Below are 278,775 nucleotides of genomic sequence, written 5' to 3' on the forward strand. Positions count from 1 at the left end.
TACTGTTATCACGTGAGGACCCCAATGTCTCCTCACTGTTGAGCCAATCTCTACTCGCTCTCTGCCCAGAGAAGCTGTGCTTTGATTCCTCACCTCCCTCCACTTCCGCAGCTTCTCCCCCAGCCATGCTGCCCCTCTGCTGTCACTGTGGGCTTCACTCTCTCCTCAGCCCCTGGCACCCACTCCTGCCCGGTACTTCCTGCATCTGCCCTGCGGCCAGAGGCAGCCACTAGATGCACCCAATTCCCTCCTGCTGGGTGGGTTCGGGTTGGGTTGAGGCAGGGGGTGCAGAGTGTGAGCTGACCCCTGCTGGGCCACTCTGTACTACTGCCCTGGAAGCCCCTTGGCCAGGGTCTGGCTGCTCAGGTGGAAACTTCTCCCTCCTCAGTTGGCTGAGGAACCTGGTCTAGCCTCCCCATTTGAGCTAGACAAACACAACTATGGGGGTAGGGAAAGCTGGGAGGAATTCCAAGGTCCAAAAGGAAGCCCCTTTCCCAGCTCCAGTGGGACTCCTATTATCTTGCCCTTCCCAGCTCGGGGAGGGCTGGTTCCTCCTGGAGGAACAGAGTTTGAAGGGAGACTGGGGCCTGGGGGGAGGGGGAAAGGGTCTGGGTCTGTGGGGACCAGAATCAGGCCATGGTGTTGGTCTCAGGGGCCAGTCAAGATCGGCCCTTCACAGAGTTTCTGAACGAGGACACCCACCTCCACCTGTGTATCAGACTGAATGGCAGTGGGAGGTTGAGAAATGGAAAGAGGGGAGGGGCTCCTGACTGTGACGACTATTCGGAGAAAGGTACCTCTCCTGCACCCCCATCTCCCAGGCCTTGGGGACGGCACACGCGAGGGGTGGGCCAGAGCTGGAGGCTGGCTCCTCAGTACCAAAGGCAGGGACTATTTATCATGCACCCACCACCTCCTGGACTTGTGGTGGGTGCAGACAGGACCAAGGTCAGGGCCTGCATGCAAAGTACAGGCACCTGTAGAGGAAATGGAAGTACAGCAGGCCCTGTAACAGGAAGAAGGGCAGCCAGCCATTCCCGGCGCTTCCTGGATCTAAGTGCTGTAACATGCTATCTCATTTACTCCTTGCTCCAGAAGTGGTACCTTCTCATCATCTCCATTCTAGGGACAAGAGAACTGAGGCAGAGGGAAACGTAAGTGGAGCAGCTAGAGTTTGAACCCAGTCACAGTCTGACTTTAGACTCCAGCAGACGCTCTGGACACTTGAGCTGTATGGTCACCCCTGGAGCACGGATCACGGCAGGAGCCCTTGGGGGTGGGGGGTTCATGCTGGCAGTCGATGTCAGGGATTTGTCCTATAGAAACGGTGCACTGCCCAGAGATGGAGGGGCAGGGGTGCTTATCACAGCCTTGGCTACAACAACAAGCACCTGTCCTGCCGGAGGGGAAGGGTGTTAAATAGACCAGGGGTATAATTTGTGGTAACGTCACACAGCTGTTAAAAGCAGGGAGGCCACTCTGTGTGTGCTGCTATGGAATACATCCAAGAGACATTAAGTGAAAAAGAGCAAGGTACGTGTTTAGTATCATTCCATATACCTGCATTTAAAGAGGACGTGCATGTATAGATCTGAAAGTGTATTTGTGGAGTAACCCTGCATGGTGGAGAGGAGGGAGACAGAGACTTGCTTTTCATCTCATACCCTGTGCATGTACTACGTTTATTACTTACAGAAAAACACAATCTAAACGTTTTTTTAATGGGTCTAAAGGTATAGGGCAGGATGGCGGGGTTGGGGGGCTGAGGAAAGGGATTTCAGGTGGAAAGAAAAGAGCAAAGACAGGAGCAAGGAAACCCTGGTTAAGGCAGGGAAACTTCTGGGCCCCTGGTTTAGCTGTATCACAAGATGTGTTGGGAGGATGATGGAGACAAGCCTGGGAAGGCAGGTGTGCTGGGGGCTCGAGGTATCAGGAGATGTTTGTATTTTACCCTGGAAGCAACAGAGAGTTTTCAAGCTGGGGAATTGCACCGAATATTTTGCACGTGTGTAGCCCTCTTGGCATAGTGCTTCCTCCGACACGATTACAAGTTTTAATCTCGATAGCAATCTGCAAGGTAGGCAGGGTGAGCTTTGCAGAGGAGGAAACAGGCTATCCTGGACTGAAGACCACACACTCAGAGGTTTCGAATGGGAAGCCTTTGTCCTTTGTAAGCACTGCTTTGCAGGAAGGCAGGAGAGGGAAACAACCCCAGCCAGTTCCCCAACGCGTCAATCCTGAGGCCCCCTTGTGACACTCACAACACTCGGATTAAGAAGATGAGACGTCATCACCTCAGAAGAAAAGGCCAAAGACCTGGAAGTCACAAGTTAGCAAACTCAAGAAAGCTCTGAGAATATGCCTTGGGAGGATATCTCTATGTTTGTGTTAGCTGCTTTAAAAATTTTAGAATATGTAACGAAATTCCATTGAATAAAGAGATGCTGACGATCTTGTCAGGGTTCAGAGAGTTTTAGGGCTGTGTCCTAGGCCATACAGCTGCTGGAGCCCAGAGCTGGTGCTGGACCCAAGGCCCACACTCTTTCCAGCCATCATGGACCACACCCAGTTTCAGAAGGGTCATTGTAGCTGTGTTTAGGACAGACTTGTTTGGGGAAAGGTGGGGAGGCCAGTGAAGATGCTATTTGTAAGGGTCCCGGTGAGAGGAGGAGGTGGAGGGAGAGAGGGCAGGGGAGCAGAGTGAAAGGACAGATGACAAAGGCAGCCTCTCTTTCCAGAATTTGGCTCCCAGATGTCCTTTCCATTTATGCTCCAGGTTTACGTCCCCTCACCCACGGGCTCCAGGGGACAAAGTCAGGAAAGAGTCTGTTTGGGTGGGGTAAAGTTGAGGGGTTTTCCGGAGAAGTGAACCAATATTGCGTGGGTTCCGGCAGCTGGTATTGGTAATGCAGAGTCACCACCTAGAGGCTCTAATGGGTAACTGCACCAAGGTACCCTAACTGGGATCAGGGGATCCTGGACAAGCCACGGTGCCTCTTGCTCCCACTACCTTTCTCACCTGGCAGTCCTGCCTAAAAATTACTGGCACAATGCCTTGGGCTCATTCTTAGGAGGGCTTCTGAGTGTTAGCCAGATGCGAACGCCTATGGAACTCTTCTTCGTGCTGTCCTGCCTGCCTTTCATGCCCGGGAAGGGGCACCAGTGACCCTCTAGCTGGGTGCTCATGTGCTACAAGACCCCAGGGTTCCCAGGGTTGAGAACTGCTTGCCACCCAAGGAAAACGCTGGGGCATCCAGTGTCCAAGGGCTTATGTGGTCAGACCCTTGGGGTCCAGGGATACTTTTCAGCTGTTTCCTTCAATGCCGTCCCCTCCTCCATGGTGGCCTTGAAATCTCTGCCTCCCTCCCAGCAGCCTGCTCCTCACACACCTTCATCAGACCTTTCTCAGCCTTTCTCAGCCTTTTATCAACCTTCCTCTGGGTCATCCTAGTCTCAGCCAAGGCTTGGTCATTCCGACTGGCTGTTGGGAATAGGCTTTAAATGTTATTCCAGAGCCCATATCACCCCCCACTTCCCAGCTGGGCTCAACCTGCAGACCCCAGTTCACTGCTGCATCTTGCCTCCCCCCGCCATGGGAGGGCTGTGTGTCCTGGGGGAAGGGGACTGACTTTGGTAGCAAATACTCAAGTATACCCAACTCTCCACTAATTAGCTGTGTGATGTGTGACATTAGGCAATTTACCTCACCTTGAGGTGCCAAGGCCTCTCTAAGAAGACGGTCCGCCCTAGAAGCCCCACCCAGAAGCCATAAACAGAAGGATAAACAGATCTGACAACATGGAAACTGCAAACGTCTCTGCAGCCTAGATATGGGAGTTCAAAGCCAAGCAAATTTCCAGTGAATGCAACGGATAAAGGATTAAAATCTAGAAACGAAAAAACAAATCAATGTTAAAATTACAAAATGATCTAAGAGAAAATTTGGATAAAAGCTAAGAACAGATAATTCACAGAAAAATAAGTGAAAATGGTCACTGACTATAGGAGAAGATGCCCAAGGTCACTAGCAGTTAGGGAAATGCAAATGAAGACGATGACAACCCTGGCGTCCTGAGCTCAACGTCTATGTGGAAAGCACCACTCAGGAGCCAGGCTCCCTGGGAAAACAGCTTCGGGTCTGGGGCAGTGACCGTGCATGGGACACTGGAACATCTCGATTGTGGCAGAAGGCAAGGAAGCTTTTAAAGATGAATGGGTCATGGCAAAAAGACACAGGAACCCACTGGAAGGGACTCATTCATAAGGACCTCATCCTCACAACCTAAGCACCTTTCAAAGGCCCCACTTCCAAACCATCCCACTGGGAGTTAGGTGTCAACATGAATTTTGAGGGGATGCAAACATTCAGTTCGTAATGGCAGGTTTCTCCCCTAGAGCCATCAGAAGCAGCGCACCTAGATTTCTGACTTCCAACCTCTAGAACTGTGAGAGAATACATGTCTATTGTCTTAAGCGCCCCCAGTTTGTGGGAATTTGTTATGACAGCCATGGGACGTTCACACAATGAGTTATTCAAGTTTCTCCCCCACAGCCACCACCACCTTGTCCAACTTTGGCTTTCCTCACCAGTGCTCCCCACTCTCCTGAAAGTAGAACCCGCCCCACCCCGCCACCCACCAGCACTGCCTTGGGTCCCTGCCCTGTTCTGGGAGGAGGGGCGCACAGCTGGCCTCTTCCTCCAGGGCAGAGTCTCCTCAGGACTCCCAGCTCAGCCCCTCTGGGAGGACCTCTCCTCCCTCTGTCCACTTGCTCTGCTCTTTTGTCTCTACACAACTGTCAGCCTCCTTCCCACTTTCCTTAACTCATTCAGCAAATGCTTCCTGTCAGCTGTGGCCAGGCGGCTACAGACACTCAGGACAGAGGGGCAAGGAAAACGGGGCCTGTCTTCATTGAAAATTTTGATTTTTTTAGTCATGGATTTTGTAGGCATTAATTTTGATTTTTTAAAATGTTGCATTAAAATCTTATTCCTCTTCCTGTGGTTTTTGGTGCTCCCTTAACTTTTGCCCCTGGGGTGAGTGCGTCACTCACCTCCCCCTATTCACTGCTCTGACAGGTGAGGGGATGTGCTAATGAGAGTGGCAGACAATCCAAAAGTGCAATGTCAGGTCCTGATCAGAGCCATAGGAAACAAACCAGGGTAAAGAGAGAAGGGTGCGGCAGCTGTGTTGGATGGGGGTTCAGGGAAGGCGTTTCTGCCGAGGTGATGTTTGAGCAAGAACTGAGTGAAGGGAGGGGGCCATGAGACAACGCAGAAGTGCATTCCTCCCCCACCCCACAGGGAGCAGCAAATGCCAAGGCCCTGGGGCAGGAACATGAAGCTGCCTTGAGGAACAGCGAGGAGGCAAGAGGGGAACAGAGAGAAATGAGCCTGGAGAGCTAGGCCCTGGGCCAAACCCTACTGGTCGGTTGGTGGGCCAGGCCAGGACTCTGCATGCTGTCTGAGTGTGCCCATGGGAAACTGTGGGAGGGTTTTGATGGGGCAGGGAGGATGCTGGTATGATTTGATTCATTTGTAAAAGCCCCCTCTGGGTGCTGAGTGGAGAGTAGAATGCAGGGGAGAGAGTGGCAGCTGCAGACTGGGGAGGAGGCTTTGCAGTTGCCCTGAGAGAGACGGTGGCCTCCGTCCCTGGGTGGTTTCAAACTGGGGGCCAGCCAGGAATCCCTGGGAACGTGTCAGGCACACATGTGCCTCCATGGAATCACCTGCTATTGCTGTCCCTGTGTGACCCCAACATAAACCAAGGACTCGGGCAAGCTCCAGACTTCTTCCTGCAAGCAAAGGAATCTCGCTGAAACCAGTTTGCACCATGTGATCCCAACGTACTGTAAACCGTAATACGTAATGCCAGGTGTAATGCGTGCATGCACGGGGAAAGACCGCTAGTATTTACACCAAAAGCTGACTGGTGGTTAACTCAGCTTGGAAGGGTCACAGGGGATTCTTATCCCTCCTTTGCATTTTCCTTTTTCACCCCAAACTCCCTGCAGTGACCATATATTGCTTTTGTAATCATATAAAACCCCTATACTACTTTTAAAGCTATGTAGAGAAATTTAAAGCATCATAACATTTTTTAATGTGTACAGAAAACATCTGGAAGATTGGATGAAGGTGATGATTGTGGGTAACTACTAAATTTTCTGAAATGCAGTTAAAGATTTTTGGTTTTGCATCATAAAATTGTTGTTTTTAACAACTGACAATATTGTATGTTCTGTCTTTGGACTAAGACAAGTTCAAGGGCTGACTTCCCCACCTGCCCTGGGAGGTCCCTCCCTTCTACCCACCATTTGCCCTGTCCCCATGTCCCACCCCAGCTGCAGAAAAGGGCCAGGAGAGGCAGGACAAATGGATGGGTTCCTCAGGCCCCCGTGTGACTGGATGGGCTCCCGGCAGTGGACGTGTCTCCCCTTCCATCCTTCCACCTGACCTGTCCATGTGTAGGACCCAGGGCTCGGCCTGCTGTTATTCAGGACATCCCCCCACCCCACCCCCTAGAAATCGCTGAGGGAGAAAGGGATAAAATTCTCTAATTCTCCTCACGCCCCCTGATCTCTTCCACTAGGACTGACTTTGGGACTAATGTGTTCATCTGCATTGTCCAATTTAACAAGAATCCAGCTCATCCGGTTTAGCTAGAATCCCTGATTGGGTTCCTCATCCCCCACCCTCACCCCGGGTGATGTCTGACCCATCCGGGCCTGCTTTCAGCATGAATCCTGTTAGGTTGGTTTAGGCACAAGCCCCCTTACCCCTGCTGTTTCCTCTGAGTAAGCTTTTATCCGCTGCCCCACCTACCTTGGCTGTAAGTGCTGCACATGCTGGGGTCAGAGCAAGTCCTGTTCTACTCTGAGGTGTCTTTCCCCTATTGCAATAGTCCTGACTAAAATCGGTTTTGGGATTTTAACTGCTGTCCAGCTCTAGTTTTTCTTTGAGAAAAGTCACCCTGGGCAGACACTGCTCTCACTTCAAGTTCATGGCGCACAGCTCAGTAATCACATGCTATTCCCTCTCCCTTCTAACACTTTCCTTAGAAAACTCACTTTTCCGGGCTCTGAGACTTTTCCCAGCCTTCCCCGCTCACCTCAAACCCCCTCAGTACCCCATACCCCACGCTTCTCAGGTAATAACCTTGACTCATACTTACTTCACTGAGAAGCAGTCAGACTGGCTGCTCTCACATTTCCCCTCCCTGTCTCCCAGGGCCCAGCTTCCCAGGCAAGTCCTCTGAGGCCTCCAGGAAAAGCTCTCCTGGCAGCTTCTAGGTTTTTGTCCCATCTTCCGACCTCTTGACCCTCTCCTGGCCCCTCCCTTAACCCCTGACTTCGGGGTCAAGTACTCCAGGGCTCCGGGCTCACCTCTCTTCTCTTCCCACACTCTCTACCCAGTGATCTCATCCAATCCAAAATTTAAGTCCCAGCTCTGACAGTATCATCATGCATTTCACGTGGACAAAGCAGATCTCTTGCTATTCTTCCTGCCAAAACCTGTTCTTCTCTTGGCCACTCCACTTGCCAAGTTGAACAGACCAAAAACCTTTCAGTCATTCTCAACTGTCCTCTTTTTCACCCCCAACATCCAATCTATCAATATATCGTGTTGGACCAACTTCAAAAATAGGTCCTGACTCTATCGCCTCCCACCACCTCCACTGCTACCCCCAGTCTTAGCCTGTACCCTCTCCCCACTGCCACACTGCCCCCTGCAGTCACCAAGCCATGCTTGTAAAGATGTTAGGCCACTTCTCAAACGTCTCCCAGGGAGGAAAGCCAGGTGTGGACAGTGCTCATGTGAGAGGGGGCTCACCCAGGAAGGTTCTGGCAAGGAGAGGCATGGGGTAGACTTGAGGAAGGGGAACCATTTCAATAGGTGGAGAAGCTGGGGTTGGGGGGAAGAGGGCTGTTTCTGGGTGGGGGCGAGTGAGCAAAGGCCCAAAGCTGGAGAAAGTCAAAAAGTGATGGAGAATGAAATAGTTCCGACTTGCCAGATAGGACGAGGGAAGAGGGTTGGTGCCAAGTTGTGGGTCCCCAGTGGCTGAATTGCTCAGACTGTCTTTGTGATTCTTGAACAGGAACAGGGTCGCCTTTGTCCCCAGTAGACTGAGCTGGCGGCCATGTGAAGGGTGGATTGGAGAAGGCAGGGAGACGACTAAGGGCTTAGGCCTGAAGCAAGGAGGGCAATAGAAGAAAAGGTCAGATGTGAGGGTGGGGTCGATAGGAGTTGCCAGCTGTTTGCTGTGGAGGCGGGGGAGTTCATGTGTGCTAGAAAAAGAGCCCCAAGACCAAGAAGTTGAAGCTGACAGGAAGTTGTCTGGGTGTCTGTTTTTGCCAGAAAATACTGAGATTGGCCCTCGGTGCTGGTACCGTAGCAGCATGGCCATAGCTGATTGGCCCCCAGGTGGGCACCTCACCCAGAGCAGCCAGTGGCTTATACAGTGGCTTTGTCTACCCACAGACACCGAGAAAAGCAGGATCAAATAGCACCTCTCTGCTGTGGAGTTTGACAGCTGGTTACTCAGTGGTGGGGAGATGTGGAAGGCTGAGAAGCTGGGCTGGCTATGCGTGCTGCAGTGGGGGTGCCCAGCGGCCCCCACCCCTGACAGTCAGGAGAGGTTGGGGCCTGGAGTAGCACTCACCTAATCCACCAGTTCCCAGGTTTCCGAGCTCTGCACCCGGACTCGTTCCTGTGAGGCTGGGCCATGTGATGTTTCCTGATTCCCAGAGGCCTGACTCCCTTATCCACAAGCATGTCCTTTTACTGGTTACAGCCCCCTCAGTTTGGGAGCCTGAATGGGCCTCTGTTCCCTGACACCAAAGCTTCTGATCCAGTGTCACCAACCCTAAAGGACCGCCAAAGTTCAAACTCATACCCAGGTGTGACAGATTCTTTTGCTAAAGGTATCAAATGAGCCATTATGAAAACCATTGCCCTGGTAAGTGTGGAAGGGGACTTTCCTGAGATCAAAAACGAGTGTTTTCCAGCCGAGGTCACTAACATAGGACAGGAAAAGGCCAAGAATAGGGTGAGGTGAGTGAGGCCCTGGCCTGGGGCACAAAATTGAAAGGGTACAGTAATCAAGAGAAATATTTCAACAATATTAAGTATTCAAATAGAATATTTTTTAAAGTCTGCATTAAAACAAAAATATCCACGATGAACAAAAAAGTCAAAACTCTCAACAAAGACAGGCTGTCATTTGTTTTAATGACCCTGCGTGGCTGTTGTGTCGCCAACTGAGTGAGTTTATAAGTGTTATTAATGCACCCAGCAGCCTGAGCAACCTGGGGCTTTATACATTCGCTTTTTTTTTTTTTTTTTAATAGAGCATTTATTAAATTTTTCCATTTGGCTCAAAATACGGGATGATATTTTCATAAGTATGCATGGGGCGCACATTTTTTTCTTTTTGCCTCAGGCTCCGGTGTGGTGCTATCTCCTTTCAAGGAGGGTGAAGTAGGGCTCCCAGAGGAAGGAAAGTAGAAAGGTCACGTCGCCTGCCCTACAGGCTGAGGCTTCCCGGGTGATCCCGCCACGGCCAGCAGGGGTCGCTGTGGGGCCGCGCGGCCAGGACCGCCTGATCTGCAAGGAGCGGCAGCCTGCGCACCCCCATTCCTGACACCCCATCGCTCACAGCCTGAACACGCCAGGGGGAGCTGACCCAGTTGCTCAGCTCTTCGATGAAAAGGCTATCCCTGAGTGTGGAGCACAAAACAAAACCCCAGCCAGCATCACCACTGGACCTAGAGTCCTCCCCGTGCCTGGCAAGCAGCATGCCAGCCCAGGTCTGGGGGAATCGCTAATTAGCAACGTCCTCTTTCTAAGGGGTGGGGAGTGGGGAGAACCTTTCTCAAGGGCCAAATTCCTGAATGATTCCAGTTTGAGCTGGCTCAGAGGCCCATTTACCACTCTTATGCCCACTAAAGTAAAACTAGGGAGGGGAATCTTACTTCCCAGAAACTATTCCTGTGTACCGCCACCACCACCACCATCACCACCACCACCACCACCACCACCACACCACCACCACCACCACCACCACCACACCACCACCAGCCCTTCTGCTCTCACAGGCCCCATGGCCCCAGGGTCCCCACCGCCTCTGACTCAGCTTCAGCTCCCCAGGGGCTGTGCGGCCCAGGACCTGGCAGATCTCCTGGGTTGCTTCCACTCCATTTCCTTTGCCTTCTGCCTCCTTTGCCCCTGTTCATTTATCTCCCTTCCTCTTTCCATCTCTGCCCCTTCTCTGTCAAAACTCATCGCTCTGGGCCCAGTTCACACTCTCCTCTCTCCACTGGCTGCTTCAGATGGCCCACAGTCACTCTCTGAGCAGTCCCACGTCCCCAGCTCTGGGGAATGCATCCTGTTCCTCCTCCTGGTACCTGTTTTGCAAAGCAGGCGTGTTCACTCCTACTTTCAGCTGGAGGTGGCCGTGGCTCAGAAAGCCTGAGTGATTTGCCCAAGGTCACACAGCCTTGGGAGTTGGTCTGACTCCACGCCTGGCGCTCTGCCTTGCCGCGTGGCCTCCCTCACAGGCCGTGCCCACGCTGTCCTCTCCATTCTGGCCAGCTCACTCTTGGCCCACATACTGGTCTTGCTCTCTAAGAGTGGTATTTATTTATTCTCTGGGTGTCTATCGCGTAGCTCTGCTGTACCAGGCCCAGGCGATGAAGGCACAGCATTCAAGGAGTTCACAGTCTGGGAGACAAGACTTTCCCTGTGTGTCAGCTGAATCTTCCCAGGCAGCGGGGAGCCCTCCCAAGGGGCAGAGGCTGCTTCCTGCCTCTCCTGCAGCCCACCCGGCAGTGGTGACCTCCGGGTCCCCCCTCAGGGAGTTGATGCTGCTGACTGTTGCCTCCATCGTGCATGGGGGCTGGGCTGTGGGGTGCAGGATAGATGGCTTGGGAAGGGGGTTTAGGAGCTGAGAGCTCAGGGAAGGTATTGGGATTTAAGGTTAAGAGCACACTTCCTTTCTTAAACACCCAAGGGCTGACCCACTGCATGTAACTTGAGCAGCAAATCCCTCTGACTTTTTCAAACAAGCACAGACACCCTTTCTGCCCCCGCCTCTCCGCACCTCCATACACACACACAAGGCCCAGCTTCTAGACTCCAGACCTGTACTCCTGGTTAAACAGGGCAGAGCCCCACTGCAGTCATAAGCCCCCACTCAGAGGAGTCCATGACCAGCCAAGGCTGAGACACAGGTTAGCAAGAGGGCAGGGAGCTTTCAAGAAAAGGCCCGAGCCCTGAACTAAGGAGGGGAGACAGAGGCGAGGGGCAGATGGCAGGAAAAGACCAAATGAGCGTGAACAGACACAGGAAGAACGAGTCTGTTTAATGACAAGGCTGGGTCTGGTTACAAACATCAGAAACTACAAAAGGAGGGCAGGCAGTTATATGGATGGCTGCACGCGGATGGGACAGGAGGGGACACAGGCACACTAGTCACAGCAGCAAAACATCCTTAAGGACGATACATGTGACCAAGGGGCACACATAAGGGGCAGTCCCCAGCAACTCTGACCCAGATGATCGAGAGGACCGACTGCCAGCCAGCGGCCAGGAGGGGCTGGGGGAGGAAAGGCGATCGGCCCTCAGAGCTCCAGGATGAGCTGGAGGCAGCTGATCCTGTCATCATGGTCCCCCCCTCCCGGGGTTGTCTTAGTGGCAAAGGCAGATGGGGTGGTAGTCCAGGTTTCTTTACCGCGGCCCCTCCCCAGCACAGCCATCCCATCCATAACTTCTGGCCGCTCTGTCTGCCCTCGCCCATTTTGGAGCAAGACAGGGAGCCACATCCTTTTGTGGGGGGTAAAGGTGGGGAGAGCCAAATCCTTCTTGTCTAGAAGTGGAAAGGAGGAATGTGGGGAACTGGTCAGAGAATAGGCTGGGCTTTGCTGGCAAGCTGCGTCATCCCAACCCCGTGCACGCAGGCTCTTGGGTCCCCCTAACTCTGCCTGCGGAGCCAGATCCTCTCTGTGCTGCTGTGGGACCCCCATTTCTGCCAGAACACTGTTCTCTCCCCTGAAGCATGACCAGGACCCCTTCCTGCCCCACGCGCAGGTGAGCTGAATGGAGGCTTCACGTGACCTCTGGGCCCCGCACATATATGTTATAGATATGGATGTAGTATATATATTTATATAGAGATCATATAGAGAATATATCTGTATATATGGTAGATATGTGTGCGTAATACTCTACGTAGGTGATGCGGAGACCTGCATGCTGGTTGGGCAGATAGAAACGGGGCTGGTGTCCCCCCCGCAGAGACTCACAGACCTGTCCCCGACTCCTGCCAGCTGCTCAGCTAGGTCTCTAACAGTGAGTAGAAAAGCTAAGAAGAGTGGGCCCAGCTCTTCAAGGAGGAAGGGCCCCCCATCCCCACAGGCCACCAGCGCCTACTGAGCCAGCATCCAGGCAGCCAGTGCCACCTCCTGGCGGCTCCAGGGGGACTGTGGCTGGGGCAGAGGCCTCTTTCCAGGAAGACGAGTCAGGGATTCCTCCGGCTTCCTTGGCACCCAGAAATGGAGGCTCAAGGAGGTCTTCAGAACTGGGCCTTCTGCTCAAGGTGCTGCCAGGGAAGGGGGAGGAGAGAGGGGGCTCTAAGGCCCCGAAGAGGGCAGCGTGGCCGGCGGGCTGTGGACAAGATAGGAAATGGAGGCAACAGGTTACAAGGGGCACAGAGTGGGACCAGGGAAGCTGGGGGGGCAGGGGCGAGGGACCAGGGGGTGGCAAGGCAGGACACATCTGCTGAGACCCGGCGCCGTGCACTTGACAGCAGCCTACTAGGCCCAAGTTCGAGTCTCCCTTCTGCTAGGAGCCTGCCGTGTGACCTCAGGCAAGTCAGTTGGCCCATCTGAACCCCGGATCTTTCTAAAATGTGACTGCCTGCCTTGCCCAGTTCTGTGAGAATGGAGTGAGGCCAAGTGTTTCACAAAATGCAGAGAACAGTACAAACGTGAGTTCTTTGCTATTGATTCTGACACGTGAGCGCTCTCTGCTTGGCCTGTCCTGGTTCCCCGTGGGCCGTCCATAGGCCTTCTCTCCACAGACAGCCCTTTGCACTCATCACCACGCCCCACCTCCCCACTCCCCCACCCACAAAAAAAACGCACACACACCCTTAAGCAGAGACAGCTCAATAAACAGAGGCGTCTGGCCCACCACTGACTCCCTGATAAGAGGAGTTGGATGGAGGCCTTCTAGAACTTGCTCAGTCACTCCCTCCCACCCTCTGAATCCCCTGGGACCTTGGCAGTAGGTTGAATCTGCAGGCCCCAGCCCAGGGAGATACGCATTCTTGGGGACCACAACCATGTGCTCAGAAGACCAGAGGGAGACTGTGCAAAGGGATGAGGGGAAAATCCCCACGACTTCCCAGCTCCAGGGTAACCCAAACCCCAGGTGGCCAGGCCCAGGTGGGAGCAGGGCCCGGCCACTCCCCACTGAAGCCATCTTTATTCAGTCTGCAAGGAGCAGAACTGGGCAGATGGGGAGAGTGGGGCAGTTTCCTAATGCTTGGAGATTGGTGAGAGTTAAGTCCCAGGGGTCCAGCTGGGGCAAGAAAGGGGAGGGGACAGGGCTTTGTGTCGGGAAACGTGTCCATCTGTTTCTGATTCACTGGGGCTTACGCTGGCCAGCTCTCTCTCTCCAGTCCCTCTAGGCCCCTGTAAAAAAGTCCTTTTCTCTAGAAGCAGGAAGTCTTGTCTCCTGGCTGTAAACAAACTCATCTTTGGCGGCAGAGCCTGCCTGGGGAGAGGCGTGGGAGGGCAAGCCCCCTTTCCCCCAATGACCCCTCCCTGGCCCCTCTGGCTGCTTCCAGCAGCTCTCCTGGCTCTGCCAGCGCCTCCTCAGGCAGGTAAAAATCTCCTGCCTTCTTCCCATCCGCCCAGGTCTGAGGCAAGCCAGGGCCCAGCTGTGCACATCTGGAGTCGCTGCCTGGCTATAGCTAGCAGTTCCTGAGGACTCCGGCTTTCCTGGGGTGGTGCCTTATGGGGAAGAGTGCAGGCGAAGGCTGGGGCCAGTGTGGTCAGCGGCAGGAAGGTCAGGAAGCCTGGCCTCCCAAGGCTGCCCTCAGGGGACCTTCTCTTCGGAGCTGGCCCCGTAAGGGAGGATTGTGAGCAGGAGGTCTGGCGATTGGGGCCAGCTCTGATCCCAGGGAGGAGACGCCGCCTTTTCCATGGGAAACTGCTGGGAATGTCTCTCCACAACGCGTGTCCTGAGCTGCTGGCTGACCCCTGCCTCTCATTCCCGCCTCCGCTCCTTGCCCTCCTTCCTACTCCAGCCCTGCCTCCGCCCCTTCATTGAGCTCCCAGAGCCAGCCACCCCCTGAGGGCCCGGGGAGGCCGGAGTGTTCCCAGCCGCCATGTCTGGGGGCCAGCCCTCCTCTCGTGTGTTCCGAGTCAGCTGGAGTGACTGAGGTCGGCCACCCTCCTCGAGCCATCTCCTGAGCCCTCACCCCAGAACTGGGAAGCCAGCCTCTGGGGTCAGCCCAGAAGTAAACACCCCTGCTGGTGTGCGTGAGAGTGACACCCACACAGGCCTGTGTGGGCCTGGGCGGTGCAGGCGCGTGTACATGTCCTTGTGACTCTCCTGGCTCCAGCCTTGCTGAGGCAGAGGTGGGAGAGAACGCCTGTCAGCCTTAGGTGAAAACAGCCCCATGTGACTGGTGCCCAGGGAGGAAATGGCCGGAATCACTGGCTGCCTCTGGGCCCCAGGAGCCAGCCTTCCTGCCAGGAAACTTCTGTGTCTCTCTGCCTGGGGTAGCTGCTGTCTTGGGGTGCTCTGAACACCCCTGTTCTAGGGGAAGGGAATCTGTTCTGCCCCAGGAGGAGAATCTGTTTGGGGCTCACAGGAGTAGGGGCCTGGGCTTGAGGGGACCTTTTCCTGTCATGCCTGTTCCCAGTCCCAGGCTCCCAGAAGTGTTTCTGACCAGCGGTCAGCCCCTGGGCCCCGGGATAGACGGGGGAGCAGGGGCCAGGGGAGAACACGGCCCACCCTCACCCCTCCTCACGTGGTGGCGTTGGGGACCTGCTGTACCCAGCCCACTTCCTTGTAGGCAGCAGTCACATGGCTGTAGATGAGGCCACGCAGCTTGGTCCAGGCTCTCTGCGTCTCGGGCGGGAAGTCATTGGCAAATTCCTCGGCAATCACCTCCAGAATGACCCCAGAGAGGATCTGGGGGCAAAGGGAAGAAGGGGGAGTAAATGTCTGGACACGCTGGTCCCCACACACACCCCCCGCAGCCCCTAGCACCTTTTCTACCTGGTGTTTGGCTGAGGAGCTTATTCATGACACAACAGCCTGGCAGCTTTGGGAACCAGATACCCTCACGACCCAGCCCCCATCCTGCTGCCCCTCTGTCACAGCCCAGTCTAGGGAAGAAGCTGGGTGGTCACCTCTGCTGCTCCGGGGAGCCCTCCCAGAGGCTGCAGGTGGCGAGTGGGCCCTGGGGTGCTCTGAAGCAAGCAGGGTGGGTGGTAGGGTGACATACCTTGAAGTACATGGGTTCCACCTTGTGCTTGAGGGCGTGGGCTTTGCCCACCAGGGCGAGCACGGAGGACACCTTCTCGGGGTCATGCAAGTTCTCCACAACAGTATTGAGGGCCCCCATGACCCGGCAGGCATGCTTCCGCAGCTGGGGGCTCCGCTCCATTTCCAGGGGCTCCTCCATGTGCTTGAACTGACTGAAGTACTGCTTGGCTGATGGGAAGTTCACAAAGAACCTGGCAGACGGGAGAGGGTGAGTGCTGGAGCCGGGGCTGCCTGAAGGTGGCCAGGACACAGAGGGTGCAGGGTCCAGGGCTGGGAGAAGCAGGACTCACCCAGTAACTATTTTCACCGCCACCGGAGCTGTCCCCTCAAACACAGCCCCTCTTCTGGCCCAACTGGCTTACACGCAGCCCCCTACCCAGGTCCCAGCCATTTCTATCTGCCTGACTTGCTCAGGCTGGCAGCTTCATCTCCCAGGCCTCTGGCCTTCCTTGCTTCTTCCCTACTTTCCATGCCCTATGCATCCTACAGGCCAGCTCCCATCACAGCTGAGAGGGTAAGAGCTTTAGTTATGGAATCAAGAGCCAATGTGACCTTGGGAAAGTTATTTAACTTCCCCGAGCCTCAGTTTCCTCATCCATGAAATGGGCATCCTCGTTCCTATCTTGTGGGTTGTGAGGAAATGAGAAACAGCATCGGGCTCAGGAAATGCCAGCCTTTATTATGATCAAGTTCGAGTATTTTGTAAACAAAGTAAATCGGGAGTGACTTAGCCCCAGTCCCCCCGCCTACAAGTGGGGGAATGACACTCAGTCCTTCTCCCAGCTCCATCTCTCCCCTTTTCACTCTCCTCCCTCCCTCCTCAGCCTGCAGCAAATATTGATTTAGTGATTGATTTAATTAAAGATAGTGATTGATTTTGCCTGCCTGGCGTGGTTCTGAAATTACTTCACGTCCGAACATCTCACCTCTCCGACAAGCCTGTGTACTTCTTGGAGCAGACCCCAGGTCTTTCTAGCTCTAGCCCCTCACCTCTCCGTTTATCAGAAGTTGTCTACCCCGCCCTCCCCAATATCATTTTCATTACATCACTCTCATGCTTAAACATTCAGTGTCTCTCTGCTGTTTACCGGACAAAGTCAAAAGTCCTCGACCTGGCATTCCAGGCTTCTTACAAACTGTCCACCCACAGACGTGTCCACACCCATTTCTCCAACATCATGTCCACATTCGCCCAGGGCTACTGCTTTCCCCTCAAGGCCATCAGTGGGTTCCCTGCCACCATTTACTGGGTCCCACAGCCCAAGGGCAGAACCAGAGTCTCATGCACCCTGTGACCTGCCACCCTGGCCTGGGTCCCTGCGTCTGCAGGATGACGCTGACAACCGGGGCTGGTCACCATGGGAGGTACATCCACAGACTCAACCAGAACTTACGTAACTTCACTGAAGCCTCAGAAAATCTATGGAATGTCTTAGACCTGTTTGTTAGATTGTTCCATATTTTGGAGTGTCCCCCTTTGTGCTTAGAGAGCTGATAATTTGCCAAAACCGCCCTTTGGCCAGAGGTCAAGGCTCAGACTTGAGAGCTGGAACAGATGCAGAGAGAACGCCTGGCCCAGGCCATCCCGGCCAGCGCAGCTGCTGATGGCAGGGGAGTGACCAGGACACAGTCCATGTGGAGGCCCGGGAGGGCACCTTTTGGAGGCCAAGTGTGACCTTGGGCAAACAACTTCACAACCTCCTGTCTGCAAAAGTGTGAGAGGCGTCCCTCCCTCTCGCCGCTTCATAGATGCGCTGGTCAGAGGCAAGGAGTCTGAAAATACGTTGGATTTTTCTGGAGAAGCCTTAAAATGAAGGACAAATGTGAAAAACCCAATTTGGACTTAAGTAAGGACCTCAGACTCTGGGGGGTTTACACTGTAATAAAAATGATGGTTTCTATTTGCCGGGTGTGTTACAATGTGCCGAGCACCTCCTGTCCTTCGTTTCATTGCCACGGCTAAGCAGGTATCACATCTCTTACTGATGAGGAAATACCAGGGAATACTTATTGAGCATTTACTATGGGATCTCATTAATCCTTGCAATACCCTCCTGACGTTGGCACTGTTTTATCCCCACCTTCTGGATTAGGAAGTGATGCCCTAGGTTGCCCAGTGAAGTTGGTGGAGTTGGTGGCAGGGCTAGGAAAGAGCCTGGCAATCCCTGCTTTGACAGTTTCCCCTGACAGTTTTCCCATACTGTCTCTGAGAGACTGCAGCGAGGGGTGCGGAGGAGTGTTGTGGCCGGGGACCGAGCTAAGTCTCCTGCCTCAACACCCAGCGCCCTGAGGAATGACAGTCCCAGGGAGCCCCTCTTCTGGGCCAGGGGCATCTAGGGCCCATGTGCTCTGCTCCCTCACCCCAGCCCCTGCGTGTTTACTCCTGAGCCTCCCCATCCAGTCCCGTGCTGCCAGGGAGAAGCCTCAGCAGCCAGCCTTGCGGGGTTTCTCAGCTCCCAGAGGCCTCTAGGCTTCCAGGAGAGCCTGAAATAGTTGAGCCTTAGAGCATGGGAGTGCCCTTCCTGTCCTCCCGGGCAGGGAATGGAGGTGTGGGGTCAGATGCGCAGGAGCACCTCCACCACCACCAGCATTGTGGCTGATAACTCCTGGGGTGGGGTGAAGAGTGTAGGGTACACCTGGCCTCAGCCCAGCGGGGACGGAGGAGGCGACAGTGATGGTCAGAGGGCTAGTGTCTCAGGCTCTCACTGGGGTCTGTCCTTGTGGAGGGGTGCAGAAAGATAGGAGGGGTTGTGACAAAACGGAGGGTCATAGGATCTGGGGGGGGGAGGCTCCAGGATACCTGAGAAGCTCATCAGTCTTGCCCTTACCCCGTGTTAACACCCACTTCCCACCCCCACCCCCCACCCCAAATGGCCAGGTCCTGGGACAGAGGAAGGAGGAAGAACAAAAGGGAAGGAAGGCTGGTGGGACCTGGGGCTGGTAGGAAGGATCTGAGCCAGCACCGGGCCGGGGCTGGGCTGGGCTGGGCTGGGCTGGGCTGGGTGCCAGTCCTCACAGAGTGGGGTCAGGTGAAATGTGGCATGGGGTGATCAGCAGGCCAGGCCTCCTCACAGTAACTGCGGGTCTCTCTCTGAGCACTGAGCACTTTGGCAAACACCTCCCTCAGCCCAGTCCCGGCCCCTCTAAGAGTCAGGAATGGGACACTAGACGGGTACAGTGAGAGAAAGAAAACCTTGCCAGAGCAGCCCTCAGTGTTCAGTTCCTTTCTCTATAGGCCCCCATTCCTGGGGAGTTTGGGTGGTACCCCAGGAGCTGGATCTTAGACACATCCGCTACAGGCTCTCACTGGCAAATGATAAGGGGGGGGGGCACAGAGGACCTCCAAGGTCCATCCTGGGGACTCTGTCTCATTTCCTTTTGGTGACCCCTGGGTGTGTCCTATGCATCCTGAGGCTGGTGGGCAGCCGAGCTTGCACACAGCTGAGAGCTGCCCTCCAGGGAGGCTGTCTGGCCCACTGCGGACTCCACGACCCACCCACCGTGTGCTCGTGTGGGTGCTCGCACATGGGATCTGCGTGTCCAGAGGGCTGATGTCTTCGAGCTCTTGAAATCCCCTCTTAGCTTTTCCACCACCCCCAGGAGGGGCCGGAATAGCTGCCCCTTCCTCAGGAACCTTCCTCCAGCTCCTCAAGAGTGACTCTTGCTCTTTTCCCCCCAAAATCTGTTTCTAAGTTGGAATCAGGGCATATCAATATGGAGCTGGGTAGATCCCAGGCTTGGGGGAAGCAGAAGGGAGAGTGTGGGGGAGAAAGAGGAGCCAGAGATGGGGAGACAGGCGTGCACTTCATCTGTCCTTTCCATGAGGTCTCACACCATCTTCAAATAAGACTGTCCTGCCCTGTCCTAGATTTGACCGCTTCTCTCAGCCACGGACAGGGGTTGGAGGTGAGTGTAGTCTGGGTCCCCTCTGCCACCACCCCCAGGGCCCAGCACGTGTGGGAAGTAAGTACAGATCTGTAGCTACAATCAGTTACCGGCTTATGGGCTTGGGGACACTACTGTGCAGGAATGGTGTGTGCACCTGTCTGTGGGTGTGTGAATAACACTGTCACTGTGTACGTGGGTTCCTCCAGGCCATGCGGTGCCTGCATGACCCCTGAGCCAAAGACATGTGGCCTTTCCTCCCCAGGTTGTGGGTTCAGGGTGGGGCCTTGTCTCCTGTAGCTTCTCCCCTTCCCTCCTGTGGGTGGTAGGGATGTATCCTAGGAGACTGCTTGCTCCTCCACTCACCTGTGCCTCACCTGGAAGCTCCCTGCTGGCCCACTCCCTAGGGGCAGGAAGGGCCTGCTGGGAACACTGGTCCTCTATTTTCTTGTCCTTCGCACTGTTCTTCCAAGAGGCTTGAATTCTTTCAAGGGATTGAGCTGCAAAGAGGGCTCTGCTCCTCTTTGTCCCCTTCTGGGCTGAGCCTCAGTTTTCCCTTCTCTAAATTGGGGAGCCACCCCGGAAGCTCCGCTTTGAAAAGCTGTTAAAATGTGTATCCATAACGGTGGCGGCGGGTGGCTGGGGTCATTGATGAGGAAGGCATGACTGGCGGAGCTTGGAGTTCTGAGGCCAGGAGAGGAGGGGGACAGAGGTACCCTCCTTCTGCATGTGGTTCCTAGTTCCTGGTGAGTCCGGAACCCAGAGCCAGGCAGGGCTCAGCCAGGGCTCAGCCAGGGCTTCGCCCACCCAAGGCGCCCCTGGCTGAACGCATCCCGCCGGCCGCGGCCCCATTCGCAGCTGGGGAGGTGGCGCCGGAGCTCGGACCCTGGCCGAGCCCGCCCCTGCCCGGAGCCGCTGCCATCCTCCCTCCCCCGGGCCCGGTGGGGCTGGGGCGACACCTACCTCACCAGGATGGCCACCCCCACGTCCTCGCAGTTGGCATAGAGCCGGGCCCACGTCGCCTGCACCGCCTTCCTCTCCGCCTCGGACAGCTCCTCGCTCCGCTCCCTGCGCTCAATCTCCATCTCGCCCGGCACTTTCTCCATGAGCAGCACCAAGCCCAGCCCGGCTTCGCTCGGCAGCGGCGGAGAGCGGAGCGCTGGGCGCCGGGAGCCGGGGCGGCTGCGTGTGCGGCGGGCGGGCGGGCGGGAGGGCGAGGGGTAGAGCGCGCCGGAGGGAGGGAGCGTGTCTGTCTGTGTGCGCCGGGTGTGTGTTTGTGTGTGTGTGTGTGTGTGTGTGTGCGCGCCTGTCTGCGCGCAGAATATATGTGCAGGGGGCGGGGGACCGCGAGCGGGGGGCGGGGATGTGGTCTGATGGAAAAATGTTAAAAAAAACAAATCCGCTCCAAACCCCCAACCCGGTGTCCGTGAGCCAATTCCTGCAAGGTGAAGGCAGGGCAGGGTGGGGACAACGCGGCTGGCACTAGCCCGCGCGACCTCAAGGACCCCACGGAGTTTGACCGCGGGGCGGGGCTGGGGCGTGGGTGTGGCGGCTGTGCTGGGGGGTCCCGGGAGGAGGGGCGGTCACGCGACGCGGGGCGGTGCGGGTCGCACAGGAGTGCACCCAGGCGGGTGCAAGTCTGGGGGCACCGCGTCTCGGTTCACGCTGCGAGCGATATTGGGACGCGTGCGTGTGTGCACCCTTCACGCGGCGGGGAACTGACTCAAAGTCATACACTCCCAGGCATTAGCGGTGTGGCCGCCGGCCGGAGCGGGTATACGCGAGCCCCTCTGGCGGCGCGGCGGTCCGAGCTGAGCTCCCGCTGGCTCCTGGCCTCTTCTGAACCAGCCGCTGGGTGCTGCGGCGCCTCTCCCGGAGTTCCGGACCCCCGGCTTTGGAAGGTTAGGACTAGGTCGTCTCCCAGCTGGAGTCTCCCCGCTCCAGTACCTTAGTGGAATCCACCGCTGCGAGGCTGGGGCACCGCTGTCAAACTTGGGCGCCAGAGGCCTGCGCTCCCTTTCCGGCCGACCAGCACCCCTAGCCCTTTGGTGCACACCCTCGGCGTGGGAAAGAAGTCCCTGGGTGTCTAAGTAATGACACAGACCGGCAACAACCAGGCGCTGCCCCGAATTCTGGCCTGGGGGGAGCGCAGTCCGAAGGAGAGGCAGCAGGGCTGGGCAAAACAGACCTGGGAGGGCCAGGAAGTGTTGGGGAGGCCCAGGCTGGTGGCCCTCAGCCACCAAGGCCCCTGTTAGGGAGGGGTCTTGTCTTGGTGGCTCTGCTCTGGGAGATGTGAGTATACTATTGGATCAGAGGTGGGGACCGCACCTCTGAGAGCCACCGGTTCCCACCCTGCAAGCAAGTGCTCAGTCTGACTCCCAGGGCAAGCCTGATGCCAGGTCCCGCTGCAGCGTCTGAAACAGTGGCACATTGCAGGTATGTCCACCTCTCCCTAGGGCTTCCTTGCTCAAGCCTTTGTGTCCCACTGCTCAAGTAGCGCAAGAGGTTGGCTCTTCTCTTTAGCTTTGGTTTATGTGTTTACTTAAAAATCCGTATTTCAGAATCGAGAAGCCAGGCGCAGCCCAAGCTCTGGCCCTCCTTGAGGCTCAGGATTCAGGTGCCTTACTGGCCTCCATCTTGGCCGAGAGAAGAAAAATCTAGCCTTCTTTTGGGGCATTGGAGGGGGATGAAGGAGAGAGGGTGGATTCAATTCCTGGCATCGCTCTCAGACCCACGTCCTCACTTTGGTGCCCCTTGCCATTGCCTCGGTGCTCTGCCTGGGCTGAGTCTGAGCATTGCACCGGGCCACCTCACTAAACTCTTCTGATAGTTTCCCAAAACCTGGAAGGTGGCCTTCCACATGGCTGCCCAAGAAGTTCCACCAGGACGTGCAAGTAGAAGAAATCTTTTCTCTCTTTATTTCTATCTCATCCTTTACAAGTTCTACATACGTCTATGGTACAGGATTGTATTTGCACAGTAGCAGAGTATATGTGTATAAGCCGATGCATCGATCTACTTTGTGAGTGCACACTGAAGTTCTGCCTCTTACTGAAGAGGGGAGTTGATCAGAAACGTTTGCAGAGGGCTGACCGGAGGGGAGAACTGAACCACTTAACCCGCCCCTCACTCCCTGGCGCCCTTGTCTTCCGGGCTTCACTATTCCTCCCCTCCTGATGCCTCACCTGTGACATCGTTGCCCTGCTGCCACTCAACTTCCAGCTGCTGGAACATGCCCTGCGCTTTGGCTTTTGTGGTCTGCAGCCCTGGCAGAGTCTGTCTGAGGGCCCATCCTTCCTTGAGCACCTGGCAATGCAGATGCCCCCAGCTCCCCTTTGAAGCTTCCCCTGATGCTTGCAAGTCCCAAAGTGTCCTGTAGGTACCTTTAACGGCCTAAGTCACTCTACTGTGGTCATTGTTGAACTTGCCAGTGTGTTTGTCTGGACTATACACCCCATGAGGCCAGGCCCACGTCTTAGTCATATCTACATCCACAATAGACAGGTCGATTTACCTGGCACTGAGGGACAAGCTGGGCCCAGTGAGGTTAATCGGTCATCTTCGCAAGGTCAGGTGTGCCGACCCCACTAATCGGCTTGAGCCTCCTAATCCAGCACCAGCAGGAAACTTCGGACACAGCAGTGGCTTGGGGAGCTGGCAGGGCCATCTTGGCCGTCCTCCGCAGACTCCGCCTGGGAGGGGATGGGGCAGCTGAGCCATGTGTACCACCCTCTTCCTGCTCAGCACCTTGGCTATGCTCTGTCGCCAACGATTCACCAACCGGGTCCAACCGTGAGGAACTGACGGGGCCATGGGCTGGGGAGGGGGGAGAAACTGCTTGGCTGGGCTACACAGAGCTGCCTGGCCCTCCAAGGAGGCTGAAGGGATTTGCAAGGAATCCCCAGAGGTGCCCCCTCAGAGTAGGGGCCTTGGAGCTCTTCAAAGACACTGGCCAATGTGACTAGGTCCTGCCCAGAAGCAGGAGAGGGAGTCTGGGGTCTGGCCCACAGCTCTTCCTGCCTGTTCTTCCCTCCCACAGAGAGCCCAGTGGAGTAGACGGGGCAGTTTTGGGCAGCACCTTGGAGACAGACTCCCAGCCCCCAGGCAGGTAAGGCAGAAGAGTCTGGGGTGGAGGAGGGAGAGTTCTGCCATGGAGGCTGCCCGTCCGGTCCCTGTCCACGCCTGGGGGTGTACGTGTGTGCGCACGCACTCTATTCTGGCACCTGGCCCCCCTGTTTCCTCTTTGCCTGGTGGGCAGGCTCAATGTCTGTTTTCGCCAGTTGGGGATGGGAGCTCCCAGCCTCTCCTGTGGACCAAAGCTGCTTTGCTTTGCTTTGCTTGTCCGAGAGTGCAGGGTGGTCCCCAGGGTCCTCTCTGCAGAAGGCTCTGGGGGAGTGGAGAGAGGGATGAGGCAGAAGCAGCTCTGCATGGCTTTGCTTGCCTTCCCTTCCCCCTCCCTCTCCCACTGCCTCCTCCCAGCCTCAGAGACTCCACTGCCTGAATGATTGGCTGTCCAGTCCCCAATAGAAGGCGCAGGAGCAGCATGACATCATCAGCACTGAGTATCATTGGCTGGGCAGCCCCTACGGGCAGGACGCTGTCTCCGGTGGACAGAAAGTTAACTCTTCCCTAGGCTGTTCATGTGGCCTGTACAAGGGGTAAAGTTTGGGGAACTTCCGGACTTTTCCTTCCCTGGGTGATCAATGTCCTTTGATGATAGGGCCTCCTATGCCCAAGAAAACATTAAAAAATCAACCAACATTTATTAAGAACATACTGTTGGAAATGTCCTTTGTGCCTATGGACCCACCTAGTGTGGGAGACCTCTCTGAAGAGTGACATTCTCGCCTGCAGAAGTGGCTACTAGCCCCTGGCTTCTCTCCTTCCTAGTGAAACAAAAAGCATGCATGTCTGTGCACCCCCATGTCTCTTTCAGGCTGTGGAACCTGCCTGCAAAGTGCCCCTGAGATGTGTGGAGACCAGCAAGCCGAGAAAACTTGAGCGTTTCTCTATGTCTTGGTCCCTGATTCTCCTAGGTCCCAAATGTCAGAAGGCACACCCGGAATTCCTAGGCATGGGTGGGAAACAAAGACATTTCTGTGAAACCCTCCCTTGACATCTAGGGTAGCTGATCTGATCACTATTACTGATGAAATGGGCTGACATATACAAAGTGACCATCGCTGGGCTTCACACACAGGAGACTGGCAAGTGCTGACTGGTCTTTACTGTTGAGTTTGGGTCTGGAGTTGGGCACAGTTTAAATCCTGGCTCTTCTCTTGCCAACTGAGAGACATTGGGCAAATTATGTAATCTTTTTATTTTTGTGTAAGCTGGGATTAATAACAGAGTGGTGAGGTTTCTGTGAGGTTTAATTAACTGTTAGGAAGCGCTTGGCACAGAGTAACTGCTCAATAAATGCTCGCTATTCTCTTGTCGTTATCTTATACTGATCAGTGCTTTATGCTTCCCTAGAGCTTTCTCATCTATTAACTCACTTGGAAATCTCAGTAGCCTCAGAGGGTTGGCAGGACAAGTGTTTCTACTGCGTTGATAGTAGAAGAAACTGAGGGACAGGGAGACCTAAATTACTTGCTCAAGGTCATCCCCCCAGTTTGTGGGTGACGTGGCACTGACAGGTCCCGGACTTTGGGCAGTCCGTCTCCTCTACATGAAATGGGCCTGGACCTCCTGTCAGGAGAGGAAAGGCCAACTCTGGGACCATCTGGCCAGGCCTGGCCTGGTGTGTGGCCTAGCCAGAAGGGAGCAGTTGCCTATTAACTCCTTGGGACCTAGTGAACTGGAAAACTTGGCCTAACATCTAACACCTCCCGCTGATGGTGGCAGCCGCGGAGGGCTGGCCCAGGGTGGCGAAAAGGGTGACCTTTCTACTCTCCAGTTCCACAGTTGTAAATTCCAACTGGTTTCTCGGGTGATTCTGCCGCTCAATAGTGGGGTGTGAGGTGTGAGGAAGTGGGGCATGGGGTGTGAGGAAAAGAAAGGCCGGAAAAGTGGGAAGGTCATTCCCTCCAATCCTCTGACTCCCATACTTTTCTCTGTTTAGGGAGAAAGAGGCCCTGAAGTAAGGCCTCACCTCCTCAGGAACTGGGACCAGCTGGCCGAGGCAGGTAGGCCAGGGCCGCAAGCCCTGGAGGGCAGAGGGCAGGGCTGGGGCCAGGGAAGAAGAACACGCAAGGCCTGTCCACGTGGGCATAGAGCAGGCCACCTTCAGCTCTGCGGTCATCAGTGGAGGCTGATACCAGGAGGGTGGACTCCGTCCATCAGCTCCTACCTTGAGCCTGTTAGGTTCGCGGCAGGTGGGGCAGGGGGCAACAGTTCATTGTTAGAGCACCACGTGAGATCTTGACAGCGTTTTCTAGGCTTGGGGATGAGTGGTGGTCATGCTGGGGGCCTGAGTACAGTGCTAGGGCATTTCTAAGGGACAGGCAGTCTCTGGACCATCCACTCTGCAGTGCAAGCCCCTGCCTGGGCATGACAGAAAGTGCCCATGTGGTTTGGTTTTCTGCGTCAGCTCAAGTCCTGGTTTGCCCCCTTCCCCAGGGGGATCCTGTGGTAGAAGCAGCAGCAGCAGCAGCGACAGGGAGGATGAGGAAAAGCAGCGCTGAGAAGGGAGACTCCTCCCTTTCAGCCCCTGGACCAAGCCCTGGCTGGGGGGCTCCTGAGGCCAGGCCTGCCAGGGGATGGCAGGAGGGGCAGAGATGCTCAGGGGTCTGGACGGGCTCCCTTCCTCTGAGTCCCTGAGCCGCCTCTGAAGCTGGCTCAGAGGCAGGGGCTCAGTGGGGTCCACTGGGTTATCTCAGCCCCGCAGCCCAGGCCAGGGGCAGGAAGAAGCAGGGCGTGGGGGACTCCAGAAGGACGGGCAGCTGACAGCTTGCGTTTACTCAGGAGGGGCTTCCCCTTCATTCTCTAACTGAATCCCCACAATAACCCATGGAGACTGGTCAGAGTATTATCCACATTTTAGAAATGAGGACACACAGAGAAAGGCTACCCAGCATGGCCTAGCTAGCAAACGGGGGACCGCAGGCTCATACAGAGGCCGCACCTGGAAGTTTGTGGCTGCTCCCTGAGGGATGGGTTTCCCGGCCTGGCCGCCTCTCTGGCAGCCCAGGAGCCACACTGTTAAACCTCAGCTGTGGTCCAGGGCTGTGTGGTGTCAGTTTGCCATGGTGGCACTCACTGGCACGCTCTGCCTGTGGCATGTGCCTCTCCCTCATCCCCAGAGCTCACCATGTCACTGGCTGCTCTGCTGAAATGATCAATAAGACATGCCAGTTGGATCTGTGACAGGTCTGCCTAGAGCTGGGTGGCAGCAATCCACAGCTCGTCCTCTAAATGTGTTTTCAGCGTGTGTGTGTGCATGCGTGCCTGTGCTCCAAATGGGCAGTGGCATGTGGGAAGGGAAAAAGCATGACACTTGTTTTTGTCAGTCTGCTGACTGCTCAGTAACTGCAAAGGCCTCCTTTGCCCCCAGCTGCTCTGCCATTTCTCTCTTTACAATCTGCCCAAACCTGAGCAGAGATAAAAGCAGATTTCCGCTTCTGCTCCCTGAGGTCCAGGCGCAGACCCTGCAGGCAGCTGCTCACGACGCACTTGAAGCCATTCATCTTCCCAAGTGGCCCCCACACGCATGCATCTCTCCTCCCCACGCAGCCCCCGCTGCCCACCCAACGGCAAGGGCTCTGCCTGGCTGGCCCCTGCCCCTGACTTTCAGGAAGCAGGAGATGGGGGAGTTTCTAGACAGCAGCACCTCACACTTGAAGGGAAGGAAGGAAAGGGTGCGATGCCTAGCCTGAGGGGACCCACTCTGAAGCCATGGGGGAGGGGCTGCTGGTCCTGCAGGGAGACTGGCAGTTCTGTGGGAGCCTCGAAAGTAGGGCAGGTAGAGGCGGGGGAAGGGTCGTGTAAGGGGAAGCGCTGTGTTGGGACCACGTCAGAGCTCCACTGCCCACTTAACAGGGGCCGTGAGTTCGTGCCACCTGTCTCAGCTCCTGTCAGCCTGTCTTTCTCCTGGGAGGCACTGGCCTTCCTGGTGAAAGGACTGTCAGGCTGAGGGCCAGAGGGCACTGTTCCCAACAGGTCTTTGTTGCCTGATCCTATCTGTGCATTCATTCTCTGCTTGCCATGTTCCTGTCACTCATCCTTGCCTCTGCTCTCTGCCATTTCCAAGTTGTCTGTCTCTTTCCACTGGTCCGAGGAATTGTCAGGCCAAGGTCACCTAGCTGTACCAGGGCTGGCTCACAGCCCAGACACACATCCACAAAGTGACACCCTTTGCAGCACTGTTCTAAGGACCTGCTCAGGAGATAGTGGCTCCTCCAGGGATCCATTCCGGATGAAGGGAGGGAAAGAGAGGCACGGGCTGCTGGCAATGGGGGGATGTGTCTGCAGGGGCTTGGAGGCTGCTGGGGCCCTAGCAGCTGGGGTCCGTGTGGGCTGGGAGGGAGGGGCTCAGTCCTGCCGGGGCGCAGCCTGCTGTGGAGGGAGCAGATTGTGTTTACACCTTCCCCACACACCCAGCCCGCGCTCTCCTCTTATTCCCGGGCTCTCCCACCCCTGGGCTTTGCACGATCTGCGCAGAGCCTGGCACTCCTCTGCAGAAGGCTGCCAGGGACCGAGGCGCCCCTTCCCCGGTCCACTGTCTCCTGTCACAGAGGTTGGTGTGAAGCCCATGGTGGGGGGGGAACCCAATGTCCCCAGGAGTCCTTCTTCCCTCCCATTTCCTGGGAAAGAGCTACTGCTTGGAAATGGGAACAGGAAGGTTCAGGGCCTTGGTACACAGGCCATGATGGGAGGGAGGGGATTAAGACAGACCTGTGGTGGGAGCTCGGTCACTCCTGGTCCATCTCACAGAGTTGCTCTAAGTGTTAACTTAGATAATGTGTGTAAAGTGCTTAGCATGCTCCGTGTTCAACCTGGGCACCAGGAGGGTTGTTTGTGAGCTGTCAGTTACGGAACAATTAGTCATTTCCGAACAGGTAGTAGGCTCAGAACAGCTAGAGTCACTCACCAGCTCTCCCAGGGCCTTCCCACCCTGTCTTTCCACATACACAATAGCGGGGCGATGGGACATTCTGAAACAAATTAGAGGACAGCAGAGGGGGCAATTGCAGGGTAGGGGCCATCCAGGAAGACCCAGCACCCAGTCGGGCTGCACGAGAGCACGGCCGTGGCCTCTGCGTGCCCAGAACCCCATCCCAACCTCCAGTGGGGGTCTTGGCCTGGACACCTCCCCGCACCTGGCTCTCCTTCCCGGAGTGAATCTCAGCTCCCAGAGAAGACAGGAGGTGATTGCCCTGATGCTTTTCCATCCTCTGTCTGAATGCTAATCTCTCCGCTGGTGGGAGACCGAGTGACAGGGACAAGGCTGCTCTGAGCTGCAGGGTGGCCGAGGGCAGCAGCCGGGACCAGGGAGGTGCTGTTGCCTGCTTCTTCTGCGGCTGAGATTCAGGGTGGCTGCCAGTCTCTCCTGGAGACGGGGACATGACCAGATGGCTGATGAGGTGGCTGGGTGGGTGAGAGAGCAAAGGAAGCAGCCATAGCAGCTGCAGCAGCTGCTGTCCTGTCACCCTAGGGTGCAGATGTGACCTCGGGGAGTACCTGCCATCCCAAACGTCTGCTGTGTGTAAGTGGGCAGGCTGGTCTGGGTGAGGATAGGTGGCAGAGGCTCTGTCCAAGACCAGGTGGCCATGTGCCTGAGCTGAGGCAGGCACCATGGTGTGAGAGCAGGGCACCCCACTGGTCCCACAGGCTCCTAGGACCCCTCTGCAGGAGCCTCACTCTTAGGAAGAAGCCCAACATCTGGAGCTAGAGGAAAGTAAGGCTTCTGTGGGAGCCTCAAAAGGAGAACGTCCAAAGGGCTTACTGAGGTTTATATTCATACAATAATAACGATATTACTAATATTATTAATAATGGGTAACGTGTCTCAAACACTTATTATGTGCTAGGCACTGTGCCAAGTGCTTTATTTATAAGCATCGTCTTCTTTATAAGGCAGGAACCGTTCTTATCCTCATTTACCCAATAAGGAAAGTGAAGTTCACAGAACTTGCTCAAGGTCACTCATAGCTAGTAGTGCAGCCAGGATCTGCACCTGGGCAACGTGACGCTAGTGGGACACCGACAACCTGAGTCTGGAGCCCATGTGACCCCTCTCCCAGGGCCCAGGAATGAGAGCGGTGGCCACACCCCCAGACGCTTTTGCAGGTGGGCTGGGTGGGGTTTCCCAGGGTTATTCTCATGGCTCTTTCTTCAGGAACTTATCTTTGGAGGGCAGACCAGCCTCTGGGCCCTGAAAGGTGGGCGAGTCCTTGCCTGCCAGCCGAGGGGAGTGAGGAGAGCTGCCTCTCCAAGATCTGCTGTCCCCTCAGGGAGGAAGGAACGGCTGTTGGCCAGGGTGACAGACAGTGAGGTCACCACTCACAGCCGGCCACACTGTTGCCTCCTTCAACCCCAGCGAGGGTTGAGGGGGCAGATTAAAGAGGAAGGTTTTGTTTTTGTTTGGTTTTGCATGGGGAGGGCCCAGGGCATGGGGACCAAGGAGGTGGCTTCAAGAGGGACCCAGTGACAAGCTGGAAGCAGTCCTTGGACCTAGTGACTACAGGCTGCCTCTGTGGGATACATATGCCCCCTAGTGGGCATTAAGACTAGAAGGTGGCTGAGAAAAAGAAAACCGATTCACTGAGGGACTAGTACCTGTGAGTCTGGGGAAGAACGGTCAGTCCTGTCTCTGTGTGGACGGAACCCCCCCAAACACACACAGTATACCATATGCAGAAGCCAGCTGATCTAAGCATTAAAAGAAAGTATGTAATTTATTCAACAAGCTTGTATTAGCAGCGTGTGTTTGCATTGTAAGGAGTGTGTTAGGAGTGATGCAGCAATGAAAGAGTGCCAGTTAGTACAATGGAAAGATCCCTGCCTAGGAAGCAGTTCTGCCAGGTGAGCGGCTGCCTGGGCATGTGACCTTTCCTTCTCTGGACCTTAATTTGCCCATGTAATAAGCATGTGTTGAACCCAGGTGGGCCGGTGCCGAGGCCATAATGACCATCTTCAGGAAAAGAACTGTCTAGTAGAATGAAGGGGACAGGCCTCTGGGGGCCTCCCAGATTCTCCCACTGCAAAGAGGCTAAAATGGACTGTGTCTGGAGGTGCTAGCAAAGACTCGCCACTCAACAAACATTTGGGGGTGCCTGTGTGCCAGCCACTGTGGAGACCAAATGAACGAAGACTTCCTGCCACAAACGACCAGAAAACAACATACAAGAAACAGACCCTTGACAATAGGCAGCACACAGACAGTGACCCCTGACTGCCTCAGCGTCTACCTCAGACAGTTCCTGCGTGGGGCGTGGGGAGGGGAACCCGAGCAGACCACAGTGATGTCGCCCAGCTGAGGAGACGAGACCAGAGCTCAGACAGTGTGGTGCGCCTAGGATTTACACACAGGTCAATGGGATCCAGAAACGGGTGCAATGAAGGTGATTCCATGGAAAAAGGGGGGGCCTCTCAATAGAATACAAAAAGCACTACCCATAAAAGAAAAACGGCTTAATTGGACTTGATCAAAATTCTTGGAAAGGGACTGGGAGCAAATATCTGCCAAGCAAAGACCTGAGAAAGGATCTGTATCCAAAATATCTAAAGAATTTTAACAACTTGATATCAAGAAGACAACCCATAAAAAAGGGGAGAGTTTTAATAGACACACTTCACCAAAAAAGTATACGTGTGCTCAATAAAAACATAGAAAGATGCTGAACATGGTAAGTCATCAGGGAAATGCAAATCAAAACCACAAGATACTACTACACACCCCCCCGGAACGGTTCAATTAAACTGACCACCATAGGTGTTGGCGAGTGTGTGGAGCAACTGTAACGTGTAATAGGTTGCTGGGGTTGCTTACAGAGTGATGTCTGCTTGGCAAACCAGTTTGGCAGTTTCTTATGAATTTATCCATGAGGAATGGAAACATATGTCCACAAAAAGATTTGTACCAAAATGTTCACAGCAGCTTTATTAGTAATAGCTCCAAACTGGAAACAACCCAAGTATCCATCAACATGTGAATGGCTAAACAAATTGTGACATATTCATACAATGGAATAATAGTCAGCAATAAAAAGGAAATGAACTACTGATGTAAGCCACAACACGGGTAATTGAGAGAAGCCAGACACAGAAGAGTACCTACTATATGAATCCATTTATATGAAATTCTAGAACAGGCCAAAGTAATCTATCGTGACAGAAAGCAGATGGGTGGTTGCCTGGGGCCAGGGTTGGATACGGAGACTGACTGTAAAACGGTATGAAGGTGCTCTTGGGAGTGGTGACAAATTCTAAATCATGACAGGTTGTGGTCACAGGGGTGGATCCAGGTATCAGACTATTGAACAGTACATTTTCAATGGATGCGCTTTAGTATATATTATACCTCAATAAAAGTGACATAAAGAGTTAAAAACAAACAAACACTAATGAAGACCTGATCCTTGTCTTGCTCACAGGCTAGTGGAAAAGCCAGATATGAAAACAAGTCATCATAAAACAGTGAGTATTCAAAGAAGTACAGTCAAATAACACGCGCTCTGTTTATCGCATGCTCGCCTTCCGGCGGCCCATGCTAGGCCTTTTGCAGACATAAGCCTGACAGAGTCCTGAGAGGTTCGGATGCCATCCTCCTTGTGTTACAGACAAGAAAGTGAGGCTTAGACAGAGGGGTAGTCATTTGCCCAACTTTACTCGGCTAAAACCAGCAGAGCTGGGCCTGCCTGCAGAACACGCCTGGTTGTGCCTGGTTCCTTGAGGATGAACTCAGAGACTGCCTCAGCGTCCCAGGTAAGACTTCAGAGGAGGAACCGAAGTGTGAGTGGGGGTCTGCTGAGCAACAAGAGGACAAGCGGAAGGAAATTTCAAGGCAAAGGGAAGAGACAGCATGAGCCAAGGCTATCAACAGCTGTGAGAAGGCAGGGCTTTCTGGGAACCGAGACGGGTCTAGAAAGTAGCAGAAGAGGTCGACAGAATATTACATAGTCTTCAAATTCACTTATTTGTAAAAACTCCATTAGCAAAACATGTTCTACCGTCACAGCGTATTTTTGTCAGGGAACCCAGCACAGTGGTTAAGACCACAGGTTTTGAGGCTGGATTGCCTGAGTTGAGATCTCAATTCTTCCACTTAGTAATTATCAGGTTGGTGCAAAAGTAAATGCGGTTTAAAAGGTTAAAAATAATGGCAAAAACCGCCATTTTTGTAGTTGGTGCAGTTACTTTTGCACCAATATGTTTGCACCTAATACTTCCCTGTTCTGCACTTTGGCTCCCGTGGGGGAGAACAACAGGGTTGTTGTGAGAGTCAAATGAGATAGTACAGATAGGTTTAAAGCCATCAAGTGTATACATGAAATATGCACAGCTTTTTGTATGTTAATCAGATCTCAATAAAGTGGTTTCAAAAAAAAAAAAAAAGGTACTTAGAGAATGCCTGGCCAGGAGCAAACACTTAATATGCATTAGCTGCTAAAATGTGAAAATATGTGTCTCTGAATCGAAACAAAAGGTTTGAGGCAGGGGGCTTCAGCACTGATTATTTGAGCAGTTCAAAAGCATCATGAAGGACTCATGTTCTTTCCTTCCACTCTGCCGTCACAGACCTTCAGCTCTTGCTTTGAAGCAAGCCTCATGGATGCAAGATGGCTGCTGCAGTCTCAAGCATCACATCTTCACGCGGTCCCAAAGCCAGAAGAGAGGATGTTGTTTTTAAGAACAGGAAAACTTCCCCGAACTTGGCAGACCTGCCTGCAGACCTTTTCCTGAAACAATTACAGGCAAAGGGAATCGATTTATCCTATGAGTCTGGTGCAGACTAATCAAGATTCGCCCCTTAGGGCCGGGGAGGGACTTGCCTCCCCTGAAGCACATGGCTGCCCAGTTACGTTCTGTTCTGTCTGTAATCTGGAGGAAGAACAGCTGCAGGACTGGCAACTAACAGTGCCTGCCACACAGATGTCACTGATGCCACTGCTCCCAATGTAAACAGGCAACTGCTTGGGATACACCTACCCTCCTTTGTGTTTTTATTAATACAATTAAAGATTCCTTTCCAGGTTAAGAAATTAACCTCAATATTCCGGAGACTCTTGTTTTCTGTTACTGTGGGTTTCAGACACCTGTCAGTGAATGGAACTCAGTGAGCCCACCACTTGAACACAGCAGGCCAGCTGACTAGATTTCCCCTTTGCACACAGAGCTGGGACCCCTGAACAGCACTGGGGACTCCTGCTCTGTTCGGCTTGTGATCTACTTCTGTCACTTACCACTAGACTGTGCGGCTCTTTCCATGCCAATAAATACAGGTCTATACTAGGCTGAATAATAGCTAGATAATAATTCCACCGTATGCAAAACGCCAATGTTTTAGACCTCACCAGCAACTGAGTGCAAATGAAATCACAACATTAACACTCAGCCTCAACAGCTCTGAGCCCTTGCTTGCTCGTTCGGGAATTCTGATGCATTCTTTGAAGTCTCCCCCAGTTATTTGGGGATGACCTATGCAGTGTATCTGACATGTCCTTAGGCACAAGTCCTCTCACAGCATTTTGCTTCCACCTCTTGGCCACTGCCCAGCAGCCTGTGACACTCCCATCTGCCGTGAGCCTGCTGCTGTTCTACTAAGCAGGCCCAGAGCCTTACCATCTTTCAGAAAGCAGCTCCTGCAGCCTCTCCTCCTCACTCTTCCTACCACAAAGTGGCTCAAAACACAGAAACAGGTGCCCATCATCCCCCCACCTTCAACCTCATCTCCGGTTTCATCCCTAACCACTCTCGCAAACACACAAAAACCTTCCCTCCCATTTCCAGCTCCCCCAAACCAAAACCCTTATATAAAAGATCGATTTATATGCACACACAGTGCAGTACAACTTAGAGGTAAAAGCACAGACTCTGCAGGCTGAGATCAAACCCTGACACCCCCAGTTAGCAGCTGTGTGAATCTGGGCAAGTTACTGATCTCTTAATGCTTCCGTTACCTGATCTGTATGTGGGGATCCTGACAGCGCACTTCACAGTGCAGCGGTGAGGATGAAGCGATATATTCCAAGTGTTCAGTAGTGAATGGCGCTTAGAAGTGCTATGAAGTATCAGCTATCATTGTTTTGCCTGCAGCAGGTTACTTGGCTACTACTGTATTTTCACAAGTGCTTTTGGCAAATTCCACACTCGCAATTCTGCAAGTCTGAAATGAAAGGAGCTTACTTTGCAGGGAGAGAACCCTTTCTTTCAGTATGATACAAAATCACGTCTTCAAGGGTAGGAGAAACTTAATGATCAATTTCACAAGACAGAACTTACTGCTAAGTGGGTTACTGATTATTTGTTGAGTCCTTACTGTGAGCAGAGGCAGTGGAATACCAACTAGGCACTGTGAGGAAATTAAAAAGAAAAAAGTAATAATTAAAAGACTCCTCCAGCCTCGAAGAGCTTACAATCAAATTAAGAGAGTCAAACTGAAACAAATGTGGTAAGTTGAAAATAAGCACCTGCAACATATCACCACACACAGACCATAATCTAGCCTAAACACCACTGAGTGCACTGTAAAGGGTTGACAAAAATGGGGAGAGAGTAATACAGAAAAGGCTTCCTGGTCTTGCAAATTTAAACTAACTTGCAAGTAAGTAGGTGTAAATTCTGCCCCCCTCTAATTGTTTTGCCTTATTGTTATTTCAAATATGAAGCCAGGATGGTTGCCTGAAAAATAACATTCAGAAGTAGCAGGAAAAAACAAGAATTAGCAGTGGGTGGTACATTTCTCTTTGTTCGTTTCATAATGCAATTAGTTTTCCTTCCCGGCATTAAAGCCACACACAGGCAGCGGGACCTGCCAGCGCACAGGCTGCACCACGGGTTCGGGGTAACTTAGAACTGCTCCAGCCCGCCGCTCTCGGGCGCCCTCTGCCGCCCGGGCCTCACCGACCTCGCCCCACCTTGAAAAGCAGCTGAGCGGGAAGTCGAACCATTCCCTGGGAATCTCCCTCCCCTTCACTAAAGCCACCAACCACCCCAGATGACCCCTCCCCGTCCCAAATAAAAGCCACAGAGCAGTTAAGAAGAAACCGAGTCGTGCCTCAGTTTCCTCATCGTTCTCCCCAGGGAGGCCTCCTCGAACTTTCTGCGCCCCCGCCTCAGTCTCGGCCTGGGACAACCTGTGCACTCAGTACCTAAAGCGACCGTCTACCTTCATTGTCTAAGGTGCCCTCTTCACAGATCAGGCCTCCCACCCCAGGCCCTCTACCGCCCCTGGTGGTGGCCACCACCGTATGCCCGGCTGAGACTGCAGCTACCACCAGCCGCGGCTGTTTGGACTACATTTCCCATCAAGCTTGTTCCAACATCGCGAGAGCTCCAGCGAGACGGCCGAGAAGACGTGCGCGCAGGCGCGGCGCCGCTCCCTTTCCGCGGCCGGCCTCATGGCTGGAAGTCATGGCGGCTTCTGTCCGATTCGAGGGCGGCGAGCAGCCTCGGGCCTTTGGAAGTAAGTGAGGCTGCGGAGGTGGGAAAACGGGGTCTTCCTTGACGCGGCGCTAGTACACTTGGCCTCCCTTTTATCAGAGGCAAAATGGTGACGGTAAACTGGTTACCCTCCTTAGAGGGTTGTTGGAGTAGCTGAGGTACTGGACGAGAACACGCTTTCCAGACGGCGCGAGTTTTTATGATTGAAGGGAGGGAGCCCAAGTCCTCCTGGGGGAGAGCGGCCCTTCCAACCTGCAGCCCCAGCGGCCCAGGCCCTTCCAACCTGCAGCCCCAACCCCCCTGCCACGAAGTGTCCTACACAGTGTCCCTGAGGGTCTCCCAGGGCCGCCTCCGGGCGGGCTGACAGTGGCAGGCAGTTCTTAATTCACTTCAGGAGTGTCAACGTCTGAAGGCTTGGTTTCCTCCTAGAGGCCTTGAGAACGGCCCCAATCAGTAGTTCTTACTTAATTCTACAGATAATGAACAATGGGATTGTAGACTTTGGAAAGCTGTAATTTTACAAACGAACCCTTCATGTTCCTTTTTTTTCTCCTTTCTCCACAGGCCTTTCTTTGCCATCTGCAGAGACAGCAAGAAGCAGACCTGCAGGTTGCAGCTTAAAAGTAATGAATGGAGCCTAAAATGAGTAAGAATGGGTGCAAGCAGGACTTGGGTGGGCACCAAAAATGAGAAACCAAGAGGGTGTGAAAGCCTATCACATGCAGCGGCCTAATACTTTATTCTGCAGTTAAGTCCAATTCTGTGAACAAATGTTGACAAGTCCAGAATCCCTAAATGAGGAGGGTCTGTGCCACTCGGTGTCCCTGTTTAAAACCAAAATGGATACCACTGCATTTTGGGTGAAAAGAGCCTTGGAAAATGAGTTCTGGTTGCCTGGGGTCTAGAAATGTTTGTTACAGGTTGAGCTGAGGATGATTTAAAGTTATCCCTGTCTGAAAGGACGTCTTTTGTGAAGAGTCCTGACTTGCTGAGGCTCAGCTTTTTAAATGCTGTTCTTGAAAATAAATACCTTGATTGTTTCTGTCAGAATGAAAAGGATGTCATCTACATTTTTCTTTCAGATTAAATGTGTTGGCTGTGGACTTGGACAAAAGTCACATGAAAACCATCATCTTAAGATGTTCAGCGTAAGGATCTTTGTGATGAAATTTCTATAAATGGTAAGATTTTTAGCTCTTTCACAGAGTTGCATAGGCTCTGATCCCTTTAAGTATTGGTCGGCTAGATTTTGGAGATGTGTGGGTCTTTCAGGATTATTACTGTCTAGATAGGGAAGTGGTAAAGAACTGTGTTTGCTAGGCTCCTTGCCGAGCAGTCTCACAAGCAGTGTTTGTTACAGTAATTGTCGAATTAGATTAGACCAGTGGTTCTCAGCTGGGGGCAGAGGGTGTTACTGGGATGTAGTGGATGCCACGAAGTGTCCTACAATGCCCAAGACAGCTCCCACAACAAAGAACTATCCACTCAATATGTCAGTAGAGTGGAGGTGGAAACTCTGTATTGTATTAGACCAGGGGTATCCAAACTGCGGCCCGCAATCCATTTTTAATTGGCCCGCAGCAAATATATTTAGTTTACTTAAATAAACCAGGTGAGGCAATACGTACTTCACCTTGAGTGAGTGGCCCGGCTGTTTGTGTATTTTACCACATATGGTCCTTGGTAAAAACGTTGAAAAAAGTTTGGACACCCTGTATTAGACTTAACTTGAGAAATGTGGACTCTGGTCTCAGCCTGTTATAAGATAACCGCACCAGAGCCTTACTTCTTCATTTGTAAAACAGAGTTAGTCCTTTTCAAACCTGGCTATACATCAGAACCACCTGCAAAGTGAAAATGTATACATTCCCGGATCCCACCTCCAGCCATGATTAAGAATGGCTCTGGAGTGGGGCCCAAGAGTCACGTGTGGCAATATAATAGATCAGATCTACTTATAGCTCAGGGATTTTTATTACAGCAAGATTATAGTACTGGCTATTTTTAAGTAGCTCTCAGGGCGGATCTATAATCCTCTATCTTAAAAAAACAAAACAACATGCTTGCTGTGCAGGATCGCTTTGTATACAAAGGTGAGTGAAAGAGAAATGACCTTGTGTGATGTCATTGCCTCTTGGTATCAGGTAGGCTTTGTGCGGATGGCCTTCAGTAGGCTTCTGAAACGAGTAATCCTCGCTGTCTCAGGCACTTTACTGATACTAGAAAGAAGAAAGACACTAAAACATATATCCCCTACTCAGCTATCAGACACCTTGTGCTGAGGGATTCCCATCTTTACAAGGAAAGGAATTGTCAGTGTGTCAGGTGGGGTGCTGGGTCCATCTAGCACTGGATAGAGGCAGTTTTTGCCCTTGAAGGAAAGCACATTCTAATAAAGTAGACAACACTGAGAGTCCTCACGAGGAAAGTAAAGCAGAATTTGGCAAGAAAAAAATAAGTTGGCCTGTGCTGTGGGCTGGCAGGTTGGTGGAAGCCGAGTCCATGATGATGTAAAGTTATCCCTGTCTGAAGGCCGAGAAAGGCCTTTCTGTGTGGAATTTGGACGTCTGAGACTTGGTTTCCCAAGTTTGTTTATGAAAAGTTTGGGCCTGATTTAAAAGCGAGCTGCTTGAGAGGTACCTGTGCATAGCTTCTTGAATAGGTTTTTCTTTTGCAATTTCTCCTTATCAAGGACAGCCGCAGCCTCGGTTTGTGAGGCGGAAACGGATTCTCCAGAAGACACTTAACCAGCAGCAGCACGTGTCCGCTGCCCTGGACGCGGTGGGCTTGTTCTCGTGTATGTAACAGGACTTGCCGAACGGCTTGGGTGGGGTGTTCTTTTTGCTTCCGCTACCCTGGATTTCGGCTTCTGCTAAGTGGCAGGGAGACTTTAGCATAGGTTTGTCTTCTTTTCTAGATGTCTGCAGTGTGAGACAGAACTGAACTTCTTTGCCCGAAGCAAGTGACGATGCCTCTCCTGTTGCTGGTGAGCTTTCTGTTTCCATCTTACGCGTCCCTAAGAAGCCCCACAAGCCTGTGATGGTTGGTTATCCCTGTCTGAAAATCTCGACTGAGGGAGAACAATCTGTTCTGAGGCTTCAGGGTTTGGTTCTGTGCTCTTAAAAGAAGTTCGGGCTTTATAAGGGATCAAGTGGAATGGACTCTAAAGGGAATTTTGTGGGCTCTGCTGAGACCTCAGGCTAGTGCATCATCCCTCTACAACTTGAAAACCAATGGTATGGCTGTCCTGTGACGCATTAGGCCCCTTGATTAATGTCTCTGAGGGTACAGGCAATAAGAGGTGGCAGAAATGGGCAAGTGGCCCAGATTTGGTTTGGGTTCTTATTGTGGAAAGAAAGAGTGCTTGTCACATTTCAAGAAAATGAATGTGCTCTTTGAAGTAGGCGGAAATGTAAAATATATGCCAGCTGTGGCAGTGAGAAGATTTAAGGGCTGTCTGACCTCTTGCCTCTGTACCATAGCCTGACCCTCAGGAAAGAAGGGATACTGTGGCACTGACAGAGCTCTTTAGTTTCTAGGTGCTTTTTTAACACCAGGGAGCTCTCCTGGGTTAGCTCAGATCCTGTCTGAGTGGCATGACTGGCATGGGGCTTTTCTTTGGGCAGCACGGGGCTAGGCTGCTTGGCACATGAGGAAGAAAGTAGGGAAGTGGCTCTGGGTAGGGAGGGTATCTGGCTTTGTTTCCATTTAAATGCCAGGCTTGAAGTGGGCACAGATCACCATTTCTATTGAAATCTGGAGGTGTGTGTGGGCTCTTTATATTTAAGGTGAAGTGTTTGTTCGGTCACCAAGGATGCTACAGAGTGAAACAAACCGAAAGGGTGTGCGTGTTATCAAGGAGGGACATGGGCAAGTTTTACATCCAGAGGGGGATGAATGTAAATGTCCTCAGTGCTCATGGTTGTTCTTTGCTGGCCCTTTCCTAACACTGCTCCCTCCAAGGACCGTCTCCTGAAAACGAGCTGTGGAGTCATCTGAGCCTCACCGGCCCACATTGGAACTATCTAATTGCGCTGTCGTGCCCTCAGCACACACATAAACCTCATAATGGGTTAGAATGAGTGCCTCTGTGGTTGCCTTTTGCCTGGATTAGCTGCTGCTTTACATTTAGCCTTCAGTGTGAGTCACTTAGTTGGCTGTTACATCAAATGATTCTCCTTTGGTTTTCCAGGTGGCCTCCCAGTGGTGCCAGACAGGATCAGCAAGCCTCTGCCGCTCGTTGCTCATGTCTGTAAAGTAATTCCCCAAAAGGAGAATCATTTCAGAGTTCTTTGGACCTTTATCTTCAAAAGGAGCCAAAGAATTCGAGTGACAGTGAGTGAGTTTATCCCAGAAAATCTTGGGCAGTTAGTGAGATAAGAATGTTGATAACACCACTTTCGTAATCATGTATCGGGGGGACTGCGAGCGATTGTAAATTGAAGGTAATTAACGTGTATATGCTCTTTTGTGGGAAACAAGGGGAAAAGGTGCTGGGCCTAGAAAAACATTTCTTGGGAGTGGATTTCCTGTGAAGTCAATGTGTGTCCTGGGCTTAAATTTTGAAGCACAAATAAAATTTTTTAAAAATGACTCACTGACATTGTGGCATCAGATTGAGGCCCACGTAAGAACAATATTTCATTCTGTGACTCAGTAAACACATTCTTCTATAAATGAAAGTTTCAAAGGATATTAATTGGTGCTAACTTATATAGGATGCAATCAGATGTTCAACTTTACCACTAAATTGAGTTTATACCCCTTCTAATGGGTTGCCACCAACAAATATAACTAGGACTTCTCAAATTCAGTGGATTGACAGAGGCTCTGATAACTACAGACTTGATGGGAATCGGGAAAAGTAAATAATGTATTATGGATAAAGAGGGGGTCCAGGCAGCAGGAAGCTATGGTTTCCTCAAGTAGCTGCTTTAGTGAGTAAAGCCCAAAGGTCTAGTCTGTTTATCACGTCTCTGAATTTCTAAAGTAGCAGTATTTTGGATCTAGTGATAGAGTTCATCCCTCTTGTTAAACATGCTGAGAGGATCAGCCTTCCAGAACCAGAGGCCAGGTCCTGGGCCTTGGTGAATTGAGCAGTGGTGACTGATGCCATCTTGGGAAGGCTCTTGCCAGCCAGCCCTGTGGAGACACGACCCCCGTCTGCCCTACAGTGTAGACATCAAACTGTCCTGACAGCTATCGTCATAAGGCCAATAAATGCCAGGGCCTCTTAAGGGCTGTATGGTGATAACTCGGTTGGTCAAGCCCTCCTTGTACTTCCGGTAGAAGCCCATATAACTGTCTTAAATGAAATCGCCTGTCAACTAAGTTCAAATTACTGAAGCCATGATGTTCAATACCCAACAATGAAGGTTCATTACCTGATAATGTCATCCTTTTGGGACAAGGTGGGGTCATATATCTCTAATGGGACTTTCCTGAGAGGTAGGCAGCCTTCTGTGCAGTTGGCCCCCATCAAGTACTAGAACCTTCCCAGGTTCTGAATTCTCTGATCTCCATGCTACACCTGCATGGTATGCTACTTCCCCCAACACACAGAAAAAGACAAAAATGGTCTCCATCATTTATTCAATTTACCTAGTTTCAAATTACGTTCTGCCTATTGTACTCTCATTTTATCAAGTAAGTTGGTCGTGTTCTCAGGTTAAGATGTGTCTTTAAGTGGAATTGCCTTGGAGTTCGCACTGGGCAGTGCGTGCTGGTGGGAAGGTTTTGGCTGGGGAGTGTGCGACTGTAACGTCTGATCTTGGTTAACTGAGCTGCTCCGCTGACTGGCTGAAGTCACTCAGGACCGCCTGCTGCCTTTGCGATGCTTAGATCTGAAGTAGGCTGCTCCTTGCTGGTGAGGGTCACAGTCACCTCCTGGGAGTGTTATCTTTGGTTCTAAAACAAATCCAGCAGAGCAGCCCATTTTTCCTTGACCAATGTCGGGGTGTCTGTCTCAGAGCCAGACCCCTCTGGAGTTTTCCTGGATGAGCCACGGACAACACGGGGTGTCTCACAACAGGTTTCAATGTCAGTCACATATACCTCTTAATGTCATCTGTAGGGAGGGGGTGGGTCTAGGGGAGTTGGAGCCCCTCTCACAGGTTGAGAAAACAAGAAGGTGGTTTTTCTCACTTGAGGGGACGTGGGCCACAGCTCTGCAAGAACAAAGGCTCAGGTGCTTTGGGGTCAGCGCTGGTACAGCCAGAGGATGCCAGCTCCATGCAGGTCCCTCCACAGAGCAGCTTCCAGGGACAGATCGTGGTTTGCGTAGAATATCAGTGGCTTCTTGATTCGTTCGAAATAGTGGTCTGAGAATTTCCAGTAGTTGCTAGTGATGAATCCATAGGCACTAACCTGGACAAGCATGGTCACTGAGTCAGCATCGACTGAGCTGCTGCTAGGCGCAGGCTCATGTACAGTGACAGGGAATCAGAAAGGCACGGCCCCTCCCCACCCACACCTTCCTTCTGGCTCGTGTGAAGACGCAGATCAGCGACAGTTCTAGCTCACAAACCTCCAGCACTGTGCTCTGTACACTCTCACCCCAGCCTCACAAGTCTTAGGTGGGTGTTCTCCCCATTTTACAAACGGGGGAACAGGCTCAGAGGTCACCAAACGCGTCCCTCGTCACAAGTGAGGCTGGGTTTTGAACTCAAGTCTGATTAAAGCCATGATCAAGCTGAAGATAGAGACAACACGACTGTGTTTCCATTTCCCTTCTAATGGCGACTGCAGACTGGAGGCTCCTGCTTTGAAATCGGGAAAAGGTGTGTGGGACCAGTGTGGAGTGGCTGGCTTTAGCGAGGGTCCCTGCCTTGCCTTGAAAACTGCTCCTCAGCCTCCCCCTGTGGCTTGCTCATGTGGGCACCCTCCCATTCAAAATGTCTCACAGTGACTTCAGGGATTTGTGGGTGGAAAGCTAAACCTGCCGCCCCACCCCACTTCTAGAATGTCCTCAGAAAAAGATTTCCCTACCCAGTTCTGTTGAGATTTTGCCACTTGGTGATGTGCGCCTCAAATACCATAGGGTGGCTGTCCTGGGGAAGAGGGAGTGAAAAAAGGGAGTGTGGGGCAGGCAGGTGGCTGGCAGGAGAGGCGAGGCCGGCCTGGGGCTGTTCTTTAAGGGCCTGGGGCTGGCTGTTCTTTAAGGGACGTTGGATAGTGGATGTGGCATTCTTCCCACCCCTTCCCTAGATCGGGTCCCTCCTGCAGTGGGGGTGACAGGCCTCAGCTCAGGGATATCATGGATCAAATTAGGTTCCATTCACACCTGTACTCTGCTGCTGTGAATTCCTGAAAGAAGACCTCTTACCTGGTCACAGGTATGCAAAGCTGTCAGCAGCATGAGGGCCCCAGTACTAGGCATATATAGGTCTCCAAACTTTGTGTTAATCAACTTTGATTTCAAAAACCTGGAAGCAAAAAGCCATTAAAACTCAGACATTAGGTCTTGGCACACTGGCTTGATGGTTATGCCATTCCACTTTACGATGACCAATTCAGAAAGGTTGGGAAACAAAAACTTCTGGCCCTTCTGCCCCAGAGAAATCCCTAGTTGGGAAAAAACCAGATGAGCTCCTAAATGCAACAATTTTCAGTTGAAATAACTCTTTAGTAACAAAGTGGGGGTGAGAAAGGAACAGGCCTATCCAAAAGACCCCCAGATAAGATCCCACCTTCTCTAGAAGCCTGAATCCAGCCTAAGAACTTTTTCTTTCTGCAACTTCCTGCCCTCACCTCTGGGCTAAGTTGGGGCCTGCATTAGGCCAAATGGAGCACAGGTCCCATGACTTGGCACTGGTGAGATGGTGGACGTGTGTGCGTACATACTTGTGGGGTCCAGAAGTGGGTCAGTGGTGACCACGGGCCCTGACCTCAGCCCGGGGTTCACAGCCAAGCTCTGCCTGGCAAACCTGACTCCACCTGTGTCTCCTTGTGGTGTGGGGCTGTGACTGCTGGGCTGGTGTGCCCAGCTCCCCGTGTACCCTTCACCTGCTCTGGGGCTGCCAGCCTCCGGGTGACAGCAGTGTTTTTCAGCCAAGGCATACTAACATGTTAAAAGGGCCCGATAATTGCTGCAGGACTGTCCTGTGCATTGTAGAATGTTCAGCTGCGTCCCTGGCCGCTACCCATTAGTGGCACTCGCACTTGCCTGGTGACAACCAGATGACCCCTGCCTCCCCACCGAGAACCGCTGGTAGGAGGGACAGAAGTGAGACTAGTCCCCAGGGGCCTCTCTGCTCCCCTCCGCCTGGCTGTGTTTGGGCTCCAAGCTGATGACAGACAACTCTGCCTCCGCGAGCCCCAGGACTGCCCCCACCGTGTGGTTCCCCCACCCCCAGCCCCAGCCTTTGTGAACACGCTGGTAAATAAACCCTGAGTTCTTCCAAGTTTCCTGGCCATTTCCTGTTGACCCGGACTGACACCACTAGCTGCATCAAGGCATTAACCAGTAAGCGAGAATAACAAGTGCTTGGCACCTACCATCTAGGCACGTGGGTGCGGTGTATGGGGCATGACCGGAAGGGCCTGCAGTGCTGTGGGGACCCTCCCCCCGCCGCCACCTACCTCTCTGTCAGGTAGCTGATGAAGTCTGGATGGAGAAGCTTGAATTTACTGGCAGAGGCTTCTGGTCCAAAATAGGTCTGAGGCCTATTTTGAGAAGAAGTGGACAGAGCGGCCCCCGCTGTCGTATTGCGATAAGGTGAAGGTGCTAGGGCGGCGGCGGGGCAGGGGGCGGTGGGGGCGGGGGTGGGAGTAGTAGCGAGAGAAGGGGGTGTAGAAGGTGGGCGGCAGCGCGGAGGGCGCCACGTGCGCCTTGGTCCTCACCAGCACCTCGGTGGGCGGGGTGTAAGTGAGCGAGGACGGGGGCGCGAACAGAGCGGGAGGGGTAGGGTAGGAAGCGCACGCGTCCCGGGGGTAGTGGGGCGGGGGTGGGAGGAGAGGGAAGTAGTAGGAGTCGGGGGGAGAGGTTTGCTCTTGGGCGTGGCGGGGGAAACAGGGGCTCAGGGGCAGTGGGGCCGTAGGGGGCTGGAAGAAGGGGGGCTCCTTCAGGAAGCGGGGCACATAGGGGGCGATGTAGGATGGGATGGGCCGAATGGGCCCGATGTAGGAGGCCGAGGGGGCAGGGCTGTGGAAAGGGGACCTGGTGAGGGGCGCACTGGGGTTTTGGGAAGAGTTTCGAGAGACAGATTTCAAGCCAGATTGGGAAGGAGATTTGGAGGTGGGTGGAGTGGGGTTTGGGGGAGATCCTCGAGATGCATGTTGGACGTGAGGGCTGGGGCTCTGGGAGGAAGCCCGGGAGGAGGGCTGTGAGGCATTCGGCGTAGGAGGGTGGGAGGTAGGGCGGGAGGAAGGCCCCCGGGTCGGGGATGGGGAAGGGGCGGAGCCTCCGGAGTTGGGCTGCTGGTTGGGAGGGTTGGTGTGGTTGGACCGGGACTGGGAAGGGGATTGGGTAGGGGATGGATTAGGGGTTTGGGAAGGGGAGCTCATTGGTGTTGGGGTGGCGTGTCTGCCCGGGGTCTCGGAGCCAGCCCCCGCCCCAAGAGCCCAGTCCCTGCTCTTGTCACAAAGACCACGCTTATGACCAGCTGCAGCATTGTGAACAATTGTTGGGTAATCACAGGTGGGGTTGGGGGCGGGGCACAGGGTGGGGCGGTGGATGCTGGCCTGGCCTTTGAAGGGTTAACCCCTAACGGACCTCAGAAGCTGCTCTTCCTGGGGGTTGGCTGGGAGCACTGAGCTAAGAGGCTGGTCGTTGTAGTCACAGGGGTGGCACAGATTTCTAAGGACTGGACTCAGGGACCAGAAATTGTCTCAGCACCACAGGGAGAAGGTTCGGCTGAGGGCCAGGATATGGTTCAAAAGAGCTGGACACAGGCCTGCTACCCAGGAAGGTGGGAGACAAGACAGAGTGCCCTTTGTTCCCACTTCACAGGATGTGGGGCCCACATGGCCTGCTCTCCCATTTCATGGGCACAGTCTTGGGAGGGTGCCCGGCAGGATGAGTGGCACTAATACTGGCCCTATTCTTAGTTTGCAGACACAATGCGCTCAATAGGACAACAGACCCAGCTGTGGACAGACCCTGCAGATGCTGTCTGCTGAGTGGCTGGGTTGGTTTTGGGGACAGCAGCCTGAAGCTGAAGAGCCAGGCCTGCCTGCTCCATTCAGAAAAGCGGCCCCTTGAGCCACAGCCCACCTCATCAAGAGGGTCCCCGGGGATCAGTAGGGTTACCTGGGCTTTCCTGGAGGTGGGTAGCAAAAACCCATAATTCCCTAATGCTCTTGAATGCCCCAGGGATTTTACTGCTGCCCTCACTCACCTTCCCCACCTGCCTCAGTATTACCATGCCCTGCCCCCAGTTGGCTGCTCACCAGTCCCCTTTATCAGGCCCTTCGGGGACAGGTACACCCAGAATGGCTGATCGCAGCATCACATAGTCGCGGATGTCTGAGGGGATGAAGATATAACGCAGGTCCTGTTGGGGCAACAGAGACACTGAGCCCTGATGGGCACAAGACCACTTCTAGCTCCTGCTCAGAAGGAACAGCCCTCCACCCAGTCCTGCCACCTGTCTTTTCGGGAGAATTTCCCTTATACGAAGTGTGATCAAACAATACGATGAATGTTTAAATAAAAAAACAATTATAATAAAAGACACATTGCCATTAATCCCCCTCAAAAATCCTCCCCCTCACTTCAAACACACTTATCCCATCGTTCTTGCCACTTTCTGAAGCAGTTCTGGAAGTCCTCTTTCATGAGTGTCGTTAGTTGTACTGTCATGGCTGCCTTGATGTCTGAATCATTTTGTCTTCGGGGAGGAGCCAGAAATCACACGGTGCAAGATCTGGTGAATAAGGTGGATGAGAACACACCGTAATGTTTTTATTTGACAGAAATTGCCATATACCAGAAGAGATGTGTGACACAGAGCCTTTCATGATGGCGGATGATTTACGGCACACTTTCAAACACACCTTCTCTCAATCGTAGCTCACACCTGACATTGCACCACACAAGTGGAAACTTGTCACTCACTGTTACTAAGGTTTGACATGCCACTTCCCGTAGTGGAGATCCCTGCCTTTCCGTTGGATGGCACTCGGCAGCAGCATTCACCATATTTTGTGATCACAACGGAAAGGCTCCAAGCCACACACCGCTTCTGGTATATGGCAATTTCTGTCAAATAAAAACATTGTGGTGTGTCCTCATCCACCTTATTCACCAGATCTGATACCATGTGACTTCTGGCTCTTCCCCAAAGTCAAAATGACCATGAAAGGTAAACATTTTTAGGGGCCGGCCTGGTGGCTCAGGCAGTTAGAGCTCCATGCTCCTAACTCCGAAGGCTGCCAATTCGATTCCCACATGGGCCAGTGGGCTCTCAACCACAAGGTTGCCAGTTCAACTCCTCAACTCCCGCAAGGGATGGTGAGCTCCCCGCCCCTGTAACTAAGATTGAACACAGCACCTTGAGCTGAGCTGCCGCTGAGCTTCCGGATGGCTCAGTTGGTTGGAGCGCATCCTCTCAACCACAAGGTTGCCAGTTCAACTCCCGTAAGGGATGGTGGGCTGTGTCCCCTGCAACTAGAAAACGGCAACTGGACCTGGAGCTGAGCTGCGCCCTCCACAACTAAGACTGAAAGGACAACAATTTGAAGCTGAACAGCACCCTCCACAACTAAGATTGAAAGGCCAACTTGGCTTGGAAAAAAGGCCTGGAAGTACACACTGTTCCCCAATAAAGTCCTGTTCCCCTTCCCCAATAAAATCTTTAAAAAAACCCCAAACAAACCATTTTTAATTGATTCGGGACATTGAGGCAGCCACGACAGCACAACTAAAGCCACTCACAAAAGAAGACTTCCAGAACTGCTTCAGAAAGTGGCAAGAACGATGGGATAAGTATATTTGAAGTGAGGAGGAGTATTTGGATGGGGATTAATGGCAATGTGTCTTTTACTGTAATAAATTTTTTTAAGTGTAAACATTCACTGTATTTTTTTATTACACCTCATATGCCTGTGATTGCCACTCTCAGTTAGTGTGGTGGAGGCTTCAGTACACCCAAATCCTTTGGTACTCTTCCCGTCCAGGAGTGAAGCTTATTTGCCATCCCCTTGAGTGTGGGTCGGGGTTAGTGACTAACAAATAGAAATTTTCTAACAAATAGGAAAAAAAATGGAAGTGATGGTGTGTGACTTTGGAGACCAGGTCATAAAAGGCACTTCGCCTCCTTGCTCTCTGAGATTACTCACTCTGGGTAAAGTTAACTGCCATATTGTAAGGACACTAGTAGCCTCTAGAGTGGCCGTGTGACAAGGGCCCGTGAAGGCATCACCTTGACTCGGGCCTCAGTCAGGCCTTCCGATGACTGCAGCCCCCCGTCAGTCCTGATGGCAGCCACCTGAGAGACCCTGAGCTGCTTCCAAATTCCTGACCCCTTGAAACTGTAAGGTAGTAAGTGTGTGTGGTTGAAAGCTATTCAGTTGTGGGGTATTTTGTTATACAGCAACAGGTAACTCATACAGGTACTGTGGCCACACCACAAACAAAGCTGCCCCATCTTGTTCTTTCATGAGCTAAGAGGTTCTACTGTGAAGCCTCGGTGCGTAGACACTGTGGCTAGCACACTCCTGAATTCCCTGGTCAGAAGAGGAAGCTTCTCGAAACCCGATGCAGCCCCACTGAGCATCACAGAACCCCTTATCCTGGGATCTCCCTAACCCTGCACATGGTACCCAGACCTCCTTGAGGGGAGGTGTGCTGTTAGAGCATCACTGTGTGGTTGCAGGAAGCTGAGGCAGCAGATGCTCAAATTCTGGCTTTTCTCTCCTTAGAGCCAGGCTGTGTCCCTCAGTCTCCGAACCTCAGCTTCCTGCTGTGAGAATTCAGGAGACGTGTCACTGTTCTGGTGACCCAGCGCTGCAGTCAGAGGGGACTGACTTGCAATGATTTCAGCTCGCTGGTTGCCGCCTGGGAATGTCTGCCCTGATGACCATGACAACGCTGGGAACAAGAGGCCCTCAGTAAACGACCTTCCCTGGGGTGTTGCTCTGGGGCGGGAGTCTGGATTGGAACCCCGGCCCTACCTCTCCTCGTCTTAGCCTCCTCACCAGTAGAATGGGTGCTGACGTGGCATATGTAAATTGCCTGGCACCCTACAAGCTTTCACTAAATATCAGCCATTCACACTCCAGTCCAGAGTTGTGCGGTGCTGCCTGAAACAACGCGACCCTTCTCCTCCGTAGCCCCATCCCGTGCCCAAGATTCTGGCACAAGCTCTCCACCCTCTGGGACCCCTGTGGCTCACCCTGTGGGGGAGGGGCTCTGGGAACAGTGGCGCCCATCAGAGGTCTCACCTGTCCTTGTGGCACAGAGGTGAAGCCCAGTTTCCAGTAGGAGATGAGGGAGTTCTTCATGGTATTCACAGTGAAGCCGTAGAAGGAGGTCTTGGTACCCACATCGTCCTCAAAGCCTTTGGTCACAGCGCCATTGAGTCTGGTCCCAATAAAGGCCCATCAGCCTCCTTGTGGTTAGGCCATACTGGGTGTCTGCACTTCCATCCCCAGGGTTCCGTCACACCTGTCCCCATGCCTCTGTACAGACCACTCCGTCTATCCACCTCCACACGCTCCCCAGCCCCAACCCCCCTCCTCCAGACCTCAAGGGATACCCTGTCAAATAGGCACATCTGGCCCTGGCAGCGCCTTCCTCCTGGGTCCCCTTGGCGTGTCTTTTGCATATGCCTTCGTGCATGCCTATCTGCCCGTTACCACTGCTCAGCCGCCTGCGGCCGCAGCTGCCTTGCCCACGGGCCTCATGGAGGATGCCCACCCCGCGGCTGGCCAGGACCAGCTCTCCACCTAGCTGCTCTGCCCCCTCCTCCCTGATCCCTGCTCCGCACACCTGAACACATAGTCGTGGGCATCGATGTTCAGGCCCTGGCGGGAACCATTCAGGATGCCGCCATTACCCACCACGGCACACCGGACACAGTCTGGAAGCTGCTCCCTGGAGACAAACAGCTGGGTGCTCTCAGATCCATTCAGAAGGCTCAGGGTGGAGGTGATGGCTGTGGAGGCAGGACAAGGTGGGATGCTATGTAGAGAGCTGTCGTGGCTCATCAGGGATCCTCCTAAGACTGTTTCTGGCACCCAACTTGCCTGCGGCTTGATCCCAGCCCCTCCCAAGAGGCACAGAGGGTGGGACAGAATGAAACGTCAGTGGGGCCATGAGAACCAGAAAAGGGGAAGGTGGGGGAGGGGGTTGGGCTGTGCCCTCAGTGCCTCAAGCACTCGAATAACTAGCCCTTTGAGGCTGTATTCCAAAAGGAAATAATCTGGGCCATGTGGAGGTGCTGGCAGATTTAACGGGGAGGGGGCTCTGGGCGGTTTCCCCCAGCAGCAAAGGTCAGCAGGCTGTTTGGGGCCTCGTAGCCCCTGTGTTTGGCCACCTTTGGACACTGGTTCCTTAGCTTTTCATGCCAGGGAAGCCTCAGGATGTTGAGAGCTGCTGCGTGGAGGGGAAGCCCCAAAGTAAAGCAGGAGTCGCACAGCTTGGGGATTGAGCGCTGAGGCCCTCCCTGGAAAGGAACACGGGTCCCACATCACGGTGCTATGAGGCCAGGGAGGCCTGTTCTTCATCAGAGCAAAAGGCAGGAGGGCCAGCTGAGGCCAGAGGGCTGGGCGAGAGGCAGCGGCTGCGGGTTACCTTGGCGGGAGAGCCCCTGCCAGCCGTAGGGGGCTTTGTGCTGGCTGAGGCTGTCCCAGAGCTCCTGGGTGAAGAGGTCCCCTGACAGCAGCACTGGAGTGGAGAACTCAAACAGACTCCGGAAGTGGGGGTGCCGCTGAATGGCGAGATAAAGTGGGTGTCGGCAGGGCCGGCTCTGTGGGTGAGAAGATAGGAGGGCTGAGCTCTACTAGCTGGGGCCTGGGGTGGGAGGGAGGGAAAAGTTGCTCTTCCCTCTACAGACTTGGGCCACCCCCAGATCTGTGAGCTGCGTGGCCTGTGGTGCAGCAGCCTGGCGGGGATCAGAGAGCTTTCTGGGTTTACCCTGCCCAGCCCTTCTCCTGGACGCCACATCTCAGTGGCCTGATGGCTCTAACCTCCTACTCTTTCACCTCACACTTGGGGAGACTTTGGGGTGTTTCCCATGAATGGGTAAGACCTGCCTCCCCTTGGGCGGAGGAGCTCCAGCCTGGGCTTTGGGGTCCGTCAGCCTGTGTCCTAATCCGAGCCCTGTGGGGTTTTTGTGGAAAGGGCTACTGGGAAGATTATGGTCGTCCTTCTTGTAGCTGGTGCCTATACTGGGTTGAATAATGTCCCCCCAAAATTCGTGTCTGCCCAGAACCTCGAAATGTGACCTTATTTGGAAATACATCTTGGCAGATGTACTTAGTTAAGATGAGGTCATACTGTATTAAGGTGGACCCTAAATTCAATGACTAGTGAGTGTCCTTATAAGGTGGCCATGTGACGACGGAGGCAGAGGTTGAGTGATGCAGCTGTAAGCCAGGGAACACCTGGAGCCACCAGAAGCTGGACGAGGCCCCCTAGAGAGTTCTGCCCACGCCTTGATTTCAGACTTCCGGCCTCCAGACTGGGAAAGAATCAATTTTTCTTGTTTTAAGCAGCCTAATTGTGGTCATTTGTTCCAGCAGCCCTAGGACACTATACAGCGCCTGTGCACGCAGGGAGCTTGAAGGAGGGTGAATACTGACCAGCCCATCTGCCTGCAACCCCCACGGCAGAATCCCACACAGCTTTGGCCAGGCTGGGACTCTAATCACTGAAGGGGACCCTTTGTTAAGGCACTTGGTTTGATCAAAGGATAATGCAGGAAAGAGCTGTATAGTCATTTCTGTGATAATGTGACAGAGAAATTCCTAAAAATCACCACACTATGCAAAACTTCAGTGAAGACCGCAGGGCTTTGGGGAAAACGGGATTAGTGGTACCACACTCAAAAACTAGGCGGTGATGCATAAAACAGGAATCTAAGGGAGAAGGAAACAGTTTTATGCACATTCAGTGGTTAAATACGTAAGAACTGCTAAAACATGGCATTTGACCTTTGAAAAAACTTGACATTCACTTGCGGAAGGCGGAGTCACAGGGTGGCAGCTTGTGAGTTATTGTGAAGTGGTAGACAGAGGGCTTTACTGTACATGTGAGGAAGCAGATGGACTGTGCATGTGTGTGTTTTGTGTATTCCTATGTGGCTCCCTTTGGTTGGGTGTGGTTTTCTGCATTCAACCCAGTGTCATCACTGACAGAATCAGCAGAAGCAAACACAAAATTTGTGTTTTGCTCAAATTGCTTTCTAAGATATCAGTCTTGTTGGAATAAATTAATGTTTTCAAAGTAGCAGAACTGAGTGTATAGCTTCACTAATATTCAATTTATCATAATGTTTTCCAGGATCTTCTTTACGAGACCAGGAGAAAAATCTCCAGGTCTCTGTATCAGGAAAGGCTGCGCTTCACTTGGGCAGCTGCCTTTCTTTTATCTCATGGCCATGGTGGCAGTTTCCTCCTTCACTGTGGCCACCAGGAAGCTCAGAGCCAGAGATATGGCTCGTCTCCTATACCTTGTGGTACATTTTTCATGCACTTATCTCATGTCATCTTATTTTCCTTCACCCGTTTCTTCATTTTATTCTATTTTATGTCTTTGCCTTGTTATATGTATCTAAAAGTTACCTCAAATCATCTTTTTGTGAAAGCAGGTGGGGATATATGTCATTTAGTGCCAAGCAGCTCCAGGTGGGAAAGACTTGAGGAATGTAAAGAGGACCTGGCCCAGCACTCGTGAGACACTTGAGGCCTCTCTTCAGCCTGCTGGCCAAGTGTCCACCGGCCTCTGTTCTCAGACAGGTGCCCATCACCTGCCCTAGGCTATTTTGTTTGGTCTCTGAACAGCTCATCTGTCACTAAGTCTGGCATCAGTGAAATATTTCTGAGGCCAGGGAGAAATATTTCAAGTTCTAGTTTGGTCTCTTGGGCCCTGAAAAGAACTCTTAGACGCCCATTAACCCAGAACACAGCTCTCACTCTGCTCAGCGCAGCTCACGTGGGATGAGGCGGAATGGCTCAGCCGTTCCCAGCCAGGCCCTGCGGTGAGACCAGAGGCTCAGATCCCAGTCCCACCTCTTCTCCTTGAGTGACCCTGAGCAAGGTACCTGTCCTCTCCGTGCCTCGTTTTGCTCATCTGTAAATACTACCTAACAGGTTTGTCCAGAGGCTTGAGTGAGAGAACGCAGGGAACGTGCTCCAGGTGGCACTTCAGCCCGGTCACGACTGTTACGGAGCAGGGTCTGGGACGTTCTCAAACCCTCAGGGCAAACATGGAACATCTTCCCAGGGTTTGCTGTTTACTCCACGGTGAGTTTAAAGGTGACGTGTATAGTAAGACATTTTGAGGAGTAGAATGTCAAATTCACAGGCCTTTCAAAGATAAATCGCAAGACTTCTAAGAAATGTTCAGCTGGCTCTATCCAGGGGTACATATGGATTCACCCTCCTCTGTTGGGGTACAGGGAGTCCTAGCATCCAGGTCCCAGAAGCCCTGATGGCTGGCTCCTCAGAAGTAAGCTGCATGCTTGGGGGTGAGGTGTGAGGAGGGGAGGTTCCAAAGGGCTCCCCCCCAGCTGTCTCTGCGACCGGTCTCCTTTGTTTGCTCTTTCCCCTCCTCCCCATAACTTGAGGATACTCAGAAGTACAGAGTAGCTGACCACTGTACCTTTCTTGTCCCAGGATTCGCTGCCTTGGGTCCAGAGAATGCTTGAGGCGCTGTGCTGTTCCTGTGGGAGAACAAGTCAAGTAGGGGTCTGACCTGCCCCTCAGAACCCTTTGTCTGACGCCCTTAGCACCAGGGGCTGACAAAGTCCACCAGGGTCAAAGGCATCCGTTCTGTGGATCCTTCTGTTTCTATGCTCTGATTCTGGCCCTTGTCTCTCTCTTTAGAGACACAGAATCCTGTCATGTTATCATGTTCTCCCAAGCTGTATAAACACAGAAATCAGGAAACCCCTTGGCAAGTGGCAGAAATGTGGAGTTTATAGGAACAGTGAGATGGTGCTTAAAAGATAAAAATCTGAAGTAGGAAAGCTTTCCAGCCCCCTGGAATTGTGCCCATGTGAGGGGTCTCCCTGCCAGGACCCCAGAGCAGACATTATGTCCCGATGACTGGGGCCCCTTCACCTTGGATTGCCCTGCCTGATGGGCCTGGGTCTGAGGCCTGACTCCCTGGCTTTGTAGCCTGTGATCGTGGGAGATGACTGAACTTCTCAGCACCCCGGTCTCTGCGTCCGCACAGGAGGGGTAATCAGATTGTTATGATCGATAGTCATATCACATACCATCCAATGGTTGTGAGGGCTCAGAGAATCTATGTTATCTCACATAAAAAGTGTCCTCTAAGTGTTAACTATGGTTACCTAAAGGAAGAAGGAAGAGGACTTTGTTGTGACAGCCTCTATGACAAAGTCCATTTTGTAGGGAAGTAAGGGGGGGGGGCTAATGTTACTGCCCCACCCCCACCTCCCAGAATGCCCCTGCATCAGGACAGAGGAGAAATAAGTAGGAAGAGGGGCCCTTGCCCATTCAAAAGGGTGTCAGGCTTCTCCCAGACTTCTGCCCTCTCCCCAGAAGCCACAGGGAGCAGGTGGGGAGGTTTGGGACGTGAAGCTTGGGAGGGAAACAAAAGTCTCTTGTTACTTGCTTCTTGGGACTGTGACAGCTGAGTCACAAGGAAGCCTGTGACCTGCCTCCCTTCAGGTTTCCCTAAGACCCTGGCGGGGCAGGACAGAAAGAGCAGGGATGATCCTACCCCGTTTCTTCCCTTTCCCCCTCGGACTGGCCACCGGTCCACCCACGTAATCCTGTAGTTCCTCCTCTTGAGCACAGTAGGACCCCTTTGAGGAGGAACTGAGCCATGGGATTCAGCCAAGGCAGCAGCGAGAACCCTCAAGGAGCTTTGGAAATTGGAAAACCACAGATGCTAAGGTCCCACCCCTGAAAGTCTGATCTGATTGATCTGGGCCTTCCCAGGTGATTCTACTGTGCAGCCAGCCTTGAGAGCCTGACAGAGGAGAGGCTGAACAGGGCAGGAGGGAGACAGGAGGGATAGAGGTACACGGGAGGTGACGGGGACTCCCCCAATTCAGTTTTGCTGCCCAGCATCAGGGTCGTCTACTCATCTCCAGGGCACCCCTCAGGGCTCAGCGACGCCTCCCAGTCTCTTGCTTCTCTTAGAGAACCCCCAGGCCTTCTAGACACATGCCTGGGGGGCCTGGAAGGAGTGGGGGAAGGGGCCAGCCCACCTACGGTTTGCTCCTCTGGGAAGTTTCCCCAGCCCAGGAGAAATGCAGTGCATTTTTCATAAATGAAATTTACTCAGCTTAGATCATATTCTTAGGAATTCTTGGCCCTAAAATGTCCTTTCTTTTACAAAATAATGTTGACAGTAGATGGTCACTGGCAGGTTAGGTAACTGGTGCCCTGCCTATATCTATCCTCACCCCTACCCCATAAAAATACTTCTTTTTTTAAAACAAGTCGAGACATCTCCATGCCTGGGAACTACTGATCCAGATTCTTCTGTGAGTAAACTCACAGGCTGGGTTCCACTCTAATCTGTGAGAGTCCCCACCTTGGGTGGGGGGCCTGGTCCCAGCGTCCTTGTCCCCCGGCCTCTCCATTGTAGCCAGGCAAGCCCATTTCCCGTCCCTAGTTCTGAAGTCCCACTGCCTGTTCTCCCTGCCCAGAATGCCACCCCACCTCCCACCCTGCTTTACCTGGCACTCAACAGGCCAAGTCCCAACCTGCCCCCTGGGATTGAGCTATAGCACAGATGTCAGGGAAACACTAAGGAAATAGACAGCTTCTTCGGTTGTACTAGATTTGTAAAAGGTAAAAGATGTTTTTAAAAAGCTTTGTTGAGGTATAATGGGTGTTCCACACCCCATCCTTAAAGCTGTATTCATCAGAGGACATATAACTGCATTTTGAAACATCTTTACATAAAATTGACAAATATCCCCTTTCTTAATACCCTCAACCCTCTCCGTCTTTCTCCGTATGCAATATCTGATTACAAGGAGATTCAGTAACTTCAGGTTATCACCTGCTAGAGCATCTGGACTCCTAATCAGTCACAAGCTTATTTCATATTGTTTTGTAATTTTGGGTGCCCCTTGACCTTGTTCCTTGAGAGCCCATACCGATTCTGCTTTCATCCCATTGTACCTGGAGCAAGGTGTAGTGAGGAATGGGCAGATGGGAAAGCGCCAGGAAGGGAAAGCCTGGGCCCAGAGGCCCCTTGGCAGGGCTGCCGGTGTCCTTGCGCCCTCCCAAATCCAGACTCTGGGCACGGCTCCATCCCCTTTCCAGAGGTAAAGCTAAATCCTTGTGAAGTTTCTTCAGTAACTGGAACCATCACCTACCAAAGGCAGGCTCTCAGGTGTCTCCTTGTGGGGCACACATGAAAGGAAGGTGCCCAGGGCCAGCGGAGGGAGCAGAGCCCTGGAGCAGGCTCAGTGAAGGAAACTTGGATGGAGCCCAGGACCCGCCGCTTTGCGGGATCCGGTGCAGAAGGCGCTTATCAAATAAACTGAGCAAACAGAGCGCGGGCGAGTGTGCCAGGCGCAGAGATTAGAGATAGGAGCGAGCGGGTAAAGGCCAGAGCCGAGCTGGGGATCCCGGCAAAGTTGGAACCGAGAGACTTAGGTCTCAGCCCCAAAACTAGAGTCTGGAAGAGGTGACGTTACGAGGGAGAGTTCCTGACAAAAACGGGACGTTTTTTTTTTTGTTTTTTTTTTAAATCGGACTCAGGTGACCCAGCCAAATTTGGAGTATAGAAAGTGTTTCTAACTGGGGCTGCTGGGAATTAACCCATCAGGCTGTCGCTAGCGGATCGCTAGTGCGCAAGAGGCGAGGCTCCTCTCGGGCACAGGCTGTGGGGCCCCGGGCAGCGCGACTGTAACGCTGGGGTGGAAGTTCTAGGGACAAAGGGCCGCAACCGGAGTCCCCGCTGGGAGCCACCCCAACGAGGCCGGTGTGGAAGGCGATCTGAGGGCCCTGGGCGCCCTGCCCGTCTCCTGCGCGCTCCCGGTCAGGTCCCGCGCGGCAGCCCTTACCTGGCTCGGGATCGGGGCCCCGGGTACGGCCTCCCGGCGGAGAACAAGGCGAAGAGGATCCCCGAGCAGGCAGCCGCGAGTAGGAGCAGCCGCCAGAAGAGCGGGCCGCGCGGGAGCCCCATGCAGCCCCGGCCGGCGGCCGCCCTGTCCGCCGCCGTCCAGGGCGGAGGGGCGAGGGCCTGGTGGGCCGGGCTGTCTTCCCCCAGGCGGCCGCCCCGCCCCGCCCCGCCCGGCCCTGCCCTTCTCTGCCCCGGAGACGCCTCCCTGCCCTTCTCTGGCCCCGCGGCGCCTCCCCGCCCTGCTGTTTCCCCTCCGCCCCGCCTGGGCCGCAAGAAGCTGCCGCACCATCGAGGGCTGCGCGGCGGGGCCGGGGAGGCGGGAGTGTGGCTCCCAGCGCCCAGAGCTGCCCGTGTCCTTCCGGCATTACCCTCTGCCCGGGGACAGCGGGCACCCCGCCGCTGCGCTCCCGCCTGCGACCAACCCCAGGACGCCACGAGCCCAGGGCTGTACCGGGCGGTTTCCCCATATGGTCCAGGGCAAACGCGCGCCGTCCATGGGCTGCAGGGCTCGGGGAGACGCCGCCACCGCCTCGGCCAGCGACTTCCGGAGGCTTGAGGCAGGTGGGACGGCACCCCTCGGAGGGACCCTCAAGACTTGTCGGTGTTGCCCTGGCACCTTGGGTCCTTCCAGAATGCTGGCGTAATGAGGGGTCGGTTCCCCAGGGCCAGTGAGCAGGCGGGGTGGATGTAGGGGCAAAAGCCGGGAGCTCAGACCGGGTTGACCTTGAGGTGCAGAGGTACGGAGCCTGCTAGATGCGATTGGTGGTGGGGCGGCTGTTCGTCCCCTCACTTGGTGACAGTCCAGGGCGTTCATGGCCCTCGATGCATTGCATTCCTTTTGCAAACGAGGTCAGTCTGGAGTCTCAGCAGCAGACAGACGACCTGAGAGGTCTAGCAGGGGCCCTGGTATCACCAGGAAGGGTGGGGAAACTCAGGCCAAGCTCTGGAAGCAGAGACCTCCCAGGTTGGGAGCAGTGGGTGACACGGTGTATTCTCCCGTGGGCAGTGTCCCTGGTCTTACATCTCAAAAACCTGTGAAATACCCCAGCATGCCCCCACACCCACCTCCCGATTGTCAGGAACTGCAAGGACCACAATGACCTCCTCCCTTTCCACCCGCTCTCTGCTCTCACTGGTATGGGAGCAAGTCTGGATGCAGCAACAGGGATCTGTCCAATTGCAAGCCTTCCGGAAAACCGTCCCCGAGTCTGTGCCTGTGAGTAGGAATGGGTTCTTCAGGTTCAGTTTTCATAATTTTTAAAACTCCCTCACCTGGCCAACCTGCTTAGGATTGATGGCTTCAAGTTTTGTTTTTTTGTTTCAATCTTTGGTTGTCAGTTATTAACATCCTCGTAGATGTTATTTATCCCTCGATCAGCACCTTCTCCCATTTCCTCAGTGGTTAATAAAACATCACACCCTCTCTGTGAGCCCCCAAAGCCTATGCCTGCCCTTCACTCTCATTAAATGCCTCACTTGCTTCATGAAGAAAAAGGGAATCACTAACTATTAATTTCTTCAACTTTTTATCTTCAAACCTACAAACTTGGTCCCCACCACAGTCCAGCCTCCCCCTGCCTGGACTCCAGCCCCAAGCGGAAAGGGTGCTCTCCTCCTGTGTGTGGGCTGATTCCCCCACCATTGGTCCACCTCCAGTGCCTAAGTGGCAATATCCCAGCTCAGACGGAAGCTTCCTATCCACCCACCTGGAGTTCTCATTCCTACTCTGCAGCCGCACAGGCTCTCCGGCCTCTCCACCCCTCCAGTGTCTCCCAGCAAATTAGCCCTGTCCCTGAAGCTTTCTTTCCTATCCAGGCAGGACCCCTTGGGTCATAATCTGAGCTACTCTCTTATTGTAACCCGACTGTCTTGTGTTCCTGGCTTTCTGCCCAGCAGAACTCCAACCTGGATTCCCACTCTGACCTGCCTGTGCAGTGTCCCCTCCTCCATGTGGCCTGAGTGCAGCTGGCAAGTATCTCATTCCAGAGCAGAATGGCACCATGACACATTCACCTTCAGCTGGACTCTCCACACCAGCCTTTTTCTTGTCCTTAGCTCCAGGGACCACCCTGCCCAACGGGGATTCCAGAACATCACCTCTTTCCTCCAGCCTCCTCTCCACCCTGCCGTATCTCTAAGGGGGGAGCTCCAACCTCCCAGGCCCCTAACTACAAAGTCATCTTCTGTCAGGAACTGGGCAAATCTCAGATTTACCCTATGTGCACACTAACAAGTCAGCCGGCGACAGGTATACGGATGCTGGCAGAAGACACACAACTCCTGGGTCAGAGACAAAGGACTTTATTACTCACAGCACAGCAGGCGGCCTGGGCTTCATGATTGTGTCACTCCTCCATGCCTCTCAAGCCCCATGAGGGTGAGGGAGAAGGGCCCAGGAGGGGCCACACAGTGGGTTTCCTGCATAGCTGAGGAGCCCTGAACAAAGGGAACCAGAATCTTTTACAATGGGCTGCAAGCTACCCTACCCTTGCCCTATCATACCAGACAGTAAGAAAACCCTCCCTCTGCTTCAGACGAGGCACTGTCTTTATCTTCCAAAGCTGTTTGCTATAACAACACAATATGCTTGGAAACATAGTCTGGAACAAAAGGGCAGTTAATACCTCTGCTCATGACCTGTGCAGAAGTGCCACAGACCCACGAGGGTGGTCTCCCAATATATTCATGCCCACGCATCTTCACCTGCATTGCTCAGTCTCTCCTCCAAGGAAAGCCAGCCTCTCGGCCCTGTCCTCCTACCATTGCGGGGTTGCTTTGGCAGCCATCTCCTCCCCCCCTACAAAATCCTAATCCCAGCCTATGAACATGCCCCCAGATATTTCATCTTAACAAGGCAAGCATAGCAAAACAAAGTCCAACAAAAACCTCTGTTGAGCTGGTACTCTTCTTGTTTCCTCTCTCTCTCTCTCTCTCTCTCTCTCTCTTTCAAGGAGGGCACAGCTCACAGTGGCCCATGCGGGGATTGAACCGGCAACCTTGGTGTTATTAGCACCATGCTCTAACCAACTGAGCTAACCAGCCACCCCTCCTCTCTCTTCTTTTCCTCCTAGTTCTTGGTAGGGGAAGTCCATGCTATTTCCAGTTCTCTCTGTATCTGGTTCCTTTACCGACCGCACCACTGAAATTGTCCCCACTGAGCCACCAGGGGCCTTCATCATTCCCAGTGGAGCAGACAGTTTTCAGTTCTAATCCTGCTACATCTGCCTCTGAATTTGATTTTGACACTGTTCTCCTCAGGGCTACTTTTAAGTCTTTGTTAAATCCGACATCTGGCCATTCCCACAGGGCAGTTCGTGCTGCCTGCCTTCTTCCAGTGTAAGAGTCATACTTTCCTGCTTTTTGGGTTGCCTCATAAATTTTTCTTAGAGACTGGGTATTTTGAAGATGTGGCAACTCTGGGTATTGGTCACCCCTCCCTCCAGGCTTATTGTTATTTGCTTGTTTGTTTAATGACTGGCAGGCTTATTTTTGTGAAGTGTTAGACCTCTGATGCTCTACAGGGAAGGGCAGCTCAGGGTATGCCCACAGTTACCCGGGATGGCAGTGATTTGGGCTAAGCTCTCTTCTCTGTTCTTGACCACACCCAGCTGTTAAGCTCTCTTAAGTGCCAGCTGATTGCCCTTTTTTACAAAAATGCCCTGGAGCGTACATTGCTCTACAGACTCTGGTTCCTTTGAAGGAGTAGTCCAGACGTTACTGTTCTGACCTCAGGAGGGTTCCTCCTAGCTGTCTCTTTCCCTGGTTCTCTCTCGCAAACTAGCTGGCTCAAACTTTGGCCTGTATCTTCATGGAATCTACCGATCGCATCCCAGTGGGCTTTCACCATAGCCTCCACTGTTTTTGAGAACACCTTTCAGCTTGAATTTCTCCACCCTTGGTTGCAAATACCGTCAGGTCCTTTGGGAAGAGATTAGGACCCATCCGTTTTTACAGACCTAGCTGCTTTTGACCCTAGGCAAAATCTCTGAACCAGGTCTCTGAGGCTGGGGTGGGGACGATGGTGTGCTTCTGTCTGAATGGCACCCCTGTTTAGGAGTCAGGTATGTGGTAGACAGAAGCCTCAGACTTTCTTGGCTTATCTCTCCTGGCTTGGAACCACCATCTGTATAAACCAGGATAGGGACAGTATCTTCGGTATCATCATGCCAAGATAAAGCCTCTGTTCCTTGAGTGAGGACTCGTGGCCATGTTTGCCCAGGTAGCTGGGGCAGGATGAGAAAAGCTGAGGTCCTGCTCCTCCTAGGATGAAAGCCTCTGACAGGGAGCTGCAGGGAGGGCGCCCTGTACTCTCGGCTGCACCCATCTCCAGGGGAGTTTTTTCTCTCACTGAGCTGGGAAGAGAGAGAGAGGGAGCAGTTTTGGCTCAAATACCACAGACTCTTACCAAATATTAGTAGATTTTCTTGAATAGATGTTTCTTTATTTGCTGTATACCCTTGGGGCCATTTCCAGATTCTTTAAAGGATTGTCCTTTCACACTCTCCCAGTTTCTCTGCAGAGTTCCTCGAGATTTCATGGTGGAAGTCCATCTTCTGCAATGGTTTTAACCTAATGTTGGCTTCACTGTTGATTATTTGAAAATGCTATTGTTTGAAGCTGATTCAAACAATAATTCGAATACAAACTGAATATTTGGTGAATCTAAGGAATTGTTAACATTTTTAGGTGTGATAATAGTATTGTGGTTATTTTACTACTTGGTAGTAATACATACTGAAATATTGACAGATGGAAAAATATGTTGCATGTGATTCATTAAAATAATCAGGTCTGGGCAATAAGTAGGGAGGCGTGGGGGCTATTGATGAAATAAGATTGGCTATGAGTGGATCATTATTGCATTCATAATGATATCAATTATTATTTATATGAGCTGCAAATGGCAGTTCATTACACTTCTTTGAACTTTTGTATATTTGAAATTTTCCATAATATAAAGTTAAATTTATGTCTTTGTATACATGTGAAATACACCTCATTAGATTTTTTAGAACTCTAAGGTCATCCTTAAATTGAATTAAAATCTTGAAAAGGATATACACACATTTTACTTAAGATGTGGATTATGGTTTTATAAAACCGACAGATGAAAACTTCGAGTATTCTATGTTCTGAAACAATTTCGTGTATAAGCGTCTTTGTAAAAATATGTTTTTACTTAAATCAGTTTATTTCTCAGTATCTGAAATAGCATGAATTTCAAGCAAGTTCCTAATCAAAATGTATTAGCTGTTGTAATTATGTATCACAGGCTGGTTTTGTCATTTCAATCAAAACCATTTTTAGATTATTAATTATTTTGTAAAAAAAAAAAGCCATGATTAAAGTTGTTCCAGTTGTATTTCAAGAATTTATAAAATGACAAATTTATGCACTGAATTGAAGCTGAGTAGAAACTGAGCTTGCAAAAAGGAAATACAGTTGGTGACTAAATTTTGAGTATCAGCTGGGACATTCTGGATCAGTCAGAATATGGATTAGCGCTTATGATTCAGACAATTAGAGCCTAATGCTTTTCAAGATTTAAAAGGTTTCCTTTTATATATTTTTTTCAATAGACCTATTCTTGGGAAGTTTTTTTTCCCCAACCTCTTGAAAATGTCAATTTCTTAAAAAAAAGTTAGTGTCAGAAATGAGAAAGTAGTTTTGACAGTAGGTAAGTTATTTGCCTGCTTGTATCACACAGTGCAATTGATAAAATTTTGCACAATTATAATTGGTCTTCGTAATAAGACATTTGAAATGATTTTATCATTAATCTCAATTATGCTCTTGTATTTATTATAAACCATTAACTATTCTAAAATAAATCACAGTGATTTTTAATTTTTCTATCTATGATGCTTAAAACTGTTCACAGCGATTTTTTAAAATTTATTTTATTAGTGTGGAATTCAAATTGAACCCATTTGCCATCTTGATCCTAAATATTTTTCAAGTCTGTGTTCATCTCTCCTCCCCCGCTACATACAGGTGGCCCATATGCATGTGCCTTACAAGTGTCTTCTAATGCCACCTCTGTGCCTTCCCTCTTGTCACCTTTCACTCAACTAGCTGTCAGTGTGATTTATATAAAGTGGAGACCTGACCACCTCTCTCTTCTGCTTGAAAATTTTCTGTGGGTCCCCATCACTGCCAGTAATTTCTCAAGTGTGAGAACATATATACAGGAAAGCCCTGCCCTCCAGTTTGAGAAACACTGTATTAGAAGTTAAAGTATGACAGTTTGGGAGATTGCTAAGTAATGATAAATGCAAATGTGGGCACTGAAACCACATGGTGATACGTGGTTATAAGGGTACAGATGACTAAACATTCCTCATAGGCTTCTGGGTGAAGATGACAGACTGAACACATGCATCTAATTATGTTTCGTCCTGAAACCCCACTAAGATGTTAATAAAGGGATTTTTTAAAACCATAAATCCACAAGGTCCAGGAAGAGAGGATTGGAGACGACAGCAACACTATGCCAAAAATTGAAAGCAAAAGGATAAGAGTAACTGATTTAGCATCTTGAGATAGCTGAATACTAAACTTTAACTGGGGAACCAAGAACCAAACCACTTTATAGTATAAAAAATTCCAAAGGGTTAGGAATGTTTGGCATTTTGGAAATAGGATGAGGGGGTGAACTATAATAAGGACTGGTAGAAATCTGTTTAAGGTGATTTATTTCCGCACACTCTTCAGCCACTTGACTGCCCCTTCCAACTCTGGCAAAAAACCCGAGTTTTTTCCCCTGTTGAAAGTTAAATAGTGTCTTGGTCTGGAGGACACCAGGCAGCATTGAAGATATGGTATGTTAATGAAGTCAGGCATATTAAGGGAATGTATGAATACTGAATGCTTCCAGAAAGGAGGGGCAAATGAGATAAATGGATAGGAAATAGGAGAAAAAAAAATTAAGAAAAATTATAGGGTAAATGTAGGAAACCCAATGCCCAAATAATAGAAGTTCTGGAAAGAGAGAGAGAGAAAAAAGGGTACAAATCACCAATGAAAATAATTCCATAAAATTTCCCAGCATTGAAGGACATGAGTTTCCAGACTGAAAGAGCCCACAGTACCCAGAGAAGATTCTATAAGATTCCAGAGAGGGAAAAACAGGTCGCATGACAAAGATCAAGCATGGCTTTGGGTTTCTCAAAGGCAAAAGTAGAGGCTAGAAAGCAATGGAGCAATGTCTTGAAAACTATGAAGGAAAACTATTTCCAATCTAGAATTCCATATCTAGCCAAACTATGGATGCAATGGAAGAATAAGTATTTTTCAACATTAATGTCTTTAAAACTTTTCCTCTCTCCTACTCCGTTTCAGAAGGAAGCTGCCAGAAGACTTGTTCCACCAAAATGAGAGTGTAAACTAGGAAGAAGAAGATATGGGGCAAAGAAAGGAGACTCAACACAAGAAACAGTTGCCAGGATGATAGAAAACCTGGTCCAGGTAAGGAGGACAACCAGGCCAAACTGCAGGAGGTCAGAAGCTCAGGGAAAGATTTCTTCCTCAAACTAATGGCATGGATAGAATCCATGATGTGAATCAACAGCTTGAGTGGCTAGTTAGGCAACTGGCAGAAAATTTGAGATAAAATTACTGATAACTGTATAGAAAACAAAGCAAACCTTCAAATATAACAAGTGTCTATGCCAGGGTAGGGTGCCCTTACTTCTGTACTCCTCTTTGATTTCTTGTTTCTTCTTCACTCCCCCTAACCTCCCACCTGCCACACTGTCACCTGTTTTCGGCCTTCCTGTGGGTTATTTTATTTTTAGCATTTCCTTTTGATTTATCTAGTGTTTTTGAGTGTATGTCTTTGTATAGCTTTTTATTTTGTTTTATTTTTTTAAAAGATTTTTATTAAAATATAGCTAACATACAATATTATATTTATTTCAGGTATACATTGTAGTTATTCAAAAGTACCCACCTGGCGCTATATAGAGTTATTACCACATTACTGATTATGTTCCCTATGCTAAAGAAGTGATCACCATGATAAGTCCAGCAACCATCTGACACTGTACCACGCTATCACAATATTATTGACTATATTTCTCATGCTATATATATATTACATCCCCAAGACTTATTTGTTTTATATATCTGGAACTTTAAACCTCTTATACTTTTTTATCCCTCCCCCTGATTTTCATTTTTTCAATTAGAGTTAACATTCAATATTATTTTACATTAGTTTCAGGTGTGCAGCATAGTGGTTAGACATGTATATAATTTAGGAAATGATCCCCTTGACTTGTACCCACCTGGCATTATACATAGTTATTCCCATATTATTGATTATATTCCCTATACTTTACATCCCCATGACTACTTTGTAACTACCGATTTGTATTTCTTAATCCCTTCACCTTTTTCACCTTGCCACCAACCCCCCTCCCATCTATCACCCCAATAGATCTAGTACCCATCTGACACCACAGTTATTACAATATTATTGACTCTATTCCTTATGCTATGCCCTATGTCCCCATGACTACTGTGTAACAACTAATTTGTACTTCTTGATCCCTACCCCTTTTTACCTCCCACCAACCCCCCTCCCATCTGGCAACCATCAAAATGTTCTCTGTATCTATGAGTTTGTTTCTATTTCCTTTGTTTGTTTGTTTTGTTCTTTAGATTCCACTTATAAGTGAAATCACATGATATTTGTGTTTCCCTGTCTGACTTACTATGCTCAGCACAGCACCCTTTAGATTCATCATTGTCACAGATGGCAAGATTTCGTTCTTTTTCACAGGTGAGTAATACTCCTGTATATATGTACTACCTCTTCTTCATTCATCCATTCAGGGACACCCAGGTTGCCTTCATATCTGGGCTTATATAAATAATGCTGCAATGAACATATGGATGAGCACGTCCCCTTGAAGTAGCATTTTGGGGTTTTTTGGATAGATACTCAGAAGTAGGATTACTAGGTCCTTCTTTGTCGCTTGCACTCCAGGTGTGTCCCTTGTGTGGGTTGTGTGTGCCCTCCTCTTATAGTTGAGCCTTGGTTGCTATTTGTACTTCAGTAGAAGGGACTGACCCTCAGGCTCATTGATTATGAGGACTGGCTGTGACTACAGTGGAAGAGTTGTGGGTCAGGGGTTGACCCTACAGAGCAGGATCTGCCTCAGCAGGGCTCTGGTGCCTGCCCAATCTACCCCTGGGGTGTTTCATCTTTGGCTGGGTGATGCTCCAACTCATTTTGAAGCTGGCCACTTGGGGGCACCAGCCCCAGGGCCACCTGGGAGGGGACCTGCTGCAGGTCAAGTTCAGTTTCAGCCAATTCTCCACCAGGGGCCACCTGCAGGAGCCACATAGTGTTAAGTCAGGGGATTATAATGGTGGCACTAACTCTTCTACTTTAAGATTTGGATCTCTGGTATAATTTGATTTAACAAATGTAATTTAGCTTGGGACTTTTTAAAAACTTTCTTTTCTTTTTTTGCCTCTTAATGATTCTGCTTCCTGTACATTTACTATGCAGACCAGTTTCAACATTTCTATTTACTTTAGCCCAGTGCTGGCCCTGTGACTTGGATGAGGTTTTGCATCTGTATGGGTTCCACTCCTGGCTCCAACTTAAATCTACATAGCATATGCAAAGGTTGCGATAACCAGCTTAACTGCACCTTCCCCCACACCACAACAGACAAAGCCAAACTCAATAGAAAATTCCACTACAGGCTGAAGAGGTTTACATCTGGTTAGAAGGTATAAAACTTGAGAGTGTTACGCCAGGAGCAGAAACCACCTTAGGCCAGAGAAACCGCCTGGAATGTGCTGAATAGAAACCATCTTATCTTAGAAGCCATCCTGTCCTGCTCCCTGCTTACTTGTGATGCACTGAAGAGGACCAGCCTTGTTTACCTATAAAACTCCATACCCCTCTTACTGGGGAGGTTATGGTCTTTTTTCTCCCCCCACTCTTCCCCCCTCCCCCTCTCCTCTCTTCCCTCCCCCGTCGCTTCCCCCTCCCCCCCACTCTGGTTCAAGCCCTTGTTTCTCAGTCTAGTTGTGTAGGACACAGCTCCCTGGCCCATGCTGGTGTTATGAGCCTTGCGCTCCCTCCCCCCAAGTCAGTCAGTTGCCGGTCATCAGTCATTAGTCAGCCGCTCACAGCAGCTCACAGCAGCTCTCACTGGCTGCGGGCCACTCATGGCAGCACACGGTAGCCACGGCAGCACACAGCACCCATGGCAGCTCATGCCAACCTCTAGCTGTTCATTACAGCCCAACTCCAGGTAGAGCCGTTGTTCACAATCTTAGCTGTAGAGGGCGCAGCTCACTGGCCCATGTGGGAATAGAACCGGCGACCTGGGTGTTAGGAACCCGGCACTCCAACTACATGAGCCACCATGCTGACCCCAGGTTATGGTCTTTTCTAACCTGGCTTCCCGTTGCTCAAACATGCCAAATAAATTCTAATAGACCAGTTTTGGTCTACGCAACTCATTCTTCCGGCTGCGCCTAACACACAGAAATCCACAGATGACCACCACCTGTGCCATAGTTGGAAACACCTTGAGAGGTCAAGCCGTGAACCAAGTCCAGCTGCTGCTAGTGCAGGGCTTAGGGCTGCTCAGCTAGAGGTATGGGACATGCTCAAGACAGATGCTGCTTGTCTGGATTCCGTGAACCTTTGAGAGACCCTAGGAAAGTCTGCAGTATGAGCTAAGGCAAGTGTTTTGTACGAAAAAGCCTCTGGAAGTGGCCTGGGTGTGCCTGAAAGTTGGGCAGAGGCGGGGTCTCAGAATCACCAGGGTGTGGTGAATGTTTGGCGTTAGCCAGCTGGATGGAGACTCAGATATGGTGGCTGCCTGCGTCTGCACACAGAGAAGCGGCGGCGGGTGGGGGGGCGCGGGGGGGGGGCGGGGAGAGGGGCTCAACAAAGAAACAATGGTCTCCACCAGCTTTCCCGTCCAGGAGAAAGCTGCCTCTCCAGCCCCTGTCCCAAGCCAGACAACTCAGTTCCCCACCATTTGTCCCTGCCACTTCTCCAGCCGCTGCCCCAGCACTGGAGCTCAGAGCCAGTGATTCGTTGGTGGGTAAGTCCACGTAAAGTCCCTTTAAGAGGAGCGCCTGGGACTCCAGCCACCCACCATCTCACTCAGTCGCAATCTACTCTGGTTTTCACAACCAGAAATTATGGGGACTTCTCTCCCTGGCACTGGAACCCTGGGATGGAGTGGAGCTGGGACCTCTCAGTCCTCTGGGGCACAGGGGAGACCCCCCGCAGCTGAAATATCCTTCCTGAGCTTTAATGGTTACACGCGGGTGTGGGACCAGCCCATTCCATGTGTCTGACCGTCCTATCAGTCTGGAGGTGGCTTTTTTCTGTGTGTTCTTAGTTGTAGGGCTTCAGTTCAGCAAGATTTTAGTTGGTTCTCAATGATAGTTGTTTTGTAGGTTAGTTGTAATTTTGATGTGATTGTGAGGGAAGGTAAGCACAGTGTTTACTTACTTCGCCATCTTGATCGGAAAAAATCTGTTGGTTTTTGTGTGTTTTTTTTAAGATTTTTTTTTATTGGGGAAAGGGAGCAGGACTTTATTTGGGAACAGTGTGTACTTCCAGGACTTTTTTCCAAGTCAAGTTGTTGTCCTTTCAGTCTTAGCTGTGGAGGGCTCAGCTCAGCTCCAGGTCCAGGTGCCGTTGCTAGTTGCAGAGGGCACAGCCCACCATCTCTTGCAGGAGTTGAAACCGGCAACCTTGTGGTTGAGAGGACGCGCTCCAACCAACTGAGCCATCTGGGAGCTCAGCGGCAGCTCAGCTCAAGGTGCCGTGTTCAATCTTAGTTGCAGGGGGCGCAGCCCACCATCCCTTGCGGGAGTTGAGGAATTGAACTGGCAACCTTGTGTTTGAGAGCCCACTGGCCCATGTGGGAATCAAACCGGCAGCCTTCGGAGTTAGGAGCATGGAGCTCAAACCGCCTGAGCCACCGGGCCGGCCCAAATCTGGGGATTTTTAAGTGCTTGCTCTAGGCATTCTATAACACACATGTAACTCATAGTCTATTGTTTCCCACACTTTACCAGTTTGTACAAATGTACAAACCTTACCTCTATTTAGGTCCCTTTATCCTCCCTCATTTATAATACAATTGTCTTAAATATTTCTTTTTTTTTTTTTGAATTTTTGCAAGAGTTTATTTGAACCAAACTGATGACATACGCCAGGGAACAAGATCTCTAATGTTCTCCATTGTCTTAAATATTTCCTCTGCATACATTTAGAACCACATGAGACAATATTATAACTTTTTTTTTTTTAAATTTTATTTTATTAAATTTATTGGGATGACGATTGTTAGTAAAATTACATAGATTTCAGGTGTACAATTCTGTATTACATCATCTATAAATCCCATTTTGTGTTCATCACCCAGAGTCAGTTCTCCTTCCATCACCATATATTCGATCCCCCTTACCCTCATCTCCCACCCCCCACCCCCCAATATTATAATTTTTGTTTTAGCCATCCAACATAATTTAGACAACTCCAGAGGAGAAGGACAGTCTGTTCTATTTACCCATAGTTTGATTCTTCCCATGGTTCTTTCTTCACTCCCAGTATTTCACGGTTCCTTCTTGTATCATTTCCTCTCTGTTTGAAGAATTTCCTTTAGCCGTTCTTTCAGGGTTGTTCTGCTAGCGACAAATCCTATTTTCATCTTGTCTGGACTCTGTGGCTTTGGTCAGTCTGTCCTTGTGCCAATGCCACATTGACTTAATTAGTGTCACTGTATAAACATCTGGCTATCTGGAAGGGTAAGGCCTCCAGCGTTGTGGTGTTTCTTCAGTATTGCCTTGGTTACTCTTGGTCTTTTGCATTTCCACATGCATTTGAGAACCAGCTAATTGATTTCCAAAAACCTCCTGGGATTTAATTGGGATCACATTAAATCCGTAGATTAATTTGGATAGATGTGATAGCTTAACCATATTGACTCTTCCAATCCATTAACTTTGTGTAAGTTCCATTTATTTGGGTTCTTTAATTTCTCAATAATGTTTTCTAGTTTTCAGTATAGAGATGTGCACTTTTGCCCTTAGATTTATCCCTGTTCGGTGCTTTTTGATGTCATTGTAAAGAATGTTGTTTGAAATTTTTCATTTCTTATTTGTTTGTTGCTGACATAGAAACACAATGGTCTGTTTAATTGACTTTGTATCTAGAGATCTTGCTAAATTCACTTCTTAGTTATAATGGTTTATAGATTATTTTGGATTTTTTTATGTGTATAATCATGTCACCAGATAACAATGGCTTTGCAATCATGCATGTTATGTCTTTTATTTGCCTTATTGCAGTGGCTAGAACATCAGTTCAGTGTTGAATAGCAGTAGTGATAGCTGACATCTTTACCTTTTTTTCAATCTCGGGGGGAAGTTTTTAATATTTTGCCATTCAGAATGATATTTGTTGCTGATTTAATTGTTTTGGTAGTTGTTCTTTATCAGTTTAAAGAAAGTCCCTCCCTTCCTAGTCTGCTAAAAAAAAAAAAAATCTAAAAATCATGAATGGGTGTTGAATTTTGTCAAATGCGTTTCCTGCTTCAGTCGAGATAATCATACTAATTGTTTTTCCCCCCTCTGATAATGTGAATTACAGTGATTGCTTTTTACCATCTTATATTTTTAAATTGAGGAGTAATTTATGTACAGTGAAATATATCTATAATTTAATGGAGTCTGATAATTGCATATCTCATGTAACCCACACCCCAGCAAAATACAGAGATTTCCATTACCCCAAAATGTTCCCTCATTACCCTTCCAGCCAGTGTGCCATTCCCTCTAGCAACAACCACTATTCTGATTTCTAATACGTAAGTTAGTTTTGATTGTTCTCAAACTTCACAAAAATGTAACCATACAGTACGTATGCTGTGATTCTCTGTATCAGCAGTGTGTTCCCTTTTACTGTGTGTATCATTCCATCGTATAAACACAGCACACAGTTTTATTCATTCTCTTATTGGTGGACATTTGGGGTAGAGATTTGGGTGGACTTCCCAGTTTCTACCTATTAGGAATGAATCTGTTATAAACATTTTGTACAGACCTTTTTGCAAATACCTGATCGCAGCAACACAGTGGTGTTGTCCCCAAGAAGAGTTCCAGTGGCGAGACCTTGGGCAGAGTCTTAGTTACGTAATCCAAATGACAACCTATTTAGTGCTCTGCCTTGTAAGAGCACCCACCATTGCAGCGGTGGGCTCAAAAAACAGACATAATTGGAATTTTGTGTAGGGGTGTGGTGGGGGAGGTGCTAACCAGTGACCCTCACTCCGTGCCCTGGAACTGCATACCTGCCCACCCTCCGTCTACTCTGGCAGAGGCCTCTGGGGGACCCCGTGGGCTGCATTTCCTCCCCGACTACAGGATCAGGCACGCTGCTGGTCCCTGGCAAGAGCAGCTTCCCTCTCCCCCTTCGCACCAAAACGAATCAAGTCCTTACCTGCTTCCTTCCCCCAGTGAACCCTGGAGCTCAGGAGCCCTTGCCAAGGCCGGCCTGCTGGCCTCCCTGGCTCCTGCATTACTTCAGAGAGGTGACTGGGGGAGAGAGAGGGAGAGAGGGAGAGAGAGAGAGAGAGAGAGATGTGTGTGTGCTCCAGCTACTCCCCTCCCCTCCCCCCAATCCGGGAGTGTGGCCCCCTGGGATTAGACAAAGAAGGAGGGTGGAATGCCAAGGAAGAGAACCCTTCCAGATGCCTCTGAGGCAGACCCACAAAGGCAGGAGAGGGTGGATTGTAAAGCCCACACCGTAGCTCCACTGTTTATTGGCTCTGTGGGCTGAGTTTAATTTCCTTAAACTCTCTATGTCTCAGTTTCCTCATTTGCGCTGTGGGAATGATAATAGTACCAACTTCATAAAGCTTGCTATGTTCATTAACTGTGCCTGTGACTGTTCTGGAAACGTAGGAAACACTATACAAACATTGGCTGTTGTGACCCTGTGCAGACTAAAGAGTGACTTTTTAGGGACAGGTGCTGGACCATGAAAAACCTTGGGTGCTTTTTGGTGAAACACTGTATCTGCTCACCCTGCCAGGCATCAGACAATGTGAGAGCAATGCCACACAGGTAAACCCAGTATCCCCATACGTGTTGCTGGTGGACATGGCTGTAACAAGTCCTCCCATCCTTAAATGCCTTGAAACACACACTCCTTTTAAGAGATCCAGTCTATTTCCCCATAGACTTGGACTGGCCTCGTGACTTGCTTTGGCCAATAGACTGTGGCCAAATGACGCTGGGTACTTTTGACAATTCGCCTCAAGTGGCTCTGCAGCTTCTGCTCATATGCTCTTGGAACCCTCTGCCACCAGGAGCTCTGTCCAGCCTCCTGGAGGATGTGCGGCCGCATGGAGGAGAACCGAGACACCCAGCTGGGAGCAGGCCTGAACTCCCAGATGCAAGAGTGAGGCCACCTCGACCATTCAACTCCAGTCCAGCCCTTGGGTGTCTGCAGCTGCAAGGGTAACCCCAGCCGAGAGCAGAAGGCAGTTGATTCCAGCCCCAGTTGCCGATCCATAAAATCATGAGCAAATACATGGCCATTTTTTAATCCTCCAGATTTTGGAAGACCTGGAAGGCAGCCTCACAGGTGGCGATGGCACTTCCTGCCTGGGCTTCAACAGAGGGCTCACGGTGGGCTCACACATGTGGAAACTGTTATTTCTTACATCGCTTCTCAGATCCTACATGCCTGGTCTGGTAGCTGAGGAAATACAAAGCTTTAAGCAAGCCAAAAAGAGTGGCTGATTTAGGAAGATTGCACAACCTGAGGGAGGAAGAGCAAGTTGAACTCCCAAACTGTCACCCGCTGACGTAGAAAGAGGCCGGGGCCTGATGGGAAGCTTAAACAAACAGTAATAAGAGTCCTTTCAAGGAGATTCTATTAGAACATTAAAACAAACGAACAAAAAAACCCATGATTTTTAAAATTAAAAAATTTACCATATAACCTGAAAAAAGAGGGTAGTCTTTATTGAAATCCAAATAATTGGTGCACAGGGCAAAATTTAAAAAAGCTTAAAAAGATGTGAATTATACAATGAATGAGACTTGGAGGACAGATCTCAAGGAGAAGGTGGAGAAGAGATACAATAATAATAGGTAAATGATAAAGATTTTTCCTGATCTGACAAGAAGAGAGTTGGGTTTGCAGATGAGAAGGATTCACAGCCAGCCAGGTAGGAGTATCTCTGAAAAGGTAGTCACTTAGGCCCTTCCTGGCGGAACTCTGTAATTCCAAGGAGAAAGAAGCTTCCAGTGGCAAAAATAGGTGACTTAAAAAGGAGTGAGAATTAGCCTAACATCTGACTCTTTCTAGTATCCAGCACTGTAAGCTATGTGGGTGTATTTATAAATTCATAAATTCCCCCAGTGAGAGGTGACACCTGTCCCTGGTTATCTAAATGGTGTCCATCTCAGTCAGAAACCTACCTATTCCCAGCCCCCAAAAGCCTTTCGTGCCAAGCCGCTCTTTCAGAGTCACATCATATCATCTGGACATGCTTTTCTGTGTTTTTTTTTTTTTTTTTTTAATTTCTTCAGCCCCTAACTCTGACCTACTGATAACCATTGCAGTTTGGTGACAGTGTTCGATCAATAGGATGACAGTGTGTGCGGGAGGAATTCCCCATTCCTGGCATGGGTTTGGCTGTGCTGAGGGTTTGTCTTTCATTCAGGAGTGTGGAGCCTACAGGAAATGAAAGGGCATGTAGGGTTACGTTTTTCCTGTAATCAAGCTCAGCTAAGGGCGGAAACTCTGCGTCATGCATCACGCTGGGGTTACTGTTTGCTTCCAGATCTTGAGGGAACTGGCGCACATGTGTGTGCATGTGTGTGTGTGTGTGTGTGGAGGGGGTCAGGACAAGGCCTGTGTGGCCTGGTTCTCTGCTGCTGTGTGTGCCTGCCCAGAATGTGATAACCCAGAGAATTCCACATTTGCTACAAACCTATTTGCAAACAATTTTGTGGACGAGTATCCATCCTCAGGCTTGGTAAGGTGTACTTCTCTCCTGTGACCACAAGTGGCTGACTTTAACCTTTCCTTTACAAACCGATCCATGGGGCACGTGAAGACTGTTAGGAGAGCAGCCCAGACACGCCACCAGCCTCTCCTAAGTCAACTCCAGGCCTTCTGTTACTGACCCGACATCCGTCCTACTTCTTAATCATTCCAAATTTCTATAAGGTACTCTTGACCCAGGCACAATTTTTGTATCCTGTTACCTACTCTCGTTTTCATAAACTTCCAAAAACCCCCAATGATTCCTCACTACTAAAGAAGAGCACGGACAAAACCTGCTGCCCCAGAAGCTACTAGGTGGAACCAAGATGGACAGAGCAGAAAATTGTGAGCAGTGTTGGAATTGCACTTCAACCTAGAGAATCCTCTACATCTGCTGACTTAGAAACAGGGCCCCAGGAATGTGAGAAGGCAGGAACAGTGGTAATTCGTGTCAGATAGGTTAGGAACAGTGTGGGTACCTGATCAATGACCCCTGAAAGGAGAGAGAGGAAGAGAGAGACTGGGGTTAGTGAAAAATGAATGATGCTGCATCCTCGAATGGGCAAATTGGGGCTCCCCACCCCCCATTTGTAAAATACTCTATTCCTGGCCAGGCTTTGAATCCTTACAGGGTCACTCCTGGTGGGAAGAGGCCTTTGGGTTTGGAAGCATGAACTTGCACTTGGGGATGTTGGTCCCAGCTGGACTGGGTCAGGGAAAAGGATGGGAGCTATTTAGTATGAAAATGTCTCTCACTGAACTGTATGTTCCTGTCAAGGTTTTATTTCCAATTTGTGAGAGAACTAGACTTCCAAGAAAGCCAGTTCAAAAAATGTATTTCTGATTGAGAGTCTTTATAGTAGGAAAGAATGGCTTGATGATATTGTAAGACCAGGTATAAGAAAGAAATGTCCAGTTAAAGGTGTCAGGCTTATCCCCAGAATCAGACTCAGCTGTATGGGTTAAAAACCTCCCAGAAAGGGCTCTGTCTTAGGTTAGCTCCCCAGAAGCAGAGCCTGAGGCACTTGAGGGCCTGCGGTTTATTGAGGGAGGCCCTTAAGGAAATACCTGTGAGGGAGAGAAGACAGGGACGATCAAGACAGGTCTCAGGCAAAGTCTAGCCTTAGGGATCCAAGCGTAGATCACACCACAGAATTGCCCTGTGCAAGGGGGAAGGTCTTTGCACGCCTTCAGGAGTGGGGGGCGGGGCGTGGGGCGGCATGTCCTAAGCTTGTAAGGACAATGAGCTCCCATCAGCCAAGAACAGTCAGTCCTCCAGAAGGGCACAGGTGTCAGTCGATAGCCTGGGCACATTTGCACTGGCCCATGCCAGGATTTGGGTGGGTCCCCTACAATAAATAGTCTGTTATTTATGTAAGAGGATCAGGATATGCCAGCTCAAAATGTGCCACTTTGGCATGTGGGTTTTTTTGAGCTGAAGGCAATCAAGATGCAGCAGACGCAAGAAAAATTTTTTACCTCTCCCTTAACTACCTAAAAGAATTCCGTCAGGGGGCCTGGCTTAGAAAGAGAGCTATTACCAGGGATGACTTTTATCTGAATGACTTACCTGGATGGCAGGGCAAACACCTGTCTACCAAGCACCTGCTCTTATCATTTGGTGAATTACCCTCCTCCCTGGGGCTTCCCATCCCATCCCTTAGCTCAGGATGGCTGATAAGCCTCAGCTGCCTGACTTGCCTTTGGGGCTCACATTTTTATGGGGCTCCCATACATATGAAGTAAAAAATTTGATTTTCTCTTGTTAATCTGTCTTATGACAAATTATTCGACCAGCTAAAGAACTGAGAGAGGTAGAAAGAACTTTTTTCATCCTCAACACCTGCCAAGCCAGAGTTCTTTCTGCATCTGGGCTATCAAGAGATTTCAGGACTATGACATCAGCAACTCTGGATAAACAGACTTCACCTTTTATTTCCGTGTTGGCTTGCAACGTCTTTGGAAACTTCTCAGGTGTAATCTGAACCCCACCGCTGTACCCTTTGGGCAGGGAGAGACCGAATAAAGAGACAGATCACCCCAGATTGGTCGGTGGCAGGTGTAAGAAGCAAGGGAATTTACTTAGGAGGCTTGTCTTATGGGAAGACACAAGATGATAGATCTTCACAGTCACCCACCAAATTTTAAAAGTTTACAGAGAGACCTTAACAGGTCAGTCGCCTACACAGGACCTTAACGGGGCTCAGTCATGTACCAGGTCCAGATAGTCTCATCAGCACATTGCCATCTTAAGGCTGTGTCCTTGGGCAGCTTCTAGCGAGGGAAAGGCAAGCAGAGCACACATTCCAAGTGGGGGGAGGCAGGGGGGGCCTCCCATTGCCTGGATCCAGTCGCAGGTCAAAGCAGCAGTCACATCTTCTGGATGGCCTTCCTCAGTATTCAGGCTCCAGACGGTTACCTTTCTCGGAAGCATGTGCCTTACTCCTCCTTCCCTGTTCCTATGTGTTCCTGGGACAGTGTCCTGGGAGGTGGGTCTCATGGCCCCACATTCTCTCCCAGTGACGCCCCTCGCTCTTCTCTGGCAGTGGTTTTTGGTAAACCTCTGAAGTACAAGTTGGTGAAAATGGCTGTAGCTGATGAATCCTAAAGGATAATGTGTTTTGCCTATTCCTCCCGCCCTTCCTACCTGAAATGTAGGCTAACCTTTTAGGTGTGTGTAGTGATGTGTGATGGGGGCAGGTTCATCTTGTACCTTCCTTACTCCAGCCCTGGAATCAGCCATTTTTCCAAAAAGCCTTGATTCCTTATAGTGGAAAATGGTACTTTGAACCCAAGATTTGGGCACTTCATGTGGTCAGTGTTACTGGTATGTCATTGCTTCTGGGTCCTATCAATCGTCAGAGCTAGGACATATATGTGTATGTGTGCATATACACACATATGCTCGCGCACATATCCCCTTACATATAATTCTGTTATCTATCTAGCTACCTACCTAAAACCACAAGTTCATATTACCATATGGTTCATAATTCATTATAGTCTTGCCCCTTTCCATATTCATAACTTTCTTTTTTTTTTTAAAGATTTTATTGGGGAAGGGGAACAGGACTTTATTGGGGAACAGTGTGTACTTCCAGGATTTTTTCCAAGTCAAGTTGTTGTCCTTTCAATCTTAGTTGTGGAGGGTGCAGCTCAGCTCCAGGTCCAGCTGCCAGTTGTTAGTTGCAGGGGGCGCAGCCCACCATCCCTTGTGGGAGTCGAACCAGCAATCTTGTGGTTGAGAGGATGCGCTCCAACCAACTGAGCCATCTGGCCACCCGGGAGCTGAGCGGCAGCTCATTGACTTCATTCTAGTTGTGGAGGGCACAGCTCGCTGGCCCATGTGGGAATCGAACTGACAGCCCCATTGCCCAGAGCCCGCACTCTCACCAACTGAGCCACCCGTCCGCCCCCATAACTTTCTTTTTTGATAAAGAGAAAATCAGTTCCCATTATCCCTAATGTATTTATTTACTTATTTGTTTAATCCTATAATACATTGAAAATGGTTTCGGAATTATTAAGTCACAGCACTGGGTAAAACAAAACAAACCTACCAATTAGAATTCATTATGTGTTTCAAATTCTTTTTGTCTTTATTCTGAGATCATACAGTTGAAATATAGTTTTCCCCTTTCTGTGTGGTTATGAATAACATTTTAATAACAGATAGGTTCATTTGTTTCTCTTTGTATCCCATTTTAGGATGTTTTCCCCTCTTCCATATTGATTTTATTTTTTTATATTTTATTTTACTCTATGAGGAACAAAGGCAAAACTATGCAAAAAAGTATACTCAGAAGTGTCATGCCCTCCCTCCCACTCTTCTGCCCTGTTCTCTTCACTCCTTGTAGGTAACCAATCTCACTAGTTTTGGGTATCTTTTCCTCATATTTCTTTTTGCAAAAATAAGCAGATACATGCATACTTTATTTTTTTGCTTTCCTATGAAAAGGTATAAATACTATAAACACTCTTTTGTCTTTACTTTTTTTTTGAGTCCTTACTTTTAAAAAAAGTTAATCTATCCAAGAAGCCACTCCATGTCATTTCGTTAGGTCTTCCTCTCTATTTCAATGGCACAGTATTCCACTGTGTGGTTGAACCATTTTTCACGTTTACATCTCAGGTGTTTAAGTATTTTAACAGTTTCCCTTAGTTTCAATCCATGCTGCAGCGAATATAAACGTGCACATTTATTTTTGTATTGTCAGAGCTCGCTCTTCACAGGAAATTCCCAGAGAATGTTTCTTTGGGGTAGGAGGTAAACACGGATGTAGTTCTGTTTAATCTCGTCAAATTCCCTGGCACAAGGGCTGCTCCAATTGGCATTCGCACTGGCTATCATAGAAGTTCCCATCTCCCTACAGCCTTGCAACAGCGCAGTGGTTGTCAGGCTTCTTAATTTTTGCCAATCTGCTGGGTGAAAATACTATCTCAGAGTAATTTCAATTTGTATTTCTCTTAGTCTGAGTCAAGTTAAACATCTTTTTCTTATGGTTAAGGGCCACTTTTATATCTTTTTTAAGGGAGTTGTTGCTGCTCATATTTCGTGCCCATTTTTCTATCGAGTTTTCGGTCATTTTTCCTTTCATTAGTGAGTCTTTGATGTGTTAGAGATATTCACCCTTAATCCATGATATACGTGGCAAATATTTTTTCCAGTTTTTAAATTTGTTTTTGGCCTTGTGGTAATTTTGTTTGTTTGTTTTGCCAGACAGAATTTTACCATTCTTTTTATGTAGTCAAATTCATCAATCTTTTATTGTCTCTAGATTTTGACTCATATTTAGAAAACTTTTTCCTATACTCTAGTCTAAGAGGTATTCACCCATAAAATCTTAGTACTCTTATCATTTCATTTTTTACACTTAGATCTCTGAACCATCGGGAGTTCATTCTTGTGTGTGCTGCAAGTTACAGCCCTAGTCTGACCTTGTTCCAAATGGCCATCTGGTTTTCTGAGCACCATTAGTCACAAAATCTATTTTGACCCAGTGATTTCCGTATGTACCTGGTCATTCCTCTGGTCCTCTGTCTATTCATGCAGCAGATTTACCGTTTTTAATAATGGAGACTTTATAGTATGTGTCAATATTTGGTAGAGCTAGACCTCCCTCATAGCCCTTTTCCCCAGTTTTTCCTAGTTATTCTTACACGTTTATGCTTCCACATGAATTTTAGTATCTGTCAGGATCTAGAAAAATATTTTGGTATTTCTATTAGAATTGCATTGCATTTATACATTTACTTGGGGATAACTGACAAATTTATTACACTGAGTCATCCTTTCCAAGATACTAAAATTCATATGATAGAATAAACATGTAAAAGGAGCTAGGCAAACCTGAAAAAGAAAAACTGGACACTGCGGAGAATCGGGCGCAGAGATGCCGCCACCTGCCGCCCCGAGCTGGGTACTGCACCCTTTTTGAGCAAAGCAAGTCCGGTCCAATTGGTATCAGCTTTTGAACCCTGAGCATTAAGTCTAAAAGGAAGCTTCCTTCTTCTCCTCCTCACCTTTCACTCCCTCTCCTCCTCCTCCTTTTTTGTTTGCCTCCATGTCCTCACCAAGTGCCTGTATTCTCTTTAGCATCAGTAGAGTTCTTCTGGGCTTCAGAGTCCAAATTCTGGTGATAGAACTCAAACTACTTTCTAGTCAGGCATTTTACATGTAGTAATTTTCTAGAATCCTTGCGAAATGGAGCCCCTAAAAGTCATGTTACAGACTAGAAAACAGTAGCCTAAGGAAATGTTAAGGGATTTTTCCCTCCTTCTTCTACCTTCCCCGCCTCCACTCCGGTTCAAGCCGTTGTTTCTCAGTCTAGTTGTGCAGGACACAGCTCCCTGGCCCAGGCTGGTGTTATGAGCCTTGCGCTCCCCCGCCCCCTTTGGGGAGGCAGTTTGTTGCCGGTTGTTGGTCGGCTACTCATAGCAGCTCACGGCAGTTCTCCCAGGCTGCGCTGCCGACCACTCAGCTGGCCACTGTCTGCTCATGGCAGCCCACGGTAGCCTGTGGCAGCTCATGCCAACCTCTGACTGCTCACGGCAGCCCAGCTCCAGGAAGAGCCATTGTTCACCATCTTAGCTGTAAGGGCACAGCTCACTGGCCCATGTGGGAATCAAACCGGCGATCTAGGCGTTAGGAGCACGGCGCTCCAACCACCTGAGCCACTGGCCGGCCCAGGAAATTTATTTATTTATTTATCTATTTATTTAAAGGGTAAAATAGTGACTCTCACAGAAATATAAAATTAACATATGTCAAAGATTTTATTTAACTCATTAATTAATGAAGGAACTAGTAAGATGTGAAAACTGGTTCCAAGGAGAACCCACAGTACAGACACACGGTAGAGACAATCAGGAATACTAAAGTGAGTTTGTAATAGGTACAAATGGGTCACTATCTACAGGGGGATAATTACTTGCATTTTTATTGTACAAAATTTATTTGCATTACCATGGACAAGAGTCATTTTTATTACTATCCGTTTTCTTCTACCCAGAGAATTGTCAAAAAACTCAAAACCAAGGAAAGGTGTAGACTCTTCTAGAATCAGATAACCCCCTGGAAGGGTCCTCTAGATAATGTAGAGTGGAATTAAGTGACAGCTTCAAGATATCACAGTTGCTAAGTAGATCTGGAATTCAAACCCAAATCTATGTTTCTGTAAACTCAGGCTCTTTCTTCTGTGCCAAGTAGTTTTTGGACAGTAAAGGGTGATTTTCAACAGAGATTTGTGGTTTGGCCACTCGTCACCCCACTTAAATTCATTGGTCTTAAGAAAGGAGCTTCCTCCCTTCCGCCCCCGGTGGAATAGTACCTGTGGCAACTTCCCAAGGCCTCCAAAGCCTCAGTCATTTGCTGTCTTGAGGGCATCTCCTCCTCTGTACAGCCATTTCCTCTCAGACGTCGCGAGGGGGTGGGGGTGGCTTGGAACCCCGTCCGTGCCTTGGGACAGCTGAAGAGACTGCTATAGCCCTGGGTCCAGTCAGATCTTTGGTTTGGGAGTTATGGGACGCTGGTACAGCCTGATTATACCTTCATCGTGCAGCCGCTTCCAGACCTCTCTCTCCAAATTGAAGTCATGGTTGGTGTAAAAGATTGTTTTTTTCCATGATTTGTCATAGTAGTGATCAGAGAAGCGCTCGTGGCCCTCGGTGATGAAGCCATAGGCACTGACCTGCATAACGGTTGGAGGAGAAAGAGGGCCTGTGGTCCCTCTCTCCCAGACTTCCTCTCCCGGGTTAACTCTGTGCGTGCTGGGGGCGGGTCCCTTTATGGGGTTCCATCCCTCGGGGGTCTGGTGCAGGTCCCCGGATGCACTTGCACACACGCACCCCCACTCCCACCCTCACGTCCCCACCCCCAGCCCAGCCATTGCCCCATGCTGAGCGGGCCAGCGATAGCCCAGGGCTGTGTGTCCAGGTCGCAGAGCTTTACCTGGTCACAGAGCTGAAGGGCAGTGAGCAGCAGGAGCGCCCCAGTGGTGGGGCGGTATATTCTCCAGTGGACGGTGTTCAGGGTCTTAGACCTCAAAAACCTGTGAGATACCCAGCGCCCACCTGTCAGGAGGCTGCAAGGACGACAGGGCCCTAGCCCCCTGCATGCTTTCTGCTCACCTGTTCTTTATGTATCTCATCAAGTCTGGGTGCAGGAGCAGGTATTTGTCCAATTGCAAGGATTCCTGAAAAGCCTCCTGGGGCCTGTGCCTGGGGCGGGAAGGTCATTTAGGCTCAGTTCTGTCCCCTCATCTGGTGTGAGCCAAGTCAGGGTCATGGGCATGGGGTAGCTGAGACTGTCCCCACCTGTCCAGCCCTTCCTTCACAGCCGCTCACTACACAGCTCAGCGTGGGGCAAGAGGAATGGGCAATACGTACCTGTACCAGAAAAGGCTCTGTTTTGCCAGGGTCTGATTCAAAAGCATTGCTTCCAGCCACTCAAAGTCCCGGAGGCCTTCCAGGAAGTGCAGGTAGCGGATATCCTGAGGATCAAGGACAGCGAGTGGTCCAGGAGGACTTCCTGCCCTCAGGACCACAGGCTGCGGTGGCCTGGCTCTGAAGCCAGACTGCCCACCTGCTCTTTTCAGGCCTGGCCTGGCTGTCGTCCCTGCTGTCTCCCCAAGTGTGGGCAGAGCCTGCACCAACCACAGACTCCAGGCCCAGGATGCTCGGCTCTCTTTGTCACCTGTGCACTCCCTTATCCAGAGTCAGTGTGTGGCCAGGCCCTGTCTGCTTTGCTCACCTTCCCCACAGGCACGTGCCGGAAACCCCGATTGTGCAATATGAGAAGTGACTGGGTCACAGAGAAGGCAGTGAAGCCGTAGAAGGATGTCCGAGTGCCCACGTCCTTTTCGTAGCCCTTAGTGACAGCTCCGCTCAAGCTGTGTGGAGAGACAAAAATCAGAAGACGTGAGTGCAAGAGGGAGATGCATGGAGGTGGCTGGAGAGAGGAAGGAGAAACGGGGAGGCAGCGGTCACGTACGCAAATTCTCTGGAGAGCCCCGGAATTCCACCTTCAGAAACAGGCACAGAATGCCCTATCAGCTCTCTCAAAAGAGGCTGTCTCTGCAGGAAAGAGGCTAGAGGGGGTAGCTTGGGGGATGAGGTGGGGGGCAGCTCACCGGAACACGTAGTCATGGCTGTCTATCTCTTGGCCCATGTGGGAGTTGTTCAGGATGCCCCCATTGCCCACCACGGCGCAGCTGATGCACTGGGAGCTCCCAGCAGGGAGGCTGGCCAGGAGCAGCTGCTGCTGGGGCACTGGGGGGAAGCGTGTCACCACCTTCTGCACCACTGAAACAAAGGGGGCCCTTCATTCAAAGCCCAGGGAGGGTCAGGGATCTGGCCCATCATTTCTCCCAAGGCTGGTGGCCCCAAGAAGAGGCAGAGCTGAGACAAAAAGCCAGCTGCCTTAGCCAGGGCAGAGTGGACAGCCAGGCTCCCCTCCCCAAGGCCAGCACTCACAGGAGTAGTTGAGGTCCATGAAGCCAAAGGGCGGCTTGAAGTGCTCCAGGCGGTTCCACTCACTCAGGTTGAAGTTGCTGGAGTCCAGGAAGAGGGTAAGGTTGGGCAGAAAGAGATTCTGGAGCCAGCGTGACTTGGAGGCTCTCACTTTCAGGGAGTCGGGGCAGGCCTGCATGCAGGAGAGGGGGTCAGGCAGGGGGAGGCCAGGAGGGCTGTGGCCCGAGGCTGGGGGTGTGGGAGGGGCAGAAAGGGGCCTCCGAGGCCTCTTCCATCATGTTCCCAGGTCCACTGGTGTCCAGAGGGTTCCCAGGAAACGGGCAGTTCTTGGCCCTGAAGGCAAACACGCTTTGTAATCGTGAGAGAAATGGGACAGCCCGTGATGTTGTGGTATGCTGTTGTGTGCGTGGTTGCAGCTATGCATGTAAACATACGTATTTTGAATGCTGCCTACCTGTGGTGTGGGGCCCAGGCTGTTTTTCTTAGGGATGGAAGAGAGGGAAGGTGGTGGAATAATCTCTCTAGGCCAAGACATTCCCAAGCACTAGGGCTAGGCACGAGGTTGGGTATTTCGTCTGTTAGTCCCTGCCCCCTCCACCCTCCCTGTCCTGCCAGAGGATGGGGGTTCAGGGGCCGAACCCCAGAACATGTCACACTCTCGCGCTGGTTGATGACCTTCCAGGCCTTCTGTGGGCTCCAGGACAGGGCTCACACCTTCCCATGATGATCGGGCTGGGATTCTGGGGCCCGCCTTCTCCCCCCTCATTTCAGTAAGAAAGGAAGAGTGGGGTGACAGCAGTGTGGGGTGACAACAGGGGTGGGACGAGGCAAAGCCTGGGAGAGGCACCTGGGAGGTGAGGGAGAGGGGAGGGGTGGGTGGCCTGCTAGGAGGGGCTTCAGAGCAGGAAGGCATAGAGCAGGCGTAGTGACAAAAACTCACCGTCTGTAGGCCCCCCACCTCCAAGCTGTATCTATCCTCAAAATCCCACTTGGGCTCGTACTTGAAGTTGGCGGCCTGTAGCCTTGGGCGTCTGTGCGTGGTGGGGCTCTGGGATGGGGCAGAGCGTGGGGTGACGGGGACTTTCTCCATGGGTGGCACCACCGCTTTGGTCGCTCCTTTTGTCCTCCTTCCGGTTGCTCCTGCTCCTGGGGTGGTTGGCACCTCAGCCCGACTTCCTGGAATGGATGTCCTCGCTGTGGGTGCCACCGCTCTGCCCCAAGGCTTTGCTGGCACTGTCCTTGTGGCTGTCGGCCTCTCGTTCTGGTCCCTCCTTCCTTCAGTTGTCCTCGTGTCCTGACTCTTCAGCAATAGTGACTGTGTCCTGTTGGAGGCCACGCCCCTGTCCTGACTTCTCTGGGGCAGTGTGTCCGTCATGATGTCCTTTCTGTCCTGACTCTTGAGTAACGGTGTCCTTTCTGTGCTGGGCACTGTGGCCGCGTTGTGGGCTGTGGCCTTGGGACTCTTGTCCAGCCTGCTGTTCTCCTGCGCTGAGCCTATGTGTGTGGTGGTCCTTTCCATTGTGGGTGCCGGGGACGTGGCCCTTTGTAGCAACTCGGGAGACCTTTCTTTAATATCCTCTATATTGTGATGCCTGGGGACAAAGATAACTTTTGGTGAAGGCTGAAGACTGTAGAGACGGGTCAGAAGCATGACTAGCATCTGTTCTCATGCCTCATGTAGACTTCAAGCCAGTCTCCACGAGAGCTGAAGAGAAGGAAGTATGTCCACCCGCTATAGAAAGGGATGGGTTTAGACACTGACCTGTGACCCATACAGAAAGCTCCCTGGTAGCATGGAGTTTGGGGTGCTGGAACCGGATGCGGGGGGTGGAGCTGAGATGCAGCCCCAGATCTGTGTGCTGCCTCCGTGGCTCCCAGTGGGCACTGCAATCCGGATGTGAGTTCTAACACTGAGTTCGTATGTCCCTAGTCCTGTCACTGCATAGCTGTGATTCAGTTGACCTCTGTATTTATTTTTTTGAAGTGTAGGGAACAAAGTTAATCTTGTTCACAAGAAGATGGAAAAGACGCATTCATGTTAAGACTAGAGCTGCCAACCTTGACTGTGAAATCAAGATCTTGGTAAAAGATCTGCCTTACAGATTTACTTCAAACACTGCTGAGAAAGACATGGTGGCTTGTTGGGCTTGTTAGGAAACAAATACAAATTCAGTAAGTACTTGCCCAGAGCCCACCGCATCTGCCATACCTCATGGCAGGTGGTGGAGATCATGAGTGAAAGGTGTGTTTCCTGGTTACAAGCAAGAAGAACGCCAGTGAAGGGGCAGTCATGTAGTTATGCTGCACACACTGGGGGACCTGCGGGCTCGGTGGGTGAGAAGCAAGGGGCTCTGTCCGGACACCATGGCATCCAGGACAGCTTCCTAGGGGAGCTCCCCTCCGTAGAGTAAAGGTTAGGAGTGGGGAGGAGGACGTTTCAGTTCCAGAAGCACGAAAACTCAAGGTGTGTTGGAGCCATCAGGTATTGATGAAACAGAGGGGCTGGGGGCTGGAGGCCAAGAGCTGGTCCCAAATAGGTAGGCAGGGCCAGGTCGTGCTGTGTGTTGTGTGTTGGAGGGAGGAGTTTAGACTTTGTCATCTGTCTACTCATCCAGGAGGCGCTATGGAAGAATTTCACATGGTAGATTGGCTGGAGGGGGTGTGTGCTGAGGGAAGGAGGGGGGGCACACAAGCTGATTTCTACCCCAGAATGCTTTTTCTAGCAGTGGCAGAAGATAGATTCAGGGTGGCTGGTGTCACTTCTGGCACTCAAGCTTTTTGGTTCCAGGGACTGGATTGACTTTAATTTTTATTTTCTGCTTTTATGTGAGGCTGTCAAAAGTATCACATAATTTATGCAAATTAGTATGAGGTTCTGCAGAGAAAAGCCTGAATCTTCTGCTCTGCATGGCTCTTTTACCGGACTTTGTGGCCGGATCTCTGTGAACACAGGTTTTGGGGGGATACCTGGGAGCTCTGGAAAAAATGTCTTCCTCTCTAGCAACCTAGCCATGACCCAAATGGATTTCCGGTGTCCTTAACACTTACTTGGCGTCCTATGCCCCCCTCACTCAGCTTGGTCACTCTTTGTCTGTTTCCTCCACACTTCCACTAAGAGCCACATACATGTAACAGACCTGCTGAGGTTATGTGAAGAGAAAGAGCATGAAATGTGTAGCCACTTACACCTGCGTGAGCATCCTACCGTGTTTCTCTGAAAATAAGACCGGTGTTATGTTAATGTTTGCTCCAGGAGGGCTTATTTTCAGGGGATATCTTAGTTTTTCATGTACAACAATCTACATTTATTCAAATACAGTCATGTCATCTTCTTCTGGAATATCGTCATAACGTACTAAATGCGTCCGTCTGGCTGACGATCTTAACTGGGTTTATTTTTGGGGTAGGTCTTATTTTTGGGGAAACACGGTAGCACTTCCATTTATTAGCCGGGTGACTGGGAGAAACCTTCTTAACCTGGCTAACCCTCGGTTTTTGGGTCTGGAAAATGGGCTGCTGCCTTTTGCTTCGGAGAGAAGTGTGCTGTGAGCATTAAGTGATAACGTGTTCAGCATTTGGCACGAAATACAAACTCAACCATGTAAGTTCCCTCCCTCCCCTCCCCCACCGAGGTGCTTCGTTCCCAGTCATTGTTGGTTGATCATGGACAAGCTGGAGATCTGCTTGGTCGGTCTCCAACTCCTCTGTCCACCACCCAGCTTCACCGGTACTAATTCATTACTATGCAGCAGATATTTACTGAGCACCTCCGACGGGCACTGGGCTAGTTACCGGGGCCTCGGCGCTGAGCTTAGCCACACACCTCCCTCGCCACAGGGAGCCCAAGCTCTAAAGGAGATGACGGAGCATCACATAAGTGAACGTCGAGTTGTGATTAGGGGTTGTGCTGGGAGGTGGGTGAGTGTGGGCAGTACCCTGATGCCAGCTCTATGTCCTGTGCCGGTGTTGGTGCTAGAAGTCCACATAGTCATGTTTGGGGGGGCTCGATTTGCTCAATGACAATATCATCTCTTTCTGAAATTACAAACTGCGAGGAGGCATCCCGACCCCAGGGTCCTGTCCTATCAGTGCTTTTGAAAGACTCTCTGAGCCCCCAAAGAAATGGATTTAAACAAAAGCGGAATAGAATTTGACATATGCACGTAGGGAAGAACATCTCATTCAACAAATGTTTGCTAAATATCTACTCGGTGGCACATGCTGTGTATGTCCCAGGAATCCTACTTTGAATAAGGCACGGACCTTGCACCCCACAGAATACACAGCGCCTGTTATGTAGGCAGAAGACAAAGGAGATCTTTCATTGTTAGAGAAATATAGGGCTGGCCCAAGGCGCTACATGCAATAGGCAGGCAGATTGCCATGTTGATCCTTCCTCCTTTACGGCCTCCCTCTTCTGTGGCCCTCTCTTGACTGATGTTATAGTTCCTGCCTTCCTGGGCCACACAGAAGCACGTTTGTTCAGCTCCTCCAGGAAGGGTACTCTGTTTTGACCTTGAAACTGAGCGTGGACCCGAATTCTCTTCAGGTTGTCAGGAAAAGCCTGGCAGTGATATTCTCTCTCTTTACCTCCTCCTTGGAACACGCACGTTTTTAACTGGGCTTACGTAGAACACGCTCTTGCCTTTGTCATGTGGCGCAAAGAACTTGAACGAGAGATGTTTCAGATCAGAAAAGAGAGAGAGGCCACGGGGCAGCGACAGACTGGGACGTGGGGCAGCCTGGAAAGGCTAATCGCCTTCATGCTTTTATTCTTTTGTTTGTTTGTTTTGGTTTTCATTGTTAACTAAGACCGGAAAAAAAAAAAAAAAGGAAATTTATTACAAGAATAGAAAGTGTCCTGAGGAACCCAAGAGCAAGACGTGGTTGAGTGTCTCAAGAGGCCTGGAACCAGCAGTCTCTCTCTGAGATGTGTCTGTGTTTCGGCCTCTGCTCCCTCTGAGTCCTTCTCTCTTTCTCTCTACTCTTCAGCCCGAGTGGTGGTGGAGGATGGCCACCCCATAAAACCTGTTCTGGGGACTATTGACTCCCTTTGCTCCCAATTTTTAGGGGAGAGATTCTGACCCACTTGGGTCCCTTCTCCATCCATCCCTGGCCGGGGGTCTGGGTCACACTATGACATCCTGGGGCCCACCTGTGCATGGGAGGACAGTCTCAGGAAGAAGAGGGGACAGTCTCATGAGCTGGCAGACACCCCCGGAGAATTCATTCTGAAAGAATCCCACTGCATGCAGACTGAAAAGCCAGAGTTAGCCTGAAACACCTTCTTGATTGGTTTGTGCCACCTCTATTTAGTAGAAAGAGTTGAGGGCCATGAGCGTGGGGATGAGACTCACTCGGCTTCTCTGTAAGTTGATTATTGAGCTGAAGCTCCCAGGGCAAAACAAAAGCCCAGGTGTTAACTCCATTTAGCCAACAGCTCTTGTTACTCAGCTATGACTCTGGCTGGATTCATCCCCACCTCCACTTCCCACTCCAATCCTCAAGAGACCCATAGAAGTTTTGCTTCCCAACTCCAAGCACCTGGCATGGCTGTGAGTGGGGTGGTCTTTCATCTCCCACTCATCAAACACACAGCATGGGTAGCTGGCCATCTGCCTGGAGGTCACTCCCGTCCCAAAGAGGTACAGGATAAGGCACTCCTCTCTACAGTCCGGTGTAGGGGCAAGAGGCCAGCCACTCCCTGCAGGACTGCTCAGCCTGCAAATGCTACAAGTTAGTGATGACTTGTTTGTGTGTTACAGGAAGTCGCAGCAGTGACCCAGGTAGTGACAAAATTGGGTCATTATGTTTCATTTCAATTCCCTATAATTAAATACACCTGCGATTGCTAGGGATGTGGGTGTTTGTATAGGCATTACTTATTCTCAGGTACGGTATTTGCTAAACACTCAAATTGCTTCCATTCACATGCTGAGTGGTCTTGGAGGACCCTGTGGGAACCTGAACTTACACGTAGGCCATGGGCTGGGCTGGGCCGCAGGATTTTTTTCTATTAAGAGCGTCAAGTTCAGAGGGACAGGCAAATCAGTCACATCCAAACAAAGGCAATTTTATTGCATAATTCTGGTCTATCTGGGAGGTAAAAATATAAAATGTTGCCCTTTTCAAAATAAATGCATCATTAGCAGCCATCACACAGCTCTATTGAATCAATGAAACAAATAAAAGAATAATAACGTGGCATCCTCCTCCCTCTAAATTCTGAAGTACACATCACTAGGGGGAACCTGAAAGCAAAGACATGGCAAAGGTTCAAAGTGCCAAAGTGCCTCAAGCCATGGAGAAACTGTTGGCAAGAGAGCAGTCGGTTCCCTGGAATACAGTCCTCGAGACAATATAAGGTGTGTTAACGTTGATTCACATGCCAGACTGAAACTTGGCAAAATATCCCAAATCAAAAGTTACGAATAAAGTCAGTGGGAGTAGAGGATTAAGAATAAGAAAGGAGCAGTAAAGACCTCCTTGGTTCCCTAATTCATTCTGCACTGGGTTCCTCCACGCTATGGTACAGACACCGGAAGGGGCAGGCCAGTGACTGGCCGGTCACTCTATGTGCCTCTCCTCTCGTCCTCCTGTCCTGGACTCAGCGACCGCCACCGTCAGCTCATTGGAGCATGCCTTCTTCTTAGGGTTTCACATCTGGTCCCCCCCCCAGCTGTCATTCTGCTTCTCCTTGAGAGGGGAGCCAACTCTGGGCCCCCCACATGTCTTTCCTCACTTCCTGCCTAAGGACCCTCCCTGTTGGGGTTTTCTGGTCTCCAGCACCCACTTCGTTAGCCTGGCCTGGAGTTTCCAGAATTCCCTTGGTGTCCACAGAGCCCTGTGGTCTGGTCTTATCTGAAGTGGAAACTGGCCGTTCTGCTTTTCTTTTCAAAGTTGGAAGTTTATTTTTCCTGGGAAATTCTGAAAGTTTTCACATGAGAATAAGTGATTTCCATTTCAGAATTTTGAAATGTGAGATGTGTCTACAAGTTGCTTCAATGACTAAAAGCTGTACTTTGTCCTAGTTCTCTTTGGATGCTGGAAAAATGTGCAGAAATCCTTATTCTGTCGTTATTTGAGCGTCTTTTATTCAAATCAAGGCCAATTCTTTTGCTTATTTTGTTGTCAGCCAGTTCAGTCCTAATGGGGACAGCATGGAATGGGAACAAAAGAGGACAAACAGCTAAGTCACTGCTTCAGTGTCTGGATCCACTGTCCAAAGCTGTCCGCCAGCAGAGGCACGCTGAGCTCTCTCTGACATGCCGTTCACCTAACTGAACGCATTGGGGGCAACAGTGGTGGGAAGCTGGTTCCACAGTTGGATGCTCTCCCTCCCCAGGGTACACACGTACACACAAACACAGCGCTCCCCAGACCCACAGACGTGAGTCTTGTCATAGAGGTAAGGAGATGGGAGGACCCTGAGGAGGAGAGCTGGAGGGTGGGATCAGGTAAGCAGGAAGAAAATGTGTTAAAACCCATGGCGAGCATTAGGTCACGAATCACAGATACAAGACAAGACAACCCCCTTGGCCAAAGTGGTGATTCACCCCTCCTTCCCATCTAGCCTGTTTACTTTTCACAGATTAATCATTTTAAAATACAGCTTTCATGAAGCCGCCTCCCTTCCTAAGAGGCTTTTGCAGCCACCCTCGGCCCCACCTTCATAAATGCCCTCCTCTGCTCCCCGGAGTGAGCCCTTCTTTTCTGTGAGGCGGGTCCTCTCACGGCTCAGCCAAGGACAATTATTGAGGTCGCCTCCAAGTTGATTCTGACCACACGCCTTTCGCTCACACTCAGGGAGCCCTGCCTGTCTCCGAGATTCCATCTTCCCTTTGAAGTTTTCCACGGGCACAAAATCCTTTCCTCCAGGGACCTCTACTCTTGTGGCACTCACTCTCTTTGTTATTTGTCTTGGAGTGGAATTATGTGAACAGTTTATTGAGAGAGCTCAGTGTGCGGCCCTGTTCCTCTCCCCGAATGTCTTGGGCAGATTCAATAACTTTACAGTCACTTTCAATGATTAAAACTCAGTCTAAAAAAAAAAGAAAAATCACAGGAAAGTTAAAAAAAAAAAGAGCCTCGAAATTCAGTCTAATCCCATTTAAAGCTCCAGATGTCCTATCTGGTTCCAAGCTCTTTTCCATCCATTCCCCGCTCCCCCCACCCCAGCCAGGCCAGAACTAAGACCCTGGTGGGTGGGTAGGAAGGTGGGAAGCTGGAAGGAGAGGGAGGCGAGGACCCTGGTCAGAAAGTGTGAATATGTTCCTTCTGAAGGCCCAGCTGTTCCGGTGTTATTACTTAAGTGACCGCCTGTTTGGGGTGGGTGGCTGCAGCATCCCTGCGCACATTGAAGTTGTGTGGGCCTCTGTCTGACGCCAGGGCCCTGCTGACCCTGGTCTCTGCAGGGTCAGTGAAGGTGGTGTTCCTGGGGCAGGGCTCTCCTTTGCAAGAAGGCTGCCCCCGTGAAGTTCCTCCCCGGGACCATGTCTCTTGCTGCTGCGGCAGCATTCAATGTCCCCTTTTCTGGAGTGGGTATCCCATGACTTGGCCCCAGCAGGTAATGAAGCAGTTCTGGGGCTCTGGGTTTGAATCCTGGTTCTGTCACGAGCAGGGTGAACTGGGTAATGCACTTAAGCTGTCTGTGGCTCAGGATTCGCACACGCACACGAATGAGTGCGTTCATACACATAAAGCATTTAGAATAGTGCCTGGCGTATCGTGAGTATTAGCAGTGTTAGCTACAGTAATAAAATAATTAGCTATACGTACACCAAAGTGTTAAGAGTGGTCACCCCCGAAGAGTGGGTAGACCTGGGGCTTAATGGAGAGAGAGAGACCCTCACTTCTTGCTTCATCCTTCTGTACTTTTTTTAAGCTATGAGAGTATACATTCCTTTCAAATTTTAAGAACAGTGAAACAAAATCATTCCCCAAAAAATTGAATCTGGAAAGAAAGGGGTCACACTGCTGGAGAGGTGTTTATCTGAGAAGAAAACTGGTCTAGAAGGTCCTTTGGAAGGATTAACCGGGGGCCCAGAATTGAAGCTGCCTCCCTTAGTGAGAGGTCTCCCACTTTACTAACCAACTTCTTAGGGAGAATGTGATTTTGAAATAGATGGAATGCACAGGATAAATCTGTCACTTTAGGACACAGAGAACGGCATGTGAGAACTAACCCCAAAGCTGCTCTTATTACAGTCCCAGAGGGGAAAATAGTCTTGCTTTCCATCCCCGCCTCCTGGAGACCCTGCCCAGCAGGTCTCAGACTCCTGCCTGCCTTTCCTCTGTATACAAGCCCCACGGCATCTGGAGTACCTCGTTTCCTCACTCCCACCACCTCCACGTCCCCCAAGCCTCCCCTTAGATCTGCCTTGCCAGTGGTTCTGGACAACATTCTGGGTCCCTGACCCCCCAATGTGGACATAGCGGTGTCTCAGAGTTCCCCGCTCCTTCCTAGGTCGTAGATTTCAAGTTCCTCTAATAAAAGATGACGAGCTGGGAAAGGGTCAGGCTCTTACCTGGAAGGCTTTGTATTAGGTTCCTTAATGAAGGAAGACAGGGCAAAGAAGAAGGAGAGCAATGCTGCCAAAAACAAGAGCCAGCAGAAAGCCTGTCTCAGACGACTGCGTCTCTGCAGGTAGGACTTCATGGTGATGGGTAGGTCAGGACCTTGGGGAAACTTCTGCATATCCTAGGGCTTTGGTGTAGGCAGCAGGGAGGTGACCATGCTCCCGGGTATCCTGGCCTGAGAGTGTACACCCTTGGTCCTCACGGTGGCTCGCTGAGTCTCTCCATATCTGCCAGAGAAAGGAGTGGCCACCTTTACTGCTTTATGAAGGCTTAAAGGCTGGCGTGGCTTGAAGGAAAAGTCCGTTTGTTCAAACAAGTTCTCCTTCCTTTTCTTTGTCTCCGAAGCCAATTTCTGAATGGAAAACTTTATGAGACGCAGACACCCGTTATAGGGAACCTCGCTTTCATCAGGTTCCAAACCCCTGGGTACCCTGGACAAATGCGTGGGCTGGTGGAGACTTGCACAGCCTCCACGCAGTGGCACGAGTTTGGTAAGAAAACGACCGGGAACCCATGAGGTTCGAGACCCCCCTAGCAGTCTTCCCCGACAAGACCTTTGTGCAACCATGAGCACCTCGCATTTCCTAAGTATTTTGAGTAGCAGTTCTCAACCTTCGGTCACATTAGAGCCACCTAGGAAGCTTTAAAACATTGTAACGCCCAGGCTGCACCCCACACTTAAACTGGAATCTCGGGGATAGGTGTTTTTCCAGGCATAGGTATTTTCTCGGCTCCCGGCTAACTCCGATGCATGGCCAAGTTCAGAACCGCTGATTTATAGGCATCGGGGGCTTGCCACAGTGGTGTTTTCACATGAACAAAGCTCTGCATACAGTGTGTTTATCAGACCTGGTGCAAAGAAGGTATACTTTGTGCACTTTCCACAGAGTGCTGGTATCTGCTACCTTCCTCCTGTGACCTTGGACAAGTTACTCAAACATCCTGCCTCACCTGCAAATGGGAAAAGCGAGGTGGCATCTACCTCGTGAGATTATTATGAAGACACCGTCGAAGAGCAGGGACCTGCCATTCTGTGCAGACTTATCGTCTAGTCATGACCTTGACCGTGATAACAATGACCCCTGCACATCCGCGGCCATGCTCTGAGCCAGGCACTGTGGAATGTTTCGCCTGCACTAATGCAGACCTCATAGCCCCTCCAGGAGGGGGCACGATTATCAACCCCCTTCTCCAGTCAAGGAGATCACCTCTGTGAGTGAGCGGCTTGCCCAAGATCACTGAGAAAGCCACTGGCTTGGGGACCAGATCCAACTGACCTGGAGATTACATTCTTACCCAAAGCACAGCGATGCCTCTGAGAAATTATTAACTCTGCCTTGACATGAAAAACAAAACAAAACGCATAACACTCGCAGCAAACGGACAACTTAGAGAAATGATGTCGAGGTGTCAGCTGTAGAAAACAGAGACATCAGAGAAGCAGCAAGGTTACTAATAGTAAAAACATTGCTTACAGTTTGGAAAAACGGGTTTTCCGGCAGTGAAGGGGGGAAGGTGCAGTTTGCAAGAGCAGGGCTTTGAAGGTTTGGGGAGTGGGGGCCATTGCTCACACACGGCAGTGTCCACGCTTCCCAATGCACAGCTTCTAAATCTGGACCCAGGGTCCTTGGCCTTCACCCAATATGCACCAATAAAGTGCTTAAACACCCTTTCCCAGGGAGGATGAAAAAGGTAGGAACACGAATCTGAGCTGCTTAAAGTAATCCAGTGTGTGGCGTGCCTTTCCCCCATGCCACACGCTGGGACCCAGGGCACTGCTGCAGGGCACGGGCTGCCAGCAAGGAGAAAAGTCTCTCCTAGGACTGAGTCAGTCTGCCGCTCTCTGAGCACACCTTACCTGTCAGTGCTCAGACACTGACTCAATATTTTCTGAATAGACATGAGCCAAGTCATACTCTGTCTTAATGATCCTTTGTCCCAAGTTCGTCTACATCCTTGTCACATGAGCAGTTACCCTCCACCCTGGTGCCTGTTTGCAATGCCAGGCAGCTGCAGTGCACAGTGGGAAGGCATTTTTCTGACCCACAGCAGTGGTTTGACTAAACGAGGTGTCTTTTTCATCTCACCCCGTGTTTGAGGAAGACACGGGCTATCAGTGTGGTCTCTGACCGCCACAGAGCTCGGAGGTCTAGTTGAGCTGCTGGGCACAAGCTGAGCTCCAGGCCAGGCACAGCCTGTGCCTCTCACCACTTCAAGGGTGGGTCGAACTTGCACTTCTTGAAGCCATCTGGGTGAGGCAGGATAATCCAGAGTTCTAGTTTCCTGGTGTTGGGTGCCGTCATGCGTGCCTGGGCAGAACGTGAGGTCCAGAGAAATACAGATTTTAGTAAAAAAAGACTTTCCAGTAGTTTTTCAAGCATCACAATTTTTGTGTTTGGTAAGATCTACTGTCTGCTCCTTTTAAGCTAAAGCTCCTGACTTTAGTCTTCTTTATACACCAGCCAACAGAATGTGTGAGACTTTACATGAAGATAAGAGCTGTTGGATAATTTTCAATAAAAGATAAGATTAGGACTCATACAGATATGAAACACGAGGGTGTGTTCAAGGTTTCCTTTTACTCCTGAGAGAACCAGGCAGATGTAGCAACTGATTCAAAAGAGAAGTGCAGCAGCACAAAAATTAATATAGAGGAAAGACGATTAAATTGAATTGCAAATGGGGGGCAAAACTGGTTTTTCCACAGGGAGGAGGGTGAGGGCAGACAGGAAGGACACACTTGGCATGTCCATCACCTGCCTACGATTTACAGAGCTCTAAAATAGCTCGAAGGGGATGGAAGACAAAAATCAGCTCACCTGGACGGCTGTCTTCTAGATGACACCCACTTTTTCCACTGAAGCACAAACGTTTTTCTAGAATGAGTATGTTTTGGAATGACTCAGCATTGGGATTCTTGACAAGTGTCAGCCATCGGCTCCTCTCTGCTATAAGATCCTCTTGATGACTTAGAGGAATGCTGGGTTAAATGGAAAGAGGCCCAGCTTTCTAGAAGTCAGCTTGTTGGACATGGTAGGAAACTGCATTCAATGCCCCTATGATATGTCCTGTCTTCTCTAATTCTATTTTCAATACCAGGCCCACCCCTGACTTCTTTTTTTTTTTAACAGCCCTATTGAGATACAATTGATATACTATATAATTCACCCACTTAAGTGTACAAGTCAATGGATTTTTTTTTCCCCAAGTTAAGTTGTTGTCCTTTCAATCTTAGTTGTGGAGAGTGCCGTTCAGCTTCAAGTTGTTGTCCTTTCAGTCTTAGCTGTGGAGGGCGCAGCTTAGCTCCAGGTCCAGTTGCCGTTACTAGTTGCAGGGGGCGCAGCCCACTATCCCTTGCGGGAGTCGAGGAATCGAACCGGCACCCTTGTGGTTGAGAGGACGCACTCCAACCAACTGAGCCATCCGAGAGCTCAGCGGCAGCTCAGCTCAAGGTGCCGTGTTCAATCTTAGTTGCAGGGGGCACAGCCCACCATTCCTTGCGGGAGTCGAGGAATTGAACCGGCAACCTTGTGGTTGAGAGCCCACTGGCCCATGTGGGAATCGAACCGGCAGCCTTCGGAGTTAGGAGCATGGAGCTCTAACCACCTGAGCCACCAGGCCGGCCCCAGTCAATGGATTTTAATTATTCAATGAATTTATAGAGTAGTGCAACCATCACCATAACCTAATTTTAAAACATTTTCTTCATCCCCCAAAGAAGCCTTATGCCCATGAGCGGTCACCCCATCCCCCAACTCTCTTCCTTCCCCTGCCAACTGAAGGCAACCACTAATCTGTGTTCTGTCTCTATAGATTTGCCGATTCTGGACATTTTGTGTAAATGGGTTGATATAATATGTGGTCTTTTGTGACTGGCTACTCACATCACTTAGCGTGATGTTTTCAAGGTTCATCTACGTTGTAGCAGGTGTCAGTGCTTCATTCCTTTTTATTGCCAAATAATCATCTTCCACTGTATGGAGGTACTGCATTTTATTTTTCCATTCATCAGTTTGTGGATACTTGGGTTGTTTCCACATTTGGTTGTTACAAATGTTGCTGCTATGAGCATTCATGAACAAGTTTTTGTGTGGATATATGTTTTCATTTCTGTTGGGTAGATGATACCTAGGAGTATAATTACTGAATTAAATGTCAACTCTATGCTTAAAATTTTGAGGAACTGCCAAAGCATTTTCCAGAGTGGCTGCCCATTTTACTTTCCCACCAGCGATACCTGAGGGATTATATTTCTGCATTCTCTCCAGAATTTTTTTTTTATGGCCATTCTAGTGCATGTGAACTGGTATGCTGTGGTTTCAATTTGTTTCCCTGATGGCTAAGGTTGTTGAACAGCTCTTACTATACTTATTTGCCATTCATATATCATCTTTGGAGAAACGTCTAGTCAAATCCTTGGACCATATTTTAATTGGTTTGTCTTCTTATTATTGAGTTGTAAGAGTTCTTTATATATTCTGGACACAAGTCCCTTATCAGATATATGATTTGCAAATATTTTTGCAAATCCCAGTTTGTGAGTTGTCTTTTCATTTTTTGAGTGGTGTTCTTTCTAGCACAAACATTTAAAATTTTGATGGAGTACAATTTATCAATCTCATTTCTCACTTGTACTTTTGGTGTCATATCATTGCCTACCCCAAGGTCATTCTCTCTTGCTTTTCTATTCTGCATTTCATTTATTTCTACTCTAACTTTTATTATTTCCTTCCTTCTACTTGCCTTGGGTTTAAATCTCTCTCTCTCTCTCTCTCTCTCTCTCTCTCTCTCTCTCTCTCTCTCTCTCTCTCCCCCCCCCCCCCCTGGTTTCCTAAAGTAGAAGACTAGGTTATTTATTTATTTATTTATTTATTTATTTATTTATTTATTTATTTTAGAGATAGTTCTTTTTAAAACATTGGTTTCATATTTTCCTTTAAGCACTCCTTTTGCTGCATTCCATAGTTGTTGAGTTTCATCTTCACTTATCTCAAAATATGTTCTAATTTTTCCTTGTGGCTTCTTTGACTCATTGGTTATTTAGGAGTGTTGATTTTTCACATATTTGTGTATTTCCCAAATTTCTTTCTGTCATTAATTTTGAATTTAATTCCTTGTGGTTGGAGAGCATAGTTTGTATGATTTCAGTCCTTTTAAATGTATCAAGGTTTATGGTTTAGCATATGGTCTCTTCTAAAAAATATTCACGTGCACATAAGAAGAATGTGTATTCTACTGTTGTTGGGTGGAGTGTTCTATAGATGTGTGTTAGGTTGAGTTTGAGTTGGTTTATAATCTTCTCCATTCTTGTTGATTTTCTGCTTAGTAGTTCTATCCATTACAGTAACATTCTGTACTTCATGAGCCATTATTATCATATCTTCATTTAATATTTCCTCTGATTTTAAAAACAAACTTATACCGTGTTTCCCCAAAAATAAGACCTAGCTGAACAATCAGCTCTACTGAGTCTTTTGGAGCAAAAATTAATATAAGACCTGGTATTATATTATATTATATTATATTATATTATATTATATTATATTATATTATATTATATTATACCAGGTCTTTATTATAGTAAAATAAGACCGGGTCTTATATTAATTTTTGCTTCAAAAGACGCTTTAGAGCTGATTGTCTGGCTGGGTCTTATTTTCGGCAAAACACAGTAATAGCTGTTGTAAGTCTTTCTCAAATATCTTCAACTTTTGGGCCCTTTCGAAAGCAGGTTCTAGTGCCTGATTTTTTTGCCCTGTGTATGAATCATACTTTCCTGCTTCTTTGCATGTCTTGTAAATTTTTTGTTGAAAATCAGGTGTTTTAGATAATACATTATAGCAACCCTGCATACTGAATCCCCTCCTGCCCTGGACCTTGTTATTGTTGTTTGTTTGGGTATTTGTTTATTTGTGTCATTTTTACCTGATTCTGTGAAGTCTGGCCTGATTTGTGTGCACAGTGTGCAGCTTCTGATGTCTCTGCTCAGATTTTTTTCTCTTAATAATTGTTATCTTTTAACCTGACTTCCTACAGACCACCCCAGGTCAGCATAAGCCACTTATTGGTCAAAGGTTGTACTTATGCCCCCTTAGCCAGCTAGATTGTTCTTTCTTTCCTACTGGATGTGTGTGTGGCTTGGAGACTGCTTTCAGAGTTTAGAGTTTACAGTTTTGTCCCGTACTCACTAGTAGCTTAAAGACTCTCCCTTTTGAGGGCTTGCAGCCTTGGGCATTTGTAGTCTTCCAGGCCACCAAAGATGAATGTGATATTTTTAAGTCTGCCTTTCCTAGCAGTCACCCCTAGGTCAGTATAGCTTCTTGTTCAGCCAGTGTTTAGTCAGAGTTTGGCTTTAGTCCCTTGAACCAGTAAGGGTCCTGCCCTTTGCTAATGGATCTGTGTGGCCTGGGGAATGCTCCGAGGCTGCTTTTGTTCCCACATGGGTACAGCCTAGCACATGCACACGCCTTCTGGACCCCCAGGAGTGCGTGGGATCCCATGAGTACTCTTGGTTGTCTCTTTCCCTTGCCTCTTTGTTAAACATCTGGCTGGTCTGCTATTTTGCTTGTTTCTCCTAGTAGCTTGCCCAAAATGTGGGTGCCTTTGAAGAACCCACAAACCTTCACATCATCCAGACACTGTTGCTTTTGATTGTGAAAACATAGGGCAAAGGATGAAGAAGCCTTTCTCTGGGGCTTGAACAGTGTTATTCATAAAAGTGGATGTTGACAGTTATGGGTTGGACTATGCCTGCAATCATCACCCGGATCCAAGGGGCATAGGTGCACACTGATTTTCTATAAGTTCATGGGTGTGTGTTTGTGATATGGGGCCTTCTAAAGTCCAAGGTCCAAGGAAGGGGCTCTTCCTGGGTCAAAAAATGATGCTGTTTTATACTCCCCTTTGGCCAAACTTTTCTTTTGCCAGCTAGAATGTCCCTCATTCCTTAAGACACAGTATTTATCTTTGTAACAGGCTCAACTGGCATATCCATTTCTTAGAACTTTCTCACAGAAATAGAAAAGTAAAAATGATGCTGTTTGGTAAAAAAAACACAATGGAACTTTAATTCACATCTCTGTGTTGTTTAATGAGGGAGTCAATGATTGAGGGTGCCCGAGGCAAGGATTTAATATTAAAATGACTTCCCAGCCTTTCTATACAGAATGTTCTGTCTCCTGAATGGTCATGGTTAGCAGGTGTGCTTGTCTTGGAATACTGAACCTGGATCCCATGGCCTGAGAGCCCTCTGGGCTGCTGTGGACCTCTTTTTTGAGGCAGCTGGAAAGGCCAGGCAGAGCCTAACAGACTTATTTTATGTTACTTCAGCCTCTGCATACAAATACAGTATTTCTTATTCTCTGAAGACTCCATTATCAACAAAAAAAACCCCAGTTCGCTTTCTAAGATCATACCTACCCTTCCCCAGGACGTGGTCAGTCATCTAACCTCCCATGTCCTCTGTATTTGGAGGAATTAGTCTGATGGAAAGGAAGAGGGATACCACGGCCCAAGTGCTATCCCAAAGAGTCATGACATCAAGTCCAAGTTTTGGCTGGTGAATTCATTTATTTTACATTTGTTGAGAAATTACTATATGCTGGACTCCTGGCGTAGGAACTGTAAACTGGTGTGTGACTGTGTGACAGAGACATCCGGCGCCGTGGAAACACATACAGGAGGGGGACCTAAGCAGAAAGGACCCTCACACCGTGTTCCCAACAGGGCCAGTGAGGCCCACAGAATCATGTAGGAACATGGACATGCAAGGGCAGCACGAGGAAGGCTGAAGAGGAGATTCAAGCAGGAAAACCCTACCGTGGCCATATCTAGCCCAAATTTCCACCAATGCCCAGAGAGGGAGGGCTGAGAAGTAATGGCCAAATTGCACTATAGTCTGCCTGCAATGTTGGTAATTGTTTTGGCGGAGGCACCTTTGTGGAGAGGTTTTCTGGGTCAAGAGGAGACTTATTTTTAATTATGTTCCCCCAACACCAGGCACTGTCGGTGCTGCAGACACAGTGATGAGCAACACAGAACAAGTCTTGACCTCATGGAGATTACCTGCTGGAGCAGAGACAGACAAGAGCCAATTAGACAGTGATTGGCGCTGTGAGGTAAATGAGAGGTGGGGTGAGCTATGGCCAGGACGGCTTCTCTGAGGAGTGACCAAGTCAAAGAAGGAAGCAAGCCACAGGAAATGTGTGGCTAAGCCAAAGGAACAAGAAATGCAAGAGCCTGACTCAGGAACACGCTTGGTGCTTTTTAAGATGAGTAGAAAGGCCAGTATGGCTGGCACTGAGCAAACAAAGGGAAGGAGGGTGGAGGAGCTAGTTTGGGGAAACAGAATTAAAAACAAAATCTTCTTTTGACCCAGAAAACCTCTCCACAAAGGTCGAAGAGAAAGAGAATTGTTGAATAAGCATTAAACCAGAATTAGACGTACATCATAGGCAATCCACTGAGAAATTGCGAAGGCAGAAAGAAATTTCTCCTTTTGTACAGCCAACCGGCTACAGCTCATCACAACCAAGTTCACAAGCGAAACAACGAATAGCACCCAAGGGAGAGGCCGTGACAACGCCATCTGTCACACAGAATTCGTCCTAACTTCACGGGGTGGTTAGGGTGGCCATCTAGGTTAGCTAATTGGCCTTATCCAAAGGGAGATGGGGTGGGGGTGCTATCATCTTTGATTACATTTCAAAGGTCCACGAGAAAGATATCCCAGGGTGTGGTAAGATGATTCCTTAGCTTTAAAAAGATTTCCAGGGCCGGCCAGGTGGCTCAGGTGGTCGGTTCAGGAGGTTGGAGCCCGGGGGGGTGGGGTGGGGGTGGGAGGGGGGGTGGGGGGGTGCTCCTAACACCAAGGTCGCTGGTTCAATTCCCACATGGCCAGTGAGCTGCGCCCTCTACAGCTAAGATTATGAACAACGGCTCTCCCTGGAGCTGGGCTGCCGTGAGCAGCCGGAGGTTGGCGTGAGCTGCCGTGGGCTACCGTGTGCTGCCAGGAGTAGCCAGTGGCTAGTGGCCAGCAGCCAGCATGAGTGGCCGTGGCTACTATGTGCTGCCGCCGGCTACCATGTGTCACCATGACCGGCTGATCGGCAACCAACTGACACCTCAGCCTGGTGGGGGTGGGGAGGGGAAGATTTCCTTGCATGGTTTGTGCCAAATAGCCAGGCGGGTCTACTAAACACAGCACTTATGCTGATAAACATGTGTATTTCTTTTTGTTGTTTTGCTGAAGCCCCCAAATTGCTGTATGATTGTCATGTGGTCATCGCAGAGCACAGCCATCATTCTTCCACTTTTCTGGTCTTTTCTCTAGGACAACCTCTCTCAGACACTTCAAACTTCTCTGTGAAAGGTGGAAGTCAAATAGACCTTTGAAAATCAAATTCTGAGGAGCTATTGTTTTCAATGTCAAGAAACCTGATAAGGGCAAAGCAGGAAGAGTAAAGAAATGCTAATGGAGACAGTGACGTAGCAAAGTCATTTAGGGCAGACAGTAACGTGCACTGCCAGCAACTGTAGGGCAAGGCCTGGCATGTGCCCAGCTCCCTGACACAGCAGGCAAAGAGAGGGTACTACCCAAATCAGACCCCAAAAAGCTTTTCTTCAGGTTTGCCACCTGGGTCCTTTGTGCCACATCGTCCTTTGTATGCCAGTAGAATACTCCCTTTAAACCAACAGGTTTCTGAAAAGAAGCAAACTAATGACATACAGTTTATTTTATGCTCGTGGCATAGCATTAAATGCTGGCAGCACTCGGAAAACTTCCTGTCTGCCGTCCAGTCCAGGAGCTAATTCTTACCTGCGGAGATCAACCTACTCACCTGCATTCAAGCACCACTTGGGTTTGTCATTGCTGCTTTTGTTTGTTCGTTAGCCATTTTGTTTGTTTGTTCTAGAACACTGACCCTGTATCTGAGCGGCCTGCTGTTCAGCAACAAGGAGTTAATGGGATCTTTTCTCTACATCTTAAGGAAGATCTGTGTTTAAGTGTCAGCATGGCCTTGGCTCTCAGATGTGCACATTTAGCTGCACGTCGTGCATGGGCGCTTTACAGTGAAGATGTTGTTCACGCAGTTATACAACTGCCACCAATAAAAGCAACTGTTTGCCAAACCATATAATAAGAAGGACCTTCAGGTGTGTTTGGAGCAAAAGTCCTTTACTCCTTGGGCAGTCCTCTCCCTTCTTGGATTGGGAAAGCTGTGTTTCTGCAGCTCATGGCTCCATCTGGGCATCAGGGGGGTTCTACAGCAAGCAGACTTCTTCTGCCAGCAATGCAGAATACATCTCATCCGCCTCTCCATCTCTGTCATTACACCCGGCCACCATTTAGCTGTAGAACCTTGAGCAAATCACTCAAATTAATGGTTATAATAATAGTTCACAAGGACACAGACTCTGTCCTAAGTACTTACATATGTATTTCTTTATTCCTGATAACAATCCAATGAAGTTGGTCATTTAAATCTTCGTTTTACAGGTACATATAGTGAGACACACGGTAACTTAACCAAGCTCACTCAGCTATGAAGTAACACAGCCAGGATTTGAACCCAGGGAGCCTGGGCACCTGCACCACTAAGCTATATGACCCAGGGCGAAGTTGAATCTTAGTGTCATCATCTGTAACATGAGCTGTTGACCAGATGCCCTTGAAGGTCCCAACTAGCCCTGCGAATATCTGTGGTGCTTGGCGGCTCACTATTTTTAAGAGTAGAAGAGTAATGTCCCATATCTGCTCTGTTCATCCCTTAGAATTTGTGCCAGCCTATAAGTTCTGAAATCACTAAAAGCAGGAGAAACCAGTGGGACTCATCTTCGTGGACAAGTCATTCATGGATCTCTACTGTGCCTGACAGTCAGCATCTTGCCCTGTATCATCATTTATATGCTAGACGAAGTTCTTGTATCAGATAGGGTCCCTGAAGCTTCTGGAATCAACTGGTTCTTGTGTCATTTAAGGAAACTAAAGTAAGTTAAACCTATTTACACCCCACTGAGAATTGACCTCTCTGTCCTTTGCACTAACATATACCTTACCTGGATTTGACCAATAATATTTATTACACGTCTTACTTGTTTCTCCCTCCACTGTCCAGTGAGTTCTTTGAGCCTAGGCCCCATAACTCATTTGTACAAACACCCCCAAGCACAATTGTTATTACATAGCAGGCGTTTAGTAAATGTGTGATAAATCATTTGAAATAAAAGAAAACAAAATAAATACATAGTAATATCAGATAATCGTTTTTTACCCCAGATGTCAAGATTAGGTGTGAGCAATAGTCTACTCCAGGAAAAGAGCTTGGGGAAAGAATGAACTAAATCTCTCTGGGGCTGATATTTATGTTAGACACCCAAAACTTCCTACAAGATGGAAATTCCACGTTAGTTACCTACAGTAACGTGGCTATTCCATGCATCTGATATACCCTAGGAGTATATTCATGTCATACTAAACTAATACCTAGATTCTTAACAAGGACTGATGAGAAGATAAAGGGCAAGATAGGGTCTTCTATCTGACATACTTGGACATCCGACAAGGCCTTTAAACTAGGAGGAGAAGGGACCTCTTCGTGCATCTCATTTGAGCCATGCCTGATAAGAAGAAAGTCTATTTCCCTAGACTCCTAAAATATCAGTATATTTTTGCTAATATTAGAATTTTCACTAACCTTCCTCCCAAGGTTCTATGTCAAAACTGAGATCCTCAAACAGACTTGTATCCTGCAAATGGGAAAACTGGACTTCCTTCACAGGGTCTAAGTAGGAGATACCTTGCTATCCAAACCAATGAGTAGTGGTGGTTGAAAGAATGAGAAAGGGCACTAGCTTCGTGGTGTGGTCAAAATCCAGCTTCTTTGCCACATATGCCAAGACATTGAGTGGGATTTGCCATGTTGCTCCAGAACTATGTCTAAGAATCAAAACTGAGAACAAGAGACGCCAAGTGGCTGTGGGGTGGGAGTGAGAATGCCAACAGGACTACCCATAACATGGGGAGCCTGGTGCCATGTGTTCACTGAGCTGCAGCATCTGAAAACTTAGAAGCCTAATGTGGGGGTTCCTTAGCACCACAAGGGAGGCACATCTCTTCTTGTCCTTTTATCTCAGACTTCCTGTTTCCCTGGGAGTTGTGGCCCCAGGAACAGTCAATGGCAGGAATCCAGGGCCCAGGATTGCATATCACTTAAGAGGTTTGTTCTTATAGAGAATTCACCAGAAAGAATAAGAGGGAGGATTGCTGCTAGAAAGAGTGGCCATTCCCCAGGAGTCAGGAACCCTTCTGAGCATAGCAGGAAGGATTCTGCCAAGAACGGTTGCCTCCAGAGATGGGAAGACGTGCTGAACAGCCTGGGATGAAGCAAGTCTTCTGTGGCACTCAGTATTTTTTGCTTGATTATAATCAGAGTTCAGTTCTGTCACTTATGTTTATACAGGTGTCCTGACACTTCCTTGAGCCTCCTCGTACCCCAGGTATGTGTCTGCATTTCCTGTGAACACAGTACACCAATAATGTGACATAAGAAAAAACAAAGAAACCTCCCAAGCCATAAAATAAAGTCTGTCCTTAAAAAAAAAAAATAAGTAGGAAAACAACCCAGGGATTATACCGGATGAACTATACTCAAAGCCACCCCAGTGGACAAGGACCACATGTCCCCCTGATTTTCATGGTGGGAAAAACTGGTCCAAAAAGACCAGCCTGAAACTGCTAGTCCCCAAGACAAGGGCATCACAGTCAGAGAAAGAGCCATGTTGGAGCCAGTTGTGGCACGCCCACCCACAATCCCCGGTCACATCTCATCCCCAATCAATAGCAGCAGCATCAGAATTCACTTCTTATCTCTACATGTCATTTCCCACTGAAAGAAACCAGGGTTTTTTTGAAAACCGGCTGGTTAAGACCGAGAACAGGAAATGTACACTCGTCACCCCCTTATCTGCGGTTTTGCTTTCTGCATTTTCAGTTCCCCACAGTCAACCATGGTCTAAAATTATGAAATGGAAAATTCCAGAAATAAACAACTTACGCAGTTTAAATGGTGTGCCATTCTGAGTAGCATGATGAAATCTGGCGCCATCCCACTCCAATCTGCCTGGGACGTGAAACACCCTTTTGCCTAGCGTCTCCACACTCTAGACATTCCCTGGCTGGTAGTCACTTAGGGGCCATCTTGGTTATCAGATTGACTGCCGCAGTGCTTGTCTTCAAGTAACTTTTTTTTTTTTTATTGGGGAATATTGTGGAACAATGTGTTTCTCCAGTGCCCATCAGCTCCAAGTCGTTGTCCTTCAATCTAGTTGTGGAGGGCGCAGCTCACTGGGCCATGTGGGAATCGAACCGGCAACCTGTTGTTCAGAGCTCGCACTGTAACCAATGGAGCCATCTGGCTGCCCTTTTTTTTTTTTTTTTGAGTTTTAAAAAAAGGATAGTTTATTGAAAGCAAAGGGTTATTGCTCCTGAGGGGGTCCCGAATGGAGATGCCCCCAAGTAACTCTTATTTTATTTCATAAATAAATGCAAGAAATGCAAAAGTAGTTTTGCTAGCAATTCGGATACACCAAAGAGAAGCCGAAAGGGCTTCCTCTAAGTGAAAAGGTGAAAGTTCTTGACTTAAAGCATTTTGTCATCTCACATCATCACAACAAGAGTCAGTATAATACAGTAAGGTATTTTGAGAAAGGAAGTATTCATGTAACTTTTATTCCAGTATATTGTTATAATTATTCTATTTCATTTTTAGTTATTGTTGTTAATCTCTTACTGTGCCTAATTCCTAAAGTCAACAGTATCATAGGAATGTATGTCTAGGAAAAAGCATAGTATATACAGGGTTCAGTACTATCCACGGTTTCAAGCGTCCACTGGGGGTTTCAGTCTTGGAAGGTATCCCCCTACAGTATAGAGGAATTTGGGACATCTTGTTATGCCAAAAAGCAAGGACGTTATCAAAGATAATCACATTAGATTACAGAATCTACTAAATAACTGGCCTGTACTCTTCCAAAATGTCAAGGTTATAAAAGACAAAGACTAAGGAGCCATTCCAGATTAAGGGAAACTAGAGACAAGAGACTGAATGCCGTGCTTAATCTGGGATTGGATCCTAGCATAGAATTTTTGTTTTTGTTTTTTTCAAATAAAAGACATTGTTGGGACAACTGGCAAAGTACGGGTAAGGTCATAGATTAAATAATAGATTTGTATCAATATTATTTTTCAGATATTGATCATTGTTCATGATTGTTTAAAGTGTCTTTGTTCTTAGGAAATATACGCTATAGTTTTTATGAGTAAAGGAGCATGTGTGCAATTCACTCAAATGGTTAAAAAGATATATATCAGAGAGAAAATAATTAAGCAAATGTGGTAAAATGCAAACAATTGGGGGGTCTGGATGAAGGGTCTTGGGTTTTCTTCAATATTTTTTGTGTCTTGTTTTCTTCTCCTGAAAAAGAATGTTACATCCTTCACTGAGTCGCTGTGAAGATTCACAAGGGGACACTGGCAAGACATACCATGCTCTACACGTAGCATGCGTTCTGAAAAGTTAGTGAACCTTCATCGCACTTTGCCTCAAAAGTAAAAGCCAAGTCGAATTCATTTTGCAGTATATTATCTAGCATAGTGCTTTGCGTGAAGACAGGCTTGATAAATGTCTGGAAAGTATAATGTGCCGATTCACACCTCTCAATATTCTAATTTGAATCCTATGTTCTTTGCCTGCTTGTTCCCGTTTCTTTCACTGAACCTTTTATGCCCAGAACAATTTTCTTAATTTTATTCCCCTTGCCAGCTGCCTCTTCTCCTGAAATTTAACTTGCAGAGTCAGTGAAGCTGATTGATTACGAGAACCAAAGACACCACCTAACAGTTCTGAGGTGAATATGATACACCTTTGAAGGAGCTAAATGACTGAGCCTGTCAAAATAACCTATCCCATTTTGGAGAGCTTAACAAAAAGTAATTCAAGTACTTAAAGGAGAAAAATTATTCCCCTCCCACCACCACCAAAAAAACCCCTTGATTGCAGGTTGAGTTATTTCACATAGTTCAGTAACCCCTGATGACCCAGCGTGATCTGAGGCGTGCCCCCCTTTTTCATTTGTAGACACCCAGGCCACTGCCAGGCCCAAAGATTGGAAGTTGGTGGTCCCCACCTCCAGGGGTGTGGAGCCTCCCTTGGGCCGGATTTGGGCGGTGGAATGGAAACAACTAGAGCCTTCAGGCCAAGTGGTGACTCCAACTTCGTTTCAGACTTACTCAGTGGTGCTTTGGTAAACCCCAGCTTTAGTGAAAGAGCAGCCACAGGTGAGGGAAGGTGTGACTCGTTTGCTTCACACCTTCTTAAGTCCACTCAATTCCAGAGCCACCAAGGTGAGAAAATGGGTGCGTGCAGTTGCCCAATGAGAAGGACCTGCTGGATTTTGCCTTCGGCACGGGAATCACCGGAATGAGAAAAACAAGGGCAGGGGGAGTGTTGGATTCGGCTGCAGGACAGTGATCTGAGGCCACTCTCGCGAGCTCACTCTAGGACAGGCCTGGGGGTGGGGGGCTTGTTTTGGGGGAAGAAGGCACAGATGGTGGGATCCTGGGGTACAGGGACCGGCTTGAATTCATCTTCGTACTCCGGGGTCTAGCGCTGTGCTGCTCAGGGGCCGACAAGGCCTCGGTAGGGAACTAGGAGCCCGGTCTAGGCGGGACAGATCGCCAAGCCGCACCCCGACGCAGCAGCGGGGGGTCGGTATGGGCACGAATCTGTAGACTTGACACGAGGAAAGGCGACGGCCTGGCTGGACTGGCCTCGGGCTCCGAGGCCCTGTAGGCGATCAGCCGACCCACAGCACCAACACCCAGCAGCCTCTGCGGCCGAGGCGCGAGGCGGAGGGCTTCTCGTGGGCGGGATGGGCCATCTCGCGCTCCTCATTGGACAAAAGCGTTTGTCAATCACTGAGGAAACGCATCTGTACGAGACCGGACATCCGGTACGTCCCATCTTGGAGCGCGGCGAGCTCCGCCGGGAGCGGGGAGGGCAACGATGGGAGGATGCGATACCCAATGGCAATCAAGAGCTTCGTCTTCGCAGAAGATTGGCAGCTGTTCGCACCACACGCACAGCGGAGGGATACCGGTCTCGGACAGTGATAGGTCCGACCTGCAGACCTGCGGTTTGTACCTGTGTGTGTTTCTTTTTCGTATGTAAAGGGAGCAGTTAATTGACGCGTAAATGAGATTGTACTGCGAGCGACGGTCTCTTTTTGCAGTTAGCGTTTTGGCTTTCGGCTAAGGCTCCTGAGTTTGGTAGGCTTTTCCTGGAATTACCTAGATTGTCTGGTTTCCTCAGTGAGGCTCCCCGTTCCTTATGCGGGATCAGGGTTGCGCCGGAAATGGTCGCCAGAATAATCGCAATGTGCGCTATTAGGTGAGTTAAAGCTAAGATTGAATGCATGGTAGTCAACAGAAAACAGGATGAAACGGAAACGGACTGTTCATAGGGCAAAAATGTAAGGCGCCCTTCAACATTTGAATGGATGCCCAACCTTTTTCATAATAAGAAAAATGCAAATTGAAACTTCACTGAGCTAACATTTCTGACCTATCAGATTGGTGAAAATACCGTTTGACAAGTTGCTCAGTTAAGGTCAGTGCAGAAACTGGCTCTCTCCTGTGTTGCTGGTGGACTGCAAATTGGTATCACCCGGGGTTGGGATGGGGCCATAATACCTGACAACATGTGAGTTTACCTTTGACCCAGCAATCCATTTCATCCAAATACACCTCCACAAATAGGAAACGATAGGTGCACAAAGTTCTATTCAGAGTGGTAGTATTTGAATTACCAAAGATTGGAAACAGTGCAGATGTCCATTAGTAGGAGAATGGCTGAATAAACTGCCGGACATCGGCGATATACGAGTATAGTATGTAGTGTTACACAGCAGACTTTGCAGCATTAAAAAGAATGAGGAAGCCAGCGGTATTTTCTTTCGAGTGATCTCTAGAGACGTTGTATATGGGCTGCTACCTTTAGCATAAAGAAATGCCAAAAGGCCAAAACCAAAACTGATGAAAATGATTTACCCATAAGGAGTGGAGGTGGTGGTGGTGGAGAACGTGGTAAAAATCTTAGAGGGGAAAATAGAATAAAAAATAAAGTGATAATAATAATAATAGTAAAAGAAAACAAAAGACTACAACACAAAACAAAAATTTGTGACAATGGGTATTTGCCCAGCTTGGCTGTTGTTCTCCAGGGACCCAGCACTAGACCCTTGGAAGCACAGGCTTGCTTGGCTGGGTGGGCCTCAAGTTATTTATAGTGGAGCCATGGTGTTGACTGGGCTAAGGATTTTTGGTACCCTGCCGCTCTCCAGGGTTCCTCGAGGAGGTGAGGGGAGAAAGTAAATGACTTTTACCTGCCTCAGGGTAATACATGATGAGTAGCGCCTGGTTCCTAGATAGGATGGTGGGGCCAAATGCGTGACTGGGTCTCTGCCATGCCAGGCAACCCTGCAGTGGTGGCTCAGAGGCTGTGCCTGTTCCACATGCATGACACTGGCCTTCAGAAGGCATGAGACCTGTAATGCCTGGACCTAGCCATGCTTACACTTGATGTCTTCCAGGCCCAGACAGCTGCCCAGAAGATAATCTTGGGCTTTGTCAAAACAGGAGGTCCTTTGGACAAGCGTATGTTCTTATAATTAAATTGGGAAGAACAAAACAACCTCAAAGCCATCTGTTCTTAGGAAAACTATTTACATGTGCAGGTTTTAAAAACAATTGAAAACAAGTGCAAATCATCCAACGAGTGGGGAATAAAGAGCTTGTGCAGAGTTTAGATTGCCCATCTTCTTCATCATGGCCGCCGGGAAAGGCGACTGCTTTGACAAGAAGTGAGGAGATACCTCATTTTGTCCAGATGGTGGCAGTTACAACAGACACTGAGGGAAGGAGGCCCTGAAAAGCGTCTAGCAAGGAGTTTGGTGAACAGAAATGAACTGTCTGTGGACACGGTTTTTAACCTCCTGCAGGTGTGATGGGTGATGGGCCACTGCGATTTGCGTGAGCATCTCTGAAGCAGGGCTCCAGACAGGGTGGCATTTGGACTGCCCGGGGAGGGACTGAGACGCTCTGAGACTGGTTCTCGTTGCTGGGCGGAGACCGAGCCCCTGAAAGTCTCTGAACCCCCAGACCCGGAGAGTTCCATTCTGATTGGCTTCTGTTGGCCCGTCTGGGCCCTGTGTGGCAGTGACACACTGGTGGTGGCCTGCCTTATGGAAATCTTTCAGGTTTGCTCTGTCTCCTGCCTGCTGTTTCTTTCTCCTCTACCTTCCACTGTTTGGTGGCCCTAATGGTATTGATTTTTCTTCCGACACTTGTGAACAAACAGGGTGTTTCTTCTTGGTTTGCAGGGTTGGATATTATCTTATGATTGTGTACTAGTTCTTGCCATTGACTCCAGGAAACTTCTAAGAACATGGACAGTTTTTTTAAGGCACTTGGATTTTCCTGACCTGTAGCAATGTTGATATCTGTGGGGCGATGTAGGGGTGGCAGTTTGAAATGAGTTTTCAGAGGACTCTTCCAGCCATAAAGGGACTCAAGGGTGACCCAGTGAGGCAGGTGATAGAAATGGTATAAACAGAAGCAGGTGCTTATTGAGAGATGGCATCAGAGCACGCAACAGTCGCAGGGAGTAAGCAGTGCTTCCTTGAAGCCTCAGAGGCCCAGGAAGAGGAGTGTGGAGTATGCTGGGCTTCCAAGTCCCTGCTGGGTGATAGAGTGGTCCTGGTGTCTACCCAATACTCCCCCCCCCCCCCCCGCACACACACAGAGCCCCAGCGGGGTCCACTTACCCCCTCTGATTGGCCATGTGTTCAGCTGACCTGGGCCCAGCCCCAGGTGTCTCAGCCAAACACAGTGGTCCCATCCCTTTGCTAGTGATGGGTTGAAGTGTGGACACGTGACACATACTGGCCAACTGGGACCTGAAGGAAGGTGGAGAGGGGATCCGGGGCAGTTCCCTCATTCCCAGAGACGTGCTTCTGGACATGACACCTGAACTGCTGTCATCTTGCAACCAGGAAGAAAGCTAGTCTGCGACAAGGGCCTGCAAGGCAAGGAAGACTGAACTGAGAGAATTGCAGCCTGGGCTGGGAGGGTTCTGGCCTGCAGCCATTCTGCCTTGGACTCCTCACGTGACCGAGCTCTCCTCTAGTTTAAGACAGTTGAGTTGGAGTTTTCTGTTCTTTGCACTTGGAACATCTTAGCTGATCCGAAGATACAAAAATTTCTTCAGTTTACTTTTCCCATAGCCATGAGAACTTTGACTCAAGTACCATGAGTCGTTTCTTTTTGGTGTAATCCAAGAAGAAGGACGGGGAAGCAGGAGAGGACAGGGAAATACAGTGACAATGGGGCAATGCCAGTTCCCAAGTGCATCCTGGGAGAGATGGCCCTGCCCGCTGACATACATTTGGGGGATGGGGAGATAAAACAATGTAAGGGGGTCCCTGCGACCCCAGAAAGGAAACAAACAATTCTCAAATCATAACATTTTTTAAAAGCCGTGACAAAAAAGATAAAAATAATTTTTTAAAAAAGGAAAAAGCACTGACATTTGGATATAAAAACAGACACAGAGAGCAGGCCCTCTAGCCATGCAGACGGACAGCAAAGAAGCAAAAGGAATTATAGCAACAGCTGGGTGGAGGCTTAAGAAAAATCCTAACAAGCAGATGATGAAAGGAGGGTAACTGTCCTCCCCACCAGTACTAACCTGAGGTGCATCAAATGCCACTGCTTTGGTTTTGTGTTGATTTGGTTTTATTTTAGCAAATAAATATTTGTACGCACTTCCTAGGTTCTCTCTTTAGCATACCCTCCATTACTCAATTGGCTGTGAATTTTTCTGCCAATGGGGTGATCAGAAACCAGGCCTGTGCAGCACGAAGGAACCACTGTTATTTCTGTCATATATTCACTGACTCACAAAAATTTATTGATCTCATAAATGTCCGACACTGTTGTGTGAGATCATTTTGGCATTTCATTGGATGCTGCCTGGTGAGGGTCTCTCTCCCTGCACACGTGCCTGTCTTCTCTAAAGGACTGTAACCTCCATGTCATATGTTATTTCTTCTATTTATAGCATCTAGCATAGTTCCAGGTACATTATAAGCACTCAAATAAGTTTTACTTAATTATGTATGAAGTAACTCTCATGCTTAAATAAGAGGAACTCTTAGAGGGGCTTAACTTTGATACAGTTGTTTTGTTCCACGATGGAAGGTGAGATTGAATTAGACTTTTTGTTAAAAGAATGCTCCCCTACTGCTTGCTTCTATACAGTTACCGAAGCTTCCAGAAATTCTTGTAAGACAGAGCGAGAGTGTATTGTTGGTAGATGACGTGCAGGCTGCAGGACTTGCCACACCACGTGCTGGGGGCTTGGCTGCTGCCTGCCCTGGGTCTGCGTAGATTTCATTTGGATCAGAAGACAGCTCGGAGGTTTACCCATGTAACCGCTGGAATCTCTGCGGCAGGCAGAAGCGAAAGGGGTCAGGGACTTTCTCCTCTGAAGGCCACAGTCCTGACTCTGGTTATGTGATACATAAATTGCAAGAACTGAGCAAATCTATGTCTGTGGATATAAGATCAAATGAAGCCTACGAAAGTCTGAAAGCAACGAGGGCTGGGCTCACAGGGCAGGGCCGAGTTGTGGACGTCCCGCTGGGTGGCGGAGGTAGCAGCCTACATGTCGTAGAGCCTGAGCTGCTCCTGCACGTCGCCATCGGACATCTCGCCAAACGTCTCCTTGTTGTCCTTCATGAGCTTGAAGATGGCCGCCAGCTGTTCTTTCTGAACTCTGTCGAGAAGAAAGGATACAGAGGAAAAAGATGCTCCTAACCCAAGGAAGAGAGGGAGCTGCTGTGAGCATCTCAGTGGAGTCAGGGCACCCCCCTCTCTCATGTATTACTGCGCTTGCTTTCCAGAATGAGAAGAAAACTAAACTCAAAACCCACTCAAAATGCAGGAGCTGGTTTGGTCTTAAAAACTCAACTTGAGGGTTCTAAATACTGGAGTTCCAAGTCTTGGGTTTACCCTGGAGATTTGGGGACTCCAACTTATCAGTTGGGTTCTGTGTTTCGGTTTCCCCTTGAACCTCCTTTTAATGTTGATTGCACATCTCACAGTGATGCAAAGCAGAAGATATGTTCCATGAAGTGGCTGGGGAATCCCATGAAGAAATTTATGGTAGGAACAGCCTTAGTTGAGAGAGATAAGCCCGAAGTGGAGGAATAAAAAACATGGGCTAGGAAACAGGGCAGCATACAGAGGTGTACACTCAGGTGCTTGGCCAAGGGGCAAGAGGCGGTGTGACCTTTCCCTATGTACACAGACACCTTATGGCCAGTGGGGGGTCCTGCCCCTCTTGCCAGGGAACAGGCCTGGCTGGAGGTAGGCTTTGTTTACGACACGCAGGCTAGGAGGCTGGGAGCACTTTCTGTTATCTTTATGAGGCTCAGCCATGCCATCTCCCCAGCACAGGACACCTCCCACGAGTGCAAACATGAAAGGGTGGAGTGAAACTGCAGCAAAACCAGGGAATGGTCTGGTTCTTGTTTGTTCAGCTCGGGTGTGCTGTGCTGTGTGGCACTGGCTCACTATTCTGTTTTCTGGCTTCTGCAGTTCCCCCTCCACACACCATATGACACCACACCACACCACACCAGCGGCTTGGCACTGGCCGCCTTCAGAGGCCATCAGCCTATGGGCAGGCTCAGACCTCTCAGCGCCTCCTGCAGCTGGATCTGTTATAATCTGCTGTGGAGTTTCCAGATGGGAATTCCCACCTGTTCTCAGGAATGTTTTTTGCTTTCCCTTTCCTGAATCCCGAGACATAAACTGTTTTCTGTTCTCCACGGTGAATCGTTTTTGTAGAGTGACGGCCGATACTACCAACCACCTGGGTTCAAGGAGCCGATTTTCCCGATTTCCCAACCAACTTTTTTTGGGATTTGGGAACAGGAAAGCGAAATAAATTCCCACGAACGGGTGGGAATTCCAGCCTGGAAACCCTAATCTGCTGTAACCACTGCAGACCCAGCAGAGCTTTGGCACAGCCTCTGGCCAGTGGCCTTGCAGGGCACAGCGCTGTCTAGGCAGGGGGACGTCCGATGTCTCGTCTTACATTTATCCTAACACTCCTTTTGCAAGAACCCTGTATCTCCCATCTAGCAGTTGGTCTTCTGACTCGAGTGGCATCTAGAATCTCTTCGTAGTGAAGTCCCAAATCCCGGCCTCTCTCCATCACCCTGGAAAGCTGTTCTGCAGTGGTTTCCGGTCTGGAGGAGAGGGAGCCTGTGATCAGTACTCTGTACCCTACTGTCCGAAGGGGCAGTACTGGGAATTGAAGGGTGTGTGACGAGCGCCTTGGATGGAATCAGCCCGGAGGTGTGTGTGGGCCCCCACCAAGTGAACGCCAGCTCGCCCCTGTGTTGGGTGGCTGTGGCACTTGCATACCGTGTTTCCCGAAAATAAGGCTTAGCTGGACCATCAGCTCTAATGCGTCTTTTGGAGCAAAAATTAATACAAGACCTGGTCTTATTTTACTTATAATACAAGACCAGGTCTTTATAATATAATGTAATATAATTAATGTAATATAATATAAAAATACCCGGTCTTCTTTTACTATAATATAAGGCCAGGTCTTATATTAATTTTTGCTCCAAAAAATACATTAGAGCTGATGGTCTGGCTAGGACTTATTTTCGGGGGAAACAGGGTATTTTTAATAGGGTGGACATAGGACTTCGTACTGTGTCAAAATGAGAGAAAGCTCAAATTTTAATGGGTCCAAAGGAGCTTATTTTTTAAAAACAGCAAAACTGAAAAAACACACAGTAATCGAGACCATCTACTCAGAGTTTATTGGGCTGAACAAAGGCTGAAAACACATTCCCAAGCCATCAGGAATCCAAGAGGCTTGGCGCCCACATTCAGAAAGTTCCAGACAAATTGAGATAACGGACCTGCTTATTGTGTCAGTAAGATCCCAGCCTGGACAAGGACATCACTATTGCTATGTGGAGACGTGTGTGCTCACAGGACAACATCTGTTCATCGCGTGGCTGTTGCTTTGTTGCCTGTTGTCCCCTAAGCCCCTGAACCTAAGGTATTAGGCCCAGAGGAGAAGGTCACTGGGAATGAGACATGCCCTGTGGTTGACATTGGACATTTCCGGCCTTCCATTAAATGGAACAACATTTTCCAGAAACTTACTGCTTTTAAAAAAATGTTTGAACCAACATATCTAAAAACTGCAGATTAGTCTGGCAAAGTATAAATATTGTCAAATATAAAATTCTGAGAAACGAATCTGGGACTGATGTGGTTATCTAGGTTCTAACTTGTCTATGAAACGTCCTAGGAAAAGGCGTAGTCAAGAAATGTATTTGAAGCAAACACTGTTGTTATTGCTTCAGCCGGAGCAAAGGTGGAGCTGCGGCTGAGGTGGTAAAAACGTCAGTGAAAAGGCCTCTTAGCAACAAGAGGGCTGGATTCAAGCCTCCTCTAAAGGGAAAATAAGGGCTACAGGAAATCAATAGCTGGCCCTGGTTTTTTGCTGCCCCGTCATCAGCTGAGCCAGACAACAAAGGCGAAGTGGCCCCAACGCAGAGGAGGGCAGTCGGCGACCCCTGACTCAGCCAGTAAGCCCAGGCAGCTCAGCCCCATTCATCCGTCCCACCTCAAAGTCCTTCATGCTTTGGCGTCATGAAGGAAAACGCAGCAGGACTGGAATAAAACTATACTGACTTTAAAATGATGGAGTAACTGACACAGTGGCTATCTCAGGGGTGCAGGGTGTGTGGAGAGCAGGGCTGAATGATAAGAAAAATTGAGGTCCAGGGAGTGAGAACAAACTCAAAACCCTTCAGCTTAACAAAGCAACCCACCCACACAGGGAGGAACACCCCTACCCCGGGAGAGCCCAAGGCATCCCCAGGGTCCTCCCAGCCACGGGACAAGTCCTGCCTCGGGATCCAGCAGATCTGTGTAGGCAAGGTGCACCCGCCAGCCTGCAAGGCTGCTGTCTGGGGGTTTCATTTTATCTCTCAAGCTTTTAAGATGCCAAAAGGAAAAGCCTTTAGGAGGACGCTAAGGGTAACTTCATTATTCTTCGGTTCTGTAAAGAGAAATAGGGAGAAAAGATCATGGATTGTACTCATTCCGTCTTTCAAGTACCATGTAGAGGGGGATGGGATGAGGGAGGAGGATGTTTGGAATTGCAGATCTCCGACACGCTAGGGCCAGTTTGCTTCTTATCACCTGCAGCAAGATAGTCTGTCCCACAAAGCTGGTGGGACCCTGCATGGGACCCCAACAGCCCGCTGACCCTCATTCTGAGTGTACGTGGCATTTGGGCAGTTAGGCAGGTCAGGTCCTACATTGGGCCGTTAGGCAGGTCTGGTTCCGGGCACTTCCCATCATTGGCCCCTGTGGCTGACTGGGACGGTCCTATCGCTCTATTCCCGCTGGCTGGGTTGTCCCCCTCTGGGGACAGCAGCAGCTTAGGACGTGTGCTCCCCCAGATGAGGCCAATGGTGTGCCCCTTTTCTAAATGACACATAGAAGCACATGGACACGCTGAGGAAACGCAGGGATCCGATTTTGGCGCCCTCTTCTGGAGGTCAGAGTCAGTGCGTGTTTCTAGAAATTCACAGCCCCTGCCTGTTCGTGGGCCTGTCAGGCAGCGGGAACTGAGACTGTCCCAGCCGGAGGTACTCTGCCTCCTCACTCCCTTGCCGTTATGCCATACAGATCAGCTTCCACTAGAACCATGTCCTTCCAGAAAGGTCAGGACAGTCCTGGGAACCTTCCGAATGGAGTGGGTGCTGAGTCCTCATCTGTCAAAGCCAGGCTGGCCTACAACCGGGGTTCCACCGTACCAGAGCTGGGAAGGGTGAATGGTGTACAAAGAGTGGATGGCGGTGCTTTGTCTTTTTCCTGCCAAACTAAGAGCTAGCCAAGCTCACCAGCTTCACCAGCTCTGGGGGTGAGGAGGACATCTTGCTGGGAGGACTGTCCAGCCACTCAGAGGCTGGATGTGTCACCTCCCAGAGAAGCTGCGGTAGGAACCCACGGACTCCCCCTAGCCAGGCAGAGGCAGTGCCAAGGACGCCTGTGAGCCCCAGGCCCCAGGGGAAAGCTCGGAGGAGGAGGAGGGCAGACAAAGCAGGTCTTGCTTAAGCAGCAGCTGCCTCTGGATTTACAAACTTCACCACTTTCTGCCCCTTGGGCAGAAGGAATTGGATCTGTGAGCAGTTCCAAGGATGGGGATGCCCAATTAAACGTGGGGGGATGAATTTGGGGGCTGTTGCTTTCAGTCCTGCTTCTTAGGGGCCATGCCCTGAAAACTTGTAAACCGAGGCTTCTGGGTAATGCTGGATCATGTGACCACTAAAGATTTAGGCTCTAGATACTGTGTGTTGGCTGAGTTTATAAATTAAAGTCAGGGACTTGCAGTATTTATTTGTTCACTGGCTTGCAACTTGACTGGGACCCTGAGTGCCAAGGAAGGAATTAGAAACAGGCAGAGTTTGGTTGAAAGAATTTGACAGGCAAAGAAGAGAGCACACTTTTCACTGGCTTGTGGTTTTAGTGGTTTGACAATCATATGCATGTTATTTTTCATACTGATGATTCCAGGGCAATTTTCTGGACTCAGCTGGCACCAGAACTGTTTTACACCCCTCAGTTCTCTGGTCCCCACCAGAATTATCATGCTGTAGATGAAAAGACAAAGCCAAACTTGCCAACCTCTGCAACCCCAAGCATCACCATGCGAGGAACAGAAGCAATCGCCAGAGGGGTGGGCATCAGGGGCCCCACACAGGGGCACAGGGGCTGACCACATGCAGGGGCGGGAGGGAGCAAGCAGACAGCATGCTGGGGAGGGGCAGTAATGAAAATGAGCATGGGGTGGCCGGATGGCTCGGTTAGTTAGAGCGCGAGCTCTGAACAACAGGGTTGCTGGTTAGATTCCCACATGGGCCAGTGAGCTGCGCCCTCCACAACTAGATTGAAGACAACGAGTTGCCGCTGAGCTTCCGAAGGGGCAACCGGATGGCTCAGTTGGTTAGAGCGCGAGCTCTCAACAGCAGGGATGCTGATTTACTTGTAGCTGAGCTGCACCCTCCACAACTAGATTGAAGGACAATGACTTGAAGCTATGGGCCCTGGAGAAACACACTGTTCCCCAATATTCCCCAATAAAAATTTAAAAAAAAAGAAAGTGAACATGAACTCCAGCCCCACCCTGGGAGGGGCTGTGTTCAAGGGCTGTGCTGTCATCAAGTCCCTCCTCAACTTGGGGTACACCAGTGATAACCACAGCCTGTGGATGAGGGGATGAAAACTTCACCCCAAGGGAAGTACTCGGGCACAGCCCTAACCCCACAGAACAGGAAAGTGTGAATCGGTGATTCAGAGAGCCCCAAGGTTCCAGTGAGGAAAACCCTCTTAGGCAACGCAGTCTGCTGTCTACACAGAACGGAGTAAGGACTCTCCATCCCCATTCCTGGGGCCTGGCGTTCAGTCCACTAATTGGTCTTTCCTATTCTAAGGTCCCTCACATCTATCTGCCCACACAGACTAAGGACGGGGTCTTGGCCATAGCTTCTGTCCACAGGGTCCTCGGAGAGACACAGGTGCGTCAGGCCCTCTCCATAATCCGGGGGCTGCAGCTTTTTCTGTAAGGAGCTCTTTTAGGCTTTGTGGGCTACGTGGTTTTTGCTGCAGCTACTCAACTGGGCCACCGCAGTGCTGGGAAAATGAGCACAGTGGTGTTCCACTCGCACTGGACTTAGTAGCACAGGGCGGTGGTCGGCTAGCGCTCACTGATCATAAAAGTTGGCCTGTTCCACAACTTGGGAACACAGGTTTCTGCTGCTCACTGGTCTCTCAGCTGCATCACCTTCTTAGGGTAAGACAAGCTGCAGGTGACACCATGTGCCTTCCCCGTCCCCGGGAAGACAGTTCTCCCCCAGCCTCACAAGAGGGCGCTAGCCCCCCACCAGCTGGCCCATTAGGCCCACCCGGGACTTGTGTCCAAGAACCTGGCGTTCCCTGGGAAAGGGGTGTGTTCACCCAGTGATCCCTGCGCCGGAGAAGAAGAGGCTCGGCGCACAGAAACGTGCTCATTAGTTATGAAGGCGGCAGAAGAGGAGAGGTTTAGACCGGTCAGTCGTGTTGGGGACACATTAACAGACAGAATGAGGGAAGCACCACTAGTCTAAGAAGTCAGGCTCCTTACCAAAAGGATTTGCAAGAATATTTGTGGCTCAGGACCTAAGGAACTTGCTACAGGGAAGTGAGGTCAGAGGTCAGCTCAATCCTGAAATATAAAGGCAGCACACCCAGTCACACCAGAGGCAGCGTCGTCGCAGGGAGGATTGGGGGCTTCCCGGGCTGCCTTCCCCAGCAGGGCCTTCCTCTGCCGGGCTTACTGCCACCCCTCTGCCCCCAGGGGAAGAGCCTCCGAGCCAGGTATGGAAGAACTGGGGACAGCGCCAGAAAGGATTCTGGTGGGCTGGGTGTCTTCAGATTTTTGAAGGATGCTGGGTGGCTTGATGAGCGTAATGGAAGGGTTGGCTGGGCTCTGCATTCCGGAATCACAAGCCCTCTGTTCCTCTCTGGGTGCTGGGGAGTGGGGGTGGTCGCCCAAGCCCCTCTGGGTTGCTGGGCCCAGAAAAGGCACCGCGCCCATTTAGACTTCTGCTTGAACCCAGGGATTCCAGGCCGCAGGCCGCCGGCGCGCACGCGCGGGGCTCAGGGTCAGACCCGTTCTCTCCCTGGCCTTCCCTGGCTGGCCCAATGGCTGCTTCCCGAGCGCCTTAGGTACCCTGGCGGGATGGAGTGGAGAGGAATGCGGAGGGACGCGGCTGGGGTGGGGGCACAGCCCAGTTATAAAATGAGCAGCTGCGCAGCTGCACTCGCCTCAGAGCTCCGCGGAGCAGAACAGATAAAAAATGACCGCAGGCGCCGGGCTGGGAGGGCGGCCGAGGAGGCTGCCAAACGGCTGAGCATGAAGAATCGCGCTCTGCCGTGAAGTGATAGATTGGTTTTGTCATGAACGCTGCGTGTAAGTGAACAGCCGGATCCGCTCCAGGCTCTTCCCTGGCATCTTGTTTTTCCCTTTCCAGTGGGGGGTGGGGTTGCAAGGAATGGGCTGGGCCCCCTCCCCCCACAAGGGACTGTCTCTGGGGAAATCAAGCCTGGCTGAATATTGCCAGGACGGGAAAGAAGCCCTAAAATGAAAATGGGGAATGGTCAGGGGGATGTAGCTTGCAGGAGGCAGGCCTCCTCTCCTGGCTCCTGAATGAAGGGCACAGTGAGACAGTGAGGGCTCCTCCGCGAGTCCCACAGAAAGCTGAGCAGTCACAGGTGGAAGTGAGGCGAGAGGAAGGGAGGCGGCCTACCTCTGTTCCTCCTCCAGTTCCTCTCGGGTCATCATCTTCTTGTACTGGTTTCCCCGCAGCTTCCCAGGGCTGTACTTGAAGGAGAAGGCCTCTCCTGCAGAGAGGGCACAGGGTAAGAGCCCGCAGAGGTTGGGGCCCTGGGCCCCTCCCACAAGTTCCGAGTCCCCTCTGCCTTTGTTAGTTTCAAAGAACCATCTCGGCCAGAGAGGGTGCCCCCCACACACACCTACCTAGTGCCAGCTCAGGTGCTGCCCAGCCTCAGAAGGGACTGGACTCTCACATTTTCTCACCTTGCACCTGACAAGCCCTCCTCCCACACCCTTCCCATGAACTCCTACAGAAACGTAGGAACTATTTTAGGAAGTCCAAAAGTGGCTACATAGACAAATATGAGACAGCCAGAGAGAAGCTAGCACCACCCTCTACAATACGGCTCCATCGACCAAACGGGACCCTTCCAGGACTAGGCTAAGCCACAGAGATAGCTGGCTGTCCCTCTCACCAAGCCACCTTCTGCAAGGCCATTATCCCCTCATCTGAAGCCCCCGCCTCCCATTGCTGCCATGCTAATTATAGTCAGTTGGAGGGAGCTTCTCTCCGGAAAGCAGGCTGTGCCAAGGTGCTGGCTTCCCTGCCCTCCTTGGGTCCCAGGTCTGGAGGGCAGCACGGGGACCCCTGACCGCCTGCCAAGGTCCTCCAGTCTCCTGGACTTGAGGCCCATATCCCACTCTCCAGGGGTGTCATGTCAGCCAGGCTCACTCTCTCCATGCCACAGCTGCCTCCCAACGAACAAAAGGGCAGCTCTTGAGGCCTGAGGAGGGCACACCAGGGGGTTTGGACAGAAGAAAGCAGAGACGTGACATGGAGCGAAGGCAGGTGCTAGGCACACAGGCCAGAGGGAGGCAGCACACACGCCGGTGAGGGCTGCAAGGGGAGAAGAGAAGAGCGCCCGGGGGCATACCCTGGGCTGAGTATCCTGGTGGAGAGTGTCCCTTGGGGGACAGTGCCCTTAAGTGGTCCTTCAGCCCAGCAGGTATAGGGTACATGGCCTCTGGCCAACCTGGGGACAAAGGCTGAATGGCTTGTCTTATCTAATTTCCATTAACACATGAAGCATTAAGGGAAACGCAGAGACCAGCAAATTACCCTTCCACAGGGATATACTCTTTCTCAGTTCTGTTCTAGAAGGTTCACCTCTCTGTCACTCCAGTGTCAGGAATCTCAAACACCTCCACATCCTGCCTGCCAGCCACCCTGACCTCCAGCTGGCAGCTGTCCCACATGATCAGATAGGCTGATGTGGGCTCCAGGGGAGGAAGAGGCCTCAGTCTCTCATATTCAGCTTCTCTCTTGGCCAAACAAAGATGGTTCTGGATGCAAATTCAGAACATGAACATTATGCCGTGGGGATTGTGTTGGCCTCTCACCAAACATGGCTTAGAAGGCCGGCTCTGGTGTGCATGTCTTCCCGCGGGTCCCTCACCCCGGCCGCCAAGTGCTCAGGGGCCGACACCTCTCCTTAGGGAGCAGTTACTGCATTTGTACAAGGATTAAGGTGCTGTGCATGCATTCAACAAACATCTAGTGAGCACTGTTCTAGGTACTGGGGATGTGGCAGTGAATAAAACACAGCCAGCAACGATAAGTAATTAAAATACAGAGTTTACTCTTGGCCATGAGAGCTCTGCAGAAAAGGATAGCAGCGGGGAGAGGGAGTCAGGAGGGGGCTGCTTGGAAGTTTAACTGTGGGGAGGGGGTCAGGAAGGGCTTTATAGATCCAGCAAAGCAAGGAGGCCAGTGAGACAGGGTGGCAGAGAGCAATCGGACAGGAGGATGTGGCCTGGGAGTGAGGGGCCAGGGGCTCCAGGTGACATGGGGCTCCGGGGAGAGGCAGGGGGAAACCCCCACTCTCATTAGCCTGGCTCTGCCCTCCTGGCCAAGCTCTGCAAAGGACTGGAAAGCACCATTCCTTTCTGGGCCCAAGGAGGCAGGAGCATGTAGCACAGGGTTTGGATGGCTCGCGTCTCGGGGGTCTGGGAACTCCGCTGAGTAACTCAGGGCCACGTTTGAGGGGCCTGGGTCTCTGGTTACCAGGAACGCCCTGAAAAGCCTGCCACAGGCGCTGGGTCACACGGAGCTGCACTCAGAGTGAGCTCGCAACCAATGCTTGCTTCTGGACCTCAACAAGAGGCAACAGAACACCAGTTAACCTCGACGTCAAGGCCCTCGCTGTGTCTTAGAAAAATAAAACATAAAAAAATGCTGCCAGCTGAGTACTATTCAAGGTTTCAATTTATGGGGCAGCTCTAGTTTTATTAGGTTGGTGCAAAAGTAATTGCAGTTTTTGCAATTATTTTTAACCTGTTAAACCGCAATTACTTTTGCACCAACCTAATACGGTTTTTGAGCCAGAGAGACTTGAAAAGGCTTTCACGTAAACACAAGCATGTACCAAGTGATACAGGGCCGCTTCCAATTTTGCTAGACCAGGAAGGTTCGATGTGCCAGCCCCCGGGGAGGGGGCACTTCCTCCTGCAGTCTTATGTGAATCCAGAGTCACTTAGGGAAGACATTTTAGGGACTCGAATCAGTTAGCCTGGGGCCGAGCTGCTCATGGCAGAGGGACTGGGAGTCCACTCCTGTTTTTTTCTGACAGCTGAGGCCATAAACCTATCCTCCCTGTCTTGTCAGGACTGGCAGGAGGTGGCTGGGGTGGGGGGTGTCCAGGGGAGCAGTCAGATGAGGAGGGAGCGCCCACCCAGTGACGAGGCCCATGACTGGGTCTGGGGCTCAGAAGAATGGTCTGCTGAGCGTCCCAGGGACATTCGGCGGCCTCAGCTTTGGTCTTCTGTGTCCTCAAATCACTAACAGGACCTACTAATGTGGCAGGGACAGAATCCAGGGCCCCCGGTCCTTCAGGTAACCTGAGAGAACCAACAGCTCGGAGGGAGAGCCCCCAGTAAGAGGCCAGTGTCCACCCCACCATTCCCCCTGCCTTCCCCCTTCCTCTGAGGCTGTATTGAGAGAGGCTCAGGGCCTCAGGGGGAAGCTTTGCCCCCCCCAGCCCACACCAGCCTCAGCCTCAGTTATTGCATTCCTGCAACCGTCTCTTTCCATTGCTCCTGCCAGCAGTCGACTTAAAGTCACAGCAACAGTCTTGCTTTTTAAAAAATATGAAATATTTCAAACATACACAAAAGTACAGCAGTAAGTCCTCCGTGTATTTGCCACATAGATTTCACAAATGTTGACATTTTGCTATTTTTGCTTCAGTTTTTTGTTGTTGTTTGTTTTTTAGTTTGGTTTTGTTTTTTTAGTGAAATAAAAGATCCAGCAGCAGAAGCCCCGCTCCATGTTTAGTTCGGTCTGTTTGTCTGGGGTGCTGGACCCCATGGGTGTCCAGGGCAAACACACCACTTTCCACCTGGTCAAGTTCAAATTGGTCGGTTTCCTCAATGCCGTCACTCTCTTCTCTTTTGGTAGCCTGGAATCCCATGGCCAGGGAGGTCTGGCTAGTTACTAAGAGCTGCTCAGAAATCAGGCGTTTTCTCCCCTGGGGCCTTTATTCTGCAGAAAGCACAGGCAGTAGCCTGTGAGTGGCTTTAGTTTCCATAAAGCAGGTCAGAGATACTTGGAGTGAAACGTGAAATGCATAAAGTGGTGAGGTGACGGGAGGGGAGTTACCGTGTTTACCCGAAAATAACCGGAAAATAAGCCCTAGCATGATTTTTCAGGATGACATCCCCTGAACATAAGCCCTAATGCATCTTTTGGAGCCAAAATTAATATAAGACCCGGTCTTATTTTCGGGAAAACACGGTAAGAGGCACTGCAGGAAACAGAAGGTCAGCGTGCTCAGTTTATTCACAAGATGGACCACCTGTATTTCTCCAAATACAACTCACATTTTATAGATGGAGAAGTGGAGACGGAAGGAGCCAAGGAAGTGGACAGGGCGATGGGTGGAGGACGGCGGGGGGTGGGAGGGAGCAGCCTCTGGCCTGGAGGGCCTCTGGGCCATGCAGGACTCCACTTCTTAGCCCCCGTCCCGTATTCCCTCACCCTCCATCCGCTCCCCTCCTCCTGCCCCTCAGATCCTCAGCTGGAGATCCCAAGGGCCCACAGCGTAGTCCAGCCTCCACGGCCAGACACGCGAGAGCCGGCCTGAGTGGGGAGCAGAGATGTGTGGTCTGACGACCGGGTCCTACTCACCGTCGTCTTCCTCAGGCCCTGCTGAGCGTGGGCCCTCCTCGCCATCCTGCTTCTGCTCCTCTTCCTACAAGGAGAGAGAGGGTCAGTGCCTGGGCACGACAGGGCGGTTTACTCAAGCACTGCCATTCGGGTGTCTGACCCTCAGTAAAAGGGGGCACACTGACCGCTGGGCACACTCGCAGGAGAGATGTCCCACAGCAACGTGGGGGCCCGAAGTGAGTGACCCCCTTGGTGAGGTGGGGCAGCGGTGGGCACAATGTGGGGGAGAGAGGAAGGGACTGCCAAGGGCCAGCCTGGCCACACACAACACCGGCGCCTGTCCTTTGCGCTTGTCCCAGAGGAATGTGTGGGGGCCACAGTCAACAGTGGGTGGAAACTATGACATCAGCACAAATGCCATTTGGCCAAGGTGATGGGAGGGGGCTCTGGGCCGAGGAACGGTGGTTTTGACCTTGCACCTCAGTCCTTTCTCGAGGTGGGTGCTAGTCAAAGCATCTGGATGCTATTTTGATAAGTGACCTGGGGACTCCCACCCCTTCCCTATAGTGAGTGGAACAGAAGGCACAAGAGGAAAGCGGGTGGGTTATCTGGGGCCCAGGGCCGGGCTGGGCATCAGAGAAGCTGCATTCACAGTCTCAGGCTCCATCTGTGCTCCCTCCGACGTCGTTTCTATCCCTAAGCATTTCGGTGTCCATTTTCCCAAAATTGGAAGTCCACCTCCTTCAGCCTGGTTCTCTCCCACACACAGACACAATTAACAGATGGCCAGAAGGGACGTCCTGGGATGGCCTTGGTGGAAGAAAGCAGTGATTTCAACTTGCAGGAATGTTGGAGGATGAGAGACAGGCTCCAGCTCTGAGGGGTTGAAGGGTGTGGCGAGGGGACCTAAGGTCCAAGGAACTGTGACTTAGCAGCGCAGTGAGCAAATATGGAAATACCTGCAGGTTTAAGAGGGGAGAGCAGGCATGAATGAGCTGCCCCACCGTGGAGAAGGCAGCACAGCGGACAAATCCAAACCCAGGCCTTTAGCACTCTGATTCTGGGGTCCAGCCAGTTTGCAGCTGGAGCGCTGAGCGTCAGGCAGACGCCAAACTAAACAGTGAGCTGAGCTGGGAGGCCAAGTTTGCACAAGCCCAACAGCCGAATCTCAAAGGGCTTTGAGTCTCTTGTGATTTTCTGTCTCCTGGGCCACACAAAATGCAGCCAGGAGCGGGGCGGGAGATAGGAGCTGGCCCTTCTCCACTTAGCCTCCCTCAGCGCCATCCAATGTGGGCAGTGCTGCCCTGAGCACTGCTCAGTACCTGGGGTTTTGGTGTCCAGGCGCCTCCTGGATTTTGCACACAAAGCATCTTCGTGGCACCAAGGAGACACACCTTTGTCCCCACAAACCCACTTCTAGGGGTGCTCTGGGTTAGAAAAGCATCTACCGGCGTTTTTATATGATGATTCTGACTGTGTGCAGCAGAAAGCAAGACAAAACGGGAAACAAGTCCATGTTTATGCGTAGGATTAAATATATTATAGCTAAGTATGTTTGGTTAATATGTTCACCAAAATATGAACAGGTTAAATATATTACATCGCAAGTATACCATCCAACACTGCATTCGAAAGGCGGCAACCAGACGTAGTGATGGGAAGATGCATTAAGCTAAATTAGCAAGAGGAGAAAGCAAGCAGCAGCCCAGTGTGAGGAGTGCAGTCCTCGGTGCAAATGTTAAAACGGGAGCGCACATATATGCTCATAAATGCAGAGAACAAGTTTTCTGCAAGGACACGAAAGATGCGGTTAACAGTGGCTACCTTTGGGGAGAGAAGCGGGGGCAGCTTTTCATCTTCCACATTTCAGTATAATTTGGATTTTCTAAATATACATGAATGACTCTTTTAACAGTTTTTAAAGATGCTGTACAGCTGTTTCTGAAAAGTAAGATTTGGCTATTGTGTCTATTATATAATAATAAACAGCCATTAACCTATTCAGGGCTGGACCCCCAAAAATAGCTTAACACTGAGACTAGAGAGATGAATTCTCCTATTATGTTTGAGACACAAAGATTAAAAAGAAAATAACAAAAGCCAGCACAGTCCCTTGTCCTTAAGTAATTCGCAGTCCAATAGGAAAGACACAAATAACTGCCACTCGGTGAGAAATTCAGGAGCCATGGCAGACACTGTCATCCCAAAGAGACATGGCTGTCAGTTGACCTGCCAACACCCTCCTGGGGAAATGCTCGTCCACATTTGGATTTTGCATTTGACTTTTAGTGTGTGGTGTTTTTTAAACTGGTTGTGACCATTTGGTGAGTCATGAAAGCAATTTAGTGGTTGCTACTAGTATAGTACCTCGGTTTTCGAACGTCTCCGTTGACGAACATTTCGGTTTACGAACGCTGTAAATTTTATGGATCTATGGTATCGTTAGATAGTAAAATTCATGCTAAATTGGCAGTTTTAGGGGTTGATTTTAAAGGTCTGGAACGGATTAAACCATTTTGCATTACTTTCTATGGGGAAACCATGCCTCGGTTTTCGAACGTTTCAGAACTCGGTCTTCCGGAACGGTTTACATTAGAAAACCGAGGTACCACTGTATTTTTAAAAATGTGCAGCCAGTCTTAGTGTGGTTTTAAGCCTTAGTAACTTCAGAAACACAAATGCTACAAACACCAAAAAAATGACATTTGAAAGGTTAGTCATTTACATTTTAAATATATTAATGTTTCTTATTCAGATTCATATAATGTGACCACTTAGTGCTGTACATGGCTCTAGTTGGTTTTCAGACTTTGAAAACATGGGCTGATGGTCAGTGACTAAAGGGACTGACCTTTGTGATTTCAGCCCTAAGAAGACTTGCTGCACACATGACAGTGTTTGGACATGCTGACCTCAGGAAGGTCGACCAGATCTCCAAGGCGCCCATGGGAGAGGCCTCTCTCTGCCCATCTGGCCAGATTCTGGCAAACACAAAGAATTAAAATGAAAACAACATTCAAATGTCAGGAAACTAAGTGTAAAAGACATTTAAGTAAGTAAATATTCAACTGATGTGCTTTGTAGGTTTGAGGCATTTACACTTCTTAAGTTATTAAAACTTAAAACTGTACTAAGACTTTGGAGGGCACGCCTGTATCCCAGAATTAAAGACAAATAGTGTGGTGTGTGTGGTAGAGGTAGGTAGCATTTTTCTAAAACCTCTGCTGTGGTTCTGTGCCTTTATCTATGGGGATGCAAATTAAAATCAATTTTTCATTGTGAGACTTAATGAAGTTTAGCAAACACTGTAAATTGGACACTACTTTTTGTTTGGATAGAAACCCCCTTCTTTCAGAAGATGCCTCTTGAAGCCTGTGGTCCTGGTGGGAAATGTCAGCGCCGTCAGACTCCACCCCCTCCTCGCACCAGCATGTGGCTGCGACCCAGGGGCCCAACTTCTGCTTTGGGACAAAGGACCTCTGGTCTCAGAGCTGTGAGGCCAGGAGCTCGGGAGGAGAGGCCCTGGCTCTGTTTGCTCCAGAGGCCATTTTACCCCTGACTTTCCCTGCATGTGAGCCACTCAGCTCCCGGGTCTGTGCACGCGCACCTGACCTAGTTTCTGTCCCTAACAGCCAGAGAGCCCTGACCACTCTCACTGTCCCTCACACCCCACTTTGCAAGCCCAGAACATCTCAAGTTCTCCTGGGTGTGTGTGGGGGGAAGAGGGTGGGGGGGGGGCGTTGCCTGCATTACATTCCAGATGCAAAGCAGTGGTGGTGGGAGGAGGGTAGCAATGAAGTAGTTTTCAAACTGTGCTCCAGGGAGGCACCCCAGGGCCTCACATTTATCTGGGCTATTAGTAGGCTTTTAGATAACGTCAAAATAGTGGAAAGGATTCCATAATTTTTTAAATTTTTTTAAAGAAAGAGGTTTTTTTTGTTGTTTGTTTTATTGGGTAATATTGGGGAACAATGTGTTTCTCCAGGGCCCATCAGCCCCAAGTTGTTGTCCTTCAATCTAGTTGTGGAGGGCGCAGCTCAACCCTGAGTCCAGTCACTGTTTTCAGTCTTTAGTTGCAGGGGGCGCAGCCCACCATCCCATGCGGGAATTGAACCGGCAACCTTGTTGTTGAGAGCTCACGCTCTAACCAACTGAGCTATCCCACCACCCCCGCCCCCATTATTTTTTTAAAAAGGTAACACATCACTGTTTTTACATTTTGCCCTTATTTTATAAAAAGGATGGAAAGTGGAAGTGGTGGCCTTTAGCCTTAGACCAGTGCTCTTTGCTTCAAGGAGGTGGACTTGTGTGCAGTCGTGAAGGAAAGGAATAAAGGAAAGCATGTACAGCATGCTAGAACTGTGCTGTCGAAGCCTGTGTCTAGAAGAGCTGATAATTAGGAATTTTACATTTGCAACACCTGATCACATGTTCCAGCTTCAGTTCTGCTTTGGCACAAGCAGTTCTGCATGTGTATTTTCAGGAACACTTTGTGCATTTAAGTAAGACGGGGTTGGCCTTAATGAAGGGGAGCTCAGCCAAGAAAGCCTCAAAGGGGACAAGAATTCTGAGCTGGGTGAGATGAGATTGCCAGGCGTGGAACAGCACAGCGTTTCCAGTGACTCTTTGGAGTCTGGTGTGATTGCAGGGAGGGGAGTGGTCAGGGCCTGGACCATGGAGATTTCTATAGGACAAGGCATCGAGGAGCCCTGGAAGCTTTTAAATGGGGAGAAACAGGATGGGAGCTCCCTTTTGGAGTGGGATGTGGGAATGCATTGGCAAGGGGAAAGCTAGGACGAGGCAGGAGGGACTCTGAGAAGAAGGTTCAGAGCTTAGGTGAGAGCTATAAAGGCGTGAACTGAGAGGCTGACGGAATCTGGCCCTCAGCTCCACGTCTGTTGAATTAGGCAGCGAAGGACTGGCTGAAGGACGAGCCAAAAGCGATCCCTCGGGGTCTGGAGGTCTGAGTCCCACTCTTGGGACTGAGTCCCCTGGCTGGCGGGACAGCTGTGCCACACAGCCCTGCCAGGACCACATCTGGAAGCAGCACAAACATGGCGGCTGCTCAGAGTGCTGGCCTCGAACCTCACAAAAGGCTGTCACTGCTGCTTTCTCGTCAATGCCCTTGGTCTCGAGTGTTGCATGGCATCAGGTGTATGGGCTGAATCACGTTCCTCCCCAGATTCATATGTTGAGGTCCTAACCCCCAGTCCCTCAGATTGTGGCTGTATTTGGAGACAGGGCCTTTAAAGAAGTGCTTCAGTTAAAATGAGGTGGTCAGGGTGGGCCCTAATCCAATCTGACTGGTGCCCTTGTAAGAGGAAATTTGGACCCACAGAGAGACACCAGGGGTGCGCCTGCACAGAGGGGAGACCGTGAGAGGACACAGGGAGGAAGTGGCCATCTGCAAGCCAAGGAGAGAGGCCTCAGGAGAGACCAAATCTGCCAACACCTTGATCTCACAGTTCAGGAGAGAAGAAATTTCTGTTGTTTACGCTGCCCAGTCTGTGGTACTTGGTTATGGCAGCCCCAGCAGACTAATACACCCTGCTCTAATGAAAGTAAATCAATTTAATGAAAATTGTGAATTGCTGACACCCTCTGAGACAGAGAGCTGGCGTCATCCTGGCTGGTCCCCAAAGCAGGCCCAGGCTGAGACCCAACCACAGTCACTCCACTGTCGCAGCATTCTGTTACTGGGTGGAGTCTAGTCTGAACTTCATGTGTGCTGGGAAACTTTTCTAATTCAGCTTTTTCCTCCAACAGAGTGGGCAGGGTGGGGCAAAGCACAGGGGAAGTGCCTCCTGACACTTGTCAGGAGCCCAAGACCTGGGTCCCCCAGAGACCAAGAGGGGAGGGGTGGCAGATGGGACAGGCAGGTGTCTTAGGGTACAGAGGGACTCAGGGGGAGGCTTCTAGGAGCCACTGAGAGCCGGATACACACCCTGCAGGAAGCCAATTATGGCTAATCCAGACTGATCACAGCACTAAACAGAGAGATGGAAGGACACGGGCAGAGAGATGGAGAGAGGAAGAGAGAGAGCAAGATGGAGAGCATCAGAAAGACACAGATATCTGTCTGTCTGTCTGTCTACCGAGAAGGTTCTACCCTTGGGTCCTGCAAACAGGATCCGTTGGGACCTGAGCTACCTCCTGCTGTGACCACACCAAGCCCCCGTATTAATCTGGAATGATTTTAGAGAACAGCCTCTCCACTAGGCAGGCAGAGAGGGAGGCCTAACTCCCGTGGGAATGACTGTCCTTCCATCCCGTTGCAGCGGGCAAGGACAGAGATAACAGGGGGCTCTCAAGGGGCCTGCACACACTGCCCTGCAGACCAGCTCAGGAGGGTCCCCACATGGGCACCAAGAACAGCAAGGGGCAGGGCCACCGCCCAGCTCCCACCGCAGGTGCAGCGGGTCCAACGGTGCTCCCTCCTTCCGGAAGGATTCCATTAGGCAATCAGGCTGCTCATCTTTGGCATTCACAGGGGTGAGCAGAGGGAGCAGAGCTGGCGCCAGCACGGATGCTGGGCAGGAGGGCAGGCCGGCGGAGGTCACAGCTAGTTCTCTACACAGGCACCATCAAATCAACTCAGCCACCGCAGGCCTCCAAATGACAGCTCCAGACTGAGGATGCTCAGGCCATCTCTCTAAATCCCTATTTGCAGCTGGGAAGGCATGTCCCTGGTGACAAGGAATTTATGTCTTCTTGTCCCAAACCGGCCTCCTCTCGGCTCATCAGTTTTTCTGTGGTCTCAGCAGCATCCTTGACGCTTCATCATGGCCCAGGGTCGTTGAATCCAGCCTGATGCTCCCATTCCAATGTCTCAGCCCTCCCCTGCCTTTGAAAGGTCTCTGGGACTCAGCCTCTCCGTTCACGCTCCTGCCACAACCACTCTGCCTTCACACGGCACAGCATCTGTCACCCCACTCTCCGCCAGTTCATCTGCTCTAAGAACACAAAGCGCTGACCTCCTGATGCGTTTCCTGCTCAAAACCCCATAATATACAGCTGCCATGTTCAATGCAGATCATCCCAGCTTCCCAAGTTGTCCTTCCGGTCTCCGCGAGGCCAGTCTCTTAACGGCTTACTTGGAAATGCTCTCCTCTCCCACCCACTGGCTATGCCATGGGGGGGCAGGGCGAGCTGGAACTTCGGTTCCTCCTTGGGACCAAGGCCTCCCTTGGGGACAGCATGTGTCCTTCCCTGGTCACCTCTGGGCCCTCCAGCTGCCTCCATCTAGGCAGGGGACTTCTGAGGTCACAGGATCTGGCTTGGACCTTGGACCGTCCAGAGCTCAGTTTTTATCCTAACCTTGGCGGGGGGGCGGGGGGGCAGAGCCCTGGAGCTCTGTGGGGGTACTGCTGGGACTGCTACGAGGAAGAGGGGGAGGAATAGGGGCCATGACCCTCGCCAGGGCAGTCCTGCCTTTGCTTCACGCACTGGCCTCCATCTAAGATCGAAGAGGGAAAAAGGTATCGAGTACTTTAAAAAATGTTAGAAAACCATTGATCTCCTGCGGCATCAACCCAGTACAAAACTCTAGTTGATAAAACCTTGGACGAATTGCTGGTTATCCAGTCTCTGTTTGAACACTTCTAGCCTCGGGGAGCTCACTACCTTCCAGAGCGGTCTGCCTCTTTGGGCCATTATATATAGCTCTAGAGCAGCTGAGGCCTGGGACACAAAGAGAACTAAGGCTCCAGCCCGCTGCCCAGGGCAGCCCTACGAGGGGGCGGCACCTGCCTCTTGGCAGGAACCAACAGCATTTCCTTTCTTTTTTGTTCTTACTGCAGCTTATTCATTCAAGAAGTACTTCCTGGGTGCCACTGTGTGCTGGGTCTGCTGTGGGAGCTGGGGATGTGGCCGTGAATGTGGCCGGCAAGGACCCTGTTCTCAGGAACTGACATTTCACTGTGGCAGACAACGCACACTAAAATAAAGGTGACGTCACACCGTACAGAGTGCCAGCACTTTACGTCGCTGAGGTGGTCAGGGACACAGAGACCTGAAAGGTGAGGAGGAGCGAGCGTGTGAAGATGTAGGCTGGGAAGGGTCTGCCAGGCAGAGCAAACAGCACACGCCACGGTCGGACATGGCATGGGCCTGGCTGGCTAAGCTCTCGGAAGGCCTCTGTGGCTGCAGAGGACGCGGGGAGCAGCTGGGCAGGAGGCAGAGCCGCAGGGTCCGCCGGGCTTGTGGGCCGTGGTAAGACTTTGGAATGGATTCTGCCTGCGCTGGAAGCCACTGCAGGGCTGTGACAGGAGACGAGGAGGAGGTGTGATTTCTGTGTTATAAAGGTCACACTAGCTGCCAGGTGGAGTATGGGTGGGGGAGGGCTGCATGTAGGGATACCAGTTCAGAGGTTCTTGAACAGCCCAGATGAGCCCTGGGACTGGAGCGGAGATTCTGGAGACAGTTACAGGCCATGCTGATAGTGACTATGGTGGGAGAGAGGGAAAAGAAAAAAGAAGGGTGACGCTGGGCTCCGGGCCCGAGTAGCTGAGGAAGCAGTGGAAGAACTCTGAGTGCGATAAAGAACACAGGGAGGGAGGGGCGACAGAGGGCACGCCACGGGGCACACTCTCCTCAGACATGTTGGTCTGAGGCGCTTTTTCGGCCACTGAGGGAAAATGTCAAGTGGGCACCGGGCTGTCTGAGGTGGTGCTCAGGGAGAGGGCTGGATGGGCCAAACTGAGCATCATCAGCTGTGGGTCAGGAGGAGGATTGTGGCCATGGTGTCCTGGAAGGTGACAGTGGTGGCCCCAGTCCAGAAGGAGTCCTCACTTGATATTACGGGCATGAGCTTTTTTAGTGGGGACAAAAAGCAAAGGAAGAACACTGTGGGGATGGGAGAGAGAGAGAGACTGATGCTCTTGTCACAAGCTGTACAACACCCCAGGACAGTTGGACGGAGCCGGCCTGCAGGGCTGAGTGTTCAAGTCCTGACACCATCCTGGTGTTCGACCTCATATCCGCCTTCGGGCACAGTCACAAGCCCTCCACACTGTGTCGCTCAGATGACCAAGCATGCCAGACTCAGTCCTATCAGATTAGCAGTTTGGGACATCAGAAGCTTCATAAAAAACACCCTGGGGCAGCAGCAGTCCGCACTCTCCCTGACCCTCATCAGTGGGTTTTAAGTCAATTCTCGTCTCTGGATTTCGGGGTAAACAGAGAAGGTGGAGCACAGGGAAGAAACTAAGGGATTGACAAACTGCGAGGGGCGGAGGAAATGAAGTCACTGTGTTGGGGGCAATGAGGCTGAAGAATTTTGACCGTGACCGACTTTAAGGATAATAAGAAAAGACAGGTGGCCAGGGTTGAAAACTCTTGAGAGGCCCTGTGGGGACAGAGCCCCAGAAAGTAGTTTCCAGGCTCTCGGCCTCACGTGGAGGAGTGCTGGCTCGGGTAGTAGATGGCCGTCAGCTGTGGCTGATTGGCCGTCAGCTGTAGCCAGTTAGCCAATTAGCCGCCAATATAACTGCTGCGGCTACGGAGGAGAGTGGAGGAGAGAGAATGGGGCTAGCAAGAAGATGGTGGCTGGGCTGGCAAGCGTGGGTGGCGGTTTGCGGACAGTGTGGATCCAGCCTCCAGTGAGAGTATAGAGCCACCAGAGAGAATATAGTGGTATGACTCCCCTACCTATGGCTCCGTGGGTGTTCCTTTTTGGCCTCACCATATCCTGCGTTATGTGGGGAGCGGGAGCAGAGACCCCGCCGGACGCCCTGCACGACAAACGGCGCAGCGAGCAGGGTCTCCCGCATGACAGGCCCCAACTGTAGGAAGAGCACCCGTTTTAGGCTTCCTGAAGAATAAAGACAAGAGTAGTTTGACCCTGGAGTAGGGTTCCCCTTCTCACAGGCTGCCACTGGGTTGGAGGTATTTTCCTGTCTTGAGATGGAGCTCAGACTCTGAGTCTTCAGCTGGGAGAAAAACTATCAACGCCATGGTCACAGAATTAGGCCCTTGCTGAGAATATGCCCAAAGCTGTCTCAGCCAGAGGGTTCGCCGTGTAATATTTACCTGAAAATATTAAGCACATACAAAGGTACCCACCCCTACGCACGCCATGAGAGGAGCTCATGACCGGAAAGGAGACAATCACGGATTGTTAGAGTCCTAAGAGACATCAGAGATCACTTTAGTTCTACCCTTTCGATTTGTAGGTGGGGAAACTGAGGCCCAAATGTTAAGTGACTTCCCCAAGTCCCGTGGTTCTTCAGAGGCAAAATATTAGACAAACAAGTTCCATGAATTCTCGCACTGGGTTTCCTTTGGACCATTTAATCTCATGAGCTGTTCCTCAGCCACAGGCCAGGAGAACGGAACCGATGAGTCGACCTGCCTGGCGTGAGGAAGGTGTCCTTTTCAGTCTCGAGCAGGCAGTGGTGCCAGCGTGTTAGTGCCCTTCTAACCCGGGAGGAGGTTTCTGACCCTGATCTGAATCCTGCTCCATCCCTCTGTCCTGAACGGAGGCAAACGGAGTGGTCAGACTGAGGTTCCAGAAATGGTTTGGCTGCGAGGCATCTGGCAAGTCTCAGGAAGGACGTCCACCCGTGGCCTCAGTGGGTCTCACTCCACCCACACTGCTTTGGGCTGACTCCCTGGCAGAGAGCAGGGCTCCATGAAAGAATCTGTCTACGAGCGTACACGCTCAACATTTTGTTTCTAACTCCCCAAAGCTAGGCAGCTTTTTTCTTAACGTGTTCTTTAAAAATGTATTACTTCTCACTGAGGAGAAAATTCCAACTGACAGCTAATTTTTCTGTGTGCAAATAAAACGCTTTAGCTCTGAAAGGAAGAACAAAGTTTAGCCATTAGGAGAGCCCCCAGACTTTTTCTCCTATGAAAACAAATTAAATTATGAACTTAAACAACTTTCTAAAACATACCCTATTGCATGACTGAACACTGAACTGTTTACAGCCCCGTTCTATTCAGTTGGTGCTCATTATCGTAATTACTGCGAAAACTATTACTGTTCCATGTTCTGCTTTTTTCCCTTACTTATTTCTACCGATTTGCTAATTAATCCAATGTCCTAATTAATGGACATTTGGGTTATTTCCAGTTTTTCTCCCAGCAAATCACTAGACCTATTATAGACTGATTGTGTTCCCCAGAATTCGTATGTTGAACGCCAAACCTCAGCGTGATGGTTATCTGGAGGTGGGGCTCGGGGAGGTAATTAGGATTAGATGAGAGCATGAGGGTGGGGGCCCCCTGCTGGGATTAGGAAGGGACCAGAGCGCTCTCTCCACCATGTAAAGAGACAGCAAGACGGCAGGTGTCTGCAAGCCAGGAAGAGCGCTCCCACCAGGACCCACATCTGCAGGCGCCTTGATCTTAGACTTCCAGCCTCCAGAACTGTGAGAAATAAATGGCTATTGTTTCAGTAATCCGATCTGTGACATTTTGTTACAGCAGCCGAGCTGACTAAGACAAGATTCCAGAGTGATATGAACAACTGCCAAATATCTATTTGGCCCTCTGCTAGCTGGCTTCCGCTGTTGTGAAGAGGACAAAAAGTGGGACCACGCTGACATCACCAAGGTCAGAGGACTGATGGCAGGGGAGGGGATTCACCTGCTCCTCAAGCAGGCGAGGGGCTCTGTGCCTGAGTGGGGGACACACACTTGTGGTGACGAGGCTGGTGAGGGTGGGGACCCACGAGGGACCTGACAGTAGGATAACTTCAGAAAGGCGAGCCAGGGCCCAGCTGCTTGGTGAGGACAGACAGATGAGGCTTTGTGGCTGGAACAGGGCGACACCACTGAGGGTCTGAAACACCAAGCCCTTTCCTGGGACATTTCCCATTGGGTTCCTTTTTTCCAACAGTGTATTTGGAAAATTCCAAACCTACAGAAAAGTTGGAAGAATAATGTAATGGACACACATATACCCTTCACCTTAACATTTTGCCATCCTCGCATTCTTTGTACACGCACACACACACACACACACACACACACACACACACAGTGTGGCTTTGAATCACGACGTGTCATCCTTAAATGTTTCAGCATACATCTTCTTAAGAACAGGACATTTTTGTACATAACCACAATGCCAGCATCACACTCAAGAAATTGAGCATTAATACAATAAAATGATCTAAGAAACATTCAAAAGTGTCCCAATTATCTCCCCAATGTTCTTTATAGCTCCCCACCCCTACCCTGATCCAGAATCCAATCAAAGATCAGGCATTGCCTTTGTCTGTCACGTCTCTTTAGTGTCTCTTAACCTAGAAGTGTCTCCCTGCCTGTTTTGTGTTTGGTGACATCGGCCAGCTGCCTTTTAGGCCAGCAGTCTTTGAGTAGAGCTAGGACCAGAGGGTCAAGGTCTGAGTTCTGGCACAGACGCAGTGATTAAACTCTAGTACTACTTGAATGACTTGACCCTTCGCCTTTGACCATTGCTTGGGAATCCTAAGACATAGCCTTGCTGGAACCCACACGTCCATTAGGTAAGAAGCCAGGCAATCCTAAAACCCCAACCTACACATCAGCACCAGAAAGCACTGTTTCCTGGCACCAGCTCTAGCTCTGGACATTGTTTGCCATAATTCTTTTTGAGGGTGGGACACCCCTGTCCTGCTTGTCTGCTGCTCACCCCACACTAATTCCTAAGAAAGACTGAAAAGAAAGAGGTTCTCATACTACAGATCTGCCCGTGGCCGGCCTCCTAGCCCTGGCCTGGCTGCTCTACCCCATTTCCTTAGTCGCTGCTCAGTGTCAGCGTCCCAGCCCATCACAGGCCCTCAGGGAGGGTCAGCATCTCAGCAGACCTTTGCGGGGTTTCAGAGCCACAATCCAAGGCTGCCTCCCTGGGCTCCTGGATCCTTCTCAATAATCAGCTTTGTGAGTCGGAGGCAGCGGCTGCCCCTGGCCTCTGGGGCCTCCTGGCAGGGAGGATGCCCATTGGATTAGAAGAGATGCCGTTAATGGAAAATGAAGGGGGAGGGGAGAGGCGAGTTAAGTGCTGCTCTGCTGGAGCAGTGACTTCCCGCTCCCTCCCTCCTCTCCCCCTGCTGCCCTTCACTTAGTGAGAGGCAAGGAGGCTGGCTGAGGGCCTCACCTACTGCCTCCCCCAAAAGTGACCTGAGTTATTTTCCCCAGGGGTCTTTCCAGCCTGTTCTGCATGCTCTGGCCGAATGATAATGAGCAGACAGCACTGGGACCTGCTCTTGAAAATGCCCAAGTCCATTTCCAGACAGTTTCTTAGTAGCTTCTCCAGGGGGAACCCCACCACTGGAAGTTGGGGGACAGTGGATATCTGTGTCCCCTGCCCCCGGCACCTGACCCCAGGCCCTTATGCACAGCAATGACTTAATGCTTGCCGGTTAGAGTTGAGGGGGACTCGCTAGTTCAGAAAGGGCAGGGGACCTGACCCCAAACGGGAAGGGCAAGATCTCCCTCCGAGAGGAAACTGACCTCAACTTGATTCTCGAGTTGGGTGGATTCTCAGGTCAAGGTGTGGTAGAGGGAGGACTGGCATAAGCCGTGGGCATCAGAGTCTGGTGGCCCATGAACCTCTGTAGGGTGCCTTGTCCTTTGAAACATCCACTCACCCTCACAGGACATGCTTTCTCCCAGACAGAGACCAACTGTGCCAGGGCTACTATTTAAACAACACTAAACCAATTACATTAGATATATTGCAGGGAGCCCAAAGGCCTCGGAAAGTTCTTTCAGAAGAGCTGTACCCCAGAGGCTGAAGGTAGCACTGAGTGCCACTAAAGGACATTTTCAACTTCAGTTACACACTACCGCTGGGTGGCTGAGGGCCACCGTGTCAACTAGGAGAAGGAAGGAAGGGCTGATTGACAGCAAACCTGAGAAGAGCGCACACATCTCTCCTGTTTCCAAGAGGACTGGGCGCAGGCAGGAACCCCAGATATGGGAGCAAACCTAACACAGGAGCACCCATCCAAACCCGACCTCATGGCCGTGGGTGAGGTTAGCTCGGACGGCACGGCCTCGGTCCCCGCCGAGAGCGCTAGTTCCCATTAACCCCAGTTCCTGTCCACCCTGGGATGAACAGCACAGCTCTCCGCAGGCTGGTTAGATAGAGTCCACTGTAATGACACAATTAGTCACCCACTTGTCAAGCAAAGCGCTGCTCTGGTACCCTTACTCAGCAAACAGAAGGCCTCTGCCTGCCCTCCTCCCACCAAGGTTTTCTCTCCAGTGTAACCCATGGTGGCCAGCAAAATGCAGAGTGGGCCCTGCAGACATGCTGACAGTGCACCAAAGCCCCCTGCTCGGGCTTTCGACGGCCCTGGCCATTCTCCCTTCCAAGAACAGGAGCTCAGGAGTAAGGACAAGGCATTCAGATCAGACTCAGGACCCTTGGTGGTGGCCTGGAGAGGCCAAGGTGCTGAAATCCTGGGAAGCTGCCTGGGCTTCCGCCTGGCAAGTAGGCTTCCAATCTAAAGAGGGGCGTGTGCAGAAGTGTCTGGGGCTGGCGCGTGGGTGCAGGCGAGCTACCAGACACTTCTGGATATCCTGAAGCAAGACAGCGGCCAGGCCCCAGGGACAGCGTGGGAGTGAGCTGGGGGCAGAGCCGGAGTGTGGGTTTGGGGCGCTCAGCTGAGCTGCAGGAGGCTTTGTCTTGCTTCTTCACTCCACACTGGCCAGGCTTATCTGCTACCCCAGGGGAGATGCGCGAAGCACAGGAGCAGTTTGAAAAGGACAATGAGAATGACGGCGAAGGTCAGTGCCTTTCTCTCAGTGCCCACCCCCTCCCGCGCGCCTCACCGGCGGCATCACTGACTTGTTAAAAAAGTATTCTTATTTTTTTCACAAGCAAGGCAACTCTCATAGCTGGCCTTGAAGTAAGCCACATGCACGTGGATTTGGGAACCCGTGAGCGGGCGGGGTGGGGATGGGGGGTGTGCGCCCAGGGAGAGCCGCTGCGGCACAGCAGTGACTGTGCCGGGAAGGAGGGAGCGCAGGCTCCGGGCTGGGGAGGCCGGGAAGAGGAAAGCAAGCAAAACAACAAAACACAACTCGGACAGGCTCGGCCCTCGGCGTCACTTTGTGGGGGACGATGATGAGTTTGCGCGCCGGACCCTCCTTTCCTGCCGGCCGCGGGCTCTGTCCTCCCCGGGTACACCCGGCCCGAGGCTGGGAGCCCGGTTCCCGGCTCCGCGGGGGGCGGCAGGGGTCGACCCGACCGGGATGGGAAGGGGCTCCGGGGTCCGTACCTGCCTCTCCTCGGCGGCCTGTTCTTCCGCCTCCGCCGGCCCGGCGCGCTCCCCCGGCCCCGCGGATTCTCCCGGCCCCTCGGACTCTTCCGGCCCCTCGGGCGCAGCCACCGGCTCCGGGGCTCCGGGGCCGGAGGGCGCGGGGGTGCCGCTGGCCTCGCCCTGGGGCGCGGGCTCCGGGGGCGCGTGGGCGGGGTCTGAGCTCGCGGCCGGTCCGCGCCGCACCAGCAGCCAGGCGAGCAGCAGCGCCAGCGCAGTGACCAGCGCCGAGAGCGCGGCCAGCAGCTCGGCGGGCGCCTCCATCGTGCCGCTGCCGCCCGCCCGAGTGCCCGCCCGAGTGCCAGCCCGCTCGGACCCCGAGGGAGTCCGCTGCGCGCCCGCCTGCGCCCCGCCCTGGGGCGGGGCCCTCGCGGCGCCCCGCCCCAGACATCCTCGGTCCCTGGGGTGACGGACACTGGGGACCTGAGCCCGGACTCCTAGGGAAGCACGGCACCTGAGACCGAGGAGGGCCAGCCCTTCCCTGCTCCGGGCAGGCTTAGAGTTTAGGCTCCTGTCGTGCGGGGCGGCCTGCGGGGTCTCAGCTCCCGCTCCCCACATAAGAACGCAGGACATGGTGAGGCCGAAAAGGAACACCCACAGAGCCATAGGTAGGGGAGTCACACACTATATTCTCGCTGGCAGCTGGGTTGGAGACACAGGAAGCAGGAGCCACACTGTTCGCAACCCTCACTGCTCCGCTTGCAGGCTCAGCCACCATCTTCTTGCTAGCCCCCATTTGCTGCTAGCGTAGCCACAGCAGTTATATTAGTGGCCAATGGCTCACTGGTTACAGCTGACGGCCAACTAGCCACAGCTTATGGCCATCCAATCACAGTTGATGGCCATTTACTACCTGAGCCGGTACCTTTCTATGTGAGGCCGAGAGCCTGGAAACTGCTCTTTGGGGCTCTGTCCCCACAGCTCCTTTTGAAAACTGGTTTGAAATACTCATTATTTAGATGCCCTTAGATTGTCATCTCTCGGCATCATTTTAGCCCTGTCGTTATCTTAGACCATTTTGGAAATATAAATACTAGTTTGAGCCAAGTAAAGCCAGGAAGGCTCACGTAAACTGACACTGGGCTGCGTGTAGGACAGTGGAAACCCAACATCATCCCTTTTACTTTTAGCCAGTTCATAGACAGGGCCACAGCTGCTTTTATGCGTAGGTTGCCTTAATCCACGTTTGCAGAGGCCATTTCCAGTTCCTGGCCTGTGAATGCCCCTTCTGGGTCGGAACCCAGCAGCCTTCAACACTCGCCTCTGTAATGTGGCTTACAGAGACAGGTTTCTGGAATTCAGCTGTAAGGGCCTTGGGTCTGCTGTTTCCCCTACTGACTTTTCTCTTTGCATAATTCTGGAAGGCGGGGAGGGTGGAATGAGGGAAAGGAACTCTACTGTTTTGTTTCTTCAGATCCTCCCAGGGTCTGTTGCTGAACAGTGTATGTTTGAGATAAATATGTTATAACAAAAACCAATTTCTTATCACTCCCAACCCCCACTCTAGTTAAACAAACACGGGGCTGGCAAAGTTAGGTCCATGGTGAACATAAGGCCTAATGTTGAAAAAACAGGGTTCTGGTTTTTGCTGAGGATGCATTTAATATTGTTTTGGAAAACTGCAGTGCCTGAGCTGGTTTGTGATATAAGACAAGATGTTAGATGGATGCTTCCTTTTAAATGGAACATGCAAGTGCACTCGTAAGCTTCATGAGCTCCAGTTGTGACAAACAGGATTCTAGCAACAGTGAGCTCAGTCCTGCCGCATCACATAGTATTAAGGGGAACATGCAAAAAAAAGTTAGTGGTCGCTGATGAAACATGCCCCACAACTTAACATGGGGAATGGGGTTTATCTCTTGCCTACTGGCTTTTGACCACCCGGGGACTTGCAGCCAAAGAGGGCCTTATTTTTGTCCCCTCCCTATTGTTTTAAAATATGCAAGTATATATTTAAGAGGTTCTACAGTGGAGGTAACCTCAGTTGCTATGAAAGGAAACCAAGATAAAATGCAAAAAAAAAAAAAATTCAATCAAGTTGCTTTATTTAAAGTGATGACAAGTTTCATCCAAGTGAAAGTTAAAAAGACCAATCGAATGACAGAGCCATGGGCATGCCGTGGACCCTTGCCGCAAGACAGAAGCAGACCAGGAAGCTGCTCAGTGTTGTTTGACAATGACAGTTGGCACGAGGTACTCAGCACAGTCCGGGTTCTTCTGTGGTGTCGTTACCTGCCAGACAGCAGGTGGGGGCCGTATGTTTCCAGTTTCTGGACTAACAATGAGACAAAGCTGAGAGCCACTGCCTGAGGGCACACAGTGCAAGTGGTTTTGCTGGACTCAATGTCACATCAATGTCACATCTTGACAGAAGCCAAGGAGGGGGCGTGTGAGCAGAAACCAGACTCCACATGGACCCTCAGCAGTGCTTGGAACACACGTGACAAACAACTTACTTGTGGAAAGGCTACACACACCAGGGCGCTAAGGTGTGCGCGTACACACTCATTTCCTGGACAGTACCTCCAACATTTACCCAGAACTCTTTTTTTTTTTTTTTAATTGGGGAAGGAGAACAGTACTTTATTGGGGAAGAGTGTGTACTTCCAGGACTTTTTTTTTTTTTTTCCAAGTCAAGTTGTTGTCCTTTCAGTCTTAGTTCAGTTTCAAGTTGTTGTCCTTTCCGTCTTAGTTGTGGAGGGCGCAGCTCAGCTCCAGGTCCAGTTGCTGTTGCTAGTTGCTAGTTGCAGAAGGCGGAGCTCACCATCCCTTGCGGGACTCGAGGAATTGAACTGGCAACCTTGTGGTTGAGAGCCCACTGGCCCATGTGGGAATTGAACCAGCAGCCTTCGGAGTTAGGTGCACAGAGCTCCAACCGCCTGAGCCACCGGGCCGGCCCAGCCCAGAAGTCTTCCATCACACACTCTGGTCTAGGGCTTCAATCCCATCAAGGCTGAGCCCCTAAGAACTGCGGGAAGCAAATGCACCACCAGCCTCCTGGCTGATCCTTAAATACCGGCAGCTAATTTACAGAGCAGCCACATACTAAGTTAAGAATACAGCTATAATGATAGCCGTTTCTTTTATGAAGAGCTCATACACTTCCGTTTCGTAAGGCCTGAACTGGCTTTTCTGGTTGTGAAAATCCGTGCACAGCTCTACCTACCCCGACCAGCGTTCCTCGTGAACAGCACACTCACTTCAGGCCCCACCAGCTCAGGGCTTTCACTGCTCCATCTATCTCCAGCACCCAGAACAGTGCCTGGCACCCAACATTTGTAGAATGCTTGAATGATTAATAAAAGGGCATCTGCAAACACGAGCAAGATGTGAGGAATGTCCCGTCAAAGGCGTCACCTTACACATCCCAGTGTACCTGTATGCAGCACAGGACCCTTCGGGATGACAGTGAAACCCTGGTGCCTCCCTCACGCCCAAAGACTCAGAGCCCTCCTGATGGCCTGGCTGTCCTGGGTCCCCCACCCTGCTCCTCCCCATCAGTAGTTCCTAGTCCAAGATCCCTTCTACCAGGACCAGCTCGTTGGTAACATTAGCTGTCATCTCGGAGAATCACCCCTCAGAACAGTTTAACGTTGTATCCTTCACCTCACTTGTGTTCACCCCACTCAAAGGAGCAGCTCATGCCAAACGGGTTGAAGGGTTAACTGTGGGACTGTGGATCCCTTGTTCCCACGCCCAACAGGATTCACCTTTGCCCCCTGGGGAAGGAAACTTGGGTGACTAATCTCTCACACTCAAATTGCCACTGGACCATCCCAGCCACTGCAGTGCGTCTCATCACGCCCCCTGGTGGCATACAGCCTTTTGGTTTTGGCTTTTTTCTTTAAACCGAAGTTTAGAGAGAAGCAGTTGGTATGAATTTGAGAGGAGGGTGCGATAGCAGGTAGCAATACTGAGGAAAAGATAAAAGCCTTTAGAAAATGGCACAAAAAGTTTTTCAGAAGAAGGAAGAGGAACGCCATTCAGATATTAATACAGAGATTATGCCTTTAGGGTTTGACCTCACTCACACCCAGGCACAGACCCGGCCCACCCTGCAACCAGCTGGGGTGCCTGGCGGGGTGGTTGGGGTGCCGGTGGGGAGGAGAGCAGCACTGCAGGCAGGTAGGGCAATGGGAGCCAATGCCAGGAAGGAAGCAGCTCTCCATCCAACCCAGCAACATTGAGGCTGGCATTTTAGGAGGCAGAAAACGACTAAGAGAAAATAGGGAGCAGCCTCCTACAGAAAAGCCCCATGACAGCCAGTGTCAGGAAATGCTAACCAGTCTGTTACAATTGTAACTTTAGACTTGGCCCTATTTATCATGTAAGCTCTATGAGAAGAACACATTGAACACCTTTCCCACTCTGTTCGTAAACAGAAACCTCGATGTGTCATCTCTCCCCAAAGTACAGCACACAAAAATATGCCTGGAATTTAACACCCTCTCTGACTGTGGAGAGAAGGGAACGAATCCCAGGATAGTACAAGGCAGTGGCGAGTGGTGCTGGACACGCTGGCTGGGTTACTGCTGCTGAACTGGGACGAATGGTGACATACAGGAAGGGGGCACACTCACACTGCACCTTACGTGTAACCGGTTCACACACAAAGCCAAGTCCACTCACCACTCTGCATGCTGCGGCCAGCTCTGTGGACAGCAGAAGTGCCTTACCAACATCAGAGAGGTGACAGATGCAACAACACACTCAAAGGACCACAACCCTCCAGCCTTGGCGTCGACCAGCTTGGTTTTAAAGGAGACTGCACAGAACCTTCTTACCCAACATGCATCACGTCAGCCTTCAGTGTTTCAGTGTTTCACTGAGCTTGCTGAGTTTTTAAACTTCTTCACAATCTATTCTTAATGAGCAGTAAAAACAGCGTTTGACTGAAGACAGAAGCTTGGATCAGAGAAGGAGGATCCAAATTCAAAGACAAAGAAGGGAGAAGATGTGGCCACCAACAGCTTACGTGGGAGTCACCTCAGGGAGCTGCTTTAGCTGCTCAGGGGTGAGCCGGCCTCCACACGTGTCCCTAATCCTGCCAAGGAAAGTACAACTGCCTGTAATCAGCACGTAGACAGCACAGCTGGTGCAAAGCCGGATGGAAATGTTAGAAGCAGAACCCCAAGGACCCCCATGTGGAAGTAACTTTCTACAAATTAAAAAGTCACACCTCAAGGGCAGACACAAGTTCGTAACAATAGACACAACTTAAAAAGGCAAGAAAAGAAATCTAAGTATGGCTGTGAAAAGGACAACTTGGGTTGAGAAATGCACATTCTAAATCCACTTGAATAAAACACCTGAATTTCCCCATAGAATTCCAGCCAGAACATAGAGAAGGAGGAAGAGACGAGAAAGGAATGTGGGTCCTAAACTTTCATGAACACATTGAAGAAAACACTCAGCTGCTCGGAGGTACAAAGAACCTAACAGGAACGTCACCTGTGAAGCAGCTGAGACCTTCATACTTAGAATCCTACAAACGACAGTATTGTACCATCTTCCTGGAACCTCGCGCCTTCATGCTACTGACACACACACTACAACTAGCACACGGACACAGGGCTCTGGAATGTAAAGGCCCGGGACGCTGGCAGGGCCACGAGACTTCACCGTGAGCCTGTTAGTGCCCAGCACAGGGGCAGGTGCGTGCAAAGACTACCTTACTGATTTTTACTTTAAGTTTCAGCTTATTTAAATCCAACCTTGTTTTTTAAAAAATGGAGACATGACTAAGACTTTATTAAAACATCTGAGTTCTCTGCTGCTGTCCGGCTTGGCGCAACCCTCAAAGCAGCAGGAGGCCAACCTCAGGCTCTTTACAAGATGCCAGGGAACTGCTTGAGTATTTTCCCCCTTCGCTGCTGTTATGACCCCCCAGTGAGGGGACACACCAATGGAGTCATGACTTTCCCCCAAGACTACGATAAGGAGAGAGCGACATGGGAAGGTTCTGGTCTTCTCAAAGGAAAAAATAATTCAAAGATATAAAAGTCGTTTAATTTTTATTAAATAATGTAAAGGGTTTCTTGGCACCATCCAGACAGATTCGCCTTTATGCATAAAACAAGCCACGTTAACTTGCATTGGAAGCAGAGAGAAAAGCTACTGCAGCAAATGCTAAGTGAATGGACTCGTACCCCAGGAGCGTCCTCACTCTCTGGCTTTCTTTCGCTGGCCATCCCTGTGTCTGCAGGATCCGACAGGCTGCTGTCCCTGGGCCCTGCCCCTCGCTGCGGCATGTCCGCCTACGCAGACAACGGCTGTGCTTGGTCACCTGGAGGAGCTGCGCTCTTTGCTCACACAGTCGTCCTGGGAGGTGGTGTCCCCATTTCCCATCATGCTGCACGTCCTCCTCTTCTTCCTGCGGTGCATCGTCCCGTCACCTTCAGACCCTGACTCACACTGGACACGAGAGGAGAAAAAAACAGGAATTCAACCTGGACCCATGTCTTCAGTAGGCAAACCTCCGACCTCAGGAGACAGCACAAACATTGTCCACTTCCCCCAGAAGCAAAGCAGCCGTGTGTGACCGCTTCATAATGTAGTCTGAACCTCCATCTCCTCAGACATTTCTGGCTCCCAAAGAATTACAATCTTCCCTCAGGTGGCAAGTGTCCCCACAGTGTTCTCTAATAGAAGGATTATTTGTTTGAAATCAGGACACCCACTCTAAGAACATGTACGGCCAGCATTCTGAGGTTGCGTTATGGAATTTCACTCGACCACACAGAGCCTGATGCGACATTCACAATACACACCACTTCCTGCCATGAGGAAGGATGAAATCAGTCCATGATGCAGTTACGGGACAAATCTCATCTGCTAAGGGCACAGGCCCCTCTTACCCAACATCATCTGAGCTGTTAGCAAGTCACTGACTTGGCTGGGTTTCTAGGCTCACAATTTACCACCCACAGGGAAAATTCTTAACCTGGCCGTTGAGGTCAGAATGCTCGGAGTATGAATCCTGACACCGCTGTTTGCCAGCTGTGTGTCAGGGCATTTATTTAGTGGAATTTCAACCTCTTGAGGTTGTGACGATTCACATACACGTATAAAGCTATAAAATGGGCAAAAGTCATCACACAGCCCGAATGATGGCAGTTGTAGTTCTGGGAAGGAAAGTGGAAACCAGTCACATCTTTCTCCCTCCTGGATGGCAGGAGGGAGTGTCACCTCTGGTTTTCCCGGGGTGACCTGCCCTGGAGGCCTCACCTCTGAGTCTGAGTCGGACGAGCTAGAACTGGACGAGCTGGAGGAGTCACTCGAGCTGTCGGAGGCGATCCCTGTGGATTCTTGCAGGTCAACGGAGTCAGCCAGGACCGCCAGCTCGGGGTGCTCTTGCTTCAAGATCCTGAGAGACAAGGCACGTTCTCAGTGCTGGGGGACATGCAGCGACACCCACACAAGTAACCGAGATTCAAAGCTGAGACCTGCCTCTTAGAAGCACCTAGGAACGCCAGGTGCCTCTGTTGGAATGAGTGATGCCGAGTGGTGAGGACACGAGTCCGCAGGCTGGGAACGAAAGCCCCAACATGCTGCTCAGGCTTTTCCGAAAGGAAAACTAGCTCAATGTACTACCGGTACCAGCGGCGCCAGTGAGCCAGACGTGCTGCCAACTCGCGAGGCAACGTTTCCTTGAGTTACTCTTAGTTTTATCCCCTTGGGAGAAAGTCTCTCTTGCATTTGTTTTCCCTGAACTTTTCCTAGCTGATTTTTTCTGCACCTTTCCTTTCCACAGCACACAGCACTTAATGATTGGCGTTGGGCTTGGTTAAATTCTATTTGTAAGAATAGAAACCACTTGGTTTGTAAGAAATAACAAGTGTTAAGTAACAGAGAGGGTCCCCCCTCACTCGAAGGTAAAACTGAACTGGACTTTCAGAGGCAGCAGCCCTCCCGTAGGAACCTAACCTGGGACCGTAACCAGGAACAAAAGACCTGGAATAAGGTAAGGTCTTTCGAATGACCAAAATGCAGCAGCAGCCTACGGGAGGGAGGGAGGAAGTGGGCCTCAGATGCCCAAGAGTTGGGGAGAACAAAGCCACCACCCTTGCTGGCCCTCTCAGCAGGGGGGCTGAGCACTGAACAAGCCAGAATCCCTCTCTTACCCCGAGAGCTGGTCCCTCCAGGTCAGGGTTGGGACACAGTGGCACGGGGTGGCTGGGGGTGGCTTGCACTGCCGCTGCCCGTGCTGTATCTGTTCTGTGGATAAACAGAGGAGCTAAGTCTCCAGGGCGGTCACCTCACTCACAAGAACTGAAGGTAATAAGTTCAAATGGGAATAATGTTTCTGAGTAAGAAAAAGAAACAACCAAAATAAACCCAAATAAAATGGCTTCCTTTGCTAGTGCTAGCTTTGGGGAAAAAACCAAAACCAAACAAACAAACAAAAAAACAGAAAACGAGAAACAATCCCAACTGTGACCATGTTTTGACTGACTGGCTTCCATCAAACATGCAGTCTTACGCTGTCACCTCAAGGCTGGCAAGCACCCTGAGAACTAGCCCTGACCTGGGACCCGCTCGCTCTCCTCTACCCACGAGCTCTTGCAGTCCCAGCTTTTTCCAGGCCTCTCTAAAATCCGCACATTATTGCAGCAGTGGACTCTTTCCATTTTATCTCTGGGTTAGAAACTGGAACAAAGCAAAAGAAAGGAGAAGTCTCTCACCTGTACCATTTCCTCGATAACTTTGGTCTCCCTCTTACCGTCTTGTGCCATACAACAGGGAAGTTGGTGCTGCTGGCAAAATTCTGGGTGACGGCAATGGTGGTATCAAGATTGAGGACAACGTGCCACCAGCCTCCTGCAATCCAACAGGCGAGCAGTTAAATCGGGTTTGGGTCTGCGCACCACCACTCCCAAACAGAAAGCGCACATACAGCACTTCAGAAGCAGGGATTCCTAGCCACAGGGGAGCGCCTCAGAGTGGTAAATGCTCCTCCTGACCCAGGAATCACAAGCGACCTGTCTGTGTCAAGTCTTATCGGAGTACGGCTGTGCCTGTTTGTTTACGGGTTGTCTATGGCTGCTGTCTTGCTACACGGGCAGACTTCAGCAATTGCGACAGAGACCGTCTGGCTGCAGTGCCTAAAATATTTATTCTCTGGCCCTTTATAGGAAAAGTGTGCCCACCCATTAATCCAAAGCTGTGACCCAAACTGTAAAGGCAGCAAGTTCTTCAGCTTCTAGGACGCTTGTCTTAAATGCTCTCACTTCCAGCACTTAACCTATCCAAAGGACCTGGACAGGCATCAGGGGTGGGATTTCCTGCCTCTTGCTGTACGTCACTATTTCCTAACTCAATCCACCCAGTGCATCAAAACCCCAAGCTGCAGAAATATGCACAAATCAGAACATACACAACACACTAAGGATAAAAATGAGCAGGATCGTTACATAAAGTTTATCAGCTGAATAACTATGGTGTATATCTGAAACTAATATAATATTTTACGTTAGCCATATTTTGAAAAAAATTTAAAAAAAAAATAAAAACAGAAAAAAGGCATTTATCCATAGTCATCATACGTTTGTTATAAGAAACGTGGACAGCAGCCCCTAAGCATTTGACGACACAGTGACATTTCGCTGTCTGGGGAGGGCGCCAGTCAGGTTCATTTAGTCAGCATGCAGAGGGATTTCTTTGACTCACTCTGTATGTAGTTCTCCAAATCGACAAATTACTAAATTCAAAGAAAGTACTTTCTTTCAGTTCATTTATACCTGGTACAAAGACAGTCTCTCCTGGTTTTTGTAAGATTTCCAAGGGTTTGAATTCGGGTGGCCAGGTTGGAAGCTGTGTCCGGGGATAAATGATATTAAACCAGGTAATAGCTTCATCTTGCTGGTTCCCTCCTTCTTCGCGGGTCACCTTGATGAGTTCCCTGGGCGTGCTGGTAGGGAACAGGCACCAGCGCTTGTGGCCCTGAACTAAGGCATTCCAGGCACTGGTGCCCAGGGGGTCGATGTGAATTCCGGTTCCCGAGCGTGGTGGCCCCATTACAAACCACCTAAAGGATGAAAACATTCAAGACGTGAAGAGTAATTTAGCGACACACACACCCGCCCACTCCACACAATGATAAGGTCGCAGTTGTATACAACATGTTACCTTTATTTCAAAGACTACACAAATTCTGGGACATGCAAATGCTGAGTGACTTGTGCACGGAATAACAGAAAAGAAAAATCACTGACGTGGCTTACTGCTGGACTTTTTAACTATTAAGACTCCCCTTAGAGATCAGTGGTTCAACTTGGGGTGCACGTTTGAATCACCTGGGGAGCTTTCTGAAATCCTGATGCCCAGGCAGCACCCCAGACCAATTAAACTAGAGTCGGTAGGGCTCTGGTAGGACCGGGCGGGCATCAGCAGCCCCCTAATTAAGTCCCACTGACTGTTTTGGAAAAAGGTGAGCTGGCTGACACATGCTGTTGCAGAGAAGGCAGTAACGGATACTTTACCTGTAAGGGGGCCTGCGCTTCTCCCCTGCATACTGGAAAAGGTCATCAGTGAAAAACTTGGGCACCTTGTAGTCTTCCAACAGTTTTCTTCTTTTGGGATGTTCGCCGTAGCTGCTGTCAAAGATGTAAAGGGGACTGTCATCTCGAGTGCTCTCCATATACTCGATGTAGTATTTCATCTTCATCTTCACAGAGTAGCCGTCATTATCCTCACCACACTTGAACTTCTGGTTCCGGTACTTCCTCTTCAGGCGCTCCAGAGTCCATTTCTCCTGCGCAGACCAGCCCTCCTGGGCATTCAGCAGAACCACGGGCTTGTAAGGTCTTTCATATCGCTCCACAAATTCTCCCACCGATAGCTGTAACGCGTCTGCCCTTTCCACGTTATCCTGGGGAAATCAGAAAAGACCTATCCAGTTAAAACAAACAAAAACGGGCGGTAAATAAGGATGTCCCCAGCGCCAATTAGCAACGACATATCTAAGAAGCCAGATTTTTTTTTTTTCTGGCTTCTCTTTTTTGGGAAAGGACCCGCGTGGGTTCGGGCACGTCGCACCCAGCGCCACCCAACCAGAAGAGGAGGACTTCGCATCTCACACTCGTGGCCTTTGACAGCTAGGTCCCCGGGGACCCCGCCATCCAAAGGGAGCAAGGGGCGAAAGGCCTCCCCTTCGAGGGTGCCAAAGGCGTGCGAATCCCGTTGCCCGGCAGGCGCGGTCGCCGCACCGGAGGAAGGAGGCCCGCCCCGGAATGCGGGCCCCGACGACCCCGACCTCCGCGGGGTGGGGTGAGCGCATCGGCACTCGCGGGTGCCACGCTCGGCGTGGGCGGGGCGGGCTGATCCTGCCCCGCGAGAGGTGCGCGGCCGCCCGGAGACGCCGTGCCCGTGCCCGGCCCGCTCACCGCCACAGCCGCCGGGTTCAGAGAGAAGCTCTCGTAGTAGTTGTGCCGGGTCCAGTCCAGCGAGTCCTTCAGCTCCGGCCGCGCACTCCGCTTGGCCTCGCGGATCCGCTTCTTGCTCTTGTGGTTCATCCTGCGAGGTCACCAGCTGGTTCCGCGACGACCTCGGCGAAGCTCGCTTCCTGCCACCAACGCCCCCCCTTCCCGGCGCAGCGGCGGCGGCACTGAAACGCCCTTCGCTCTGGCCCGGCGCCTTTAAAATCGCCTTCCAGAAAATTCACTCCCCAACCACCTCCCGGGCCTCGGATTGGGCGTGCGGCTGTGCTCTTCCCCGCCCCCCAGCCTCTCACGGGCAGCCATTGGCCTCGGCGCCTCAGGGTCCGCCTTCACACGCGTCGCGTTCCCGCCATGTTGGGAAGGTCAGGGCTGCCAAATAGCCGCCTCACTGCGGGGTCCCTCCAACGCCCTCTTCCGGTCGCATCACTTCCGACAGCGCGCCGCCTTTCCGCAGCCGGCTTCCGCCTGGCGCGTGGCGGGTTCACCTGTTCTCTGTCTGATTTGTTTGGCTTTGGGGTTGTTTTTCTCGCCGTGCGGTCGCTTCGTCGCCCGAAGGGTGCTTTTCCCTTTCTTGCCATCGGGGTTTAGCGACCCGACGGGGCCTGCGGAGGACCACGTGACATCGGGGAAGCGGCCCCAGCCGGCCCAAGGCCCCGCGGGCGCGCGCAACCTGGCAGCCCGGCTCCCTCTGTTGTTGCGGGCCCTCCAGGGGGCCACCGAGTCCCCTCTGAGCGAGCGTGAACTCCGAGGGCATGTGGTCCGGACCCAGCGCTTTCGGTTCTCGGAGGAGCCGGGCCTGGGAGCGGACGGGGCCGTGCTGGAGGTTTGCGTCCCGCAGGTGCGTGCAGCTGCACCCGCCGGGAAGTGTCTCCGGTCCTTTGCGGTGGCGCTCTAGGACAGGAGCGGTGCTCAGCAGACCTGTGGAGGAGGGTGGGGTGTCCGCGGTTTCCTGCCTTAGGTTGGACAGCAGAGCCAAAGGTTTGGAATGAAGCCTTTTAGCGTATTACATGTCTTTCAATAAGGAATTTGGGGACCCTGCCAGGAAGGGGCCTGTCCACTCCCGAGTATTTCCTGCCAGAAAAGTGGTTTTTCTCGACACCTGTTTTCTTTGATTTTGTTGAAGGGATTTTTAATTCAGCTTTATCTGGGATCAAGGGTTCCAACCCTCACTGCCTAAATAAAGTTTCTTGGATTGGCACTTTTCAGCTCACGGCTGTACCAAAACTGAATAGTTGTACCTTATATGCGTACGGTTTTTCAAAGCACTTTCACGTTGCAGTGTTTCGTTTGGTTTTAACAGCAGCCTGTGACTTAGCTATTAGTAATAGTTTAAAGATGTAAGACTAAGAGGAATTAAAGGCTCAAGTGGAACCCATTTCTGGTAGTTTCTAAACGCCTTCACGTTGAAATACCCATCTGGATTTCCTCCCAAATTTAGGGAGTGAGATACTCCTTATAACGGAGGTCTCTTTACATCTAAATCTGCACCTCATTCTGGTCAGAAATCCTTCATTGTACTCCTGGGTAAAATCTACCAGGGCAGGCTTTCTTGCCTTTTATTCACGCTGCACCCCCCTAGAGTTAGAACAGTGCCTAGCATATTTTAGGCACTAATATTTTTGTTGAGTGGATTAAATGATTAAGTTCAGACCTTGGTTCCATCACCTTTGATACTTTTACCACTTCAACCTCCTTTTCTACCACCCCACTAGGGGTACACTTTGCTCTAGAAAACAAAGACGTCGTTTTGCAGTTTAATTGCTAACTTTGTGTTTATTTTGTACCTGGCACTGTACTAAGTAGTTTGCATTGAATAGTCCTAATCACCCTATGAGATAGTATCTTGCAGTTGAGAAAACTGAAGCACAGACAGGTTAAATGACTTGAGTGAGGTCACACAGCTAGTAAATTACAGATCTGGAGTTCCAACCCAGGCAGGCTCATTCCAGAGTTGTGAGCTGTTATCTTGCCTCCCTAAATACCAGGCTCTCACAATTCTCTGCAGCTTTGTAAGCTGCCTGCCTTCCTAAGGCAAGGATTCAGCTCCAGTCAAACCTCTTTGGGGATGTCTTCCTAGGACCATATTGTTTCCCATTAGCATACCAAGTTATGCCTATGCTTAAAACCCTCCAATGTTTTCTTGCACTTCAAAGCTAAACTCCCTGTGGCCTACAAGACCGCACAGGTCAGCCCTTGCCTTCCCTGGGACCTCTGCTTGAACTACACAGTGCTGCCTCCAACCCCAATCCCTGTGCTCTGCCAGAGGCTTTAGTTCCTGCTTCTGGGCCTTTGCCTGAATTATCCTCTCCCCATCTAGGGTAGCCACCTTGTGGTCATTGCTCTCTCTCCCTGTTACTCTTGCATCACCGTGTTTGTAGCATTATCACCAACCAAAAAATATATTTGTTGCCTGTCTCTCCCCAGTAACTATATATATAGTGGATGCCAGTGCCAGACACTTGGTAATTTCTGTAGAAATATTCTTCCAGCAGATGAGTTATGACATACAAAAAAATTCTTCACAGGTCCTGCATCTACAGTACGGAATGTATGTTTGGCCCTGTGCTGTGGTCCTGGCCCAGTACCTATGGTTTCACAGAAGATGTCTGCCAGGCAAGGCCGTCTTAGAGGTACAAGTGCCCTTGAAGTTTCAAAAAACCCGTGTTCAGATTTAAGTCTACATGCTTGCTATGGGTTTTAAGTATTTTTAAATTGGGGGTGGGGTGATTTGGCCAGCTTGTAACGCGTGAGTTGAGAATGCTTTTTACCTTTGGAAAGTGTTGTCAAAGAAAAAAAGAATGTGGCCCACCAAAACTGAAATATTTAGCTCTTCAGTTTTCTGATCCGTTATTCTAAGTGAAGCCAATTGACTAATTTTAGTTATGGGTTCTTGGCATGGAAGCATCGTCAAGGCCATCTTTCTAGGGTGTCTCAACTGGGTCATTTGGGCTCTAACACTTGTAGTCTTTCTCACAAAACAACCCTTTCCATTTTCAGAAATCTTGAGATTAGTTTTAAAATGTATCCCAGGCTATCTCATCACTCCACCTGACCTGCTTAAATCTTGAAGAAACTCGTCAAATTTGCAGAAGCTTAAGAACATCTAACTTTTGCTAAAGCTATAAATGAAGGGAAGGCATTTCACATACTTCTGGCCTCCAAATAGTGGTGATAGGCATTCAGAAAAGATCAAGAATCTCAAACTGGATGCCCATCCTCAAACTGGAAAATGAGATTGTTTCAACCAGCACATTAATAAAGGCATTCCCTGGTACTATTCCTTAGTGTAAGTGCCTTGTCACTTTCAAGGCTCAACTGGGAAGTCCCCTTCGGTAGAAAGACATGTTGTAGACCTCACTATTCACCTAAAAGCAATTAAAATTGGTAGTTAACTGGCTATGCATGCACATCACCCATTAAACTTCTAGGGACCTAGTGTCCTGTAATTATGAGCTTTTACAGATCACAAGAGAACTTAAAATGAAACTACTTTCCTGGGCATATTAAGCAATGAAAATTGCCTGATACACATTCTTTGGAAACAGTCAGTTGCAGAATAGAACTGTGAGATTTTGTAACTGCCCTTTGGCCCAATTAAATGGAATCACAAGGAACTCGGAACAAATTCAAAGCCTAAGCTTCATATACTAAGGCAGTCTTAGTTATGTGCTATAGACTAACTCAAAAACATACTGAAACCTTGACCCTGAAAGTTAATGAAATGGGAAACTATTAGCTAAGACCCCAAATTCTTCGTAATTCCGAGCAAAACTTTGAAATGTCATCATTTTAACTTATTAGATTGGAGCTGGAGTGAGCCTTCCAGGAATTATAGCTGCAAAATGTGGTGCTGAAGTAACACTGTCAGACAGTTCAGAATTGCCTCACTGTCTAGAAATCTGTCAGAAAAGCTGCCAGATGAATGACCTGCCACAAGTACATGTTGTAGGACTCACATGGGGTCACGTATCTCAGGATCTTCTGGCTCTACCATCACAAGATATTATCCTTGCATCTGATGTGTTCTTTGAACCAGAAGGTAAACTTTTGCTTTTCATTTTTCAGTAAATTTGGTCATAGATGCAATGTTAAGTAGAAATCTCTCAATAAAGTCCTTTCTTCCCAGATTTTGAAGATATTTTAACTACAGTATATTTTTTGATGCAGAAGAACCCCAAGGCCCAATTGTGGTCTACTTACCAGGTAAGAAGGTAAGCCTACCTAAATCTTGGTTTACTCTCAATTTTATTAACTTAAAGCCTTATTATTCATGCAAAACCTAGTGTAAGGACAAAATGAAAATGTATCTGAAGCAAAACAGGAAAAGCATGATTTTTACAAACAATTTATTTTCAGTGCTGACTGGTCACTTGAAGCTTTGCTCTACAAGTGGGATATGAAATGTATCCACATTCCTCTGGAGTCTTTTGATGCAGACAAAGAAGATATAGCAGAATCTGCCCTTCCAGGAAGACATACTGTTGAAATGCTGGTCATCTCCTTTGCAAAGGACAGTCTCTGAATTACACCTACAAGCTGTTTTGGGACAATGTCAATACTGATTAGCAACCTGGCACGCCAACTAGGACTCAGACCACTTCAGCTTCTTGAGTACAAGCAGTGGATCTGAAGATGGTCAAATGTTGGCCTGATTGTGATGGGCCACCTAAACAACACTCAATGGGTTATATAATCATGAAAACAAAAATTAAAACACCTATTAAGAAAAAGGACTCAAAGATTGTTCCTAAGTTGTTAAAATAGAGCATAAATTAGGTTATGAGAAGGCGTTACCCACAACCTCAAGAAAGTGCTACCTTAGAGCATTGACTTTAGGGTAGTGGCTGGTGAACTGGCATTTCCAATTTAAAAGTCAGCTAAACATTTCACTTTCATACTATACAGTCAGTAACATTCACAAGAAAATTGCACAGGTCTTTCAAATCAACAAAAAAAGACCAAGACATATTCTGAGAAAAGCTAACACCAAGAAAACGTTTTAATTAAACTATAGAAACAATGGTTATAGTACAGAATATGAGCAAAAAGATACACCATGTTATAAGTACTTACAAAGTTACAAACCATTTGCTTCCTTAAACATTTTTCGTATTTTAAGTTCGTACATGATGATCATTTTTACCATTGGGGGGTAGGAAAAAAAAAGGTGTATTTATCATCAGCTAGATGTGCTCACTGTATGCTCCGTTATTTATATGCAAGGCCCGGGTGACTGGAAGTGCAGTTGTCAGGCATTTTAATAAACTGGACAGCCATTTGTTTCTGCACGACAAGGCATCTTTACACAGGAGCAACCAGGAGAAAACAGGAAACAGCCAAGCACTCTGCACTGCAACACGCCACCTTAACAGCTAACCAGCATTACTCAACTGCTACACAACTGCGCCTAGTGCACAAAAATACATAAGAGAAGAGATTAGAATTGTGTTTGGTAAACAAGCCTTTCAAAAAATCAAGTCTTTTCACCTGAAAAGTCTTTATACAAATTTGGGTTCAGATTACCATTTAGACCTGAAGGCAAATAACATACAAACAAATTTACACCAACTTTTGTAGGTTTTTAATTTTAAGGAATGAAGGCAATGCTGAGTCAATCTCTTGACAGCTTTAGGCTGTGTAATGGCTGCACATGTTTCCTTAAAAGTCAGGAGGCCACAAATTAGGTTACCAATCTGTTTAATTTCAAACAAAAAAAGTCAGCACTATATAAACAAAAAGGAAATTTTACCTCAAACATCCAAGCCAATAATGAAATCTGAAGTCGTTCACCTCACTAAATTACAAGAAATTTGAATAACAGCAACAAAATGGCACATAAAATGAAGTTTGCCACCTGAGGCAAAGCTTAAAACAATAAAAAGTTAGACAAAATGTTACAAAATAACCTTTTCAACAGCCAGTTGCTTGTTCCAAGGACTCTTTGATGAACTGAGTATGTGGTCCTTTTCCCCCAAGTTTTCCGTTACGTTGCTTGTCGACACATCTAGGTTTGAAAAGAAAGAAGTTCAGTTTACCTTCCATTACTATGAAGTCACCCAAAGTGCACATGGTTTCAATTTCAGGCATGTACTTACTAAGGCTCTGGTGAAACAAGTAGGTTACAAAAAGGTTCCACCCAGCCATTCTTAGTTTTTTAAAGGCCCAATTAGGAAAATTTCAAAGGCTACCATCAGCACTTACAAATCTGTTTATGTGTTCTTGGCCAAATAACCAAGGTGAAAAATGGTAAAGGGGGGAGGGAAAAAGGGGGGGAAAAAAAAGACAAAAAAAAAAGGAAAAAAAAAAAAAGGGCTGTATCCAAACAAAAACAACTTGAAATCAGAAAATTAGTCTACATTTCAAGATAAATTTTAAGTTTTCAAATGAAAACATTTGGCAATTGAGAATGCTTTAATATCTGAGCGACTTAGGGCCCTTTCCTTTTAAAAAATAGGACCAAACAATTTGAGAGTTAAAGACACACTATCCTTTCCCCACCCAGTGCAATACCTGTAAACTTTTTTGGGGTTCCAAAAGTTCATTGCTTCTTTTTGCAATTCGTTTGCCACATCCATTAGAATAATGAAGTCCCAGTCAGTACAACAATAGTTGAACTGATCGTTTTCTCTAAGAGGATAGTGCATCTTTAACATTTAAAGACAAACCTGCTCCAATACACGCCCACAGAAACTGGTCCCTGGAGGATCAGCCAAATCAGTTAAAATCTGCAATACTGGCCAATATTCTTTTATCAAACAGGAGACCGCAGCTTTAAAGGGGAAAATGCAGACGTTGGATAAAAACAGCAAGAAATAGTCATTTTCATTAATAGGTCTCAAACAGTTTACGAAACAGCCATTATTATCTAAGCTTTATACACATCCTTTCTGCAGACCCCTCTTCAGTATTACTCCCAAAGCTGAGTTAGCTCAGAGCAGCAGCACTCCTAACGTTAGGAGTCACTTTTCTATTAATACGGATCAAAAAAATCTACTCCAAACCCCATTTCTGAATTCGGGTCACGTGTACTTAAGTACTTCGGATCCCCATGGACATTACCGTTTGCTTAAGAGGACACTGCTCCTTCCTCTTCAGGAGACTTGGGGGGACTCTTGGATCGCGACCTGGACTTGGATTCCCTCTTGGACACGGGCGGAGGACTCCTGGACCTTGACCTGGACCTGGACCGCGAGCGAGATCTGGAAACCGAGGACGACTTGGACTTGGATCTTCGCGCCGATCTGGATTTTGAGGTTGACCGCGATCTTGAGCGAGTGCGAGACCGAGACTTGGAGCGGCTGTAGCGAGATCGACTCCGGGACCTGGAGCGGCTCCGACTTCGAGATCGGCTGCGGCGACGCCGCCTAGGGCTGCGGGCGGGGACGAGCAGAGCGTCAGAGTTCCGCGATCCGGCCGCGCCCCGCCCGCCCGCCCGCCATTATCTCGCCACCAGCCTCCGAGACGCCATTTCCCTGGTCGCGAGCCGGGGTCCTCCGCCCTCCCGCCGAGGCCCGGAGCGGCCCGCGCCCCACCAGCCGCCATAGCGGGGGTTGCGCGGGGATGGTCCGGAGGGACGCGGCCCGCGGCGAGAGCCCCCCGACCCGGCCCGCCGCCACGTGTCTCCGCGGACCTTTGTGAGTCAGCCTGGGGCCCCTCCCCGTTTACCTGCGGCTCCGGCGTCCGTAGCCGCCACCCCCGTACCGGCGGGGGGGCGGTCCCCGGCGGCTGTGGTGCGAGTCCGGCGGGCGGCCGTAGCGCGCCATCTGCACCCGCAGCTCGCGGCCATCCAGCACGGCGCCGTCCATGGCGTCCATGGCGTCCTCGGCGTCGCGCTTGTCGTGGAAGCGGACGAAGGCGAAGCCGCGGGACTCCTTGGTGTAGCGGTCTCGCGGGATGTACACGTCGCCGACGCGCCCATACTTCTCGAAAACGCGCCTCAGAGTGTCGGGTGAGGTGCGGTAGGTCAGGTTGTCCACCTTCAGGGAGGTCATACCCTCCACATCGGGAGGCGGGCGACCGTAACTCATGGCTCTGGAGAGTCGGCCGGGCCTCGCAACTGCGCGCGGAAAAACTAACGCCCTGGGCGGGCCCGCGCACTCAGCTGAGGCGGCGGCGGCAGCGGTTTCCTCACACTAGCTCGGCTCGACGCCGCGCCTCAATTCTGGCAGTTGGCTTCCGCGTGGAAACGTTTCTGAAAGGCCTCACCAGACGACGCGAGCGGACGACACCAGCTGCCGTCTGCAGCACAGAAGCAACCGGGCGAGTGGCTTCCTCGCCGCCCGTTTATATCCCTCCCCACAAAATGGCGCCCACGCCACCCGGAAATAAATCCTCTGATTGGCTCGCCCCGCCCCGCCCCGCAACGTTCCTGCCGCGCGTCCCGCCCCTACCCAGCGCACCTGCGCAGAACCCGGCGGGCGGGCCGAAAAGCGCGGAGTCACCGCTGCTGGAAGGGGGGAGCGGAATTGCGGGCAGTTAGAAAGCCCGCGAAACGATCCTTCCGGCTGGGTCCTCTGGTGCCGGAGGAAGAGGAGGTGCTCCCCTCTGGGCCCCGCCTCCTTTTCCGTGCCAGTATCCGAGTTCCACGCGGCTTTTCGGCTCGGACCTCAGCTCCGCCTCTGTCAGAGGGGGTATTCCTTCCCCCGTTTGGCTCTCTGTGTCCCCAGCTGCCTCAGACCCAGCTATGTCACTTTCAGGTCGCCTCCCGCAATTCCCCACTTTTTCGTTCGGTTCCGCTTTCAGTCCCCCCTTCGTCACTCCCCGCGGGCTCGCACCCTGTCACCTCGAGGGGGCGAGAGAGCTCTTGTAACAACGCCTGCGCGTCGTGGGCCTCCCGGGACTACACGTCCCAGCGGGGTGAGCGGCTGGCGCCACGGCTGTAGTCAGGTGACCAGGTCGCCTGACCTGCATTGAGTCAGGGCCCGGCGGGCGGGGCCGCGCCGGCCTCTGCAGCTCGCCCTTGGCCCCTAATCCCCTCGCGGGCCCCTCAACGTGGGGCAACATCGTTCTTGGCGCGTCTCCGGGCTCTTCCCTACTCGGATTCTGTCCTAGGAAATGTCCTAACTGTGCCCGTGGGGAGAACTTCGACCTAAACCCGGGATTCTGATCCAAGAACTGGAAGCTGACAGCTTGGCTACCTTGCTCCTGGATCTGCTACCCCTCACCATCTCATTTCTTTCCCCAGGATTGTCAGCGGGTTCGCCCCGAGGAGAGCTGACTGCCCTGGGCTGCTGCTGATCTCCCGCAGAGTTGAGCCAAAATGTCCCCGGAATCTAAAAAGCTTTTCAACATCATTATTTTAGGAATTGCCTTTATGTTTATGTTCACCGCCTTCCAAACTTGTGGAAATGTGGCGGTGAGTTGGGATCTGTTGGCCCTTCTTTGAAGTGCCTATCATACATAGTGCATTCCAAAAATGATAATAAACGTTAATTGCGCGCTTAAATTGCGCCTTTTATTTTGTCACCCTTACTCGTTTTTTATGATTAGGTTTGATTTCATGTATCAGGTAGTTCTTAGTATGTGGAATGTGATACTGCTGTTTATGTCTCTGATTTGATTTGGGGGTTGTATGTCGACCTATTTATTTTATTTCTTGTTTGTATTAAGGTCTACATTATAGTTGGAGTGTTAAGGCATAGTTTTAGTAGATACTCCCTACCCCCGTCATTGGTTTGTCGTCCTTTTTCTTCTCTCATAGTCCGCTTTCGATATTAAGTATTTGAGCATCTTGAATTTTTACTTTAAGAACTTGGAGATTTTCCAGGGGGGAGGGATGTTGCAAAAACTTTTGGTTTGTTGATTAGTTTTATCTTCCACACAGCAAACTGTCATCAGGAGCTTAAATAACACAGATTTTCACGGCAGTGGATATACCAGGTATTGTACTATATGTTTGGTCTCATTTTGTATATTATAATGGTTGCTTAAATCCCATCAAAATCACTGGCCATAAAATACTGCGACTGAATTAGTAGTGATTGCTCGTTTTCTTCTCTGTATCTAGACTATTTGGGAGAACATAACAGAATAAAGGTGATGAGTTTAGGTTTCATGTAGAATTAGATACTGGGTTTGAAATCCTGGCTTCACAACTTAATTGCTGCATTATCTTAGGCCTGTTGCTTCCATGAGCCTGGTTTCCTTGCTCAGACAAGGCACGTAAAGTGCTTGGCACATTACCTGGGATTTAAAAAGCACTCAAGTATTATCACATTACATCTTTCCAATCTTAAACAGAAGATGTTTTATATGATTCTTGAAACATTTGGTCTCCCTGTTTTTGTAATTTCATAATGATTAATATACTGTCATCAGGAGTTTTTAGATTTTTATTAAGGTGGTTAGTCCCAATTTTGCAAATGGAGAAAATGAAGTGAAAAGAGCTTCGTTAGTCACTAGTGCACTGTGACTGGAGCTGGGAATGTAATATGTACAAGTATCTAAGCACCAATAGTTTCTTATTTCTCTATAGTTAGGTGTTAGATTGTGACCAACACCCATACTGAGTGTCATTCCCCCGCCCTACCAAAGTCTTACTTGGTTCTTTATTACCTGTCCTAAGCCTGACCTTGTAAAGAGATGTTAATGCCCATTTTTCTAAATGATTAATAATAATACCATAACTTTTTGTAATACTTAACTTCATGTGTATTCTAAGGAACAAATGAGAGAACATTTGATATTTGAGAGATTCATAACATCCAAAGAATAATTTATTAGTAGTAAATGAATTCAGGACCTTCAAAATGGTTTCAGTCACACTTTGTCACAAGACATAATATACTAGGTAGGGCTAGCTCTTCAGTAGCTGAATAATGTTCAGTGAGACCACTAGGTTGGGTTAAATAAATTCTGGCTTAAGCAAGTTTTAACTCTATGCTTGTTATTTATAGCAGTGAAATTACATGCAGTTGCCAGGAGTTGTAGACTAAGCTTGTAGAGCAGACTGGTTGACTCGGGCCCCTGGAGTCAGATTACCAGGTATGGGACCCTGGCTCCACCATTCACAAACTAGCCCACTGATTTTTGGCAGGTTAGGTAGTCCCTCTGTGTTTCAGTTCTCTTTTCTGTAAAATGAGGGTAATAACAATGCTTTCTTCACAGAACTATTAGGATTAAAAGAGGAATTATGTATAAAGTTCTTGGCATAGTCCTGTTACACTCATGTTATACATTAGCTGTTATTACAATTTACCACTACCTGAAAATCCATATTGTCCAACGCAGACTGATTCAGAGAAACATTTGATGAGAAACTTCAATATTTTGTACAAGTGAAAACTTTCAATTTTTATGTCATTCAGTTTAAGGATATAATTATAAATTCTGACTAAAGAATATGAATGCTTATTGCGAAAAAAATCTGTAGACAAAGTAGATTTGAAGAAATGAACTTTGAGACAGTGCTTAAAGAGTTTTGTTTCGTTTGTTTTTGTGTGTGTTATGTGTACAGCATGGCAATTATTTACGGAGTGTTCTCTGCTTCCAATTTGATCACGCCATCCGTGGTTGCCATTGTAGGACCTCAACTCTCTATGTTTGGTAGTGGTTTATTTTACAGGTGAGTAGTGTAATTTTTTCACTCATTTATTTAGAACACCTTCAGCATTTTTCAAGCACATAGTAAATAACGGGCTTGCTGACTTGGACGGAACAGAATATAGGTGGTATTTTAGGGATTTGGCTCTCTGCTTGATGCTCAAGGATACCATACTGTTTTAATGTGATGGGATGTGTGTATATTTGCTTTTGTTTTACTATTACTAAAAATAGTATCCAAAAATCTCGTTCCATGAGAGCTGCAAAGAATTCCTGTGAAACAATCTTATTTTATATCAAGTTGACTAGCAGGAACATTCACATGAAATAACTGAACTTTCCTTCTGTGCCATAGAACTACAATCCCATCATATGCTGAGCAATTGGCAAAGCCCAATGGCCAACCTTCACTCAGTGTCTGATTTTACAAATTTAAAATAATAATTTAAGAAATGAGTAGTAGGTCCCATTTGTCCCTTTTGTTTGTTTTCAACACTGGAGACGTCCTTTACAGGCTGAATTTTAAAAGAGGAGAACGCTCAGAATTGATTCCTAGAAGGCATAATTGGCATTCTATTTCAGGTATTGTTTGACTGTAATGCATTGACCTGTTATATTTTAGCATGTACATTGCCGTTTTTATCCAGCCTTTCCCATGGTCCTTCTACACAGCCTCTGTTTTCATTGGAATTGCAGCTGCTGGTGAGCATTTTGGAGTTTATTATCTCTGTTTTCTGGGGCTTATCTAAGAGTATCATTTATGTGTTTGGTATGTAAAACTAAGTGATTTCATTCCCTTGATAACCTTTTGGTTTGAATTTTAGTACTTTGGACAGCACAAGGAAACTGCCTGACAATAAATTCAGATGAGCACACTATTGGGAGAAACAGTGGAATTTTCTGGGCACTTTTACAATCTAGGTAATAATCCTTTTAGAGCTCAATCTTTCCTTTAATTTTTTTGTCACACCAGTTTTTTAGATCGTTGTTGTATTGAAAACTCACATGTTCTATGATTTTAGCTCTTAGCTGCATATAATACAGATTTAAAATTTTATACAATTATAATGCATGGATCTACTTCAAATGCATTGAAATATACGATTAGTAAACAGAAAATAATATTAACCATAATATATTTAGCACTGGATATACTTCAGGGACTGTTGGTTTCATTACTTAATTTCAATAATTTTCACAACCTCATGAGGGGAAGAAACAGGCCTAAAAGTTAAGTAAGTGATCCGATTTAAACCATCATTATCTGGATTGCAAAGGCCGCATCCTTCTCACCTAACTACACTATCTGATAGCAATTTATGTATGTATATATTTAAATTCAAAAGTGAAACTATATCAACACTGAAAGATACAGCCTAAGTAAAAAGCAACAAGAATCATTCTGTCATGGAATCTGTCCTGAGGATTTACCCTCAGGATCTTGCCTAACATAACATGCTGGCATTGACACAGCTTAACAAATGAAAGTGTTTAATTTTAAGGGGTTGCGTGTTAAGAAACTGGAGTATAAGTGAATGATTCCTCTAGGAAGGTGTACAAAATAAAGGATCTGATTAGATACAGCTAACAAAATTATGGATTTTTTCCCATAGATTCTTTAAAATATAGAATTTTTGAATTAGCATAAGCTTGTTTCCAGAGAGTCATTTCCAGAGTTCTAATAATAAATCACATGTTTCAAAGTGAGTCAAGACTTCTTTGAAGGGTGGTTCTGAATCAGGTTACTGTCACGTGGAGGGAGCCTGAACTCCATCTGGGTCAGTTACGTTTTTCAGAAAGGGTCAGGGTGGAGTTGATACTTTTAAATGATCTAGGGCAGGTAAATACTTCTTAAATTATATATGCCCCCATCTTTCCTTTTTTAACAAGTAATGGAAAAATTGTTTAAAAACTATAAATATGAAAATAATTTCCCAACATTCTCTCTTCCATTTTTTTCCACAAGCTTGTTCTTTGGAAATCTCTACATATATTTTGCATGGCAAGGGAAAACTCAAATATCAGGTTTGTTTTATTCATTTCACTTTATTCGAATACGTGCAAAGCACAATAGCAGTTTCACAAAAATAGTCATTATTGCTTTGTTCAAATTGTTCTGATGAACCTTGGTACCTTAAGTTCTCTTAGAGCTTAGCTTTGAGTAACTTTTTTCCTTGGATTATATTATTAAGCTAGGATTATAGATAATGACTATGCTTCAAGTGACATCCCAAGGTATGGGAGAAGGTTATGTTATGAATGCATCTATGACTCAGTAGTCAGACTTTTGAACTCTTAATTGTTCTGTTTTTATGCTTCTTTGATTAAAAGAGTAAGATTATGTTCTTGTGCTGTTTTTTCTCTTGGCTTATTGGTATTTCTCTAACTGAAAGACAAAGGTGGAGATATCAAATTTATCTCTTTGTCCTAGGTTTTTACTGATGCAATAAGTAAAAACTTAATGAGGAAGTGTTTTGACAGTCATAAACAAACTCTGCAGTTGTTTGTATGGTCAGTGCAATTTACTTTCTTCTTTTTTCTTCCCAGAGAGTGACCGAAGAACAGTGTTTATTGCCCTGACAGTGATTAGCCTTATAGGGACAGTTCTTTTCTTTCTCATTCGGAAACCAGATTCTGCAAACGTCCTAGGAGAAGATGAATCTTCTGATGACCAGGACATGGACGTCAACGAGTAAGAAGTTGGAAACGTTCCTTTTTATTTGAAAATGTATTTTGAGTAGATCTAGTCTAGAGATTACCAACCTTTTTGTAGTCCTAACTGATACCAGCTCTTGGGCAGATATGAGGGAAAAGCTTTAAAGTAAGCGAGGGGAAGAAGATAAAGAAAATCTTTCGGGGGAGGAAGAAGGAAAAGGAAGGTAGACAGAGACCAGGGAGGTAGCTTTGCCCCGCCCCATGCCTACAGGATCTGAGGGGCTTATTGTAGAATAAGTACATGTCTTATATTAGAAATGGCTTTCTTTGCTATCTCACTGAACTGAATTGGGAGTATGTGCAGCTGAGTGCTAGCTGAATCGATTGTATTTTAATAGTCTGTAGAGTATAAATCAATTCCTCTTTATTTGGGGCCTGAAGGGTAAAAAATTAGAATCCTACATCCCATCCTATCCAAGTACAAGATGAGGGTACTAGCAATTAAATAGGGTCTAAATAGTATTTGCTTCCAGACAGAGCATGAGTTTTTACGGTGAGGAGAAAAGTTTTCCTGTTGGTTAGAACATCCTATCCTTTTTGTGTCAGTAATTTATTTATTTAACTAGATCTTCGTTAGGTCTCTCTCTCTCTGAACAGTATCACTTAAAGATATAGGAGAAGTAGGTATGGCTGGTAGGTTAATTGTAATAAACAACTACATTTATATTACATTATCTCTCTTAATTCTCACAACTAAGTGGTAGTGTCCTTATAAACGAGGAAATGAAACTTAAAGAAATGAAGTAATTTGTCTAAAACCCTGCAACTTATAAATGGCAAAGCAGGACTCAGGCTCCAAAGCCCACATTTTTCATCAATACATTATGCTGCACCCAACCTTGAACCACAGGGGTGGTATTGCTTTGGAAGAGTACTTCTGCTAAGGACTTACTTTTTACACAGTAGGAGTAGTGGAAAATTGAGCTACTACAAATTGTTTTTACAGGGTGAAAATTGCAGGCTAGAGATTTCTGCCTGACCTATCATATCTGAAAAAAACACGCATGAATATGTGCAATCAACTTTGTAAGAAAGAACGGTGTTCCATTGTTAATAAAGAGCCAGCCTTTAATCACATTCTGATTAAATGGATGGGGCTCCATGGAGCCAGGAGCACTGACAGGCCCTGGGGATATTTGCCAGACCATGTAGGGGACAGAAGCTTTTCTTGTTGAAAACGTGATAGTTCTTTTGTTCTCCAATTTTCAGGGGGAAAAACTTTTTCTTTATTTTCTCAGGTCTGCCCAGAACAATATGACAAAGGCAGTAGATGCATTTAGTAAGTATTTTCTGTATCTGAAATGTGGGAACTTCCGGAAGAACTTCAACCCTTGCCTTTCTCCTTCCCCCTGGTAACTGGATTGACGATACCCCAGTATTTTCATTTTTCTAGGTATGCTGCTCAAAAATACATGAGTCCTCTCAGTAAATACCTCTGTAACACGGGGGTGTGAGGGATGGGTGCTATCCAACAACACGACTCCAGTGGTGGGTGTGTGAGGGAGGTTTGAGAAGGCTGCAGAGAACTCAGGAGTGGGGAATTTAAATGAGAAAGTGAAGACACGCAGGCCGTCTCTTCAAGTGTTGTTCATAGCTCTTCAGAACAGATCGGGAGCTCTGGTGACCGCGGAATTTGTAAGAACAATCATGCTCATCTGTTGAGGGTTCTTCCTGGCTAAACCTCTTTACCTCTTTGTTTTATTTTATTCTCACAACAATTCTATGAGTATCATATGACCTGTAGATATAACCTATCATTATCTCCATTTCATGGAAGAGAAAACTGAGGTGTAGAGAAATTATTTACCCAGGGTCAAACAACTAGCACATGATTGAGCTGGGATTCTAGCCCAAACTGTCTGACAGGCAGAGCCAGCATTTCCCATAATGGATGTCTTGTGGTTCTTTCAGAAATAGGCAACCATGGCTTCCATTTCCAAGGAGGCCTGATATGGGTCAATTCTTTGTTTGCCTGCAGCTCTCAGCTTGTCTTCCCAGGAGAATGAATCTGACTGAGGTAGTTACTGTCTAGCATGGAGCAGTCTTCTGGGGCCACATTCAGTAAACCCTCGCATAGGCCACTGGGCCGAATACATATATAGCTAGTCTATAGGCTGCCTTGAACTGGGGTGCAAATTCTTGATCTCATCAGCTGTTTGTCTAGGTCAGATGACACAAAGCACGCCAACTTTTAGCCAGGAATTTCTGTAGCCTCTTTTTTTAGAAAGGGCCTGTGTGTGTGGTAATCTGAGCCTCGAATACATAGTATATCACTGTTAAGGCTGTTCGATCGGGCTTTTATTGTATGCATTTCTTATATTTCTGGCATACATTCATGATTATAAATTGGGCTACACATTATAATTAAAAAGAGAAATAGCCTGACTTTCCCCTAGCAAGATGGAAGGAAGGTCACCACAGGCAAAGGTCTGGCTCTCAGCTGTGCACGTCTACAGGCTTGTTTGTCAGAAGTCCTATTATTGATCAGAGGGGCCAGAGGGGGAAGGACTCATGCTAAACAAACTCACAGAAATCACAGTGTAACCATTTATGATGGCGTTTAACATTTTTCGGTGAGCCCTTTCATGGATATTTCCTTCTTGTTAGTGGGGCCTAGAAAGCCACATTGGGTTATTTGGCAAGTGTGGAGTCAGGAAAAGGATCTTTAGGCTATGGGATGGTTCGTTCAGCTCTGGGGAGGCTTGACGCAGCTTCCCTGCTCTGTTACTGAACCCCGCTTTCATCTGTCTATTGATATTAACCAGATTCAGGATGCCCTTCCTAGATAGTTGTACGAACTTTGCCTTAACTTCTCCATCTGTGGAATGAGGCACTAATACAATTCGAGCTGCATGCTTTTCATCATGGACCTAGTTGTTTCCTTGGTGGGGTTCAGGAGTAATAGGATATTGGATTGTCAGGTTTGAATGGGGAGAAAGAAGGCAGCAGCCAAAAACGGTAAGGCATATAAGGTGCTATAGGACAAGCAGATTTAGGAGGTGGTCCCTGAGCATTTGGGGAGTGACATGCGGTTTTGTGGTGGCAGGAAGCCATAGGCAAAGAGGAAAAGGAAGAATGTCGACTTCGAGTAATTTGTCTGTGGGCCAGAGTTTCATTTATTATTTAATCATGCGTTTCTTCAGTTTATGCTATGATGGATGTTGTACAGAAAAGGTTCCTACTTATCTGAAAAAGCTCTTATTGGTAATTCTTCCAGAATATATATGTTTAATGCAATTCTAGAAAACTTTAGTGAAATTTTAAAGAATTTATTTTTTGGTATTGATGAAATGACCTAAAATTCATCTGGAATAATAAATATCTGAGAATAGCCAAGAGAATTTTTAAAAAGGAGAAGAAAGATTTTCCCTAACTAATATTAAAACCTATTATGAGTTTAATTGAAAACATTGGAATAGAAAGGGCAAGAGGACTAGAGTCTAAATCAAGTCCATGTCCATATGGGAATATAGAATACAATAAAAGAGACTCTTAAATAAGCGAGGTTAGGTAGCTGATTGCATGGAAAAATACATAGATTCCTATTTTATATACTTCCTATCTTGTACTAAAGTCCCAGGTAGATTAAATGTAAAAATGAAACCATAAAAGCAATCAAAGAAGTTAATTGGGTAGAGAAAAGCCTTTCAAGCAGGTCTGTCAAACAATGAGGGAAAAGAACACTCTGGTTACCTAAAATATAAAATTTCAATCTCCCAAAACGACCTAATGACGTTAAAATGGCTGGGAAAATATTTGCAATATGTTATAAAGAGCTGTTACAAACCAATAAGAAAAGCATAAAAAGTTCTGCAGAAAAATAGATATTTTATAAACAAAGGAAAATTGTTATAGTTCTAAGCATAAGAAATGCAAAATAGAAAGTTTTCTATCAAATTTCAAAAGATAAAAATCATTCTCAATATTATGGGGGGGGGGGGTAGGTATTTACGTGCATAAGACCACACTGCTGATAAGAATATGCACTTGTATTACTTTCTGAAGAGCAGTTTATCAGTATCAAAAGCCGTAAAATGTTTGTGCTTTTACCCCAGCAGTTCCACTAATAGGATTATCCTCAGGATATAATTAAGAATTTTTTTCAAGATTTAACTACCAAGATGTCTATATTAGTGAGAAACTGGAAATAATGTAAATATTGAACTACAAGGTGTTAGCATATCTGTATAATAGATTACCCTAGCTATTAAAATGATCACTACAAATTTTAGAAAATATTTGCTCTATTATGTGAAAACAAATTATAAAATAGTATATATCTAGTGGTCTGTTTTTATTTTTTAAAAAAAGGAAAAGTCTGGAAGGGGACCCATTAAGGTATTAGATTATGGGTTTTTTTTTCCTTAATAGCTTTTCAAGATATAATTCATATAGTATGCAATTCACCCATTTAAAGTATGCAATTCACTCGTTTTTAGTAGATTCACAGAGTTGTGCAGTTGTCTCCACAATCAATTTTAGAACCTATTTATCACCCCTTCTCTCCCAAAGAACCCCTGTACCGATTAGCAGTCACTTCCCATTCTCTCCCCTCAACCTCCATCCCTTAATCTACTTTCTGTCTCTATGGATCTGCCTGTCCTGGACATTTCATAAAAATGGAATCATACAACATGTGATCTTTTATCTAGCATAATGGTTTCAACGTTCATGTTATAGCATGTTATAAAGTTTGGGTGGTTTTTAGGTTTTGGGTATCATGAGTAATGCTGCTATGAATATTCGTGTACAAGTTTTTACATGGTCATATGTTTTCAGATCTCTTGGATTATATACCTAGGAGTGGTGGGAAAGCTAGGTCATGTGGTATCTCTATGTTTAACTTTTTGAGGAACTACCAGATTGTTTTCCAAAGTGGCTGTAGCATATTTACATTCCCACCAACAGTGTATGAGGGTTCCAGTTTCTTCACATCCTTGAGTTATCTGCCTTTTTGATTATAACCATTCTAATGGCTGTAAAGTGGTATCTTGTGGTTTTGATTTGCATTTCCCTAATGGCTAATGATGTTGAGCTTATAGGCCATTTGCATATCTTTGGGGAAATGTCTGCTCAGATTCTTTGCTCATTTTTTATTTGGGTTATTTGTCTTTTTATTATTAAATTGTAAGTGTTCTTCATATATTCTAGATAAAAGTCCCATATATATGATTTGCAAATATTTTCTCCCATTCTTTGGATTGACTTTTCATTTTCTTGATGGGAACTTTTGAAGTACAAAAATTTTTAATTTTTTTTTTTTTTTAATTAAATTTATTGGGGTGACAATTGTTAGTAAAATTACATAGATTTCAGGTGTACAATTCTGTATTACATCATCTATAAATCCCATTGTGTGTTCATCACCCAGAGTCAGTTCTCCTTCCATCACCAAAATTTTTAATTTTTGATGAAATCTAATTTATTTATTTTTTTCTTTTGATGTCCTAAGAAGGCTTTGCTCAAGTCACACAGATTTACTTCTACGTTTTCTTCTAGGAGTTTTATAGTTTTAGCTCTTACATTTGGGTCTGTAATTCATTTTGAGTTATTTTTGTGTGTGTTGTGAGGTAGGTGGGGGTCCAACTTCATTCTTTTACATGTGGATATCCAGTTGTCCCAGCACCATTTGTTGAAAAGACTATTTTCACCCCCATTGAATTGTGTTGGCACCCTTGTTGAAAACCAATTGACTGTAAAAGTAGGAGTTTATTTCTAGATATATGTCTGTCCTTAATGCCAATAGGTGCTGTGTTGATTATTGTTTAAGTTTTGAAATTGGAAAGTGTGAGTCCTCTAACTTTGTTCTTTTTCAAAATTGTTTTGGCTATTGTGGGTCCCTTGAATTTCCATATGAATTTTAGGATCAGTTTATCGATTTCGGCTACTAGATTATGTTGTTGTGTGTGTGTTTCAAATAGACTTTATTTTTTTAGAGCAATTTTAGGTTCACAGCAAAATTGAAAGGAAGGTACAGAGATTTCCCATCTACTCCCTGTCCACACTTGCACAGCCTCCCCCGTTATCAACAGCTCCCACCAGAGTGGGACATTTGTTACAACTGATGAAACTGCGTGGACACATTATCACCAGGCATCCACAATTTACATGAGGGTTCACCTTGATGAACATTTTATGGTTTTGGACATGTATAATGACATGTATCTACCATTTATAGTATCATACTAGATTCTGTTTTAAAATTTTTGTTAGCTAAATCTAATTATTCCAAACCAAACAAGCTTTGCCAATGTAATTTTTTAATTAATTAAAAATATTGTTTTAAACTTTGTATTGATCATGGATTTTTTTCCCCCCCGGAAATAGGTAAAAATGATCGGTGGAAATATCTTACTGCATTTAGTCTGACTACTACATTTCATTGAAAATAGAGAAAAAAGTATCCCCTTTTGCACACGGAGAAATTCAGGACAGAGTGTTTGTGACTTATTTCAGTTTCACAGCCAGCAGTTGAATAAGAACTAAACTGTGGATCCACTCACTATCAGTTTAGGATACTGAGTAATGACCTTAAATTATGAAATATAAGCAGATTCAGAAAGGTAGTTAAAACATGCAGTTTTTAGAAACGCATTTTTCCATATCAGATTTCAACCAAATCGAGCAGTGTAAAAGGGAACATTACAGTGATCACAACAAGTGTACAGAACCGAAGTCTCAATTCTCAGATCCCGAGTGACCATCTCAGGAAGTGCTACCCCCGCTGTTGTGGTCAAAAAGCTCCCGGTGATTCCGATCTCCAGTCCAGAATAATTCCTGAGGGAAGCCAGCACTTTCCCCACGGTTGGCTCCCTTAGTAGTCTGACCTTTAATCAAGTTTGCTGGAATATTGTGTGTTTGATTCTATGCTTTTTCTCCATTTCATGGTTTTTGTTTTTTTGTTTTGTAATTAGAGCTGGAGAATGTGTTTGAGAAAACACGACTCTAGACTATATAAGCAGTTGAAATAAACATTTTATTTATAGAGCAGCTTGAGTTCATACCTTAAGCATTTCAATCGGAATCATTAACCTCTGTCCCAGTGTATTTGTTTACTGGCAATATTGACAAAGGGCTGTTTCAGTTGAATAAATGTTTTAGAATTTCTGTTTAATTAAAGTCTAGTTAAGTACTCCTAAATTGTTTTCTTTTTTACAGAAAAGTCTCTTAAATTATGTGTCACCAAGGAGATGCTCCTTCTCAGTATTACAACTGCTTATACAGGTAATGGGATTAAGTTTGTTTTTCTGTTGCTGCATAATGACAATGAAGACCAAACACCATTCTTTATTATTCTTTCTCATAGTGCTGTGCATTCACTGGGCTCGGCGGAAGGGTGCTTCTGATGGTTTCAGTGGGGGTCTCTTCTGGGTGCTGTTAGAGGGGCGGCAGGGGCTGGAAATTCTAAAAGTTCATTTGTCTGAAGGGGTCAGATGACAGGCTGGGTCTCTATCTCTCCAGGTCATCTCGGCCAGCTGCATGACCCCCTCCCTCGTGATTCCTCCTCCGGACCCAGCAGGATAGCCAGACTTCTTAGTGGCTATGGGCCCCAAAGAGGGCCAAAAGAGACATGATCAGCCCAAGTTCAGTGCGGGAGGATTCTACACAGGGGCCTGTGACCTTAGAGCAAAATGGAGCACTGTAGAAAATAACCATGAGTAAATCTTTGTACTTGTGTATGGATTAAGATAATTTCTAATGACAAGGAATGAGCTCGGTGGCTTCCACTGATCACGTGACTGATGTGATAATGGGTGGAGCACTCTTAGGTCTTCAGAATGATGAGGAAATCGATTTCCTTTTAAACAGTGCTGGAACGTGCCAGTTACTACTATTGCTTTTATATGCCTCAGAGGCACAGACACCTTTTTTAGAAGAATAGAATAAATATTAAACGTCTTTAAAATTCAGTTAAGGTTTATAGCATTAAGGAATCAGGTCTTATACCGATCTGCCCTAATTTTTACCCTAATTTTTTGAATTTCTTTTCCTGGGAAAAGGGGTTTAATTAAAACATTATTGTGCCTTTAAGGAAAAGTGGATAGTACCGTGTTTCCCTGAAAATAAGACCTAGCCGGACCATCAGCTCTAATGCATCTTTTGGAGCAAAAATTAATATAAGACCCGGTATAATATTATTTTATATAATAATGTAATTATATTATATTACATGTATCATATTATACTGGGTTTTATATTAAAACAAGACTGGGTCTTATATTAATTTTTGCTCCAAAGATGCATTAAAACTGATGATCTGGCTAGGTCTTACTGGTTTTCCACACATGCATTCCTATTCCCTTGGAAAGCTCTTGATAACGATAGTGAGCACTTTAGTATTCAGTGTTACAGATTTATGTTAATTATATCCTCTGCCCATCCCGTCTACACAGAGTGACCGGTTATTTTTTCTTTTCTTTTCTTTCTTTCTTTCTTTCTTTCTTTCTTTCTTTCTTTCTTTCTTTCTTTCTTTCTTTCTTTCTTTCTTTCTAAGATTTTATTGGGGAAGGGGAACAGGACTTTATTGGGGAACAGTGTGTACTCCCAGGACTTTTTTCAAGTCAAGTTGTTGTCCTTTCAATCTTAGTTATGGAGGGCGCAGCTCAGTTCCAGGTCCAGTTGCTGTTGCTAGTTGCAGGGGGCGCAGCCCACCATCCTTTGGTGGGGACTTGAGGAATTGAACTGGCAACCTTGTGGTTGAGAGCCTACGCTCCAACCAACTGGGCCATCCGGGTGGCAGCTCAGCTCAAGATGCCGTGTTCAATCTTAGTTGCAGGGGGCGGAGCCCACCATCCCTTGCGGGACTCGAGGAATTGAACTGGCAACCTTGTGGTTGAGAGCCCACTGGCCCATGTGGGAATCGAACCGGCAGCCTTCGGAGTTAGGAGCATGGAGCTCCAACCGCCTGAGCCATCGGGCCGGCCCTCTTTTATTTTTCTTAGAGTGACGTTTTTAACTTAGGGGTGGCTTTGGTTATTTGAGTTGTATATTTTTATCTGAAATATGTAACAATAACCATCTCGTGGCTAATTCCATTTCATTAGTTATATAGCATAAACATACTCTGTTTGGGAGTAACGTTGCAGCCCTAGTGAATTTTTGTTTTATATGTATAAAGCTCAAATCCTATTAAATACAAAGAAAAACTAGGAAAGGGAGAACGTAAATGTGCTGTGCATTTAAATCGCATTTTTCCCCCCCGAAAGGTCTGGAATTGACTTTCTTTTCTGGTGTATATGGAACCTGTATTGGCGCTGTAAATAAATTTGGAACAGAAGAGAAGAGCCTCATTGGACTTTCTGGCATTTTTATCGGCATTGGAGAAATTTTAGGTTGGTTTGAAAAAGTTTTTACATGAAATCAGTTTGTTATAGTTATAATAGAAATTTTAGTTGTGCTTCAGCTCTCTGTTCTTGAATTTCTTTTTTCATGCTTGTTTTTACCTAAATGGTTATGTCTGTGTTTTGTTTTGTTTTTTAATCACTGTTCTAACATAACAAATTTATAAAACATTAGCCAAATAACTCATAGACAAAACCATGACTAGGAAAACACGTGGTCTCTCCCAGCGTTTTCTCTAAAATACTCAGGAAAGTGTCTTGGAATCCCCGACTTTCTTGTTTTCTAAATCTCTGACATCAGCTGGGTGTTCAGGAATCCAGTCCAATTTTGACACTACCTACCAGAGTTAGCATCCAACGCCACAGGTTCAAGGGTTCAGTCCCATGAGACTGTTCTCACTTCAGATGCCAGTAGTGAGTGCTAGGGGTCCCCAGGCTAGCCGCACTTCTGTCTGACTTGACTATGAATTTGGGGTTTCCCACAAGTCCCCCCAGAAAAATGCTATACTTACTATTAAAGTTTGTTACAAAGGATACAAATGAACAACCAGGTGAAGAGGTATGGAGGGCAAAGTCTGGAAGGGTTCTGAGCTCAGGACCTCTGTCCCTGTGGAGTCCACGTGTGGCACCATCCCAAACCTGTCGTTTAGGGGTTTTTATGGAAGTTTCATCATGTAGGCACAGTTGATTAAATCGCTGGTCTTGACGACTGAACTCAATCTCCAGCCCTTCTCCACTCCCCGAGATTGTGGGGCTGAAAGTTCCAACCATCTAATCAAGGCTTAGTCCTTTTGGCGACCAGCCCCCATCCTGAAGCTTTCTAGGGTCACCCTCAGCCCCCCTCCAGAATCGCCTTATTAGCATAAACTCTGGTATGGTTGACAGGGACACCTAATTCAAAAAAGATTTATTCGGCACTTGCAGTATATTTGATACTGTGTCGCACGTGAGGGGCTTACCAATTCAACAGGTATTTATTGTATGCCCATTGTGTGAACAAAACAGACCCTCTGCCCACATGGAACTTACGCTCTTGGGGAAGAACACAGATGATAAAAAGCGTAGGCACTTGAGAGTGTCAGACGGCGGTAAGCCCTGTGGAGGAGGCCGCCTGTGGTGCTGTTTCCTGCTTTCTTGGCAACACCAGGAACAGTACAAGGGTATAAATGTTTGAACCTGTGGGATACAGTCGTAGTAATTATTTTAATGTCTTTGCTCGTTCTAATGTCTGTGACAGTCTGATGCAGTTTGTTTACAACTTTATTGAGATAGAATTCCCATGACGTTTTAGTCATCCATTTAAAGTGTACAGGTCAGTGTTTTTTAGTATATTCACAGGGTTGTACAACTATCACCACAATCTAATTTTAGAACATTTTATTACCCTTCCCCAGGCAACTACTAGTGTACTTTCTTTCTCTATGTCTTAGCTTATTCTGGACATTTCATGTAAATGGAATAATACAGTATGTGGTCTCTTGTGTCTGGCTTCTTAGTGTAATGTCTTCAAGGTTATAGCAGTTTTCATTCCTTTTTATTACCAAATATTATTTAATTGCATGGATATACCACATTTTATTCATTCGTCATTTGATGGACATTTGGGTTTTGGGCCATTATGACTAATGCCGCTGTGAACATCTGTGTACAGTTTTTATGTGAACAGGTGTTTTCTGTTGGGGAGCTACACACCAAAGACTCGAATTGCTGGGTCCTGTGATAACTGCGTTTGAGTCATTTTTCTCCTCATGATAGGTCCTATTTTCCTGCTTCTTTGCCGATACCAGACATTGTGATCTCTATCTTGTTGGTGCCGATGTCTTTGTTTCCTATAAATATCCTGGAGCTTTGTTCTTGAATGCAGTTCATTTACTTGGAAACAGTATGATTCTTTCGGGTTCTGCTTTTACAACTTATTGGACGGGACCGGAGCAATGCTGACCAGGGCGAAAATTCCTCCCTGCTGAGGGGAGACCTTGCTGTGTACACCCAGTGCTGTGAACCACAAGGTTTCCAGTCTGGCTAGTGGGACCAGGAGGCACTGTTCCCAGCCCAGGGCAGGGCTCTAACGCCTCTAACCCTCTCGGACAGCTCTTGCCCAGGTCTCCGCTGATTTACTCATGTTACGTGCTGGTCAGCACTCAGTGAAGATTTTGGGGGACCCTCTGCAGATCTCCGCAATTGTCCTTCTGTGCAGCTGTCCTTTCGTCCTGGGAACTCTCGTCACCTTGTATCCCCAGACTCCCAGCTCTGTCTCCCTAGCTCCACCTGCCTTCCCTGTCTGTAGCTGCAGCCCGTAGCCTCTCTCCTTAGTTGTGGGGGTGGGGGGAGCGAGGGGAGGTGCTTGTAGGGCTCACCTCACTTGTTTCCTGTCTCTCAGGGATCACTGCCCTTTGTTGCCGGATAGCCTGTGTCTTTAAAACCATTGCTTCATTTTTTTTTTTTTTTTTTAGGGCAGGGGTAAATCCAGTCCCGGTTATTCCAGCTTACCTAGAAGTCTATTCTGATTTTTAAAATTTCTTCTGTTTCAATAGTTATTTTGTATATTTGTCCTTTCTTGATTAAATTAGCTATTGGTTTGTCCATTGTATTTATTTTTTCAAAGAACCACGATTTTGATTTACTAACTTGATCTTGGGTTTTTCTATTCTCTACTTCATTGATTTTATAGGTGGAAGCCTCTTTGGCCTGCTGAGCAAGAATAATCGTTTTGGTAGAAATCCAGTGGTGCTGTTAGGCATCCTGGTGCATTTTATAGCTTTTTATCTGATATTCCTCAACATGCCTGGGGACGCCCCTATTGCTCCCATTGAGGGAACTGATAGCAGTGCTTACATCCAATCCAGGTATAGTGACCGTCATTTTTCTAGTAATTTAAGGAAGGGTGGAAGATAGGATGGCTGGACATTTAAAATGGAGCAGTTAATCCTTTTCTGAAAGTCTGTTATCTTTATAAGGTCATCTGTCAAGTGTGAATGGAGCCAGAATGAGTTTAAAGAGGAATCCATGGAGAATCCCGTTATTTTTGTAATTGTTCGTTTTAACCTTTCTCCCCACTAAATCTTTTCCTTGCTCTAGGAAGGAGCACATAAGTATCTGATTTGCATTTTATAGCTCTGCTGTTTTGAGCAGTGAAATCTCTAGAAGACAGGGCCTGGAGGAGCAACAGTGAGGAACAAGGGGTGATTTGCCAGCTGAGCAGGCCAGCCATCCTTTCACAGCTGATGCTAGAAGTTTGGAGGATATTGTTTTATTGTACTCACATTCATTGTAGCTGCAGACATTTATGTCTAGATCCACATGCTAAGGGCAGCCCTGCCCAAAACACAGTGTCCGCTTCCCAAATAGTTAATAGCCCAGAGTTTGCTAGACTATGATGGTTGAGCATAAATTCTTCCTTTGTAATTCCAGTATTTATTCTTGTTTCAAAGTGTTTAAAACTTGAAAGTAAAATGCTTTTGTGGGTGAGTTGCTTTTACATTTTAAATGGCTCTAGCAAATATTGTTAATACTCATCCTAAATTAATTTTTACTTTATTCAGCAAAGAAGTTGCCATCTTCTGCAGTTTCTTGTTGGGTCTTGGAGACAGCTGCTTCAATACCCAGCTGCTCAGTATTTTAGGGTTTCTCTATTCTGAAGACAGTGCACCAGCTTTTGCAGTCTTTAAGTTTGTTCAGGTAACCTCCTCTTCAGATTGTGGATCCCTTTTTAGTGCTTTCACTTTATTTTCTTAATATTCCTTCAATGAAAGTCAGGGACAGCCTTTAAAAGAATTTGTGATTAGAGTTAGGAAGCAATGGGTAATGTGATCCTCGCCACACTCTTTTCACGTTTTACATTTAATCCGAGTCTCTACGGCTTAGATTAGAGCTTTCTTTCCTTAGATACCGGAATGCGTTCATAGTATAGACAGTTCTCACTGTGTATGCACATTATTTTAGTATTTTTCACAAAATACTATTTTAAATAACAGAGGTTGTAGCTTACTTGACTGTTACCAGCTCTCAACAGGAGTTTACAGGGCATGTTTGTGAGCTAGTGATACATGAACTCCCATCTGGATGCACAAAGAGCAGAGAGCACTGCCAGCCACAGAAAGCCACAGGTCCAAGAGTGGTGGGGCTACGGGTGGGGCCTGGGTCACGTGTGTGCATTTTGTGATTTGTTTTCTTTATTCTTAGTCCATTTGTGCAGCCGTGGCATTTTTCTACAGTAACTACCTTCTCCTCCATTGGCAACTCCTGGTCATGGTGATATTTGGGTTTTTCGGAACGGTTTCATTCTTCGCTGTGGAGTGGGAAGCTGCTGCCATTGTAGCCCGGGGCTCTGACTACCGCAGTATCTGAGGGAGAGGAGGCATGCCTTTTCCGACAACACAATGAATGACAGTCTGGTTGAAGAAGCCTCCTTTCGTTTTCACAACCCATTGGATGATGGTTAGTAGGGGAAGATCAAGGACCTGAGACTGCTGCCTCTGCCAGAGTTGGTAGTCAGGTTTACAGATATTAGCTGTTGAAGCAAGTGGAATAAGGGAAACTTGTTCTGTCAGTTATAATTGTTCAAAGATGTCTTTCAATTCGTCTATCTCAAGTTCCTTATAATCATGTTATAGAATGTAAATGTTTTCCTCTCTCTCCTGTTTCTTTGATGTTCTTGCCTCGATTCAAAATCCTAGGCCATCTGTCATAGGGATTCTTGCTGGATATCGAGTATGTGTTACTATGTAATAATAGGGAGCATATGGCACTCCACATATGTGTCTGGTAATGACATTTCAATAAATCATGAGCTGCTGAAATGGAGTCCTATCTTTGAAAAGGTCTGCACTTTATTCCTCTTTAAATGTTGTGTTGGATAAGTTTTTATACGTTGTAGTTAGTTCGTAGCAAGGACTGGCTAGTTAAGTATTGTAAACTGAGGTAAAAATTGTCTTAAGTCTTAAAAACAGCAATCTGACATTTGTAAATGAACAAAAATACATTAAAAAAACCAAACACATTTACTGGAGGAGGATTTTTGCTAGTAAGTCTCCGAGAAGATGCAATGCTAAAAAAAAAAAAAAAAAAAAAAATGAGATCTGAGATTAGGTGGCAGGCTGTCATCATGTAGCAGATGCCATTCATTCCACAGACAAGTTGGAATGCCCTGTAACTATTTGGGGACATGTTTACTTGGAAATGTTAACTTTCCTGCATAAGAAGTTGCTTAATTTTTTTATTTTTAAATTGACATATAATTTAGAAAGCATAAAAGTCACCATTTTAAAGTATACAATTTAAAAGTTTTGTTGTTGTTGTTGTTTTTAGTATGTTCCCAAGGTTGTAAAGCTTTCACCACGATCTAATTCCAGAACATTTTCATCACTCCAAAGAGAACAAAAGAATTCCCATGCCTGTTAGCAGTCACTCCCCATTCTCTGGACCTGGCACCAGCAACCACGCATCTACTTCTGTCCCTATGGGTTTGCCTGTGCTGGATATTTCATATCAGTGGGCTCACTTTCATTTCATATCAGAGCTCATTTTCAAATGTGCTTTTTAACTGTACAAAGGAAGAAATTTGTGTCAAGGTAAATTTAGCCAAGAGGACAAACAATACCTTGTTTTCCACTGTTTTTTAAAAATCTGCTAGAAATTTAGAAATTTTATAGTTGGCTTACAGATCTGAGGAAATACAATAGAGCATGGTTTTCAGACCTGGTGGCAAGGGCAGGGAGTCAGGAAACCCTGGAGTTAGCTAGAATCTTAAAGGAGTTTCATTTGTGGAGCACTAAACGCCTTGGTTCCACGCAGTAAAGTTTTGGTTTTCTTTCCTGAAGCTAAGATAAACTCAGTTGGCTTAGCTGATCCTATATAAATAATTTGTGAGTGCTCTTTCAGAAATAATACAGATGATTTTATCTCTAAGCACATTATGGTTTACCCAGGCGTATAACTTTTCTACCACGGTATAACAAAGTGGCCCAAAACTTAGCTGCTTGAGACAACAGTACGTTTACCATCTCACACTTTCTGTGGGTCAGGAATCTGGGCATGGTTGAGCACGGTCTCCAGCTCAGGGTCCATCACAAGCCTGTGGTCCGGTGTCGGCTGGACTCACTGTGGGGTGGACCCACCTCTTGACTCACTCATGCAGTGGTTGGCAGGAGCCTGTTCCTCACAGGCTGTTGGACTAAGGGTCTTAGTGGCTCATAGCTGTCCGCTGAAGGCCACGCTCTGGTCCTTGTTCCATAGAGCTGTCTTCAGGACAGCTCACAACGTGGCATCTGTCTTCATCAAAGAAAGATGCAAAAAAAGCCAAAGAGAGTGCTAGCAAGACAGAAGTCAGTCTTATAACTTAGTCTCGAAAGTGAGATGCCATCATTTTTGCTGTATTATCTTTGTTGGATGTGAGTCACTAGTTCCTGCCCACATTCGTGGGAGGGGATCACACAGGTGAGAACCAGGAGTCATGGATTCTTGGGACCATCTTACAAGGCTGCTTAACACAGCAGGCTTCCGCTGCTTCATATTGAAGTTGAGAACTGGGTCCTCCACTCCCGCGTCCCGCGTCCTCCCAGGGTCTTGCTCCGTTTGCTCATGATGGATCTGCAAAGCTAGGCGCAGAAAGAGGCGAGTAGACTCTTAATGACACTTGAGTACTTCAGTCCAAGGAAGACATTGCCTCTTAGCACCACATGTAGGATTCCTGGTAACTTGTCAATAGGGAAAGAAATGGAGGGAGGTGACTTCCGGGCTGCCTCGCACTGCTATGTGCGATGTTATTCTAAGTTCTGGACTAACATTTTTTTGTTTTGGGGGGATTTTGTTTTTACTCAGTTTTTATGTTTATAAATAGTGTTAATCTTGGTATACCCTTTAGATGACTGGTAACATTAAGCTCATCTTTTACATTTTTATTATTTGCATGACGTGAAATGTGACAATGAAATAAAGAGTTTAATTTTTATGCTCGTCTTACTGTCAAATAATTTTACCTTTATATTTCTAGTTAAGTAAAAGTCTTAACTTGGTCTTGTGTGTGTATAAGTGTGTAATTACTATATGCTGCTCTTTTACTGAAAAATTCATATGGTATATATTGAGATTTGGCTTAGACCTTGAGCAACCTTTATTGAATCACAGATGTTTTCTCTGTGAGTGTGAAGAGCCCCCTAACTGTTCTAGAAAGGAACTTCCAGGAGGCTTTCTATGGTTCAGGGTTCGCTGACTGGCAGGGCTTTACTTCCCTGGTTAGGAATAAATTTGGCAATAACCTTTCCTTAACTCTTGGAAACATTGAATAGCCCTTCGTTATCTTTCAGCGGAGCAAGGAGGTGTCTAGTAATGGCTAACACTTATCTGCTATGCCTGGATTAACACTTCCGGGGCAGATGAATCTCAGTTCCATGAAAGATCACCGAGGAAGCCATTTGGCTTAAAGGGTGACTGTCTCAATAGGGTCTGTCTTTGATTGGTTTTGGTCTTGGGGACTGTGGCTCTAAAGTACACCCTAAACATTGGGAATTATCCTGCTTACAGTGATTGTCTCTCTGGTGTAGTATTCTCTCAAAAGCTTTACATTTATGTTTGCAGCCACTAACTGCCAGGCAAATGATCTTCCTAAGACTGGAAAGTCAAAAAGGGAACAAGGAAAGTGACTGACTTAAGGATTATGAACCTGGAACTGTGACCCGTGAAGGTCACAGAGGTTAAGCAAAACGAAGGATCAGCAGAGCTGCAGAGGGTCGCTGAGAGTAACACTAGTGCCTTCACATCTGACCACATTTCTCAGTTAAGCTGAGACTATGAACAAAAGGGGGGAATTGTTAAAGAACCACAGACCCAAAATGGTGTCACTCATGCTAAAAGCCCATGATCCCAAACTGAGATTTCATACTTGATCTAATTGCAGTTTCAACCTTTCCCAGAAACATAATCTTAATCAACCAGTCAGGAATTTTCTGGTCAGCACCAATGAGGTAATCTGTCATGAACCCTCTCCATCACCATCCCCATCTGCAAGAGGCAATCTCTGTGATAAAAACCCTCGTCATTCCCTTTCCCCCACCAAAAAAAAAGATGTCCTGGTCTAAAAAATTATCCTGTCTTTTGTCAATAGCTCCCTTGCCCCACCCTTCTTCCTATAAAAACCTTCCATTTTTGTACAGCCCTTCAGAGCTCCTTTTCTAGGTGCTAGATGGGTTGCTCCCCGATTCATGAATTGCTTAATAAAGCCAATTAGATCTCCAAATTTACTCCGTTGAATTTTTTTTTAACAGTCCCAGTTCTGTGAACTGAGAAAGATAATTTAAAGAAAAAACTGAGTGCAGTTTTAGAGACGTCAAATCCAAAAAGGCTCATTTGAGTGTTTCTTTTTGGCTTCATTTCAATTCATAGGTCCTCTTTTTTTTTTTCTTCTTTTCTTTCTTAAAATGTTGTCAGATAGTCCTGATTCTTCCATCTTCTTTGTTTATATTCTAAGCCTGTTTGACTTTTTTTTTAATTGGTTTAGTTCTGTCCATTTTACATTTATAAAGGGATCTTTTGGGATAATTGTTACATGAACTGAAAGCAGTTTGATGACTCATCCTGTAGACACTGAGGGAACAGACTGAGGAAAAAGCAGATGGCATTTTCTCTACTTCTTTTGTGTGGTTATAACCATTGAAACAAAGGAGCAAATGTTTTCAGGTGGCATGTTGGGTAAGTCTGCTATCGAGTGGATGATGTCGTCAGAGGGAGCCAGGCAGGGCGGTCGGGCTGGCTCCCGTCCTGCAGGTAGCTGGACCCATAGCTGCACCTGTGGGCTCCGTCCTGAGGGAAATGATTTGTTTGGCGTCCAGCCCTTGCTTGAGACTGAAGGTCGTGGAGTTGGCAGCAGCAGCCCCTTTGACTGAGGAACCGTTTTGGCCTATCGCATTATTCTGCAGAATAAAGTGCATTGTGTTTGTAATAGTCCATTGTCTCCCCTGAGAGATCACTACCTTTGTATTCCTTTCTGGATCCGTGTAGTCATTGAAACTAGTGTGGATGATAAATCGGCCCTATAGTAAATCTGCCAAGTCCAGTGACCGAAAGTAACCTTTTGGATCACTGCAGGGTGATCCCATGTAAATTCCTAACGGGGCAGATCATGGTGGGGAGTCACTTCCAGGCGTATAACTTTAGTAAAAGGCTTATCTTTGCCTTAAGCAAACCCTGTTCACTGTTTCTGGTTAACGCACCTTTGAAATGCCTCTTTTTCAGACCCCTTGAAAGCTTAACCACCCTCAAGGGAGCATATAATCTTGTGAACTACCCTGTAGTCCGATCTCCACCTTGCTTTCTCCCACCTCCATGTAACCTTCCTCATGTTCCCTCCTTAATTCCAAATGTATAGAAGAAACTGCAAAACTATCATTTTCGGAAGCATTTTTCTCAGTGTGTTGAGATCTTCCAGGTATGTCATTCTCTTCGGCTCTAATAAACTCGGATGAAAATTGTCTACAGGCTTGGATGTTCTGACGTCGACACTAGTGAAAGGTGAATAGCCCAATGCAGGACACGATTGTGTGTGTCTCTTCATGTCAAATACTTACCGTGCTTCATGGGCCCCAGCACATTCACAGTGTCGTGCCCCCAAGGCCCAACTTTCCAAGGCTAAGTTTCTTTGTTTACAGAGTTCACTGATATATGCTGAGTGCTTAACTACATCAGGCACTGTCCTAAGCACTTTACAAGTATTATAATCCAGGCACCATTATCGTACCCATTGTATACATGCAAAAAGCAAGTAGAAATGGCAATGGGAAAAGGGATGGAGAGGGCCAGTTAAAGACCATGATGGCAGAGCTAGTAAGTGATGGAGCTGAAGTAAAGTCTAGACATTTGTTTCAGAACCTAGACAGTTAACAGCTGTGCTCCAGCTGTGTTACCAGTGTCTGGGACAGCAGGATGCCAGGATTGCCAGAGGCAAGATGATATGGAACCAACTTGTTTTCCAATTTCTAGGGGGAGTGTGATGGGCAGAATAAAGACCCCACCCCCTATATGTCCATGTCCTAACCAGGGGAACCCTGGAATATATTACATGGTAAAGGGGAATTAAGGTTGCAGATGGAATTAAGGTTGCAGATGGAATTAAGGTAGCTAGTCAGCTGACCTTGAGATGGGGAGAGTATCCTGGATTATTTTGGTGGGCCCAGTGTAATCACAGGGTCCTTATAAGTGACAGAAAGAGTCGGCTTCAGGGTCAGGGTCAGAGGGATGCAATGGGACATTCAACCTGCTGTAGCTGGCTGTGAAGATAGAGGAAGGGGCCATGAGACAGGGAATGTTGGAACCTCTAGAAGTTGGAAAAGGAAAGGCAAGGAAACAAATTGTCTCCTAGAGCCCCCAGGAGGAACAGAGCCCTGCCGACATCTTGACTTTAACCTAGTGAGATCCATGTTGGACTTCTAACCTCGAGAACAGTAAGATAATAGATTTGTGTTGTTTTAAGCCACCAAGTTTGTGGTGATTTGCTACAGAAGCCCTAGAAAACAAATACAGGGAGAGATACATTTTGTAAAATCCTGCTTCTTTCATGACGCCTGACAACCAATAGAAGATAAGGGATGTTGAAATTGTAATGAAATGTCAGTTCACAAAATGGTGGTGGATCTTAATTTCCTACCATGTGAAGCCCAAACTTTTTAGCCTGGCGTCCAGCCACTTTGAAACCTGGTCCCACCTTGCTCCACTCTGCAAAAACCACCTCTGCTCCACTAAACATAACCCTTTCTTTCTCTAGTGAAGCTTATTTTGTTTCTGCCTCATGAATACCTTGTACCTCCTCCAGCGTCTTTGTCCATAGTGATTTCTTTTTGGAATGACGTGTCTTTCCCCTTCCTTCCATCCAAGTCCCATTCATCCTTCAGGGCCTGGCTCAAGTGCCACCTCCTTGTGAAACCCCCTGATGTCCCTGACCACAAAAGGTCTTTGCTTTAATGAAGCTCCTGGGTGGTATCAAGTCATGTTGTGTAGTGTCCTCTTTCCAGGTGCATTTCTCTTGTTCTCACAACTAGATTAACTCCTAGGGGGAAAGACCACAGTTTCATACACCTCTGTGTTGACCAGTGTGAGGCTCATTTTACCCTCAACACTTCCACACTAAATGTGTGGACTTTTCCCCACACCAGCCAATTCTCTGACACCCGCTGGGTGCCCAACCGTTCCATTCAATCCTGACACTAACCCCCAGAGTTAGATTCCACAGGTCTCAGGACTCGGTCCCACATGCCCACACTCACTTCAGATGCCTGTGACAAAGCCGAGCCACCCATACTTCTGACCGACCTAGCTCTAAAGTTGGGGATAAGGGTGGTTTCCACACCCGCCTCCTCAGGCTCAATAATTTGCTGGAATAACTCACAGAGCTGAGAAAAACAGTTTATTTACTGTTACTGGTTTATTACGAAGGCTACAACTCAGGAACAGCCAAATGGCAGAGATGCCTGGGGCAAAGTATGGGATGGGTGGTGCTTGGCATTCCCATGCCCTCTCCTGGCACACCACCCTCTTAGCACCCCTCTGTGTGCACCAGCCCAGAAGCTCTCCAAATCTCAATGTTCAAGAGTTTTTGTAGAACTCTGTCTCCAGCTCCCCTGCTTCCAGGAGTCCAGGGGATGTGGCTGAAGGTCCCAGCCCTCTAATCTCTTGGTCTTTCTGCCGATCAGCCCCATTCTGAGGCCATCTAGGGCCCCATCCTAATTATCGTCATTAGCATAAACTTGGGTGTACTCAAAGGGGCTCATGTGAATAACAAATGACACTCCTATTACTCAGAAAATTCCAGGGGTTTTAGAAGCTCTGTGCTTGGAACCAGAGACAAAGACCAAATATTATTATATTACAACTAGTATAGGTCTGAGCTTCAAGATACGTAGTTAGCGACTGATTAGCTAGTGCTGTATTATGATTTTGAAAATATGGAAACATAATAGGTTCAGACTGGCAGCTCTGAAATCATAAGGTGTAGACATGGAAGGAACCTCAGAGAGCATTTAAAACTTAGGATGCAGTTATGAACACACAGGTGTTTATAGTTCTGAATGAGAGCACAGAACCACTCCTGTGTCCTAACTCTCAGTGCAGCCTTATTTCCACCCCAACCTTGCCCAAAGCTTCCGTTGGGGAGCAAAACCCCAGTTTGTTTTCTGATCTGGTCAGATACATCATGATTTCTCGTTTGCCTTCTTGCTGTTCCAGCCACTCTGGTAGCGTTAAGTTTTGTTGTTTGCTCTTTTACCAAATAATCTGGAAAAGGGTTTTCTCGGAGTCAGAGAACTGAAGAGGTGACTTGAAAGGAGATAAAAAGTCCAAAAGCTGGCGTAAGTGTCCAGTGAGACATCACTTACCTTGGCACAGGGAAGGAAGAATTGCCTTGAATTGTCACTTACGAAGTTCTCACCAATGAAACTGCCTTCTCCTTTGTGCTGTGGTCTCTGAATTGGCTGGGCCATTCGTCGGTGGGTAATAACCGACTCTCAACGGATTGTTGCTGCTATTGGTCTTTTTTTTTTTTTTTAAAGGAAGAAAATCACACACATAATAACCTGTTTGAAAAAGCCCCTTGGTGGTACATAAGTCTTTGTTTTCAGGCTGCAGAACCGTGTATGCAGGAGGTAGCCGTCTACGCATTTTTCTTAGTGCTACAGAACTGATCGGGAGCAGTGAAATAACCTGAGAGGTGTTTCTGTGTTTCGGTGCAGGTCTACAGGCTTAGAATTTCCTGTATTTGTACCTCTGTAAACACCATACCCACTGCAAATGTACGAAGGAGTGTTGAATGTGGTCACACTGCATTGATCAGTGAGACTTACAGGTTTGAATTTAGAGGTAAGAACAAATAACGCAACTTTCAATGTGAAATACATTCCATATGAATGAAATTTGATCTCAAAAGGAGACGGAGAATTAAATCACTCAAGTGAAATGAACCAATTCCTAGAAAGACGCTGAAACTCACTCAGGAAGAAATAGGAAATCTGAAAAGCCCTATCCCAAATAAATTAAATTAGTAATTTAAAATCTTTCCACAAAGAAGATTCCAGTCCCACGTGGCTTCACTCGTGAAGTTTATCAAATATTTAAAGAATAATCGTTATCCTTCACAATTTCTTTCAGAAAATCACGGAGGAGGCAAACGCTTTCCAACTCATCCCACAAGGCCAGTATGATCCTGATACAAAGCCAATGATGTGATAGAAAGGAAACTATAGCCAAATATCCCTCATGAACATAGAGGCCAAAACGTTAGGAAACTTAATCCAGATAAGACAAACATTTACAAAGGGACGGTTCACCATGACCCAGTGGGGTTTATCCCAGGAGAGCAAGATTAGTTTAACATCCAAATATCAATTAATAAATTACGTCATTTTCCTGTGCCAGTAATCCTCCAACACCAACTGGGTGTCCTCAAGTCAATTCAATTCCAACTCTAATTACCCAGAGTTAGCACAGACCGCATAAGTTGAAGCTCAGTGCCGCAAGACAGCCCCCACTTCAGAGTCCACCCGCAAGTCTTGGCTGTCCCCAAGACTCCCACACTTCTGCCAGGCTGACCACAAATTCAGGGGTTCCCACAACTCAGGTTTGATAATTCTCTAGAACAACTCACAGAATTAGAAAAATGCCCTTGCAGTTTTATTATAAAGGAACAACTCAGAAACAGCTAGATGGAAGAGCTGCATAGGGCAAGGTGAGGTAGGGGGCACAGAGCGTCCCTGCCCCCTCTGGGAATGCTCCCCTCCCTGCACAGCAATGTGGTCACCAACCAGAAAGCTCCCTGAACCCTGTTTAAGAGTTTTTATCACGATTTTGTTACTGAGACACGATTGATTAAATCATTGACATTGATGATTAGCTCAATTTCCAGCTCCTCTCCTCCTGGAGGTGGGGGACGTGAGGCTGAAGTTTCAGTTGTCTCATCACGTGGTTGGTTCCCTTGGCAACCAGCCCCCATCTTGAAGCTATCTAAGGGCCCACCAGGAGTCACCTCATCAGCATAAATTCAGGTATGGTCCAAAGGGGCTTGTTATGAATGATGAACGACACTCCTAGTACTCAGGAAATTCCAAGGGTTTTAAGAGTTCTGTGCCAGGAACTGGGGACAAAGACCAACTATATATTTCTTATTATACCACAGTGATACACCATCTTAATAGAATAAAGTACAAAAACTACATGATCACTCAACATTGTAGAAAATTTTTGTCAAAATCCAACACCATTCATGATTAAAATCAAACAAAAGATAAATACCGCTCATTAAAGTAGAAATAGAGAACTTCTACAGCCTAATAGTGCATCTATGGAAAAACCCACAGCTACCATCATGCTTAATGGTGGAAGACTGAATGCCTTTTCCCTAAGATCAGAAACAAGGCCAGATGTACGCTTTTGGCTCTTCTGCAATCAAACAAACAAAAGCATACGGATTGTCAAAGAAATAAAACTGTCAATTGCCGATGACAATTTTGTGTGTGAATAATCCCAAGAAAACACACACACACACACACACACGCACGTAAACCTACTAGAACTAATGAGTTTAGTAAGGTTGCAGGATACGTGATCAACATACATAAACCAATTTTTTTATTTACTACTACTGAGCAATCTGAAAATGAAATCAATACAATTCTGTTCACAATAGCATCAAAAGGTATACAATTAGTAATAAATTTTACCAAAAAAGCAATTTTTGTATGCTGTAAACTGCCAAGCATTGCTGAGAGAAATGAAAGACCTAAGTAAACAGAATTTCCATGTCCATGAAAGGGAGGACTCAGATTGTCAAGATGGCAATTCTATCACATTGACCTATAAAATCAGTGCAATCCCTATCAAAACTGCAGCTGGATATTTTTTGTAGAAATCAACAAGATGACTTGAAAATTTATAGGCCAATACAAAGGACCTAGAATTGGCAAAATAATTTTGAAGAGAACATCTTTGGAGGGACTTTCATTTTCTAATTTCAAACTTACTATGAAGAAACGGTCATCAAGACAGCATAGTGTTGACATAAAGATAGATCAATGGAAAACATTTGAGAGTCCAGAAATTCTTATCTTTAATGGCCAATTGATTTTCGACAGAGGTACCAAGACAATTCAATGGGGAAAGAACAGTCTTTTCAAGAAATGTTGCTGGGACAATTAGATACCCACATGCAAAAGAAATAGACTCTTCACATCACACATAAAAAGTAATGCAAAATGGATCATAGACCTAAAGGTAAGAGTTAAAACCATAAACTTCTAGGTGAAAACATTGGAAAAAATTGTCATGACCTCAGTTGGGTAGATTCTGAGATATGACACCAAAAGCACGATCCAACAAATTGATAAATTGGACTTCATCAAAATTTAAAACTTGTGCTTTAAGGGAGAACATTCAGAAAAATGGAAAGACAAGCCACAAACTGGGAGAAAATATACACAAATTACATATCTGATAAAAAACAACCAACTTCCATCCAGAACATATAGAGAACTCTTACAATTCATTAGCAACAATAAAATCCAATTTTAAAATAGGCAAAAGAATTGATTTCACCAAAGAAAGTAACATGAATGGCTAAGAAGCACATGAAAAATGCTGAATATCATTAGTCACTAGGTAAATGTAAGTTAAAACCACAATGAGACACCACAACACACCTACTAGAATAGAATTACTACAATGACAAGTGTTGGTGAAGAGTTGGAAAAACTAGAACCTTCATACATCACTGGTGGGACTATAAAATGGTGCATCCACTCTGGAAAACAGTCTGGGAGTGTCTCAAACTGTTCAACATGAACTTACCCCACTACCCAGAAATTCTCCTAGGAATTTACCCACACAAAGATACTACTCCAGCAGAATTATTTATAGTAGCCAAAAGCTGGAAACTGACGTCATCAGCAGGGTTGTGGATAAACAAAACTGGTGTGTCCGTATGATGGGTTACTACTCAGCAATCAAAAGGAGTACTTGCTACAGCATGGATAAACCTCAAAATGTACAGGAAACCCAACACAAAAACACTACATATTGTATGATCCCATTTATATGAAATGTCCAGAAAAGGCAAATTTATAGAGACACAAAGCAGAGTAGAGATTGCCTGGGGGTGAGACCAGGGATTAACTCAAAAGAGTTCAAGGGAACTTTTGGGGGGTGATAAAAATGTTCTAAAAATGGATTGCGGTGACGGGTAACAGCTCTGTAAGTTTGCTAAGAAGTCTCTGAATCGCACAGTTGCAGCAAGTGAGTGGAATATCAACTTCTTAAAAAGGAGGCGCTGTTAGAAACGTGAGATGCTTTCACGACTGCCTCTGATGGATTGTTCCACACTAGTACTTTTCTGTCCTTTTTGTTAGAATATTTACAGAAATGGAATTCAGGGCGCCAAGAGAAGATCTATTCCGCACAGTGGGGAGTAAACAAACACTGTATCTATTGATGGAATTCACGCTGGGCCATTAAGTATTTGTCTATGAATGCAGACGTGACTTGTTTTCAGTACCTCAGGCCTCTCCAGCCTCTGTGTATAGCTCAGATTTGGTTTCCTTTCTTGAGTGGGTTTGAAAAACCCAGGCCGGTTCTGACTCGTTCTGTCCATATTAGTAATGAGGGAGAGTGAGGCTTTCGTTCACAGGATGTCGGATAAGAGGAGGTGGGTTCTGACGGGATAAGATGGCAGGGACCTACCTACTCACACTGGCTAAACACATCTGCCTTAGCGCCACTGCAAGGAGCACATCTTACTCCTGTTATCACGCGAAGACACAAATACTCATCCAAGTTAAGAGCAAGTGGGCAAAATTGCAGTGAGGACTCAGGCCTGCTCCGGCAAGTTCAAATTTGGGCGGCATCCTTTCGCTGGAATTCCGTGTGGGTCAGGCCCTGAGGCTCGTTCCGTGACCTGGGCTTCTGAGAGGAAACCCTTCTCCTGCCGCTTACCTGCAGCATAAGAGTTCCCAATTATAGAACCTGACTTTGCAGGGCCCTGTCAAGTACAGCTTGACTGGCTGCCTCTGCACAGAGCCCTTGCCTAGGTGCTCACTAAACTGTTGCGTTAACTAGAGTTTTCGAAGTTGAATTCAGAGCATGCGGCGTCTGTTTTCTTTGATCTAGTCGGAGAGAATTTAGTTCCTGAGCTCATCCGAGAAGCCTGTGGAAGCATTGCTGTGTCAGGACGTGGTGAATATATCCCCATGGTGAGGTTTTATTGAAGGTCCAGTAGAGTGTGGGATTCATGTTAATTACCAAATGAGAGGAGTGGGTTAGGAAGATTCCGGAAGCATTTGGGAAGGAGTCGGTGGTTTCAGTTTCCCCAGTGCTTCTGAGACTGAAGCACAGGGCTGAGGGGCTGCGCGTCCAGGCATTTGCAGACTGGGTCTTGTTTGTCTCCAAAATCGTGCTCTTCTGTGCAGATGTTTTACCACTTGTCTCTCTGTGTTACTGGAAACTGCAAGGTGTCCACAGTAAAGACAGTTGAAACCCAGTCGAGCCTGCAAGTATTATCACTTATGCTTGAAACCGGGAAAAATGACAGAGCCTACCGAAGAAAGGTCTCAGTGCGTTTCACCAGTGTCGCCCGAAGTGAGGAGGTGACAAATGACCTCGGGGGGCTGCAGAGTGAATTTCATTTCATGCAAAGAAAAAAGAGATTAAACATATTTCAAGGCAATAAAGTAGCTTCGAGTGCCTGCATGGGGCCAATAAACCAGCAGTCCCAGGTGTTGGAGGGTCAGCAGTTACAGGTGTTGGGGCGTCAGCAGTCACAGGTGTTGGGAGCAAATGATAGGATGGAGTAGGGACTATGCAACATGGGGGACTTAAATGCCAGGGTCACTTGTGAAATGGGAGTCACAGAGAGAGTCAGTGTTTTCTAGGTAAGGGAGTGAGTGCCTCCTGGAGTTGCTGGCAGCCGTGGGGCTGTGATGTCCCGGTGGCTACTGTTCTCTTCTGCTAAGTGACCTGAAGGCACATCTCTTCCATTCTGCCGAGAGCAGCGTGACTACCACTTTCCCTCTTTTGTGGCCCAGAGTCTTGCACTCGAACGTGTTTCTTCCTAGAGTTCTGGAGCAGGTTTCTCCGTCCCTGGCCCTCTGACATCTGTGTCGTGGGGGACTGTCCTCTTCATGCAGGATGTTTAGCAGCTTCCCTGTTCTGTATCCCCGAGATGCCAGAGCACCCCCTCCTCCAGGTGTGACAACCAAAAAATATCTCCAGATATTGCTAAATGTCCCCTAAGGGGAAAATTGTGTCACACACACACACACACACAGGGAGCCACTGTTCTAGGAGGTGGCAAGAGTGAGCTGAGTCCGGTGACGTCCGAGGCATTTTGGCATGAAAGGGCTGATGTATTCAGAATGGGTCAAATTGATCTATTTTTGAGTAAAATCATCTCTATATAATTTAGCATTTAACAGTTTGGTGGGCGTGGTAGACAGAATAATGGCCACCCAAAGATGTCTTCGTCCTAATCCCCAGAACCTGTGACTACGTCACCTCACACAACAAAAGGGATTCTGCAGCTGTGCTGAAGTTAAGGATCTTCAGATGCGGAGATGAACCTGGTTGATCTGCGTGGGCCCAGGGCAATCACAGCGTCCTTATAAGAGGGAGGAGGTTCGGAGACAGGAAGAAGATGTGATGTGAGAAGCAGAGGTGAAGCGGGGAGAGAGACAGAGACAGAGAGAGACAGAAACAGAGAGAGACAGAGAGACAGAGAGAGGTGTTGAAAACGCTGTGCTGCCGGCCTTGAAGGGGCAGGAAGGGACCACGAGCCAAGAAATGCCTCTAGAAGATGTTAAAGGCAAGAAATGGACTCTGTCCTCAGAGCTTCCAGAAGGAGCGCAGCCCAGATGACACCTGGATTTGAGCCCAGTGAGATCCATTTCACACGTGCGACCTCCAGAGCTGTAAGATCATAGATTTATGTTGTTTGAAGCCACTAAGTTTGTGGAAACTTGTTACCGCAGCCGTAGAAACGAACACAGTGGGTAGTCGTTTCTCCTCAGCTAGGCTGAGGCCCCTGAGCGTGGGGAGCAGCGTCCTGGCTTTCTGCACCCCGACTGCACAGAGCTGTTTGTTGGTGAGGGTCGTTATGTCCTGCCAGGCGGGGTTTTTTATAACCTCCAAGATGAGGGTAAGCCCTCTTCTTTCCCGGAGGGGCCCGCCTAAAGCTGAGGGCCTGGATTCTGAGGTAACCTCTAACCCATCAGTTGACATGACCAGGAGTCGAGCTGCAAAGTGACGCCAGCCTTGCCTGGGCCCTGCAGGTCCGTCTTGAATCCTCATTTGCGTCCTGGGGCCGCGGTCATGCGTACCCACCAGCCAGTGTCTCCCTTGGGGCCGCTTGGAATTTTCTTCTTGAGAGTTGGCTGGGGGAGGGGGTGTGGGTGGTCTGTCAAATGCAACTCGGGTGGTGTAAATTTGCGGGTCATTTTCCCATTTACCATGGCACTCGGGTTGTGCAAAAACTTAGTGATTTCATGAATTCATAGAGTTTCACTTTAAAAATTTTAAAAAAGATTTTTAATAGACTGAAATTGTTAGAGCAGTTTGAGGTTCATAGCAAACTTGAATGGAAAGTACAGCGATTTCCCACATACCCCCTGCCCCCACCTACACACTGCCTCCCCCATTATCCTCATCCTACACCAGATGGGACACTTGTCACAGTCGATGAACTTGTATCAACACATCATATCACATCATCTGAGGCCATAGTTTACCTGGGGGTTCCCTCTTGGTGTTGTGCATATGGGTTTGGACAAACACATAGTAATGTGTATTCACCACTATAGTTTCATACGGAGTAGTTTCACTGACTTTTCACTTGTAACGCAGACAGTAGACTGTGGGAAACACTTTGCATGTCAGGATCGGCTCACTCGGAGATAATTCAGTATAAGTCCCACGTAGTTTGACCTGGCACCTATTAACTTTGGCCAGTTCCCTATTAAATGTACACTTTTGATACAAGGAGGAGCAGGAGAGCAAGTGCAACCAGGTCAGTGTAAAATCATCCCAACTGTCTGAAAAATGTGTTAAAGTCATGCTCACATATTGGGGTAAATCCAGCAAATACTGTACAATCGGGAACAAAAGCCACAGAGCCCTGCCCTCCCTCCCGGAACCTCCAACCTAGCACAGCGTCATTTGGGGAGCTTGGCAAATGTTGGATACAGATACGCTCTGCTCACCTAGAACGAGCCAGGATTTGGCCAGATAATACAACAGAACTTCCCCCAAGAGGACAGAGTTGGTTTCCACGTCTCAGCAGGTTCCACTGATGGCAGGACGCCAGACCACCAGGGAGGTGTTCTTCCCCGAAGTTCCTTCTCTCCTTCTGGGATTGTTGCTGCTTTTATGGGCGGATGAGGGAGAATGACAAAGACAAACCCGGTTCTGGTCCCTGCTGGGGGTCTTTCAGCTGGGTCACAGGCTTTCCTGACCTGATCTCCCCATCTGAAAATGAGGGTTTGGATACGATGGCTTCTAGGATTTCTGTTAGCAAGGAAAGACTCTGCTGGACCAGGCCCACCATTGTTTGCTTCCACGTCCCTGCTCAACCAAACACCCCCACCCTTAGCTGGTAGCTTCAGATGAGTTCCAAATGCGTGGGCAAAAGTTCCATCCACGTCTCTCTTGTCATCTAATCCTGCACAACTTGCAAGATTAACAAATTCCGGGTGGAACGGATCTCTTTCCAGCCAGGCGTGTGTGTGGGAATTACTGTGCTGGTTTTGGAGTCTTGCAGGAAAGAAGCCTCAGAATGCAGAAATCGGGCTCCAGGCCCGGCACCCCGGCCCCCACCACCCGTGGCCCCTGGCCCTGCAGAGGGTGTCCCGCTCTTGCAGTTGGTTTGTGTGCATCTGGAGGTGGTTGACTCCTTTTTGTGTGGGAGGCCCAGCCAGGATGGAAGAGGAATAGACCTGGCTTAGTAAATTCAAATGCAGTTTATCCAAGACAAGAAAAAGCTAAAGGAGTTCATCACCGCCAAACCAGTATTACAAGGAATGTTAGAGGGACTTCTTTAAGGAGAAGAAGCAGGGGTGGGGTGGGGAGAACAACAAAAACGCAATTTAAACTTCAACTGAGCCCCTCCACTGAAGCTTCTGACGGCCCATTTGTGCACCTCTCCTCTGGGTTGGCGTGAGGCATCCGTCACTGGCCTGTGTCCTGTGGCCTAAATTCTGATGTTCCTTTAAATCCCCAAGTTCATAGATTGTCCTTTATCTTTCTTGAAAGGCACTGAGAGCTCAATTTGTGGAAAATTGAAAATCTTTCCAGGTATCAGTCTTTTGAAAGTGGCTTTGCCTAAAAACACAACAACGTACAAGCCCCCGTAGGCATGATTCGTTTAGCTCTTATTGCCCTTGACCTAAGAAGAAAACACAAATAGGAAGGCTGGGAAGTAACCATTGAAACCACTATTTATTTTAAACCAAGTGTCTATATTCCCCCAGCACTAGGGTTGCTAGAAAGTACGGTAGACTAGGAATATATGTATTTGCCTCAGAACCATTTAATACTAGTACAGTTTGCCAAGAAGAGACTAAATAGTTAAACATTGGGACCAAAGGAGGGGACTGAATCCATTGTCACTGGACCATCTTTACTGCTGAGCAGTTACAGCTCTAGTTGGAATTCAGTGAGGGTTTCCTGAGCCCTCTGCCCACTCTGTGACCGCCGGTGCTTTTCTACATGAACACAGTGTGGGAGCCCTTAGGCTGGCTCACGGGGTCATTTGTCCCTCTCTGCCCTGGACACCTGTTGCAGCATCCCTGAGTACTGCCCATCAGAAAGATGCATTATTTTTGAATAATCTGCCATTCAACTCGAGCTGTCCTTACTGGGACTTAGATGAATGTCCCTGTTCTTTTTTTCAGGACGAGCCAGTTCCCCCTTCTGCAGTGGGTTGAACAGCGTCCCCACAAAGATCTATCCACGTCCCAATCCCTGATACCTGTGAAGGCGACCTTAGTTGGAAATAGGGTCTTTGTAGATGTGATTAAGGGTGAGGATGTCAAGATGAGATCATCCCGGATTTAGAGTGGGCCCCGAATCTGATGGCTGGTGGCCTTATAAGAGAAAGAAGTGGGAGATTGGAGACACAGAGACTCACAGGGGGAAAAGGAATGTGAAGACAGAAGCAGAGGTTGGAGGGACGCAGCTACAAGCCAAGGAACACCAAGGATTGCCCGTGACTCCCAGAAACTAGGAGAGAGAAACTAGATGTGGTACATGGGACAGATTCTCCCTCAGAGGCTCCAAAGGAAACAACACTGCCAACACCTTGAGTTCAGATTCCTGGGCTCCTGAACTGTGGCAGGTACATTTCTGTTGTTCGAAGTCACAGTTTGTGGTCGTTTGTTGTGGTGGCCCTAGGAAATTAAATCACCTTTCCCCCAAGTCCTTAAACTTTTCACAAGGGTGTGAGATGGCTGTCTCTTGTTTTTGACTCTCAGTTCAACAGTTCCATATTTTTGAATAATTTACGTTCCAGGACTTCCGTTCTGAGTGAATTTTCTGGGCACCTTTGCCCAGGGCCATGAGAGACTTCAATTCTCCTCCCAGACTTCACTTCTCCCCACTGGCGTTGCTCTGGTGACCACCATGGGGCCAAGTGGGTGCTATTCCTCTCCTTGTCCTGTCTTCTGTCGTCTTCGCTGGGCTGGGCTGAGGCCCCGAGACGTAGGTCAGAAGCTGAGAAGAGTCCCAGAGGGCTCGTGTTTTCTCCTACCTTGTCCTCAGTTCTCTGTTGATTTCCTGAGAAGCGGCTTTCCCTTTTACTAACTTTTCAGCTTGTCATAAGTACGCGGCCCCATCTTGTGACCAAGGCTGGGGGCTCACCTGCTGTTGTTAATTCCTCCCATGGGAGAGGGAGACAGTGCACATTGCCCTGGAGGGCGGGCGCTGGGTCCTGGCTAAGACCACTGAGTCCGAACCATGACATTCATCCCCCTTTCCCAAGACGGAGCCTGTTGACAATGCACACCAAGGTGGAAATGCTGTCCATCTTTTCCTGATAGTGGGTTTTGTCACTGGATCTCGAGGTGGTTCGGGAAGAGCTGGGGTCAAGATGAGAAAGGTGGTGGGGTCACCCCTGGCTGTGACCCCACAGCTCAGGATTCAGCAGGTGAACCGTAGGAGGCTCTGTTCCTATTCTGGTGCAGGGGACAGCTGACCTCCCACTCAGCATCTCTTTACAGTGACATTCAACACCGCCCTCCCCCACCCCCGTGATCTTCGGCACATCACAGTCTATGAGCAAACAACGTTACGTCTGAGCTGCGCAGCACCTTTGAAATTGTCTAGTGCCAACTCTCCTTTTCTGCAGCTGAAAACACCGGTGCCCGCAGCTCAGTCACCTGCAAGGGCCACCCACTGGGTCCCGAAGGAGGCAAGCACAGAGGAGGAGAGTGGGGGCCACAGGCTGCACCCCACTTTGGGTTGGAGCCTGGATATTAGGAATAGGTGAAAGACAGAGGAGGTGATGTTGGGAACTGGCCAGAAGGCTCAGGAAACATGGAATTCCCACCTCCATGTCTTACGGGCTTCCGAGGACATTTTTATTTTAAATGAGTTGGTTTGACAGCTCTTCCACCACCACTTTTACCCGGTAGTGTTCAGGGAATGCGACAGGAGAAGTGAGTTTTCCTGGGAGAAGACGTGGGAAGGATCTGGGTCATGGTGCTGCCCAGACTCCAGGGGCCTGTGGGGTGATGGGGGCAGGGGCTCCAGGGGCTTCTGGTCTGAGTCAATTTCAGGGTCAAGTACTATGCCCTTGGTACTCCTTGAATATATTGTATTTTTATCGTGAGCATGTAGTATTTTTACACTAAATAAGCCTCAATGAAAAAATTTTTTTTAAATAAATCAAATTACTGCACAATATTGTGAAGGTACTAAATGCCACTGACTCGTACCCTTCAAAACTATTAATGCTACGTGAGTTTTATCTCAGCCAAAAACATTTTTTTTAAACATGGGGGAATATTATTATAGACAAAAGAAGATTAAAGAGTAATCAAGTGAAATTCATAAACCTAAAATAGACACCAGTTTGAAAATAAGTGGTTATAAAAGACATTCTTGGGAAAATTAAAATGTTTGGCTCTGGACTAGGGATTAGATTATTAGATAGATCATTAGATGATATTATGGAATTATTGTTAATTTTCCATAATTAATTATGGAATGTATGATGGATATGGAATGTATGATGTATAATTATGGAATGTTAGTTTTATAATGTATGATTATGGTTTTTTGACGATGTACAAAAGTTTCCTCGTATTTTCAAGATTTATGCTGATCTATTTAGGGGTGAACTGTCATGAAGTTTACAATAGACTACAAAGTTGTACAGGGAAAATATATGAGAAAAATTAGTATACCCCCAAAATAACCTTAAAAAGGTCTTGGTGCTGTCTCGGTGCAATTTGATCCTAAGACCCTTGCTATTTTGTGCTCTCCCTCCCCTGCACACACACACACACACACACACACACACACACACACACACACGCCGGTTCCCACTGGCTCCTTAGTTGGCCAGCATCGCTGTGGCCTGTCCTAAACCTGAGCCCATTTGCTCAGATTCCATTTTGTTTTTCCCCGCCCTCTGCTGGCTGTCACTACTTGTGTCTTCACCTGATTTCCTGTCCCGTTTCCCTCAGCATCACCTCTACACTCCTTGCACCCACCTCAGTTGGTCTGTGGACGCCTGCCCCTGCTCAGGGTGGATCTCGGCTCTCATCTTGTTTCTGAGCTTGACCCTGTCCTGCATTTCCTTTGTCAGCTCCTCTCTCTCCATTGCTGGCTGGGCCGAGGAGGGTCCCTTCTTCCTCTTTACCTGATGGTCCATCAGTTCACCGATTCTTGGCTCTCACAGGGCTGAGCGTAGGAGGTGCATTGCTTTCCTAGGGCTACAAGAACAAGGTACCACAAACTGCGTGGCCTAAAACAACACAAGCTTATTCTCTCACGATTCTGGAAGGCAGACATCCAAAATCAAGGTGCTAGCAGAGCCACACTCCCTCTGAAGACTTTAGGGAAGAAACTTTTCTTGTCCCTTCCAGCTTCTGGTGGCCCCTAGGCGTTCCTTGGCTTGTGGCAGCGTCACGCTAACTCTGCCTCCATCTTCACGTGGCTGCCTTCTCCTCTCTCCCAAATCTCCCTCTGTCTTCCTCTTATAAGGACACTTGTCATTGGATTTAAGCCCAGCTGAATAATCCAGGATGAGCTTATCTTGAGACCCTTAATGACAATTGCAAAGGATCTTTCTCCAAATCTTTATTTGGACTGTACGTTGGGTGCAGTCACAGCTATTTCTGAGCTGTCTTTCCATCTCAGAGACTTACTAAAAGGCAGCCTGTCCTGTGCCTAAGACTCTCTCTCTCCCCCCCCACAGGCTCCCCACCAGCACCCCTGGGATCTTTTGCTTACCCAAGTTCACTACTCCTTGAGCTCCAGTCACCCCATTTTCCTTAGCTCCCTGGCAGCCCAGAAAAGCAGCCCACGTTCCCGGGCTCATCCTCCGGGCTTCCCGCTGGATCCTGTGCCATCTGAGACTGAGCCAGCCTCCGGAGGGGCTCCCAGAAGCATGGCTGCTGGACCATGCTTTCTGGGTTGGGGCCTTCACCCCTTCTGCCTTGTAATAGCTCCCCACTGGGAGTACGTGTACCTGGGTGAACAGACCTGGTGGGTATCAGCGGCCCCTCACTAGCGTCTTACGACGTTGAGCAAGGTGTCCTCTCTGGGCCTTGGTGGCTTCGCTGCACTGTGATCAGAGACTGGGGTGCTGATCGGGATGGAGTATCCACGGGTACGTGTGACGCTTCCGTGGGCGGTGTGTCCTCCCGGTGAGGTGACCAGGACTTTCCTTCTCTCTCCGCTGTGCTTTGAGGGTGAGACGATGGGCCCGGCCCCAGCACCCCTTGCTCAGTGCAGCGTCATCCTTTCAGTGTGGTTGAGGGTTTCTTCCTGTGAAGTCTCAGCGCTGGGTACCATGCTCTGACCACACCCACTGTTGTTTCCTGGCAGGGGTGAGCGCGCATGTCTGCCATTGATGAAATTCCACGTGGGTTAATTAAAATGGGGAGAAGTATTAGTTAATACTGAATTATTTACCAGCTTTCAGGAGAGCAAACAATCATTTCGGCATCTTGTTATGAATGTGCCAGAACCTCTTTTTTTTGGGGGGGGGGCCTGCTCCAAACCTGGGCGTTTGGGGTGGCTTCCTTGGGTACTCACCTGTGTCACCATAGGTGTGGAGTTAATGCTTAAAGCCAGAAGAGAAATGCCACTGGGGGGCACGGTGGGGGGCTGTCAGCAGGGTACTCTTTAGCAAGTCCCTCCCACGGAGAATGGAGCATGGGAGCCTCATGTTTCCTTCTTTTTCCCAAAGAGGAGGCCCCACCTTCTCCAGGGCAGCTTCCCTCAGAGACAGCCAGAAAGGAGCCAGCAAGACAGAGGCCACAGATATCCTATCACCTCATCTTGGCAGTGACATCCCATCACTTCTGTGCTTTCTATTTGCTAGAAGCAGGTCCCTAGGTCCAGCCCGCAGTCCAGTGAAGGAGACCCCACAAGGACACGAGGTGAGGTGAGGACCCTGGGGGCGTCTTGGATGGGATGTCCACGGGAATGTTTATGTGTTGGGGATGTGATATGGGTCTTGCAGGAGCTATTAACACCTCAGATGTAGAGGTCTAAATCTGCATTTAGACCTCTAAATGCAGAGCCTCCTCCTTCTAGAAAATTCTCCTGGCTGTTTGGGAGGAGCATTCCCCTCTGGCTGTCTGGGAGGGAGAGCCCCGCTCAGCGGTCCTTCAACTCACTTGACTTGATCAAATCGTGCACTTTGCAAACAACTTGCTTCTGCCTATGCGAGCCCGCCCAGCTGAAACCCATAAATTACAGATGTGTGTAACAGCTGGTGGCAGCATAACTATGAAAATGCCAGCTATAGAATGGCAGCATGGAAAGGTGTTTTGCCAACAGTTGTTTGCAGATGGGCTGTGCCTGAAAGGTGGGCAGGGCGCAATGTCATCTTCCAGGGCCCCTGGGCCAGACTGTGTCAGTGAATCCACACGCTCGAGCCTTACCCTGGAGAGATCAAGGTCCTTAGAGGGTTCTCTCTGTTTCCAAGGCTGGTGAAAATGACTTGGCGAGCCTCAGCTCTGGCTAGAGGGGGCAACCCCACGGAGCAGGCCAGGCCAGTTCCTTAGCCACTGGGCAGAGCACTGAGGGAGGGTGAGCAGGAATCAGTCCACTCTCTTCCCTTTCCTGAACTGGTACATATTTTAAAGCAACCTAGAATCCCAGGAATTTACAGGGGGCATGTGGGCATGTTGACACATTCCACTTAATTCAAGAATGACCACTTTTGGTCAGAACCATCGACTAGGCACTACTTCTGCTTCTTTATCCCTTCCTACCCACATAATCTATTGCCCTTTGGGGGACCCCCCTCAAACTGGGGTAAGTCTCTGATTCTTCTGGAAGTGTGATGTGGTAGAAAGCCCATGGCTTTGGAACAGGACAGACCCTTTAGTAGCCTGGTCTCATGACTTCCCAACTGTGAAACCTCAGTTTGCCTATCTGTGAAATGGGGATGATAACACAGCCAAACAGAGACTTTCCAAGCTTCCCCTTTGGAAGCTGCTGCCTTGCCCGGTGGTGGCTGCCGTCCAGTGTAGTTACAGGATGTAACTCCAATTCTGTTGGAGGCTGGGACTCAGAGCCCTTGGATGAGGAGAAGCACCCTTTTTAGGAGGAGGTACTTGTTGTTCAGCAGGGGTCAGGGGTGGTGGACAGGTGGTAACTGATGGGGTCATAGCCCCTGACATTTGGTGGCTTCTCATGATTGAGAGAAAGGAACAGGGTTGATTCTGAGCCAGGGCAAGGCTAAGTGTCTCTGGGCCGTGATTGGATTACATTCTTCTGATGGCCAACTGCAGGTTCTGTTCTTGCAGAGACCATGAGGGCCTCTTGGAGGCTTAGTCAGGAAGGCCAGACAACCATCCCTGACCAAAGATGGGGCCCCCTCAGTTTGGGGGGGTGGCCCTCATCACTGATCCCTGTGGCTCTGGCAAGTACTCCCAGAGAATGGTCTCTCTATCCAGTTGGTTGCTTAGCCACCCCCACCCCCCTCCAGCACCCCAGGGCCTCCATGGACTCAGGGGCCTAGCTGCCCCCACCCCCACAGCCGCATCAGCTCTGCACCTCCCTAAAAGATGTACCCTTAGTTGCTAAACTGATGTTTGTCTTGTCTGCCCTGAATTATGCCTATTTTCCTCCATCGCTAGCCCCTGAGCCAGGGCAGAGAAGGGGAACAGAAAACGGAAAACGATTTGCTCTCATTGTGTCTATAGAGCACACATTTTTCTTTGTGTGATTGCAACGTCTGGGAGCCGAGCTTTGAAAGCTTGTCTTAGATGGTCTAATTGCCCAATGTCAATCCTGGCTTGGCGTCTTGCGTTTGGCTTTTCATGGATTTCAGTTGGGAGGGGCACTGAGGGAGCACTTGCCTAATTGATGGATATTTTTAGCAGACCAAAGTTTGCTGTTCTGGGACGATTCTATCTTCTCTCATCACTACCTCCCAGCCTGTTGCCTCGAATCTCGTCGCTTCCCAGTGTTCCTGGGGTCTGGTACAAGGCCACCCCTGTGCTGCCAAATCAGCAACCGGCCAGCACCCTCTTGACCATGTCTTTGGGGGACCCAAATCAGGGGCACCACCCAGCCCTGTACACAGGGAAGCAATGTCCATTTAGTGATATCCTATTTGTGCCAGAGACAGGGTGCCAGGGGCTGCACATAAGGCAGCAGTTCTCAAAGTAAGGTCCCATGAGGATCCATGAGTCTTTCTTTATACATTTCAATCAACACTGACCAAATGCAGAAACAGACACAGAAACGAGCTGGCTTCAGCCGGATATTAAAGAGATGAACACAGATGTAAAACCATGCTTTCCTTCTCACTAAAACTGTCTCGTTTCAGAAACTAGAGTTTTCTTTTTCATTAAAAAATGTTGCTTATGTGGACATGTAATGGTTGATTATTGCTACATTTAAAGTGAGTTAATAAGTAAAACTTCAAATTTCTCGGTTTGGATTTCTAATATGGCAAATGCTGATCAATACCACGCATGTAAACAAAGCTCTTTGGGACCGTCAGTAATTTTTAAGAAGGTAAAGGGATTCTGGGACAACAGTTTGAGAGCCGCGGATGTGAGAAGCACCCTTTAATTCTCCAGCCACCTTTGTGGGAAGCAGTGTTATCCCCATTTCACCGATGACGTGCCCCTGACAAGTTATTTGCTCATGGTTTCATAGTAAGTGGCTGACCTGGGATTTGAAAAACAAACAAACTTCATTAAAAACAATCGTGAATACATATTAACTGTGAAAAAAATGGAAAATGAAAAAAATTCAACCCACCCATACGTCTGTCATTTAATATTTTGGAATATTTCCTTTGTCATCATCCTTAATTTACACCATTTGTATCATTATTGCCTGTGCAGTTTTATTTTCCGGAGCAGGATTTGAACCCAGAGCTGGGTCAGCGACAGGCTGCTAGCTCCTAGAGGTGGTGGGGCAGCTCCCTGTGGGGAAGGGGCTTCTGCACTTGTCTCCTCCTGTTTGGAGAGTGTGTTACACGCTGAATTGTGTCCCCCCAGTTCATACGGGTGAAGAAGCTCTAATGCCCAGGGCCTCAGAACGTGACTGTATTTGGAGACAGAGCCTTTAGAGCGGTGGTTAAGTTAAAACAAGGCCGCTGGGGTGGGTGGGCCCTAATCCATCCCTACCAGAAGATGGGTTCAACTCCCTCCCCGTACTGACCCCTAACCTGGGCTTTGCCTTCTGGGCCCCACCTCTTAAGGACACTGGGAACAGGTATAGCCAGGCAGCTCCAGCTAGTGACTGGTGTGCGTTGTCAGCAGTGCTGTGGCCTGAAGGCCTCGTTCCTTCCTCCTTAATGATGGTGCCTTCCGGTCAGCACCCTTGAGCCAATGCCTGCTTCTTCCCTCTCCTGGTCTACGCTTGCCTTGCCTCCCGTTCTCCTCGTTGTCCGCGACCCACTCCAATCAACTTCAGTCTTCACGGAACGCCCCGGACAAGTGTTTCCTGGGTGGCCTCACTTCTCACACTGTGGGCACCTTCTGCCGCTTTACTCCACGTTTTCCAGGTCCCCCTGACTGACCACACCTCCTCTTCCTGGGGCATCCAGGGGCTTCAGGACTTGGACCCAGGTCTGTCCTGAGCCACATGTGAAGACCTTGGCTGGAGTCTGCCTACTCCTGCTGCCCCCTCCCTCTCACAGAGCAGCAAGCCCAAACTTCCCTCCCAGTGTGAGAACAATCCCACCTTAATTATAAGACAGGAGACGGCTGCTCCTGCAGTCCTGCCTTTAATTGCTCTAATTATAGCTGAGGCTCCCAGCAGTATCCCCTCTTAATCTGCTTAAGGCAGACACAACTCCCTGCCCTCACCCCTGGCTTCTAGCTTTAATTCCTTTGCTGCTGGAGGGTCAGTTTTCTGAGTGGCGCCTGTCTTGGGCTGAATTGTGCCCCCTCCCCGGGTTCACATGTTGAAGCCCTAACCCCCAGCACCTCAGGATGTGATTATATTTAGAGCTAGGGCTTTAAAGAAGTGATTAGATTAGAATGAGGTATCAGGGTGGGCCCTAATCCAATATGATCCATGTCCTTATAAGAAGAGACGATTATGACACAGGCAGACACAGAAGGAAGGTCCTACAAGCCAGGGAGAGAGGCCTCAGGAGAAACCAAACCCTGCCCACACCTTGATCTCAGGCTCCCAGTTTCCAGAACTGTGAGAAGACAGATTTCTGTTATTTAAGCCGCCCAGTCTAGTATGTGGTTATGGCAGCACCCTTGGCTGCCTTTGGCCATTGCTTCCCTCTGAGGAAGCTCACCTGGGAGGGATCAATCTCTAGGGCCCGCCTGAGGTCAGTGGTCAGTCGGTCAAGTGGAGCTGGGCCTTCTCCTCTGGCCTGGCCTCAAAGTGTGGAAACATCAGGTGACATCCTGGGGGAGGGGTTGAGCTACGCAGCTCGGCTGGTCTGAGCTTGCCGGTGTGAGGTGTGCACGAGAGAGCACGTACAGCGTGTCTGGTCCTTTGTGTGTCTCTCTTTAGTGTGTGTGCAAATGGGAAAGACCGATCAGGCTTAGCACCACAGCTGCATCCCCCTCTCTACCCCACCCCACAGAGCATGTAGCATGCCTTTGCTTTCTTTCTTTAAAAAAAATCGACTTTATCGAAGTATAGCTTTCAGAATAGAATGCACATGTTTAAGTGTATCAGCTAATGTATTCACGTTGTGATCAATGCCATAATCTAGACATAGAGTATTTTTTCCAGCCTAGTTGAGATATAATTGACAAATACAATTGTAATACTCGAAAAGTGTACGTCGTGGTGATTTGACATACGTACACATTGTGAAAGGTTCCCACCATCATAATTAATACATTCATCACCTCACATATTTACCTTTATCTGTGAGAACACTTAACTTGTACGCTCAGCAAATTTCAACTATATAATAGAGTGTTATCAACTACAGTCACCACAGATAACCTTATTCATCGAATAACTGGATGTTGGTACCCTTTTACCAAAGTCTCTCTGTTTTCCCTACCCCCCAAGCCCATGGCAGCCACCTTCCTACTCTCTATTTCTATGAATCTCACTTTTTTCTTTTTTTAAAGATTCTATACCTAAGTGATACCATGTAGTATTTGTCTCTATCTGGCTTATTTCATTTGGCATAATGTCTTCCAGTTTCATTCATGTTGTTGCACATGACAGGATTTCCTTCTTTTTTAAAGGTGAATGATATTCCGCTGTATACATACATACACAATATTTTCTTTATAAATTCATCCATTTGTGGACACTTAGATTGTTGTGACACTTAGCTATTGTGATTAATGTTGCAATGCAGACGGGCGCACAGGTGTCTTTTGGAGACAGTGATTTTGTTTCTTTCGGCTATATTCTCAGGAAGGCTCTCGTCGGGAGCCAAGATTTGGACCCAGGGCTGTTAGACCCTGAGTCTGTGTTTCACACGTGACACGATACTGGGGAGTTTTAGGGTTCGCTCAGTGTGAGCAATGACACCTCCCTCAACATGTACAAGGGGTATTTCTACATATTTCAATCATCTCACACAAAAAAAGCCAACCAAAGCCTTTAGGAAGAGAATGGTTCCGAGCCATCAAGGGTCTAACAGCCCTGAAGCGGATAGAAGCTTGGATGACTCAGGATGAGGAGTTTGGGGTCAGCTCCTATGTGTCTGGGTGGTCCCCACCTGTGTGAACTCCACCCTTTCTTCAAGTCCAGAGCATCCTTGAAGGACAAAATCGTGAAAAGAGAATCAAAAGGGGGTGCAATTCCAGAGCCCCCCAGAAAGTGGGAGGGAAACAGGCAGAGGGGATGGGGCCAGGTGGAGGGGTGGGGGCCGGGCCTCATGCGTGAGGTGTGCAGGGACGGTGGGAGCTCTGGGGTCCTGTAAGAGAGAGTTTGTGCAGAGGTGACTCATCCCCGGAGGTGTCTCTTTTCCCTCAGTATCACCTCACTGAGCTGCCTCATTTGCTGATAGTCCCAGACAAGACCCAAGTATTGTCATTCTAAAAACTGATTTTTTTTTTAAAAAAGAGCGGTCAGTTCAAAGAACTGCTGAGATCTGGGATGACTGATGGCTTTATTAGCATGCTTCAATTTTATATTTATCAAATGAAACCAGCCGCCAAGGAGCACTTAATTAAAATTCTTTCTCATCAGTTGGAGGAGAGAAGATGGAGAGAGAAGGGACTTATGACCATATTTTAGGAGGAAAGTTTTAAGTTCCCAAAATGACATGCTAGCGGCTTTCTCGGGGGCTTGGAGGGTCACAGGCCCTGAATAAGTGCTGGCTTCAGGCTGAGAATCCTGGGGCTGGGCCCACATCCTGTGCTCCTTACACGTTTTCTCTCCTTTAAGCAGTTGCCAGACAGGGAAGCAACACTTATCCAGTGCCTGGTCCACAGGACACACTTAGCGCTGTGTCTGCAAATACGTAAGAGAACAGAGCAACCAGGGAGGCTGAGCTGGGAAACAGACTGTGGCTTCAAGTCCCGGCTCTCCTCTTTACTAATTGTGTACTCGTGGGTAAGTATCTTCCTTTCAAAAAAGTGAGATAAAATTCATCCCTTTAGAACGTACAATTCAGTGGCTTTTAGTATATTCATACAGTTGTACAAGCATCACCATTATCCAACCCTAGACATTTACATCAACCCAGAAAGGATCCCATACCCATTAGAAGCCACTCCCATTCCACTGCCCCCCAGCCCCTGGCAACCACCAACCCACTTGCTGTCTGTATGGAACTGCCTATTCTGGACGTTTCTTATAAATGGGATCATACACTACATAGTCTTTTGTGACGGCTTCTTTCACTTAGCATAAAAATTTTAAGGTTCATCCATGTTGTGGCATGTAGCAGTAGTCCATTTCTTTAAAAAAAATTGTTTTTAATTGTGGTAAAATATACATAACATCAACTTTACCATTTTAACCATTTTTCAGCAAACAGTTCAGTTGTGTTAAGTACATTTACATTGTTGTGCAACCGTCACCACCATCCAACTTCAGAACGCTTTATCTTGCAAAATGGAAACTCTCTATCCAACAAACAGCTCCTGTTCTCCCTTCTCCCCAGACCCTGGTAACCACTGTTCTATAATAATTTCTGTCACTATGGATTTGAGCCCTCTGGGTACTTCATATGAGTAGAATCAAATAGTATTTGTCTTTGTGTCTGGCTTATGTCACTTCACAATTCTTCAAGTTTCATCCATGTTGTAGCATGTGTCAGAAGTTTCTTCCTTTTGAAAGCTGAATAATAATCCAGTGTATGGACAGACCACATTTTGTTTACCCGTTTATCTGTTGATGGACATTTAGTTTGCTGCCACCTTTTGGTTGTTGCGAATAATGCTGCTATGAACGCGTGTGTACACATGTCTCTTGAGACCCTGCCTTTGGAGCCTGGATCTGCCACAAGCCCCTGTGAACGATACTTCACCTCTCTGAGCCTCGGTCTCCTCATCTGTGAAGGGGAGATATGGGCCCATTCACGAGGAACATCAAGCTACACAGTGTCTGGCCGTGGTAGCTCTAAACAGATGGTACGTCAGTTTTCTGTTGCTGCTGTAACAAATAACCACACACTTAGTGGCTTAAAACAACACAGATTTATCATTTCATAGTTCTGGAGGTCAGAAGTCCAAAATGTGTTTCCTGGAGCTGCAATTAGGGTGTCGGCGGGGCTGTGTTCCTTCTGGAGGCTCTGGGGGAGAATCTATTTCCTTGCCTTTCTAGCTTCAAGAAGCTGCCTGCATTCCTTGGCTCGTGGCCCCTTTCCCCATCTTCAAAGCCAGTAATGGCTGCTGAGCCTTTTTCATGCTGCATCAGTCTGCCGCTTCCTCTTCTTCCGCCTCCCTCCTCTATAGTTAAGGACCTGGCGATTATATTAGGCCCACACAGATTATCCAGGACGAGCTCCTTTTTTAAGGTCGGCTGGTTAACAGTTTATTTCCATCTGCAGGCTTAATCTCATTTGCCACATGATATAACGTATTCCCAGATTCTGAGGATCAGGAGGTGGTCATCTTTGGGAGTCCATGATTCTGCCACTCCCAGATGGCTGCTCGCATGTTCCCGCAGTGTGACCTGTGATGCAAACAGGGAAACTGTCCAAAAAGAAAAAGGGTCATTAAAAAAAAAGTTGCCCTGCTAAAGCAAATTGAAATAAAATAGTGAAGTAAACATGGTAACATATTAGAGTCCCTGGATCATTTCCTGGCATGTAGTAGGTGCTCAATAAATGGAACGTCACGATCACATTAAAGGAAGAGCTCACCTGTGTCTCCAGTGCTGGGATGGGGTCTGCTTGGGAGGGCCCCCTGTCTGTTGTGTTCCTGGCTTTCCTAGGTTTCCTCCCCCATAAACACACACATGCACACGCATACGTACATGCATGCCCAAACACAGACACAGACAGAGCAGCTAACTTCCCTACAGAACATGGGAAGTACAATAGCTGTGCTCCCGGCTCCCACAAGCTGTGCAACAGAATGGCCTTCTGGCATAAATAAAAATAAACCCCAGACGCTGCGTTTCAATCGGAGGATTAGCCTAAATGTTGTGAAACAGAAAGCATGAAATATGCATTGGAGAAACAGCTCTCCCCACTTCCCGGCCTCCCTGCACAGCTCGCGGCGGCTGGCGTCCGTGTGGGGCTGCTTATTCCCACCCGGCAGGGCTGTTGATGATTTGTGCACAGTGTCAGTAAATGCTGTTATGACATTATTAATGCTTCGCACTCCGGCAAAGGACAATGGCCTATCGCCTCTTAATGTGCTGTCTGCGGCTGCAGTCGGAGCCCATTAAATGGGGATTTCAAACACCATAAACTGCTTGTTTCTTTCTTTCCTCCTCCCTGCCCAGGCCCTGTCTGTGAGCTCCAGAAGTAACCTTGACGCTTTGACAAGGTAAAGGCTGCAGCCAAGGCTCCAATGCCCAGGGAGGCTGGGGGCTCCCAGGAGCCCCCCGGAACGCACCTAGTATTGACCTTCCCCACAGGCGCAGGGAGGCGTCTTTACAGTGGAAGGGTGGGGGACCGGCTGCAGGAAAGCTGGACTTGCTGGGTCTCAAAGGGGACCCAGATGGCAGACCTGCCAATGGATTTTATTGGTCTTGTACAATGTTTTAAAAAATTGAGTCTACATTTTAAAATTATGTGACTTCACATGAGAAGCCTAGATTTCTGACTCTCTTGAAATAATTGGGCTCATAGTCACACAAAGCAGTGGAGGCATGTCCCCTCTCTAACCACTCTGGCCGTTTTCCATTAGGTCCCTGTAGTAAGTTGAACCGTGTCCCCTCTCCAAATTCATGTCCACCTGAAACCTCAGGCTGTGACCTTGTTTGGAAATAGGGTCTTTGCAGATGTCATTAGTTAGGATGAAGTCATTCTAGATTAGGGTGGGCCTAATCCAGTGACTGGTGTCCTTATAAGAAAAGGAGACGACACAGAAAGACACACAGGGGAGAAGGCCATGTGTCACAAGCCAAGCAACGCCAAGGATCACGGGCCCCCACCAGAAGCCAGGAGGGAGGATGGCATGGAGTCTCCCTCAGAAACTCCAGAAGGAATCAACTTTGCCGACACCTTGATTTCAGACTTCTGGCCTCCAGACCTGGGGGAGAATCAGTTTTTGTTGTTTGAAGCCCCTCAGCCTGTTGCAATTTCTTACCACAGCTCCAGTACACCCCATCGTCCCTTCCCTTCTTTGCCTGGCCCACCATTGAGGCATTTTGAGTGTGATACCCCTGAATAGCAGCACATCACTCCCTCCCTCCAAAACCCTTCCTCGGAATCCTGCTCCCCCTTTCTGCACAGAGGACTTGCACTGCCCAGCCAGGGCCTCCTCCTGGCTCCAGGCATCTGCTGACCCCCCCACCCCCATACACACACACACACACACACACACACACACACACACACACACACCAGGCCAGCAGCTCCATCCAGAGGGCAGCAGGGAGAGCCAGTAAGTACCGTATTCAAAGCGCTCAGGCTGATGCAGTCTGTACCCCAGCCCCCTACATTGGGCTAGCCTGTGGTTCTGCTTATGGCCCCCAAAGAGAAAAAAAATGGAAAGGGGACGGCTTGGGGATCCAGTATGACCTGACAGCATCAGTTCTTGGATGTGCCCTGAAACAGGAGTGCGCCCCGACTCCTGCTCCCCCATTCTCCTCTAACTTGTTTAGGGAGACTCTGCTTTCTTATCAGAAGGCAGTGGGGATTCATCTGGAAGAACGGGTTTCCACCCTGGCCAGTGTTGTTGGCATAGCCTGTGGCAGCAAAACACAAATGTGCCCAGGCCTCACCTTAGGTACCGAATCAAGATATAAAGACTCTGTTTTGTTACCTACTGCAGGTGATTCGGCCGTGAGTCTGGGCTGAGAACCACTAGGCTGTAGGGGAGGGTCTTGGTTTACCTTCATCGGAAGTAGATTCTGAGTCAAGGATGCACGTGCCAGTAATTTATTTTGGATGTGACCCCAGGTACATGAACAGGGGAGGGGAATGAGGCAGGGAAGGAAGGAAGCCAACATGGGGTGCCTTACAGAGCTGGTCCCCACCATGGGCAGCTGGAGCTCAGTCTTGCTGGGGGACTCTGGGAGCCAGTGTGGAACATGCGAGAGCATCTCACCTGAAGGAGAGGGAGATGGGAGCTATCCACGAGGGCTGCTTCCAAGTGCATTAATTCTCTGGCACTTCTGTCTTACCCCTGTGTGTTCCAGCATATTCCCACAACCAGAAAAAGCCTCAGGCACCGTCACATGTATTCTCTGTCATCTGCCTTTTGGCACGTAGAGGTGAAGACCCAGGGAACAGGGCAGGCACCAACAGCATCTGCTACAGGTAGACAAAAACAAGACAAATCACCAGCACCGTGCTGAGGGCTCGTAGGTGCAGGCAATGGGCAATTTACACACATTAACAGGCTCAGTTCCCACCACAGCCTCACGAGGCAGGTTATAAATAGCCTGATTTACAGCTGAGGAAACTGAGGCATGGAGAGGTTCTACCCAAGGTTGCATGATGCAGGGATCACAATTTTTCTCCTGATAGCTATAGCACAAGGGAAAGCAAGCAAGGGCATTTACACTGCACTTACAGCAGACAAGAGGCTGACTCTGAAAGCAAGAGGCAGCTGGGTGACCTAGCTGGAAAGTAGCTTTCACTGTCCTCCTACGCCTCCCTGCCTGGCCTGAGCTTACCAGCACGTAGCAGCAGTCTTTCTCCCCTTGCCCACCTCAAAGCCCACACCCAAGATTGCAAGGCCCAGAGGGAGTGGGAGTACTCTCTCCCACCTTCTGAATTCTGGCTTCTGGCTGACGGAAGGCCACCTCCCCAGATGAGCCACACTGCACATGGCCATGCCTTTGGGGGGAGACCCATCTTCCATACCACCCCCCCCTTTTGACCTAAAATGCCAACCAGGTGAAAATGCAACCTCCTGAGCTTACATGAGAGACATACACAATTGGAAGGGTCGTTTCATCCCTTTGCTTTGACATCCCGGGATTAAATTATCGCTGGAGTGTGTGACAGATGTAGGCCCCCAGGCAGGAGGAATGATTGGCAGAGACCCCTGCCCTCCCGGTATCTCCTTGGTCAGCCTGCCGCGATGCTCCCATTTCCGGCCACCGTTCCTCGCTCTTCCGCACGAAGATACGGTCAGCGTGTCCTTGTTCAATGCAAATTTGTTATCCAGCTCGAGTAACATATTAATCCGCCAACACCAATTCATCACCAGTGTTCACATTAGCAAAGAGTAAGGCAATGAGATAATGGAACACGGGACAGGTGAATTTTGATGAAGGAGCAGGAAAAGCAAGAGCACGAGTCATTGCTGGTGAGAAATGGCTCAGAAGGGGGGTTGGCAGGTGGGCTAGAAGGGCAGCAAAAGGGCTGGGGGCCGGGGGAATGGTTGGACGGGACCGGGGCCAATTGGAGCGGAATAAAGGTATTTCTGCTCTCCTAAGCCAGGCTGCGGAATCAGCCTGGGATGGAGAGACCCTCAGGGTCATCCATGTCATTTTACACATGGCCCGAGTCCTTGGGTTTTGCCCAGCGTGGGGCTCCATGTCTACACCTGGCCGATGGTCAGGTCTGGCAAGTGTTGTTGCCTGGGGGCTTCCTCAAATCCAGGCCTGGCCGCCATCTCTCTGTGCTCACAGGCACCGCCCACCCATCTCTGCAATCGCAAAGCAAACTCGTCTCCGAAGTCAAGAAGTATAGGGAGGGGGTGGGAGGAGGGCGTGTAAATGCTTTATAGAACTGGAAGGAGCCTTAGCGAACTTCTGGTCACTCTCATTTCATAGTGGAGAAACCGAGGCCAGGGAGTCCTCGTGACTTGCACCAGTCACCCACTGGTTATTGGAGGCTCTGAGGCTAGAACTCAGGCCCACACAGTGTGCCCCCTCTTCTGGGCTCAGTGGAAGAAACTGAGCGCCACAGGTTGAGTTTGAATTCAGACCTGCAAGCAGAGGGGAGCCGCAGCAGTTCTGATCAAAGAGGGGAAAAGGATGGGTGAGGATTGCAAAGCGAAATCAGAGCGGGTGTGAGGGGAGGGTGCAGAAGCCCCCCAAGTCGGCAGAGGCAGCAGCTGGAGGGAGGGCCCTGGCACTGGTCGGGAAGAAGGGGTGTCTCTTCCTAGTGCTGACCTCTGTGCTCGGCAGGACCCCAAGCAGCCCTCGGTCCTCAGGGCTGGTGGCGCCCGGGATATTTCCGAAAGCGGGGACCCGGGAAGTTGCACCGCTGGGGGGAGGCGTCGGGACTCCCGCCCTCCGGTCCCCAGCGCCCCACCCCGGGCCGGGAGGGTGCACTGCTGGCCCTCGGCCACGAGATGGCGCCGGTGCGCCGAGGAAGCGCGACAGCCGCTCCCGGGCCGCCCCAGCCGCGGCTCCGCCGCCTCCTCCGAGGAAACAATGCGGCGCCTCCCCGCGTAGCGCGGCGCGGGCAGGACGCCGGACACCCGAGCGCGGGCAGCCAAGCGAGCGGCGGGGCGGGCGCGGGGCGCCCTCGCGGAGAGCCATGGGCGCTGCGCGGCGCCGGGCCGAGGAGGTGCGCGGCCCAGAGGCTCGGGGGGCTGGGGCGCGGGCCCGGGGCCGCCTCTAGCCGGCACCGAGGGCGCGGGCCCGGGGATGAGGGCCGCCGCGGCGGGGAGCCCGTCTGCGCGCCGCGGCGCCGTCCCGCCCAACGAGCGAGCCCGAGCAGGCAGACGCGCGGCCGGCGGTCTGGGGGCGCGCCGCCTCCCGGCCCCAAAAATGTGAAGCGGTGAGGGCGGAGACGCAGAGACGGCCCGGCCGGGCGCCCTCGCCGCCCTCCGGCAGCCGCGCTGCTCCCCTTCCCCTGCCCCCCGAGGCCGCGTCGACCGCGCGGGCCTCCGCCAGAGTAGTGAAGCCGCCGAGCCTCCGTGCCTCCCGCCTCGCTCCCACCGGGTTTCCACCCGCAGCGGGTTCGTGGCCCGGACGCGGCGCGAGAAGCGCCCGGGACAGTGCGTCCGGCCTCGTCCGTGGCTCTTCGCCCAGACAAGTTTGAACAATGATCACAGTCAACCCCGATGGGAAGATAATGGTCAGAAGATGCCTGGTCACCCTAAGACCCTTTCGGTAAAGTTCTCTCCGGGTTGGCGCGGGGAGGTCTTTTTCCCCGAGGGGGCGCTGGGTGGAGGTGCGCGAGGTCGGTCCCCGCGAGGGTGCATGCCCGGTGGCAGAAAGGGCAGTTTGTGTTTCCACCCGTGGTGAGGCCGGTGGGGCTGGGGCAGGAATGGAGCTGGGGTTCAGGTTCATGTGGGGAAGGGTGTGTAATTCTGGGACGTGTCCAGAGTTGGTCTAGGTTGGAGAGGACTCCCGGTGCGAAGGTGGAAATGCGGGCAGGAAGCGCCCAGGTGTGGTCCTGGGCTCGGGAAGTCTCCTAGCCAGGGCGCCCCTTCCCTGCCCCTCGGGGTCCTTCCCCAACTCGCCGACTGCCCCACCCCGGCGGCAAAGTTAGCGCGCAGTGTCGGGCTGCACCCCCACCCCGCCGGCGCGTCGAACCCGGGTCGGCCCGCCCACCCCCTCCGCCTGTGCCACCGCCCCCTGCGCCTTCGTCGTGCGCTGCCCTTCTCGCGGCGGTGTGCGGGCCTTCCTCCAACGAGAGGGTCCCCGAGGTTGGGGCAAGGAACCCCACTGCTGGGGATTCGACACCCGTTCGCGGGCGGTGGAGAGGCGGGGCCAGGAGCGGCGCTGCGGGGCAGAAGGGCTAAGGGAGCCCGGACCGCGGCGGGAGCGTGGAAGCAGGATGGAGGCCAGGAGCGATTCCTCTACCCCGCCAACCTCTGGTGGCCAAGGCCAGGAAGGGCTAGGGCCGCGCGGTGCAGGACAGGCTCTGCTGATCCCAACCCATGGGGCCAGAGAGCCCGCCGGTCCCCGAGCAGCTCCCTCCTCTCCTAAGAGCCGGTGGAGCCCGGCCTACAGTCGGGGTTGGGCAGAGGGCGCTAAGTGATGGGTGTCCAGCGGGTTCAGAGTGCTACCTCGCCCGGGGAGTGGGGGCTGGAGGACGCGGGGGGGGCGGGGCCAGGGCGGGGGCCGCACTCCGGGCGGGGGCCTGGGGGCCTCACTCCGGACGCGGGCCTCACTCCGATGCGGCCACAGGTGAGGGTCCAGGGCACGGGCAGGAGCCCGCGAGAGCAGGGACTGGGCAGGCGGAGGCGCTCGAAGCCTGGGCAGTGGGAGGGGCCGAATTTGAGCCCCTCCCCTCCAGGCCTCGGGCTAGAGCCCCCGGCCCTCCCAGGGCTCCCGCTGTTCTCCCTTCAGTCTCTTGACTAGGAGACCGACTCCACAACACCTCCAGCCCCCTCTATCCGTCAGGCCAGTTGTGCGGGGCTGAAGAGACAGTCTTCAGGGACGACAGGGGTTATACTGGACCACCGCTGTCTGGAGGACGCGGGAGGACCATCGGGCTGGGGGGGTCTCCTAGGGTAGGGCCTTGGGCTGGTGATTGGGAGGGTGTCAAGAGCCCCCGACTCAAGGTTCCCATGGGAAGCAGGCGTCTCTGGAAAGGGCCTCTCTCCTCCAGGAAATCCTCTCATCTCTAGCTGACTGGTACTGGTGAAAGGATCCTTGCCCCGTCTCACCCACCCTGTGTCCAACCCGTCGACTAGGCCGCGGGAAGGCCAGCCGCACTCAAGCTTTAGCCGGATGTTTCCTGGTGTAATTAGAAGCAGCTGGCGGACGCAAGCACCATGGACAGCGCCTGCTCCCAAGCGCAGCTTCCCTCTGGGGTTCTGTCCTGGTTCCTTCAGGCTCTTGCCTGAAGGCAGGATTCAGAGGTGGGATTGCATAGATTCCCCTCCTTCCAAGTTGTGTAACTTTGCCTCAGGGACTCCCTAGGCGTCCCATAGACCCACAGCTTCCAGTGGAGTCTTTGTGTCCCCTTCAGACGGGGGTGGGGAGGGGACAGGCCTCCAACCACATCACCTGTACTTGCAATCCTCAAGGGCAGGCTAGAATGATCCCAGGATTGAGGTCTGACAGAGACAGATGCAGAAGGGATGTGTTGGGGGCTTCGGGTTCTGGGCTAGAGTCTTAGATGCCTTCTCTAAGTTCAACCCCATAGCTGGGGAAGTGGATGGAGGAAGTGAGGGATGAGAAACTTGAGGGGTCTCTGCTTGTTCCCAGACTGGGAAGACAAACAGCTGATTTCCTTAGGACCTTCTTGGGAGTGCGACCACCTCCTTTTACACTGTCCCTCTGGCTGCTGTCCTGAGACCAGCCTGTTTTAATCTTGGGGATCCCAGGCCCTGAGCCCCACCCCTGGGGTTGATAGAATTTGGTGAGGGGTCTCTGGGAGGTGAGGGAGCAGTGCCTCTTGTGCCATTTTGTCTGTTCTTTCCTTTTTTTTTTGTTTTTGTTTTCCTCCTGTCCTTTCTGTCACCTCCTGAAGGAAGTGCCCAGTGCCCTCTCTGCTTTTGGGTTCTACTCCTCTCTGATTTAATCTCTAACAGCTTCCTTTAAATATGGGCTGGGAATTTGGTTGTGCTTTTCTTTTCTTCTGCAATTATGTGTTTATTTTAGTGGACCAAATTTTAATTAAATACGGCTCTGCCAGTTTCAAATAATGAAGATTAAAATGCATAAAGGAAGTCTCGCCTAGAGATACAAACAAATGTGGGTTTTGAGGGTGGGGTGCAGACAGGAGGGCTGGAGATCTCTGGCATGACTTGTGGGCCCCCCGCCCCCATGCTGAGCCTGACCCCATGCAAGATGGGGATTTTCACCTTGACCTTGGCGGGGAGGGCTCCCCTTTCAGCTCTGTTAGCTCATCAAGTTTTCTGATTGATTCCAAGTCTCAGAACAGCTGCCACCTCTGGCCACTCCAAGGCTGTTCTGAGGAGCTCAGGTCTCCTGTTTGGGGTAGCACGGAGGCAGCAGGAACCTGGGGCTGGACTTGAGGGTGGGTTTCCTACTGTGTCCCTGGGGCTATGTGTTGAAACAATGAAGACCAGTTACACTGTGACAGGGCACACGCATGTGACACCCCATGCACAGGTGTCAGCTCACTCTGACCAGTCCATGGTGCAGGCTGACAACCTACCGTGTGCTTGCCTGGTGAAATGTGGGTTAGGGAGAGTCTAGGCACAGAAGGCAGCCACATGGCCCTGCCCTTCTAGCTATTACCATCTGGTAGTGATGGAGGGCACATGCCATCCCCCCTTAAACATGGTGAGGAGCTGTTCAAGCAAGCTCATGATTGACGGCTGTGGCAAGGCCTGTGTACACAAGTGCTGAGTGGGGCCCGGTGATTGATGGGATCCAGGTGGGTTTCGTCTGGACCAGTTGCTTGCCCTCTGGCTGGCACTGGGACCAGCTGTTTCCATCTATACCAATGGTTCTCAAACTTGAGCATGTATCTGGATTGCCTGGAGAGCTTGGGAAAAGACCCTGCTTGCCCCACCCCACAGTGTCTGATGCAGTAAACCCCGGGTTGGGGCTCAAGAATTTACATCTCCAGTATTTCCAAGGCGATCTGCTGCTGCTGGTCTGGGACCACACTTGGAGGACCTTGGCTAACAAGCCAGGCTCTATCTGAGGCTAGAACCTGCCTAACCTCACACCTAAGGAGCATTGTTGTTGTCCCTTGTGGTCTTGTGTGTGACTCATGGCCAGTTCCTTGTACTGGAAGTCTCTTTATCCTGCGGTGATGGGAGACTACCTGGCCCAGGAGCCCAGCCCCTGGATGTTTCATTCTTCCATCCACCCATCCCTTCCTCGCTCATTCCTTTGTACGAGCGCCTACTGGGTGGGGTGCATGGCGCTGACCTGCCCTGTTGCTCTCCACAGGCTTTTTGTCCTGGGCATCGGCTTCTTCTCACTCTGCTTCCTGATGACGTCTCTGGGAGGCCAGTTCTCAGCCCGGCGCCCGGGGGACTCCCCCTTCACCATCCGCACAGAAGGTACGTGATGGGAAAAGGGGAGGCAGACGTGGGTGCAGGTGTTTGTGGGTGAGGAGAGGGAGGCCTTTGTGCCTAGCATCACAGGGGGCTTTCTGGGGCCCTGTCCTGGGCATTCTGTCCACCTCCTGAGTGGACATGTGAGTTGAGAGGGGCTGGGGCTTGGGCCACGTGACCTTGCGTGCTGCTTTGGCCTTGATCCTGACTATGGTCATCAGGGTTCCTCTTGCCTTGACTCTCAAGCTAGGGAAGGGTCTTTGAGTCAGGGTCTCGCAGGCAGCAGAAGAGGCTGCCTGTGTTGCCTCTTTAGTGGGGTGAGGGGTGGTTCTGAATATGACACCTGTCTCTTTGAGACACACATATTCTGTGCCTTTGGTCCAGGCTGTGGCCACAGTGGGGGGCAGAGGGCAGACTGTCTGTGAGCTCCCGTGCCTTGGCTCTGAGCTCTCGGAACACAGTGTGGATCTTCGTTGGTTCTTGCCCACATGATACTTTCAAGACAGTGGAACGGAGGTTCCAGCCCATGTGGGCTTTGGGGACGAGATGGACCTGGTCTGTTCCCTGACTCCTCACCTACCAGCTGTGTGCTGTTGGCCAGGTCACTAAGTCAGCTACAGAAGGGAAGTAATGCCTGTCTTCAGGAGGGTGACCTGGGCACCCTCCTCCTGAAGGTGGGTTCTGCTCCCCTCGTCCTGCTCAGGGTGGGGTGCAGAGTCCCGCTTCGTGTGTCACGGAGGCTCTTCTGGTCAACAGTGGGTAAGAGGATCATAGGGAAGTTGGGCAACTGAGGCAAATGGGGTTTCTGGAGCTGTCCAGGGGCTGGCTCTGTGGGCTCCCCCTGCCCCTCCGGGAAGTCTCTCTCTGAAATCCACCCTTTTGAGCGCCAAGGGCTCAGCTGACTGGCTCCCCTGTTCCAGACGACGAATATACCCTCTAGTGGAATGGTTGTCACCTGGGGGTGGGGCTCTGAGGGACACTTGGGGCACCTGTGTCTCATCATTAGGCTCAGCCCTTTGGTTTCATGTACACTTCTTTAAACTCGCAAAGGCTCCTGGCAGTAATTTCACATTTATTAGTCACTCAAGCCTGAGCGTACGTTAATTTATTCCATTTCTGCCTCGTGGAGATTCTGCAGTCTCTCTGAGCCTTCGTGTTTGCCTCTGATAAATGCGCACGATCGCATCTCCTTCCCCAGGACTGTCATGAGTTGGTGTTCAGAGAACATACATGAAGGGTCTCGGACAGCATCTGGCAAATAGTACAAGCGCCATAAATGTTTACTGGGTACATTGAGCGTGTGACGGGGACACTGCAGAAACGACTGTTTAGAGAAAAGGATGGAGGAGGTGCCAGGGTGTCTCCATGGGAGACGCCTGACGATTGCGGTTGAAAGAGCGGGTGGGTAGTTGTGAAGGTGCACTGGAGGGCAAGCTTGGGGCGGGATCCGGGAGGGCATGGGGGGAGGGGTGGTGGGGGGATGAGAGACGCTCACGCTCCCTGGGTGCCAGCCCTGGAGAGGGGGCGTGTCTGTCGGGGGGGCTCCTGTAAGGGTTTGAGGAAGCTCGCTCTCCAGAAAGGTCAGCGATGCAAGAGCTGCCAATCGGGGGCTGGGGCAGACGGGTGCCTGACTGGATGTATGGGTTCTTCTGCTTGTCCCCTCGAGGGGTCGGGGCCCCATCTTGGCAGGGGTGGGCCCAGTAGCCCAGAGTACAAGGGACTTGAGGGTGCCCTGCTGTGCAGCTTTGCCTGGTAGATGGGGCAGGGCCCCACTGCAGCCCAGGTCTTGTGTCTTAGGGGTAAGCAGAACCATAGAGGGGAGAGGATTTACCCAAGGTCATGCATTAGGCTAAAGGCGTGTGAGTGTGTGTGTGTGTGTGTGTGTGTGTGTGTGTGAACTTTCCACTGGAGGATATAATATGAACAAACTGAACACATCCATGCAACCAGCAACCCAGAATGTGGTGACCCCCAGAAGTGCCCTCTTGCCTCCTCCCACTCACCCCTTCCCCAGGGACGTCAGGACCCTGACTCTAATAGCACAGAGACGTTTTCCCTGGTTTGGGACTTTATGAGAACGGAATCTCATAGTGGGTGTTCTGTGTGTGTGGCTTTTTCTCGCTCAGTGTCACATCTGTGAGACTCATCCATCTTGGGGTTGGCATTTGTTTTTGCTGCTGGGCCGCGTCCCATGGTGTGCGGACACCGCGGTGTATCTGTTCCACTGTTGGTGGACGTTCGGTTGTTCCCAGTTTGTGGCTTTTGTGGCTAGCGCGGCTGTGAACATTCTTCTACGTGCCTGGTGGAGACATGCAGGCGTTTCTGTTGGGCATCCCTAGGAGTGGAGTTGCCAGGTCTGCTGTTGGAAGACTTAGAAGATGGAAGTAATGTCTGGGAGGAAGAGGAGATGGGCAGGGAGCGGGCCTCTGAGAACCCCGGAGAGCTGACCCTGCTTCACTTCGTATCCCACTCCTTGACCCCTGGTTTCTTTCATGCCTTTGGATTAAGTTGATTTGCTTGGAGAGACCCTAAGCAGGTGCTTGGAGGAGCCCCAAGTTTACCTTGTGGGCTTAACATCCTAATCCTGCAAGAGATGCCCCCGTAAATGACACTCCACAGTGTGCCTGGGGCAACCCTGCCACCAGCCTAGGAGGTGTCAGTGTTTCTGCCTAGGAACCACCTGAGGGAAGGATGGGGGTTAGAAGCGGTCCTGGGAAGGACACTGGGGGTCATGGGCTGGGCTGGGTTGTTGGGTAGCATTTATTCCCGGGGTCTGCACAGCCTGAGGGCAGAATCAGGAGAAAGAAACCCACATTTAGGGGAAAACAATCTTGCACTGGCCAACAAAACCATCCAAGCACAGATGGGAAAACACTCTCTCCCCACCTGATAAGCCTGAGGGAAGTGGGGTCCCACGTGGCCCTGGCTGGGGAGGGGCAGGGAGGGGGAGGTTTTCTCCAAAAGGGGGGAAGGAGAGGTCACGACAGCCTGTATGGACCGTGGCCTCCGTGGAGAGGCTCCAGGTTCCCCTGGGGCCAGTTTCTATTTTGTGATAAAGTTGTCTAGTTGAGGGATAAAATTGTGACAGACATGTCATCCTATATTCTGCACACTCGTCTGAAGATTGAGGGGAGAAGGAGGCTGAAGGGAGCAGCAAACTCGGAGGAGATCTAACCTAATTCTCTCTTGCTGCGGTTGGTCCTGGCTTGGGCCCAGGGCAGGATTTTTTTGGCGTGCTCCCTCACCAGGCAGCTCTCCTCCCTCCCCAGCTGTCCCTCCTCCCTGCCTCCTGCCTCCGCTGCCCTTCTCTTGTCCTAAGAAGGAACCCGCTTCCTTCTAATGACGGGGGATGTGAAGTTGTGTCTGAGGCCTCCTTCCTGATGTTACGGCTCTCTGTCTTGTCTTGACGAAGTACAAGTCGGAGGCTGTCCCCAGAGGGACAGGTCTGTAGACTAGAGGTCGTTGGTTCAGCTGTGTATCTGCCCTGAGTTTTCCCTGTGGCCTGGCCCTGCCAGACCTCCTGCATTCCCTCCCCCTGCCAGGATTTGAACTTGGGGAATACCGGAGAAATATTTCCTTGCTCCGAGGCTGTCTCTGGCCCTGGACCTCGGGGCTATAGGGCTCTGGGGTGCATCCTCTCAGAGGCTGGAGCGCGTGCCCTTGTCCCCTCCGCTGCCCAGAGCCCAGAGCTCCATGGCCTCCGCTGCTTTCTAACGTGGCCGCGTGTGGACAGACAAATGCACTCATATTTCCAGCTGCACAAACACCAAGTCACAGCCCCTGCGTCAAGTGCAGGGAGGTCTCTCTTCTCTACCGAGGTGGTGGCCTCCTTCAATTTCCAGGAACCAGTGGTAAAGGGTGGGGTTGGGGACAAGAACGGGAGGGCAAGCGAGGACGGGAGACACAGAGAAACGGAGAAGCTGTACAGGGAGAGGAGGGGGCCTCTGGGTAATCAGACACCCCTGTCTGTAAATGTGGAGAGCCGTTTGTCTCTCGCATCCCAGCTTTCCTTATTTATATGGAAATATGGAGGGAACATGTGTGAGATCCGAGACGTGTCACTGGGGCCTCACATTAAGTACATTTCAATCCAGCCAGTGCCGAGAGCCGTGAGGTGACTCAGGGCAAGCCGTGTCAGGAGCTTGCTCTGCTGACAGTTCTGGGGCTGGTGGTGACATCCAGGGAGCGTGTCACATGGGGAGGGCCCCCGGACTGGCTGTGCAAGGCTTGCTTCCCTCCCAGGGACCCATCCCCTGCCTTGTCCTGGGCAGAAAATATGCTTGGTGCCCAGGAGTTCTCTGGGAAGCGGTGGGGGAGGGGGCTGTCTCCTGAGGTCTCAAAAGCTTCCGGAGCCCTGGGCCATCTGAAGACGATGAGCGAGACCCCTGGGCCCCAGCTGCTGGGGACATGTCTTGTGGTCTTAGTCCAGCCTGATGGAGGTGGCCTTGCAGACCCACCCAAGGGGGGCTCTGTCTCCTTAGCTACATCCATTAGGCCTCTGTCTTCTGGGGTCCCTCTTTCTGGTGATGTTTTTAAGAATTGGCTTAATCCCTCCTGTGAAGGACACTCTAGAACCCCCAAATGTCTTCAAGGACTCTCCAGAGCTTACGTTTCCCTGGTCACCTCTTGCTCTGATCTCCTGCTTTGGCTGAATTATCCTACTCGGCATCCCCCCTGCCACCTGTGCCCCCACACTGACCTAGTTTGGAGGGCACCCTGTTCCCCCTAAGGCCCCTGCACAGCACAGAGGTGGGGTGATGGGCTGGGGGTGAGCAGATGACTATTCCCTCTTGCATCCTTGCCTTTCGGGACTCCCCACCCCCCCAGTCACTGCAGCAGGAGCTTCCCCACCCTGCTCAGCCCTCTGGCCACCCCACACCTGTCTCTGTGCCATGTTCTGTCGCCTGACCTCCCAGGCTGAGCAGGGGACTCCCGTCTTCCCTGAACATGCAGAGCCATTCAGCTCTCTCTCTGTCTCCCTGCTCTGGGCATCTAGACTCTGCTCTGGCCCACCCAGGGGTTTAGCAAAACAAAACAGCTCTCCCCCTGTGGGGAGCCATGGTCGCATCCCCCTAAGGGGATCCTAAGAGGTTTTCTAGGAACAATTCTTTCCTTTTCCATCACCCCAATTAATCTCTAGAGGCAATTACGGGAAGACGCTAGCCTATAGAACCTTAGGACTCGGTAAGTTCTGCAGGAGGGGAAACTGAGGCCCAGAGAAGCAAAGTGACATGCCTGCCCATCCAGTCGGCAACTCTGTGTGTGTGCGTCCCTCCCTCCCCATTCTTTTCTTCAGAGCCAGGACCCTGGCTGTTCAAGGAACCCGCGGCACCTCCTTGCTCTGGATTTGGTGCCCAGCTGGCACTGCCATGGGATGTGAATGCGCCCCCCTGGCTCCCGGTGGCCTCCCTTCTGACCACAGTTGGGCTCAGCTGGCAGGGGAACCCAGCCCGGAAGTAACTTAGTGTGAGATGCAGTGTAGCCACTGGCTTGGGCCTGGAGCCAGGGGATGTGGGGGATAAGCAAAGCGAAACGTCACAAGCAGCCCCGTGACACGGAGCCTCTCTTGGCTCCTCCTCCTCAGCTCAGTCCCAAGCTTCCAGCTGAAGCGACTTGTCCCCTCCTGCACCCCCCTCCCTTCTCCCCGTCTCTTCCTCTTGTTCCCAGTGGCCTTCTATGTTCTCTCCTGCCCCCACCTGGCACTGTGACCTTGGCAGCAAATGGGCCTGCTATTGTTCCTTGAGTTGGGGACGCTGAGATGGACGTGTTACAATGACTCTCCCTTGGCCATGCGGGTCAGGGGTGGGCAGAGGCAGGGAAGAGCCCAGTGTCCACCTCCCAGCCCCACTGAGCCTGCCAGACCCTCCCCTTTCTTTCCTGAGAGGCAGGCACTATGGAGCTGCCCCGCCTGCGACCCTCAGGAGCCCCAAGCATGTGGGCTGTACCCTGCAGCTCTTTGCTTAGGGGGCTTCCTGGAACCACTGGAGCTGGCTCTGCCACCCCTCAGCAGGCAGAAAGTACCAGAACGTGGCGGTCCTGGGAGCAACCCTCACGCAGTGACTCGTGGGAGATGGTGTGCACACGGCCTAACTCCCTCAGCCCCAGGGGGAGAACTCTGAGGCAGGTTCTACACTTGCTGGGTTCCCCAGCTTGGTGACACATCCTCTCTGGGTTGCCACCCCTCCCTATATCACCTCCCCAATCCTCAGCTGGGGTGTCCTTCACCTCCCAAATGAACGACTTGATCTCAGACCCTTGTTTCAGGATCTGCTTCTGGGGAACCCAACCTAGGGTGTCCGCTGCCCCTCCCCAGCAGCCTGGGACACCCCCAGAAGCATTGGAGTCTCCACTGACTTGGCTCGTTTGTTATGAGTGATTCAGAGCCTGGCTCTTGGGGTCTGCAGGGAGCTGAGTTGGGGACTGCAGTGGTTGGAACTGAGCACCTATGGGAGGGACTGTTTAAAACCTTCTCAAAATGTCATTGAAAAGGAAGGTAAGGACTTGCGTTCCCACACTGGCACGTGCAGCACTAATGATGGGAATAATTAGAAAGGAAATCACTGGGAATCGACGGCTGGTTAATGGGATCTTGGCTGAAACACCTCGTTTTCATTTAATTTTATTCTTCGCAAGGTCTCCCCTGCCCCTCAGCCCTGGGGTTGCTCTTTATGAACCCGAAGACCAGCTCAAAAGTGAGGGCAAATCCACGATGATTTTCTACAGTGGAATGTGGGGGAGAGGAGAAGGGATGTGGTCGGGGCCCCAAGGCTGGCAGGAGAGCAACAGGGCCCTGAACCCCTCGAACATGGGCTCACAGTCTCTCCTGTGCACCTGGGCCACGTGGGGAGCAAGCAAAGTGCAGGGTCCTGGGCCCCACGCCCTAGAGATTTAAATCAGCAGATCTAGACTAGGGCCTGGGAATCTGGATTTCAATAGTCTGGCCAGGAGATTCAGGTGCAGGGTGAATGAAGGATCGCAGTGTTAGAAACTGGTAGGAAGCAGGGTTGGCCCAGGACTGTCTGGATTCCTGCCCTACAGGGGTGAGGGGTGGCAGGCTCCCTCTCCTGATCCCTCCTCTTTCTGGGAAGATGGGAATGGGGCTGGGATCTGAGCCACCCCGGCCTGGAGACCAGGTGGCCTCCAGGCTGACTGTGGCCATGCTCTGCGTGCAGTGATGGGTGGTCCGGAGTCCCGTGGCGTCCTCCGCAAGATGAGTGACCTGTTGGAGCTGATGATGAAACGAATGGACACACTGGCCAGACTGGAGAACAGCAGCGAACTGCACCGGGCTGCAGGTGAAGGGCATTTTGCCCTGGACAGGTGAGCGGGACACTGGAGGGAGAGGGGCACATGGCATGGGGAGGGCCTGTACCTCAGGTGTGCTGAGGGTGGGCGTGCAGTCTCAAAGTGCACTCCCACAGCTCAGCGGGGTGCGGGGTGCTGTCCGTCACCCCTTTGTTGTGTTAATCTGGAGAAAACTTTAAGAATACAGACAACCACACAGTAATACAACCCCGAGCACCTTTCTACCACTCAGATTCAACAACCGTTAACATTTCGTCGCATTGATGGTCTTTGTTCCCTTTTAATAAAACGTCGCAGATGAGGCTGAAGGGCCCTTTAACCGCTTCCCCCTGCAGACAAGTGCTTTCCTGACTTGGGTGTAGGTCCTTCCAGTACTTCTAAGTACTCTGACACCTGCGTTTTATACACAGACACGCTATAAATACATAGTGTGCGGTGTTGCAGACCTGACGCTGGTGGCTTCCCACAGTTCCTAGTCAGTGCCGGCTTGTTTCACTCAATGTGATGATTCTGAGCTCTGTCTCTGTTGAGGGCCATGGGTGGGTGTCCATGTGGACTGTGATGGCCGTAGTGGGCATCTGTTCTCCACTGATGGACCTGGGCCATCTTTGCCAAAAAGAATTTTCTGGTTTATTCATTCGAAATATTCCCCGACTGAGGTCAGAATGCACAAAGGTCCCCAAGAGTTTGTGCTATAGTCCCACATGCCTCCTCAGCACCCCTATGAGCCCCAGTGGTGTGCGACCAGATCAGAGCCATTGGTATGTAAGTGGTCTCCAGACCCTAGAGCAGGGGTGTCCAAACTTTTTTCAACGGTTTTCACCAAGGGCCATATGCGGTAAAATACACAAACAGTCGGGGCCACTCACTCGAGGTGAAGTACGTATTGCCTCACCTGGTTTATGTAAGTAAACTAAATATATTTTTGGAATTTGCTGCGGGCCAATTAACAATGGATCACGGGCCACAGTTGGCCCATGGGCCGCAGTTTGGACACCCCTGTTCTAGAGAGTGAAGTCAGGGCATCCCGATTGAGAGTTCTGGCCTCCAGACTCGGATGTGGGAGGAGGGAGCCTGGACCCCACACTCCCAGGGACACGAGCTACACCTGACTTTTTAGATAGTTTGGTTCTTTGTGAGATGGGTTTGCTCAACGTGTCCTATCTAACTGCTGAAAAATTAGTTGGAAACCCACCCTTTGACACAGTTTGGGAAAAGCTATACCTCAGCTAGTGTGACTTTCCAAAAGTGTTCTGCTAAAAAATAGGTTTGAAATCCACACTTTGAGACAGTTTGTGGAAAAGCTATATCTCAGCCAATGTGTATGCTATGTGGAAGGCAAAACTCCAATCATTTCCAAAGAATGAGGCAGCCACTTGGATTTGTAGGTGGAGGTTAGGGAAGCAAGGGGCTTACGTACAAGGCTTGTCGCGGGTGCCACGAGACGACTGGAGCTCACCCGCCTGCCAGAATCTTAGAAGTTTATATAGAGGCCTTAATTGGGGTCAGTCACGTACACCATCCAGATGGTCTCCACACCTTACTCTCTCAAGGCTGCGCCCTTGAAACAGCTCCCGCTGGGGGAACGGTGGGCAGAGTGTACATTCCAAGGGCAGGGGATGGGTGAGGAGCCGCCGATGACCGGGGTCCAGCTCTCATGTCAAACTGTGGTCATGTTCTCTCGCTTACCTCCTCAATCAGGAGGAAACGGAGGCACAGAGAAGTTGAGGAACTTGCTCAAAGCTGCGTAGCTGTGAAGGGGCTGGGCCTGGCTCTGGACCCAGGTCAGCTGGCTCCAGATCCCATCTTTCTAACAACCGTGCTCTTGATGGCCATTCATTAAATGTGCAGCTTGTGTGGGTTAGTTTTAATCCGTTAGCAAGACTTTTCGTATCAATTAATTCACAATTCAGGAAACAAAATGTTTTTGTTAGACCTTTGCTCTGATTTTTTTTTTTGGCTTGGAAAATGTAGCCACTCAAATTGCAGTTGTGGAGCCTGGGATTCAATGTGTTACTGGATGTGAAGAGCCCAGCAGAGTGCTTGGCTCCTGGTGGGAGCTCTTTCCCCACAGGAAATGGGGCCTCCTGGGTGGGCTGCGGTGCGGCCCTGCTGGGTTCCCGGTTAGAGGCTATCTCACCATCCAGGGGCTGAGTGTCTGACCAAAATAGACTCCTGAAACACATACGGGACCTGCTCGGCGCCAGGCACTGCTACAGGTGCTGGGCACTCAGTGATGTTCATTGTCCTCAGTCCAGTGGGCAGACAGGCAGTGACTGAGTACAAGAAATAGGTGAGATAATGTCTGATGCTGATCTGTGCTCTGAAGGATGGGGGTGGGTGACCACGAAAGGGGCTGTTCAGACATGGTGGTCTGGGAAGGCCCTTCCGCACCGGTGATATTTGAACTTAATTCTGAAGGATGGGAAGGAGGCAGCCACATGAGGAACTAGGAGTAAAGAATTTGAGGTAGAGAGAGCAGCAAGTGCAAAGACCCTGAGGTAGGAAAAAGCTTGGTATTTTGGAGAAAAAGGACCAGTGTGAAAGCCAACATGGCAAAGTGTGGTGAAGGGTGGGAGAGGTCAACAGGGCAGGTGGTGTAGGGCCTTGTCAGCGATGGTAAGGAGCCTTGGGACACTATTCTAACAGCTGTGGGAGGTTGCTGGGGAGCTTTCAACAGGGGCTGATGGGATCTGACTTGTTTTTTATAAAGATCACTCTGACGGCTTTGTGAAGAGTGGCTCAGGGGGTGGGGTGGCAAGAAGGGCAGCCAAGGGGCCGGGGGCAGAGACGGGGCGATGGAGGCAAAGGTGTTGGGCTCCCCTGGAGTTTCCTCTGAGGCCTGAGATGATTTCTTCTCTATGTCAATTTTCTCCAGCGCTGTCCCTGTCCCCTCTGGTCCAGCCCCTCCCGCACACCTCTCTCATCCTTCCCACCTTCGTGTCTGCCCCCAGCTGTGCTGCGACCTCCCTGGGCTGCTGACCTAGCCTCTGGCCACAGTCTGTCCATCAGAGCGAGGGCAGTGGGCCCAGATGTCTGTCTGCTGGAAACCCAGCTGTGGGCAGCAGAGCGGAGGGCCCGGTGAAGCTGGGCTCCAGGTCTGCCTTCTGGGGCTGGGGGTGCTACTGCCAGCATGTTCAGGGTATCTCTGGATTTCTTCCAGTCCCGGCCTGTCCCTCCCACCCCTGCCTTGCCCTTCATCTCCTGGGGTGGCGGTGGGGGAGCACATACCACCTCCCAGCTCCATCCCAGGAAATAGCAACGATTCATCATAACGAACAGAACCCATCAAGCCCCACAGGCAGAGTCATAAATTTCAGGGACACAGTTGCTCCTGGTTTCAGGGAGAGAAACCATGGGTGTGTCCAGGGCTAGCAGGAGGTTGCGTGCTCACACCCACCCTGTGCACTGACACGCCAGCCTCTCCCCACCCTTAACCTGGAGCTAGACAGGCAAGAATCCTGCAGACACACAGGCTGCTGTGCTTTCAGCACTCAGTTACCTGCACTTGGATTCCTCACTCTGAAATCCTCTGTGGCTTAAAAAGAACCACACCCACTGCCCTCTTCCTACCCTTCCAGAAGCTTCATGGCTGGTGTGTCCTCTAGGAAAGCAAATGTGCTTTTTCAGTCTAGGAAAGCATAATTAGGAATTATTTGCAGATTTGCTGCAAATGGCATCATATTATGTATCCTAGAGCCAAATAGTAATGATGTCTGAATTTTCCATAATAAAATTCAGCAACAGCAAAGACAACTGGAATTTGAGGCTGTCTGCCTCCGAGTCAGTCTGTATGGTGTTGAATCCTACCATGTGCAGAGTCTGGGCTGGAGTTTCGGGAATGGGTGCAGAGGACACAGGAGACAGAAGCTGGAGCCCTGTCCTCAAAGCGTGTACTGCTCTCCTGGGGACAGGAAGCCAGCACCCGTCCCTGTCACAGCGAGAGTCACTGCAAATAAATTGCATTAGGAGTCAGCGCACACCCGCCCCGGCTGGTCTGGCTCCGTAGCTCACAGCGATTAAGCCCCTGGGGGCCCAACACACCCTGTGTGTTTTCATTACTTCCTTCTTCTTTGCCTGTCCCCACGCTGAAATGTCCCCTTTGTGAGGGCAGAGATTTTGCCTGTTTCTCTTCTGTATCCCTAGCCTCAAGAACAACAGTTTGCACGTTCTTGTGCTTAGTAAGTGCTTGTTGAAGGAAGAAAGGAAGGGAGAGAGGGAGGAGGGAAAGAAGGGCCGTGTGGGTGCCCTGGGTGCTGTGTTAGGTTGAGGAGCTGTGAAAGTGCCACAGTGCCCGTGTGACTGGGAGATGGAAGCGTTTGTGGTTCTGGCCAACCCCACCCTGGCCGACTGGGCCTCAGTTCTTGTTCTGTGCACTGAGGACATTGGACCCTGAACAGAGCGCTCAACTCAGGGGCGCCGGCTGCTGTGGGCGCAGAATCGTGAATGTGGTCACACCCGTGATCTGGTCGTTTCATTCTGGGAATCCGCCTTAGGAAAAGAATCTTAACGTTACAAACAGTTCTGTGACCTCATGGCCACTGTGGCCTTTTTTTTCTCTCTTCAATAGCGTTAGAAAGTTTGAGCAACAATTTCAGTGCCTGCCGGTGAAGACGTGGGTAGATACATCCCGACACCTCCACTGGGTGGGTTTATGCAGCTGTTGAAAAGTATGTTGATGGGAAATGCGGGGATTTTAATGGCAAGGGAAAATGTGAAAACAGTTATGTGATTATAAATAGAATTGGATTACACAGAGTGTAAAACTCCGTAAATGTGATATACTGCAGGAAAGACGGCAGAGGCGATGCATCAAAATTTTTGTCTGTGGGTAATGAGATGAGGGCGTTCCCCCCCCCAATTTTTTTTTTAAAAGAAGCTTTATTTAAAAACTCAAAAAATGGTTCTAGACATTTTCAGCCAGGTTGGGTGGCCTGGAGAGCGGCTTCCCTGGGGGTCTGTGGGGGGGTGCTGAAGGGTGGGCAGGGGACACTTTACCTGGTAAGATAACTTTGGGCTCAATTTTAAAGGACAGGCCTCCTTTCTCTCAGAGCCTGTGCTGGGCCCAGCTCTGGGGTTTGCCCTTTTCTGATAGGACAGTGGAGCTGGGAGCTTGTTTGGCCCCAGGGCTGGAGAGAGGCCAGGCCATTGTGGGGGGAGGGCCGCTGGGTGAGAAGGCCAGGCAGTCCTCCAGGCCAGAACCCTAGCAAATATGACAATAACTGAGCAAGTTAAACATCCCTAACAAAGACCTACTTTCTCAACATCCGATTATAAGCTGTTTGTGAGAGGGGCCTAAAACCAAATGACTCGGAAACTGAAAATAAAAGGAAAGGAAAATGTATGTAGAAACCACAAACAAGAAGGAAGCTTGGATGGCAATATTTATGCCAAACAAAGTGGAATTTGAGAAAAAAGCACATTTAGCAGGACAAAGACTATGGGAACAACTTCAACCTCACTAATAATAATAACTCCACTTTGAAGAAACTGTAACTTATCAAGCTGGCAAATATGTTTTAGTTATAACACTTTCATTATTGATGGTACAACAGGAAAAGGATCAGTACAGTATAGCCACCCATGATAGGATGAAATGTGACCATTAAAAATCGTATTTAAAAAAATGTTTAATGAATGGCAGTGTACTGACACAGTCTCAGTAAATGAGGCAAGATACAAAGCATATACAGTAGGATCGCAATGTCTTAAATAAAACACACGTAGGAGATATTAAAAAAAAATTTCACCAGAAGAAGCCTGGGCCTTGGGGTGGACTTGGGGGCTCTGCTTCCCCCAGCCTGGCCCTAACACCCCGGCTTTGCCCCATTCACGGACACTGACCCCTTCCCCAGCCCAACTCCAGCGCTGTTCCTATTAAGATTAAGTGGGGAAATAGCTCTGTATTAGCTATCTGTCATCTAATATATATGTATGAATATATGTATGTATGAGGTCTGACAATTTGCAAACTTGTTGCAACTATGTTGCTAATCATTTTTGATATCAGAGGGATTATTCATTATGAATTTGTACCAACTGGACAAACAGTTAACCAAGTTTACTATTTGGAAGTGCTTGAAAGGCTGCGTGAAAAAGTTAGACGACCTGAACTTTTCACCAACAATTCATGGCTCTTGCATCACAACAATGTACCAGCTTACACGGCACTGTCTGTGAGGGAGTTTTTAGCCAGTAAACAAATAACTGTATTGGAACACCATTCCTACTCACCTGATCTGGCCCCCAATGACTGCTTTCTTTACCCAAAGAGAAAGGAAATACTGAAAGGAAGACATTTTTATGACATTCAGGACATCAAAGGTAAATACGACGACAGCTCTAATGGCCATTCCAGAAAAAGAGTTCCAAAATTGCTTTGAGGGTGGACTAGGCACTGGCGTTGGTGCATAGCTTCCCAAGGGGGGGACTTCGAAGGTGACTGTAGTGATATTCAGCAATGAGGTATGTAGCACTTTTTCCAGGATGAATTTGCAAACTTAATTGTCCGACCTCATACGTATATTTCTTGGTGCAGGAGAGAGGAATCCTCTCTGCTCTTGCTTGGGGAGGGCCTGGCAGATCCATGATCATCTTTTTGGAATCTCCTGCAGCATCAGGGACTCTGGATGAGGGTGAAGAGGGGCTGAAGCTGAGGAGGGAGCAGTAGAAATGCAGGGAAGGCTGGACACTAGGGTGAGGGTTTCCATGTGGTGAGTGTGAGAGAGAGACAGAAAGACTGACAGACAAACACAGAGAGAACACGTCTCCCGTCCTGGCTGTACATGCTTGTGTCTTGTGGTAGGTATATCTGTGAGCACCTGTGTGCAGGAGTCTCCGTGTTTTTAAAGGGAAGGCGGTCAGTTTCATGATGAAATAACAACTCCCAGCAAGCACGCTGGCCAGCTGTGCGGAAATCAATACCCTGTTAATTGGATGCAACCCTCATAAATCATGGGAGGAACCCGTGAAATTAAACCTCCTTCCCCAGGCATCCTGGAGAGCTCTTCAAGGGGCCAGGGGAATGAGGGCTGGAATTAGTGATTGCCTCGAGGGGCTGGGAGGAGGGGCCGGAGCCTGGGGGGTGGGGGGCTCTTGTAGCCGGTGTTGGGAGGAGAAGTGGCCACAGGCCACTGACAGGAGCCAGGGTTCCCTGGCCCTGGGTGGTACATGGAGCAGAGCATTCAGTGGCTGGCGGGGTCCTGTGGTGTTAGCTGCCCCTTTGCTGCCTGGAGACTGAGTACACCAGGCTCAGCCTTGGGGGCAGCTGGCTCCAGGAGGCCACAGCAAGGGGCTGGCGGTCTCTCTGTGGGTGTGAGGGGAGGGACTCCTGGGCAGGACTTCGAATACCATGGATTCTTAGGGTACTTCCAGGGTGGCCCCTGGGGGTGGGGAGAGGGATGACCAGAGCCTGGCTTGGGGTTCTTTTACTTTCCAAGTAAGAAGTGATCGTGGTGGTGGAATTTCTGGTGCTTAGTAGATGTGCAGAAAGCATGCAGGGCAGGCCCAGGTCTCGCACGCCGAGTGCATTTAACGATTTCATCGATGCAGTGGGAAGGGGCCAGGGCTGGGTGCGAGTCCCTGCCCTCTTCCCAGCCCACAGCGTGACTTCATTTTATCTTCTCCTGGGCAGTTTCCCCTTCACATAGTACGGTAAGGGGCGGGACCAGAAGGTGTCTGAGGTCCCATGGCGCTCAGAGGTCCTGGGATGTGGGTCCCGCACGGGTTCTCAAGGTCGTGGTGTCTCCAACGAAGGCAGGGTGAATGGTTTGGGCACACCGTGGGGGTAGCTCCACCAGGCAGGGCAGTTAGAGCTCCCGGGCCACCTGTTAGCCCCCTTCCCTTGGGACAGGGGCAGCATTAGCTTCCTCAGAAGGTGCCAGCAGATCCCAGGCCATCGTTTTGCCTCTCTCGTCCCTGTCCATGGTTGTTTGCAGACGCTTATGTTTCAGGCTGGCTCGGGCCACTGTGGGCACCTTTATGGCTGAGAGAGCTCAGGGAACCCTTCCAGCCAGTACCACACCTGGGGTGGCCCTCGGCCCTGGGAGGTGCGTTCTGGGTTCCCAGGACTTTGTTGCACAGTGGGCTGAACTAGCAGTAATAATAATGAGTGATGATAATAAGGAAGAATAGCAGCCACCCTCTACTGAGTGCTTTTTATGAACTTTGACCTTGACCAAGGAGAAGGTCCTATCCAGGTGTACAATTCCCAGATGAAGGAGCTGGGCGCAGGCAGGGAAAGGACTGGCCCAGGCCATAGAGCCAGTGGGGACTGAGCCCGGCCTCTGTTGTCTGTACAGCCCAGTGGTGCTGAGAGCTGGGGCAATCTCAGGACTGCCACATTTATGGGCGGTTAAAAGGTCCCATGATTCCTTGTGGGTCTCTGCCCAACTGGGAGGGATGGTGGGACTCTTTGGGTTGGTGTGTCAGCCCTGCTGGCCCTAAGAGCTTCCTGATAACGCAAAAGGCCCCCCAACCTTTCTGCCCCTGCCCGGCACCCAGAGTTTACAGGCTGAGGCCAGAGAACCTCACTGTCTGTGGGGAGGCCCCAGCCTGGCTCAGGAATAACCTCCTACTACAGGGTTAAGTGTGAAGGCCTGGGCCAGACTCGCCTCAGCCAGGAGCCCAGTCCTGGGCCTGGAGGGGGACATTGTGAGGCTGGTCTCCCGGTCAACCTTCCTACAGGGGCTGGAATCATCTCGGCCTCAGATCCATTTAAGTCCCTGGGTCAGTGGTTTCAATGTGGGAGACTCACCTTTTTCAAATGTGGGCCATTCCGTGTAGAGTGTTTAATTGGGGAGCTTCATGCTATCCAGAAGGGGAGGGACCTAGCTTGGAGTGCCCACCACAAGTAATAACAGTAACAGGTGCCCTACAAGTGACAATTAAAACCAAGGCCAAGTATGTGATACCATTTAGGCCTCAAAGCAGCCGCATGGGAGTCACCTCCCGTGCTGGGCCTCTGTGTGGTTCTCCTGTGTATCTCCGCGCCCAGAGCAGAGCCTGGCAGCGAGCCGGCGTGTAGGAAATCTGTGTGGAAGGCACATGTCGGCGGGCCCTCCCCCTGGGCACCCGTCTAAGACCCCAGCCTGCCCCCTCCCCGCCTCTCCACGTCTTCACTGCTACAGTCCTGCCACTCTGCCAGAAGCCCACCAGTTCAGGCTCATCTGGCTTACCCACTCTCTGCTTTTAAAATGCATGTACCAAAGATAAAAAAGGAAAGAAATAAAAATATGCCGTAAGTGGGAGGAGGGTTAAAGGGCTCTCAGTCATTGGTGCGAGTGGAAGGAAGGTTAGGGGTGCATTAGATGGGGGGAGAAAGGCCGAGGGGATCGTCTCCATGGTCCCCCAGCCTGGGCTTGTCTCCTGGTAACAGGCCCTACAGGGTTAGGATGGGTGTTGCTAGGGAAACCCCTTCGGCCAGAACTCTTTCTGCCTTTGCCACCTGCCAGGAGGGTGCACCTGCATAGAAATGGTGCTCAGTGTCCCATTCCTGTGATTGTCACTCCCGAGACCCGAAAGGGCCTATAGTTTTTTGCTCGGTCATGGCCTTGGCCTGATGTCCTGCCCCCATGCCCACCTGGAGGCACAGACCCCTTCCAGGTGAATTGGTGCCTGCCTCACAGCTCCCTTATGGGCACTACTGCCCAGGAGGGAGGGGCTGGGCAATGGGTTTTCTCTGTGCAATCCAGCCACGTCCCAGGGCAGCCTGCCTTTTCTGATTGATTGGGTCCAGTGTTGCATCTGTGACTCCAGGCTGCTTCCCATACTGAGGACACAGGACTGGGGCCCTTGTATAATCTCAGCATGAGTGTCCAGGCGTTTGTCTGGAAGGGCTGAATCCCTGTCCTCCCGCAGCCCTCGTTGCTCAGCACCCCCCCACCCCCAGAAGCATCTTGTCCCCTGTGCCCTTCTGTGGCACAGCAGCCTTTTCAGCAGGAACCAAGCTGCTGGGCTGGAACCCGATTTCCCACTCAATAGCTGTGTGACCCTGAGCAAGTAGCTCAACCTTGCTGTGCCTTGGTTGCCTCATTCGTACAGTGGGGCCATTAAAAAGGAATCGTGATATCAGGAGAATGAAATGAGACCATGTACATAAAAAGCTTGGCAAGTGAGTGCTCCCCGGTGGATACTTTATTATTATCATTCCCAGAATGTTTTCTCCTGTTCTCCTCACATGCTAATGTCTGGGGAGAGTCCTGCCTTTCTGGGCTGTGTCAGGACTACAGGGGTCCTTCCTCCAGAAAAAATATGAAAAGTTGTATTAGTTTCCTAGGGCTTCCGGGATAAGGTCCCGCACACTGAGGAGCTTAAACAGCAGGAATGTGTTGTCTCACAGTTCTAGAGGCCAGAAGTTCAAGATCCAGGTGTGGCAGAGTGTTAGCAGGGCCACACTCTCTTTGAAGGCGCTTAGGAGGATGTGTTCCAGGTCCTTCTCCTGGCTTCGGGTAGTTTCTGGGTTATGGCAGCATAATCCCAGTCTTCCCATGTGAGTGTCTGCGTCCAAATTCCCCTTTTTGTTAGGAGACCAGTCACGTTGGACTCAGGCCTACCCTTCTCCAGTATGACCTCATATTCACTCCACTAATTGCACCCAAATGTAATTCCGGAAATAATTCTTTCCTTTCAAATAAGTTCACGTTTTGAGATACTGGGAGTTAGGACTGTAACATACAAATTGTAGGGGTCACAGTTTAACCAATAGGAAAATTATATTTTATGGCCGCATTGGTAGAGAGACAAATATTTTCATCTTCCATAGAAAACATTTTCTTTGACCTACAATGTTTTCCCTGATTTTTAAAAAATTAAAACATGTTCGTGGACCCCTAAAAGCATTGTGAACCCTGGCACTGTGCCTCCTGGGCTTGATGGAGAGTCAGGCCTGCTGCACCCTGACACCACGGTGACAATCCCATGACTCTGGGTTCCCTTGGGCCCCATCGATGGGCTGGAGGCAGCTATCCGCTATCTCCCCAGTCCATCTCCCCCACTTCCTGTTCCACTTAAGTGTTTCCCAGGTCACCAGTGTCTGTAGTCTGAGGTCTCGTGCCATCCACTTTGTCATTTAAAAAAAATAAAAATAAAAAAACTTCTCAGAGAGAGAAGCCTAATCACATATGATTTGAAAATAGAAAGTGCTGCACACATGCTAAGTCCAGTATAATAATAGTGACGCCAAGTAATTCCGTTTTGAACAAGTTGAACTTGTTAAATCAGACAGATGCCATCTGCACTATTTAAAGCCCGAGCTAGCGATATGTTTTATGCAGAAACGCTTGTCATATGAAAATTGCTGAATCCCTGAAAAAGTAAAGTGCTTTGCTCTATAGTTAGACTCAGGACACTTCTTCTCGGGGCTGGGGTGACCGCTGTAGGTAGGGAGTTGAAAGCATCTCAAGCATTTACTGAGTGCCTACTGTATGCTGAGCTTTTTGCAGTCAGCCTTGTGTCTAATCCTTGCAATCACTCTGTGAGGTAGTTGAGATTATTCAGATTTTACCAGAGACAACCCCTGAGTTCAGAGAGGTTAAGTAACTTGCCCAAGGTCACACAGCTCTCCCGTGGAGCCTGGACTGGAATCTAGGACCTCTGACTCCAAGGCCCTGACTCTTTCCAATAAATCTCTGAATAATGGGGAGAGTCACTGACCCCGGGCTTGAGAAGTCATGGGGGTCCCTAGTTCTTCATCTCCTGTGACAGTAGCAGCAGAATTAAGCTTGAGTTTCAGCAAAGGGAGCACAGGTTGGACAGAAGAAGTGCCTGACAGCCGGGGTGGGGGAGGGGAGACAGGAGAACCTGGGCGCTCCTTTTGTGATGGATTAAAAACCGCTTTTCTTCAGTTCTGCAGATGGTGATTATATGCGTGTCCTGGGGCTGCCATAAAAAAATGACCACAAACCAGATGGCTTCAAACAACAGAAATGTATTCTCTCTCCGTTCTGGAGGCTGGAAGTCTGAAATCAGGGTGTCTTCAGGGCCTCGTTCTTTCCGAAGGCTCCAGGGGAGGGTCCTTCCTGCCTCCTCTAGCTTCTGGTTTGTAGATGCAGCACTGCCGTCCGCCTCCGTCGGCACACGGCTGTCTTCTCCCTGTGCATCCTCACGTGGCCTCTTACAAAGACACCAGTCATTGAGCTCAGGGCTGCCCGAATCCAGTCTGACCTCAATTAAGTCCGTCTGCAGAAACCCCATTTCCAAGTATGGTCATGTTCTGAGGTGCCGGGTGGATGGGAATTTTGGGGGACACTTTTCAATCCAAAATAGTGATGGACCCCTGATCACATGGCCTGTACGGGGCAGTATCAGGCTCCACATATGAAAGTGCGTCCTTGTCCTGGACGATTCCAGGCTCCTTTGGGGGTTTCAGGCCTGCTACTCACAACTGCACCCCGGGGTACAGGGGGCTCAGAGAAGTGATCTGGCTCCCATAGAGTAGAAGGAGTGGAGCCTCAAGGGAGAGACGCTTTCGGGAAGACTCGAAGTAGGGTGGGGTCCCTTCCACTGTCTCCGGAGACCTGGCAGGACCACCAGCTGGTCCCTGATGGGTCATTTGTGCTCTGGGGTCTCCAGTTAGAAGTCAAGAAGGGCATCTGGTCCTTCCTCACCCCAGAGCACCCCTTGTCATGCCGTGGCCACCTGTGTTCGGTACCAACTCAGATCCAGCGTCTGTCAGGTTCCGGCCGTCGGCACTGTGGCCGCCTTCTTCGGTCGCCTAAATATTCTTTCCAGTCAGAAGAGGGTCCACCCTATTCTCATAGGGTGGTGGGGAAACAGTGCCACAACCCTCATTTGGAACTCATTTCAGAGCCCAGTGAGGTCCAGGTCATCTCGTTCCTTCTCTGGTCTGACCCAGGCATTCTCAATGGGAGGGTACCACCCCCCGAATTGGGTGAAAACTGGTTCTTGAGGGACAAGACAATCTTAGGCCATGTTGTGTAAACAGATAAGCAGAACATCTGAGGGGGTGATGACATTCCAAGGGGTGGGGGTTGAGAAGGGCAAAATGTCTCCAAAGGCTCCGTAGTGGCCCATAATGAAAGAAAGTTGAGAAACCCTGATCAGCCCAAATCTCTTTTGCTGCAGCTCCAACCACACCACCGCAGTAGCGGTGATTCTGGTTAACCCAGGGCTTATGCCATGTGGGTGCTGCTCATCTGTGTTCTCCACATCTTTCCTCTGTCGGGCGTCACCATGACTCTACGAGGTTGGGCCATTTTCTTCTCCATTTTAAAAAAGGAGTGTGCCGAGGCACAGAGAGGGTAAGTGACTTGCCCAGGGTCACACAGCTCCTAAGAGGCAGAGCTCCAGCTCATTTCCTTGTGCATTACTGTAAATTGAAGACAAGCGGATGTTCTCTTCCCAACAGCATTCTAGACAATCTAAAGACCAACGAGAAATATTCTTACTTCTTCCTGCCCGTGGATCTTTTGAGCAGAAGAAGCATTCGTCTTTTACAGCTCTTCTCATTCGTATTTGTAGTCTCACAGGAGGCCATTGTGGGTTGAATTGTGTCCTCTGAAAACATACGTTGAAGTCCTCGCCCCCAGTACCTATGACGGTGATCTTATGTGAAAATAGAGTCTTTGCAGATGTGATCAAATTAAGATGAGGTCATGCAAGATGTGGGTGAGCCCTGATCCAATGACCAGTGTCCTTATAAGAAGAGGAAATTTGGACACACAGAGAAGCCAAGTGATGACAGAGGTTGGAGAGAGGCAGCCACAAGCCAAGGAACGCTGCCAAGGATTGCCGCCCCCACCGGAGGCTGGGAGAGAGGCCGGGAACAGATGCTTTCTCAGAGGCACCGGGAGGAACCAGCCCCACCTACACCTTATCTCAGACGTCTGGCCTCTAGAACTGTGAGAGAATCAATGTGTGTTGTTTTAAGCCACCAAATGGATGGTAGTTTGGTACGGCAGCCCCAGGAAACAAATATAGAGGCGATGCCGTTTTCCACGCAAGTTGTTTGTTTTTGAGTGGATTGACCTGATTGTGTGTACATTGTGTACATTGCCCCTTCCTGTCACATGCTTCCTTTTTCCCCCGTCCCCACCTCCAGGTCTGCCTTGCCCCTGCTGGTCCCCAATACTAGTCTCCCTTTTCTGTAACCACTCTTCCTCCCGTTACAGAAAGTGGAGGTAGGAGCGGAGGGTGGCCTGAGAGGGCAGGTGGCCACTGGGGGTCACTACTGTGCCTTCTATGGTGGGCAGGTCACCAGCTGAGAAGAGGAGGGGGGGTGGGTTTTAAAGACCTGAGAAGAGCCCGGGTTGGAAAAAATTCTCCTTCATATAATTCCAATTACGTGTGGCAATCAAGACCCCGTCTTTGTAAAGGGATAAACCGAGCTTAAACTGGGCCTGCAAAGCCAGAGGACCAGGTAAGAATGAAAGGAAACAGAATGGATGCGCTGAAACCAGCAAGCAGCTTCCTGGAAGAAGCCCCCAGGGTCTCGCTTGCACTGAGACCCATATGCCTGTAGAGTGAGATGTATCTCAGTAGAAGTGTTTGCAATGAGATGAATACTGCGTGTGACGTCTAATAAACTTCTCTGGGAGTTGAGGAGTAATCAGTACAGGGAAATAAATTCTCCCCAAATAAAGGCAACATGAGTATTGATGGTGGGGTGGGAGGGCTATGATATTTGTGGCAGTCAACACATTTAAGATCTTGGGAAGAATTCATTCTCAGAACCCAACAATAATTTACTCGAGATTTAATAGTTGGCAAGTCCCCAGGCTGCTTTGGGTGGAATTTATTTTGGCACGATATAGCCCTTCTGGGAAGAAAGAGAGAAACAGACTCAGGCAGCTGGCTGTGCCCAGGAAAATGGTCTCTGCCACCTGAGGTCCCTCGCTGGTCCTGTGCAGGCTCCTGAATGGAATTCTGGGCCTGCCTCAGCCCCAGGCACTGCCCTTCGAAACTCCTGCAGACACGCCTGGCACATGCAGATGTGGGCTTTCCCACATGGTGTAAGGTGTGTGCACTGGATGTTTAGAGATCCCCTCCAGCCCGGGCTGGGGGGCGCGGGCTGATGGCCCCATTGCCTGGCCTGACTTTCGCCATCCGTCACTGCCTCTGCGTTTCCGTTCATTGTAGGTGGCAGCCTGTGGGTGCTGGTAGCCCGGCATCCTCCCGCGTTGCTTGCTGGCTGAGGCCTCGCTGGGAAGGCCACCAAGGCAGGCTCTGCTGCTAAGCCCTGGCTTCTCCCTCTTAGGCTGCCCTCTGGGGCCGGCCTCATGGAAAGGATCCAGGCCATCGCTCAGAACGTCTCGGACATTGCTGTCAAGGTGGACCAGCTGCTGCGCCACAGCCTGCTCCTGCACAGCAAGGGTGGGCGCCCGGAGCACCCCTTGACCCCCAGGAGGCCAGTGTTCTGGGGGACGTCCGGGGCGGGGCCCTGACTTCTCCCATAGCAGCTGCCCAGGCTCCTCGACCCCGTTTCAGACTCTCAGCAGGGTGACTTGGGTTCATCCCCCCCGACCTGGTGTAAGGTGCTGAGGACAGCAGAGGTCTCTCAACCTCCACTTGATGTGGGGAGCAGCAGTCTGGGGCTACAGGCCCAATCTCTGCCCCCTGAAACAGGTGGGGGTGCCTTTGGGGGGGTGTATGAGGCCTTCCCGTCCAGGCAGCAGCTGGTCCATAGCCATTTAAGCCAGCTCCTTACTGGGTCTGAACCTCCTAAGGAGAGTGGGCGTGGTGGCAGAGGGGGCAGCCAAGGCTTAGGGACGCCTTGGCGGGTAGCCTTTCAGGTGAGTAAACTCAGGCTGAATGCTGTGCCCGCTCTGCCCTACCCCTCCCACCCAGCCCAGCCCCTCCTCACACCTGTGTCTACCGGGCTCCATCTTGGACCCAGGTCCTCAGCAAGATGACCTTCTCTCCTGATAGTGTCTGAAGGCCGGCGGGACCAGTGTGAGGCACCTAGTGACCCCAAGTTTCCCGACTGCTCAGGGAAGGTGGAGGTGAGGCCTGGGGCTGAGGGTGGGCGTGACCAGCAAGGGGGCTCCTCTGTAGGGGCTATGCCCCAGACTAGCTCGGTGACCTTGTGGGGATCACTGTGGGTGGGTCCTGCCCTAGTCCCAGCCCCTGCCTCCTCCAAGACTGCTCCTGACCTTGGCCTCAGCTGTATCCCGCCAGGTCCCAAGGTGCTGCCCCTGCTACTGTGTCCTGACCTGGCTTTATTTCCCCAGGGGCGTCCTCTTTCTGGGCCTGGGAGATGGTGGTCCAGCCTGGCCCTCCCTGAGGTTCTCACTGGCCAGGACAGGGTCTTGGGGCCCTAGTTCAGTCTCTCTCCCCTGCTTCTGTCCCTCGCTGCATCTTTGGGGTGGGCCCCAGAGGCTCCATCCTGGGGGAACCTCAGGATCCCCAGGGACATGCATGCAGGGGACGCCAAGGTTGCGGGTGGGCCGGTACCGGCCCCCTGGCCCAGGCTGGCCTCTCTGCAGTGGATGCGTGCCCGCTGGACCTCTGACCCCTGCTATGCCTTCTTCGGGGTGGATGGCACCGAGTGCTCCTTCCTCATCTACCTCAGTGAGGTCGAGTGGTTTTGTCCCCCGCTGCCCTGGAGGAACGAGACGGCCACCCACACAGCCCCCAAACCCTTCCCCAAAGTCCAGGTAGGCCTGGGAGGTGGGTGGGCCAGTGAGGGGTTGGTGGACATGCCAGCTGGCCTCCCCTGGCTGGACAGCCCTGGGGGACAGTGGGAGGAACTCTTACCCCCAGTAAAACGAGGCTGCAGCTCTGCCTGGTGGGTGGGCAGGTCCCAGCCGGCCGTCCTGGACAGGAAACCAGCCTGACGGTGCCCATCCTACCTTCTGGGGATGCTGCAAAGCTGGGCTTACTTGAGGGGCAGGCTGGGGCCCTGGAGGCGCCTGCGTCATGGACTCTAATAGTAATAATAGCCGGCCCTTTTTGAGGGCTTCCTGCATGCCAGACACTATTTGTACTTAAACCCTCCAGCAGTCCTCGTGTGAGCGTATGTATCAGATGATGAACCTAGATGGGGTCGATCTAGATGAGGTCCAGAGAGCTGAGCTAACTTGCTCAAGGCATATAGTTAACTCTGGCTCCACTGGCACGCGGCCCAGCCTCCCTGCCATGTGAGCCCCTGCTCTGACCACTGCCCTCACTGCCTCCTTGTAACAGCAGGGATCCCTGGGAACTATCAGAGCTGACCACGTCCCGGAGGGCTCGGGAGGCTGGTCGGAGCTGGGCTGGGACAGACCAGCTTGGCCGGGGCGCCCCAGCTGTCAGGGCCGGTGGGCCTCTTAGGGGGAAAAGACCTAGAGCAGGCTCCAGACTCCCTGGGAGTGTGCCGGCCCCTGTCCTCAGGGCTGCAGGCGATGGCGGTGGCATAGCCACAGGTCTGGGGGTTAGAGAACCGGGGATTGGACTTCCCTCCAGGCAGTTTTCCGGAGCAACCTGTCCCACCTGCTGGAGCTGATGGGCAGCGGGAAAGAGTCTCTAATCTTCATGAAGAAACGGACCAAGCGGCTCACTGCCCAGTGGGCCCTTGCTGCCCAGCGCCTGGCGCAGAAGCTGGGGGGCACCCAGAGGGACCAGAAGCAGGTAACTTATCCTCTTTGTGTGTTCAGGGAGCTGAGCTCAGAGCTGAGAAAATGAGCTCAGGGCCTCAGGATTCCAAGTGGCACACTGGGTCTGCCCTCGAAAGAGTTTTATAGAATTTATTTGAATTTGAGCCAGAAGGGAGAGGGGAGGCAGAGTCAGGATAGATGCATGTGGTAGCTCTTTTCAGGTCTGAGGCAGAATGAAAAGCCCACCTGCTCCCTTAGGGGTCCTGCATTCTGCAAACAATCTTATTCTTGTCTGGCAGAAAAGTCATGGTGTTTGTCTGCAATGTTGGGAATAAGGTAGCCTGTTTGGGGGAGGTCTGTTGGTCCATCCATCCATCCATCCATCCATCCATCCATCCATCCATCCATCCACCCACCCACCTATCCATCCATCCATCCACCCACCCACCCACCCATCCATCCATCCATCCATCCTTCCATCCATCTAATAAGAACATACCTGACTCGCACATCACCCTGTCTATTTCTTTCAGAGTCCCTATCATTTCATGAAATTCTCTTGTCTGTGTTCACTGTTGTCTCCTCTTCCATCTGGAACGTAAGCACCTTGAGGGCAGGATGTGACCGTTTTTGTTCACCTGTATCGCCAGTGCCCAGCTCTGTTACTCTGCCTCTTGGTTCCCCCGCTAACAGAAAGCGCCTGTGCAGGCACAGCCTGGGGACAGTTTGCTGCCAGCCGGTCTCCCTGGGGTGGCAGGGCCGAGTGCTGTTGCTCCTTTGTGTTGACCCTCTGTGTCCCCTCAGATCCTCGTCCACATCGGCTTCCTGACCGAGGAGTCTGGGGACGTGTTCAGCCCAAGGGTGCTGAAGGGCGGGCCTCTGGGGGAGATGGTGCAGTGGGCGGACATCCTGGCTGCTCTCTACATCCTGGGCCACGGCCTGCGGATCACAGTGTCCCTGAAGGAGCTGCAGAGGTGAGTGCCAGGGGAGGGGAGCAGAGGAAGGGGAACCCCATCCCCAGGAGCTCCCGCTTTACCTGCTTAGTCTGCCACCCACCACCTCCTCCTCCATGGTGACACCGGGTCACATTTGGGATGCACCAAGGAAGTGTATTTGCATTGTGCTGTTCACACGGTTGAGTTCTCCATCTCCAGGTCTGCGGGTACCCTGGTGTTTGTGCTCTGGGCTGACAAATAAGGGCTGTGGAATTGAGCCATGTTATGCAGATGGGGGGGTCCCCTCTACATGCCATCCCGGTGGTCTTGGAACAGCCTTGGTGTTTCTCTTCCGGAACTGGGCTCCTTCCTGGGCCTATTCTGGGGGTTGGGGGCCAGTAAGACCTGGAGGGGGGGTGAGGTGGGCTGGTGGTGCCCACCCCTTCCCCAGTGCTTGCCTTTCTGAGGTGCCTCTGATGCTGTTGGAGGTAGGGGACTGGTGATGAGAGGGGCGTAGGATTGTGTGTGCGTGAGTGAGTCTGATTAGGTTCATTTTCAACTGCTAGATCTGTGGGATGAAGAAATGCATATGACTTTTCTTATTTTTTTATTGATGTTTATTATTTGATACATACAAAAATATCTGCGACACATGTTATGGGCCCAAGAATAGAGGGAGGTCCTGTGATTCCGCCGTCTGACCTCAGAATGAGAGTATTACCAGGACTTGTCTTTGCCTGGGGACGCCCTCTCTCACCCGTCCCCCTGCTGCCCCCCGAGGAAACCTGTAACTTGGGTTTTGTTTAGCATTCCTTTGCTTTTTGGAAAAAAACAAAAGTTTCTTTTTTACATATTCATGTATCCATAAACAGTATATGGTTTAGTTGTATTTTGGTTTGGTTTTGAGCTTTGTAAAAATGGCATATACAGTATGTCGTCTGAGACGTGCTTTCTTCACTTGCTTTATTCTGTTTCCAGGATTCATCTGTGTTGTTCCCTTTCATTTTCTCTTCTGTATAATATTCCATTGTGTGAAAGTACTATAACTATTTATCCACTATTCCTGTCTGTGGCTGTATTTTCCTGCTTTTACAAGTTATTTTAGATAATGTATTGGTGGACATACTTGTATATGTTACCTGGTGTACCTGTGTCAGTTTTTGTTGGGTATCAACTGAGGCGCACAGTGGCTGGGGCTTTGGGGTGTGTGAAAACTGAACTTTACAAGATAATGCCAACTGTTTTCCTACGTGATTGCACTAAGGCAGCCCCACCATATGTGTGTTCCCCGGGGCCACATTCTCACCCACACTCAGTGTTATCAGGCTTCCCAGCTGAGGGCGTGAAGTGGCACCATATCTTCTTAGGGTTTCCTTGACGACTAATGAGGCTGAGCATCCTGTCATATATTTGTCTGTCCTTTCCTCTTGGTGAAATGCCCATTTGTGTCATTTGCTCACTTTGCTGCTGGGTTGTTTATCATGTCCTTATGGAGTTGTAGGAGTTCTTTATATCTATTATGGGTATAAATCATGTCTGAGTTACATGTGTTTAAAAATCTCCTTATTGGATTGTCTTTGGAATTTATGTGTTTCTTTCTTTCTTTTTTTTTTTTTTTTAACAGAAGGCCTTAATTTTAATGTAATCAAACTGTTGCATCTTTTTCTTTAGGGTTAGGGATTTTTGTGCTCAATGGATGTCTGTTTCTCCTTTTCATTGTCATTTGGATGACATTGTTCTTACTTTGCCCTAGAGCATAACTACGGAAAGCCTCAGAGTTATTGGCCTGCAAATTGACTTTCTTCATCAGCCCAGTAACTTACTCAGGTGGTTTTCAAGCTAAATTGTGATTCCTGTTTGGAACCCGCCCACCATCTTGATAGTCTGTTGGGTCTAGATGTCTCTCTTTCTGGTCAGCATTTTCTCCTGGCCTTGAATGCTAGTGTTCTGTAGCACAGGCGTGTTGGAGAGAGGAGGGTGCTGATGGGGGCAGAGCCATCAACAATCCTAGGTCAACTGTCTGTCAATCACTTGGGGAGAACTTCTCGTGGCCTCGATCAGAGGGAGGTGCCAGGACCAGCCATACTGAGTAGGGGGGGAAGGAGGCTGAGGCTGGGTTGTGCTGTGAGGCCATTAAATGACCTAGTGACTTGGTTTTCATCTTCGTGGCTTGAAATTTACACCGCTGGTGTCATTCTTTTAGGCTGATACATTTGTCTCCAGTAGGCCTAGTAAAGATGCAAAGTGTCATGTAAGTGAGGATGTGAAAGGGGAGAATGGGACAGTTTCTAATGAGGGGCTGCACGGCGGTGGCAGCATTGGGAAGCACAGTTCCAGGTGGGGCAGCAGGTTCTGGGAGAGGAGGTGCCACCTTGAAATAGCACCCCCATCCCATCTGGATGAATGTCACCTGAGCTGCAAATAACCAGGCTGGGAGCTGTCCCAGAGTGCTGGTGCTGAAACTGCAGACTAGCTACCCAGTGTTGGGAGAGGGAACCAGCACAGCCCTCACTCTGGCTCTCACACTGTAGCATTTTGTTGTCAGACAAAGCTGTTCACATTGTGCAGAGCCGGGTGTGCCCACTTGCCGCCCGCCTGCACTGTGCCCACCCCCAGTTCCCTCTGAACGAGCTCATAACACTGTCTGTGAGCAGAATGCTGCAGGGGCAGCTAATGTTTGCAAATCATGAACAGACATCTTTCTCTGGCCTCGAAGCTTCCTATAGCAAAGTAAGATGAGGTGGTGGTGAGGAGGAGGGGGGAGGAAAGGGACATGATGTGTGGGAAGCCAAAAAAGTCTTGGACAGCTTGTGGATGGCACAGCCAGTGCTGTGGGTAGCCATAGACCAGACCTGCGTCACGCAGAGCAGCAAGGAAGGGTCTGGGGGCCCGTCCCCTGGGTCTCCAGAGACCCCGAGATGCAGGGGGGAGAATCCTGGGGGTGGAGGCTGTCCAGAGCCCTCATCCCACACACACAAAGTCTGCTGTGAGTGTGGAGCCCCTCCTGTCAGCATCACCAACACCTCACTCCTGCTCAAGGTGACATGAGGTCACGTTTACCAAACGGCGTTTAGCTGGATTCCTCCCTTCTGACCGAGCATCTTCTGGGGCCAGAGAGCTGAGAATGTCCTTCCTTTACTGCTCCCTCAGGGTACAGGAAGGCTTGTCCCAGGCATTTTGATCCCATGTTTAGAGTATCACCCTTCCGTGAGAGAGCAGGTATTTGACAAATCTCCCTACCAGGTAGGAGTTTAACTCAGTTGTTCTGCCTCTCAGTGCACGCTGGGGTGTCTCCTCTTTCAACCTTCACCTGGAGCCCTTACCTGCCCAGAGTACTTTCTTTCCCTCTGGCCACTTCTTGGCCCTGGCACTGGGCCTATGGTCAGCGAGGCTACCATTGCCCATCACAGCGCCAGAGCAGTGAAGATGGGGGTCACTGTACTGGGGAGCCCTGAAAGCAAGGCCCTGGTGCAAAGTACCAAGATCTGAAATACCCTCTGTTGCCATTCCTCCCACTAGACACATGCACCCACATGCATGCACATGTGTGTACAACTACACATGCACACCTATGTGTGTGCATGCATTTGCACAAACACCATGTGCACGCCCCACACATGCACACACACAAGCATATGTCTGCACACAGGTGCACAACTGCACACACATGCACACACACACACCTTTGCACACACCCCATGCACGACATGCAGCACACTGCACATGCTTGCACACGTGCACACACCACAGAATCCGTACCTTCCCACCCACAGGTTACTTCCTGCCAGTCTTGTGTGAGTCTGAAATCTCCAGAAGCAGGGTCTCCAGGAAGAGCTCACCCCATCTCCAATTTGCAGTTTGTTAAATGGGCAGGTCAGGGCTATGCCCACACAGCTCGGCCCTTGGTCCCCTGTGGGGTGTAGGTACAAGCAAACGCTCTTGCTCAGACAGGGCAGGATTGTGTAAACAGCTCAGCTACCTCAGGGAACAGCCTCAGGAAGGTGCTTTCTAAATCTGTTACCAGATATAATTTTAAAATAATAAAAAGGAAAAAAAGAAACCCACCTTACCCAAAGGACACAATACAGTATGTCTACAAAATTGACAGCACCAGCTGTGGTTGGTTGGAAGAGGTTTTAGGTGGGGATTATAACCCCTGGCTGCAGCAAAGCCTCCTGAGAAAAATACCGATGTTTGGGTCCCACTCTCAGTGTCTCTGATTTAATTGGTCAAGGGTGGGACCCAAGTGTCACGTTTTCAAAGCTCCCAGGTGATCTGAATGAGCAGTGAGGCTTGAAAAGTGGAAAAACTGAGGCTGTGGCTTCTCTAAGCACCCTTCCCACACACACGTACACAGTCTGAGGGAGGGGATAGCTGTGGGCTTGGGACATTGTAGAATGTGTGAACTAGCCTGCATGGCTTATTCAAGAGACTGTCTTCTATGTCCCTTGTTCAGGTCCTGAGGGGCAGGATTAGGGCCTGGGTGGGGGCTCAGGGCCCTCGAAGATTTGTGGAGTGTGCAGATTCCTCCCCAGCCTGCATTTGCACACCCAGAAGCCTCAATGGTACCCTTGGTAGCAGGGGTGGGGGCCCAGGAGAGGGGGTGGGCCAGGGAGGCAGCCTTTGGAGGTGGCCCAGACAGTGGGGACCCTCGCGCGTCTCCCTGGGTATCAGGTGGGAACCTGCTGACCTGGAATGGGCTTTGTGCCACGCCCTTTCTTGGATATCCTTTTTCCCCAGTGACAAATGTAAGGCTGTGAGCTCCTCAAACTCGTTTTCTGCTGGGCTTGCCCTGATGCTACAGAAACGCAGCCCTTTCCTTCCAGGGGAGATGTAAATACAGATGTGTATTGGTTTGCTAGCGTTGCTGTCTCCAAGTAGCACACACTGGGTGGCTTAAACAACAGAAACTATCGTCTCACAGTCTGGAGACCACAAGTCTGAGATCGGGGTGTTGGTAGGGTCGGTTCCTTCTGACGCTCACAGGAGAGTCTGTCTCAGGTCTCCCCCAACTCCTGGTGGTTGGCTGGCGATCTTTGGCATTCATGGGCTTAGGGTAGCGTCACCCAGATCCCCGCCTTCGTCCTCACCTGGGCTTGTCCTTGTGTGTGTGTGTGTGTGTGTGTGTGTCCATATTCCCCCTTCTTACAAGGATGCCAGTCATATTAGACTGGGGGCCCCCTCATGACCTCATGTCAACTCGATCTCTGTAAAGACCCTCTCTCCAAATAAGGTCACAATCTGAGGTACTGGGGGTTAGGGTTCCAACATAGGAATTTTGGGGGGACATAGTGCAGCCTGTAGCAAGATGGTCTCAGCGTGGAAAGGGGCCGTGGGCAGGGACACCGCTGAATCCACGCATGGTGTTGCCCTGGGTTCTGTAGGAGGCGGGACCATGGGCAGCCTCACCTCCCAGCCTCGAGGAGCCGTTCCATGCTAGCGGCGCCAGGTGAATTTGAAAATAGGTCAACAGGATATAAAGGTAATCTGAATTCTGAGAGTCGCAGCTTGTCTTCTGCCACAGAAACGTCTCCCTGGGCTGGCGAAATGACCTGTGTGGGGAAGGCGGGACAAAGATGCTGCTTGTACACGGGCTGTAGTTTATTCGCAGATGCTCCCAGCAGATGTCTTGGCCACCGACTGACCAAGCAACGAGGCTGCGCAGAGGAGCCGCTTTTCTCTGCTCCCCGCGTTTCGGTGTTTTAATTAACCGGCTCACTGGCGTGGTGTTGGGGGCAATGCACGGAACGCACATCTGGCTATGCGGCTGCGACATGTGTCGGGGTGAGGGAGGTGGCCTGCGGGAGCGGTGCGCTGGGGGATAGCCTGCAGGTGACGTCAGACGTCCCGTCCATGCCCCACCCCTCAGTTTGTGGCGGGAAGGAGAGGCGAAGCCAGAGCCCCCTGTCGGCCGCACCCTGACTCGTCCTCAGGAATGCGCAGTGGGCATTTTAAAGTTCAGCCTTTCCCGTCCCGCCTGCCCAGAACTGGCTGTACTCATCAATTTTATTTACATAATTTCAAGCATCATTAATAGTACATGGCATGAGGAAAAATTACTGAGCTCTTCCTCCAGCCATGAGTGAAATTGGGTTTAGTAGAAAATTAGTTGACTTAACTGGCAAATGATGGAAGCTGGAGAGGAGAATGTTTAAATACGGGGGACAAGGAACACAAACTCTTGGCTGTCAAGCACGCGTGGCTCCAGTGGAAATCGGTGTCCCGGCCCTTTTGTTTGTACAGTGTTTGTTCAAGGGAAATACCGGGGAAGGTCCCTGGGGAATGACAAAGGCAGGGACCACGTCCTTTGTCGAGCTCAACCCTCTGAGGAGCCGGTGGAGGCAGGCCGCAGAGTTTGAACCCATTCGGATCTGGCCATGACTGACTCAAACAGGCCGGCACCAGGCTGAACTGGTGAGCTCACACCAGCCACTGGGAGGGTGGTGCGGCCGTTTTCCGAGGGGAGATGAAGAGAAAAGCATCGTGTTTGGGGGCACCCGAAGAAGACCTTGAATTTGGGTTCAGACACGTTGAATTAGACGTGCCCACGTGGGGGCAGCTGAGTGACAGGCCCGGGGCTCAGAATGGAGACAGCGTGTTGGCAGCCAACGGTAACTGAACACAAGTGTGAATGAAAATTCCAGGTGATAGGAAACAAGGCCTGAGAAGGGGAGGCCAGGAGGATCTGAAGTGATGGATGCCAAAGGAGAAGATGCTTCTAGAAGGAGGGTGTGACCAGTGATATCAAATGCTCATGAAAAGTAAGAAAGAGGTACAACTCCGCTGCTCAGGCCTCAGAGCAAGGGCGGGACTGGCCTGGGACTTTTTTTATTCCTGGTGAAGCCCGCAGAAGCCTAGGATGGTGCAGAAGCCTCATGTGCCTCCCAACTTGCCCTCAAATCATAAAGGGCCTTGGGCGAAAGGGTGGCCTTTTCATGGGAGCCACACTGGTCTTTTCTAAGCTGTTCTGGAGTAGGCCCAGAGCCCCTCACGTTCACATGCAGCCTCCAGGCTGCGTCTCTCCTTTGAACCACAGGGTTTGTACCAATCGGGCCGAGAACAGAATCCCACCCATCACCATGCTCTCCAAGGCCCTGCACAGCTTGGTTCTCAACAATGGTTGGCAGGACTGGATAGAAGAGCGAGAGCCCTGGCACCTGAGAATCACCTGAGGAACTGAAAACCAGCATCCCGATCGATGTCCAGGCCCCACCCCAGAGCCATAAGGTGGCACCTCTGGGGTCGGCCTGGGCATCAGGAGCCGTGACGATATCTCGGTGATTCTAACCTGCACCCAGGCCTGAGAGCCACTGTCCTCACGCACTTAAAGCAGAGCTTGGAGGAGAGAAACCTCGATTCGTGCTCAGCATTTAGAGGCATTTGTTATATAAATTGGACCCGTCTGCAAGGAAGGAGGCAGGGAACAGCCAAAGGGACGCGCTCTGGTTCCTCTTCTCGCAGCAGGAGTGCGGCAGCCCCCGGAGCTGTAGGGATGAGTGTGTGGTTTCATCCAGCTCTCCTGGGAGCTGCAGCCCCTATTCTTAGCCCTGAGTTTGCTTACTAAGAAGGAACACTGGGGAAGAAAGTGTCAGCTTTGAACAACCAGGCCACCCAGGTGGGGATGCTACTCCCTGGGGGTTCCCTTCAGAAGCTTCAGCCCCTGGTCCCCTTGGCTCTGGCTGAGGCACGGCTGGAATGTGCTCCCATCTGTTTTCCCTTTGAATTCCCTTTTCCTCCAAGCCCTGACTCTGCTAGGGACCTGGCAGTTCTTAGCAGTGGTCCCTGATCCTCCAAGAGCCTTTTTGTGAGAGACGGGAGCTGAGGGTGGGCCCCTCACGATGGCGTCATCAGGCTGCTTCTTTTGGGCACAGGGAGGTCAGCCCATCCTGGGCAAGAGAAGAAAACGCTGCAGGAGATCATTCCTTCCTCGTTAGCGATCCTCCCCTCCCTTCCTAAAGCAGCTCATTAGATGCCCAGTTAACTCTCCAGGTTGCCTTCTTTATGTCCCCTTGTGCTGTTGGGAAGAAGCAGTGGCCTGCTCTAGTAATGGGCCATGGGAGAGAGACGGGGGGCAGTGGCATCATGCTCAGGAGATGGGGCACTGGGCAGGGTCAGAGGGACAGCAGGCCCCTGGGGAGACAGAAACGTTCTGGCTCCCAGCCAGCGTGCTCCGGTAATGAGATGGATCTGGGAGAAACTGACATTCCCTGTGTGCACTTTAGCACCTGGGCCAAAGATCTTGGAGCACTTTGTAAGAACTCTTTTTAATTAGGTCCTTCCCACACAGAGAAGAGAGAGAGGGAGAGAATCGTTTGTTCTAGAATTTGAGCACCACCTAGAGAAGTTATTTGCAGCCACAGACTAAAGGCACAGGGGAGAAATAAAACCAGATGATTTTTAGCCTAGAAGGGACCGTGGAGGTCCATCCAAGTGTCACATTATGGGAGTGGAGGCAGACACCAGAATGATTGTGTGTCCGTGCAAGGCCATCAGCAAGTGCATGCTGGAGCTCACACCCACAGTGCTTTTCATTGTGTCAGAGCTCAGCTCTTTGATTCCCAGCCGAGGGTTGTTTTTCTTTCTATTGGGTGTGGATTTTTTTTTCTCCTTCCTGGTCCCATCTACTGATCCTACCTTTTGAACTTCTAGCGAAGAGTAGAGTTGTTTCTTCTCTGGATATTTGCTGAGTCCCCACACTGTGGCCAGCTGGGAGTCCAGGGGGAGGGGCTGTCCTGGAGAAGATGGGGACACGGGCGTCTCTGGGAAGCAGAGAGCTGAGCATGTCCTCGTGGGGCCACCACGGGTCCCATGGGCATGGACAGGTGCACTTTTAAAAAAAATTGTTGTAAAATATACATAACATAAAGTGACCATTTTAACCATTTCTAAGTGGACAGTTCAGCGGCATTAAGTACATTCACACGACTGTGCAGCCATCACCACCGTCGATCTCCAGAACTTTCGTATCTTCCCAAATGGAAACTCTGTCCCCATTAAACACTGACTCCTCTTCCCCCTCCCTCCAACAGGGTGGCTTTCATGGGGATTAATTTGGGTTGGGCCTGGGGGCCAGACGATAAGCAGGTGACCCACAGAACAGCTCTGTTTCCCTAGATTACCCGTTCCCCCTTTCATCTTGTATTTGGGTTCCCACTCAGGTGGCCTGGGGACATTTAGAAATATATTCCAACCACCCAATTTGGGAATTCCATCTTTCCCAAGCACTGGGTGTGGTAGTGAGAGGGCAGGCGGGGGCGCTATGTCCTATCACCCTGAGATGCTGCCTCTCCCCAACTCCCCTGTGCACTGGGGGTGGGGAGGTGCTGAGAGACGCAGCCCCCCCACCCCCAGCTTTGGGCTAAAAGTCCAAAGAGAAATGAGGAACTTGGCATTGGACATACAAAAACGTCTGGACAGGGGCCTTTCGAGGAGTCAGTGCAGAAGGTGGAATTGCACGGCCAGGCCTCCCTGGGAACCGTTGGCTGAAGGTTGTCAGGAGATATTTTTCAATTCATGTCACTACTGCAACCAAGTACTTAGCGTAAAATTGCCCATAAAAGTGAACTTAAATCATGAGCGATAAAACCACAGCCCCCTCTCCCGTAGCTGACCCTCCGCTGTCCTCTCGTCAAGCTCAGAGTCTTTGTGACAAGAGTAATGAGGCAGCTGCTCACACTCATCTCCCGGGAAGTCACCTTAAATTGAAAATCCTTGTCTCCTGGGCTGGGGAGACCGTGTGGCTTCTCATTAACTCCTCCCGGGAAGGGGACCTGCAGTCCCCAGGCCAGTTATCTCTCTTCCTCCTTCCTACGTATGTCCTTGCAGGACGAGAGGGCCACTTGTGCCCAGACCAGACCAGGAGGCTAGTCGCCCTCTGGAAGAGCCGGGAGCCACCTGTCACCCTTGGGTTCCTCTCACTCACGCACCCTCTCTCTCTTGAGAGACTTTTCCTGACCAAACTTCCAACCTTTAAACCGTTCTTACTAAGGGGCTTCACCTGGTTCATTGGTTTGTTTATTCACTCATGAACACAACAGGTACTTATTGGGCCAGACCGGGTCCTGACTCTGGGCTCTCAAAGATGAACTGGCCCTGCCTCCAGGGGCTCAGTCCTAAGGAGGTGACTCTGAACAGTGTAGAGGGAGGGCTGGGGGAAGGGTGGAGGGAGCCTGGGACAGGGGTGTCTTACTCTGCCCAGGGGTCCAAGGAAGACTTCCTGGAGGAGGAGGCAGAGGTTTGAGTGAAGGATCAGGAGGTAAGAAATCTCCAGATTCTAGGTGAGAAATGACCAGGGCCTTAAAGTGGGCTGTGTGTGAGTTGGGGGTGGAAGCACGGTTAGAAAGGTGCTGCCAGACTCGGAAATTCAGAAGATAGAACCGACGACTAAAAGTAATAGTAATTAGTGGAACTTTCACTCACCTTGCCTCACTTGATCCTACCAGGAACCCTGTAAGGCAGGCATTTTTACTGGTCTTTTGCTGAAGAGAAAAATGAAATTCCTTGAGGCCTATGACTCCTCTAAGGTTAGCAACAAAACTGGGACTGAAGCTGAATCTGCTGGCAGCTTGGGGACCCGAGTTTTGGGATGTCACTGTGATCTGACCATCCACCATTGTACTGTCAGATGCCCAGTGGGCCTGGGGAAGCAGGAAAACGTAGCAATGTGTGTGAGGGGGGGTGCGGGGAGGGAGTGTGGGTTCTGGAGCCTGCCTATGTGGGTTCCAATTGCCTCCTGGCTGTGAAATCCTGTGTAAATTACTAAAACTCTCTGTTTCCTAATCTGTGAAGGGGGAAGCAGGATAAGAATGGGTCTGATCTCGTAGGAAAGTTGCCCAATTGGAAGGAGCTGATGAATTAATACATTGAAAGCACTTGGAATGATTCCCGTATTCAGAAAGGTAGCCACGAAGACGATGAAGGTGATGGCATACTTTCTAGAACACCAACGTGGAGTCGATGCTCATTTTCCTTTGCTTTCTGGGTATTTCAGCAAAAAAGCCTAAGAAGCCGGCCCTGCCTTAGGAGCCCAGGTTCTGAGACGCCTGTGTGGCCGTCCAGCTGGAAAGGGGGATGATTGCAGGATTAGTTGGATGGGGGGAGGAGCCTTGGCCATTTTTAAGGTTATGGATAAGAAATGAGAAGGAAATAGTTATTCGATTTTTGCATTCCCCTTTCTGCACTTAGCAGCCAAGATTCTGACATGGGAGGGGAGCCAGTGTGGGGAAGCTGAGTGAGTCTGGGGGGCATTGGCTGGTGGGGGAGAGCACAGGGAAGGTCCCTCCCCTCCTCTGCCCTTCACTGCCCAGCACAGGCCCACCCCATGCCTCAATCCTGGTGGCAGACAGCTCCCCTGACATCTTTCCATCACGGTTTTGTCATGAGGTTGCCATAAATCTCATTGAAAAGGTGCCTGTCTGGGCAGAGTGCTCAGGGGACAGTGTACACAGCGCCCCTCTCCCGTCCCCAGCTTCTGATGGTGACATGCTGAGCATGATCTGAGACAGCACAAAGACATCCAGGCTGGTACTTTTCCACATGACTTGAATTGTCTCAAGGAGCCCAGAGATGTGACCCCGGAAACTGAGCAACTGTGGGCCTTTGCCACTGATGAGACAGTGACCTCGTCAGAGCTCCTCACGTCCCGCCTGAGTTTGCTTGTCACCTGGATCCCTGAAGGGGCATCTGGACCATGAAACCCAGGGCAGTGGGAGTCAGTGGAGGTGGGCGGCTGCTGTGGGACCCCCAGAGAAAGGGGGGCTTCTCTGGGAGGCCAACACCACTCCCCGCCTGGCTCAGGTGCTCTGAGTGGGGCTCCAAATGCCTCCGCACCCCCTGCACTGGGTGGGAGGTGTCGGCAGGCCAAGCAGGGCTCCTGCGTGTGGGCAGAGGGGTTTACACTGGCAGCTGTGGCCAAGTCCTCAGGCTCCGGTCAGACGACCCGAAGGCTCCAGCGCTGGGTCCGCAGAGGCAGCTCTGTCCCAGGTGGAAACACTTGTGTGAATGACCTGGCAGGTGGAGTGTACCTGTGGGTCAGGGCGGGGCATCTCCGTGGGCCAGGAGCTGGTCAGCAGAGCAACATATGTTCTGAGGCAGGGGCCTTGGGACCCTTCAGCTCCAAACACGGCAGCTGTGCTGAGGACCACAGCGGGCATTTTGGCATCTTGTGCCTGCTGGATCCCTGAAGGGGCATCTTGTGCCCGCCTGGATCCCTGAAGGGGCATCTGGACCATGAAATGGTCCATCTTGTGAACATTAAAAGCACCCCCTCTGGGCAGACACAATCCTGCAGGGAGTGCATTTGTGGGAATGAACAAAAGGCACCTCTTCATCCTGGCAGTGGCCAGCCAGGTGCGTGGCAGCACAGCAAGCTAGCCCGCTAGCCCGGGCTGGATCTCAGGCGCACTTGCCCCTCGTTAGAGTCTCTTGTGCAGTGAAGAACCTACATAGCTGCACATGGCTGCCCTGCTCACTTCCTTTCCAGGAGTCGGCCAGTACTTGTGTACTACCTTGCCCTCCTTTTTAGCACCCCCCCCATGTTTATTCTGGGCTGTAGGAAGCAGGGCGGGCACCAGGACCCCCAGACGCAGGGCCGGTTGGGAAGGTGGGCTTCTGCAGCCTGTGGGTCCCTCGGGGGCTCAGACTCTGAGGGGCTCTTCTCTCAGTAACTTAGGGGTGCCGCCAGGCCGGGGGAACTGCCCGCTCACTGTGCCGCTGCCTTTCGACCTCATCTACACCGACTACCACGGCCTACAGCAGATGAAGCAGCACATGGGACTGTCCTTCAAGAAGTACCGGTGAGAGGGCCACGGGCGGTGGTGGCAGCATGCAGCAGCCCCCCCCCCAGCCTGCCCCCGCGTTCTGGCTGCCAGCTGGCCCCCAGGGTGGGAGAATTGCATGGTCCCGGGTTCTGCAGTGGAAGGAAGGCTCTGTCTGCCTTCTGCCCTGCCCCTCCCCACCATCATCATCCTCCAAGGAGCTCTGCTTCCCAGCTAACTCGGGGACAATTAATAAACCACAGGGAGTCCTCCAGTGGCCCTCTGCTTCCTGGCAGGCTGAGGGGTGGGGGTCAGAGGTTACCTAGATGGGGTGGGGGCAGAGGAATTGCGGGGAGGAGTGGGAGTGAATGGGCCAGTGGACAGGGGCTGTGACCTCTGCTGTGTGGGGGCCCAGCCCCCACCCCTCCCTGTCTAGAGGAAGGCCAGTGCCTTCTCTGGTCTCTGCACTCAGCAGGACACGGGTTTAATTTAGCACAGGGAGCCCTGCTATTTATTACCTTTGCTCCAGTCCCGATGACTATCCCACATGATTTTATTAGGGAAAAAAAGTGACAGGCGGCGTTATTGCTTTTATTATTAATGCATGTTCTCTGAGCACTCGGTGCCTCCTCCTCCCGCCCTGCTCCTTCTCTGGGGGAATAGTGCCGATGTCAGCACTCTGTGGGCGATTCTGGGTCACCGGGAAGGAGCAGGGTGAGGGAGCTGCACGTGGGGCGTCTGAGTCTCAGGTGCCCACTCATGGCGGTGGATGGATGGAGGGGATGGCCCTGGGGCTGTGGCCATTGAGAGCAGCCTCAGGATGGTTCAGAGCTGGGAGGTCCACCTGAAATGGTCAGACTCACAGAGGAGAGGGGACTTCGAGGCACTGCCTTCCCAAAGATGGGTTTGTGGCAGTGGCTTGTCCCCCCAGGGCCCTACCCTTCTGCATCTCAGCCAGGATAGGCCAGGCCCATCCTGGGGGTGGCAGGCTCCTGGGCAGAGGGGCTGTAGCCTCAAGTGACTGTTGCTTCCTGCCCAGGAAAGTGCAAATTGGACAGGTGACCCCTGCGGCATTGGGGAGGGACCTCCCCTCCTAGGCTCCCTGGGGGCAGCTGTAATAACTAACAGCTTCTGGGTCAGTGGTTCATGGTTCAGATGTATCCACGTGGCCCTGAGATAACCGGGCTGTTGTCCCCACCTGACAGGTGGGGAAGCTGACCCAGAGAGCTTAAGGCACCTGCCTGTGGTCACACAGCTAGGTAGTGTCTGAGCCCAAGCTCTGACCACACATTGTATGACCTGACCAGCCATTGGCTGCTTGCAGTGGGAAGTTGCTGACCCTGGTTCCTGGTCCTGGGGGGGCAGGTGCCGAATCCGGGTCATCGACACCTTTGGGACAGAACCTGCGTACAACCACGAGGAGTATGCCACGCTGCACGGCTACCGGACCAACTGGGGCTACTGGAACCTCAACCCCAAGCAGTTCATGACTATGTTCCGTGAGTGTCCTGGCCAGATGGCGTGGGCGGGGATCAGAGCAGCTGGGGCCTCTCGTGGTTCTCAGAGGTGGCACCGCAGGAGGCAGGGTCTCATCCCTCGCTGTCTTCTCCCCCCTGGGCAGGGGGTGGGACACGCCAGGCATGGGTCTCCCCAAGGAAAGCCTCCTTCCCCTTTTAGCCAACGTGTGAGCTGGGAAGGATGCCTCTGCCGGTGCTTAGGGAGCAGGGAGCATGGAGGGAGCAGCCTGGGGGCTTCCAGCCTGGCTTGGAGGAACCTGGGGACCTTTCCAACAGCAGCAGGACATGGCCTTTGTCCTCTAGGAGCACACGTGGCTCTCGGAGAGTGGCTGAGCACAGTTCCAAGACAAAGAGATTCTGCGGCCTTTCAGAAAGAGAGGCCGAAAGTGGACTGGGTGGTGAAGGGGCAGGACACACAGGCTTTACTAAGAGGAGGGAACAGATGTAGTGAAGGTGGATGTGGAAAGAACCGCAAGCTCTTCAGTAGGCTCCAACGTTGGCTTAAATGGGAAGTGAGGCTGTAGGCAGAGGCTGGGTCCCCTGTGGTCCCCCTCAGATGTGGGCGTCAGGCAAGGAATGCAATTAGAGCTGATCTTTAGCTATTTTTAATGCGACTTTGAAACATATACACACACCGACTTACCCTCTTAAATGCAGCATACTGGAAATAACCTTTACTTGACAACTCAGGGTCAATTCTCTATCTCCCTGGCACAGGGGCCAGCCCTGGGGGGATGGCAGAGGTGTGCAGAGCTGTGTCCCCTTGCTAAGTGGCCTCTTCTGTCACTGTTTGATGTCGCGCTTTTTCTCCTTGTTGGGAGCCTATCAGCTGTCACTTTTAATTGTTGTCAGTGAATCTGCCTCTAGCAGCATCTTGCACGAAATTTGTGGCTCTTTGAAGGCTCTGGGTCAGAAAGGCAGATAAACACCCTTGGCAGGATTGTCTCTAAATTAAAGTTCCAAGCAGGGTCCTGAGGGACTCGCTGTAAGGAAAGTAGCTGATCTTTACTTAGCCTGTCAAGTAAATGCATCCCTTTCAGATGCTTAGGGTCTTCTGTTGACTTACTGTCCAGGTTCTAGGCTATGGTAGAGGCGGGGGCAGTTTCGGGGTACGTAAGTGATGGTTTGATGGGATCCCAGAATGTTGGGAAGGCGGGAAGTTTCCTTGGAATCCTGATGAGGAAACTGAGGCCCGGAGAGGCTGGGTCCCATGTGAGGTCACAAGGCCCTGTGGGGACCGGACTCCCTCCCCAGGGCGCATTGCAAGGTTGCATGAGCCTTCTCCAAGAGAAAAGTGACTGTCCTAACAGGTCATCTGATGACAGTGTGCTCCTGGGGAGTGAACGGAGTGGGGAGGGTCCCAAGGAGCAGATTGTGGAGGGGAGGGAAGTGGGAGGAAGTGGTGGTGCTCCAGGCGGCGGAAAAAGCATCTGTGATGCAGACAGGAAACACTATAGAGTTAAGAGCCTTGGAAAATTAGCTCACTCAGAAGGGAAGCAGTGAGCTATGAGGCTGGAAAGGACAGGGAGGGCCTGGGAGCAGAGGGTGGGGGTCTTTTAGCAAAGGTTCCTGACTTTACATCGGACACTGTAATCCGAGGTTCACTGTAGGTTCTTGAGCTGGGGAATGTCGTGGAGAAAAGGTTTTTTGAGACACATGATTCTGGCAGACTGCAGATGGTCAAAGGAGCAGTGGTAGAGGAGGGGAAGCAGGAGATGGATTAGAGGCTTCTGCAATAATCTCTTAACCCAGTGAGAAAATGGGGACATGTCCCGGGGTAGAGCCCACTGGACGTGGTGGTCAAAACCTGGCAAACTCAGTCATCCTCCAAAACTCCAATCAAATGTCTCCTCTTTGTCATCACTTTCACTGATCCCCTCATCTCCTATTCCAGGCAGCTTGTTTTCATAACTCTTAAACCTAATTCTGTTAAAGCATATATTGAAGCATATGAGTATTATTTGCTTATCCATTTATATCTGCTAATAGATTATGAATCACTCAAAAAGGAGCCATTGACTGATGATTTATCTTTATTTCCCTAGAGCCTATCGAGGTCCTCAGAAAATGTTAATTGATTGAATAAATTAAAGAAAGGGAAAACAAAAGCCAGAGAAACTTGCCGGTTTTAATGAGGTACCAGTGCAGGAAGGAATTCATGAGCAGACCTCTTTCCCATCTAGCCAGTGGATTTCCCCAGTGAGCTACCTGGGAGGCTGGCTGCCTCTCCTGGCCTTACCCTTGCCCTGGCCCCAGAAGCTGTATGCTTAATGGTCTCTGTCATTTTAATTGGTTGCAATACTCCTGTCCCACACCCACTGGTTTTGCTAATTGTATCCTAAATGTGCTCCTTCCGGTGCAGTTGGTGGAATGAAGGATTCTTCAGCTCTGAGAATAGGGAGGAAGTGGCACTCAGGGAATGAGGCCTGGCTGGCAGCCGGAGCTGGAGCCAGAGGGGCAGGAGAGAGGATGGGGGCCGAGCAGAGAAAGGTGGTCAGGGAGGGTCTGGTCTGCCTTCCTGGGGCCCCTCCCCACCTGGGACACAACTGCTGCTGGTGCCCTGACCACGGCAGCACTAACTCCAGGCCCCTGGGGCCCCTCCTTATGCCTCTGAAGCTCTAAGAAGAGCTCTTTTGTCTGCAACCAACAAAGACCCATCCACGGTGGTCAAATTTTGAGTCCCAAGAATGTGTGAGCTTTCTGGACACTTGGAGGGGAAACCATCACCTCTGCTAAGATGCACCAGACATTGATTGTGCCTTTTTGTGGGTGTTCAGGGGTGGGGAGAAATACTACTTGAAATCCACACATTTAATTAAAGTATACATCCCAGTTTCGGAAATGCTGCTCAAGTGTGAAAAACATGCATCTAGAATGAAGAAGCGGGGTAATTAGGATCAGGGCTGTTCTGGGAAGTCCAGAATGTGTGGCTGCTGCCACCCTACTGGCCACAGCCTCTCCCACCCGGGAAAGTCGAGTAGATTTGATGGGGCGCAATAAATACTCTCTCCGAGATTGCACCTGGTGCCTTGCAAATGATGGCACTTGTGCCTCCACCTCCGTTGCTGCCATGCAGACACTGACCGGTGGTGACACTCGGGCTTGTCTGAGGAATTGGAGCAGGAGCCCAAATGCACCCCCTGGGCTGGAGTGCTGGGTTCTGGGGATGAGAGGAAGCCACGAGCTTTAAGGGAGGCCTGACCACAGTGGATGGGGCTGCAAAGGGAGGGTGCATGGACCCCAGAAAAGGCTTCTGGAAGGAGAGAGCGTGGCATGTTTGGGGGGGGCTGACGGCTGAATAGGATTTCCTCGTCCAATAAAAGGGAGGAGGACACGCCAGGCAGAGGAAAGGGAGGGGCAGACCTCAGAGGTGTGAGAGTGGAGATGTGCCCACACATTCATGAACCAGCAGCCAGCTGTCCCAGGTGCCGGGGACACAGAAGTGAACAAGACAGCTCCTGCATTCACGGGGCTTATATCCTGACAACAGTACACAAACAAATCAATATACAACGTCTAGTCAGTGAGCACCATGTCGAAGACTAAGGGCCTCGTGAATAGAGACCTGTATGAGAGAGGGAGTGTGCCTGCAGTGTCTGGGTCGGGGGTGGTATGAGGTGCTGTCGAAGGGGCGAGGACAGGGGACAGATCCTGACATCCTTGTGGGGACTTTGGCTTATGGGGCCATTGCAGCGTTTTGTGTAGGGAAGGGACCTGATCAGACCTACATTTGAAAGGATCGCTCAGGAGAAAAGACAATGCCAAGAGGACTGCAGAAACGGGGCAGCAGTCACAGTGGTCCAGGACCAGGGCACAGTGATGGCAGTGATGGGAGAAACCCCACCTGGGATAGCAGGCTCTGCTGATGGATGCACGCGGAGTGAGAGCAGAGGGAGGAGCCAAAGCAAACGGGAAGCGGGACTGTGATGAGAGCAGGGTCCTGGCTGGGTCACATGGGCCCTTGGCTTCATCCGTCCCGTGCCTCAGTTTCCTCATCTGAAAACAAGCAAGGGGGACTAGGTGACCTCTCAGATTTCCTTCTGCTCCAAGACTCTGACCGTCTCTGGAGAGGGACAAGCTCAGGGCCAGGGCACAGATGGGTCATCTCCCTCCCCACCAGCCCCCTTCCGCATCCCTGCCAAGCGGGACCCCTCCCATGGGAGCTGTCCTGATAGGCCCAGGTGTGTCCTTGGCTGTCTGGTGACCCCCTCCTGACCTGTGATCTGGCTGCAGCTCACACCCCGGACAACTCCTTCATGGGCTTCGTGTCTGAGGAGCTCAACGAGACGGAGAAGCAGCTCATCAAAGATGGCAAGGCCAGCAACATGGCCGTTGTGTACGGCAAGGAGGCGAGTATCTGGAAGGTGAGCATGGCTGCTGCGAGCCGGCCCAGGCACCAGTCAGCCCCTCCCGGGCCCCCAGGCACCAGTCAGCCCCTCCCGGGCCCCAGGCACCAGTCAGCCCCTCCCGGGCCCCAGGCACCAGTCAGCCCCTCCCGGGCCCCAGGCACCAGTCAGCCCCTCCCGGGCCCCAGGCACCAGTCAGCCCCTCCCGGGCCCCAGGCACCAGTCAGCCCCTCCCGGGCCCCAGGCACCAGTCAGCCCCTCCCGGGCCCCAGGCACCAGTCAGCCCCTCCCAGGCCCCAGGCACCAGTCAGCCCCTCCCGGGCCCCAGGCACCAGTCAGCCCCTCCCGGGCCCCCAGGCACTCCCGCCTCCAGGACTCGGCTTCCATCCATCAGAAAAGAGGTCCCTAGCTGCCGTAGGAAGTACTGTCCTGGAGGCTCGTAATTTGTCCCCCTCGTCACCTCCATTCTCTGCCACAAGCTCAAATGCCCTTTGTGGAGGAGTGCGACCTAACCCTCACCCCTCCCTAGGATGGATCCACAAACACTACGCCCAGCAAAGGGGGTTTGCGCTAGACTTGGAGACTCTGTGGGATGGGAGGCACTGGAGAAGGCAGGAGAGGAGTTGAGATTGGAACCCCATCTTCAGGGCGGGGTCCCCAGAAAAGTGCTGCCCGTGTGGGAGGTGCCCACTTACCCGGTCACTGACCTGTTCTCTCTCCTCTTTTCTCTGCGCCCTGGCAACGAGGCAGCTCCAGGTACGGTGATTTTGCTGCGCGCTCCTTCCTCCTCCCACTCCCCTCCCCTCTCCTGCAGTCTCCCCGGGGGTGCTCCGGAATCGGCTCGCTGGGGCTCGTGGCTCCTGGGGACGGACCGAGGTAGGGACGAGGGTGGTGGGGACAGCAGGGTTCCAGGTCTCTTTCCTGTGCCCTCTGTGAAGCGAGAGACAGGCGCCTGGAGGTCAGGGTCCAGTATGGTGGACACAGGGCAGCTCCTAGGACGGCTTATTGACCTGAGGCAGGTAGTGAGGTAAAGGTTGGTAATCAAGATGCCGACCACGGCAAACTTATTCTCAGACTGTATTGCTTAGGATAAGGTTGAGAGCTAATAGTGATTTAAACAAGATGGAAATATGTTTTCTTCCCTGTTCAGACTCTCGTGTCAGCCCAGGGCCGGTGTGGACCTCCTCGGTCTTCTCACCTGTGGACCTGCACTGTTTAGTTTCCACCCCAAGTCTTGGGTCGTGGTTTAAGATGGCCACAAACATCTCAGTCATTCCATGTGCACTCCAGCCAACAAGGAGGAGGAAGGGGCCAAGAAGGGCCACGTTTATGGATGCTGCCTGGACATTACACTGTCTCTTTCCCACACTGTCCCCTGGCTAGATCCCAGCCACGCAGCCCTGCCCCCTTTCAGGGGACATGGGAAGGGGCTCTGCTCCAGGCAGCCATATGCCCAGCTCAGTGCTGTCATTCTGTGACTGAGGAAGGAGGAGAAAGGAGAGATTACGGGGACATCTCATGGTCTGTGTCACAACCCTACGAAGTCATGGCAGCAGCTAATATTCCTTCACTCAGAGCTTACTGTGTCCTAGGTGCTCATTTATTTGCCACACTGTGAGGCAGGTACCACATGTTATCATGTCCTCTTACACATGAGGAACCCAGGCACAGGTCAGAGTGACAAGCTAGTAACAGGCAGAGCTGGGATTCGAACCCACATCTAATTCCAGAGCCAGCACACTTATCTCCAGCTCTGCATAGCCTCCCCCCTTAGGGAGCAGTGGATCGTGGCAGAGAGAAACTCTGGAGGCAGGATTGAAGGCCCCAGACCTGGGTTGAGATGTCAGTACCCACTGTGGGCTGTGGGGACAGGGACGAGAGGCCCTTCTCATAGGAAGCCCAACAAGCTGGCTGCCAGGGAAGCCTGGGGCCTCTGGGAAGGGGGATAGCACAAACTGTGTCTGCTTTTACCAGAAAACACTGTTAAGAAACTCCCCCAAGAGGATGAGCGGTTATGATATGGGAGGACAAAGGTTTTATCTCTAGCCCTGGAACCTCTGTGGTAGCCGGGAGCAAAGCTGTTTATCAGGAGGCCTCAAAGAAGCTGCTTCCAAAAAAAGACAGCTTTGCTCTGGTCTTTGTGACAGAAGTCAGAGGTGGCTGGATGGTAGGAGGATGAAAGCAGCGTCCTGGGACCAATGCTGTCCAGAGTTCAGGGGCCCTGGTGGCAGAGAAGTGGAGGAGGGAGGTGACACCAGGTCATCACATCCTATGGAAGTGGCAGCCAGGATCAGGGTGAGGGTTTTGGGGGCCGCAGAGGCCTGTCTGGTTCTGGGTCCCCAGGAAGCAGAGCTTGAGGCTCAGGCTTAGATAATGCTCTTTTATTAGAGCATGAAGTGCCAGGGAGCGGGAGTGAGGCCCGGAGAGAGACAGCCGGCTCAGGCGCAGGGCAAGGCCTCCCTGTGGCTGGAGGACACATTGCAAACCTCAGAAGAGCCGTCTGCGGGAGCCAGGAGGGTTTTCAAACTGCAGGTTGCAACCCGTGGATGAGTCACGAAATTTACGCAGAGCTCTGGGGTTTTGTTCCTCAGCTTTATTGAAGTAAAATTGACAAAGAAAAATGACATGCACTTAAGGTGTACAACACAACGGCTTGAAACGTGTCATGTTGTGAAATAAGGACCACAATCAAGTTCATTAACACATCCATCACCTCACATCGTTATGTTTTTTTTGGTGTGGAGAACACCACAAATTTCTCAGCAAATTTCAAGTATGATTAACTACAGTTGCCATGCTGTACATCAGATCCCTGAACTGACTCATCTTGTAATTGGAGGTTGGTACCCTTTGACCAACGTCTTCACAGGTCCCTGTGACCCCAGCCCCTGGCACCACCTTGCTACTCTTTATTTCTGTGAGTTCAACTTTTTTAGATTCCACGTGTAAGTGAGACCATACAGTATTTGTCCTTTTCTGTCAATTCAGAGTGTTAGCTAGCCTTTTAAAATGAAATAGAATGACAAATAATAGAATTGTAGAATATCAGAGGACCTTATATGTATTGATAAATATGGTTTTGTGAAACTTGAAGTTTACATACAAATGTGTGTGTGTGTGTGTGTGTGTGTGTGTGTGTGTGATGGGAAAATGTTGCTGAATAGTATATGTAACACGAACCCATTTGTGCACATGTATGTGTTTCAAAGAAAATGTCTATATGCTAATAATGCATCACAAATCTGAGGAAGGTACACAAAAAGCTTAATCATAGCTGCTTCAGATAATGGGATTAGGAAGTAGAGTGGGGAATTTAGCATTTTCTTCATACTTTACTTTGCTGTTGAGTTTTTTTTTCTGTGAGCATGCTCAGTTTTAAAGTAAATAGTCCTTTTACATTTAGTGTAGTTACTGATATATTTGGCTTTGAATCTACCATCTTACTAGTTGATTTCTATTTCTTTTTCTTGCCTGTTCCATGCTCTTTTTCCTCTTATTTCTTATCTTTTTTTCCATTGATATATATATATATATATATATATATATATATATATATATATATATATTTAAATCCACTCCCCATTAGCTGAGTAATTATACTCCCTTAGTGGCTCCCCTAAAAATTATAGCATGCATCCTTGACTTGTCAAAGTCTAATATAAATCAACACTTTTACCTTTTATGGGGTAAGAAAAGAACCTTAACATGCTTTAATTGTATCTCTCCAGCTTATATGCTTATTTTATTTTAATTTCCTAAAATTTTTCTAAGCTGTCTTTATTTCACCTTTATTCTTGGAGGATATGTTTGCAGTGTACGGAATTCTAGCTGCGTGGTTATTTTCTTTCAGCATTATGAAAATATTCTATTGTCTTCTGCCTTCTATCATTTTGTTTGAGGAGTCAATGTATGTTCCTTTAAAGGTAATTTGTCTTTTTTCCTCTGCCTGCTTTTACAACCCTTTTGGTTTTCAGCGATTTTACTATGATTTGCCTCTGTTTTTTTTATTTTTTATTTATCCTACCTGGAGTTTGTGGATCTTTTTGAACCTGTGGTTTGATCTTTCACTAGTTTTAGAAAATTCTCAGCTATTATCTCTTTAAGTATTGCTCTGGCCCAATCTCTCTCCTTCATTTGTCAGACTCCATTTACACATCCATTAGGTCTTACATTCCTTTCTGTAATTTCCACCCTTTAGTTTCTCTGTACTTCATTCTGGATATTTTCTTTTGTTCATTCACTAAATGAATTCTCTCTTCAACTGTGTTTAATCTTCTATTAAATCCGTCATTTAGTTATTCATGTCAGTCATTGTACCTTTAATTTCTAGCATTTCCACTTGGTTTCAAATCTTATCTTCTATTTCCTTGACTATAGTCAGCATGTTTATCTTAAAGTCTGTATCTGGTAACTAACTCCAGCTTCTAGCTCTCCTATGGGTCTTTTTATTGTCTGTTTCTCTTGGATTTTGATCATATAGTCTGGTCTCCTCATGTACTTGATTTTTTTAAAAATCAAGGTATTTCAATCTTTTAATTTAAAAATGGATTTTTAACAGCTTTATTGAGGTATAATTGACATGCAATACAGTAAGTATGTTTAAATGTATAATTTTATAATTTTTGACATATATACTGGTGAGACCATCACCACAGTCGTGATGGTGATATAGCCACCTCCCCTGAAATTTTCCTTCATCCCTTTGGCATCTCTTCCTCCTGTCTCTCCTCCTCATCTCCACGCTACCAGTGATTTGCTTTCTGTCACTAGATTAGTTTTCATTTTCTATAATTTTATATAAATGGAATCATATGGCATATACTCATTTTGTGTGGATTTTCTCCCTGAGCATAATTATTTTGAGAGTCATCCATATTGTTGCATGTATCAATAGTTTTTCCTTTTTCATAGCCAAGTAATATTCCATTGTATGGATTTACCGCTCTTTGTTTATCCGTTCACCTATTAATGGGCATTTGGGTTGTTTCCAGCATTTGGCTGTTACAAATAAAACTGCTGTGAACATTCACGTGCAAATCTTTGAATGGACATATGCCCTTATTTCTCTTGGTGAAATATCTACAAGTGGAATGGCTGGGTTATATTGTAAAATTATTTAACTGTTTAACTTTTTAACAAAAGTGGTTGTACCATTTTACAGTCCTACCAGCAGTATATGAGAGTTCCAGCTCCTTTAGAAATTCATCAATACTGATTATGGTCAATCTTCTTAGTTTTAGCCATTCTAACAGGTATGCAATGGTGTCTTCTATGGTTTTAATTTGTAATTCCCTAATGACTGATTTTGAAGATATTTTTGTGTGCTTATTCGTTTTCCATATATCGTTTTTTGCTGAAATGTCTTTTTAAAAATTCTGCCCATTTTAAAAATGGGGTCATTCATTTTGTTGTTGAGCTGTTAGAGTTCTTTATATATTCTGGAATATAAGTCCTTTATCAAATATGTGCTTTGCAAATATTTTCTCCCAGTGTGTGGTTTGCCTCTCTCTTAACAGCATCTTTCAAAGAGCAAAAGTTCTTCATTTTAATGAAGTTCAGTGTTTCCTTTTATGGACTGTGCTTTTGGTGTCGTACCTAAGATAGCTTTGTCTAACCCAAGGTCACAAAGATTTTTTTCCTATGTTTTCGTCTATACATTTTATAGTTTTAGGTTTTACATTTAAGTCTGTGATTCATTTTGAATTAACTTTTATATATGATATGAAGTATGGATTCAAGTTCTATTTCTTTTTTTGCATATGGATATCCAGTGTCCACGACCATTTGTTAAAAAGACTATCCATTTTCCACTGATACGTCTTTGCACCTTTGCCAAAAATCAATGGATCATACACGTGTGGGTCTATTTCTGGACTCTCTCTCCTGTTCCATTGATTTATCTGTCTATCTTGATGCCAGTGTCACACCATCTTAGTTGCTGTAGCATTATAGTAAGTCTTGAAATCAGGTAATATAAGTCTGCTCACTTTCTTCTTATTTTTCAAATTGTTTTATAGGTATATTCTAGGTCCCTTCCATTTTTAAATGAGTTTCAGAATCAGTGTGTCAATTTCTACAAAACAAGCCTGCTGGGGTTTTGATTGGGATTTCATTGGTACCTTTTTATTTTTGTGTTTTGATTCCTGGAAAATGAGTATGAAAAATTATAGAAATCATTTGATGCTCTTTTCTTCCCGAGAGGATTTACTTTTACTTCTACTCTGGGTTTTCGGCTGTGGGCTCTAGCAATCCCGGATCACCTTAGTCAATGATAGTGATTGAGATGATTTAAAACAGATTCAGTACCTCAAACGACCACCCTAGTCCTGGTCCACCCTTTCTTCCGAGGTGTAATTCCTTCGAGTTCCAACCCAGTGCATGGGGTTTCCATCAGGGTTCACTCCCCTTGGCAGGGAACTCTGCCTTCTGTCCCCCCGCTCTGCAAGGCCACCAGAAACTCTGCTCCATCACCTAAATGCTGTCCCCAGAATCAGCAGGTACCCCAGAGGGAAAACTGACCCCAACACTGGCTGCAACAGTCTCCTTTCCTTTTTCTCCTGGATCTTGGCCTTGAAATTCCTCATTCTCTGGTAGATTTTCAGGGCCTTCACAGATGTTTTCACATGTTCCCAGCTTTCCTGGTTGTTCTCAGAGGCAGAGCTAATCTTCATTACCTAGTGTGCCACTACCCAAAATGGAAGGCCTCCTTATGAAAAATTTATCATTTGTTTTTCAAAACATGAATTATTAATTATTTTGATGTGTATCAATAACATTCTTCAAGAGCTGTAGTTTATAGACCAAACCCGGGCTGAAGCTCCTTGCAGACTGACAGTGGGAGAACCGTGGGTTCTTTTTCTCTGACCTGTTGGCCTGCTGGGAACCAGCCCTCCCTGAAAAGAGCCCCCTCCTGTAAGCCGCCCTTCTCCAAGATCCTGAAGCTACTTTCCTGTCAGCTTATCCCTGCCTCTCTTCTGTGAGCCTCAAAACCCCCCAGAAGTAGAAGCCAGCAGTAGATTCTGTGCTTATCATATCCCTTTACGAGGCCTTATACTGACTGCAGCTCCCAGCTCAGGGCCTGGCCGTAGGGTCACATGGGACCCAGAGGCTGAGGTGTTATCTGTTCATCTATGCTCTGCCTCCCTTTATCTCCTTCCCCTGAAGGCTGGGTCTGTTTCCAGCCCCCTTGGGTTGAGGAGAAGCGGAGCCTGGATTTGGGACTCTTGGATCTGGAGGGGCTGAGCCTTTGCTAGTTTGTGGGGTTTTCACTCACAGGTGTCGCCCATGAAAACAAGTACTGTCTTGACCCTGCTGTGATCCCAGCACTGAGCTCAGTGCCGATGCATAGTAGGTGCTCAATAAATACGTGTTAAATGGATGAATATGTGTATAGGTAGGTGGATGATGGATGGATGGAGGGAGGGAGGGAGAATGGATAGACAGGATGGATGGTGGGTGGATGGATAGATGCATGGGTAGAGGGAAGGATGAAGGAATGGATGGATGAGGGATGAATAGATGGGCTCCAGAGAGTCCCCATCTCCTCAGAGGTCCTTGGAGGTTATCAGGAGTTCAGGGGAGGTCAAGCAGCTCTACCTGGATGCATTTCAATGTCAGTCCTCGTAGAGCTCCTTTGGAAAGAAAACAATTCCGTGGCAAAAACAGTCCTGAAGGCTTTGGTCTTGTCCAACCTCTGCAACTCACAGACGAAGACACTGAGGCTCGGAGAGGAGAGCGGCTTTACGCAGGGTCACACAGCTAGTTAGTGTCCAAACGAGGACTGGCCCCACATCTTCCGACTTCAAGACCAGGGGTGTCTCTCCTGCCTGCTCTTCCTTCTGTGGCTGGGGCGAGACTCCCATCTCCTCCTCCTCGTCTTCCAGGGGAAGGAGAAGTTCTTGGGCATCCTGAACAAGTACATGGAGATCCATGGCACCGTGTACTACGAGAGCCAGCGGCCCCCCGAGGTCCCAGCCTTCGTGAAGAACCACGGCCTTTTGCCACAGCCTGAGTTCCAGCAGCTGCTGCGCAAAGCCAAGGTGAGCCACCCCCTTCACCCTCCTCACACCAGCCCGGCCACAGACCCCGAGGGGGTCGCCCCTACATCCCGCCAGCCTCACTCACAACCCCTTCCATGTGTAGACTGGCCCAAGCTTGCTCCGCTGTCCTCAGCCTCATGTCCGGGGCTGGCCAGAGCTGGGGGCAGGAATGGGGGTGCATGCCAAGCAGGGGAGGCCCCACAGTGAAAGGCTCAGGGACGGGGAAGAGGAGTTGGGCTCCCCACCCGCCCCTTGTCAGTACCAGTCTAGCCCAATGGACTTCTGGGTCAGGCCCCGCTTTTGGAGCCACTGGGGAGGGATGGTTGGGCAGGGGGCCTCCTAGCTAGAGTTCTGTTGGGCCATTAGTTCTGACTGACTGCTTCTAGAAGTCCCTGAGCTGTATTCCTGGGGCAGCGGCTGGCACAGTGGGCAGGGCCCTGCTGTTGGCCCTGAGTGTCAGCTGGGGGCTGAGGCTGGAGAGTCTCTAGCCAGTTTCCAGGTCCTTTTCTGATCTCACCATGGCTTCTTTTCTTGGGCTTCTTGGATGTATACGTGTGTGTATAGGTGTTGGGGTGGGGAGAGGGTACCTTTGTGCAGTGAACACCCTAAACGACCTTCCACGGCAGCCGTTGGTTCCGAATCATTTACTGAGTGCCCTCTGGAGGCCAGCTTTTTGGGCAGTCCCAGCACGAGTTAGGTGCTGAAGGAATGTTTTTAGGGTAAAAGCGTAAAGGTCCTTTGAGGTCAGCTGTAGGTGTGGGTCTGAAGCCGTCTAAACGCGAGTCCCTCACTCTTTTTTCCTCCCTTAGCTTGTTAGAGCAGGAAGAGGCGATTGATATTACCTAATCGGACCCCCTCATTTTACAAATGGGGAAAGGGGGGCCTAGAGAGGGGAAGTGCTTGTCATGGCTCCCAGCTCGTCTGTCCCCGCTCACTCTCTCCTGTGAATGTCCCAGCCCCAACCTTGCCCCTGGCTTCCCGAGGCTCCTGGGCTGTGGTGCCCAGCTTTCCCTGAGCACGTTGCCACCTGGCTTCTTCAGCTCTTCGTAGGGTTCGGCTTCCCCTATGAGGGCCCCGCCCCGCTGGAGGCCATCGCCAACGGCTGTGTCTTCCTGCAGCCCCGCTTCAGCCCGCCCCACAGCTCCCTCAACCACGAGTTCTTCCGAGGCAAGCCCACCTCCAGAGAGGTGAGTGGGAAGGCCCCAGGCCCCAGAGGGGGAGGATCTGACATGGGGACGCCTGCAGCTCCTGGAAGGGGGAGACTGCAGCGTGGGGTGAAGGGACAAATGGGTGGGGATGCCTCCCCTTAGCCCTGCCCAGCCTGGCAGGCCAGGGGGAGCTGCCTGTGGCCCCACCCCGGCCAGGTGTTCTCCCAGCATCCCTATGCAGAGAACTTCATCGGCAAGCCCCACGTGTGGACCGTTGACTATAACAACTCGGAGGAGTTTGAAGCAGCCATCAAGGCCATCATGAGAAGCCAGGTGAGAGTCAGCCGGGTCGGTCCGCCCCAGCCCACACGGTGCGTCTTTGCTATGATCAGAAAAGGATGCCCCTCTTGTGAATTCAGACTTACAGGCCTGGGTGGCATAAATCCCCACTCACCAACGTGGGGGACAGGGGAGGGGGAAATGCGTTTGTGCAGTGTACCACTGTCATGCGGGGGACCCTGCTCGCTGCGCCATTTGTCGTGCGGGGCGGCCTGCAGGGTCTCTGCTCCCGCTCCCCATACAAGAACGCAGGACATGGTGAGGCCAAAAAGGAACACCCACGGAGCCATAGGTAGGGGAGTCATACCACTTTATTCTCTCTGGCGGCACTATACTCTCACTGGAGACTGGATACACACTGTCCGCAAACCGCCATCCACACTTGCCAGCCCAGCCGCCATCTTCTTGCTAGCCCCATTCTTTTTTCTCCTTCTCCTTCTCTCTCTCTCAAACCGCCATCTTTCTTCTCTCTTCTTCGTAGCCACAGCAGTTATATTGTGGCCAATGGCTCACTGGTTACAGCTGACAGCCAACTAGCCACAGCTGATGGCCATGCAATCACAATTGGCCATTTACTACCTGAGCCAGCACCTGTCTATGTGAGGCCGAGAGCCTGGAAACTACTTTCTGGGGCTCCGCCCCCACACTCCACCCCTACAGGCTCTCGCCTCACAATCTACGCGACAAGCGTCTTCCGCGAGGGGACCTGTGCGAGGAGCCTGGGGGTGAATGCAATATCCTGGACACAGCCAGGCTCTCTGGGCACAGCCAGGGTTTGTCAGGGCACCACCAGTGCTTCTGGGCACGGCCAGACTTCCTGGACTTCTTAGGGTACCACCTGTCTTCCCGGACACAGCCAGGGTTTCTCAGGGCACCACCAGTACTCCTGGGCACAGCCAGACTTCCTGGACTTCTTAGGGTACCACCTGTCTTCCCGGACACAGCCAGGGTTTCTCAGGGCACCACCAGTACTCCTGGGCACTGCCAGACTTCCTGGACTTCTTAGGGTACCACCTGTCTTCCCGGACACAGCCAGGGTTTCTCAGGGCACCACCAGTACTCCTGGGCACTGCCAGACTTCCTGGACTTCTTAGGGTACCACTAGTTTCCCCGGGCACAGCTAGGATTTCTCAGGGCACTGCCACTTTCTCTGGGAACAGCCACACTTCCTGGACACAGCCAGGGCTCTCAGGGCACTGCCACTCTCTCTGGGAACAGCCCGACTTCCTGGACACAGCCAGGGCTTCTCAGGGCACCACCACTCTCTGTGGGAACAGCCCGACTTCCTGGGCACAGCCAGGGTACCTTCAGGGCTCTACTACTCTCTCTGGGAACAGCCCGACTTCCTGGGCACAGCCAGGGTACCTTCAGGGCTCTACTACTCTCTCTGGGAACAGCCCGACTTCCTGGGCACAGCCAGGGTACCTTCAGGGCTCTACTACTCTCTCTGGGAACAGCCCGACTTCCTGGGCACAGCCAGGGTATCTTCAGGGCTCAGCCAGACCTCTCAGCGCACTGCCACTCTCTCTGTGCCTCTCAGGGTACCCTGCTGGAACAACAGCGACTCACAATCAAGGTGCTTACATATTCTCAATGGTGGCCAGTCAAGAGACAAAAGCAAATATCCCCCAGTTCCACTAACTACAGTTCCCAAACAAACAGTCAAGCGGTCCATTAAATTAGGGATGGAAGACAATTCCCCATAGTCCATAGTCATTCACCAGGGCTGTCCTGGGGGTGAGGGATGACCTTGACCTCACCCTCATCTTCCACGGAGGACTCAGCAAGCGTTACCTCCTGGGACTATAAGTCCTGCATCCGGGCTGCCTGAGCAGGAACTTCCCTGGCCCACAGGGCTGCAACGACCTTCGCTTTCTCCGGCCTGTGCTGGTTGGGGAACCGTCCACATCTTTCCACCTCTCCACGGGGCTCCATCTCTGCAGCAGCTGCATGGCTTTTCCTGTGCTGGTGGGAGAACCGTCCACGTCCTCCCACCCCTCCACGGGGGTCCAGCTCTCCGGCAGCTGCTCCTCCTGGTCTTCCTCAGACTCACGCAGAAACTGCTCCACCACACTTCGGAGAGCTTTGGCCGGCACCATATCCTGCCGACTACGCCATGTGTCATGCGGGGGACCCTGCTCGCTGCGCCATTTGTCGTGCGGGGCGGCCTGCAGGGTCTCTGCTCCCGCTCCCCATACAAGAACGCAGGACATGGTGAGGCCAAAAAGGAACACCCACGGAGCCATAGGTAGGGGAGTCATACCACTTTATTCTCTCTGGCGGCACTATACTCTCACTGGAGACTGGATACACACTGTCCGCAAACCGCCATCCACACTTGCCAGCCCAGCCGCCATCTTCTTGCTAGCCCCATTCTTTTTTCTCCTTCTCCTTCTCTCTCTCTCAAACCGCCATCTTTCTTCTCTCTTCTTCGTAGCCACAGCAGTTATATTGTGGCCAATGGCTCACTGGTTACAGCTGACAGCCAACTAGCCACAGCTGATGGCCATGCAATCACAATTGGCCATTTACTACCTGAGCCAGCACCTGTCTATGTGAGGCCGAGAGCCTGGAAACTACTTTCTGGGGCTCCGCCCCCACAACCACCTTACATGGCAGCCCTGGGTTCAGAATTATTGATTGAGAGCATTCCTGGCACAAGTCAGGTGGTAAGTGAATGTTTCCAGGACGAGTGCATGGAGGTTCTTTGAACTCGTGTTGCATGTGGGCCTGTGGCCCTTTAGCAGCACACCTCAAACTATACTGTGACACGGACCAACTGGGGATCTTGTTAAAATGCCAGTTCAGATTCAGCAAGTCCAGGATGGGGCTGAAATCCTGCATTTCTAACAAGGCCTCGGGTGGTGCCAGCCCAGCGCCACCCTTTGAGTAGCAAGGGGGTAGAGCATGGCGGGTTTCCTTTAGCGCGCGCGCGTGTGTGTGTGTGTGTGTGTCGCTGTGTGTAAGTGCACGTGTGTAGGTGGGGCTGAATGTGAGGAGAGGCTCCTGAAGCCACACATGCCTTGTGCTCTCCTGGTTCCTTCGTTTGGGGAAGGGGTCAGACCCTTGAATGGCACTCTGCTCACCACCATCCCTCTGGACCCACTTCTGCTGTGGCTCAGTCGCATGGCTGAGCAAACAGAACCACTGCTGCCCAGCGTCCCCTCCCCTGCGCAACAGCACGTTCCCTGAGTGCGGCTTCCCTGGGAGGCTGTACTGCTTGGGGTGGGCCTGGGGCAGAACTGGAAACCATTAAACTTGGTAGGTCAGGGGCCGCCACAACCGAGTGACATGATAGGTTCCTTCTGCAGGGGAGAGCCCTGCCCAGGGAGGACACAGAGCCGGCCAAAGTGTCTGCTTTCCCAGGGGAAGCTGGGGCACTGCTGGGCTCAAGGGGATGGATCCCCTATGGGGTCGTGAGGGCTTAGCTTTGGGCCCAGAGCCCTGCCTTGTATCCCGACTCTGAGGCAGGGTTGCATTTTTTAGCACCCTCCCTCCCCTGCCCCTGCACTTGGTGCATCAGTCACTCCCACTGGAGACCCCAGCCTTACTTAGTCCAGCCCCTCAGCAAATGGCCCCCAAAATTCCATACCTACCCCGACCCATCCTACATCCTTCCCTCCAGTCTATTTGTGAGTGTTTTTCTAGTGAAAGTGACAAGAAGGTCACCAGGAAACTGGGTACTTATCCCCCCACCCCATCCGTCAGCCCCCTCACCTGCCCCTTCTGAGCTGAGCAAGCCAGAGCCAGCCCTCAGGGGGGGGCTCTCCAGGGAGCCTCACTGCTGAAGAAGGAAGGCTCTGTTTTGTTTCGTTTTTGAATTTGAACCCAGTTAGCCACTTGGAGCCCTTCTTAGAAGGTGCCTTCTTTCTCAGGGTCCACATTTTGCACAATCCTCCAAGGCGTCCATGCCAGAGAGCAGGGGCAGGGTAGGGGCAGGGGTGGGAGGGGCCAGAAAGGCTTTGCCCACCCCCAGGGCTCAGGTCTGGCCCAACCTCCTCGATTGTTCGGGATACCCAGCCCTGTGGAGAGCCCATTTCCATCCACAGAACAAAATGGAGGTTTTTTTGGGGGGTTGGAGGGGAACAAGTGAACGTGCTCACCCACCTATGCATTATTGCTAGTTGGACGCCCAAGAAATTGATAATATGGCTGTCCTGGGGCGGGGGCTGGGTGTCTGGGCTGGGAGGGAAACTTCTTTCATTGTTTTCCCTTTGGATTTGTTTCTTTTACATGAACGTCTGTTTAATTTTGTTAAGTAGTTAATTAAAAAATTATAATAAAAGGGTGAAAGTATTGTGAATCCACTGAGCTGAGATATACAGCTGGGCCCCAAACCATCCCACGGCCCCTCTGCTTTCAACCCCACCCTTCATGGGCCCCAAGCTGCCTCTCAGACAGTTCACCCCCCACCTGAGAATCACCTGGAGAGATGTTTACAACTCCTGGGCAGATTCCTGGGCTCACCCTGGGGTGGCCTCGGAGTGTGCATTTTAAATGTGCACCCTTAATTCTGGTAATCCTTTTAGAAAAGTGACTTAGGGACAGCTGGCAGCAGCTGAGAGAGCCAATGAGGGCCACCTTCAGGGGCCTATGGGGTGAGGGGAAGCAAGGAGGGGGAGAGGCCTAAGGCACCCAGCCATCTGTCCCCCAACTCCAGTGTAGGGGCCCTTCCTGTTGCGTCTCGGCCTCAGTGGGTTTGCCCGTTGGCATCTCTGTCAGGGTAAGGCCGTTCAAGGTGAGAGGAGAGGCCTCGTGGGCACCTGCCTCCCGCTTCCTCCCCACTCTCAGCATTACGGGCCTCAGTTCCCATAGGACCAGCACCTGCCATTCTGTTGAGACTGATTACGGGCACACCTGTAATTAGACCTAACGGGGATAATTTCCAGGCAGGCTGGCTCCTCCAGCGGGAGATTCATGGCAGGTGGGACGTGGCTGGCGGAGAAT

The 278,775-nt window shown here is 49.9% G+C and overlaps 11 protein-coding genes and 2 non-coding genes across 75 annotated transcripts in view; 6 read left to right on the top strand and 7 right to left on the bottom strand.

Annotated features, from left to right (window-relative positions):
- Positions 1–11,341: 11,341 nt before the first annotated feature.
- On the bottom strand, positions 11,342–20,739 carry CYGB (cytoglobin). Of its 2 annotated transcripts, none has more exons than XM_019745635.3 (4): positions 20,408–20,739; positions 15,519–15,750; positions 15,039–15,202; positions 11,342–12,661 (listed from the first exon to the last, which is right to left on the bottom strand). In XM_019745635.3, the coding sequence occupies exons 1-4, from the start codon at positions 20,548–20,550 to the stop codon at positions 12,628–12,630; spliced, it is 573 nt and encodes a 190-aa protein (XP_019601194.1). In that variant the 5' UTR covers positions 20,551–20,739; the 3' UTR covers positions 11,342–12,627. The 2 variants fall into 2 exon arrangements, with proteins under 2 accessions (XP_019601194.1, XP_019601195.1); XM_019745636.3 differs by having other exon boundaries at positions 15,029–15,202; positions 20,408–20,711.
- A 378-nt stretch (positions 20,740–21,117) lies between these two features.
- Positions 21,118–33,598, top strand: PRCD (photoreceptor disc component). 25 transcript variants are annotated; one of them, XR_016023017.1, is made up of 6 exons: positions 21,118–21,880; positions 23,484–24,102; positions 24,381–24,655; positions 25,513–25,572; positions 31,981–32,311; positions 33,125–33,598. XR_016023017.1 is itself a non-coding variant. In XM_074319440.2 (4 exons), the coding sequence occupies exons 1-3, from the start codon at positions 23,163–23,165 to the stop codon at positions 25,528–25,530; spliced, it is 165 nt and encodes a 54-aa protein (XP_074175541.1). In that variant the 5' UTR covers positions 21,888–23,162; the 3' UTR covers positions 25,531–25,572; positions 33,125–33,598. The 25 variants fall into 25 exon arrangements, 2 of the variants coding, with proteins under 2 accessions (XP_074175541.1, XP_088658541.1); XR_016023019.1 differs by having other exon boundaries at positions 24,481–24,655; XR_016023022.1 differs by lacking the exon at positions 24,381–24,655 and having other exon boundaries at positions 25,509–25,572; positions 31,981–32,023; positions 32,167–32,311.
- Positions 33,599–35,876: 2,278 nt separating this feature from the next.
- Positions 35,877–156,944, top strand: METTL23 (methyltransferase 23, arginine). 17 transcript variants are annotated; one of them, XM_019745468.3, is made up of 13 exons: positions 35,879–36,011; positions 36,554–36,635; positions 37,072–37,170; positions 38,682–38,786; positions 38,907–38,975; positions 64,551–64,676; positions 65,874–65,994; positions 133,317–133,535; positions 136,948–137,076; positions 154,737–154,841; positions 156,013–156,250; positions 156,338–156,422; positions 156,568–156,944. In XM_019745468.3, exons 10-13 carry the CDS (start codon positions 154,758–154,760, stop codon positions 156,731–156,733), a joined length of 573 nt encoding a protein of 190 aa, XP_019601027.1. In that variant the 5' UTR covers positions 35,879–36,011; positions 36,554–36,635; positions 37,072–37,170; positions 38,682–38,786; positions 38,907–38,975; positions 64,551–64,676; positions 65,874–65,994; positions 133,317–133,535; positions 136,948–137,076; positions 154,737–154,757; the 3' UTR covers positions 156,734–156,944. The 17 variants fall into 17 exon arrangements, 6 of the variants coding, with proteins under 6 accessions (XP_019601027.1, XP_074176552.1, XP_019601025.1 ...); XR_016023033.1 differs by lacking the exons at positions 133,317–133,535; positions 136,948–137,076; positions 154,737–154,841; ... (1 more) ...; positions 156,338–156,422; positions 156,568–156,944 and adding exons at positions 102,729–102,969; positions 103,588–103,917 and having other exon boundaries at positions 35,877–36,011; XR_016023032.1 differs by lacking the exons at positions 133,317–133,535; positions 136,948–137,076; positions 154,737–154,841; ... (1 more) ...; positions 156,338–156,422; positions 156,568–156,944 and adding an exon at positions 103,588–103,917 and having other exon boundaries at positions 35,877–36,011.
- LOC141569039 (small nucleolar RNA R38) lies at positions 36,911–36,988 on the top strand. Its single transcript, XR_012492433.1, has one exon. It is a non-coding gene; the product is annotated as a small nucleolar RNA R38 (small nucleolar RNA).
- LOC141569040 (small nucleolar RNA R38) lies at positions 38,484–38,567 on the top strand. Its single transcript, XR_012492434.1, has one exon. It is a non-coding gene; the product is annotated as a small nucleolar RNA R38 (small nucleolar RNA).
- On the bottom strand, positions 41,565–57,513 carry ST6GALNAC2 (ST6 N-acetylgalactosaminide alpha-2,6-sialyltransferase 2). Of its 3 annotated transcripts, none has more exons than XM_074320446.2 (9): positions 57,151–57,364; positions 53,754–53,814; positions 50,724–50,898; positions 49,920–50,085; positions 49,373–49,511; positions 46,379–46,482; positions 44,570–44,653; positions 43,314–43,413; positions 41,565–42,750 (listed from the first exon to the last, which is right to left on the bottom strand). In XM_074320446.2, the coding sequence occupies exons 1-9, from the start codon at positions 57,270–57,272 to the stop codon at positions 42,721–42,723; spliced, it is 981 nt and encodes a 326-aa protein (XP_074176547.2). In that variant the 5' UTR covers positions 57,273–57,364; the 3' UTR covers positions 41,565–42,720. The 3 variants fall into 3 exon arrangements, with proteins under 3 accessions (XP_074176547.2, XP_019601022.3, XP_074176541.2); XM_019745463.3 differs by having other exon boundaries at positions 41,565–42,355; positions 57,151–57,361; XM_074320440.2 differs by lacking the exon at positions 53,754–53,814 and having other exon boundaries at positions 41,565–42,355; positions 57,151–57,513.
- On the bottom strand, positions 44,663–46,316 carry LOC141568953 (testis-specific serine/proline-rich protein; the record flags this gene model as incomplete). Its single annotated transcript, XM_074320356.2, has 1 exon — positions 44,663–46,316. A coding segment is annotated over exon 1 (831 nt), but the record flags the coding sequence as incomplete, so codon positions are not given.
- ST6GALNAC1 (ST6 N-acetylgalactosaminide alpha-2,6-sialyltransferase 1) lies at positions 79,941–93,168 on the bottom strand. The gene is made up of 9 exons (XM_019745471.3): positions 92,763–93,168; positions 84,176–84,827; positions 83,239–83,407; positions 82,896–83,067; positions 82,517–82,655; positions 82,153–82,256; positions 81,895–81,984; positions 81,716–81,815; positions 79,941–81,455 (listed from the first exon to the last, which is right to left on the bottom strand). The coding sequence occupies exons 1-9, from the start codon at positions 92,930–92,932 to the stop codon at positions 81,264–81,266; spliced, it is 1,788 nt and encodes a 595-aa protein (XP_019601030.3). The 5' UTR covers positions 92,933–93,168; the 3' UTR covers positions 79,941–81,263.
- Positions 112,644–141,065, bottom strand: MXRA7 (matrix remodeling associated 7). Of its 4 annotated transcripts, none has more exons than XM_088802419.1 (5): positions 140,735–141,065; positions 125,539–125,602; positions 121,327–121,420; positions 120,162–120,242; positions 112,644–113,708 (listed from the first exon to the last, which is right to left on the bottom strand). In XM_088802419.1, the coding sequence occupies exons 1-4, from the start codon at positions 141,035–141,037 to the stop codon at positions 120,209–120,211; spliced, it is 495 nt and encodes a 164-aa protein (XP_088658545.1). In that variant the 5' UTR covers positions 141,038–141,065; the 3' UTR covers positions 112,644–113,708; positions 120,162–120,208. The 4 variants fall into 4 exon arrangements, with proteins under 4 accessions (XP_088658545.1, XP_019601012.3, XP_088658544.1 ...); XM_088802418.1 differs by lacking the exon at positions 112,644–113,708 and adding an exon at positions 115,754–117,032; XM_019745453.3 differs by lacking the exon at positions 120,162–120,242.
- On the bottom strand, positions 146,771–152,406 carry JMJD6 (jumonji domain containing 6, arginine demethylase and lysine hydroxylase). 3 transcript variants are annotated; one of them, XR_012492306.2, is made up of 7 exons: positions 152,158–152,406; positions 151,255–151,643; positions 150,514–150,800; positions 149,458–149,593; positions 148,897–148,990; positions 148,001–148,139; positions 146,771–147,187 (listed from the first exon to the last, which is right to left on the bottom strand). XR_012492306.2 is itself a non-coding variant. In XM_019745460.3 (6 exons), the coding sequence occupies exons 1-6, from the start codon at positions 152,284–152,286 to the stop codon at positions 147,056–147,058; spliced, it is 1,212 nt and encodes a 403-aa protein (XP_019601019.1). In that variant the 5' UTR covers positions 152,287–152,406; the 3' UTR covers positions 146,771–147,055. The 3 variants fall into 3 exon arrangements, 2 of the variants coding, with proteins under 2 accessions (XP_019601019.1, XP_074176550.1); XM_019745460.3 differs by lacking the exon at positions 148,897–148,990; XM_074320449.2 differs by lacking the exon at positions 146,771–147,187 and having other exon boundaries at positions 148,897–148,985.
- Positions 156,541–160,472, bottom strand: SRSF2 (serine and arginine rich splicing factor 2). 8 transcript variants are annotated; one of them, XR_012492309.2, is made up of 5 exons: positions 159,877–160,472; positions 159,271–159,581; positions 158,877–158,980; positions 158,118–158,215; positions 156,541–157,618 (listed from the first exon to the last, which is right to left on the bottom strand). XR_012492309.2 is itself a non-coding variant. In XM_019745473.3 (3 exons), the coding sequence occupies exons 1-2, from the start codon at positions 160,236–160,238 to the stop codon at positions 159,278–159,280; spliced, it is 666 nt and encodes a 221-aa protein (XP_019601032.1). In that variant the 5' UTR covers positions 160,239–160,472; the 3' UTR covers positions 156,541–158,215; positions 159,271–159,277. The 8 variants fall into 8 exon arrangements, 3 of the variants coding, with proteins under 3 accessions (XP_019601032.1, XP_019601031.1, XP_074176551.1); XR_012492308.2 differs by lacking the exon at positions 158,877–158,980; XR_002138497.3 differs by having other exon boundaries at positions 156,541–158,215.
- Positions 159,646–180,611, top strand: MFSD11 (major facilitator superfamily domain containing 11). 5 transcript variants are annotated; one of them, XM_019745458.3, is made up of 14 exons: positions 159,646–159,845; positions 161,396–161,566; positions 162,035–162,090; positions 163,667–163,774; positions 164,375–164,454; positions 164,577–164,673; positions 165,719–165,777; positions 166,300–166,444; positions 167,706–167,746; positions 173,626–173,691; positions 175,674–175,799; positions 178,480–178,654; positions 179,351–179,486; positions 179,991–180,611. In XM_019745458.3, exons 2-14 carry the CDS (start codon positions 161,471–161,473, stop codon positions 180,153–180,155), a joined length of 1,350 nt encoding a protein of 449 aa, XP_019601017.1. In that variant the 5' UTR covers positions 159,646–159,845; positions 161,396–161,470; the 3' UTR covers positions 180,156–180,611. The 5 variants fall into 5 exon arrangements, with proteins under 5 accessions (XP_019601017.1, XP_019601015.1, XP_074176539.1 ...); XM_019745456.3 differs by lacking the exon at positions 159,646–159,845 and adding an exon at positions 160,626–160,907; XM_074320438.2 differs by lacking the exon at positions 159,646–159,845 and adding an exon at positions 160,929–161,067.
- A 34,787-nt stretch (positions 180,612–215,398) lies between these two features.
- Positions 215,399–278,775, top strand: part of MGAT5B (alpha-1,6-mannosylglycoprotein 6-beta-N-acetylglucosaminyltransferase B) — a 68,830-nt gene continuing 5,453 nt past the window's right edge. Inside the window, exons 1-14 of one of the 4 annotated variants that reach the window (XM_074319630.2) lie at positions 215,399–216,095; positions 219,807–219,919; positions 227,086–227,233; positions 242,433–242,548; positions 243,104–243,177; positions 243,661–243,831; positions 244,619–244,783; positions 245,554–245,723; positions 258,347–258,478; positions 259,805–259,938; positions 264,190–264,320; positions 272,186–272,341; positions 273,382–273,528; positions 273,706–273,822. In XM_074319630.2, coding sequence (XP_074175731.2) covers positions 216,028–216,095; positions 219,807–219,919; positions 227,086–227,233; positions 242,433–242,548; positions 243,104–243,177; positions 243,661–243,831; positions 244,619–244,783; positions 245,554–245,723; positions 258,347–258,478; positions 259,805–259,938; positions 264,190–264,320; positions 272,186–272,341; positions 273,382–273,528; positions 273,706–273,822 — 1,842 coding nt within the window. In that variant the 5' untranslated portion in view covers positions 215,399–216,027. Of the gene's footprint in view, positions 216,096–217,121; positions 217,796–219,806; positions 219,920–227,085; positions 227,234–242,432; positions 242,549–243,103; positions 243,178–243,660; positions 243,832–244,618; positions 244,784–245,553; positions 245,724–258,346; positions 258,479–259,804; positions 259,939–264,189; positions 264,321–272,185; positions 272,342–273,381; positions 273,529–273,705; positions 273,823–278,775 lie in introns of those variants that run through there. The other 3 variants (XM_074319631.2, XM_074319629.2, XM_074319632.2) reach the window with 3 other exon arrangements.

This window comes from Rhinolophus sinicus, chromosome 12 (assembly GCF_057876585.1).
Source record: "Rhinolophus sinicus isolate RSI-liver-muscle chromosome 12, RSI-T2T, whole genome shotgun sequence".
NCBI classification, from domain to species: domain Eukaryota; kingdom Metazoa; phylum Chordata; class Mammalia; order Chiroptera; family Rhinolophidae; genus Rhinolophus; species Rhinolophus sinicus.

Excerpts from the sequence above, each read along its gene's own strand:
- CYGB (XM_019745635.3), bottom strand. The coding sequence starts at position 20,550 with ATGGAGAAAGTGCCGGGCGAGATGGAGATTGAGCGCAGGGAGCGGAGC. Across the intron at positions 15,751-20,407 it reads GGGGTGGCCATCCTGGTGAG|GTTCTTTGTGAACTTCCCAT; the intron begins GTAGGTGTCGCC and ends CCCGTCTGCCAG. Across the intron at positions 12,662-15,038 it reads CAGGTCCCCAACGCCACCAC|CCCGCCGGCCACGCTGCCCT; the intron begins GTGAGGAGGGGT and ends TCTTGTCCACAG.
- MFSD11 (XM_019745458.3), top strand. The coding sequence starts at position 161,471 with ATGTCCCCGGAATCTAAAAAGCTTTTCAACATCATTATTTTAGGAATT. Across the intron at positions 167,747-173,625 it reads AAAGGCAGTAGATGCATTTA|AAAAGTCTCTTAAATTATGT; the intron begins GTAAGTATTTTC and ends TCTTTTTTACAG. Across the intron at positions 173,692-175,673 it reads TATTACAACTGCTTATACAG|GTCTGGAATTGACTTTCTTT; the intron begins GTAATGGGATTA and ends CCCCCCCGAAAG.
- PRCD (XM_074319440.2), top strand. The coding sequence starts at position 23,163 with ATGTGTACCACCCTCTTCCTGCTCAGCACCTTGGCTATGCTCTGTCGC. Across the intron at positions 23,237-23,483 it reads TTCACCAACCGGGTCCAACC|AGAGCCCAGTGGAGTAGACG; the intron begins GTGAGGAACTGA and ends TCCCTCCCACAG. Across the intron at positions 23,553-25,508 it reads GACTCCCAGCCCCCAGGCAG|GGAGAAAGAGGCCCTGAAGT; the intron begins GTAAGGCAGAAG and ends TTCTCTGTTTAG.
- MXRA7 (XM_019745453.3), bottom strand. The coding sequence starts at position 141,037 with ATGGAGGCGCCCGCCGAGCTGCTGGCCGCGCTCTCGGCGCTGGTCACT. Across the intron at positions 125,603-140,734 it reads AGGCCGCCGAGGAGAGGCAG|GAAGAGGAGCAGAAGCAGGA; the intron begins GTACGGACCCCG and ends CTCTCCTTGTAG. Across the intron at positions 113,709-121,326 it reads GAACTGGAGGAGGAACAGAG|AGTTCAGAAAGAACAGCTGG; the intron begins GTAGGCCGCCTC and ends TCTTCTCGACAG.
- JMJD6 (XM_019745460.3), bottom strand. The coding sequence starts at position 152,286 with ATGAACCACAAGAGCAAGAAGCGGATCCGCGAGGCCAAGCGGAGTGCG. Across the intron at positions 151,644-152,157 it reads TGAACCCGGCGGCTGTGGCG|GATAACGTGGAAAGGGCAGA; the intron begins GTGAGCGGGCCG and ends TGATTTCCCCAG. Across the intron at positions 147,188-148,000 it reads CGTCCGACTCAGACTCAGAG|TGTGAGTCAGGGTCTGAAGG; the intron begins GTGAGGCCTCCA and ends TCTCGTGTCCAG.
- ST6GALNAC2 (XM_074320440.2), bottom strand. The coding sequence starts at position 57,498 with ATGGTGCGGCAGCTTCTTGCGGCCCAGGCGGGGCGGAGGGGAAACAGC. Across the intron at positions 44,654-46,378 it reads GGGCCTGATAAAGGGGACTG|GCCTCAGACCTATTTTGGAC; the intron begins GTGAGCAGCCAA and ends TTCTCAAAATAG. Across the intron at positions 43,414-44,569 it reads ATCAGCTACCTGACAGAGAG|GTTTTTGAAATCAAAGTTGA; the intron begins GTAGGTGGCGGC and ends TTTTGCTTCCAG.
- ST6GALNAC1 (XM_019745471.3), bottom strand. The coding sequence starts at position 92,932 with ATGCAGAAGTTTCCCCAAGGTCCTGACCTACCCATCACCATGAAGTCC. Across the intron at positions 84,828-92,762 it reads CCTAATACAAAGCCTTCCAG|GCATCACAATATAGAGGATA; the intron begins GTAAGAGCCTGA and ends CTTTGTCCCCAG. Across the intron at positions 81,985-82,152 it reads CAGAGCCTTTTCTGGTACAG|GCACAGGCCCCAGGAGGCTT; the intron begins GTACGTATTGCC and ends TTCCCGCCCCAG.
- SRSF2 (XM_019745473.3), bottom strand. The coding sequence starts at position 160,238 with ATGAGTTACGGTCGCCCGCCTCCCGATGTGGAGGGTATGACCTCCCTG. Across the intron at positions 159,582-159,876 it reads TACGGACGCCGGAGCCGCAG|CCCTAGGCGGCGTCGCCGCA; the intron begins GTAAACGGGGAG and ends CCCCGCCCGCAG.
- METTL23 (XM_088802416.1), top strand. The coding sequence starts at position 152,964 with ATGTGGTCCGGACCCAGCGCTTTCGGTTCTCGGAGGAGCCGGGCCTGG. Across the intron at positions 154,842-156,012 it reads CAGGCAAGGCCGTCTTAGAG|ATTGGAGCTGGAGTGAGCCT; the intron begins GTACAAGTGCCC and ends TTAACTTATTAG. Across the intron at positions 156,423-156,567 it reads TCTACTTACCAGGTAAGAAG|TGCTGACTGGTCACTTGAAG; the intron begins GTAAGCCTACCT and ends ATTTATTTTCAG.